The sequence below is a fragment of the Scyliorhinus torazame genome, chromosome 8 (genome assembly GCF_047496885.1).
Source record: "Scyliorhinus torazame isolate Kashiwa2021f chromosome 8, sScyTor2.1, whole genome shotgun sequence".
NCBI classification, from domain to species: Eukaryota; Metazoa; Chordata; class Chondrichthyes; order Carcharhiniformes; family Scyliorhinidae; genus Scyliorhinus; species Scyliorhinus torazame.
Window position 1 is genome coordinate 227,967,481 of NC_092714.1, and position 271,295 is coordinate 228,238,775.

The 271,295-nt window shown below is 48.2% G+C and overlaps 1 protein-coding gene across 1 annotated transcript; it reads left to right on the top strand.

Annotated features, from left to right (window-relative positions):
* The first annotated feature begins 61,357 nt into the window (after positions 1 to 61,357).
* Positions 61,358 to 218,653, top strand: LOC140428430 (sterile alpha motif domain-containing protein 10-like). The gene is made up of 5 exons (XM_072514867.1): positions 61,358 to 61,695; positions 95,754 to 95,932; positions 159,431 to 159,599; positions 189,570 to 189,710; positions 217,873 to 218,653. The coding sequence occupies exons 1-5, from the start codon at positions 61,683 to 61,685 to the stop codon at positions 217,893 to 217,895; spliced, it is 525 nt and encodes a 174-aa protein (XP_072370968.1). The 5' UTR covers positions 61,358 to 61,682; the 3' UTR covers positions 217,896 to 218,653.
* The last annotated feature ends 52,642 nt before the right edge of the window (positions 218,654 to 271,295 follow it).

The following is a 271,295-nucleotide window of genomic DNA, read 5'->3' on the forward strand; positions in this document are numbered from 1 at the left end:
GCTGTACTAATGCTTTGTTTCTTTACTGCAGCAATTACCACTCCCTCTGTTATTTGGGAACTCCCTCCAGGAAACTTCCTGGTTAATCATTTGTTTCAGAACTTGAGCAGCAGCTGGCTTCCCTGTTGTGCATGTGAGTCATAGGGTTTTATAGCTCAGATTGAGGCCCTTTAGCCCATCATGTCTGCACTGGCTGCAGTCCAAGGATTTGTGCACAGCATTTTTATAGATGTTGTCAACCTGCAAAAACTAACTTGACAGGGGTGTGGGAACCAGGAGGAAATATTAAAGTGAAATACAAGGTGCACAGAATAGTGGGAGAAGAGGGAAAGATAGCATTAGAGTAGGGAATAGTAAGCTATTCAGTGCGGTCAAAGTAAGAGAGAAAATAATACATTTTAAATCAGTGTTAATGTATATGTATGGGAATGCATGTATGTGAATGCACAGAGTGTGGTCAGTACGATTGTTGAGTTACAGATGCTGGTAGAAATATGGGATGCAATTTAATTTTAAAAAATCAAGAGTTTGTTCTGGGCGGGATTATCGAGTTCATTAGCAGGAATGATCCCACTATCTGATGGCACTTTGTTGATATTTTGGGCACCCGGTAGGAACGGCCCCCCCCACCCCCGCATCATTTCCTGCATTGAGGAGATTTTAAATTGTGTGCCAATATCTCGACCCCCCTCACCGATACGACCCTCACCGATACGACCCCCCCCCCCCTCCATTCCACGTCCCACCTCATGTGGGCAGGGCAAAATGCCAGCCTGGCACCCTGGCAGTGCCCCTCCCAGCCTGGCATGTCCATCTGGAACCCTGGCAGTGCCAGAGTGGCACCTGGATGGCATGGCCAGGGGTGGCCCAGCCAGGATCCCATGCAGGTGGTGCCAAAGTGCCCAGGTGGCACCAGCAGTGCCAGGGTGCCACCCTGCCCAGAGTCTGACCACACGGGGGCTTCCAATAGCCTGGGAGACCCCCTCAAGTGGCGTTCCGCCTGGCCCTCGTTTGTGGGGATCAGTTCTAAACGGCGCCCAGCTGGGGTCTCTTTGGCGAGGCCAGTAGATGCCGGGTGGCCGTTCGATCCGGTGTAGACATAGTTAAGTGGGCTTTTAAGCTCACTTAACTATGCAAGCCTGGACCCCACCTATTGTAGGCAGGATCCAGATCTCGACGTATTGCGAGATCTAGTTGGATCTCGTGCAGCATAACGACCACGGGAATCTAGGGAGAAGCCTCTCCTGGGATCGACCGGCCACGTCCTGCCCCAATTCCACTGGGATGTGGCCGGTAAATTGCGCCCATGATGTTGTGGCTTTAACAAAGATGTAGCTCAATTAGAGGCATGGATGGACGTTAAAAATTCCTCGATACAAGTCGTTCAGGAATGATAGGAAAAGAGTAAAAGGAGGAGGGGTGGCAGTATTGATTAAGGAGAACAAAGTAGTATTGGGGAAGCAAGATATCCATAGAATCCCAAAGTGGAATCATGGAATCCCTACATTGTGGAACGAGGTCATAAAATGAAATGAAAATCGCTTATTGTTACAAGTAGGCTTCAAATGAAGTTACTGTGAAAAGCCCCTAGTCGCCACATTCCGGCACCTGTTTGGGGAGGCTGGAATGGGAATTGAACCGTGCTGCTGGCCTGCTTTCAAAGCCAGCGATTTAGCCCTGTGCTAAACCAGCTAAACCAGACCCATCAGGTCTGCACCAACCCACCAAAAGAGTGCCCCACCTAGACCCACTCCCCCGCCCCATAACCTTGTAACCCCATTTAACCGTTGGATACTAAGGGGCAACTTTAGCATGGCCTGTGCTGTCCAGAGGTGTCAGAGACAGAATCTATATACCAAGAGCTAAGGAACAAAATCATAGCACCATGGAATCCCTTCAGTGGAGAAGGAGGCAATTTGGCCCTTCCAGTCAACACTGACCTCCGAAAGAACACTCTACCTAGACCCACCCCAACCCCGTAACCCCCACCTAACCTTTTGGACACTTGAGCAATTTTGCATGGCCAATCCACCTAGTCTACACATCTTTGGACTGTGGCAGACACATGAATAATATGCAAACATCACACAGAATGTCACCCGAGGTCGGAATTGAACCTGGATACCTGGTATTGTGAGGCAGCTATGCTAACCACCGTGCCACCCAACAACATACAATTACATAGCTCAGTGTAACCTATAGACCACCAACTAGTGGGATGGATGTAGAGGAACAAATTTGCAAGGAAATTACAAATAGGTGCAATAATTATAGAGTAGTTATCAGGACTTTCATATTCTAAACATAGACTGGAGTGATAGTAGTGTAAAGGTCAGAGAGGGGCAAGAGTTCCTAGAGTGTAAGCAGAAAGGTTTTCTATAGCAACATGTTTCCAGTCCAATGAAAAAGGCATTGCCTTATTGGGAATAAGGTGGACCAATCAAGAAAGTGGATCTAGTGTCAATAGGCGAACATTTAAAGGACATTGATCATTGTATTATATGTTTTAGCTATGGAAAATCACAAAGAACAACCCAGAGTAAGAATAATTAACTGGGGATAAGAATGGACGTGGGCTGAACAAATTGGAATCAAAGGTAGGCAGTAAAAATGGTACCTGAATAATAGGCTATGATCAAAGAAGAAAAAGTACTAATCCTGTGACATGATCACTATGCCACTGTCCCCCCTTTGCATCTGTCTTTACCAAGGAAGAAGATACAACCTAGACCATGGTGAAAGAGGGGTTAATTAATACATCAGAAGGATTTAAAATTGTTAAGGAGAAGGTATTTGATAGGCTGTATATACTTAAAGTTGATAAAGCACCAGGACCGACTGAGATGCACCCAAGGATATCAAGGGAAGTAAGAGTGGAAACTGCAGAAGCACTGGCCATAAATTTCCAGTCGTCTTTCAACACATTAGTGCCAGAGGACAGGCGAATTGCAAACTTTACATGCTTCTTCCAAAAAGATGCAAAGATCAGCTTGGCAACTGCAGACCAGTCAGTTTAACCTTGGTGAGAAAACTTCTAGAAACAATAATTTGGGACAAAATTAATAGTTACATGGTCATACACAACACACTTGTGAGCAAAGTTATAGCTCATGAAATAAAATGGACAGTAGCAACACACATACAAAATTGACAGGAATCAGAGAGTGCCGATTGATAGATGTTTTTTGGGCTTAGGAAGATTTTTAGTGGAATTCCCCAGGGGTCAGTTTTGTGACCCTTACTCTTCCTGACATATTAATGACATTGGCCTTGATGTACAGGTCACAATTTCAAAGTTTGCTGATGAAATTAAACTTGGAAGCATTGTGAACTGTGAGGAGGATAGTGTAGAATTTCAAAAGGTGATAGACATGATGATGGATTGGGCAGACAAATGCTGGGTGAAGTTCAATGTAGAGAAATGTGAAGTGATTCTTTTTGGGAGGACGAATATGGAGAGACAATATAAAATAAAGAGTGCAACTCTAAAGGGGGCACGGAGCAGAGAGACCAGGGTATATAAACACAAGTCATTGAAGGTGGCAGGAGAGGTTGCGAGAGTGGTTAAAAATGAATACAGTATCCTAGGCTTTATTAATAGGAACATTGAGCACAAGAGCAGGGAGGCAATATTGAACTTGTATAAATGCCAGTCCAGCCTCAGCCAGAGCCTTGCATCCAGTTCTGGACGTTGCACTAAAGGAAAGATGTGAAAGCATTGGAGAGAGTGCAAAAAAGCTTCATGAGAATGATTCCAGGGATGAGGAACTTCAGTTACGAATATAGATTGGAGGCAGTTCAATTGAAGCATTCAAAAGTATTCAGATTGTTATCTGAAAAGGATGAATCTATTTTCACTAGCACCAGACTCTGCACCTTTCCCAGTGGTCCTACATTGTCTATTTCCACTTCTTCACTTCAGCTAATTGAGTTGCTAGCAGTCCGATTTTCCTGGGGACAAATTCATTGGTTCTTTGCTCTGTCCAGCTGATTCTAAGGACCTTTTTTACAATCAAATGGAATTAGCTACTGTAAGCAAGCCTGTGGCACTTAATAATTCATGGAACAGAAGTAGTTCTGACAGAAAGCCCTGAGCCAGACTCTCCTCTTTGGAGACTTCCAAATCAGCTCCAATCTCAACCTATTTTCTTGGGTTGGAAGTCATTATTAATGCATGGTGGACTCCCAGTTAGACTCCAATTTGGAACAATAGGAAGCACAAAGAAATGCGTTCAAAAGGATCATCATAGCATTATATTTTAAAAATAAATTTAGAGTACTCAATTCTTCTTTTTTCCAATTAAGGGGCAATTTAGCATGGCCAATTCACCTGCCCTGCACATCTTTTTGGGTTGTGGGGGTGAGACCCACGCAGACACGGGGAGAATGTGAAAACTCCATACAGAAAGTCACCCGGGGCTGGGATTGAACCCCTGAGGCAGCAATGCTAACCACTGCACCCCCTTGCTGCCATTAACCATAGCATTATTAAGCAAAGGGTTGCCCATGGAAAAAATGTGTAGTATTATTGGATTTCACATAAGTAGGGGATAGAAAGGCTACTTTGCAGCTCTGAAAGTGAAAAGACTTGAAGTTGTGATTCATAATAATGTAGACTAAAGGTGCTATTGAGGGGTTTAAGTATTTAGTTCTAGATTGGACTGTTATCTCAAATTACTCTTGCTGGCAGGCCAATGGCGAATAGATATAAATATAAAAAGTATTGTTAGAAGTGATGAAGCAGAGAGCAAGTGCTGGGGGCAGGAAGATAACATCTATTCAGATAAAACAGGGTCCACTTAACCAAACTGGCACCAATATTATTGTAGCGGGGGTAGATAAGTTCTGTTTCAGATGCATTTAGCAGGGTGTTTTCCGGCGCTTGCAGAGCTAAGAACAGCCCTGCTATTAAATGGGTCTCTGTTATTTTTTCAGGCCTTGGCGAGGAAGGGCCCGCTGAGGCCACACTTACCTTCATTTCCTACACTGAGGAACTTCCCACACCAGTGTAGGAAGAGATCAGGAGGCCATTTTTAAATGGCAGCCTGATCTCTCAATTCCACCCCCCTTTCACATGATCCCCAGACCCACCCACCACCAACCCCAATCTACCGATTAGGAAGTCCTCAAGCCCTCCTCACCCCACCTCATAAGAGCAGGGCACCCTCGGGCCCGATCCCTGGCACAGATGTCATGAGCACTGGCACCCTGGCAGTGCCACCTGGGTGTCAGGATGGTAGTGCCAGGCTGGCAGTGCCAAGGTGTCCGGGTGGCATTAGCAGTGCCATGGTACCACCCTGCCCAGAGGCCAACCACCCAGAGGGTTTCCAATCGCCTGGGTGACCCCCCTCCAGGAGACACCCCCAAGTGCCAATCCGCCTGGTCCACATCTGTGGAGATCGGTGCTAAACGGCACCTGGCCGGTGTCTCCGAGGCAAGCGATTTCAATCCCGGACACTGGGTAGATTAGTAGATCCAATGTTGACACATTCAAGTTAAACTAACTGCTCACTTGAATATGCAAATTTAGGCCCCACCCATTGTGGGCAGGATTCAAATCACAATGTCTCACAAGATCTCGTTAGACCTCACGATGCGTGACAAGCCGGGTAAATTTCACGAGAGGCTTCTCGCGAGATTTTCCGGCCGTGCGCGTCCCGAGTCGGGCGTGGCACAGCCATTAGACCGTGTCCAGAATATTGATAATTTTGCCGTTTTAGAAAAATGACTGACATTAGACAGCAAAGCTGAGATCAAGGACAGTGTGGTAAACCACTATGTTGCATTGTGTTGTATTGTACATGCCTGGGCTTGTCCCGGCTGGCTCTGCCTGTGGCTCCTCCCCTCGGGCTCATGTATAAAGGTGGCTAGTCTCCGCCTCCGTCCCAGTTCGGGACCAGAGGCCAGGAGGCTTGCTGTTTAGTGTAATAAAGCCTCAGTTACATTCATCACTCGTCGTGTGCTTATTGATGGCATATCAATTTATTACACTAAACAGCTAGCCTCCTGGCCTTTGGTCCCGAACTGGGGCGGAGGCAGAGACTAGCCACCTTTATACATGAGCATTTCTGCATCAGTGTGCGGAGAATCCAGCCCAAGATCTCCACACGAGGCCAGGTAGGCAGGCAGGAAACAACTCGGTTTATTTACTACTTACAATACAGTAATTACTCTACTCCTCTCCCTGCAGGGTCACCTTTGTCGATCTGCCCCCAGGTCAGGTTTATATCGTGTGTGGTTTCTCCGATCGCCTGGGGAGCTCATACTCCCAGGTGTAGGAGGGGAATCGTATACAATGAAGGGTTTGGCCCCTTAAGGGGTTGTAACACCCACCCAAGTCTGGCGAAATGTCCATGTCTTCCTGAGGGGAACCCCTGAATCTCTCTGGCAACAGGCGGGAGTCCAGAGGCAGTACAGTTAGTCCGGGGAGGCGTGTAGCGCACTGGCGATCGTTGCTTTTCCAGCAGCTCTTGCCCCATATGAAAACATTTGCATTCATGTCGCCATCAAGAAAATACAGTTTGTATTTTGTAATAAAAGCTCAATGCATTGCCTGTGACAAATGAACTGGATTGTTTAACTAGTACAGTAAAGCATACAACTCGTTTATCTAAATTGGTACAGCAATATAACAGAATAATCAGGGTTAAGCATTTACAATATGCTTTATTTTGTATTTACAGCAGTACAGCAGCTAATAAGGGTTGAACTGAAAACAATAGTAAAGTATCGGACACTTGTACGATTTCAATTTTTCTTTGCGCAGTTTGTGTTGAGGGTGAGCTGAGACAAGCTTGCGCCTTAGTATTTTAATTTAATGTTCAAGGAAATTTGGGCAGGTTCTCCCTTCTCTCGGAATTGATATTTAGTTTGTGTAAACTGTCAATTGACGAGTTTGTGTCCACTAGTGAGTTTGAGGCAGGGCAAAAGTCATATCAGGACTCACAGCAAGCACAGTCTATACTACACCAAACAAAGTGCATTTACTCACCAAACAGTCTATTTAAATAGCACATTACAGCAGTCTACGGAATCTATTTAAAATGCCATAGAGTCATTACAACGCGGAAAGAGGCACTTCAGCCTATCGTGTCCTTGCCGGCCATCAAGCACCTATCTATTCTAATCCCATTTTCCAGCACTTGGCCCATAGCATTGTATGCTATAGCATTTCAAGTGCTCATCTAAATACTTCTTAATGTTGTTAGGGTTCCCGCCTCTATCACCCTTTCAGGCAGTGAGTTACAGATTCCAACCACCCTCTGGGTGAAAAGGTTTTCCCTCACACCCCCTCTAAACCTCCTGCTCCTTACCTTAAATCTATGCCTCATGGTTATTGACCCTTCCGCAAAGGGAAACATTCTTTCCTATCCACTCTTTCAATGGCCCCTCATAATTTTATACACTCCAATCAGGTACCCCCTCAGCCTTCGCTTCTCCGTGGAGCCTATCCAGTCTCTCTTGATAGCTGAAACTCTCCAGTCTCGGCGACATCCTGGTGAATCTCCACTGCACCCTCTCGAGTGCATTCACTTCCTTCCTATAGTGTGGCGACCAGAACTGCACGCAGTACTTCAGCTGTGGCCTAACGAGTGTTTTATACAGCTCCATCAAAACCTCCCTGCTCTGATATTCTATGCCTCAGCTAATAAAGGCAAATATCCCATGTGCCTTCCTAGCCACCGTATCTAACTGTCCTGCTGCCTTAAGAGGTCTATAGACTTGCACACCAAGGTTCATCTGATCCTCTGTACTTCCAAGGGCCCTACCATTCATTGTACATTCCCTTGCCTTGTTATTCCTCCTGAAATGTATTACCTCATACTTTTCAGGGTTCAATTCCATTTGCCATGGTTCTGCCCGTTTAACCAGCCCATCTGTATCGTCTTGTAATCTAAGGCTTTTCTCCTCACTATTTACCACACCAATTTGTGTGTCATTTACCGACAAACTACAGCAGACAGAACTCAAGATTGAAACAGGAATATCTGATAAAAGCAGGGTTATTTCTCTGTAAAATACAATGAGTGGAGAACAGCTCGGTACAGATTGGAAAGTATTTATATGACATGAACAGGTCATTCAGCTTAACTGGTCTATGCCAATCTTTATGCTCCACAAGAACCTCCTCTCACCATTCCTCATTTAGCCCCATCTGCATATCATTTGTTCCTTTCTCTCTTCTGTGTTTATCGAGCTTCCCCTCCAATGCACCTATACAAGTCACCTCAACTACTCCTTCTAGTAGCTCATTCTAACATCTCTTTGTCTTTAAGATATAAATTGACAAGAAAGGATGACAAATCAAGGCAACAGAACAGAATATTTTACAGACAGTAATATTTCATAAATGATTGTGGTATAAAGTTAATTCCAGTTACTTACAGCAGTGCAGCCTCCAGGCATGATTAATGGTTGAAATTACCCAGTCATCTCCATCCTGGCCAGAAATAGTGGTGTCATTCTATGCAGCTTCGTTTGTGCACAGTGCCATTGTCATTCTTCTTACATCCAAGTCTTTCAGCAGTGATGGAAAATTATAGAGATATATAGGGGCGAGATTCTCCGACCCCCCGCCAGGTCGGAGAATCGCCGGGGTCTGGCGTGAAACCCGCCCCCGCCGGTTGCCGAATTCTCCGGCACCGGATATTTGGCGGGGGCGGGAATCGCGGCGAGCCGGTTGGCGGGCCCCCCCCCCCCCGGCCATTCTCCGGCCTGGATGGGCCGAAGTCCCGCTGCTAGAATGCCTGTCCCGCCGGCGTGGATTAAACCACCTCTCTTACCGGCGGGACAAGGCGGCGCGGGCGGGGCTCCGGGGTCCTGTGGGGGGGGCGCGGGGCGATCTGGCCCTGGAGGGGGCCCCCACAGTAGCCTGGCCCGCGATCGGAGCCCACCGATCCACGGGTGGGCCTGTGCCGTGGGGGCACTCTTTTCCTTCCGCCTTCGCCACGGTCTCCACCATGGCGGAGGCGGAAGAGACTCCCTCCACTGCGCATGCGCGGGGATGCCGTGAGCGGCTGCTGATGCTCCCGCGCATGCACCGCCCGGCAATGTAATTTCCGTGCCAGCTGGCGGGGCACCAAAGGCCTTTTCCGCCAGCTGGCGGGGCGGAAATCAGTCCGGCGCGGGCCTAGCCCCTCAAGGTTAGGGCTCGGCCGCTCAAGATGCGGAGACTTCCGCAGCTTTGGGGCGGCGCGATGCCGGTCTGATTCACGCCGTTTTTGGCGCCGGTCGGCGGACATCGCGCCGATTGCGGAGAATTCTGCCTATGTTTTCCAGCCTGTGGGGAGCAGCACCTGCTGGCTATTTATATCAGAAAGTTGCAGATGCTCTACAATTACTAGAATTTGGACAGAAATGTAAATCCGCTGGAAAGATTTTTTGATTGTGAATGAAACAAATTGGGGGTCGTGGAGGGAGATTGTGGGGTTGGAGGTGGTGGTGGTGGGCGGGAGGGGAGTGAACCACCACAACATCATTTGAATAAGGTTAGAAGGTTTGGCAGCATCTGCCGAGCGTTAACATTTCTGATCTAAATAACCCTTCTACAGAACTGAAGCAAGGTCGGAATGTACAGAATTATATAGTTGGAAGGGGGACGGAGAAGGTAGGGAGAATCCCTTAGCGGCACCATTTACACTCCCGTTTTTCTTATGTCCATGACAAATTTGTCCATTTCTCCTTTCCCCCGACATATCACTTGTCTTCCAATCTCCCTACCTCCTCCATCCCCCTTCCAACTATATAATTCTGTACATTTCTACCTTGTTTCAGTTCTGTAGAAGGGTCATTTAGATCTGAAATGTTAACTCTGGGCTGGATTCTCCGCCCTGTCGCGCCACATTTCTGTTTCATCCCGCTGGCGGGATGCTCCGTTACACCGGCTGCTCAATGGGTTTCCCATTGTGGGGCAGCCCTACGCCATCGAAAAAACCCCGGGCTGATGGCAAAACAGAGCATCCCGCCGGTGTAGAGTCCAGCCCTCTGTTTCTCGCCACAGATGCTGCCAGACCTGCTGAGTTAAAACAACATTGTGGGTTTTATTTCAGATTTCCAACATCCACAGTATTTTGCTTTTATTTGAATAATGTTGATGGGCTGCTTATCTGAACATGTCAGGAAATGGGTAGCTTTAGCGTAATGAAAAGCCTAACCTACCCCGCAGCTCCTGACTCTTAAGTCATTTGAGGAGCATTGGTGGCAGATCACTCTGACCCCCAAGAGTACAATGATACCATTTGAATACTGCTGAGAGGAAGCCAGGAGAATCTATAATAGAGTTCCTGACATGCTTACAGAAACATGCTGAATTTTGTGATTATGGCCCGTTCTTTCCCAAGATGTTGCAGGACCGCTTGGTTTGTGGGGTGAACAACATGGCAACCCAGAGGAAGTTGCTGGATGAACCATTGCTGGACGTAAAAAAGGCTGTGGAAATCTCACTTTCGAGGGAGTGTGCGGAGAAGGGAGTCTTGGAGCTCCAGGGAGTGATCAGGATGGAAGTGAACAGCGCGGGGCATGCACCACCCTGACATGTGGCACCTCCTAGGGCCGGAACCCCCACTACACTGCCCTGGGCCGAACACCTCTGAAGCCAGGTCCGGTGGTCTTTGACTGCGACGGCCAGGCAAGATACCTCCCCCGAATCAGTAGAGGGTGGCCCCAGTCGATGCAGGCCATGCAGCCGGAGGAACCGCCGGGAGTGAAAACCATAGCCCAGCCAGCAAGCCTGCCCGAGGCAGACACCAACCCGGAGCCCAGACTTTTAATTTGGACCAACCTGACGACAAAGAATTCATGCAACTGAACTGCATTGCGGCACCCAGAGTTGCCCCATTCGGGTCACCGTTCAAGTAAACGGTCATCCCCTGGAGATGGAATTGGACACGGGAGTCGCAGTCTCAATCATCGGGAAGAAAATGCTCAAACAAATTAGATCAGGGTGCAAAGGTTGAGCTTACGGAATACTGAAGCAAGACTGGTGATCTATTCACAGGAGGTGCTCACCATAGCAAGGATGAAAATGACCTCGGTAACCTATGGGCAGCAATCTGTTCGACTGCCATTGATTGTCATAAAGGGTCCCGGATTGAGCTTACTAGGCCGCGACCGACTGCAACGTCTCCGCCTGGATTGGCAACGGATTATTCAGATGGTCTCTGGAGGCCTCTGTGAGGTGTTGGTGAAAACCCCCAAAATCTTTCAAACCTGTGTGCGGGTGATCAAGGATGCCATGACCAAAATTCAAGTGGACTCTGAGGCGCAGCCCCGGTATTTCCGGGCCCGGCCAGACCCCTACGCACTGCTGGCAAAGGTTGATCAGCTGGATGGCCTCAGAATCGTCAGGCTGGTGCGATTCACTGATTGGATGGCACTGGTAGTCCCCGTACTGAAGCTGGACAAAACAGTTTGGCTTTGCGGCAACTATAAGTTAACCGTGAAAGGGAATCCCGATTGGACAGATATCCGATGCTTTGTATCCGATTGAAGACTTGTACTCAATATTTGTTTACAAAACGAGACATGAGGACTTCCGGGTCGCGGCGATGTGGAGCTAAGCCGCGCGAGTCGGCAGCTCCCGCAGAAACGGACTTTTGGGCCCGCTAACGGAGCCCCAACGGACCTTTAAAAAAAAACCAACCCGTGGGGAAGAATGGAGGAAGTCCCCTACAGCCCTGCATGGACCGGACCCGCAGTGAAATGGCAAGGAAAGCGTCCCTGGAGCAGCGGGAGAAGAAAGAAGAAAAAAACAAAATGGCGGCGCCCATGGACAGAGAGGAGATGAAAGAGTTCATCAAGTGCTGCTTCGAGGAGCTGCGTAAGGAGATGGTGGCGCCTATACTGGCAATGGTGGAAAAACTTGGAGCAACCCAGAAAGCCCAAGAGGTGAAGATTCAGGAGATCCAGGAAAAAGTGAGTGAGAACGGCGACGAGCTCGTGGGCCTGGCGGAGAGAGTGGAGCGGCACGAGGCGCTGCACAAGACGTGGGCGGGAAGACTCGAAGACCTGGAGAACAGATCAAGGAGAAACAACTTGAGGATCCTGGGTCTCCCGGAAGGAATGGAGGGGGCCGATGCCGCGGCATATGTGGGCACAATGATCGGGACGCTGATGGGTGTGGAGGCCCCCCCGAGATTGCTGGAGCTGGATGGGGCGCACCGAGTGCTAGCGAGGAAGCCCAATGCAAAAGAGCCGCCAAGGGCGATGGTGGTGAGATTTCACCGGTTTACGGACAGAGAGAGGGTCCTGAAATGGGCCAAGAAGGAACGGAGCAGCAAGTGGGACAATGCGGAGATCAGAATATACCCGGACTGGAGCGCGGAGGTCGCTAAGCGGAGAGCGGGTTTCAACCGGGCCAAAGCGGTGCTGCACCGGAAAGGGGTGAAATTTGGAATGCTGCAGCCAGCGTGACTGTGGGTTACACATAATGGCCAACACCACTACTTCGAAACGCCCGAAGAGGCGTGGACCTTTATATTAGCTGAAAAATTGGACTCGAATTGAGGGTTTGTGTGGGAGGGGGGTGTTTGAGGGGTGAAGTATGATGTTTGTTGTACATAGGGGGTCAACCACGTGCAGGAAAGGATATATGGGCTGGGGGAGAGGGACAAGGCCATGACAGGAGCAGCGCCATGGGGAGCGGGGCAGGCTTTGGGAAGCGCGGGGTTTTTCCCGCGGGCGGCAAAAAAAATAAATAAAAAGGGCGGGAAGGGGACAAAGGAATGTACATTGATTGGGAGAGACCCACACGGGGGGGGGGGGGGTTAAAGGGATGGCGGGGGAAGCCGGGGTCAGCAGGTGTCAGCTGACTTATGGGAGAGATATGGGGGGAGCAAAAAAGCTAGACGGGGATCTAGCGGGAGGGGGGGCGGGGGGAGAGGAGGGAGGTGGGGAAGGGGGGGGGGAAGGATTGCTGCTGCACTGGCCGAAAGAGAACGGGACACAGAAGAGGTGGCTGGGACGCGGGTCCCCCAGCTGGGGGACTGGAGAGTGAGGGAGACGCTGACAAGGGACTGGCCCAGAAAAGGAGATGGATAGTCGGCGGGGGGTGGGGGGTGGGGGGGGGGGTGAGAGTCCCTCCAATCCGGCTGATAACGTGGAACGTGAGGGGCCTGAATGGGCCGGTGAAGCGGGCTCGAGTGTTCGCGCACTTGAAGGGACTGAAGGCAGATGTGGCAATGCTCCAAGAGACACACCTGAAGGTGGCGGACCAGGTCAGGTTAAGAAAGGGATGGGTAGGACAGGTATTTCACTCGGGATTGGACGCAAAAAATAGAGGGGTGGCAATTCTGGTGGGAAAGCATGTGTCATTTGAGGCCAAGACTATCGTAGCGGATAATGGAGGGAGATATGTGATGGTGAGCGGTAGGTTGCAAGGGACGTGGGTGGTGTTGGTAAATGTATACGCCCCAAACTGGGATGATGCTGGATTCATGAAGCGCATGTTGGGGCGCATTCCGGACCTGGAGGTAGGAGGACTAATAATGGGCGGGGATTTCAATACAGTGCTGGACCCAGCACTGGACCGCTCCAGACCAAGGACGGGAAGGAGGCCGGCGGCGGCCAAGGTACTTAGGGGGTTTATGGATCAGATGGGGGGAGTGGACCCATGGAGGTTTGCAAGACCGCAGGCCAGGGAATTTTCTTTTTTCTCCCACGTGCATAAGGCTTACTCCCGGATAGATTTCTTTGTTCTGGGCAGGGCGCTCATCCCGAGAGTGGGGGGGACGGAGTATTCGGCCAAAGCCGTTTCGGACCATGCCCCGCACTGGGTGGAACTGGAGCTGGGAGAGGAGAGGGATCAACGCCCGCTGTGGCGGCTGGATGTGGGACTGCTGGCCGATGAGGTGGTGTGTGGGAAGGTGAGGGGGTGTATTGAAAGGTACTTGGAGGCCAACGACAACGGGGAGGTGCAAGTGGGGGTGGTATGGGAGGCGTTGAAGGCGGTGAACAGGGGAGAGCTGATCTCCATCAGGGCTCATAGGGAGAAGATAGAGGGAATGGAAAGGGAGAGGTTAGTGGGGGAGATCTTGCGGGTGGACAGGAGATACGCAGAGGCCCCGGAGGAAAGATTACTTGGGGAAAGGCGAGGGCTCCAGACGGAGTTTGACCTGCTGACCACGGGCAAGGCGGAGGCACAGTGGAGGAAGGCGCAAGGGGCGACTTACGAGTACAGGGAAAAGGCTAGTCGGATGCTGGTGCACCAGCTCCGTAAGAGGGCGGCAGCGAGGGAAATAGGGGGAATCAAAGATGGAAGGGGAGCCACGGTACGAAGTGCAACGAAAATAAATAAGGTATTTAAGGACTTTTATGAAGAGCTGTACAGGTCCCAGCCCCCAGGGGGGAAGGGGGGATGAGGCGATTCCTGGACCAGCTGGGGTTCCCGAGGGTGGAGGAGCAGGAGGCGGTTGGTTTGGGGGCACCAATTGGGCTGGAGGAGTTGAGTAAGGGCTTGGGGAGCATGCAGGCGGGGAAGGCCCCGGGGCCGGACGGGTTCCCGGTGGAATTCTACAGAAAATATGTGGACCTGCTGGCCTCGCTACTAGTGAGGACCTTCAACGAGGCAAGAGAGGAGGGAACCCTGCCCCAGACAATGTCGGAGGCGACAATCTCCCTGATCCTAAAGCAAGACAAGGATCCACTGCAATGTGGATCGGACAGGCCGATTTCGCTCCTCAATGTGGATGCTAAGCTATTGGCGAAGGTACTGGCCACTAGGATTGAGGACTGTGTCCCGGGGGTGATACACGAGGACCAAACGGGATTTGTAAAGGGCAGGCAGTTAAATACCAATGTGCAGCGGCTCTTAAACGTGATAACGATGACATCGGAGGAGGGAGAGGCGGAGATAGTGGCAGCTATGGACGCGGAAAAAGCCTTTGACCGAGTAGAGTGGGAGTACCTCTGGGAGGTATTGCGCAGGTTTGGGTTCGGGGGAGGGTTTATTAGATGGGTTAAGCTCCTTTACAGCGCCCCGGTGGCGAGCGTAGTGACAAACCGGTGGAGGTCAGAGTACTTTCGGCTGTACCGAGGGACGAGACAGGGGTGCCCCCTGTACCCCCTGTTGTTTGCATTGGCGACCGAACCCTTGGCCATATCACTTAGGGAGTCTCAGAAATGGAGGGGGATAGTCCGCGGGGGAGAGGAGCATCGGGTATCGCTATATGCGGATGACCTGCTGCTATACGTGGCGGACCCAATGGAGGGGATGGTGGAGGTCATGCAGACTCTGAAGGAGTTTGGAGAGTTTTCGGGCTACAAGCTTAATGTAGAGAAGAGTGAGCTTTTTGTACTACAGGCAGGGGACCAAGAAAGAGGGATAGGGGACCTGCCGCTGAGGAGGGCGGAGAGGAGTTTTCGGTATCTGGGGATCCAGATAGCCAGAAGTTGGGGGGCCCTACATAAATTGAATTTGACGAGGGTGGTGGAGCAAATGGAGGAGGATTTTAAAAGATGGGACATGCTCCCGCTCTCGTTGGCGGGTAGGGTGCAGTCGGTCAAAATGGTGGTCCTTCCGAGGTTTTTGTTCGTGTTTCAGTGCCTCCCCATCGTGATCACCAAGGGCTTTTTCAAGAGAGTAGGTAGGAGTATTATGGGGTATGTGTGGGCAAATAAGACCCCGAGGGTTAGGAGAGGGTTCTTGGAACGCAGCAGGGACCGAGGAGGGTTGGCTTTGCCAAACCTAGAGAGTTACTACTGGGCAGCAAATGTGGCGATGATCCGTAAGTGGGTTATGGAGGGAGAGTAGGCGGCATGGAAGAGGGTGGAGATGGCGTCCTGCAAAGGAACGAGCTTGGGGGCGTTGGTAACGGCACCGCTGCCGCTCTCGCCGACAAAATACACCACAAGCCCGGTGGTGGCGGCAACATTAAAGATCTGGGGCCAGTGGAGAAGGCACAGGGGTGCAATGGGGGCATCGGTGTGGTCCCCGATCAGGGGTAACCACCGGTTTGTCCCGGGGAAGATGGACGGGGGGTTCCAAGGCTGGCATCGGGCAGGGATAAGAAGAATGGGGGACCTGTTCATTGACGGGACATTTGCGAGTCTAGGGGCACTGGAGGAGAAATTTGAGTTACCCCCGGGAAATGCATTTAGATATATGCAGGTGAGGGCTTTTGTGAGGCGACAGGTGAGGGAATTTCCGTTGCTCCCGGCACAAGAAGTTCAAGATAGGGTGATCTCGGGGGTATGGGTCGGGGAGGGCAAGGTATCGGAAATATACCAAGAGATGAAAGAAGAGGGGGAAGCGCTAGTAGAAGATCTGAAAGGTAAATGGGAGGAGGAGCTGGGTGAGGAGATTGAGGAAGGGCTATGGGCCGACGCACTGGGTAGGGTTAATACCTCTTCCTCGTGTGCCAGGCTCAGTCTGATACAATTTAAGGTGGTTCACAGAGCGCATTTGACGAGAGCGAGGCTGAGTAGGTTCTTTGGGGTAGAGGATAGATGTGAAAGATGTTCAGGGAGCCCGGCGAACCATGTCCATATGTTTTGGTCATGCCCGGCATTGGAGGGGTTCTGGAGGGGAGTGGCGGGAGTAATATCCCAGGTGGTGAAAGTCCGGGTCAAGCCAAGCTGGGGGCTAGCAATATTTGGAGTAGTGGATGAGCCGGGAGTGCAGGAGGCGAAAGAGGCCGGAACTCTGGCCTTTGCGTCCCTAGTAGCCCGGCGAAGGATCTTGCTATTGTGGAAGGATGCGAAGCCCCCCAGCCTGGAGGCCTGGATAAACGACATGGCGGGGTTCATAAAATTGGAGAGAATTAAGTTTGCTTTGAGAGGGTCTGCACAGGGGTTTTACAGGCGGTGGCAACCGTTCCTAGATTATCTCGCGGAGCGTTAAAAGAAGGTCGATCAGCAGCAGCAGCAACCCTGGGGGGGGGGAGGGGGGAACGAGAGACTGACTGAGGGGATGGACGAGCGGGAGATAGCATGGAGGGTGGGGGGAAACGGTACGCGCGGCCAAGAGCCAGTGTATAAAGCTATGTAAATATACCATCTTGCCTTGTATATATCCTGCTCAGGGAGAATTTGCGTTATTTTGTTATGGGGGGGGGGGGGGGATTATTGTTTGTAAGGGGAAAAAATTGTGTTGTTAAAAAACCTTAATAAAAATATTTTTTAAAAAACGAGACATGAGCCACGCATATCTCCAACTACTATTGGACCACGAGTCCCAACAGTACATGACTATAAATACCCATAGGGCCTTTATGAGTGTACACAATTGACGTTTGGAGTGTCATTGGCTTGCACCATCTTCCAACGCATCATGGAAAACATACTGAGAGGCTGCCACATGTGGCGGTTTACTTGGACGATATCTGGTCATGGGAGCCACGGAGAGTGATCATTTGAGCAACCTAGAGAAGGTCCTCTGCCTGAAAAGGGAAAAATGTGTTATCCATGCCAGAGAAGTCATCTACGTGGGATACCGCATAGACCAGGATAGTCTGCACTAGTGGAAGAGAAGGTGCGAGCGATTCACCAAGTTCCCACTCTGAGGAACACAACAGAACTACGCTCCTTTCTGAGGCTCATGAATTATTATGGGAAGTTCATCCCAAGTCTCGTGACCATGCTCGCTCCCCTACACACCCTGGAAAAAACAGCAGGAGTGGACGTGGAGAACACCTCAGGAAGAAGCTTTAACTTGGGTAAAGAGACAATTAATGTCGTCTGGCATGTTGACGCACTACGATCCCGCTAAACCGCTGATTGTCATGTGTGACACCTCCCCATACAGCATTGGCGGCGTGTTGTCTCACTGCATGGACGACAGGAAGGAATGACTGATCGCATTTGCATCCAGGATGCTGGCTACGGCAGAATCAGCCAGGATCCTGGGGCGAAATTCTCCCCCAACGGCGCGATGTCCGCCGACTGGCGCCAAAAACGGCGCCAATCAGACGGGCATTGCGCCGGCCCAAAGGTGCGGAATGCTCCGCATCTTTGGGGGCCAAGCCCCAACATTGAGGGGCTAGGCCGGCGCCGGAGAGATTTCCGCCCCGCCAGCTGGCGGAAATGGCGTTTGTTGCCCCGCCAGCTGGCGGAAATGGCGTTTGTTGCCCCGCCAGCTGGCGGAAATGGCGTTTGTTGCCCCGCCAGCTGGCGCGGAAATGCGGCGCATGCGCGGGAGCGTCAGCGGCCGCCGACAGTTTCCCGCGCATGCGCAGTGGGGAGAGTCACTTCCTCCTCTGCCATGGTCGAGACCGTGGCAGAGGCGGAAGGGAAAGAGTGCCCCCACGGCACAGGCCCGCCCGCGGATCGGTGGGCCCCGATCGCGGGCCAGGCCACCGTGGGGGCACCCCCCGGGGTCAGATCGCCCCGCGCCCCCCCAGGACCCCGGAGCCCGCCCACGCCGCCTGGTCCCGCCAGTAAATACCAGCTTTGATTTACGCCGGCGGGACAGGCAATTTCTGGGCGGGACTTCGGCCCAAACGGGCCGGAGAATTGAGCGGGGGGTCCCGCCAACCGGCGCGGCCCGATTCCCGCCCCGCCCAATCTCCGGTACCGGAGACTTCGGCGGGGGCGGGAGTCACGGCAGCCAACGGCCATTCTCCGACCCGGCGGGGGGTCGGAGAATGACGCCCCAGAATCCAGAAGTGGGTCCTGTTGCTAGCTGCTTACAAATATACGTTTGAGCATCACCAGGCACGCAGATTGTGAACACCAACACATTGAGTAGACTCCTGCTGCCGACGGGCCCACCATCTCCCCCTAAGACCAACAAAGTTGTCACGCATTGCACTTTATGGATAATTTGCCGGTCACTGTGGCCCAGATCCACGAGTGGATCCTTATCGAATGTCTACCACATTGTGTTACATGGGGTCAGCACCGGAGTTACCCGAAGAATTGAGGGCTTTTTTGGCAAAAATATTGGAATTCAGCATCAAGGATGTATTCTTCCTGTGGGGAACTTATGTTGTGGTCCCTCGCCAGGGTCAGGACCCCAGACTGCGACATCTGTACAATGGGCATCCGGTTGTTTCGAAGGTGAAAAGGGTCCCCCATAGTCATGTCTGGTGGACATGCCTGGATGGGGAAATAGACTGGGCTGGCCTTGGGTGTGGCTACATTCCAACTTTCCGGTCCTTGCCTGGGATCCATGTTTCTGGTCATTGTAGATGCTCATTCAAAGTGGCTTGAGGTCCACAAGATGCGGTTCACTACATCAAGGGCGGCGATCGCGAAGCTTTGGCTGTCATTCAGTACACATGGCATTCCGGAGGTGATGGTCACTGATAATGGCAGGCATACCAGCGAGGAGTCCAGGGGTTTATGAAGGCCAACAGGATGCGACATATCTACACGGCTCCGTACCACCCAACCTGCAATGGAGTGGCTGGAAGGGGGGGCGATGAAGTCTTTTAAAATGGGGCCTAAAAAAGCAGAGCTCTGGGCCCATGGAAACTCAGCTGGCAAGATTTTTGTTTTGCTACCACATCACCCCACAAGCCACAGCTGGCATAGCATCAGCTGAAACTTTGATGGGCAGGTGGTTCCGAACCCGCCCCGCATTCCTAAATATTGGTGGGAAAGTGCGGTGCAGTCAGGATAAACAAGGGTGTAGCCCAGACAGGGGTACACGGGCCCGATGGTTCGGACATAGTGACGCAGTTTATATCGGGAACTTCGGCGATGGTGCCAAGTGGATTCCTGGAACAGTATTACAGCAGAACGGACCTGTCTCATACCAGGTCTGAGCACGTGATCTCCATGGTGGAGGATGGAGAAGTGTGGACCACCTCAGGGGCAGGAGACCGGCATTACTCCAAAATTCTCCGGAGGAGCCAGTTGCAAAACAGATCTCCCCGATACCAGTGGGTTATGGGACATAGCCCCTTGGGGGACTCGATTCAGAGATGCCGGAAGTCATTCACTCTGACTCCGATACGGATACTCAGGAGTCGGAAGTCTTTGATAATAAACAAACCGAATGCCAGTTGCCAGTGGTACCCCCCCAGGCGATCAGCAAGGAAACAGCATACCCCGACATGATACATGCCCTCTGATTCAGCTCCATAAGCACAGGAAATGCAGCCAATGGTGAAGAAGCCATGAGTGCAGACTCGGGGCAGGTGCTAGTTTGACGCCAGGGCACGATGCTCCGCCCCCTCCAAATCGGCGTCATCGGGATGCGGGACGCGCACACAGTCGCAATGCCGTTGGTGCGACATCAGCTGGCCACCCAGCTCTGCCGCCGATGGACCAAGTTCCCGACGGCACGGACCACGTGTGGTCCCAGCAGTCAGAAGCCTGGCGTGCTGGCTGCGGAAGAGAGAGGGAGTGCAGACAGTGTCCAGTGCCGCCACACTCGGTCGAGATCCGTGCCGCTGGCCAGGGGGCTTCTGCCAAGGTTGGGGGGAGTGGTGGGGGATGGCCAGGAGGTGTGCTGTGGGGTCGGGGTGGGCGGGTAGGCAGTCCAGCATGGGCAGTGCCACTTTTTCTGGCATGACCAGTGCGTGTGTGGGGGGTGTAGGCGTGCGCGGCTGCAGCTTGTCAGCCCTACGCATCTGCAGCACGGCCCCGGCGATTCTCCGACCGTTTTACAGTTGTTCCATGGTTGTTTCATGCGGCGCCGGTGCTAGCTCTTCACCGGTAGCAGAATCGATGAGGTTGTCGCTCCAATTTTCCCATCGTGAAACCCCCACGGATCCTCCGTTGGCGTCGGCATTTAGCCTCAGAAACGGAGAATCCAGCCCTTGATTCCTGATTTTTGGACAATTCCTTGCAGAGTGATGTTTAGATTCAGACTGGGAGTACCTATTAATTAGTCCACGTATATTTCTGTGATTCATTTGCTGTTGGCTAGGACTCCAATATTATGCTTTACCTTGATCCAAAGATCTATTAAAAGTACAACCACCTTAGAATGTCTTCCAGCAAATTCCATTTTTGTACAAGTTCCTGTGCCCATCGTCAATTTTGAGTGTCAGTAATCATAGAGTCCCCCATTTTCTGTACCATTGTTCCTGGCAAAGGTAGCTGGAAACAATTGTTTCCCCAAAAGCCATTTTAGAGCAGCAGTCATTTGTTCAAAAGAGACAATTGTCACGGCAAAATTGAACACTTGTCAAAACGAAATGTCTATCCATGGGTGAGATTTGTGAAATCGAATCATTTCTACATAAATACAAACATTTCTGTAGTCTTTTATATAAACTCTCAAAATCCATGATAGATTTCTCTGGATTGATTGTCCATCTTCTTAACTTTATCAAATACTGGCTACACTTTGTAGACTTCCAAACAAGTCATCTTCTAGATAGTTTTGTCCATAAATTGTATTAGAATCGTCAATCTGACTTTGGTGTCTCAGTCAGTTACATTCAGTTCCAAAAATATGTCATTTCTAACCTCACCGTTTCCTGGTAAAGACTGTGCCGAGCCAAAGCCGTACATTGCTTTCTTTTGACCAGAAAAGTGACCCAAGTCCACATCTCTACCTCATTCTTCCATTATTTGTATGGTTCCAATTTGAAAAAGACTGGTGCGTAATCATAGTTTGTGATCCTGCAGCGTGACTCCGTTATTTCACCTCAACACTGCCAGGAGCTTTTGTCAGAAACAGGGATTGCTATCTGTTTATCTCCTCACCTGAAGAAATGAAGGTTAATCCTCTGCTACCATGTTTAATAGATGGATATCCATTTACAAAATCAGGCAGCAGAAGACCTTCTGCAAGAACTGTTTTGTTGTTATACTTATTGTTCAGTACAAATACCAGTTTCCACTCTTCCCTTCTGGATCCTCTCCATGTCCAGAAACCACTTCCCCACCAGGGAAAAACCCAACTCTTAAATACAGGCTTCAATGAACAATGGTTTACTCTTAAAGGGACCTGTATTTCTAACATTGTCAATGTTGACTCCTCCTTGTTGAGCTCCTTGTCAACGCTGATGGTAGGCTGCAAGTGGTGGAACATGTTGCGGGTCTTCTTGTTGTCCCTGGTCACACTGCCTGCAAGCTCCTGGATCTTGGTGATCAAGTACTCAGGAACAGCGGCAATGGAGTTCCAGGATTTTGACCCAGTAACGATCAGGATGATGTGTGACTTGGAGGGGATATTTCAAGTGTTGGTGTTTCCATGCATCTGCTGCCCTTATCCTTTGATAGCCATGATGTGGAGATGCTGGCGTTGGTCTGGGGTGAGCGCAGTACAAAGTCTTACAACACCAGGTTAAAGTCCCAACAGGTTTGTTTCGATGTCACTAGCTTTCGGAGCATCACTCCGAAAGCTAGTGACATCAAAACAAACCTGTTGGACTTTAACCTGGTGTTGTAAGACTTCGTACTGCGCTTATCGTTTGAGATAGTAGAGCTCACGGGTTTGTAAGGTACTGTTGAGTAGCCTTAGTGAGTTGCCAGATTTCTTATTTTGTTATATACTTTAAAATTAAATTTTGCTGCACTGTTACTTCTCAATGGCGCTATATTTACTTTGTACTTAAATTGTTGACTATTTCTTTGCCCCCATTACTACCTCCCCATCAACAAAGCGACACTTGTTTTTCCTCAGTGTTGGTCATCCTGGTGTAATCGGCATGGCAGAGGCACTGGAAAATGATCAGAAAGAAGGGATAACATGCCAGCAGAAGTGGAATAGGTGAGGAAAAATTTTGAAAATAGCGGTAATATTTGTTCATTTTTTCCATCAGAACATATAGGGAGCTGCACTGATATCATCCTGTTCACTTTTAATGTCTATAATGCCTAAAGATTACTCTTGAACATGACTGATCATTTCCACAAATTTAACAAACTGCGATGGCTTTTTTGTTGAGTGCTTCAATGATCTGCGATCAATACTCATTCTGCGTATTTATTCCAAGAGAGCTCCATGTAGCCAGAGCGAAAACAATTAGGGCTGATAACCGCACATGCTTAAAAATAATTCCGAATTACACCATTTGATGTCAGGTCAGTACTGATCACTTTCCGCTTTTATTGAATGCTGAATCAATGTTAGATCTTTCAGGTAGGGTGAGGCCTTTTAAAATCTGGAATGCAACTTTTAAAGCAAAATTGCAATCCCTGTTTTCAGGGATAGCACCTTAGTGCTAGTAGTATAGCACTCATTCATCAGAATGATACTTGAGCTTAAAGAATTAAATTGTGCGTAAATTTAATTTTTATTCCCTTTGAACCTTTTGAAATACCTTTTGGAAGCCCACATAGCCAACATCAATAGACCCTCCATTACCTACCCGCTCAAAAGATTCAAACAGATCAGTCAGTCATGTTTTCCCCTTCACATATCCACTCCAAATCACCCTGATCACCTTCCACCATATGAAGTGGCAGTAACTGGGAAATAAAATAAATAATTCTTGGGGTGGGGGGTGGGGGGGGGGGGGGTCAATTCACCACTCGTCTGCCACGATTTGCTTACGGTGGATGTGGAAGAAATGGCCACCAGCGATTCCAACAGGACAGCGGTGGGAACTTCCAGTTGGGATGGTGCAGTAGTACTAGTATTCCTCAGTTCTCAAATTTTCCAACATCATCTGGCATAATCTCATTCAATTTCAAGTGGGATTGTATAAGACAATTGAACAGTCCCCCTCCCCCTAACTCGATCCATCTGTTATACTTCTTCTGAGCTAACTTTTGCACTAATTAACTAATTAGGGTGCAAAAAATATGTGGCTAGGAATCACTTTTGGCAATATCAGCAGACAGATTTAGATGTATTGGTATGACATTCCTCCATTTGATAATTTAATGCAAGCCTGAACCCATTTTGTACATGCAACAGTTGAAAGAACAGACTGAAGAATGTCCAGTGAATGATTCAATATTTCTTCTGATAATAGTGTATCACAACCTTCCACCTCCTCCTCAACATCAGTCCCTCTCTGACTCTGTCACATGGCTCCTCTTTTCAATCCTCCTTCATTCCCGTTGTCTGCCACCCCCCGCCCCAAAACACCCCCACCTCCCCAGCTGCCTCCATCTCACTTACTGCTTTTGCAGAGGAAGTGGAAATGAGATAAGAATGGGTATGCAGTACCAGGAATGGGTGGTGATATCACCATCTCTGGAGTTCAGTTGCAGCTTGTTTCTTTACAATGATGTAGCACGTGCAGGAGCTTCTTTTCTAACGACCTGATGGATCTTTAGTCTTGAAGTGCACTACAAAACATTGGCCTAAATGTACTGCTGCATGAAATAAAAACCCGAGCAATAACTAGAAAATGTCCGCAATCAAACAGTGGATGGTATACTCAGCAATATTCAGAAAGTCATACGTTGTTGCCCAATTTATAAGGAAATATGTCCCTGTATATTTGAAAGGTTTTTTTTTTGAATGCTTTGCACAACTGGGGAAAACCCAGGTACTGAGGCACATTTAACGGTCCACAGCATTCAAGGAGCAGAAAGTACTGTGCCCAGGACCGGACCTTTATCAGGTCGGAGGTCCAGAGGCTGCTGAGGGAAGGGGTCATCGAAGCGAGCAACAGTCCCTGGAGAGCTCAAGTAGTGGTGGTAAAGACCGGGGAGAAACATAGGTTGGTCACCACCAGCTACCCCTCCGTAATGGTGACCGCTAGTACACTGCCTTCGAAGCAGATGGGCGGCTCTATCACCTTTTAAGGGTCCCCTTCGGTGTCACGAACGGGTTCTCGGTCTTCCAACGAGAGATGGACCGAATGGTTGACCGGTACGGCTTACGTGCAACGTTCCCGTATCAGGATAACGTCACCATCTGCGGCCATGACCAGCAGGACCACGACACCAACCTCCGAAAATTTCTCCAGACCGCGAAAATCCTTAATCTGACTTACAATAAGGATAAATGCGTGTTTAGCACCGACCGTCTAGCCATTCTAGGCTACGTAGTGCGAAGTGGAGTCATAGGCCCCGACCCCGAGCGCATGCGCCCCCTCATGGAGTTTCCCCTCTCTCACTGCCCCAAGGCCCTAAAGCGCTGCCTCGGCTTCTTCAGCTATTATGCACAGTGGGTCCCCAATTACGCAGACAAGGCTCGACCCCTGATCCAGTCCACAACCTTCCCCCTGTCGACGGAGGCCCGCCAGGCCTTCAGCCACATCAGAGCAGACATTGCTAAAGCCACGATGCGCGCCATCAACGAGTCCCTCTCCTTCCAGGTCGAGAGTGATGCGTCCGACGTAGCTCTGGCGGCCACCCTCAACCAAGCGGGCAGGCCTGTGGCTTTCTTCTCCTGTACCCTCCATGCTTCCGAAATTCGCCACTCCTCATTGAAAAGGAGGCCCAGGCCATAGTTGAAGCTGTGCGACACTGGAGGCATTAACTGGCCGGCAGGAGATTCACTCTCCTCACGGACCAACGGTCGGTTGCCTTCATGGTTGATAATGCACAGTGGGGCAAGATTAAGAACGACAAGGTCTTGCAGTGGAGGATCGAACTCTCCACCTACAATTACAAGATCTTGTACTGTCCGGGGAAGCTGAACGAGCCTCCTGATGCCCTATCCCGCGGCACTTGTGCCACCGCACAAGTGAACCGCCTCCGATCCCTCCACGAGGACCTCTGCCACCCGGGGGTCACTCGTTTCTTTCATTTTATCAAGACTCGCAACCTGCCCTACTCCATCGAGGAGGTCAGGACCGTCACCAGGGACAGCCAAATCTGCACGGAGTGCAAACCGCACTTCTACCGGCCAGAGAGGGCGCACCTGATAAAGGCTTCCCGTCCCTTTGAACGCCTCAGCATGGATTTCAAAGGCTCCCTCCCCTCCACCGACCGAAAACGTACTTCCTGAACGTGATTGACGAGTATTCCCGGTTCCCATTCACCATCCCCTGCCCAGACATGACCACAACCACCGTCATCAAGGCCCTCCAGGGTATCTCCGCGTACATTCACAGTGATAGGGGGTCCTCCTTTATGAGTGACGAACTGCGTCAATTCCTGCTCAGCAAAGGCATCGCCTCGAGCAGGACGACCAGTTACAACCCCCGGGGAAACGGGCAGGTAGAGAGGGAGAACGGCACGGTCTGGAAGACCGTCCTGCTGGCCTACGGTCCAAGAATCTCCCAGTCTCCTGCTGGTAGGAAGTCCTCCCGGTGGCCCTTCACTCCATCCTCGTGGAATTCCTGAAATTGGAGAAAATAAAATTCACAATCAGGGGGACGGAGGAAGGCTTCCACTGCACATGGAGACAATTTACCAGCTTCTTTAAGGACCTGCTTGTGACCACCAACTGGAGGGGGGGGGGGGGGGGGGGGGGGAATTGGGAGTGAGGGTGAACGAGAGGTTAGAAAAGGAGGGGGAGGGAGGAAAAGGTAGCATCCAAACACTGGAGAAGCAATAAATATATACTACAACAGAGGTTTGGGGGCCCATGGCCGGCACTACAGAAACATGCCCCAAAGGAAGGGCAAGTTCTCCAGGTGAGGCCTCATCACCCTTGGTGGGCCTCGCACTAGTGTACTGCGCACTGGGACTATCGGTTACCCACAGGTGACACCAGTGATTTTGTTTTGTCTGTTTAAACCATAAAGTTACCATGCCAGGAACGATCCACTAATATAGACCACACCGGCAAAATGTATAGCATAAGTTTATAGTTCAAACACAGAATGTCTAGAACGAGTTAAAAGATGTAGATACTTATTCCTGTTACCGTGGCTATTTTTGTGTTATATTCTTTGCTATTATTATTACTTCTGTGTTGTTTTCTTTTCTCTCTTGACAGATATAGTTGTATGCTCGGAGTATGTGCATGCGATAAGTCTGTCTGTCATAAAATGAAAACCTTTCAAAATGAATATATTTTTAAAAAGTCACTACCTCACTCTTGCCATTGGTTCTGCCTGCCACTCCTCAAATCCCCAAACCTCACACCTCTCCCCCCTAATCTACTGGATGACACATCGCACCCTCCCCACATCCGATCTTCAAATATGTTCCGCAGAACTCCCGACACCCACCAGCATAAAACCTTCATGTCCAGGTGCAGTGCCCACACATGCTACCTGCGATTGACCCCCCCCCCCCCCGCCCCCACACCCATCAAGCACTTGGCTCACAATGCCCTCTCTTCCTCTCTTTGTCCCTGCAGGAGAAGATAGCCCATAATATGTGGGAAAGGGCCAAGACAGGGGGGCGTGGGGGTAGAAATCCCAGAGTTCCGAGTCCTCACCCCTTGTGAGGAACGGACCCTGGACATTGTGGGGTTGCCCAAGGAGAGAGCAGTGACCGACAGCGAGGCTGGCATGCATCAGAGAGATGAGGATCCATTGCCCCTTCATCCAGGTGACCTATCTCAAGTGAGTTGTTCATGTCTGACAAAATGATCCATCCCTCTCACTGACCACTTGACCATTGTCTCGCAGGATCTCCATCTGATGAAGTCAAGCCATCCAGAGTTATACCTCCCCCACCCCCACCACCCAAGAGAACACCTTGGGGGAGAGCTCCAAGGAGAAAACACCGGCAATACGCCAAAGGTATTGGCCGTACCTTCTGGCAGAACAGAGACACACACCTTGGTGGGCGACATTAGTGGACAGGCTTCGGGGGCACAATCTGATGGGTACCAGACTACTGCTGATGAACATCAGGTGGAGGCAGGAACATCCAAGGTAGTCAGTATTCGGAGGTCTGCTGGATCTCAGGACACAGCTGAACAAGGTTCTCCCTCAGATGATGCAAATGATAGGACAGAGCCATGAGATTCAGGAGGGGGTATCAGCAACATTCCAGTGACTGCAACACCAATTGGAGGAGTCCCAAAGGCTTCAGACACAGGAGATGGCACTGCCATTGCGTACTACTGAGACCAACACCGCTAGGGTAGCGATCACTGTGGAATACCTGGATCACAACATCCCGTCTTAAGTGGTGGTGTTCACGGCATGGCTCAGTCTGTGATGAACATGTCCCAATCACTGAGGGACGTGTCCCAGACACAGATGGACATTGCCGACCCACTGCAAAGTCCACAGCGTGGGTGTCGACACCATAGTGCAGACAATGGGGAGCCTCCTGGACTGGCAGTGCCAGATGATGCAGAGGTCTCTTGAGCTCATACCAGCTGCCCCTCTGTCTCATGGAGTTCCCAGGCACTGTCAGGTGGGAGGAACTGCTGGAGGCCAACCCTCCACCAAGGAGACTTGGGCAGTCTCCAGTTCTTCTGCATCCCCCCTTCCTGGCACCAGCGCATCACAAGGGCAGTGGGCAGAACAGTGGCACGGCAATACAAGTGACACCAGTAGGTTGGCCGGGGCCCACTGACTTTAGGCACTCCAGAGTACGTCCACCAAGGGCATCAAAGGCCAGAGGATGCAGAAAGCAGCTGGCTGGTTCCACCTCTGATGAGCATCCGGGCACACACCTAGACGTGGCAGTAGACAATGTAAGACCAAGAAGAGTGAGGAGCACTGAGTGGGCACTGGTGAGGTCACCATCTGTAGCTAGGGGATTGGAAATCTGTCACATTAAAATGTTCATTATTAAAACATGTCACACCTAATACATATGAAGCCGCTGTCACGTTAATCTTCGAAGCGGGCTTGCACGCACTTACACCACCTGTTGCCTCCTGCTCCCCAAACCTGCTGCCCCCCCCTCCCCCCCGCGCCCTCCCCCCCCTCCCCCGACCAGGCATGGTGGTCCAAGATGCAGACCCTGTTCTGAGAATGGATGTGAGGGTGCGGTCAGCAGGAAGACAGGAGTCAGATTTCATCAGACCCTGAGGTGAACCAGAGCTTTCCCCTCAGCAAGTTATCATCACTCTCTTGCCTTGTAGGTGAGCTGTGTGGTGCCAACACAGATCTTTGGAGCAGGGAAAAGGGGTAATTGGGGAGGGAGGTGCGATGGGAGGGAAATGGGTGGGGAGGGGGGGGAATACGGGCGGAGGGGATGGAGGGATGTTGGGTGGAATAGAAATGGAAGGGTGGGAGTTGTTGAGCTGATGGACGCAGCCTCATCCTAGGAGAATCCTTCCTGGTCCTCCTCACATGCCGGACCCTCGCCGCAGCCTGTCCTCCATCTTCCGGCACCTCAGGCTTGTCCTCCAGCACCTCCTGGTCTGCCTCCTCCTCCTTAGGTGAGGCCGCATGTCCCTCTGCCTCCTCCTCCTCCAGCATGTCGCCCCACTGCTGTGCCAGACTGTAGAGGGGTCAGCAGACCACCACAAAGCAGGAGACCCTCTGGGGGGTGTACTGTAGGGCACCGTCAGAGTTGTCAAGACATTTTCAGAAGTCCGATGCACCGCTCAATGACAGTACGGGTGGCAGCTGGGACCTCATTGTATCAGGCCTCCGCACCGGCGTCATCAGCCGTGTCTCAATGGGCATTCCTTGTTTCCCAGGAGCCAAACGTCATCCTGGGGTGGTCCACAAAGACACCGGGGTTCTCCCGAGTGCTCCTGGATTAAGCTGTCATGCACACTCTCAGGGTAGTGGGTACACAAGTGCATGATTCGGAGGCGGTGATCGTGCATGATCTGCATATTCAGGGTGTGGAACCACTTCCTGTTAATGAAGGGCACTCCCTGATGCCTCAGCGCTCGCAGAGTGTCATGTGTGCCATCAATGGCCCCCTGGACCTGGGGCATCCTGGCAAGAGCATCTTGGTGGGCCTGGTCAAGCTCAAAGGCGATATAGTCTGATGCCCAGGCATACAGTGTATCCATCACCGCCTAGATGCCTGAGAGATTCCACACAGGTCCTCGCTTGAGCCCTGGAATGACCCAGCAACATAGAAGTTGAGGGCTGCACTGTCTCTTTGCTGAGACGCAGTCTTCTGTCCACCAGCTCATAGAATGATTAATGTCGCCTGTACACCTTGGGCCGTTACTGGCCTCTCCTTCTGGGTCCCTCCTCAGCCTGATGGACAGCCCAGTCTTCAGGATGTGTGGCGATCTCCTACGCATGGGGTGCTGCCTCCAGCATGTGTTGTATTACTGCTTGCTACACTGTCTGCCTGCCTTGGCTGCCCCAAGCACAGACAGGGCAACCTCCGCAGGTTCATACCAGCAAATATTTTTTTATCTGGAAGGAATTGGAAAAGGGGAGAGACTGACCATCAGTTAGGGCTTCTACCCCGGGACCCTCAAATCCCCCAGCATCCCCCACCCTTACCATGACTGTCCCACCTTCTTTCACAGTATCATTCAGCGAGCCAGTTGTGCTGGCAAACCTTGCTGTGCACATTCATCCCCGGCCACATCAGGAGCCCCTAGACCCCAGACCTCTGTCGGAGGGAGGCCGTGCTCAGCTGCCCACTGCTCATCCATTTACCCTTTGGTCTCAAGAGTATCCTCAGTGCTGAAGCCCCGCTCTTAAGTCTTTAATTTTTGGCAGCTGCCTCTATGGTGCTGACACTCCTAGAGTACAGGCACACTGTTCAGGCATCAAAGGTTGCTGGACTTGCAGTGCACAAATTATCCTCGGAGACATGGCACCTGCACCTTTGAGGAGGCACTTGAGAGTTCAGGGGCGAAATTCTCCGTTATCGGCGGAAAGTCCGCCGATCGGCGCAAAAAACGGCGCAAATCCGACTTGCGTCACGTCGGAAAAATGGGTCAATAGTCTCCGGCCCGAAATGGGCTAGCAGCGACGTAACGGGATCCGCGCTTGCGCAGTGGTTCACGCCGTGCAGCGTCATACGCGCTGCACGGCGTGACGGCTCATAAGGCCGCGCTGCTCCCCCCCACCCGACCGCAACACCCGACCGCAACACCCGACTGGATGGCTGGCCGCCGCTCAGCCCCGAGGTTCGAGTCACGCGATGTGGAGGCGCTCCTGGACGCGGTGGAGCAGAGGAGGGACGCCCTGTATCCCGGGCACGGCCGCAGAGTTGCCCCACGCCACAGCCGGCGTCTGTGGAGGGAAGTGGCAGAGGCTGTCACCGCTGTGGCCCTGACACCACGGACAGGCACCCAGTGCCACAAGAAGGTGAACGACCTCGTCAGAGCAGGCAGGGTGAGCCTCCCCCATATCCCCCCTCCCCCATATCCCCCCCTCCCCCATATCCCCCTCCCCCATATCCCCCCTCCCCATATCCCCCCTCCCCCATATCCCCCCTCCCCCATATCCCCCCTCCCCCATATCCCCCCCTCTCCCATATCCCCCCCTTCCCCATATCCCCCCTCCCCCATATCCCCAAGTGAATCCAGCCCTAACCTTAACCTCTGCAATGCACGCGCAACCGATGGCGTGCATTCATATACCTGCCTAACAGTGTTGCCTTTTACCCCTGCCACCCCCCCCCACAGGAGAAGCGCGCACACAACAATAGGGAGCATGTGAGGACTGGAGGAGGCCCCGCTGATGAGAGGCCACTGACCGAACACCAGGAAAGGGCCCTGGAACTGGCTGGTGGACCTGAGGACCGGGAGGTTGCTGATGCAGAGGTCGGGGGCGTAGTAGCAAGTAAGCCACCGACAGCCCGTCCCCATATCCACCCTCCCCTATATCCCCCTCCCCCGTATCACCTGATCACTGCCTGATGTCTAACCATGCATGCTTCATTGTGTATTGCAGGACCAAACGTCCAGGCACCCATCCCCGCAGATGCAGACCGCCCGCAGGATGCCCCTCGGAGGCCACGGGAGACAGAGAGACCCGGACCCTCCGGCATGCGACGCCCGCAGGATGCCCCTCGGAGGCCATGGGAGACGGAGAGACCCGGACCCTCCGGCATGCGACGCCCGCAGGATGCCCCTCGGAGACCACGGGAGACGGAGAGACCTGCACCCTCCAGCATGCGACGCCCGCAGGATGCCCCTCGCACACCACGGGAGACGGAGAGACCTGGAGCAACAGGGAGCCGACACCCCCGTCACGTGCGGGAGCGACCACCCAGCGATGAGGGGGGCAGCCACAGGCCCCCGTCACATCCGAGCCAGGACACCACTACCCAGGACACCACTACCCAGGACACCCCTACCCGGGACACCACTACCCAGGACACCACTACCCAGGACACCACTACCCGGGACACCACTACCCGGGACAGCAGTACCCGGGACAGCACTACCCAGGAAGACAAAATACCGGACAGTGACTCAGAGTGGATGGGTGGAGACGAACCCCCACCCCAAAGTGCCATGGACTCAGAGTGGGACGAAGAGCACGACACAACGCCACTGCTCCCTCCACCCTCCACCATCGCAGAAACACTCACCTCGGTTGGGCACTTTAGTGATGAGGCGTCTGGTACACTCACTGGTGCGCACAACACAGCCGTCCCGGTACAGCAGGTGGAGGTAGGAGCAGCAGAGGGGCCGGGCGGTCGGAGGGCAGCCCAGCCCAAGCGAACATCTGCCGCCCAGATGGATCCCGGGTTCCTGGAGTTACCACACCCACACATAGATCCGATGCAACCACCGACCCGGAGACAAGCGAAGAGGGTGACGGGCGGCTTGCGGCGGCTGCGGTCGCAGGTGGAGGAGTCCACCCGCGTCCAGGAGCTGGAAGTGGTGCCGGTCATGCGTGCCACCCAGGCCGACACCGCACGGGTGGCGTCCGCGGTGGAGGCAATGGGTGCGACGGTGTCAGACATGGGGAACGGTTTGCGAGGCCTGGGGCTTTCCGTGCAGGCGGCGTCTGTGGCCCAGGAAATGGCTGCCCTCTCACAGGAGGCCATGAGCCAGTGCCAGCGCCAGATGGCAGAGGCGCTCAACGCCATAGCCCAGTCTCAGCAGGCCATGGCCCAGTCTCAGCAGGCCATGGCCCAGTCTCTGCAGGCCATCGCTGAGGGCATCAGCTCCAGTGGCCATGTGCGAGCCGGCGTCGCACTGTCACAGACAGGGTTTGCCAACTCCCTGGGCTCCATGGCTGCAAACCTGCAGACCCCTGTCGATACCAGCACGGGCCTCCAGGACTGGCAGCGCCAGATGTCGGGGGGGCGTCGGATGGCCAGTCCGTTCGCATCCCCCACCCATGTAGAGGCCTGGGGGCCATCGGGCACCCCGAGGGAGGAGGAGGTGGTGTGGTCCGTCCCGGCTCCCTCTGTAGGGGAGGTCCCGGTACACCGCGACACCTCGGACTCCCCCCCTTCCGTCCCAGGTGCATCGGGTGGGCAACGGGCAGGACAGGCTGGCAGCTCGCCATCCCAGTCGCCCGGGCCGCAGCCTGGCCCATCTAGGCCAGGACGCCCCAGGAAACGACCGCCAAAGGGATCCAGTGTCAGAGGGCAGGAATCACAGGAGTCCACCTCCAGTTCTGCTGTACCGTCTGGGGAACCACGTAGACGTAGTCAAAGGGCCCGTAAGGCCAAACAATTAGACACTGAGTAAGTTGGCACGGTTGCAGGGCACAGATGAGTTTTAGGGGCTAGGGCACGTGCATGAACTCCTTTGGTTATTAAAGTCAATGTTACACCTACAGAGGCTGCCTTTGTGCTCTGTCCAAAGTGTGCGGGGGTGTCATGTACGTTGAGCGCAAGTGTGTGTGTGAGGGGTGGTCTTACTTCAGCCCCAGGTGAGTCTGCCCCCTTCCCCCTGGGCCGCCATCAACATCCCCCGGGCAGAGGACGGGACCGTGCGCTGCAGTGTCACAGCCGCATGCAGGGATGGTCCGGGTGGATGGTGGTACTGTGGCCATGGGTCAGACATAGTCCAACGATGTAGAGCCAGGAGATAACCGTAGGGCGGGTTGTCATCATCCTCCATGGCCTGCGATAGACACGCGTCCACCCGCAACTGTGTGAGCCCGGCCCGTTGTGCCGCAGGTGGATCGGCAATGGGGGGGGGTGGTGTGCATGCGGGTGGGGTTGGGGAGGGGGGTGAGGGTGCTGGGTGGGTGGGGGGTGTGGGTGGTCGGCTGTTGCCATGGTGTGCGGTCTGTGGCCATACTACCCGATTCCCACGCCCATCTAGTCAGTGAAGCGGGCGTCTATCAGTCTGTCCCGTGCCCGCTGGGCCAGCCGGTAACGGTGGACAGCCACCCGCCTGTGTCTACCCCGTCTGCCCTGACCATTACCCCCATCCCCCTCATCTGGGGAGAACTGCGCCTCTTCCTGCTGCTCCTCCACTCCGCCCTCCTCTGCCTGCGGCACATCGCCCCTCTGTTGGGCTATGCTGCGATATGCCGGACAGGTCCCCACTCGGTGCCTGGAATGACCCCGTTGCATAAAAGTTCAGGGCCACCGTAACCTTGACGGACACGGGGAGAGGGTGTCCCCCGCCAGTGCCACACGGTGACAGGTGTGCCAGCAGGTGGCAGATGTGTGCCACGGTTTCCCGGCTCATCCGGAGTCTCCTCCTGCATTCCCGGTCCGTGAGGTCCTGGTATGGCTGCCTGGGCCGGTACACACGGGGCGCCCTCGGGTGCCTCCGTTGCCGTGGGGCCGCGACGTCCTCCTCCCCCTCCTCGTCCTGTCGGTCGGGTGTCCCTCCAGCCTGGGCGGCTGCCGCCTGCCCCTCTGCAGCAGCCTGCGCCGCCTCTCTGGCACGCTCCTCCTCCTCCTCCTCCTCCTCATCCAGGGCAACATAGACATGAGCGGCTGCCGCCACGGCGGCCAACATCGCTGGATGATCTGAAAACATGACGGCCTGGTGTGGGGAGGGGAACGACGACATGTCATCATTGCCCATATCCCCTCCTCCCCCCAGCCAGGTGGCATGGACCGCATGGGTCCAACTGTTGGAGGCTGGCACCTGGCCAGGTGGACCAACTCACTTGCCCTCCCATCCCCCTCCCCAGCAGCGACCCCCCCCCCCCCCCGGCATGGACCCCCCCCCCCCCCCAACCTCCACCCCGGCACGGACCCCCATCCCCCTCCCCGGCACGGACCCCCCCCCCAACCTCCACCCCGGCACCGACCCCCCACCAACCTCCACCCCGGCACGGACCCCCCCATCCCCCTCCCCGGCACGGACCCCCCCCCCAACCTCCACCCCGGCACGGACACCCCCATCCCCCTCCCCGGCACGGACCCCCCCCCCCAACCTCCACCCCGGCACGGACACCCCCACCCCCCTCCCCGGCACGGACCCACCCCCCAACCTCCACCCCGGCACGGACACCCCCCCCGAACCTCCACCCTGGCACGGACCCCCCCCCAACCTCCACCCCGGCACGGACCCCCCCCATCCCCCTCCCCGGCACGGACCCCCCCCCCAACCTCCACCCCGGCACGGACCCCCCCATCCCCCTCCCCGGCACGGACCCCCCCTACCTCCACCCCGGCACGGACCCCCCCATCCCCCTCCCCGGCACGGACCCCCCCCATCCCCCTCCCCGGCACGGACCCCCCCCCCCCCCAACCTCCATCCCGGCACGGACCCCCCCCCATCCCCCTCCCCGGCACGGACCCCCTCCCGGCACTCCCCCGGAGCCCAGCCTATTCTAACCACCCCCCCGCCGCACACACACACACACAATCCGAGACACACCTCTCCTCACGCATTCAGACTGCGGCCACGCCATCGCCTGCCCAGAGCCAACCCCCCAGGCCTTCACTCACCTCCACGCTGGTCGGCGTGAACCTGGAGCACTGGGTCACGCCGATGAAAAGGAGGTTTAATTTACGTCGACGTGAATGGTCATCACGTCGACGGGACTTCGGCCCATCCGGAAGGGAGAATATCGGCAGGCCGAAAATCGGCTGCCTTGCGCAGACCCGTGACATTCTCCGCGGCAGCGGCGACATTAACGCCCCGACGACTTTTCTCCCTTCGGAGACTTCGGCAACCGGCGGGGGCGGGATTCACGGTGGCCAACGGCCATTCTCCGACCCTCTGGGGGGTCGGAGAATGATGCCCCAGGAATGTGAAGTGCTCTGTCAACAAACAAGGCTAATTCCTCATTTGAAATGGCCTTCAGCTGTGAAGCTAGAGGCTGCTGACAATCAATGGGGCTGAAATTGATTTTCAAGCGAGAAGCTGCAGTATGGTGCTGTCCTGAGAGCGTTTGGTACGACAAGCTGCAGCTGTGGTTGCCCCTGTTATGGGTCTCCACAATATTTCAAGATGGCTTGAAGATCTCACAGACACAAAGCCCCTCACACCCCTGGCACAGGGGTAACCCCTGACCTGGAAAGCTTGAGCCCCCCGACCAAGCTCAACCCCATCCCCGTGAAGTTCTTACAAATATTGAATTAGTCTGACAATTATTTGTCTGTCATGTATCAATATTTTAGATTTAAAGCAAGTGTTATAACCTGCCTGCTTACCATTGGCTGGGGACTAATGACAATCCCACAATCCTGTGGGAGTATGAGCTTCCCCAATGAGGGGGGTGGAGAAATCATTAGCAGACTCCCTGTATAAATAAAGCTGGCCAGTTTGGAACCAGCCAGGAAGGAGTGAGCAGCAAGCAAAGTTGCTGTTGCTGCTGTTGTGTATATATACAAAGAACAAAGAGAACAAAGAAATGTACAGCACAGGAACAGGCCCTTCGGCCCTCCAAGCCCGTGCCGACCATGCTGTCCGACTAAACTACAATCTTCTACACTTCCTGGGTCCGTATCCCTCTATTCCCATCCTATTCATGTATTTGTCAAGATGCCCCTTAAATGTCACTATCGTCCCTGCTTCCACCACCTCCTCCGGTAGCGAGTTCCAGGCACCCACTACCCTCTGCGTAAAAAACTTGCCTCGTACATCTACTCTAAACCTTGCCCCTCTCACCTTAAACCTATGCCCCCTAGTAATTGACCCCTCTACCCTGGGGAAAAGCCTCTGACTATCCACTCTGTCTATGCCCCTCATAATTTTGTATACCTCTATCAGGTCTCCCCTCAACCTCCTTCGTTCCAGTGAGAACAAACCGAGTTTATTCAACCGCTCCTCATAGCTAATGCCCTCCATACCAGGCAACATTCTGGTAAATCTCTTCTGCACCCTCTCTAAAGCCTCCACATCCTTCTGGTAGTGTGGCGACCAGAGTTGAACACTATACTCCAAGTGTGGCCTTTAACTAAGGTTCAATACAGCTGCAACATGACTTGCCAATTCTTATACTCAATGCCCCGGCCAATGAAGGCAAGCATGCCGTATGCCTTCTTGTCTACCTTCTCCACCTGTGTTGCCCCTTTCAATGACCTGTGGACCTGTACTCCTAGATCTCTTTGACTTTCAATACTCTTGAGGGCTCTACCATTCACTGTATATTCCCTACCTGCATTAGACCTTCCAAAATGCATTACTCACATTTGTCCGGATTAAACTCCATCTGCCATCTCTCCGCCCAAGTCTCCAAACAATCTAAATCCTGCTGTATCCTCCGACAGTCATCGCTATCCGCAATTCCACCAACCTTTGTGTCGTCTGCAAACTTATTAATCAGACCAGTTACATTTTCCTCCAAATCATTTATATATACTACAAAGAGCAAAGGTCCCAGCACTGATCCCTGTGGAACACCACTGGTCACAGCCCTCCAATGAGAAAAGCATCCTTCCATTGCTACTCTCTGCCTTCTATGGCCTAGCCAGTTCTGTATCCACCTTGCCAGCTCACCCCTGATCCCATGTGACTTCACCTTTTGTACTAGTCTACCATGAGGGACCTTGTCAAAGGCCTTACTGAAGTCCATATAGACAACATCCACTGCCCTACCTGCATCAAACATCTTAGTGACCTCCTCGAAAAACTCTATCAAGTTAGTGAGACACGACCTCCCCTTCACAAAACCGTGCTGCCTCTCACTAATACGTCCATTTGCTTCCAAATGGGAGTAGATCCTGTCTCGAAGAATTCTCTCCAGTAATTTCCCTACCACTGAAGTAAGGCTCACCGGCCTGTAGTCCCCGGGATTATCCTTGCTACCCTTCTTAAACAGAGGAACAACATTGGCTATTCTCCAGTCCTCCGGGACATCCCCTGAAGACAGCGAGGATCCAAAGATTTATGTCAAGGCCTCAACAATTTCCTCTCCAGCCTCCTTCAGTATTCTGGGGTAGATCCCATCAGGCCCTGGGGACTTATCTACCTTAATATTTTTTAAGACACCCAACACCTCGTCTTTTTGGATCTCAATGTGACCCAGGCTATCTACACACCCTTCTCCAGACTCAACATCTACCAATTTCTTCTCTTTGGTGAATACTGATGCAAAGTATTCATTTAGTACCTCGCCCATTTCCTCTGGCTCCACACATAGATTCCCTTGCTTATCCTTCAGTGGGCCAACCCTTTCCCTGGCTACCCTCTTGCTTTTTATGTACGTGTAAAAAGCCTTGGGATTTTCCTTAACCCTATTTGCCAATGACTTTTCGTGACCCCTTCTAGCCCTCCTGACTCCTTGCTTAAGTTCCTTCCTACTTTCCTTATATTCCTCGCAGGCTTCGTCTGTTCCCAGCCTTTTAGCCCTGACAAATGCCTCCTTTTTCTTTTTGACGAGGCCTACAATATCTCTCGTCATCCAAGGTTCCCGAAAATTGCCGTATTTATCCTTCTTCCTCACAGGAACATGCCGGTCCTGAATTCCTTTCAAGTGCCACTTGAAAGCCTCCCACATGTCAGATGTTGATTTGCCCTCAAACATCCGCCCCCAATCTATGTTCTTCAGTTCCCGCCTAATATTGTTATAATTAGTCTTCCCCCAATTTAGCACATTCATCCTAGGACCACTCTTATCCTTGTCCACCAGTACTTTAAAACTTACTGAATTGTGGTCACTGTTACCGAATTGCTCCCCTACTGAAACATCTACCACCTGGCCGGGCTCATTCCCCAATACCAGGTCCAGTACCGCCCCTTCCCTAGTTGGACTGTCTACATATTGTTTTAAGAAGCCCTCCTGGATGCTCCTTACAAACTCCGCCCCGTCTAAGCCCCTGGCACTAAGTGAGTCCCAGTCAATATTGGGGAAGTTGAAGTCTCCCATCACCACAACCCTGTTGTTTTTACTCTTTTCCAAAATCTGTCTACCTATCTGCTCCTCTATCTCCCGCTGGCTGTTGGGAGGCCTGTAGTAAACCCCCAACATTGTGACTGCACCCTTCTTATTCCTGATCTCTACCCATATAGCCTCACTGCCCTCTGAGGTGTCCTCTCGCAGTACAGCTGTGATATTCTCCCGAACCAGTAGCGCAACTCCGCTTCCCCTTTTACATCCCCCTCTATCCCACCTGATACATCTAAATCCTGGAACGTTTAGCTGCCAATCCTGCCCTTCCCTCAACCAGGTCTCTGTAATGGCAACAACATCATAGTTCCAAGTACTAATCCAAGCTCTAAGTTCATCTGCCTTACCCGTAATACTTCTTGCATTAAAACATATGCACTTCAGGCCACCAGACCCGCTGTGTTCAGCAACTTCTCCCTGTCTGCTCTGCCTCAGAGCCACACTGTCCCTATTCCCTAGTTCTCCCTCAATGCTCTCACCTTCTGACCTATTGCTCCCGTGCCCACCCCCCTGCCATACTAGTTTAAACCCTCCTGTGTGACACTAGCAAACCTCGCGGCCAGGATATTTATGCCTCTCCGGTTTAGATGCAACCAGTCCTTCTTATACAGGTCACACCTGCCCCGGAAGAGTTCCCAGTGGTCCAGATAATGGAAACCCTCCCTCCTACACCAGCTGTTTAGCCACGTGTTTAGCTGCTCTATCTTCCTATTTCTAGCCTCACTGGCACGTGGCACAGGGAGTAATCCCGAGATTACAACCCTCGAGGTCCTGTCTTTTAACTTTCTGCCTAGCTCCCTGAACTCCTGCTGCAGGACCTCATGCCCCTTCCTGCCTATGTCGTTAGTACCAATATGTACAACGATCTCTGCCTGTTTGCCCTCCCCCTTCAGGATGCCCTCTACCCGTTCGGAGACATCCTGGACCCTGGCACCAGGGAGGCAACATACCATCCTGGAGTCTCTTTCACGTCCACAGAAGCGCCTATCTGTGCCCCTGACTATAGAGTCCCCTATTACTATTACTCTTCTGCGCTTTGACCCTCCCTTCTGAACATCAGAGCCAGCCGTGGTGCCACTGCTCTGGCTACTGCTGTTTTCCCCTGATAGGCTATCCCCCCCGACAGTATCCAAAGGGGTATATCTGTTCGCGAGGGGGACAACCACAGGGGATTCCTGCACTGACTGCCTGCCCTTTCTGGTGGTCACCCATTTCTCTGCCTGCACCTTGGGTGTGACCACATTTACATAACTGCGATCTATGACGCTTTCCGCCACCTGCATGCTCCTAAGTGCATCCAATTGCTGCTCCAACCGAACCATGCGGTCTGTGAGGAGCTCCAGTTGGGTGCACTTTCTGCAGATGAAGCCATCCGGGACGCTGGAAGCCTCCCGGACCTGCCACATCTCACAGTCAGAGCACAGCACCCCTCTAACTGACATTGCATCAATTAATTAAAATTTAAATTTAAATACTTTTTTTTTTTGAATATTTTTTTTTAAAATTTCAAAGTTACTGTTAACTATCTGTTTCCTAGCACTAGATTTCTAATAGAAATGCGAAAGCTAAATATAGTACTCTCCGATCTCTGGCTTAGATATCCCTCTAAATTATAATTAAGTAATTATGTTTAATTAGTTACCAATGCTTAATTTTACACACAATTTGAAAAAGGTACAAAAGTAAAAATGAGTAAAAATCACTTACTTACCTTCTTAGTGTTAATAATAAAATATGGTACTTACCTCACACCAATGGGTTTTATTATTAGGTTAGAGGAGGATGGCGGGTGGGAGACACTACACGTGTAATGTCTCGGGTTTCCTCTCCACCAGAATTTATTGGTGAGGGTCTTCCCAGAAGTCCGCGGGTCGAACTTCCTGTTCCCGCCTTAAATACTAAAATATAAAAAAAAACAGAAAAGAGGGACCGAAAACGGGACCAGGTAAGTGTTTTTAAAGGACAGACTTACCTCCCAGCAATCACTTCCGCACTGCCCCCGCTGAAATTGACTCACCAGCTCTGCTCCCGCCGAAATCGACTGGCCTGCCCCTGCAAAGATAAGTGTTTTTAAAGGACAGACTTACCTCCCAGCAATCACTTCCGCACTTCCTCCGCTGAAATTGACTCACCAGCTCTGCTCCTGCCAAAATCGACTGGCCTGCCCCTGCAAAGACAAGTGTTTTTAAAGGACAGACTTACCTCCCAGCAATCACTTCCGCACTGCCCCCGCTGAAATTGACTCACCAGCTCTGCTCCCGCCGAAATGTTATTGTAAATAAATATTATTTCTTTGTATCCTTAAAACTCGTACTGGATTCTTCATGGCCCTCACAAAACTGGCAACGAGGGTCAAAGTGAATAGCTGTCTACACTGCTGAAGCTACCTCCCTGGATTTTTGTTGGATACAGGTTCGAAGTTGTTTTCTATTACACCATGCCTCTGTACGGACGTTTGGATGTTTTTGATGCTGCGCTGGAAAGCTGGAACCAGTACACACAACGGATGCGTTATTATTTCCGGGCAAACAACATCACCGAAAACGAGCGCTAGGTGGTCATATTGCTCACCGCCTGCGGCCCACATATATTTGGGGTGATTAGGAGCCTTACATACCCAGCTGCGCCGGACATCAAAACGTTTGATGAACTTGTGAACTTAGTGGGGCAACATTTTAACCCAACCCCGTCCACGATAGTCCAACGTTACCGGTTTAATACCGCTGAGAGGACTCCAGCCTTGCCGACTTTCTATCCAGGCTACGCAGGATTGCGGAGTACTGTGACTATGGTGAGACCTTGTCAGAAATGTTACACGACCGTTTGGTTTGCGGTATTAACAATGCGGCCACCCAGAGAAAGTTGTTAGCTGAGCCAACATTGACTTTTCAACAGGCCATTTAAATAGTATTGTCCCGAGAGAGCACAGAATGAGGAGTGCAGGAGCTACATGCCTTGGAGCGCAACCCCTTCCATCCGAAAACGTCCCCCCCCACTCCTGCGGTACCCTGGGCGAGGCGATGTCCGGATTACGCCAGTGGCCGTCGGACATTCCTCCCCGAAGGGAGCCTTCTCCAGAACCAATGGATGAGGAGCCATATCCGTGTCAAACTTGTAGGTGCCTACCCCGTCGTGGACGCCGGTCCTGGGGGCGCCAGAGGCGCCGTTGTTTCGACCAAAACTGGGGCCAGCCCAGGGGCCGTGCCTTCCATGTGGATGAACCTGAGGCGACTACTGCTGAGGATGTGGAGACGGAGGACAACTGCCTGCAGCTGCATTGTGTGGCAGCTCCCTGTGTGGCCCCAATTAAGGTGACAGTACGGGTCAATGGTCACCCGCTTGAGATGGAGTTGGACACTGGCGCAGCGGTCTCCGTGATCGCCCAGAGGACATTCGACCGCATCAAGCAGGGTATACAGACCCTTACATTAACCGACACACAGGGGAACCATTGGACATTGCAGGAACTACGATGACCTCTGTTGTTTATGGACGCTAGGAGGGGCGTTTCCCACTTTTCGTGGTGCGCGGCCATGGGCCCAGCCTGTTGGGTCGGGACTGGTTGCGCCATTTGCGGTTGCAGTGGCAGCACATCCTCCAAACAGTTTCTGGAGGGTTGACTGAGGTGCTAGGACGATACCCTGATGTATTCCAGCCCGGTTTGGGGAAAATAAAAGGGGCCGTAGCCCGTATCCAAGTCGAACCAGGAGCCACGCTGCGCTATTTCCGGGCGCGCCCAGTGCCTTACGCCTTGCTCGAGAAGGTAGCAGGGGAGCTCACTCGTTTGGAGCTTCGTGTGGGCAGGGAAAGTTCCGAGAGTAAGGAGGGGGTTCCTTCAGCGTAGTAGGGACAGAGGAGGATTGGCACTACCGAACTTGGGCGATTACTATTGGGCCGCCAATGTGGCAATGATACGTAAATGGATGATGGAGGGTGAGGGAGCGGCGTGGAAAAGACTGGAGAGAAAGTCCTGTAAAGGGACGAGTTTAGAGGCGCTGGTGACGGCGCTGCTACCGATCTCACCTAAAAAGTTTACCACGAACCCGAATATCTGGGGACAGTGGAGGCGACAGAGAGGGGTGCGGGGAGCCCTGGTGGGGTCCCCAATCAGGAACAACCATAGGTTCGCCCCAGGAAGAATGGATGGAGGATTTCAGAGCTGGTACCAGTTGGGAATTAGGAGGGTGGGAGATTTATTTATAGATGGGACTTTTGTGAGCTTGGGAGCATTGGAGGAAAAGTATAAGTTGCCCCGGGGAAAAGGTTTTGGTGATTAGTATAGGGAGACATTGAAATACAAATAAGAACCTCGGGAGGACCATCATCTTAATTGCTTGCACCCTGCCCGCCAGCGATAGAGGCTGCATGTCCCACCTCTTGAAGTCCTCCTCCATTTGTTCTACCAACCGTGTCAGATTAAGTCTGTGCAAGGTTCCCCAGCTCCTAGCGATCTGAATCCCCAGGTATCGGAAGTTTCTTTCCACTTTCCTTAGAGGCAAGCCTTCCATCTCTACTCTGGTCCCCTGGATGTATCACAAATAATTCACTCTTCCCCATGTTTAGCCTATACCCCGAGAAATCCCCGAACCCCCTCAAAATTTGCATAACCTCTATCATCCCCCCCGCTGGGTCCGACACGTATAACAATAGGTCATCCGCGTATAACGAGACTCGGTGTTCTTCTCCCCCTCTAATCACCCCTCTCCATTTCCTAGAGTCTCTCAACGCCATGGCCGGAGGTTCAATTGCCAACGCGAACAACAATGGAGACAGCGGGCATCCCTGTCTTGTTCCCCTATATAGTCGGAAATACTCCGATCTATGTCGACCTGTAACTACGCTTGCCATTGGAGCCCCATAAAGAAGTCTAACCCAGCTAATAAACCCGTTCCCAAACCCAACCTCCTTAACACTTCCCATAAATACTCCCACTCCACCCTATCAAATGCCTTCTCTGCGTCCATTGCCGCCACTATCTCTGCCTCCCCCTCCACTGGGGGCATCATTATCACCCCTAATAGTCGTCGCACGTTAACATTCAGTTGTCTCCCTTTTACGAACCCTGTCTGGTCTTCGTGCACCACCCCCAGGACACAGTCCTCTATCCTCGATGCCAGTACCTTTGCCAACAATTTGGCGTCCACGTTCAATAATGAAATGGGTCTATAGGACCCGCACGGCAACGGATCTTTATCCCTCTTCAAAATTAACGATATCGTCGCCTCCGACATCGTCGGGGGTAGAGTCCCCCCTTTCCTGGCCTCATTGAACGTCCTCACCATCAACGGGGCCAACAAGTCCACATATTTTCTGTAATACTCCACCGGGAACCCGTCTGGTCCTGGGGCCTTCCCTGCTTGCATGCTTCCCAGTCCCTTAATAACCTCGTCCACCCCAATCGGTGCCCCCAGGCCTACCACCCCCCGCTCCTCCACTTTCGGGAACCTCAATTGGTCCAGGAACTGCCGCATCCCCTCCTCTCCCTCTGGGGGTTGAGACCTATACAGTTCCTCATAGAAGGTCTTGAACACCTCATTTATCTTTTCTGCCCTTCGCACCGTGTCTCCCCTTTCGTCTCTAATTCCTCCTATCTCCCTCGCTGCTGCCCTCTTTCGCTATTGATGAGCCAACAGGCGACTAGCCTTTTCCCCATATTCATACCTCCTCCCCTGTGCCTTCCTCCACAGTACCTCCGCCTTTCTGGTGGTCAGAAGGTCAAATTCCGTCTGGAGTCGTCTCCTCTCCGTGTATAATTCCTCCTCCGGGGTCTCTGCAAATTCCCTACCCACCCTTAAAATCTCCCCCAGTAATCTTTCCCTTTCCTTGGCCTCTGTTTTCCTTTTGTGGGCCCCAATGGAGATCAGCTCTCCTCTGACCACCGCTTTTAGTGCTTCCCATACCACTCCCACAGGGACCTCGCCGTCGTCATTGACCTCCAGGTATCTCTCAATACACCCCCGCACTCTTGCACACACTCCCTCATCCGCCATCAGTCCCACATCTAATCGCCAGAGTGTTCTCTGCTCCCTTTCCTCTCCTAATTCCAGGTCCACCCAATGTGGGGCATGATCCGAAACCGCTATGGCTGAGTACTCAGCTTCTTCCACCCTAGAGATCAACGACCTTCCCAAAACAAAAAAATCTATCCGGGAGTACACTTTATGGACATGGGAGAAGAAGGAAAACTCCCTTGCCCTAGGTCTAAGAAATCGCCATGGATCCACTCCCCCCATTTGGTCCATAAACCCCTTAAGTACCTTGGCCGCTGCCGGTCGTCTTCCGGTCCTTGAGCTGGATCTATCTAGCCCCGGGTCCAGCACCGTATTAAAGTTCCCTCCTAAAATCAAGTTTCCTACCTCCAGGTCCGGTATATGCCCCAGCATCCGTCTCATAAATCCCGCATCGTCCCAGTTTGGGGCATACACATTAACCAACACGACCTCCATTCCCTCCAGCCTGCCACTCACCATTACATATCTACCTCCGCTATCTGCTACGATGTTCTTTGCTTCAAATGCTACCCGTTTCCCCACCAAAATGGCCACCCCTCTATTCTTTGCGTCCAGTCCTGAGTGGAACACCTGTCCCACCCATCCTTTCCTTAGCCTAACTTGGTCCGCCACCTTTAGGTGCGTCTCTTGGAGCATAACCACGTCTGCCCTTAGTCCTTTCAAATGCGCGAGCACTCGGGCCCTTTTTATCGGTCCGTTCAGGCCTCTCACGTTCCACGTGATCAGCCTCACTAGGGGGCTACCTGCCCCCCTCCCGTGTCGACTAGCCATTACCTTCTCTAGGCCAGTCCCATATCCCGCCTCCGCGCTCCAGCTCGCTCCCCCAGTGTCGCACACCATCCCCGCCCACCCACTCTTTAGCCATTTCCTTTTGGATTTCCGCAGCAGCAACCCAGTTGTCTCCCCCTCCCTCCCCCCTCCCCGCTAGATCTCTTTCTAGCATGATTGCTCCCCCCATATTACTTCCGTAAGTCAGCTGACTTCAACTGACCCCGGCTACTCCTGCTCACTCCTCGACCCCCCCGTGTGGGGAACTCCCATCCACCTTGCGCCTGTCTTCCCGCCTTATTCTTTCTGGCGCGGGAACATCCCTTTACCTGACCCGCCTCTTATGGCGCAGCTCCCTTTCCCCTCCCACTCCCCTTCCCCATTCTCCAACTATGTCCCGTCTTTCCCCCCTCACCGGCGCCCACATTGCCCCAATGTCTCCCCCCTTCCCAATTTACTTCTCAATTAACTTCAACCATAACATTAACAATAACATTTCCTGCAGCATCAGTCCCTCAGTTCCGATCCAATTTCTCTTCTTTGATGAAGGTCCATGCTTCCTCCGCCGTCTCGAAATAATGGTGTCTCTCCTGATACGTGACCCATAGTCTTGCCGGCTGCAGCATCCCGAACTTCACCTTCCTTTTATGCAACACCTCTTTGGCTCGGTTGAAGCTCGCCCTCCTTCTTGCCACCTCCGCACTCCAATCCTGGTATACCCGTACCACTGCATTCTCCCATCTGCTACTCCGCACCTTTTTAGCCCATCTCAGGACCTCTTCTCTATCCTTAAGGCGGTAAAATCGCACGATTATCGCCCTGGGTGGTTCTCCCGCTTTTGGTCTTCTCGCCGGAATCCGCTTTGCCCACTCCACCTCCAAGGGGCCCGTAGGGGCCTCAGCACCCATCAGTGAGCTCAGCATCGTACTTGCGTACGCTCCACAGTCCACTCCTTCCACACCCTCAGGGAGACCCAGTATCCGAAGGTTCTTCCTTCGCGCTCCATTTTCTAGGGCTTCGATCCTTTCAGTACACTTTTTATGAAGTGCCTCGTGCGTCTGTGTCTTAACCGCCAGGCCCAGGATCTCGTCCTCAATATCTGTCACCTTCTGCTCCACCACGCGGAGCTCTGTATCCTGGGTCTTTAATGTCTCCTTGAGCCCCTCAATTGCCTGTAGCAACGGGGTCAGCACCTCCCTCTTCAGCAGCTCCACGCACCGTCTCACAATTTCATCCTGCTCAGGCCCCCATGTCGCCTGCGCTTTCTCCGCCGCCATCTTGTACTTCTCTCTTTCTGACCCTTTGGTCGACGATTCCTCGCGCTGCAGCCGCCGCCGTCGTTTTTTTCCTCCTTCGTTTGGGGGGGACTCCCTTCTTACACACCCCACACCGGGTTGCGTCGTCGAAAAATTCCCCGTTGGGGCTCTTAAAAGAGCCCGAAGGTCCGACGGAGCTGGAGCCGCCGAAGCGTGCGGCTAGCTAGGCATCACCGCAACCGGAAGTCCCTTCAGTGGCCTTGATGAGGTCTTTTCACAGTTGTTCCCTCTGCTGCTAGAATTCACCTTTGATACAGGCCCTCAGGTCAGCTTGCAGCTCTAAGCTTGCCCTTCCCCCGCCTGCATGCTGGAAGAGGCCCTGTTTATCCTGCAGTTGCAGCCAAATCTTTTCCTGTTTCTGCCGTGTCTGGCAACCCAGAGACATACCCTTCCTGGGGGACACTGTCGGGGGAATATTGCAGCCTTCTTCCCACACCGGGAAATGTCAAACAAATGCCGTGGGGGCCCTGTAAAAGAGCCCAAAAGTCCGTTCCAAGCAGGAGCTGCCGAATATGCGACCTAGCTCTGCATAGCCGCACCCGGAAGTCTCCGCCTCCCACACATTGACTGCAGCGGAAAAAAAGTACGCGCAGATCGAGAAGGAGGACCAGGCAGTGGTCTTTGTGGTGAAACGTTTCCACCCGTACGTGTATGGCTGCCACTTCACTATCGTGACTAATCATAAGCCTCTGCTGGGACTTTTCAGAGAGGATAAGCCAAAACCGCCCATTGCTTCCGCACGGATCCAGCGCTGGGCTTTGTTGCTCACTGCATATGAGTATTCTCTGGAGCACAAACCAGGAACGCAGATAGCGAATGCCGACGTACTGAGCCAATTGCCTTTATCTACCGGCCCCATGTCGACCCCCACGACCGGTGAGGTGGTTGCAACCCTAAATTATATAGACACCTTGCCTGTCACAGCATCACAGATCCGTGAGTGGACCCAGACGGAGCCAGTCCTGTCAAAGGTTCGGAACATAGCCCTGTATGGTGGGCAGCATAGACAGCTCCCAGGCGAGTTGCGGGCATTTTCCTCCAAGCTGTCAGAATTCAGCGTGGAAGACGGCATCCTCTTGTGGGGGGCGCGTGTGATTGTACCGCAAAAAGGACAGGAGCTGATACTAAGAGACTTGCACAATGAGCATCCAGGTGTGACCAAAATAAAAATGTTGGCTCGGAGTTATGTCTGGTGGCCAGGCCTCGACACCGACATTGAGAAGGTGGCCCAAAACTGCCCCATTTGCCAGGAGCATCAGAGGCTTCCGCCGGCGGCGCCCCTACATCACTGGGAATGGCCAGGGCGGCCTTGGGCGCGCTTGCATGCGGATTTCGCCGGCCCTTTTCAAGGATCCATGTTCCTTCCATTAATCGCTGCCCAGTCTAAATGGCTAGAGGTGCATAAGATGCTAGGCACAACGTCCGGCGCAACAATTGAGAAGATGCGTTTGTCTTTCAGTACGCATGGCCTCCCCGAGGTGCTGGTCACGGATAACGGCACTCCATTCACAAGTGAGGAGTTTGCAAGGTTCATGAAGATGAACGGCATACGCCATATCCGCACTGCCCCTTACTACCCGGCTTCAAATGGGTTGGCGGAGTGCGCAGTGCAGACATTCAAACGAGGCCTAAAGAAGCAGTCTTCCGGGTCAATGGACACGAGACTGGCTCGCTTTTTGTTTTCGTGTAGGACAACCCCCCATGCGGTGACTGGAGTAGCTCCTGCAGAACTCCTAATGGGCCGGAGACTTCGCACCTGCCTTAGCATGGTTTTCCTGGACATTGGCGCAAAAGTAGGCCGCACACAAGAACGGCAGGGACATGGTTATTCTCGGCATCGGCCGATTCGGCAGTTTGCGCCCGGTGACCCAGTGTTCGTTCGGAATTTTGCTGGTGGTGCCCAGTGGGTCCCTGGCGTAATCTTTCACCAAACGGGCCCTATATCTTACCAGGTGCAATCCCAGGGTCGTCTCCAGCGCAAACATGTAGACCACGTTTGGTCCAGAAGACTATCCCTTCCAAAGATTCCCCGTCCCCGGAGCTCATTTCTACAGCCGCAGAGACCAGACACAATGGAAAGTAGTCCTCACAATCTTCCTCTGGTGCCTCACTCAAAGCCTGTGCAGTGTTGCTCTTATTAGCCTTAGTTTTATTACCTCTAATTCTGTCACCTTTGCTCACGAGTCGCCAGGTATCTTTCTGATACCGCCACGTGGTTCAAGCTCTAGTTATGATTAATAAGACAGCACACCGCTTAGTAAGAGTAAAATCAACGGTCATTTATTATATACAGCAATAAATTCTTCTACAATAATCCTACTTTCTAGACTACTACCTACCACTACTGGCCAATACTTAACTTTTGGGAATGGCCCACCAGGTCAGAGAAACAAATGGCTTATCGAATTGGGTCTGGCCTGCGGGATTCAAAGGCTGATTCAGGTCGATGGCTAGGAGTCTCTATCGGGTAGCGATCGCTGGAGTCAAACTTACGGTTTCTGGTCGATGGTTCTTGCGAAGGTTGCGAGCAGGAGAAGAAGGGAGAGAAGGGTCGATCTGAACTTGGCCCCTATCTTTATAGTCCCCAGGGGCTTCCCGCCTCTCAGGGCGGACCTTGACCCTGGTCCCAAGTGATTGGACTTGGACCCAATCACTGGGTTCGATATGCTCCAATAATGGGGCGATTCCTTGATCGGGGGGTGGTCGTTCACCTTTCTTTGTCTCGGCCACTGCTGGCGCCGAGAGGTCTGGATCGGCTTTCAATTGCTAATTTGTTGCAATTGTTCCCGGGGATCGCCGATTAAACTGCAGATGTCTGGGTTGATGTGCTGCTAGCTAATGGTTGCAGGTATCGATCTGGGCCGACTTTTCCAGAGCCGAATACACTGTTCTGTCTGCAGCTGTCCGTTTGTGCCCTGTTGGCTGATTTTCCCATCAGCCTTTTCAGTTAGCCATTTTACATCGGGTTTTGGCCAAATTAATCGGGAATCAGCCATTTTAGGTGGCTACAGCAGGTCGTTGCAGAACCGCGTGGAGACAGGGACGCCAAGGTGACGGAGGCAGCAGACTCTGACTCTGAGATGGAGACACAGGACGCATCAGAGTGGGAATCCTCGGGCCCACGGGCCGTGGATGTACAACCGTTACGCCGTTCATCACGGAAGCGCCGGTCTCCGTCTCGTTACACGCCGCCCGATCCAGCGCCTCGTGCAAATGGTGTCCGGCCTGCGGCAAAACGTGTCCGATGCCCTCCTTCGCCAGGGTCTTCGGTGGATTCCTTGGACTTTGGGGGCGAGGGATTTTATATCCTGCCTGCTTACCATTGGCTGGGGACTAATGACAATCCCACAATCCTGTGGGAGTATCAGCTTCCCCAATGAGGGGGGCAGAGAATTCATTAGCAGACTCTCTGTATAAATAAAGCTGGCCAGTTTGGAACCAGCCAGGAAGGAGTGAGCAGCAAGCGAAGTTGCTGCTGCTGTTGTATATATATGGTATTGTAAATAAATGTTATTTCCTTGTATCCTTAAAACTGGTGCTGGATTCTTCGTGGCCCTCACAAAAGCAAGTATTGTAACAAATGTATGATTTGAAGGGGACAGTTTTGATCACGTGTGTCCTGTTGCTGAAAGTAAACATGACAACAGTGTTTATATTGCATGTGATTGATACCTTTCAAACGTCCAAACCAGAGCAATAGTCAGCAGTGAGTCAGCAAAGTAGTTTTCAAATCACTGCTGTTTGTCTTCAGACAACATGCTGCTATAATAGCTCCAAATAGAGAACCAAGAAGCTGCTACCTTTTGATTCTACTGACCATCATTCGATCCACAATCCAGTTTGCATGTGTACCAATTATCCTAGCAACAGCGATGTGTCTTTTATCCAGACATGTATTCGGAAAGATTAGGGAAGAAGAAATAAGCTGTGGTTGGCCGCTCTTAAGATATTAACTTACATATATCAATGTGTGTGCCTTTCTAACCAGCAGCACATTTTCTTCAATGGTCGACAGGTGCTGTGATCCGGTGGTATCTGCCTGCAGGATGAACAATGACAAACTGTAGTGGGAACCCAAATATATAAGGATGGTCACCGAGTACATGTTTGTAATTTTTTGATAGTTATGTTTCAGAAGATGCAAATCGCAATCCAACTCCAGCAAGGACCGTGAATATTTTATTTCCCTTTGCATCCCTGCACAGCATGGGAAAAGAATGGGTTTACAAAATACAATACCATGACACAGTGCTGATGGAAAATGCCTAGATGTCTGCATTAGAGCAATGCCACACAGTTGAAAATATATACGAGATAAAAATGTACTGATTATTGCTATTAATTACATAATGTAACCAATGTTTTATAATACAAGTCGAGAACTACTAGAGAAATTATTAAATCAATCATATGACATTCTTTTGATGGTATTTTAATAGAATCAGAGAATTCACAGTGCAGAAGGAGGCCATTCGGCTCATCGAGTCTGCACCAGCCCTTGGAAGGAGCACCCCACCCAAGCCCACACCACCCTATCCCCGTAACCCAGTAACACCACCTAACCTTTTGGGACACTTAGGGCAATTTAGTATGGCCAATCCACCTAACCTACACATCTTTGGACTGTGGTAGGAAACCAGAGCACCCTGAGGAAACCCACGTAGACATGGGGAGAACGTGCAGACTCCACACAGTGACCCAAGCCGGGAATCGAACCTGGGACCCTGCAGCTGTGAAGCAACCGTGCTAACCACTATGCTACAGTGCTGCCCAATAGAAATGTTAACCCATTTAAAATAAACTAATACAATAACAGACAAAGGAATCATATGCCAATGTGTTCTGGTGGTTTACTATTATTGGCAACAATAATTTCAAAACTGATTTATTAATATACTGTTAAAAAATTCATGTCTGTCATAATAACTCCTTGGGTTCAGTGATATCAGTTGTACCCATATGTGGTCTGAATGCATTACATACTGCCTTGTTTCGCAAGGTAAGCTGTTTGATTGCAAAGTAAGTCGAGCAATAGTTATGACCAGAATCATGACATTGAACTTCAGTAAAAAAGCTTCTCCCTGTCCCTGCGTCCTCTTTTAAAAGCTGGGCAGAACCTCTCTCCCGACTGTCTCTTGTCTTTTCAACCTTCAACACAGCACTGCTTGACTGACTTTTTTTGTCTGTGATTCTTTTCCAAAAAGCCTGTCTCCAGTAATTATCTTTCCTGCCTCCCTCACTGTGACCTCACCTCACCACTCACTTACTCCAAGCGCACTGTTGGAATCCAGCAGCCTGATGTGACCATGACTCCTCCAAAATTCAAGTGACCAGGGCTGTTGCAACGCCAACAAGCATAGGAACAATTGCTTCAATGTCAATTTATCTTTCATCGTCTTCAGATTCTGAGGTTTAGATGCCCCACCCAAAATCTCACATGCACCTGGCCACAGCCGCTGTCCTGTGAATTTAACCCCTTTGAAACAAATTTTTACTTAAAAGCATATTTTAAAACAAAGTTCTCTGGAAAAATAAATCCAGAGATATACAGAAATCACAAGTTCCTGGTGTTTAATTTTTACATATATAGGTAAATGTTAAGTGGTTGTATTTTATCACTGTATTGCAATGATTTTGCCTCATCTCACAGATGTCACTCCACAAGAGGATTTTCCATATACAGTATGGAATTGGTACTGATGTTTTATTATAAAGAATAGCACGATAGTAATGAACCATGAAGATATACGACCTAACGTGTTCAAACAGGCTGTTGGTATTTCGATCTGACATTCACGCATGGACATTTTCAGCATTAGTCACTGGGTAATGATCAGGAACAGGATATCTGCCTTATTTCCTTTCGTCCCTAAATTAGAGGTGATGAGATCAGGTTTAGGACTGTTATTACCACCCTAGTTAAAGGTCCAGCTCACTCAGCAGAAACTGGGTCAAAACTTGTCCTTCTTAAAACCTACCTCTTTCACCAGGTTTTTGGTCTCCTTTTAGATTTTCAGTATATTTATAGTGTTTACGAAGACTGTTGAAGGCATGTAAAATGAAAATATTTATCTTTGTTCACATGAAAGATTTTTTAAAATGCCTTTATGGAACCACAAATCTACATTCCAAATATTACTGATTTAACATATCCATTTTAAAAATAATTTTCTGTCACAGCTACCGATGAACTCTAATGTTTGCATTTACTACTGTGTTTATTTACACGTTTTTAATTATCATGTGTTGGCATTTTAAGTCCATGGCATAAAACACAGCCTCAGTTTCTGAAAATAATTTCCAATGTGACCACTTGTCTTCAAAATGAAACCGATGTGCATTTTGGGAAATTTCTGAACTGTTGACCAAGGGTGTGAGGATAAATGTATTATCACAGCTCGACAGTATTCCATGAACAAGGTATGTGTATGTCATAGCACATGATCCAATATGTAATGAATATTATTGCTTACTTTGGGTATAATTTTTATATTGTCTACATAAAAGCAATTTTAAGCTCTGAATTTTTAAGCACAATGATTGGTGTATGAAGATAGGGAGTGTGTATATGTGAATACCGTTAAAGGCCATATTATTAAAATACCTCATTGCAGCTAAATAAAGGTAAGAACCAACAAACAAAATTTACTGGAATACTATTTCATGAAAATGACCCTGACTGCTAACTGTGGTGTAATTGGGAAGACCCAGTATATTATGGCACACTAGAGGACCAGATGCTTTTTATTTATAATGCTTCTGTTCATCCGGACAGTTGTTTTAACCCCCACATTTGAGTGGTAATTAACTTCCCAGCAAGCTGCTTTGATCAGTCGGAGCGCCATTCTTCTCTGCTATTACCCTTACTCTTTTGGAATTCGCCAAAGGGATACACACCTGCCACAACTGGTTGTTTAATTCAAACTAACCTTTGTGCGCTTAATACATGCTGAATAGGGGTGGAATTAAACTTCACAGAGGAAAATATAATTAATTGTGTAGTCTATACCAATTTAAAAATACCGACAGTGGTTTACCATGCCAGTATTCTTATAAAAGACTATCATACCGTAAAGGAATGTTTTGAGTGGAAAGGACCAGACACACAGGAATAGGCAGTAGTAATTAACTTCCCAGCAAGCTTCTTTGATCAATCGGAGCTCCGTTCTTCCCTGCTTCTACTCACATTCTTTTTGGAATTCATAAAAGGGTTGCACCTGCCAAAACTGGTTGTTTTATTTAAAATGATCATTCTGTTCTCTGTAATTTAAAAAATGCTTAGTGCAAAGAAGCTGGCAGTGGATTTATATTATGCAAATTTGAAAATAATAGTGCATTTGTACATAATTAAATAATTTAGCTCCTACGGTTGAATTAATAATGTCAAAATTAATCATGATTCATGTAATATTGTATACCTGTAGTATCCACTTAATGGTCATTAATAACGTTAAAGAACAAGAATTCTGTATGGGCAGTTCAATGGAATTCACGACGATTGTCATGGAGTTTTGGAAATTTGATAACATTTTAACTGAACTGCAAACCGTTTTTGAACTATTGGACTACCTGTGCCTTTCCCCTCAAATGTTACACCTCATTGCCTTTTTAAAGCCTACACAAGCACAGTTACTTCACTTAATTCTTGGTTGTAAAGCTCTTTTAGGATATCTCAAGGATGTGGTAAGATGCTCCATTAATGCATTTCTGTTCTTTAGGAGATGAATGTTCTTTAATCAACCTAGCACTGTCTACAGCTGAATAACAAAAACAACTTGCATTTACGTAGCGTCTTTAATATCCCAAGACACCTCACTAATTGAGGAAAAACAGACAAATAACTACAACAGCTTATATGTTTAACATTGTCATGCCCAATAAAGGCATGTCCTATTCATAATTTTTTACATGGACTGGGTTCAGTATATACTCTTCTGGAACTGTCTTTTATTTAGAAATGGGCACTAACAAGACTATTAAGACGGTTGCTGAGGGGCAGGTGATTTCTACAATGTCTACACCGACTACCTCATGTTTCCTGAAAGTTCCCACTTGAATGCCTCTGGGTGGAATGCTCCCCCCTGAATATGACAAGAACTTTCTGTGGAATTTACACTTGCTATTATTTATGGATTTACCAGAAATACAAGCCCAGACTCTGTGTCTCAGAATTTGAACCTTAGAAGGAAAGCAAGGTAAGTGTGAAGAACTCACCCATTACTCAGTTGTGTAGCCATTGTTTTGGACTTCCAAGATCATTCTGAGCTGGTACTAGAAGTTGGTCGTATGACAAAAACTATCTTCAGATATTGAATTGTACTTATCTCATCAATCAGAGAGAAATAAAGGCAGTGTATGAAATGTCAGCTGCAGGACATCAGCAGTGGGAGAGGCAGTAGTCTTATGCCTTTTTAAACCTGGAGACTGTTAAATCTCTCAGCATGATTACTATTACAAGCCTACCTGTAAATAAACTTGATCTGCTGGTAAGAAGAAACGACAAGTGACTAACTTTGTGACCCACTGAACACTCCATATCTTTGAGGGAATCCTACAATAATCCTCACACATGACTGGAGATATCGAAACCACCTAAACTACCCTTTTGTAATGGAAACGCAGCGTTCACCGGTCCTGGAACAACTATTTTCTCTATGATGAGCCAAGCACATGAACTATTATTTTGGTTGCAACTCATAAAAGTGCACTATTCCCTCGAACTATATCTTTCTTGTGTATGCATGTGTAAATGATGTAGCATTTAGACCTTCAGGCCGGATGCATGAGTAAATGTGGAAGGGAAATTAATGAGTTGCCAACTTGGAGGCATGCTGGGAAATGCTTGACTATAGTTCAACACTGCTTTTGGACTAAAATAAGTAGGTCAGGTAACATAAACAAAATACTGCTTAATATTCTGATCTCGGCCTTATTATGAAAACACATTGTCCTCCAAAAGACAACAAAATGTATACTCGAGTTGTTTTTAGCCAAGGGCAAGAATATACATACTACATATTTCATCGTACGTATTTTCCAAGGTCTATTTAATATAAACATGCCTGTTTACTTCAAATTATAAAAACATGCTATCTTCAATCGAATCTCAGAGTGCAGTGCACTGGCTTTTGCAGCTGGAACACTCTCTCTCCACAAATATATTTGTGTAAATAAATTTCCTTAAATCGAACCTCGAGGAATTTGTCTTTATTATGATTTCCATGACAAATTGGCATAGTCGTTGCAGTTTCCCTAATTTAATGGGAAGTGAACCCCGAAACGAATGTCTAAACAGGACGCTCTCAGCTGAAAGGGAGCGAGCCATAGCGCGTCCCCAGCTGAAAGGGGGGTCTGCTGCTCGGCAGCCTTAATTACTGGCCAGTGACTCATGCTCGGAGAGTTATCTTAATTAATAAGTTAATGATATCTGCATGGGAAGAAAAAAGGTGCCTTAGAGACTAAAATTAAAAAAAAAGACTTTGAGGTTCGTGAAAGGATAAACACCGGTGTGCGCTCCCTGTAGTATTTGTAAATGATTTCCACGGTCGTTGTTATTGTTATATATATGTTCTAAAGTATTTTGCAGAAGGAACGATGAGCAATAAATGCGACGCCCCCTCACAGGTCGTCCCGAAGCCTCGGTAAAGATATCCGGAGCGAGAAAGAAGGTGAACTCCTTAAAGACGACAGATAAGGGAGTCAAAAGGAGCAAGAAAATGAAAAGAAACAACCGTAAAGCAACGGAATGAGGTAGGAAAACCTATATGTCCCGCATAGGAATCTAATGAAGCTGACCCCCTCTCAGAAAAAAAACAGGGGAGTAAAAGTAAATAGAAGATTAAGGTAAATGCGTAACAGATGGGTTCCTGTAGAAAAAGGGAATTCAGATTTGTGTGTGAGATAAGGCTAACGGTTAACTGATATTTGTGAGCTGTGAGAATCTGTGTGTTTTGTTTAACCAATTAATTTTAGTCAAAGCATGAAGTGCTAAGTGGGTTGTATTTTTTATCATCTGTAATTGTGAGTCAGAGATTATAACTTAAGTGATTTTTGTTGAGATTTCTCCAATGAACTGAAACATTGGAAATTACGATCAGTTTAAAAGAAAGAAAGTGCCTTTACGAAAATAAGTAATTGAATATGAATAAGTTTTTAGATTACGTGAAAAGACGTAAATGGCATCATTCCAAGTTCTCCACCCCTTAGTTTCTGCAGGAAACTTTAACCATTTCAGCAGACAGTTGACCTTTTCTGAATTGACAAAGAAAAATATACGTCTCTAAGAATAGCTAATGCCTATAAAATCAATAATTGGAAATTGATTTAAATGTGTGCTATTTGTAGCCCCCTCCCAGGGGATGTTTTGCTGCTTCTAAAATACTCTTATGGTGCATCTTGGCCAGCTTTGAAGGATGGGATTGCAGTCCCACCTGGCATAAATGAGGGCTGGGTTCCCAATAATGATAATCATTTGAATGAAGGAAATGAGTCCCTCGAACAGTGGTTAGCAAATAGAGGGAAAGAGGCTATCATGCAAGGGGTCAAGGAGCATTTAACCCCCAGAAAGGATGTACAGCAACTAGCGACACCTGACCCTATTAGGCAGACAGACATTCTGCAAATTAGGAGCGGTAATATATTGCATTGATAATGGAATGTTTATAGAACTGTCTCAAATACGAGCTCACCAGCTGCAAAATTTAATAACTTCTGAGCCTGCGTTGTATGCTGGCAGCTGAACGTTAACCCTTACAGTACCACTGTAAAAAAAAAATGTTTTTTAAACTGCAGGAAGTCTTACAAAAGATTGATGAACCTTGGGCACAGCTATTAAAACATCTGATAGAGTCCAGATGAGAGAATATACTGATCCATTGCACGGCTTGATATGCTTGTGAGGATGAGCACGCATACAATTTACAAATGCAAAATCACATAGGTCTGCAGATATCATTGCATGTCACTCCTTTTTATTTTTCGGTGGTGTGGGATTAGGAATGTTAGTACAGTTGACCCAGAGTCAGAGTTCAAAGCTGGCCAAGATGCACCATAAGAGTATTTTAGAAGCAGCAAAACATCCCCTGGGAGGGGGCTACAAATAGCACACATTTAAATCAATTTCCAATTATTGATTTTATAGGCATTAGCTATTCTTAGAGACGTATATTTTTCTTTGTCAATTCAGAAAAGGTCAACTGTCTGCTGAAATGGTTAAAGTTTCCTGCAGAAACTAAGGGGTGGAGAACTTGGAATGATGCCATTTACGTCTTTTCACGTAATCTAAAAACTTATTCATATTCAATTACTTATTTTTAGGATGGGTTTAACTTCAGAACCCCATTCAGAACCCCAGGGGCTGTTTAGCACAGGGCTAAATCGCTGGTTTTGAAAGCAGACCAAGGCAGGCCAGCAGCACGGTTTAATTCCCGTACCAGTCTCCCCGAACAGGCGCCGGAATGTGGCGACTAGGGGCTTTTCACAGCAACTTCATTTGAAGCCTACTTGTGACAATAAGCGATTTTCATTTTTCATTTCATTAACATTGGCTGTAAGACATCCCGCTAAGGCAAAGCAAATAGGAGAAGTGATCAAAGAGGCCAAAGGAAAAAAGTAATACATGGGATTTATATTGAAATGGACGGACGAAATTGCCTGATAGAATTTTATGGCAAACAGGAGGGCAAAGTGACCTGGAAAGAGGAGCAATGGCCCGCTACATTTGAAAGACAACAACCTTCCCGAGAGAGCCATAATTTACTCCCTTCAATCCTGGCCCAGGTACTGGCACATCTATGGGCCCAACATAAAAATCATGTTGGAAAAGTACATTCTGCCCCAGCACATAGGGTGCAGTTACAGAAGAAAGTTGCCCTGCCCTGCTTAAAACTGTAAGAAGTCTTACAACACCAGGTTAAAGTCCAACAGGTTTGTTTCGATGTCAGTAGCTTTTGGAGCGCTGCTCCTTCCTCAGGTGAAGAACAGAGCTTCACCTGAGGAAGGAGCAGCGCTCCAAAAGCTACTGACATCGAAACAAACCTGTTGGACTTTGACCTGGTGTTGTAAGACTTCTTACTGTGCTCACCCCAGTCCAACGCCGGCATCTCCACATCACTGCTTAAAACTATACAGGTTGGTACCGGAAGCAGAAAAAGGGATAGAGGGAGTGATCAATGCACTATTACAGCAAGGGGTGCTGAAGAGAACACAAAGCCCCTGGAGCACCCTCCCCATTCCAAAAATAGGAAGACCCAATGAGTGGTGGTTTGTGCAAGATCTTAGAGCCATCAATAAAATTGTTATCACTATTGCTCTATTGGTGCCGGACACAAATGTCATTTTGTCTTCTATACCACCAACAATGGATACTTTCTCAGCCTTTTTCTCCATACCCTTGTGCCCAGAAAGTCAATATCTATTTGCCTTTACATATCAGAATCAACAGTATTAAAAAAAGACTTGGACGAGTGCCAGGTGTCTGCAGGCTCAACATTCCCTCAATATGATGACAATTTATTGATAGCCTCAGAGCGAGGGCTAATTTGTCAACAGAATACCCTTTTGTTATTATCACATCTGGCAGAAATAGGGCATAGGGTCTCAATGGACAAACTCAAATTCTGTCTGAGACAGTTCAGTATTTGGGATTTCAGCTGCAGCAAGGACAGCGGAGTCTTGGGTCTGAAAGAATACAGGCTGTAGCAAGGGTTCCAACTCCGCGCATGGAAAAGGAGACCCTTACCTTCCTCGGCATGGTGGGCTATTGCAGGCAGTGTATACCGGACTATAGCGAGATGGATGCAGTACTGCGCAAGGCTACCCTATAGGGGGGTTGGCGTTGCCAAACCTGCTTCATTATTACTGGGTGGCGAATGTGGATAAGGTGCGGCGGTGGTGGGCAGGAGAAGGGGTAGGGTGGGTTGGATGAAGAATCTTATAAGGGGTCTAGTTTGAGGGCAATGGTGACGCCAGTGTTGCCAATGGCTCCAAGTAGGTATTCAGGGAGCCCAGTGGTGCATTCCACGGTGAAGATATAGAATCAGTTGTGGAGGTATTTTAGGATGGAAAGGATGCCGGGGCTAAGTGCGAGAATCATGGGTTTGAGCCGGGGTGGGGGGGGGGGGGGGGGTGGATAGTGTATACAGGAGCTGGAGGGAAGTGAGGCTGGTCAAGGTGAGGGATCTGTATTTGGAGGAAGGGTTCACCAGCCTGGAGGAGCTTAGGGATAGGGTAGAGCTGCCAAGGGGGAGTGAGTTCAGTTATCTACAGGTTAGGGACTTTGCGTGAAAGGTCTGGAGGGCGTTCCCTAGGTTGTCAGGATACACCCTGCTGGAGAGACTGCTGCTTCCGGATGTGGAGGGGGAGGGAAGGATTGAGGATATATGCAAGTGGCTGGGGGAACAGGGAGGCGAGCGGGTGGTGAAGATCAAGAAAAAATGGGAGGAGAAGTTGGGAGGGGAGATCAATTGGGGAGTATGGAGTGAGGCACTGCGAAGGGTAAACGGGACCTCCTCTTGTGCAAGGATGAGCCTGATACAGTTTAAGGTGGTGCACAGCATGCATATGACTCAGGTGAGAATGAGTGGGTTCTTTCAGGGGATAGCAGATGAGTGTGAGGTGTGGGTGGGGGCCAGTGAATCATGTGCACACGTTTTGGGGTTGTGAAAAATTGGGAAGATTCTGGACGGGAGTGTTCGCGGTTTTAGCCAGGATAGTGGAGGAGGAGATGGACTCGCACCCTTTGGTGGTGATATTTGGGGTTTCAGAGGAGCTAGAGCTCATGGAGAGGATGAAGGCTGATGTTGTGGCCTTTGCCTCTCTGATTGCACGGCGGCAAATTTTACTGGAGTGACGGTTGGCATCGCCACCGGGGGTAGCGACTTGGTTAGGTGACCTGTACGACTTCTTGCGGTTGGAGAAGATAAAGTATGAGTTAAGGGGCTCTGCAGGGAGGTTTGAGAAAAGGTGGGGGACGTTTGTGACCGTGTTTGAGGAGCGGGGGACGGCGGGTGAAAAAGGGAGAACATTTGTACAGACTGCATAGTTGATTGCTGGGAGGTATGTTTCCCGGGTGTTTATTTGCTGTAATCTGTTTTGAAACATTTTTGTAATAAAATATATTTAAAAAAAACAAGTAATGCTGCAGAAGCAGGAAAAGAAGCCATTATAAGTAACACTCTAGCCAAGAGTAAATGTAAAAAATGGAACCAGCTGTGAACAGGCCAACTGGCCAACAATGGAGAGGAATTGAACTGCTTTTGGAGTTGTCCACTATTTTTTAGATGATTATGAGAAATTTAAAAATAAAACTTTCCGTGTTTCGGTTGGTGCTTTGAAAGTTCCTACACGCAATCCCTCGCCCGTAATGAATAGATTTGCCGACGAGACCGTCCCTTTGTTCTGAAGGGGCAGGGCAAAATACCGCAACCCATTCTTCCACGGATACAGGTTTTTGTGACCTGCCCTTTTCAGGACAGTCATCTCCTTACTGCACGTTGCTAATTTACCGCCTTCTGAGGAGATTCTGGTCTCTCTCTCTCACACACACAAATAAAGTCATTTTTCCTCACATAACCCCACCCACCCCACGGTGGCGTTGAGAATCGTGCGATTTGTGTGGATCGCCCCAAATTTCGGTCTTTCGAGAAGAGGCTCCGAGTGTATTTCCGGTGGCCTGGAAGCGATGTGAGAGAGTAGCTGAGCTGAAAACATCCTGTTACTGTCCAGCAGCATCCAGTGATCCTGCAGCCCGCCCGACGGGATGGTCGCGTTTTAGACGGCCAGCAGCAGTCAACGCCATGGCCGTGGACGGTAAGTCAGCCGCAAGAGGATGCGGAGACCTTCCAAGGGATAACAACCCCTTTGCGGTTTGCTCGCCAAAGGAAATGTAACACCAGGACGTGAAGATGAGACTGTGGCAGTGGCAGATGCAACGCATCCCAACCTTCACCGTCTCACCACTGTGCCGTACGGATACAGTATCGATTTTATTTTATTATTTCTTTTGCTGCACAGATCGTGGACTGGCAATATTTGAAGACTGAGATGCACAGCTGTTTCCAGCTGTTCCCTGGCCTTGATTCATCAGGTCCCCTAACATAGTTTCAGTTTTAACATCAGCAAATGACATTAATAAATCCTGTCGCTAAGTGGTTATCGGGACAGGGTGACATCAATATCTCCACACTCTTATCATCATCTCTTTTGTTGTTTTCCGTAGCTGGAAAGCTTTTTATCTTTCGGCTTGTCGCGTTTATGTGCGGACTGTTGAATGTGCTGTGATTTATTTGGAACAACCGTACATTAATACGGTAGTTTAATATCAAGAGGTGGTTAATTGTAACCTCGTCTACCTCTGTTTGAGGGCGGCCGCCGCCTTGTTCAGTCAATGGAATGAATATTGAAAGCGGTCCTATGTCTTGTTAAAATTCACACAGTTCAATTTACTGATGTACGTGCGACTTGCGATGCTTAATTTAAAATGAGCCGCAGTTATGTACTGGCAATGCCTAACCAGATTTGAATAAACTCAAAATAACTATTATTGCGACCATGAATTCCGAGGAGAAAATTAAACACCCCCTCCCCCCCCCCCCAAAAAAAAGAGGTAAATCGAAGGATTTTGAAAATTATCAGGCTATCAAACTGGTAGTGAGCCTAAGGAAATGTACTTATTCACTCTGTTCATTGTTGGAAGGGAATTAATGTGAGACCTGGCCTATTCTATCAAACTATTTCAGTGAGCTGAATTGTAAAACTGAAAGGGCACACAGTCCGAGCTGAACTTGCTGGTTCTCGGCTCCGTGGAAGTATGCAAGTCTCAACATTGTTATTTAAAGCGATCGTTAATGTTAAAAACAAAATCCTGTTTCGACATTTCTGTACATTACCCTTCGCTTTTCAGTATGAAGCATTTATAAATCTATTACTTTAGCGGCGATGTTTTAGAACTTTGAATATATTGAAAACCTCAAAGGATGGTTAGTTAATGGAAATGAACTTTCATTATTCAGCACACCAGGTCATCTAAAATTTATACATATGAACTTAAATTACTTTTTCCTTCTTATTTATAATACTTGATTTAAGGTCAGCATATCTCGTATATCTCACCTTATATCTATCTCAGCGTTTTCTTCAGATTATGCTTCTTTTATGACTTTTATACATAACTTTTATGAAAAGCTTGCACTCCCAGGTCTTATGTATTCTAATACTATGGTCAAACTAAAATAGTATATTTTTGCCCCTTCATTATTTTTTTTAATGCTTGAAGGTTGCTTTAGAATAATGGAGAGACATTCTAGTTCACTGTTATGTTCCTCATAACATCTCTAGGCAAATAAACTGATTAATCCAAAGGGAAAAATTAGTCTACAAAGTATCAGCTCTTTTATCCTTTCAATCTATCCCAAGACAGCAATACTGGCTTAGTGGGATTTGGATGAAAGGATCGATCAATAATGAATTCCGTGTGAAGTACTGAAAACTGTTAACAAGGTAGCTTGGCTCTGTTATTAATCAGAATATTCAGATACTATTTCAAAAATAATTTAATTTTTAAAGCAATTATATATTTTAAAGAAAATGAATGGAGTAAAGCAAAATTGAAATTAATATAATTTCTATAATCTGTTAGTGTTGATGACAAATGGATTGGTGAATATTGTCTGTATCAGTTAAAAAGGTTGAGTTGTTATTCATGCTACCTTTCTACATTGAAATTTTTGAAAATGTTTGCACTTCTGGGGCGTCATTCTCCGACCCCCCGCCGGGTCGGAGAATGGCCGTTGGCCGCCGTGAATCCCGCCCCCGCCCCCGCCGAAGTCTCCGAAGGGAGAAAAGTCGGCGGGGCGTTAATGGCGCCGCTGCCGCGGAGAATGTCACGGGCCTGCGCAAGGCAGCCGATTTTCGGCCTGCCGATATTCTCCCTTCCGGATGGGCCGAAGTCCCGTCGACGTGATGACCGTTCACGTCGACGTCAATCAAACCTCCTTTTCATCGGCGTGACCCGGTGCTCCAGGCTCACGCCGACCAGCGAGGAGGTGAGTGACGGCCTGGGGGGTTGGCTCTGGGCAGGAAATGGCGTGGCCGCAGACTGATTGCCTGAGAAGAGGTGTGTCTCGGCTTGTGTGTGTGTGCGGCGGGGGGGGGGGGGGGGTGGTTAGAGTAGGCTGGGCTCCGGGGGAGTGCCGGGAGGGGGTCCGTGCCGGGGTGGAGGTTGTGGAGGGGGTCCGTGCCGGGGTGGAGGTTGGGGGTTGTGGAGGGGGTCCGTGCCGGGGTGGAGGTTGGGGGGGGGGGGTCCGTGCTGGGGTGGAGGTTGGGGGTTGGGGAGGGGGTCCGTGCCGGGGTGGAGGTTGGGGGTTGTGGAGGGGGTCCGTGCCGGGGTGGAGGTTGGGGGTTGTGGAGGGGGTCCGTGCCGGGGTGGAGGTTGGGGGTTGTGGAGGGGGTCCGTGCCGGGGTGGAGGTTGGGGGTTGTGGAGGGGGTCCGTGCCGGGGTGGAGGTTGGGGGTTGTGGAGGGGGTCCGTGCCGGGGTGGAGGTTGGGGGTTGTGGAGGGGGTCCGTGCCGGGGTGGAGGTTGGGGGGGGGGGGGTCCGTGCTGGGGTGGAGGTTGGGGGTTGGGGAGGGGGTCCGTGCCGGGGTGGAGGTTGGGGGTTGTGGAGGGGGTCCGTGCCGGGGTGGAGGTTGGGGGTTGTGGAGGGGGTCCGTGCCGGGGTGGAGGTTGGGGGTTGTGGAGGGGGTCCGTGCCGGGGTGGAGGTTGGGGGTTGTGGAGGGGGTCCGTGCCGGGGTGGAGGTTGGGGGTTGTGGAGGGGGTCCGTGCCGGGGTGGAGGTTGGGGGTTGTGGAGGGGGTCCGTGCCGGGGTGGAGGTTGGGGGGGGGGGGTCCGTGCTGGGGTGGAGGTTGGGGGTTGTGGAGGGGGTCCGTGCCGGGGTGGAGGTTGTGGAGGGGGTCCGTGCCGGGGTGGAGGTTGGGGGTTGTGGAGGGGGTCCGTGCCGGGGTGGAGGTTGGGGGGGGGGGTCCGTGCCGGGGTGGAGGTTGGGGGTTGTGGAGGGGGTCCGTGCCGGGGTGGAGGTTGTGGAGGGGGTCCGTGCCGGGGTGGAGGTTGGGGGTTGTGGAGGGGGTCCGTGCCGGGGTGGAGGTTGGGGGGGGGGGTCCGTGCCGGGGTGGAGGTTGGGGGTTGTGGAGGGGGTCCGTGCCGGGGTGGAGGTTGGGGGGGGGGGGGTCCGTGCTGGGGTGGAGGTTGGGGCGGGGGGGGGTCCGTGCCGGGGTGGGTGATGGGAGGGCAAATGAGTTGGTCCACCTGGCCAGGTGCCAGCCTCCAACAGTTGGACCCATGCGGTCCATGCCACCTGGCTGGGGGGAGGAGGGGATATGGGCAATGATGACATGTCGTCGTTCCCCTCCCCCCCACCAGGTCGTCATGTTTTCAGATCATCCAGCGATGTTGGCCGCCGTGGTGGCAGCCGCTCATGTCTATGTTGCCCTGGATGAGGAGGAGGAGGAGGAGGAGGAGGAGGAGGAGCGTGCCAGAGAGGCGGCGCAGGCTGCCGCAGAGGGGCAGGCGGCAGCCGCCCAGGCTGGAGGGACACCTGACCGACAGGACGAGGAGGGGGAGGAGGACGTCGCGGCCCCACGGCAACGGAGGCACCCGAGGGCGCCCCGTGTGTACCGGCCCCGGCAGTCATACCAGGACCTCACGGACCGGGAATGCAGGAGGAGACTCCGGATGAGCCGGGAAACCGTGGCACACATCTGCCACCTGCTGGCACACCTGTCACCGCGTGGCACTGGCGGGGGACACCCTCTCCCCGTGTCCGTCAAGGTTACGGTGGCCCTGAACTTTTATGCAACGGGGTCATTCCAGGCACCGAGTGGGGACCTGTCCGGCATATCGCAGACATCGGTGCATCGGTGCATCCGGGCAGTGACAGATGCCCTTTATGCCATGGCGCACCGCTACATCCGCTTCCCCGTGGACCGGGCCAGCCAAGATGCCCGGGCCGTGGGCTTCTCTGCCATTGCCGGGTTCCCCATGGTCCAGGGCGCGATCGATGGGATGCACGTCGCCGTGCGGCCACCTGCAGATAACAGGGCCGTGTTCACTAATAGGAAGGGGACCTATTCGATGAACGTACAGGTGGTCTGCGACCACCGCATGATGATCCTGCACGTCTGCGCCCGTTACCCAGGCAGTGTACACGACTCATTCGTGTTGTCGCGGTCATCCATCCCCGGCATGTACGAGGGACGCCATCCCCGGCTGAGGGGCTGGTTGCTGGGCGACAGGGGCTACCCATTGCGATCGTGGCTGATGACGCCTATACGGAGGCCACGCAATGAGGCGGAGAACCGCTACAATGATGCCCATGTAGCGACAAGGGGAGTGATCGAGAGGTGCTTTGGCGTGCTGAAGATGCGTTTCAGGTGCCTGGACCTCTCTGGGGGCGCCCTCCAGTATCGGTCAGATAGGGTCGGCCGCATCATTGTGGTGTGCTGCGTCCTGCACAACATAGCCCAGCAGAGGGGCGATGTGCCGCAGGCAGAGGAGGGCGGAGTGGAGGAGCAGCAGGAAGAGGCCCAGTCCTCCCCAGATGAGGGGGATGGGGGCAATGGTCAGGGCAGACGGGGTAGACACAGACGGGTGGCTGTCCACCGTTACCGGCTGGCCCAGCGGGCACGGGACAGACTGATAGACGCCCGCTTCACTGACTAGATGGGCGTGGGAATCGGGTAGTATGGCCACAGACCGCACACCATGACAACAGCCGACCACCCACACCCCCCACCCATCCATCCACCCAGCACCATCACCCCCCTCCCCAACCCCACACACCCCACCCGCATGCACACCACCCCCCCACTCCCAATTGCCGATCCACCGGCGGCACAACGGGCCGGGCTCACCCAGTTGCGGGTGGACGCGTGTCTATCGCAGGCCATGGAGAATGATGACAGCCCGCCTCCGATGAGCTCCTGGCTCTACATCGTTGGACTATGTCTGACCCATGGCCACAGTACCACCATCCACCCGGACCATCCCTGCATGCGGCTGTGATACTGCAGCGCACGGTCCCGTCCTCTGCCCGGGGGATGTTGATGGCGGCCCAGGGGGAAGGGGGCAGACTCACCTGGGGCTGAGGTAAGACCACCCCTCACACACACACTTGCGCTCAACGTACATGACACCCCCGCACACTTTGGACAGAGCATAAAGGCAGCTTCGGTAGGTGTAACATTGACTTTAATAACCAAAGGAGTTCATGCACGTGCCCTAGCGCCTAAAACTCATCTGTGCCCTGCACCCGTGCCAACTTACTCAGTGTCTAATTGTTTGGCCTTACGGGCCCTTTGACTACGTCTACGTGGTTCCCCAGACGGTACAGCAGAACTGGAGGTGGACTCCTGTGATTCCTGCCCTCTGACACTGGATCCCTTTGGCGGCCGTTTCCTGGGGCGTCCTGGCCTAGATGGGCCAGGCTGCGGCCCGGGCGACTGGGATGGCGAGCTGCCAGCCTGTCCTGCCCGTTGCCCACCCGATGCACCTGGGACGGAAGGGGGGGAGTCCGAGGTGTCGCGGTGTACCGGGACCTCCCCTACAGAGGGAGCCGGGATGGACCACACCACCTCCTCCTCCCTCGGGGTGCCCGATGGCCCCCAGGCCTCTACATGGGTGGGGGATGCGAACGGACTGGCCATCCGACGCGCCCCCGACATCTGGCGCTGCCAGTCCTGGAGGCCCGTGCTGGTATCGACAGGGGTCTGCAGGTTTGCAGCCATGGAGCCCAGGGGGTTGTCGAACCCTGTCTGCGACAGTGCGACGCCAGCTCGCACATGGCCACTGGCGCCGATGCCCTCAGCGATGGCCTGCTGAGACTGGGCCATGGCCTGCTGAGACTGGGCCATGGCCTGCAGAGACTGGGCCATGGCCTGCAGAGACTGGGCTATGGCCTGCTGAGACTGGGCCATGGCCTGCTGAGACTGGGCTATGGCGTTGAGCGCCTCTGCCATCTGGCGCTGGCACTGGCTCATGGCCTCCTGTGAGAGGGCAGCCATTTCCTGGGCCACAGACGCCGCCTGCACGGAAGGCCCCAGGCCTCGCAAACCGTTCCCCATGTCTGACACCGTCGCACCCATTGCCTCCACCGCGGACGCCACCCGTGCGGTGTCAGCCTGGGTGGCACGCATGACCGGGACCACTCCCAGCTCCTGGACGCGGGTGGACTCCTCCACCTGCGACCGCAGCCGCCGCAAGCCACCCGTCACCCTATTCGCTCGTCTCCGTGTCGGTGGTTGCATCGGATCTATGTGTGGGTGTGGTAACTGCAGGAACCCGGGATCCATCTGGGCGGCAGATGTTCGCTTGGCCTGGGCTGCCCTCCGACCGCCCGGTCCCTCTGCTGCTCCTACCTCCACCTGCTGTACCGGGACGGCTGTGTTGTGCGCACCAGTGAGTGTACCAGACGCCTCATCACTAAAGTGCCCAACCGTGGTGAGTGTTTCTGCGATGGTGGAGGGTGTTGGTGACAGCAGTGGCGTTGTGTCGTGCTCTTCGTCCCACTCTGAGTCCATGGCACTTTGGGGTGGGGGTTCGTCTCCACCCATCCACTCTGAGTCACTGTCCGGTATTTCGTCTTCCCGGGTAGGGGTGTCCTGGGTAGTGCTGTCCCGGGTAGTGCTGTCCCGGGTAGGGGTGTCCTGGGTAGTGGTGTCCCGGGTAGGGGTGTCCTGGATAGTGGTGTCCTGGGTAGTGGTGTCCTGGCTCGGATGTGACGGGGGCCTGTGGCTGCCCCCCTCATCGCTGGGTGGTCGCTCCCGCACGTGACGGGGGTGTCGTCTCCCTGTTGCTCCAGGTCTCTCCGTCTCCCGTGGTCTCCGAGGGGCATCCTGCGGGCGTCGCATGCTGGAGGGTTCGGGTCTCTCCGTCTCCCGTGGTCTCCGAGGGGCATCCTGCGGGCGTCGCATGCTGGAGGGTTCGGGTCTCTCCGTCTCCCGTGGTCTCCGAGGGGCATCCTGCGGGCGTCGCATGCTGGAGGGTTCGGGTCTCTCCGTCTCCCGTGGTCTCCGAGGGGCATCCTGCGGGCGTCGCATGCTGGAGGGTTCGGGTCTCTCCGTCTCCCGTGGTCTCCGAGGGGCATCCTGCGGGCGGTCTGCATCTGCGGGGATGGGTGCCTGGACGTTTGGTCCTGCGATACACAATGAAGCATGCATGGTTAGACATCAGGCAGTGATCAGGTGATACGGGAGAGGGGGATATAGGGGAGGGGGGATATGGGGACGGGCTGTTGGTGGCTCACTTGCTCGTGGGGCCCCGACCTCTGCATCAGCAACCTCCCGGTCGTCAGGTCCGCCAGCCAGTTCCAGGGCCCTTTCCTCGTGTACGGTCAGTGGCCTCTCATCAGCGGGCCCTCCTCCAGTCCTCACATGCTCCCTATTGTTGTGTGCGCGCTTCTCCTGGGGGGGGGGGGGGGGGGGGTGGTGGCAGGGGTAAAAGGCAACAGTGTTAGGCAGGTATATGAATGCACGCCATCGGTTGCGCGTGCATTGCAGAGGTTAAGGTTAGGGCTGGATTCACTTGGGGATATGGGGGATATGGGGGAGGGGGGATATGGGGGAGGGGGGATATGGGGGATATGGGGGAGGGGGGATATGGGGGATATGGGGGAGGGGGGATATGGGGGATATGGGGGAGGGGGGATATGGGGGAGGGGGGAATATGGGGGATATGTGGGAGGGGGGATATGGGGGAGGGGGGATATGGGGGAGGGGGGATATGGGGGATATGGGGGAGGGGGGATATGGGGGATATGTGGGAGGGGGGATATGGGGGAGGGGGGATATGGGGGATATGGGGGAGGGGGGATATGGGGGAGGGGGGATATGGGGGAGGGGGGAATATGGGGGATATGGGGGAGGGGGGATATGGGGGAGGGGGGGATATGGGGGAGGGGGGATATGGGGGATATGGGGGAGGGGGGATATGGGGGAGGGTGGATATGTGGGAGGGGGGGATATGGGGGAGGGGGGATATGGGGGAGGGGGGATATGGGGATATGGGGGAGGGGGGAATATGGGGGATATGGGGGAGGGGGGGATATGGGGGAGGGGGGAATATGGGGGATATGGGGGAGGGGGGATATGGGGGATATGGGGGAGGGGGGGATTTGGGGGAGAGGGGATATGGGGGATATGGGGGACGCTCACCCTGCCTGCTCTGACGAGGTCGTTCACCTTCTTGTGGCACTGGGTGCCTGTCCGTGGTGTCAGGGCCACAGCGGTGACGGCCTCTGCCACCTCCCTCCACAGACGCCGGCTGTGGCGTGGGGCAACTCTGCGGCCGTGCCCGGGATACAGGGCGTCCCTCCTCTGCTCCACCGCATCCAGGAGCGCCTCCACATCGCGTGACTCGAACCTCGGGGCTGAGCGACGGCCAGCCATCAAGTCGGGTGTTGCGGTCGGCTGTTCCGGTCGGGTGGGGGGGGAGCTGCGCGGCCTTATGAGCCGTCACGCCGTGCAGCGCGTATGACGCTGCACGGCGTGAACCACTGCGCAAGCGCGGATCCCGTTACGTCGCTGCTAGCCCATTTCGGGCCGCAGACTATCGGCCCATTTTTATGACGTGACGCAAGTGGGATTTGCGCCGTTTTTTGCGCCGATCGGCGGAGTTTCCGCCGATAACGGAGAATTTCGCCCCTGATCTCTGAACAAAATGGTTGCGTATAAAGTTTATGTCGGATAAAATGACTTAATAATCTGAGTCTGTTGCCATATTGAAAGATCTAATAAAGTCATTTGTCTTCTCAGTATTCATGATTTAAGGCAGTAAATGAGTCTAATGTAATAGATGGAATTGCCAACGAAACATAATTGAACTTGCTGCATGGATGTCCTGAAGTAGGAGCTGTGATTTGGTTGTAAAGTTGTAGGTTCGATTCCCTTTGTTAACTGCTGAGTATGACTGATGCCAGGAGCCAAATCTGGAACAAACGTCTGTGAAATGAATTTTATTCAAAGGGGTATGTGCTGCCTGCAGACACTGATACACAGCTGGAATATAAATGTAATCAGATCAAGACTAAAAGATGGGGCACTTGGTGAACCAACCCATCTGCATTTCCCTAAATTGTGCCGTTGGTTGGGTGTGGGGTGGGTGGGTGGTAGTATGGCAAATGGGAAGGAGAGATGTATATGAATTAAAGCATTTTGAAAGTCAAACAACAATTTTGGTTTAACATATTAACCAGTTATGCTTTTGTAAGATCTATGTTTTGCTTGCATTGTGTTATAACAAAAGTAATGAAAACAAAAGAAACAATGATGGTGAATTTACCAGCATTTGTCTGTAAATATAAAAGCTGAACGGATGCTTAACACATATTCTTACAGAAGTGAATGTCCATAACACTCTCAAAGCTCTGATTTCTGTAACAATTTCAGAAAGTCGAAAGATTGACAAAAGAGAATGCTTTGCTTGGTATTCCTTCATAGCAAGCCCTACTAAAATAGCTAAAATTAATAAAGTTACTATCATGTCAAATTCTCAACCAAGATAAAATGCCTGTTGGGTTCATTTTGTGCACACTTGCCGACCAGTTATCACAGTTTTCTTGTAGACTTCCAAATACTTTACTCAGTTATGTATGTATAAAGCTACTCTGAAAGTGAGAACATAAAGTGGGTGATTTGTGTGAGCTATTCAATCATTTGTGTTATTGTGCTAAGAGCACTGAACGTACCAATAATAATCCTACATCTTAAAATTATCCTCAATCTGCACCTATCCAAAGTTAAATGTTCACAATAAGTGCATATGCAATTTGATCCACATGTACTATTAGTTTGCTGACCTATATCCTAAAAACTATTAAACAGCAGTGCAGAAAATGACTTCCAGTGACGGCGGGCGGGAGGTGCCGCACATTGGAGGGCTCCTGTTCGGGAACTGCATTTTCGGGGTTTAACGGCCGGTCCCAGGGGCAATGGAGGTGGCAAAAGCAGGGAGAAGGCACCTCAAAAATAAGTTAAAAAACGTCCATGAAAAAAGCGGCTGAAAGTCCGTCAGGGAGTGGAAAGGTCACAGCGGGGGCGGCAAGAAAAGTGGAGGCTTGGGCACCAGGGGAAGCCGCATTGCCCACGGCTGAAGAAATGACTACGGTGATGGTTGTGGAACTCGGAAGGCAGTTCACAAAACACATGGAGGCGAAGAGCAAGGAGATGGGGGCGGTATTGAAAATGCTGGTGGAGGAGGCGATTGCCCCGGTGAGGGCGGTGGTATTGAGCACAGTGGCGGAGGTGCGGGAGCAAGGTGAGGCACTGAAGGAAGTGGAAGAGACATTATTGCAGCACAGTGATCAACTTACCTTGATGGGGAACGAGATGCGGAAGGTGATAGAGATCAACAAGGGTCTGCGAGCCAAAATGGACGACTTGGAAAACAGATCCAGGCGACAGAATCTGAGGATTGTGGATCTGCCCGAAGGAGTGGAAGGCCCGAGGCTGACTGAGGATTTTGCCACGATGTTGGCGAAGCTATTGGGGGAGGGGTATGATCCCTCCCGTTATGAACTGGATCGGGCTCATCGGTCGTGGAGGCGTGGACCAAAGGAGAGTGAGCCGCCAAGAGTAGCGACTCTGTGTTTTCGTAGGTACAGTGTCAAGGAGAAGGTCCTGTGCTGGGCAAAGCAGAGGCGGGTGGTGCAGTGGGCTGGAACTGGTATATGCATATATCAGGACTTTACGGTGGAACTAGCGAGGAGGTGGACTGCCTTCAGCCGGGTGAAGAAGGCACTGTACATCAGTACGGTGCAGAGTGGCATAGTATACCCAGCTAAATTGAGGGTGACCTACAAATCCAAGGACTTTTATTTTGGGACGGCGGAAGCAGTGGAGGTGTTTGCGAAGGCAGAAGGACTGTGGCTGAATTGAGAAATGGTCATGTACCGATGTAGCCTCATGTAACTGTATTTTTTCACTGTGTGCTGGTGTATGTGCTAAATGAGCCAACGTTGTATATATTTGGACAAGAGGAGAGATGGGACTTTCACTTGTAATGATGGTTCTTTGGGGCTTGGGTGTGTATGCGGGGTTTGTGTGCTAAAGGGGATTTCTTGGTTTTCCTTGGACCGGGCAAGGGGGAAAGAGACCGGGCGGGGGCCTCCACGCTGGCCGGTTTAAGCCGACCAGTGAACTGGAGTGAGGTGGGGGGAGGGGCAGCGGCCATCGGAGCCTGGCAGAACAGGTTCCAATGAGTCTAGCCGTGGTGAAAAGTTGGGGGAAAGGAACAGAGGTTGGGGGGAGGAGTTTTATAAGAGGAAGTGGAGGGGAGGAGTCGGGAGGGGGGGGGTTTACAATTCATGGGTGTCATTTACGGTACTCTTTCGGGGATTGGATGGCATTGAATGTTAGGGGGAGGGGGTGGACTCTATAAGTCAATGGTGACCATAGGCCATTCCTGATTCCTTTTTCTTTTTTTCTCCTTTGTTTTTCCCATCGTGGGTGGGTTTGTTTTATTTGATGCTTATATTGTCAGGTGGGGCATTGTTTGGGGTGGTGGGAGGATGGGATCGTTGTTGTTGATAAGGGGATTGACTTTGTATTTGTTACCGTTTACTGCTTGTTGGTGGGGTGTAAATTCTGAAGAAAATGTGAAAATGGAGAATAAAAATATTTTACAAAAAAAACCAGCAGTGCAGAAAATTAGTATAAATCGCCCTACCGTTTCCTTTTGAAATGTGATTTCTGCATCAAAGTTAGAATCGAGACAGTAGTTATAACATTTGAATTATAGAATTCAGACTCATATTTGTAACTCAGAAATGTATATTTCTTCACAAACTAGACTGCACATTTTCCTGGGGAGAAGGGATGCAATTCACTGACCGGCAAAAGTGCACCGAAATAAGAAAAAGAATAAAAAACGTATGAATGCTAAAGAAAAACGATTATGTAAATTGACCAGAAGTAATGGAACTGCAGAAGAGAGTAGAATTTGCTCAGCTTGATTGAACATAACCACTGGAAAATGAAAAAGCATTTGAAATCAGATCTCCACTTTGTTTGAGAATTTTAACTGGCTAGTCTTTTAAATTTGCTTCCTAAAAGCCTTCCCATGCACATGTACGGGAAGTTGTTTCAAAAGATGTAGTCAGACATGGTAAATTCCTGGGATAGTATGATCTGAGCATTCCCTCCCAGCTTCATTTATACTGCAGCCACTGATCTCAGACTGTGGAAGCAGTTCCCCTATTTAAACTGCCTGGTTGTACGACCAATTGTCCTGTTCAGCAGTGTACTAGATGTTGAGTATAAGTAGTTGGAGAACTCCTCTTCTAGCAACCAAATTTTAATGTTTAAATCATACAAATGGGCAAAACACTCTTTCTACCATCAGCTAGCTGTCCAATAGTTGTTCCAAGCCTATTATAAATCAAATCGAGTTACTCTCTATGATGTGTCCCGTTCAAGTACTCTGAATGTTCCTCTCTATTTCCCACTCTCCCAGTGATTCTCACACTGTTTCTCGTTGTAATCAGGACAGACTCTGACTTTGGATTAATGTTGCAAATTCATTATTTGTTCAGAGAAACACTGAGCGGGATTCTCCGTTTCAGAGACTAAGTGCTGATGCCAGAACTGAATCGGTGGTGTTCTATGACGCAGGCAATTCAGGATCAGTTAATGGGCTAGCACCGGCGCCACATGCAAATAGTGCATTTCTGTTGAAAAACAGTGTCCAATTCGCCGGGGTCGGGATTGGCACTCGAGAGACTGACAAGCTGCAGCCACATATCAGCATACACTTCCAACATGCACTTATTCCAGCCAACAAGATGGCAACCCAAAGAGCGGCACCCCATTTTGCACATGTGGAACTCAAGACCCTGCTGGGCGCCATGGAGGAGAATGGGGCACCCTGTTTCCTGGGGTGGGAAGGATGTTGGCACCCACCTGGCTGCAGGTTGCAGAGGCTGTGAATGCCATGGGTCCCAATGGGAGGACTGGCCACTAGTGCCGGAAAAATCTGCACAACCTCCTCAGGGCGGCCAGGGTGAGTAGCCGACACCATGCCCCTGGCACTAACTCCATCCAACACATCAGTAACCCACTCTCCACCCCCTCCCACCGCCCGGAGGTGACCGAACACCACACGCCGGCAGTCTGCTCACACATTACCCTGCACCACATGCCTGCACCAATACTGCCCGCCATGGCCGGGTGCCCTGGTCACAAAGGCCATCAGCTGCCCACCCCTGTGCTGCCCGCGTCAGACTGCCTAACACTGTGCATTTTCTGTCTCTCCCCCTGCCCCCAGGAGCAGATGGTGCACAACAGCAGGGAGAGAGAGATGACTGGAGGGGGCCCACCGGAGCTGCGCCCCTCACCGTCGCAGAGCGGCGGGCACTGGAATTGGTCATTTGTTCTGGAGAGAGGGCAGTTGCTGAGGTGGAGGTTGGCATTGGGGAACCAAGTGAACCCCTGCTGAGTTGTGTTATCCCTATGGAACACGTGGCACAACCCCCAGACATTGCCACCCATACCATCCCACCACCCCTGAACCGCATCTTCAGGATGCCGATACTAAGCTCGATCACGCCCCTGTTTGCTGTGTGGGCGTTGTTGTAATGGGATTCAGCGTTGGTCTGTGGCCTCCGAATAGACGTCATCAGCCACGATGTAGCGGATAACCCTTGTCGCCCAGGAGCCAACCCCTCACAGGGGAGTGCACCTCAAAGGTGTCAGGAACTCTCAAGTGTGCCAGGATGAAGCTGTCGTGCACACTACCCGTTTATCGGGCACTGTTGTGCATGACGTGCATCTCTTGGTCAGACACCAGCTGCATGTTCATCGAGTGGAACCCCTTTCGGTTTGTTAAGATCAGCCCATCATGCAGTGGTGCTCGTAGGGGTCAGGTGACCCGGCAATCACTCCCTGAACCTGGTGATGACAGCAAACATCGCTCCCCAGGCATCTTGATGGGCTTGGTCTGCAGAGAAGCTGATATATGTGCCAACCGGGCATAAAAGGCCTCCATTACGACGCAAATGCACCTGTGCACTGATATTTGCGAGATCCCAGACGGGTTTCCACTCGGTGCCTGGAAGGAACCCATGGCAAAAAAGTTCAGGGCGACTGTCACTTTGTCGGCCACCCGGAGTGGGTGTCCTCCCCCATACTCCCACGGTTCCAGGTGCGCCATGTTCCTGCAGATGTGCCGTACAGTCCCCCTGCTCAGCCGGAATCTTCAACTGCATTCTCGGTCCGGCAGGCCCTCGAATGATAGGCGCTGCTGGTGTACCCATATGGCCAGTGTCTTTCTAGGAAACAATGGGCCACGATAGACAGTCAGTGGGGTGAGCAGCAGGATGGCTGCCTTGCAGGATGCGGCAATGGCGGTCCATTCCTGGTCAGCCCGGTCCCGGGAGATACCCCAACCCCACAGTCCATCCCCTGGTCACCCCCTGTTACCACCCCCACCCCCCAGCCCCTGGCAGACCCACATCCCATCCAGTCATGCCAGCGGCAGGACCGGCAGCCCATGGTCGTGCCTCTGTGAACATAAACCTACCCCCTCTCTCTTCCTCAGCAACCACCGCAACTGTTTCCCGATTTTTAAAACCACAGTGAACCTCACCATCGGTAATACCTCCTGGTGGAGCATCACGGGTGCCCCGGAGGATTCGGGACTGGCCCGTTAATGATATGCCAAAGGCGATTACTGTGCATGCAGTGTAGAATGTATTCACCCCACTGTTGAGGCACAGGTCTCGAATTTTGGCTGACTCGTGTTTCTCCGCCCGATCGTGCCTTGCGATTCTGCCCATCATTTTCTATTATTTTAAACTTGCCAGTATAAACAGTACCTTAAATACAGATATTGGTTGATTGATTGATTGATTTACTGTCACATGTACTGAAGTACAGTGAAAAGCATTTTTCTGCAGCGAAGGGAACGTACACAGTAACATAGAACATAGAACATACAGTGCAGATGGAGGCCATTCGTCCCATCGAGTCTGCACCGACCCACCTAAGCCCTCACTTCCACCCTATCCCCGTAACCCAATACTAAGGGCAATTTTGGTCACTAAGGGCAATTTATCATGGCCAATCCACCTAACCTGCACGTCTTTGGACTGTGGGAGGAAACCGTAGCACCTGAAGGAAACCCACGCATACATGGGTTCCCCGGGGAGAACGTGCAGACTCCGCACAGACAGTGACCCAGCGGGGAATCGAACCTGGAACTCTGAACTCTGGCGCTGTGAAGCCACAGTGCTATCCACTTGTGCTACCATGCTGCCCATTATGTATGTACGTAGATAATCGACAAAGTACATCGACAAATAGTGATTGGGTATTGCGGAACATGGGGCTAAACAAAGCAAATACATGAGAAAGAGCAGCATAGGGCGTCGTGAATAGTGTTCTTACAGGGAACAGATCAGTCTGAGGGAGGGCCATTGAGGACTCTAGTAGCTGTGGGAAGAAGCTGTTTCGTATGGCTGGATGTGCGGGTCTTCAGACTTCTGTATCTTCTGCCTGATGGAAGGGTCTGGAAGAGGGAAAAGCCTGGGTGGGGGGTCACGGCCAATTCTGTCTGCCTTCCTGAGGCAGCGGGAGGTGTAGAGAGAATCAATGGGAGGGCAAGCTTGTGTGATGCTTTGGGCTAAGTTCACCACACTCTGCAGTTTCTTTCTATGCAAAGCTGCTCCTCAGTAAATACTAAAGCCTTGCCTGTTGGAAGCTATCTTAATTCCAGATTTTGAATTGCTTGTTTAGCTGCCAGTTAGTAGTATGCTGTACATTTAAAAAAACAAATACCTTTCAAAAAATGTTGGTGTGATGATGGGGTTGCATCGTTGCATGTCTGTATACACACAGGGATATAGTTTCCAGAGTGACAATATCCTTTGAGGGTCCTTACAAAATAATAATAATGATGAAGAAAACATTCATAATAATGAAGCAAAAAACGCTTATAGGTAATTGCCCCAAATGTAAAAAATATGCTAATTGCAAGTTTTAACAATTAAAATTTTTACTCAGAGGCACGGGGTGCTGTTGCCTTCCCAACTTTCCCCATTAAGGGACAGGAAGGGTTGAGAGTGGCCTTCCCACCTGAAGGTCAATTGAGACCCGTAAGGGGACACTTCTGGACCTCATCCCACAATTACCTCTATTCAACCAGTGACTAGAGGGTAGGGGGTGAGGGTGGTGGGGGGAGGGGGGCGCAGTGAGGCCAGGGAGATTTTTGCCATGTGGATAAGTGTTCAACCCGCGATAAGCAGAACCCATAGATGATGGTAGAAATTAAAAAACAAGGGGCTGGATTCTCCGCTGTCTTGATTCTCTGTTGCGTCGGCAACCTGGGCATTTCCCGACGGCGTGGGGCTGCTCACAATGGGAAGCCCCATTGGCCGGCTGGCGAGATGGAGAATCCCAGGGGCGCACTGGTGCGGTGAAGGTTTCCGTCAGTATCCGGGAGGAGGATGAGACTCAAACTGGTGCAGAAGTGGCGACCCATCAACATCTCGGCCAGCCGGCATGGCATGCGGGGTTGTCCATTTGCAGAATAAGAATTTTGCTAAGCGGGTCTCCCAGGATTCTGATGTTTGTTTTATCATGCCAAGCTTAAAGGTTTGCACTGCCCGCTTGGCCAACCCATTCAAAGCTGGGTGGTATGGAACGGTCCTCACGTGATGGATCCTGTTGGCGGACATGAATGCTGCAAATTCTGCACTCTTAACACTGTACCATTGTCTGATACCAGCACCTTGGGTATGCCGTGCATGCTGAAAATGTGCTAGATTTCTCTATGGTGGTCAGTGCCATCGTCGCCTGTATCTTGAGGACCACCATCCACCTGGAATGGGAATTTGCGAGGAACATCGCGCCTTGAAAGGGGCCCACAAAGTCTGTATGGAGGCGAGACCACGGACGACCAGGCTGTCCCACAGGTGGCGTGGGGTTGCAGGAGGCAACTTCTGGTGTGCCTGACACTGGACACAGCGCTGGGCACCTGCTTGATCTCTGCATCGATGCCAGGCCACCAAACGTAGGTTCAAGCTAACATTTACATCTTGGACACGCCAGGGTGTCCATTGTGGAGGTCCATCAGGAGCGGACTGCGTCCACATTCGGGGACCACCAGAGGGCCCCCAAGGGAGCATGTCACCCACTATGCGAAGCTCCTGCACCCTGTGGTACAGTCCTGTGCTGAGCCTCATACTGGAATATGTGACAGACACGGGATAGCTGAGGGTCAGTCTGGGTCCACCCGCGAATGCTGGATGCTGTGACTGGTAGCGAGTCTATAAAACTGAGGGCAGCAGTGACCTCACCAGCTGCCGCCAGTGTAGATGGCCTGGTCGGCAGGGACAGATGGCTTAATGGATTGGCATTGGGAATCTTGGTCCTAGAGCGGTGCTCCAACACATAGTCATACCCTGCGAGCAGCAATGCCCATTGGTGGATGTGGGCAGAAGCAAAGGGGGGAAAATTGCTTGATCTTATTTGAAGAGCCCTAGGAGGGGCTTGTGGTCCGTGAGAACGATGAAGTGATGCCCGTAGACATATTGATGGAATTTCTTGACCCTGAACACAACAGCCAAACCCGCTTCTCGATCTGGACATACTGCTTCTCTGCGTCGGCCAACTTTCTTGAAGCGAATGCGATGGGATATTCAGATCCGTCGTCCATTTTATGGGCCAGCATGGTGCTGACGATGTACAGAGAAGCATCGCAGGTCAACAGGATTGGCTGGGATGGTTCAAAGTGTTTTAGCAGTCATGATGAGGACAGTTGTTGCTCCATCTCGACAAAATCCATTTGCTTTTCAAGGCCCCACTCCCAGTGTTGCCCCTTCTTCAACAGATGGTTGGGGGGGGTGGGGGGGGTGGGGGGAGCCTAAAGTGATGGCCAGGTTTGGGAGGAACTTGCCATAGTACTTTACCATGCCCAGGAACGAATGGAGTTCCATACAGGAGCCTGCCCAATTGCTTGTACCTTCTCTTCCACCGGGTGCAAGCCATGGCGGTCCACACGGTAGCCGAGGTACGTTACATAGAACATAGAGCATTACAGCGCAGTACAGGCCCTTCGGCCCTCGATGTTGCGCCGACCTGTGAAACCACTCTAAAGCCCATCTACACTATTCCCTTATCGTCCATATGTCTATCCAATCACCATTTGAGTGCCTTTAGTGTTGGCGAGTCCACTACTGTTGCAGGCAGGGCATTCCACGCCCTCACTACTCTCTGAGTAAAGAACCTACCTCTGACCTCTGACATCTGTCTTATATCTGTCTCCACTCAATTTAAAGGTATGTCCCCTCGTGCTAGACATCACCATCCGAGGAAAAGGCTCTCACTGTCCACCCTATCCAATCCTCTGATCATCTTGTGTGCCTCAATTAAGTCACCTCTTAACCTTCTTCTCGCTAACGAAAACAGCCTCAAGTCCCTCAGCCTTTCCTCATAAGATCGTCCGTCCATACCAGGCAACATTCTGGTAAATCTCCTCTGCACCCTTTCCAATGCTTCCACATCCTTCCTATAATGCGGCGACCAGAATTGCACGCAATACTCCAAATGCGGCCGCACCAGAGTTTTGTACAGCTGCAACATGACCTCATGGCTCCGAAACTCAATCCCTCTACCAATAAAAGCTAACACACCGTATGCCTTCTTAACAACCCTCTCAACCTGAGTGGCAACTTTCAGGGATCTATGTACATGGACACCGAGATCTCTCTGCTCATCCACACTGCCAAGAATCTTACCATTAGCCCAGTACTCTGTTTCTTGTTATTCCTTCCAAAATGAATCACCTCACACTTTTCTGCATTAAACTCCATTTGCCACCTCTCAGCCCAGCGCTGCAGCTTATCTATGTCCCTCTGTAACTCGTACCATCCTTCCGCACTGTCCACAACTCCACCGACTTTAGTGTCATCTGCAAATTTACTCACCCATCCTTCTACGCCCTCCTCCAGGTCATTTATAAAAATGACAAACAGCAGTGGCCCCAAAACAGATCCTTGTCTGAACACTTCCCATCAACCACCACCCTTTGTCTTCTTCCAGCTAGCCAATTTCTGATCCAAACTGCTAAATCTCCCTGAATCCCATGCTTCCGTATTTTCTGCAGTAACCTACCGTGGGGAACCTTATCAAATGCTTTACTGAAATCCATATACACCACATCAACTGCTTTACCCTCATCCACCTGTTTGGTCACCTTCTCAAAGAACTCAATATGGTTTGTGAGGCACGACCTACCCTTCACAAAACCGTGTACTTTGGCGGCATTGAATACACATGTCTACTGCCGGAGGCAGACACCAGCCTCAACATGCCCCAGCACCTTTTTAGGCCAGGTTTTATAGATGCTCCTGGTCGGATGAGCCCATGATCAGAACGTCATTGAGATAGATTGCCACATGGGGCAGGCCTTGCAGGATGTTCTCCATTTCTCGCCGGAATATTGCCCACGCAGACGAAACCCCGAACAGCAGGTGGGTATATTCATGTAGCCCCGTTTTGTTCACGGTTATAAAGCGTCAGGACTTGGGGGTCAGGACTAACTGGAGGTGAGCATGACTCATGTTGAGTTTCGGAAACGTGCGCCCTGCACTGAGCTTCGCATAAAGATCATCCAAATGAGGAACTGGATAACGGCCCAGTCAAGACACACGGGCGATCGTCATTTTATAATAGCTACACAAGCGTACTGTTCTATCTGGTTTCATGAGCGGGACGACTGATGCCGCCCAGCCAGAGAACTGCACCGAGTGAATGATTCTCCATCTGGTCCAACTCAGCATCCATTTTGAGTCGTACGGTGTACAGGACAGGTCGGGTGCCGAAGTAACACGGTTAGCCATTGGGTCCACACTTATTCAGGCCACATCTGCTTTTATGGTGCCCAAGCCATCCTGGAATACTGATGGAAATCTGGACAGAACCCCTTCAGGAAACCTGGACATAACCCCTTCAGAAAACCTGAACAGAACACCTTCAGGGCCATGTTGGTGCATGCAGCCTACCCGCTGACAATCTAACCGCAAGTGGCATAACCAGTCATGCTCCAACAAGCTTGGACCGCTCCCTTGTTCTACCACCAGAGGAAGATTTGCAAACTGTTGACCATACTCGACCGGAACCATGGAAGTGCTATTGTCAGTGGTTCCCCCATATAAGTAGCCAGCATCGCGGTGGTGTCCAACATGGTCAGCGATAGAAGGCCAAACTGGATGTGATCGAACGTGCAGCGACTGACTACCGACCCAGCTGCACCAGTGTCGAGCTCCAAGCAGATTGGGTGTCCATTAATTTGTGGGGAGATCAGGATTGGTGCTACTCTTGGCGCAGCCACACAGTGTAACTGCTGGTAGGAGTTGCCACCATCATCCACGTAGTAAGTCCTGTCACATGGGGGGTGGTCGTGCTTAGCGGATTGGCGGGTGGGTAATTTCTCACGGCCTGTTGCAGCCACGCCGGCTGGGGGTCATATTCCTGTTCCTCCTGGAAGCCTAGATGAAGCAGGCCAGGTGTGTAGCAATCGGTGTCAATGGCAGCTCCACTGAATCCTTGTTGCCAGTGTCGAATCCGCGATACGCATAACACATAGACGATGGTAGAAATTATTATAATAATCTAATAAATTAAAGAACAAGATTCATTCCAATAGTTACAAGACTCCTCCAAGCCCCAAAGGGTCTCCTCCCCTGACCTGCAGCTAGGCCAGAGTTTTTATACAGCTGAGGCTCTCCTTGTAAAGGGGGAACCCCGCCCCCTTACAGGGGAAGTCCTGCCTGCCTTAAAGGGGAAGTATTCTGGGGAGGTCATGGGAAATCGTATGGTCCTGATGCCAGGGCCTCCATTGGGGTTATAACAGTAAGCTGCTGGATATACTCTGACAGGGATGCCTGAAGTCTGGTGACGAGGTCTCTCCTGTCCATGCACAATTGGTGTGATCTGCTTGTGGCAAGGGTTGGGCCCCAGGAAGACCCCCTTTATCTTTACACTGATACCCCAACCCCTGCCTCACCAGGGTCTGCCTAACTGGCCTGATGTGCCCACCACACTTAACTCGGTTACAGGGCTCGAGCAATGGTCCTCCCCTGGGTTCTACAGCAGTACCAGCAATAGCCACCACTCTCAATGGAGTTGGTGGTACTGAAGATCTGCCAACCTCTGATTTGCTGGCAGTTCTCAGAGGCAGGATCTTGGATCTCCAAGCGCAGGCAGCAGACTGCCTGATTGGGTTTTAATCCCACTGGGGCTCCCGGAAATGCCTGTGGCAGGGTTGCATCCAGCTCTCCAGCCATTGCTGGGCCCACCGATGCAATCATCACATACTCCCCATTACATTTTTACCCAGTCACTGACATTTCTATGTTCAACTCAATGTTATCCGTTGTAATCCTTCGCACTAAAACAAGCCCAGCATTTTAGTTGATAAAATGGAAGTATAAATTATATATTTCGCCATGGTGTTTTGGAGATCAATGAATGGAGTTCTATGCTCAACGGATATAATTAGGCAGCCAATATAGTTTAGGATTAGGATATTCACAATGAATCGAAGAATCGGTAGCATAGTGATTAGCACAATTGCTTCACAGCTCCAGGGTCCCAGGTTCGATTCCCGGCTTGGGTCACTGTCTGTGCGGAGTCTGCACATCCTCCCCGTGTGTGCGTGGGTTTCCTCCGGGTGCTCCGGTTTCCTCCCACAGTCCAAAGATGTGCAGGTTAGGTGGATTGACCATTCGAAATTGCCCTTAGTTTCCAAAATTGCCCTTAGTGTTGGGTGGGGTAACTGGGTTATGGGGATAGGGTGGAGGTGTGTGGTTGGGAAGGGTGCTCTTTCCAAGAGCTGGTGCAGACTCAATGGGCCGAACGGCCTCCTTCTGCACTGCAAATTCTATATCAAAAAAAAGTAATCGGACAAATCACAAAACCGGCGTCCAATCAATTACATAGAAAAAATATATATTTCGGGGGATTTAAAGCAGCTTTATACTTGTAGAATGATGAATAATTTCCTCATGAAAGAGTAGACCCAAATTCTGTGCTGCAAAAATTCAATAATTTCATTAAAAGGCAAAATGCCATATTGGTATCAAATTTAATAATTTGGCGTTGAGCTGTCAAAATTTTGGAAAGGTCCGAATATGAAGGTGAATCTTTATTGTTCAACAAATTTTTGAAGCTTTCCTGTTAATAATTGGTTACATTGAATTTATAATTGTTTTCAGAGCACACAAAGCAAAGTTGCTACTGCCTGTTGAACAAGACCATATCGCAAACCACTCAATCATTTTGGAAATCTCAGAATATCACCGATAGGATGTCCGATATTTGCTTGGTTACATTTTATTGTGCCAAATGTATGTACATTTTCTAAATGCATTCCCAATTCTACTTGTCAAATAGGCTTTTAAGAAATGGACTGTTAGAAAACTCAGTTACACCTAACGTATGAAATTATTGAATTTTTGCTGCACAGAATTTGGGTCTACTCTTCCTTGAGGAAATTATTTATCATTATACAAAATATAAAGCTGCTTTAAATTCCCCAAAATATTGTTTTTTTTCCTATGTAATTGATTGGACACACGTTTTGTGATTTTTTTCGATTAGTTAACTTCGATTCATTATGAATATCCTAATCCTAAACTATATTGACGGCACAATTGTACCCATTGAGCATAGAACTCCATTCATTGATCTCCAAAACACCATGGCAAAATCTAAAAACCTGCAGATTAAGGTTTAAAGGAACTCTTCTGTTTTGTTTTCGTGGCATGTTTTCCAATAGCTCAGGGTATGTGGGCCTCAAAATGTGATACCATTGTACCCACACAGCACGGTAGCACAAGTGGGTAGCACTGTGGCTTCACAACGCCAGGTTCGATTCCCCGCACTGTCTGTGCGGAGTCTGCACGTTCTCCCCGTGTCTGCGTGGGTTCCCTCCGGGTGCTCCGGTTTCCTCCCACAATCCAAAGACGTGCAGGTTAGGTGGATTGGCCATGATAAATTGCCCTTATTGACCAAAAAGGTTGGGAGGGGTTATTGGGTTATGGGGATAGGGTGGAAGTGAGGGCTTAAGTGGGTCGGTGTGGACTCGATGGGCCGAATGGCCTCCTTCTGCACCGTATGTTCTATGTACCCGTTTTTCATGGTGGATAGGAAGTGTATGCTCATTAAAAGGCAAAATGCCATATTGGTATCAGCACAAAATTTGAGTCCGGGGTCTGAATTTGAAAACGTCCTTTTACATCTTCAACAAAGGGGTCCAATACCTGTTTGAAACTGTCTCTGTAACATTTAGGGCGGCCTAACATTTAGGTACTCCTGCCTCAGCTCCAGGATCCCAGGCTCAATTCTGGCCTCGGGTGTCTGTGTGGAGTTTGCACTTTCTCCCCGTGTCTGGGTTTTCTCTGGGTGCTCCGGTGTCCTCCCACAGTCTAAAGATGTGCAGGTTAGGTGAATTGGCCATGATAAATTGCCCCTTAGTGTCTAAAAGATTAGGTGGGGTTTGTGGGTTACGGGGATTGGTTGGAGGTGTGGGCTTAATTAGAGTGTTCTTTCCAATGGTCAATGCAGACTCTGTGGGCCGAAAGACCTCCTTTTGCACTGTAAATTCTATGATTCTATAAATGGTCCAGCCCAGTTGTAGCCACCTGAGTTGGCCACTTCCCGACTTAAAATGGAGAACCGCAAAGGCTGAAGGGAAATTCAGCCAACACAGGCAAAGACTAGCAAATACAGAAATCATGTGTATTGAGACCTGTAAGGAACCAGACAGCACTGAAACCAGCAGCCATCTGCATAGTAATGTAGCAGCCATCTACATAGTAATGTGCGATTCCCAGGCACAATGGCAACAGTTAAGGTAAACAAAGCCAAGCCAGACTCCTCGGCGCCAGCAGGAGCCAAGACAAAGGAAGGCCAACGAACATTTAGGGACCGCCTAGCGATCAGGGAACCGCTCCAGCATTGGAGAAATCGATCCAAGTGATCGGAAAATAGTCCAATCACTTGGAACCAGGTACGGGGTCCACCCCGAAGGGCGGGAAGCCCCTGGGGACTATAAAGTAAAGCCCCCAAGTTCAAATTGTCCTTCTTTGGCAGGGTCACTCAGCAACTTGAACCAACCCTTGACAGTGACCTGTCTTGTTGCCTCCAAGCAAGTAAGTCGCTACGAGATAGGCGCTCCTAGCTACCAGTCCATACCAGCTTTTGAATCCCACAGACTCAGGACCTGAACGAAAGGCCATTTGTTCCCCTTATCTGGTGGGCCAGTCCGAAGCTAAGTATAGGTCTGTTAGTTATAGAAATAGCCTAGAAAGTAGAGCTTATGCATGAGTAGCGATTTACTGTGTATAATAAATGTGTTTTGATTTGAATCTTACTAATTGGTGTGTTGAGTTATTGATCATTACTTGAACTTGAACCTCGTGGCGGTATCATAAAGATACCTGGCGACTCCAGAGCAAAGGTTATAAAACAGAGCCAACTGAACCAACCAAAAGTTAGCAACACAGTCAACGCTGGGACTGGCTGCCTAATAGCCGATTCTTAAATGGACCACTGCAGGCCGCCAAGAAAAAGATAATTTTGTTCAAAACCCTTTGCTGATTGGGGAGCCGCCGTCCGCCCCCCCCCCCCCCCCCCCCCCCAACCACGTAGACTAGCCATAGCTTCATTCCCGAACTCCATTCCCCTGATTGCAGCCATTGCTCCCTTTCTCTCTTGGTTAATTCCCACCCCACCCCTTCACCTTTCCCAGTTGCCCCACTCTCAGTTGCCCCTCTCGCAGTTGCCCCTCTGCCAAGGTCTCCTTTAAGGATTTATCTGAGGGCAACTGTGAGCAACACAGCAGCCCAACCTCTGAGGCCTCGTGGCTAACTGCAGTAGATGCCGTTTAGATGCCTGCTCCTTATAATTGATGAAAATAAGACATAAGGCTCACTATTAGGGTGCACCTTGGGTCCACTCATTCAGGTGCAAGGATCGTTCCCTACGTCCCTAGCGTTGCGTGAATATTTTTGAGTGCAAATGTATATTTCTTGCCCCTGAATGCTTGACAGCTCCACTTGAATGATGTTTGTCAACTGTTACATAAATGCCAAAGTGAATTGCTGCCATTTTACACAACCGTTACAGTACTACAAAGTTTGATTGTGGGTATTGGGTTCTGTAGAACCCAATGATAAAGTAGAATGTACACACTTCATCAACGTGCCATTAATTTTATTGAAGATTAACTTTGCTGTTATATTAATGTCTCCAATTGATGATCTGTGGGTAAATGCTTGAGGGTAAGAGTATCAAGAGGATAGAATACCATGAAGTTGGCTGAGAATTAGTGGAATGATTGAAAAAAATTGTTTCTAAATACCGAGCAGTTATTATCTGGAAAATTATACAAAGTGCCGATGTGTCCAGATCACAATAGCTAACTGCATTAAATATGAATCGAATTCTACTTGAATCAGATAATTGGTTTAATTTTTGTCAGTAAAATTTATAATAGTCAATACAAAAATATCAGTTGAATATAGGACAATTCAATGATACGTTTGGTTACTGATCACTCCATTGATGTAATTTTCTCTCCTACTTCTGTGGTATAGTTCAGGCAATTGAATATACTGCTATAATTCAGAAGTTTTTAGTTTGATTATTAACCAGGGCAGAATCTTCTGCTCTGTCCATTGGCGAGCTTGGAGGCAGGAAAGGCATTTAATTAGGTGCAGGTACAGCAGGTAATAAGGAAGGCAAATGGAAATTTGGCCTTTATAGCTAAAGGAATAGAGAATAAAAGTAGGGAAATGTTGCTGCAACTGTACAAGGCATTAATGAGACCGCATCTGGGGTACGGTGTACAGTTTTGGTCCCCTTATTTGAGGAGGGATGTAATTGCATCAGAGGCAGTTCAGAGGAGGTTCACTAGATTGATTCCAGAGATGAGGGATTTGTCTTATAAAGACAGATTGAGCAGTTTAGGTCTAAACTCACTGGAGTTTAGAAGAATGAGGGGAGTTAAAATTGAGGTATGTAAGGTGATAAAAGATATTGACAAAGTAGACATGGAGCAGATACTTCCTCTTGTGCGGCAATCTAGAATGAGAGGTCATAGTCTCAGGATAAGGGTAGCGGATTCACAACAGTGATGAGGATCAAATTTCTTCTCTCAAAGGGTCGTGAATCTATGGAATTCACTACTCTAGAGTGCGGTGGATGCTTGGACATTGAATACATTTGAGAATATAGACAGATTTTTAATTAGCAATGGGTCGAAGGGTTATGGAGAATGGGCAGGATAGTATTGAGGTGAAGATGAGATCAACCATGATAGTATTGCATGGCAGAGCAGGCTCGAGAGGCTGAATTGCCTATTCCTGCTCCTGGTTCATGTGTTCTTAGAAGCAAATTACTATGGATCATAAATTACCTGGAACCTGAAACACAAACAGAAAACACTGAACAATCTCAGCAGGTCTGACAGCATCTGTGGAGAGAGAAAAGAGCTAATCTTTCGAGTCTGGATGACTCTTTGCCAAAGCTGGAGAGAATTGGAAATAGAGTCAGATTTTTACTGTTGTGGGGGGCGGTGGAGGAAAGGGGGGTGCGTGGAGCAGTGGGGCTGGATAGAGGGCCAGCAATTAGATGGACAAAGATGTTTTTGTTTTATTTGTTCTTGGATGTGGGTGTCACTGGCTAGGCCATCCCTAATTGCCCTTGAACTGAGTGGCTTGCTAGCCCATTTCATGGGGGGCAGTTAAGAGCCAACCGCATCTCTGTGTGGGGTCTGGAGTCACATGTAGGCCAGACCGGGTAAGGGCGGCAGATTTCCTTCCCTGAAGGACATAGGTGAACCAGATGGGTTTTTACGACAATCGGCAATGGTTGCATGGCCATCATTAGACTTTTAATTCCGTGTTTTCATTAAATTCAAATTTCATTATCTGCCAGGTGGGAATCGAACCTGGGACCCCAGGGCATTACCCTGGGTCTCTGGATTACTCGTCCAGTGACAATACCACTATGCCACCATCTCCCCTCCTGGACCAAAAGACAAACGGACTGTAAATGGGGGTGATCAAGGTTAAGACTGTTCCTGATAGTATCCTTACATTCTAAGGTGGGATGGTGACATACCAGAATTAAGTTATGGGTCAGAAGGCCGATGGTTGACCTTCCCACCGTGTAGCCAATTGAGGAGTTTAAATGGCCAATTAATGACCACTTAAGGACCTCAATCCACTGCCTTTGCTGTTGATCCAGCTGCAGGTGGGCCTATCACCACGCAGCATGCATGGCAGCAAAACTGTGCCGCCATCTTGTTACCTCCTGTGTGAGGGGGAATCCCTCGATCAGTGCCTGATTGAGGGACTTCCACTGGAAAGTGGGACCCGCTGAGAGCCATCCTCCTGCCCTTAATCATAGAATTTACAGTGGAGAAGAAGGCCATTCGGCCCATCGAGTCTGTACCAGCTCTTGGAAAGAGCACCCCACTTAAGCACATGCCTCCACCCCATCCCTGCAACCAGGCAACCCCACCAACCTCTATGGACACTAAGGGCAATTTATTATGACCTGCACATCTTTGGACTGTGGGAGGAAACCGGAGCACCCGGAGGAAACCCACGCAGACACGGGGTGAACGTGCAGACTTCGCACAGACATTGACCCAAGCCGGGAATCAAACCTGGGACCCTGGAGCTGTGAAGCAACTATGCTAACCACTGTGACACCGTGCTACCGTGCTTAATACCGACACCGCTGCACCCCTCTCCCGTGACCACCCGCCCCCCACTCCACGAACGTCCCCTCCCTCGCTTTACTCAACTGCGGTCTGGGTCACTCCCCAATCCTGGGACTCCAGTGCCTGTCCTTCCGGCAGCAGCGGCAGCCTCCCCCTAGCGCTGCTGAGCATAAGAGCTGTTGCTGTTTGATTGGCCAGCCCCTCTTGGTACGTGTGGCTTTTGCCCCTGGGATCTTGATTCCAGGGTAAGGCCTGCCACTGGCCTGACCATTGCCTAATTGTCACAGGGTTTGATGGGCCTTCCTAAAAAGAGGTGGGTCTCTTGCTGCCTCCAGAGTCAGCAGGCGAGTTCCCTGATGCTGCAACAAGATTCTGCCCTCAGACTCAACCATCCTCTATGAATTAATTTATTGGATTGAGTATCCCATGATGAAGGAGTGATACTTATGGACATGTAGGGAAAAATCAGCTCGGCGGGTGCGGTTGGAGTTGGTATCCAGCTAAAGTGTCAAAAATAAAAAGGAATAGCCACAATATAACATTTTGTTTGGTTTGACTTCTATCTGTTTAATCCTACAAAAGGTGTAATTAGTAATAATAGAAGCATTTACTGTATGTGAAACAAATCTACATTTCGTATGATCCTAGTGACAATGTTAACATTGCTTTGTACGTGAAAATGATTATGGATTCCCTTCCTAATGTGGGTGTATTGGTGCTTTGCATCATTTTCTACATGTTATTTTCTGCTGGGAATTCAGAAAGTATTAAAAAAAATTATTCCACCCTTTCTCAGTCAACCTCTAGGTATTTTATCCTTTTTATACTCTCTCACTTACGCATTATGGCAGTGTAGGAGAGACGTATTGATTTGATAATTCTCTACAGATCTCCTGTCATCTAACAATGAGTGTACTGCATCTAATTGATTGGGAGTAGAATTAGCACAGCCTAAAACCTTAGCCAGCCTTCACAAGGTTAATATTTTTCTCTGGCTCATTTTAACATTGATAATGGGTTGGATTCTTCAGTCCCACAGCCGTCTGTTTCTCGGTGGTGCGCCGTTTCCTGGTGGCGGGATTCTATACTTCCCCCCGCTTGTCAAGGAGATTCCCCATTGAAGTCATCCCACATAGCCGTGACCGCACGGGTGCACTGCCGGTTGGAAAAGCGAATCGCAATGACCGGAGAGTTCTGGCCTATATGTATTTGGGAGCATAACCTTTTTGGATTGGATTTGTTTATTGTCACGTAAAAAAGTATTTTTCTGCTTTCAGCTCAACAGATCATTGAGTACATGAAAAGAAAAGGAAATAAAAGAAAATACATAACAGGGCAACACAAGGTACACAATGTAACTAGATAACACCGGCATCGTGTGAAGCATACAGGGGTGTAATTTTAATGAGGTCAGTCCATAAGAAGGTCGTTTAGGAGTCTGGTAACAGTAGGGAATAAGCTGTTTTTGAGTCTGTTTGTGCGTTTTCTCAGACTTTTGTATCTCCTACCCGATGGAAGAATTTGGAAGAGTGAGTAAGCCGGGTGGGAGGGGTCTTTGATTATGCTGCCGATTTCCCCAGGCAGCGGAAGGTGTAGATGGAGTCAATGGATGGGAGGCAGGTTCGTGTGATGGACAGGGCTATGTTCACGACTCTCTGAAGTTTCTTGCGGTCTTGGACCGAGCAGTTGCCATACCAGGCTGTGATGCAGCCAGATAGGATGCTTTCTATAGTGCATCTGTAAAAGTTGGTAAGAGTTAATGTGGACTTTTAGCTATGTAATGATAATTATTTTCTAACATTACAAAATTATACATATTTCACCCATATTAATTATGTAAGTTTAACTATCTTAAGCATTTATTTACCGTTGCTCATTTTCATTTGCATTTATGCATTTACGATGAAATCGAATCATTAATATCTCTGGGATTATGTTTGGGACAGAAATTTTTGGGTTGGGATCCCTGGAAAACCAGGTTCGAGCTCTTACATGAAGTGCATGAAAAAATTGAGGGGGGATTTTTAGGCCATAGGTCATGAGATTGACTTTTACATGAGTATCAACTGGTAGCACGGTAGCACAGTGGTTAGCACTGTTGCTTCACAGTGTCAGGTACCCGGGTTCGATTCCTGGCTTGGGTCACTGTCTGCGCGGAGTCTACACCTTCTCCCTGTGTCTGCGTGGGTTTCCTCCGGGGTATCCAGGTTTCCTCCCACGTCCTGAAAGATGTGCTTGTTAGATGAATTGGACATTCTGAATTCTCCTTCAGTGTACCCGAAAAGACGCCGAAGTGTGGCGACTAGGCGATTTTCACAGTAACTTCATTGCAATGTTAATGTAAACCCACTTGTGACACTAATAAAAATATTATTATTATTATAAAGCTAATGGAAAACAAAGGGTGCAATTTAATGGGAAAAGTTCCAGGTGTCATATTGGGCGCGACTTCCGGGGTCTTCCACGGCCCGTATTTAATGGCACTTAATGTTGGAAATGATCCTCCACGGGCTTCACACTAGAACTGGCTGTCCTGTAGCTGATTCACCAGACTCGCCCCCAGCAGCTCCATGCTAACAAAGGGGAGCACCTCATAAGCCTCCCTCTGAACTCACACCCAGGCAGAACATGAGCATAGCACCATGCAGACCTGGTCCACCCTTTGGGGATGCTCACCTGGCGAGACTGCTGGACGCCATGGAGAGCGGTCGAGGCATTGGAACCGCATTTTTGTGTAGTCTGATGCACCGCTCAAGGACAGCATGGGTGCAACATGGGCCTCATAACATTGGGTCTCTGCCTCGGTCTCCGGCCTCAGCACTGGCATCATCAGCCAGAAACTCAGCCGGTACCCCTTATCCCCCGTGAGCGAACCCGTCATCCTGGGGTGGTCCTCAAAGACGCTGGGGAATTCCGAGTTTCCCAAGGTGTAGCTGTCATGCACGCTCCCTGGGAAGCATGAAAACGTATGCATGATCTGGAGGAAGTGGTTGCACGCAAGTTTAACATTCAGGGACGGAACCCTGTCCTGTAAACAAAGGGCACTCCCTGATGCCCCGGTGCCTATGGTGACATGCGTGCCATCTATTACCCCCTGGACCTGGGGCATTCCTGTGATGCCGGAGAAACATGTGCCCTAGCATAGTGTTGGGCTTGGTGCAGCTCAAAGTTTATGCCGTCAGCTGCCCTTGAGCGGTGCATCGGACTGCTCAAAAATGCAGTTCCGATGCCTCGACCGCTCTCCACGGCGTCCAGCAGTCTCGCCAGGTCGGGGATACAGTGCATCCGTGACCTCATTGATGCACTTGTGGGCTGTAGCTTGGGAAATGCCGCACAGGTCCCCACTTGAGCTCTAGAATGAACCCGTTGCATAAACGTGCAGGGCTGCGGTGATCTTCAAGGCTACCAGGAGCGGCCACCCTCCTCCTCCACAAGGTGCCAGTTCCACAAAGACATGGCATGGGTGCCGGACCGTCTCCTTGTTGAGATGGAGCCTTGTGCGGCAATTGCTGTTTGGTATCTCCTTGCACGACCAACATTGCCAGCATTTCCCTCTGGGTCCCTCCCCAGCCTGATGGATGGCCAGGCCTTCTGGGTGTGACAGCCCGCTGCACATGGGGTGCCGCCTCCAGCCCGCGTCAACGCTGCTGCCTTCTCTGGCATCTGGTCACCTGGCCTGCCGCCAGCACTGCGAGGCTTGCCACTGTGGGGTCAACAACATCATCCATGTTTGTACCTATAAGGAATTGGAGAAGAAGAGAGACTGACAATCAGTTAGGGCTTCCACACTAGGACACTAATAGACCCTGAACCTCCCCCACCCTTACGTGCCCTGCCTTCTCTAAGCCAGTTGTACTGGAGAATCCCACTCTGCACACCCATCCCTGGCCACTGCAGGGGCCCCTAGACCCCAAACCTTGACCCCTGCCAGAACCACCCAGGAGACCATGCTCCTGTGCCCTCCACTGATCCATACACACCCTCTGATCGCGGGGATATACCCAGTGCTGCAGCCCAACTCTTGGGTGTTTGATTGTTGGCTGCAGGCTCTGTGGTGCTGATGCCTCCAGGGTTTAGGCAGAGTGTCCAGGCCTCACAGTTTGATTGAATGCTGTGCAATAACACTCGTCTGAGACATTGGAACAACGGAATTAGGAGCAGAAGTAGGCAATTCAGCCCTTCGAGCCTGCTCTGCCATTCATGGCTGATCTCTTCCTGGTCTCAAATCCACCTCCCTACCAGTTCTCCATATCCCTTTAGCCAATTTTTAAAATTATAAATGTATCTATTTCCTTCTTGAAACCATGGACGATTCCGCATATTTGGGGCGGCCCGACGCCGGAGTGGTTCACGCCACTCCTTCCCTCCGGAGTTGCCCACCACGCCGATTATGGCAGAATCCCGCCCCACATCTCCTCTTTACTGCCTGCTTTCCCACATATTTGAATATCAACCACAAATCTTGCTGTGTTACACTCTGTCCCTGCTTGCAGATCATTTATATAGATTGTAAACAAAAAAAAACAAATACACAGTATCACCCCTCACAGGTTCCTCAACAGAAACGATGGATAAACCTGAGAATGTGTTATCATGTCCAGTGCCGTTGGGCTGCATGCCGGGAGTGAAAATGGTTCCTCCCCCCCTCAGCCCATCTCAGCAGCCATTGAGCCACTTCCACATTATTTAAAGGAGTGGTAAACGGCGCCCATGTAACCTCTCGCTGGGGAGCAGGTGAGTTCCCAGGAGGCCATTAGATTGGAATTCCGTCTTGCTAACGAGATTGAGGTTGGCCTTAATTGGTGCCTCGCTATGTCTGGGTGAGATCTGGAACTCACCAATGGGAGTGGGCCGGTTAGATTGCGAACTGATTCGTGCCCAGCAGGGATCTCGATTTCAGCCTCTCCCACTATTTAACTGGTGCGTAGATCCGCGCGGGTAGGGCAGCACGGTGGCTCAGTGGGTTAGTCCGGCAGTCTCACGGCGCCGAGGTCCCTGGTTCGATCCCGGCTCTGGGTCACTGTGTGGAATTTGCACATTCTCCCCATGTTTGCGTGGGTTTCGCCCCCACAACCCAAAGATGTGCAGGTTAGGTGGATTGGCGACACTAAATTGTCCCTTAATTGGAAAAAAATAATTGGGTACACTACATTTTTTAAAAAAAAGATCCGCGTGGGAGCAACGCGGCCGTTAAATCGCACCCAAAGTTGGATGACAGGGCATATGGGACATTATACTCTAATATGATGCTAAATTGCATGTAATTAAAAATGAATTAAACTCATGACTCAGTCGAGTCAGGACCACACTTTTACTTGGCTTTTTCTTAATAAATATGCAATTTTCTTTCTTTCTAAGCCCCAAACCTTTGTCACTCGTAGCTTCATAAATCATACACTGTATATATGCAATGTAACTTGCTTTTAAATCCTTAAGGATTGTAATCAATGTAATCAAAACTCTCAGCATTGTTTCTTCTGGAAGTATTTGAAAATAAAATCATACCAATTTAGAAATTCCATTTATGATTTCAACAACCAGAATAGATATTCTCGACGTCACCCATAATTTTGCCAGATAAATGACCTGCTTGAATTTTCAGAAAATATTTCACTAGTTTAATATTATAACATATATATATATTTTGATCCTTCTACAAATTACTTTTTTCCTCCCTGAAGGCTACAATTGTATGAGATTCTGGATTCTGCCAGTCCTCTGGTACTTCACCATAGTCACCATTTTTCAAGTGTGAATGTAGATGATGAGCGTGGGTAGGCTATTTGAAAATTAAGCACATCAGAGCTGAACCTAATCTTGTCCTCACTTTATGTTGATACATGTTCAGTTTAGGAACCAGTGGACACTATTTTTCAATCTCTAGCCCAGAGCGCTGAGGCCCGATCACAGTACATAAATGGCTGGATGCTACATTTGGTAGTGATGCAGTTTCCAGTGCTTTTGAAATGTTCTATTATTTAGTTGTTAGTCACAATACAGTTATTCTTTCTGTGTAAATGAATGCAAAAGAAAAATGCTTAACACGTCTCCTCATTGTTTCATCCATTCCCCTTTTCCCTCAATTTCAGCGGCTTCCCATTTCAGCTTTTGTCGAAATGCCCTGGATCAAAGTGTGTCAGCAGATGATTTAAACTGCAGGTTGCAAGATGATGCCGTGAACCTTGCCTGGAACGATGGGAGAAGTCAACGGACAGCTGGGGGCAGAAATATAAAGCTGCTACAACAGCCAGGAACAGAGCATTTTCAGGTAGTTGGAAGGATTTGCATGTTCATATTATTTCTTGTTTAACATATAAGATTGCCTGATCCATACTTTGCAGACAGATCCTAACTGTCTACTGGGATGCATATTTGATTTCTAACTTTGTTTTAATACACAAGAAAATACATAGGTTTAACAAAGTACCTGAGAAATTAACCCTATAAACTGTAGGACTTTTCATTTGATAATACTGGCAGGTTCGGTATGATCTGTAAGTGTTACTCCTAACTAGGATTTAAAGATAGATAAGGGCCAATGTTAACTCCTTCCATCTGTTATAAACAGGGCAGTGGGATCACAGAAATATGTCCGGTCACTTTGTTCATTTACAGTGATGCTCCAGCCAGTATAGTTTTGGATAGGGTTGCATGGTGATTGGCCAGAGTGGCAGGCTGTTTTAGCCAGATCCCACCATTAATGTACAAATAGGGGTCCTATGACACACATTGAACTTCAATTCCAATTTCACAGTAGAATTAGGTGCCGTGTATGCTTGCTTCAGCCATTCATACTAGGCAGTGATGGTCTAACTAGTGAGGACCACTGGAGGTTGTTAAAAAGTAGTACTGTCTTTTTCCTCATTCCCTGATAAGCTGTTTTAAAAATTCAGCCTTAGAATGTCAGCATTGTCAGCAAGGCCATCATTTACTACCCATCACTACATGATCTTGAGAAGGTGCCAGTGATCCACCTTTCAGAACCCCTGTATATATATACACAGTGATGTTAGGAACGAAGTTCCAGGATTTTGACCTGGAGGCAGTGAAGGAACATTTATATAATTCTAAATAAGATGGTGTGTGATTTGGAGGGGAACTTGCAAATGGTGGTGTTTCCACACATCCGAGGAATTGAGAATAGTGCTCAACTCTGTGAAATTATAGGGCAGCACGGTGGAGCAGTGGTTAGTATTGCTGCCTCACCGCGCCGAGGTCCCAGGTTCGATCCTGGCTCTGGGTCACTGTCCGTGTGGAGTTTGCACATTCTTCCTGTGTCTGCGTGGGTTTCGCTCCCACAACCCAAAAATGTGCAAGGTAGGTGGATTGGTCACGCTAAATTGCCCCTTAATTGGAAAAAATGAATTGGGTACTCTAAATTTATTTTAAATTTTTTTAAAAAAACTCTGTGAAATTATCAGCAAATACCACCACTTCTGACCTTGTGTTGGAGGGAAGGTCATTGATGAAACAGCTGAAGATGTTTGGACCTAGGATGCAATCCTGAGGAACACTCACCACTGGAGTTTGGCTCTTTTGTCCATGTTTGAGACACGGCTCTAATGAGATCAGTATTGGAGTGGCTCTGGCAGAAACCAAAGTAAGTACCATAGAGCAGGTTGTTGTAGAGTAAGTGCTTTGCTAGCACCTTCCATTATTTTGCTAATGATTGAGAATAGACTGATAAAGTATCAGGATTGGATTTGTCCTGCTTTTTTGTGGACTTGTGCAATTTTTCACATTTTTGGTCAGATGCTTGTATTGTAACTGCCTTGGATCAGCTTGGCTAAGTCGTGGTTAGTTCTGGAGCACAAGTCTTGAATACTATAGTTGGGATGTTGTCAGTATCCATAGCCTTTGTTGCATCCAGTGGCAACAGATGCATTAAAAAAAATCATCATTTTAAAGAACCGAATTGTTTGAGGACTGGCTTCTATTATGTTCAGGGCTCTTAGGATGAGACCTAGGAGACCTTGTGGTGCAGAGTGGTAGTGTCCCAGCTGCTAAGGCCAGGACTTGTTGATCACGGAAGGAGCATTCAATGCAGTTTGGGAACCCTTCCACCACTTCCCTTGCTATACACCAAAGGGAAAAAACAGTGTGGGTGTGAAGTTATGCTTTAAAGAAAGGAGACTGAGATGGATCATCCACTCAGCACTTCTAGTTGAAGTAATTGTAAAATCATTTTATCCTTTCTTTTATTCTCTTCATTTCTTCCAATTTAGCTCTCTCACTTTGTAGTTCTTTTCTCAATCTCGTTCCTCACTATCTCGATCTGTGTTGTTTTTGTCCTTACCTTTTCACTTGTAACCTTTTTGCTCCACATCTGCCATTTACTGTCTCACTCTTTAATCCTACAGGTTTTTCTTTATACAAATCTTAGCCTAATATTGCAAATTACCAACCACCCTCTTTCTTTGACCCTATAATCCTACTTTTGATTGAATCCCATGTTGATTAGATCCCAGCACACTGTTGGCATGGGCAGTTACCGACTCTATTCCTATGTTAGTTACTGAATGAATATTAATTGTGCAGTACCTCCAAGCCTTTTGTACCATTGAGCAACATGAGGATGTTTTAATTGGACTCAAGAAGGCAATCTATTGCCTAGATTGGCTATATTGCACACAGGCAGGAAGATATTCCTGAACTTAGAATACCTCTACATTCCTCTTGGCTGAACAGCTGAGTATAGAAGCAAAGTTAAACTTGGAGTTGGACTACCATAAGCAAGTCATTGAAGGTTCACTTTAAACACTGGTGCAACCACTTGGAAATATAGCACATATTTCCTCCACTATCCTTGCATACTAAGGTCTGCTATCATGATCATAATCAGCTAATTTAGAATTGATTGCAGATTGAATCTAGCATCCTCCTAATTTATAATAGTCAACTAGTCACTGAATGTTGACATTCCACTTTTCAATCTCTTAAAGGCAATTGAAGATGAGCTATTTTCTCCAGATTTCTTAAATGCTTCACCAATAAGTCATTCACTTTTGCAGAACTTGTTTTTCTCAAATGAAGACAATTGGGCTTTTGAGTTACACAAATTAGTCTACTAAATTGTGTTTATGTATTTTACTGTCTCTTTACTGCGTGCCAGATGTCTCAAATTATAGTATAATGAATTTGCATAATTGCAGGATTCCTTTGAGAGCACTGAACTTCTTAAACTTTATGTCAAAAGACTGTATTCATCCATTTTTCTTAAAGCACAATATTCATGTTGTTACCATGGTGCAAAGGCCATTTCCTTATGCTCTGTGAAAAATACAATCAGTTTTTGTTCTCATCACTAACTTGGAAGAAGTAGTTGTAGATATGAACATGCAATGTGATTCATGCCAACTGGTGATTTCGGCAAATATCTGAGTGTAGAATTAAACTGTTACATTTTGAGCCTATTTACATCGTCCTCAAAGTATGAATAAAGGCAAACTAACATTTAAAAAAATCTTGCTTTCATAAAGTGTCTTATTATTCGTGTGATAACCCTCATGATCCTCGTGAGGGTTTTCACATCACTCATTGATTTCCCTCTGGGGCTCGTGAAGTATGAGTTCCCATGGGGAGATCAATGAGTGATCTTTCATGATCCTCATGAGGGTTATCACAATTCTGCCTTCCCGATATCCCACCCTCCTAAGGCTGACCTGTGCATAAAGTCACATTAACAGTTGGTCAGGATACCAGAAGAACAATTCTCTACATAATGTAAACTGCTCAGCAATATCCAACTTCCAAAGACTGCACCAGCTCAAGGAGAAAGCATGTTCTTATTTTCTCAGGAAATTACAAGCTTATGACTTTGTCAGCATTGCCCACCTCCTGAGAATAGATAAAATAAAAATTAAGAGTTATCATTTGGCATGATGTCACCACAATTATGTTTACTCAAGGAATCACAGTGTCCTTGAGTCAAGCTTTGTCATGCAAAAACATCGCAAAATGCATACAGGTCATATAAAAGCTTCACATTGCAATCCTGAAACCAATTTCAGTGGAAATAAATCATTTGTTAAGTATATAGTTAAGTGTATACCTATATGTACACTGTATAAACATGTACAAAACGTAAGTATTACTACAATAGAAATGACAAAATCTACCATCTTTCTGTAGTTTCCCTAATCCCAGGCTGTTGTCACAATCCTCAATCATCTGTAGCTAGTGATTGGCGAAGCCACAAAATGAATCCAGGCAAGTTAAATTAATTTTTTAACTGTGACACAGAAATCCCACGCAGAGCTAATAATTGAAGCAATGAAGCATATAATGCTCATGGCGAGGGATTATTATCTTCTTTGCTAAACTTTTATAACTTTCAAAATAATGTGATAAAATGCATACAAGATTGGGAGCGTAGAGTTCAATAATGTGTAATTATGCCCTTAATCTTGTAAGTAAAATGATCAAATCCTTCTGTGAATAACTGATTTTATGCAATTTGATTCTAAATTCCAGTTTATTCTTGAACAATTCACCTTAGTGGCAATTTTAACCTTATCTTCCTGCCAAGATGCTGATGAGTCATAAAGTCATAGGGTTTCTGCAGCACGGAAAGAGGCCCTTCAGCCCATCGTGTCCACGCTGGCCATGAAGCACCTATCTCGTCTCATCCCATTTTACAGAACTTGACCCATGTCCTTGTATGCTGTGGCATTTCAAGTGCTCATCTAAATATTTCTTAAATGTTGTGAGGGTTCCCTCTCCTCCCACCCTTTCAGGCAATGCGTTCCAGATTTCAATCACCCTGTGGGTGAAAAGGTGTTTCCTCACATCTCCTCTAAACCACCTGCCTTTATCTTAAATCCATGTTTTATGCCTTGCCCAATTTTACTTGTCACTGATGTCTGTTTACTTATGGTGTTTTGTCTGTTTCTAACACCAATTTCTAAACTAGCAGGTGGTCAATCCCCCTCCGATTAGAAACATTCAGCTCTTGTACTTAGTAATAACACAAAAACTCCACTGGGAAAACAAGTGGGTGAGATGAGAAAATGCTAAATCCTGGTTGCTACATTGTGAAATCCACTGTTCTACAAAGCCCAGTGATGGAACAATGCAGCTGGTTAGCAGACTGGGAGGCAGAGCTTGCTAAATTGAGCCAAATTATTTAAACATAATGGAATCTTAAAATATTATAATTGGCAGTAGAGGAGACTATCATATTACAGTACATTAGAAATAGATTACTATAAAACATGATTTTGACAAGTACAGAACTAATAAGTTAGAGATTTATTGAGTCTTTAGTTGCGATGTTGCAAAGCAATTAAAACAAATTACAGATCAATCACTGACAATTTAAGGATACATATTTAATTAATTCACGTGGTCATTTTAAGGAACTTCTTTTTCAAACCTCAGAATCTCAGTTACAATCAGTTTTTGGGGTGTACTCACTTGTGATATAGGAAACACAGTAGTCAATTTGTACACAGCAAGGTTTCACAAACAGCAATTAAATAAAGGCCAGATTAAATGTTTTAGATGTTGGTTGAGGGATAAATATTTACCAGGACACCGGGAGAACTCCCCTGCTCATCTTCCAATAGTACTGGGAGATCTTTTACACCCATCTGAGAAGGCAGATGGTACCTTGGTTTTACAGTCTCATCCAAAACACAACATTTTTGATAGTACAGTACAGTACTCTCTATTTACTGCACCAAAGACTAACCTAGATTGTATGCTCAAATATGTAGAGCAAGGCTTGAACCCACAACCATCTGAATCAAAGGCAAGAGTATTACCACTGAGCTAAGGCAAACATATCTATTTGTTAATTTAGAAAGAGATGTCATGTACTAATTTGATTCTTAGCACATTTTCAGTGATAAATAAGCATTTATTTGAGAGCTGGAAACAATATCTCCTAAGGTTAAACTAACCTGTCACTGTAGCTAGGAGTCTATTCAACTAATTGTTTTAAGTACCTGTATTGAATTTAAAAGTGAACATTTAATCTATTTGAAGCTACATAATGCCAGTTACATAGTCGATGTCCAATTCAGACCCAATTTGTGAAAAGAGTTAATCCATTTAGAAACAATCTAAAATTAATCTGGTTTTATCTTTGGCTTTACCTGTGTAAAATACTTGTTTTACTTGTTTGGGCTCCCAAAGCAAGTGCTCAGCTTGGAACTCATCCACAGCAAGAGACTCCCAGGTGGATAGCGGAATTCTTTAGGGATGTCCTCAAAGCATCCTTGAAGAGGTCAATTATTCCTGCCGACTCATTGGAGTTCCTGCCTTGTGACCAACCAAAATGGAGAAGTTTCATTTGGGAAGGCATCAAACACAGAGAGTTCTTCAGGAACACACAGAGGCAAAGTTGAGGCATTGGAGAGAGCGCACAAACCTGCAAACAACTGACCTACCTGGCCCTCCAAGCAGCACCTCCCCAATGCAGCAGAGTCTGCAGATCGCACATTAGAGTGGAAACAAATCATCCTCGATCCTGAGGAACACCTAAGGAGACTTGTTTGGTCACATAAATGAGATTCAGTAAATAACATTTGAGCCATCCCAAATTACGTGGATCACATATAATAGGGTATTCCAGCATTCTCTATATTTCAGACAGGGGCTGTTTAGCACAGGGCTAAATTGCTGGCTTTCAAGGCAGGCCAGCAGCACGGTTCAATTCCTGTAACAGCCTCCCCAAACAGGCGCCGGAATGTGGCGACTAGGAGCTTTTCACAGTAACTTCATTTGAAGCCTACTTGTGACAATAAGCGATTTTCATTTCAGGTAAATGACAACACGCATGGCATTGAGACAATAACACCTGCAAATTCATGTATCCTGGACATAGTGCAATGGTTTTTATGGAAGACAAGTAATTAGTTAAGTTCAGCTCAAATTAACTGATCATAAACACACTAAAAAATTCTCATGGTGCTGCAGTGCACTTCAGGATGCTGTGATGTTTTGAAATGCATTGGATTCCTGGATATTGTCACCTTCAGCTGTTTGACCAAATCCTACTAAGTGTGGATGAGACTTTGTGCAGACCGAACAGCTGAAGTGTTTTGGGATTCATATGATGAACTTTGATTTTACATTATGATCCTCATGCCAGATCTATACTCTATGGATCCAGGTTCAACATAAAAATTGGCATATAAGTAGAACATAAATCAGCAAGTTCATCTATACCAGTAATTGGATCTTCATTACATTGCCTGTGAATACTACATTGTGATACTCCAAACATAATGACCCATATTTTACTGAAACAATAGTGACATCAGAGGAATGAACACTTACTAAGGTGCAAATTGGCCAGGAAATAATGGCAAGGAAGAGATAGCCAGTGAATCACAAGTGGCTGACAGATTTATACCGCCCTCGTTAGTTTCACAAAAGTGGCACGTTTGCATGATTTTCATGAAGTTTCCTGAAAGTGCTTCAGTTAATCTTTTCATATCTACACTGCAGCACCAATAGTCTAGTTTACATTGACAAAAGTAGGAGAATCCTTAATGCATACTGCTGTTGGACTGCAACAATGCCATGTGGCCAGGGGTCCTGCCTCTTCCTGAGGGCACTGGGAGTTGGGGGTGGGGGTTGGGGGTGGGAGGGGATTTGGGACCGGCGGGGTGGAGGAAAGTGGGGAGCATGGGGCTCTGAACTTGCTTGTGCTCTTCATCAGGCTCATTTAAATATTGAACAGCCTATTAAACCTGACTCGACATCGTTTCCGTATTTCCAAGGAGGTGGCCAGTTCCCAGCAGCTGTCTAAATTAGACCAGCGGCAGACTGGCAAGAACTATGTCAAATGTGCGTCATGGAGGCCAGGAAAATTTAAAAGGGTAAGTATTCATGATTTTCGTAAATCAGAGGGCTCATTCTTTTGAAGTTAATGTTGCAGCAGCTCAAAGGCCAGGGGAGGTGCCAGGATCAAGAACTTGGCCAGTTCAGGGAGTTGTCACCCTTGTAGAATCATCCAATCCCTACAATGCAGAAGGATACCATTTAGCCCATCGAGTCTGCACCGACCAGGCCCTTGTCCTATCCCTGCAGCCCCGTAACCCACACATCCCTGGACGCTAAGGGGCAATTTATCATGGCCAATCCACCAAACCTGCATATCTTTGGACTGTGGGAGGAAACTGGAGCTCCCGGAGGAAACCCACACAGACACAGGGACAAAGTGAAAATTCCTAGCATTGTGTGGGCATTGTAGTAGTGGGCATAGCTGTTTGGACTCCACATGACCACCAGAAAAGCTGCCGGTGGAAATAGGTGCTGGACCCTCAGTAATATAGACGATTGGAGATGAGGAGCTTGCATAAAATGGGTAGAGTACGGGCATCAGGAGGCCAGAGGAGAGGGACAAGGGGCATAAAGGAGAAGGAGACACTACTGTGAGCAGAGGATCTATAGCCAGAGCTGAAGAGACCCAGAGATGACTGAGAACCTGTGCCGCTGGAGACTGTTGTAGTCTAGGCAGAGCGTCACAGACTCCTGTGGCTTTGTCAGTCCAGACATCTCTGGCATCTCTGGTTGTACTCTAGTGCACCATCTGGGTGGCAGATACTCATCACCAAGACTAGAAACACATCAGGATCACAAATAGCGGGGCATTGCAGGCATGCTACCATGGAAAATTGTGAAATTTGAATTCAATAAAATCTGGAATTGAAAGGTCTCATGGTGACGGTGAAATCCACCATTGTTGTATAAACTCATCTGGGAGATTGGAGGCGCAAGCCTCCCGTAAGGTTGGTAACGTGGAACGTCCAGAGACTGAATGGGCCGGTTAAAAGGTCGCGGGTGTTCGCGCACCTCAGGAGCTTGAAAGCGGGGGTTGTCTTTTTGCAGGAGACACACCTCCGTGTGAAGGACCAGGTTAGGTTAAGGCAGGGGTGGGTCGGGCAGGTTTTTCACTTGGAGTTTGATTTGAAATTGAGGGGTGTGGCGATTTTAATGAGCAAAAAAATGGGATTTGTGAGTGCGAAGGAGGTGAGGGATCCAGGTGGGAAATATGTGATTGTGAGTGGGGTATTGGAAGGGGCACCGGTAGTGTTGGTAAATGTGTATGCCCCAAATTGGGATGATGTGTGTTTTGCTGGGGGTTGCTGGCAGCAATCCTGGATTTGGCCACGTACCCAGTTGATCATGGGAGGAGATTTTAACTGTGTCCTGGAGCTGAGGGTGAATAGATCGTGCCCCAGGTCGATGGGTAGGGTATGAATGGCAAGGGAGCTGGGGGGGTTTATGGACAGAATGGGTATGGTGGATCCAGGGTGCTTTCAGAACCCAGGGGGAAGGGAGTATTCCTTCTTTTCACACGTCTATAAGGTGTATTGGAGGATTGATTACTTTGTAGTGAGTAGGCAGATTTTGGTTGGGGTGGAGGGGCAGAGTATGCGGGACTAGTTATGTTGCACCATGCACCCCACTGGTTGGATATTCGGTTCAGTACGGGACGAGAGCAGAGGCCGTGGTGGAGGTTTGACTCGGGGTTGTTGGCGGATGGAGGTTTTTGTGATCAGGTGCGTTTGGCGCTTAGGGATTATGTGGAGTTCAATCAGAATGGGGAGGTGTCGGTGGGCATTTTTTGGGAAGCACCGAAGGCAGTGGTCCGGGGAGAAATTATCTCATTTACGGTTCGTGCGAATAAGGAAAGTAGGGCGGAACATGACCGTCTAGTGAGCGTGATAGTGGAGGTGGACAGGGAATATTCGAGGATGCCCACCGTGGAGGGATTGGCGAGGAGGAAAAAGGTGCAGGCGCAATATGACAGGCTGACAACGGGGAGGGCGGTAGGGCAACTGCGTAGGGCAAGAGGGATGCAATACGAGTATGGGGAGAAGGCGAGCCGCATGCTGGCGCACCAGCTGCGGAGGCAGGCTGCGTCCAGGGTAATATTGAAGATCCGTTCTGGGGCTGGAGATGTGGTGTCAGAGCCAGGGAAGATAAATGAGACATTTAGAGAGTATTACCACGGACTTTACGAGGCAGACCCAGGAGGAGAGGAAGGGGACATGGAGTGGTATCTGGACGAGCTGGAATTTCCCCAGGTGGAGGAAACAAAGAGGCAGGCGTTGGAGGAGCCCCTGGGGCTGAGGGAAGTGCTGCGTAGTATCAGGGGTATGAAGTCGGGGAAGGCCCCTGGGCTGGATGGGTACCAGGCAGAATTTTATAAGGAATTTGCGGCGGACTTGGCACCGCATCTGTTGGGGCGTTTAATGAAGCACTGGAGAAGGGGGAGTTGCCGGAGACGATGAAGCAGGCAGTAATTACACTAATCCCCAAAAAAGGGAATGATCCGGTGGAATGTGAGTCGTATGGACCCTTATCACTATTGAACATGAATGTGAAAGTATTGGCTAAGTTGTTGGCTGGAAGGATGGGGGATTGTGTCCCGGGGGTGGTTGCAGAAGATCAAACAGGCTTCGTGAAGGGCAGGCAGCTGGCGAGTAGTATAAGACGGCTGTTGAATGTGGTGATGAATCCGTCGAGAGCTTTGGTACCGTAGTTGGTGGTGTCCGTGGACACGGAGAAAGCATTTGATCGGGTGGAGTGGCGGTACTTGTTCGAAGTTTTGGGAAGGTTTGGGTTTGGGCCGAAATTTATGGCATGGGTGCGGTTGCTGTATGTGGCGCCAAGAGCGAGGGTGAGGACGAATGATATGAGCTCACAAAGCTTTGAAGTACACAGGGGTACGAGGCAGGGGTGCCCGCTGTTGCCGCTGCTGTTTGCGCTGGCCATAGAGCCATTGGCGATGCCTCTCAGGGGGTCGGCAGAGTGGCAGGGGATACTGAGGGGACAGAGGGAGCATCGGGTGTCGCTCTATGCCGATGACCTCTTGCTGTATGTTTCGGATCCGTTGGAGAGTATGGGAAGGATTATGGGACTGTTGGGGAGGTTTGGAGGGTTCTCGGGATACAAGCTGAATGAAGGGAAAAGCAAGGTATTCCCAGTGAATGAGCTGCCACAACGGGCTAATTTAGGGGGGGATGCCATTTACGGTAGCGACGGATAGGTTTAGGTACTTGGGGATTCAGGTAGCGAGGGAATGGACGTGGCTCCATAAGTGGAACTTAACGAAGCTGGTGGAGGAGGCCAGGGAGGATATTAAGAGGTGGGATACACTGCACTTAACGTTGGCGGGGAGGGTCCAAGTGGTGAAAATGAATATTCTGCCGAGGTTCTTGTTTATCTTTCAGGCTCTCCCGATCTTTATACCAAAGGCCTTTTTTCGGAAAGTGGATACAATCATCTCTGACTTTGTGTGGGCGGGTAAGGTACTGAGGGTGGGGAGGACCCTGCTACAGAGGCAGCAGGGGGGGTTGGCCTTGCCAAACCTGCTTCATTATTATCGGGCGGCGAATGTGGACAAGGTGCGACGGTGGTGGGAAGGAGAAGGGGTAGAGTGGGTTAGGATGGAGGAGAAATCTTGTAAGGGGTCTAGTTTGAGGGCTATGGTGACGGCAGCATTGCCAATGGCTCCGTGTAGGTATTCAGGGAGCCCAGTGGTGCAGTCCATGGTGAAGATATGGAATAAGCTGAGGAGGCATTTTAGGGTGGAAGGGATGTCAGTGCTAACGCAGCTGTGCGAGAATCATGGGTTTGAGCCAGTGGGTGGGGGGGGGGGGGGGGGGGGGGGGGGGGGGGAATGGATAGTGTATACAGGAGGTGGAGGGAAGTGGGGCTGGTCAAGGTGCAGGATTTGTATTTGGAGGAAGGGTTCACCAGTCTGGAGGAGCTAAGGGAGAGCTTCACATTTATCCACATTATACTGCATCTGCCCTGTATTTACCCACTCGCTCAACTTGTCTAAATCAGCTTGAAGCATTTTAGCATCCAAGTTTCACACCAAGTTTTGTGTCATCAACAAACTTGGAAATAGCTACGGGAGAGGGGAGAGCTGCCAAGGGGTAGTGAGTTCAGGTATCTACAGGTTAGGGACTTTGCACGAAAGGTCTGGAAGGGGTTCCCTAGATTGCCCGGATACACCCTGCTGGAGCGACTGCTGCTTCCGGATGTGGAAGGGGAGGGAAGAATTGGGGATATGTATAAGTGGCTAGGAAAGCAGGGAAGCGAGTGGGTGGTGAAGATCAAGGAGAAATGGGAAGCGGAGTTGGGAATGGAGATCAATTGAGGAGTATGGAGTGAGGCACTGCGAAGGGTAAACGGGACCTCCTCTTGTACAAGGATGAGCCTGATACAGTTTAAGGTGGTGCACAGGGTGCATATGACTCGGGCAAGAATGAATGGATTCTTTGAGGGGGTAGCAGATGAGTGTGAGAGATGTGAGCGTGGACCAGTGAATCATGCGCACTTGTTTTGGGGTTGTGAACAATTGGGAAGATTCTGGGCGGGAGTGTTCACGGTCTTAGCCAGGATAGTGGAGGAGGAAGTGGACCCGGACCCTTTGGTGGCAATATTTGGGGTTTCAGAGAAGCTGGTGCTCATGGGGAGGAGGAAGGCCAATGTCATAGCCTTCGCCTCTCTGATTGCACCGCGACGGATTTTGCTGGAGTGGCGGTCGGCATCGCCACCGGAGGTAGCAGCATGGTTGGGTGACCTGTATGACTTTCTGCGGTTAGAAAAGATAAAGTATGAGTTAAGGGGCTCAGCAGGGGAGTTGAGAAAAGGTGGAGGATGTTTGTGACCGTGTTTGTGGAGCTGTTTGTCGCAGGGTGTGGGGGGAGGGTGTGGGGGGGGGGGGGGGGGGGGGGGGTGAAAAAGGAGAAAAATCTGTACAAACTGCATCGCTGATTGTTGGGAAGAATGTTTCCCGGGGTGTTTATTTGCTGCAACCTACTTTGATGCATGTTTGAATAAATTGCGTTTAAAAAATAACTAAATAAATAAACTCATCTGGTTCACTAATGTCCTTTAGGAAGTAAATCTTCCTGCATTACCTGGTCTGACCTACATGTGACTCCAGTTCACTGGAGCACTGTGGTTGACTCTCCAACTTCCCTCTGACTCTTAACTAACCTAGCAAGCTAGGGCAATTAGGGATAGGTAACAAATGCTGGCCCTGCCAGCAACATCCATGTCCTGCGAATGAATAAAACATGTCTCAGTCATTGCGGTGCTTTTCTGCACTCTCCATAACAATGGCCCACCAAAGAGGTGTGGCCCTGCTAGAGGACAGCTCCCCCCGATGTAAGAGAGGTGCCGCTGCTGCGTGAGAAGGTGGCCTCCTTCTGCCACTCCGTGGGATGAGGACCTCCCTCTTTTCCTTCCTTCGGCTTTTCTGTGACATTTGTCTTGCCTCCTTTAGAATAAGCAGCTGCCTTGTGTCTAAAATTCACCTCCATTTCCTCATTTTCATTGGACAGAAAACCTGTGTCCATGTGAAAGTAGGGCTTGCTCCCACGTAAGTCCAAAACTCAGTCAGTTTCCACTGGAGGCAGGTTTCTGACAAAAAACAGACCCAGCTCCTGTTTCACACCTCTGTGGCATATATCCCAACTTCAACTTTTTAAATATTTCTGTTTTGATTCATCAGGAACAGTTGTAAAAATGAATGTTTTTTTCCCCCTGAATTTCAGAATCTGCACTTAATACTTGCATTCAATTTATTTTGTCTCTAATTCAAAATCTAAATTTCCAAAATCTAAACTTACAAATCCTGCTACAAATGATCTGTGGTCACTTCCTTGGTGAAATGCAATATTTTACACAAATATCGTTTTGCCACCTTACATTGAATCCTTTCTTCTTTCCATTGTAATTAGCAGCATATTCATGGAATCATGCAATGCACAGCCCTGGAGCTTGGCCCATTAAGTCTGTTCCAAAGTTTTTTTTCTCTGCATGAGCCATTTAGTCTGAACCCAAGCTCCTGATTGCTCCTCATTCACTTTCACATTTCTGTTCTTTTCAAGCAGCTATTAAATTCTCCTTTCAAAGAATTTATGGACCCTGCTTCAATATTTTTTTGTGGCAGAGAATTCAGCATCCTAACCACCCTCTTCATAAATACATTTTCTAACCTCCCCCATTAGCTCTTTATAATTATATTATATTTTCACCCGCTCATTGTCCTCTTGTCAATCAATGCAAACAGTTTATCAGAATTTATGTCATTATAATTCTTGATAATCATGAAGACCTCATTTACAAATCAAAGATTTCAGCGATAGTAAAAATACCCTTACATTGCCAGTCTCTTTTCATAAATATAACCTCTCATTTCTGGATCTTAATGAATCAAACTTTCATCCTTTCCATTGTTTTGATATCCTTCCATCATGGAGTGCTCAAAAAATGAATAATAGTCTTGTACAAGTTCATTATTAACTCTTGCTTGTGTATTCTGTCTTTAAATTCAAAACCAAAAATTTGGTTTGCCTTTTTATATTATTATCTATTTACCTAGTAGCTAAAAGCTAATCAGTTTTACGCTGAAACGGAATGCTTTTAGAAACAATAATTTGGATCAAAAGTAACCGGCGCTGGGACAAGTTCATAAAATCCCTGCAGTGCAGAGGGAAGCCATTTGGCCCATCGAGCCTGCACTGACCCTCCCAAAGAGCACCCGACCTCAGCCCATTCCCCTGCCCTATCCCTGTAAGCCCACTTAACCTGCACATCTTTGGATTGTGAGCAGAAACTGGAGAACCCAGAGGAAATCCACACATCCACAAGGAGAACGTGCAAATTCCATACAGACAGCCATCCAAGTCCAGAATTGGACCCAGATCCCTCGCATTGTGAGGCAGCAGTGGTAACCACTGTGCCGTCTGCATTAATCAGGGAAAACAGGTACAGATTAGTTAAAGGCAAATCGAGTACAACAAACCTGATTCCGTTTTTTGATGAGGTCACAGAGATGGATGATTAGGATAATACGGCTGATGTGGCACATGTGTACATCCAAAAGACATTTGATTAAGTGCCACATAGTAGACTTTCCAGCAAAGCTGAAGCCCATTGAATAGAAATGAAAATGGCAGCATGGATACAAAGTTGGCTGAGTGACAGGAGAATAGTAATGGACAGTTTTGGATTGGTGGAAGGTATACAGTGAGGTTCCCAATGGTCGGTACTGGGACCACTGCTTTCCTTGATAATAATAATCTTTATTATTGTCACAAGTAGGCTTACATTAACACTGCAATGAAATTACTGACATAATTTCAAATTTTGCAGATGGGTATAGAGGGATACGGCACAAGGAAGTGCTGAGAGTTTTGGCAAAGGTTGGCATCTTGACCGGTACAGGCCTGGAGAGCTGAAGGGCCTGTTCCTGTGCTGTATTGCTCTTTGTTCTTGGAAATTCTTGGAAACGTCCTTTTGACGCTAACTTTCAACTATTTTTTTCGTCATGTAGCCACATTTTCCTTAATTTCACATGTCATTTTGTTCATTATGAGTAGCTTGACTTCTAACTTACTAAAATACATCTTGAAATTCAACAAAACCCACATCCACAACGATGAAGGTTGAAGTGTTTCCCCATAAATAACAGTAGGAAGAATCAGTCAATCAGTCACTCTAGTCACTGCTACTCACTGCCTTAACAGTTGGCCCAAGGGCAGCAGTAGAACAGGTATCGGAGATCATTTGACTCTATGTCAAAGACAATAAAAAACAAAAAGAGACATCTATTTGTGTAGAAACAACATTGTTTTATTCATCGTCATCTGTCACCTAGAAAATCAAGTAGTAGTACGAAAATTTAAGCTAAAAATGTAACTGCAAACCCAATTGCTTATGAATACCTTTGCTACAGTGCTGAAACATTTGGATCGACACACAACAGATTCACATCCAGGGGGAATTTCTTAGGATTTGCTATAATGAATTGTTCAAAGCCATTTCATTTGAGTAATTTTCCTTTGAGATGAAAACACAGTGACAACTAACCAGAGAGAATAACTGTGTTTTACCACCAGTGTTGTGGTAGATCAGTAACCTTTTCTTTATTATTGTTAATTGATTATTGTTTATTGATTATTGTTGTGAATGAGTTATTTGTTACTTGGATGTCCATTGATTTCAAAAGCTGTTTTTGTTTGATGTATAATACTCACCTTCTGGAGCGGAAACAGCTGGACCTGTGAGAGACACCTCTACTGGGGAGGGGGCTGAGTTTGAAAAACAATCCAGGAGTGACATCACAGGAAAACAGTAAATTCATTATTTGGTGAGAAGCTGCTATTAAGAATTGTGTTTAAGTAGCTTAAACTAGAAAAACGTATCATTTATAAAGAAGTAGCTCCTTGAATTTCAGTAAGCAACACCACCCGAACAGGTGCCAGAATGTGGCGACTAGAGGCTTTTCACAGTAACCTCATTGGTGTTAACGTAAGCCTACTTGTGACAATAAAGATTATTATTATAGCATTAGGGATTGTGGTAGTATGTATTAGGGGTCATGTGGGACTGGAAGCCCTAATGTCATTGGCTGACAGATCCCGGGTCCTGGTTGGCCGTTGACCTCTAGCTCCGCCCTGAAGGCAGAGTATAAGAAGCCGGAGTCCTCCCCCGCAGGCCATTCTACTATCGAGCTGCGGGGGAACAGACACGCTTAATAAAGCCTCATCGACTTCACTCTATTCGTCTCACGGAGTCTTTGTGCGCTATAGGGATGTAAAGTTACGTCAAGTCAAAGTGAAATGAGGTAATTTAGTAAACAAAGTAAGATAAGGTTAGCACACAGCTGGGGTGAAAAAAGAGCATGAGAAAGAGCAAGAATGAGAGCAGAGGTGGGAGGATAAAGGAATCTGAGAAAGAATCAGACTGAGAGTGGAGTGCTAGTTTGGAGTTTGAAGCTCTTGAGGTTAAGTTCAGATTCAGAAGTGACGTTGGGCAACTGCAAGCAGGTAATTGGGTGAGTACAGTTGGGTAAGTATTTATCGCTTATAATGTTTAAGGTATTTTTTTTGTGTCTATAGTTTGTAAGTGCCATATTCTGTAGTAAAGAGAACCAGGGAAGAAGGACCCTAGAGTAATTGATATTATTTGATTTTAGGTATCTTCTAAAACGTTTAATTTAAAGGGGTAAATCATGGCAGGAGAGCTTATAGCTGCAGTGTGCTCCTCCTTCTCTATGTGGGAAGCCGAGAACATTTCCAGTGCCCAGAGCCAGCATGTGTGCAGGAAGTGTCGCCAGCTGAAGCTCCTGGAAGCCCAGGTTTCGGAGTTAAAGAAGCGCCCAAGGACACTTTGGAGCATCGCGAGGTGGAGAGTATGGTGGATAGCACATATAGACAGGTGGTCACACCGGTGGCTAAGACTGACCACACAGGAAGGGAATAGGTGACCATCAGGCAAAGAAAGAAGGCTAGGCAATGCAGGAATCTCCTGTGGCAATTCCTCTGCAAAACAGATATACCGCTTTGGATACTTTTGGGGGTATGGCCTCTCAGGGGAAAGCACCAAATTCATTGCACCACGGTTGGCTCTGCTGTAGGAGTAAAAAGTGTTGAAATGCAATAGTTATTGGGGATTCAACTGTAAGGGGAATAAATAGGCGTTTCTGTGGCTACAGACAAGACTCTAGGATGGTATGTTGCCTTCCTGGTGCTAAGGTCAAGGATGTCTCGGAGCGGCTACAGAAGATTCTGGAGGTGAAGGTTGAACAGCCAATGGTCGTGGTACACATTGGTACAAACGACATGGGTGAAAAATGGTAGAGGTCCTAAAAGCAGGAAATAGGGAGTTAGGAAGTAATTTGAAAAGTCAGACCTCAAAGGTAGTGGTCTCAGGGATATTCATAGTGCAATGTGCTAGTCAGAGGAGAAACAGCAGGATATATCAGATGAATATGTGGCTGAAGAGATGGTGCGGGTGAGAGGGTTTCAGATTCCTGGGACCAGTTCTGGGGGAGGAGGACTAGTACAAACTGGACGGGTTACATCTGGGCAGTGCCGGGACTGATGTCTTAGGGTGAGTATTTGTTAGAGTTATTGGGGAGTGTTTAATTAAAACAGCAGGGAGTTGCGAAACTATGCAAGGAGGCAGAGGAGAGGAAAACACGGATAAGAAAAAAAGACAGAAAGGGGAATTAGAACAGTGATATGCAGAGAAATCAAGGGCCAGAATGAAACAGAGCCACAGTGCAAAATAATGGGAACAGGGCAAGGAAATTAAAAAGACAAACCTTAAGGTTTTGTGCCTTCTCGATAAAGTGGATGAATTAATTGTGCAGTAAGATGCAAATGGGTATGATATAGTCAGGATTACAGAGATATGACTGTAAGGTGACCGAGGATGGGGATTGAATCCAATGGTATTCAGTATTTAGGAAGGACACATAAAAAGGAAAAGGTGGTAGGGTTGCATTGCTGGTTCAAGAGGAAATTAAGGACTTCCGGTGGCGGCAATGAGTGAGTGAGCCACACATTCGGGGGCTCTCACTCCGGCGGGATTTGAGGACCTGGTTCCCCGGTTTTGCGGGACTGTGGAGCGCTGAAAGGATGGCCACGGGGGGGCTAAGGAGCGAGCAGAGCTGAATGGAACTGCAGGAGAGCAGAAAGCAGCGCAAACGGGAGAGGAAGGGACAAAGGCAAGGTGCAGGGGAAGCTGACCCGGGAGCAAAGATGGCGGACCTGCGGACCTCGGACCCGGAGATCCAGCAGGCGCTGGAAAACATGCTGCAAGTGATAAAGGCACCTATACTTCCTCAGGAAACAAAGGAAATTCGGCATGTCCACATTAACCCTGAACAACTTTTACAGATGCACCATAGAAAGCATCCTATCTGGCTGCATCACAGCCTGGTATGGCAACTGCTCGGCTCAGGACCGCAAGAAACTTCAGAGAGTCGTGAACACCGCCCAGTCCATCACACAAAGCTGCCTCCCATCCATTGACTCCATCTACACCTACTGCTGCCTGGGGAAAGCAGGCAGCATAATCAAAGATCCCTCCCAGCCGGCTTACTCACTCTTCCAACTTCTTCCATCGGGCAGGAGGTACCGAAGTCTGAGAACACGCACGAACAGACTCAAAAACAGCTTGAAATGAAATGAAATGAAAATCACTTATTGTCACAAGTAGGCTTCAAATGAAGTTACTGTGAAAAGCCCCTAGTCGCCACATTTCCAGCGCCTGTTCGGGGAGGCTGTTACAGGAATTGAACCATGCTGCTGGCCTGCCTTGGTCTGCTTTCAAAGCCAGCAATTTAGCCCTGTGCTAAACAGCCCCTTCTTCCCCACTGTCACCAGACTTCTAAATGACCCTCTTATGGACTGACCTCATTAACACTACACCCTGTATGCTTCATCCGATGCTAGTGCTTATGTAGTTACATTGTACATGTTGTGTTGCCCTATTATGTATTTTCTTTTATTCCCTTTTCTGCCCATGTATTTAATGATCTGTTGAGCTGCTCGCAGAAAAATACTTTTCACTGTACCTCGGTACACGTGACAATAAACAAATCCAATCCAATCCAATCCAAAGAGCAGTTTTGAGTCGTTGAAGCGGGATAACTTGGACCCACTTCAGAAGGCAGTGGATCAGCTGAACCAGAGACTGGATGCCCAGGACGAAAAAGTTAAGGAGCTGGGGGAGGCGGCGGAGGAGCAGGCGGACGCGCAGACGATTGCTGTGCTAGAAGTCTACGGGTTGAAGGAGAGACAGAGAAGACTGCTGGACAGAGTAGAGGAGCTGGAAAATAGAGCCCGTAGACAAAATCTGAAGATCATCAGCCTCCCGGAGGGGGCGGAGGGAGCTGATGCCACAGCGTTCATGGTAGACCTGTTGATGCAGCTGATGGGGGCTGAAGCCTGTCCGCGACCGCCGGAGCTGGAGGGGGCACACAGAGTACAGACAAGACAGGTGCATCCGGGTGGCCCCCCCCCCCCCCCCCCCCCCCTGTCCGATGGTGATTAGGTTCCACAGGTTTGTGGAGAAGGAGCGGGTGCTGCAGTGGGCAAAGAGCACTAAGAGCAGCACGTGGAATAACAGTATCCTTCGCATTTACCAGGACCTAAGCCAGGAGGTGGTCAGGCAGCGAGCAGCCTTTAAACAAGTTAAGGAGGTGTTGTTCAAAAAGCACGTGAAGTTTGGTCTGCTCTTCCCGGCCCGTCTTTGGGTTACGCATCAGGGCCAACACCACTACTTCTTCGAGCCCGAAGAAGCGATGGACTTTGTGAGGGATCAGGGGCTGGTCTCAAAAAAAGGACCCACATATTGTTAATGTGGAAGGAAGCCAAACCCCCAGGTGTGGAGACCTGGATAAACGACATGGCAGGGTTTATAAAGTTAGGACGGATTAAGTTCGTACTAAGGGGTTCGGCTCAAGGGTTCACCAGGCGGTGGCAACCGTTCGTCGACTACCTCACAGAAAGATAGAGGGAATGGAAAAGAAGAAGACAACAGCAGCAACCCAGGGCGGAGGGGGGGGGGGGGGGGGGGGAGGAATCGGACGGACTCTCAGGGATGTTATTGTATGTATAGGCATTTGTTTTAGGTAATGTATATTGGACTGTTGGATTGTATCTTTGGAGAGTGTTTATTTTTGACAAGGCAGTTGCCATTTAGTTTTGTTTTTGTTTCTGTTCATATATTATTTATTTATTTGTTTAAAACTGGCCACTGTTATTTATATTGCTTTATTGTTGTTTAAAAGAAACACTACGTACTGTTATGTTTGGCCAAAAAATCTTGAATAAAATATATTTTTTTTTAAAAAGGACCCACGGACGCAAGTTAGGGTCCGAGAATTATTGGTTGAAGGGACGCCTACTGTGCCTGGAGTGCAGGTCGACTGTTTACTGCTTTAAAGGTGCCTTGTGGTGTATTTTTTTTTGTGGGCAGTTTTTGCCTGTGGGGGATGTGGGGGAGGGTGCCCCCCCCCCCCCCTGCCTTTCGAATGGTCTTTTTCCTTTTTTCTGTTGTTTTTTTTTCACTCCTTTTTTCTTTTTTTTCTCTCTTCTGTTGTGGTGAATACCTTTTGTTGGGCTCTCTGAGTGCGCTGGAGCCTGTATTGTAACAAAAGGGTGGCTGGTCAGCAATGGGGATTAAAGATGTTGGTTGGGGGCTTTTATTTCATTTATGTCTATGGTTTTTATGTTTGTTTCGGATGGAGGATGTACGGGTACTGGGTTATTGCGGTGTTATATATTTGGGGTTTTTTTGGTGCTCAGAAAGGGACGTGGGTTAACACTTTTCTGTGTACACAGCTGGAACTGTATTGTACCTGGAGCAGCCTCGCGTTGCTGTTTGATGTTTACATCTTGTTTGATCTTTCCCATCTTAGTGAGACTGCTCCAGTAGATCGGAGTGGGGGATGGTGTCCTGGGGAGTGGGGAGATGAGGTCGGGGAAACAATGGAAGTGAGACAAGGGGGCGCCGGAGCAATGAGTCACCGGGCTAGCAGATTGGCTAGTCAAGGGAGTCAGGTGGGGTGGGGGGGGTGTGGGGGGGGGGGGGGGGGTGGGGGGCGGGGAAATGCAGCCAGTGAATGGCAGGGGTGGGATTATCGGGGGATGTTGCTAGGGCGGGGGAGTTATTTTTCTGACGTGGGGGGGGGGATCTGAAGTAGGTAATGGAAAGGAGGTCGAGGGTGGAGGCAGCCAAGAGGCGAGCCAGGAATGGCACGGCGCATGGGCCGGGGGCAGGCCCAAGAAAGGTTATGGCTGACCGACTGGGGGGTGTTGTGCCCCCCCAACCAGGCTGATCACCTGGAATGTCAGGGGACTAAATGGGCCAGTTAAAAGGGCACGTGTGTTCGCACATTTTCTGGCTCTAAAGGCGGACGTAATTATGTTGCAGGAGACACATCTGAAAGTGTCTGACCAGACTAGGCTAAGGAAGGGCTGGATCAGCCAGGTCTTCCACTCGGACTTGGATTCTAAGTCCAGGGGGGTAGCAATTATGATCAATAAGCGGGTTCAATGGAACTGGGATAATGGCTGCAACAGGAGCTGCGCCACATGGGGCGGGACTGGTTCAGAAAAGCGCGGGCTTTTTCCCGCGCAGAAAAGGGGGGGGGGATGGAGGAATGTAAGGAGGAGGCGAGACTCCCACACGGGGGATATCAACGGGAAGGCGGGGGAAGCCGGGTCAGCAGAAGTCAGCTGACTCACGGAAGCAATATGGGGGGAGCAAAGAGCAAGATGTGGATCTAGCGGGGGGAGGGGGGGATTTTAGGGTTGCTGCTGCACTGTCCGAGGAGGAACTGAAAATGGAAGAGGTGGTCGGGACAGGGGTCCCCCGCCTGGGGGACTGGAGGGTGCGGGAGGCGCGGGCACGGGACTGTCCTAAGATAGGAGATGGCTAGTCGGCGGGGGGGGGGGGGGGGGGGTAACCCCCCAATCCGGCTGATCACGTGGAATGTGAGAGGCCTAAATGGGCCGGTTAAGAGGGCCTGAATGTTTGCGCACCTAAAGGGACTGAAGGCAGACGTGGTCATGCTTCAGGAGACACATCTGAATGTGGCAGATCAGGTCAGGTTAAGGAAGGGATGGGTAGGACAGGTGCTCCATTCGGGGCTAGATGCGAAGAATAGAGGGGTGGCAATACTGGTGGGGAAGCGGGTGTTGTTTGAGGCCAAGAACATAGTAGCGGACAAGGGAGGCCGATACGTGATGGTGAGTGGTAGGTTGCAGGGAACGGAGGTGGTACTGGTGAATGTATATGCCCCAAACTGGGACGATGCTGGATTCATGAAACGGATGTTGGGGCGTATTCCAGACCTGGAGGTAGGGACCTTGATAATGGGTGGGGATTTTAACACGGTGCTGGACCCAGCATTAGATCGCTCCAGATCTAGGACGGGGAAGAGGCCGGCTGCAGCCAAGGTGCTTAGGGGGTTTATGGACCAGATGGGGGGGGGGGGGGGGTAGATCCGTGGAGATTTGCCAGGCCTTTGGCCAGAGAATTTTCTTTTTTCTCCCACGTACATAAGGCCTACTCCCGGATAGATTTTTTTGTTCTGGGCAGGGCACTGATCCCGAAAGTGGAGGGAACGGAGTATTCGGCCATAGCCATTTCAGACCATGCCCCGCATTGGGTGGAGCTAGAGCTGGAGGAGGAGAGGGACCAACGCCCGCTGTGGAGGTTGGATGTGGGACTGCTGGCAGACAAGGAAGTGTGCGGGAGGTTGCGGGGGTGTATCGAAAGGTATCTGGAGGCCACCGACAACGGGGAGGTGCAGGTGGGAGTAGTATGGGAGGCGCTGAAGGCGGTGGTCAGGGGAGAGTTAATCTCCATTGTCATGATATTCAAACACACACATCATGATGGACACACTAACAGGCAAATCAGAGTACACAACACCACAACCAATCACAGACAAGAACACCAACCATATAAAAAGCACGAGCACGACACCTGGTGTTCAGTAGGTCTGGGGAGAAGGGAACAAGAAAGAGCTGTTAAAACACCACAAGCAGGGAACCCCCCACGTGCAGAGTGCAAAGACCAAACTGTAAATAGTAAGTTTAAATAAAGAAGCGTTGTACCATATGCAACTGTGTTGGCTCATCTGTGTGTCAGAACACCCAACACCACATGGTACAGGAGTGGATCGATACCTGCCTACTAACCTGCCATTCTGGACATGGACCACACCGGCAAACCGCAGCCGATGCAAGTCATGGGGAACCTAGGTACCAACTGGAAGCTCTACAGGCAGCGATTTGACCTGTACATCCGTGCCACCGAAAAACAGAATGTCTCGGATGACTCGAAGATTGCAATGCTCCTCTTCTACGCAGGTCCGCACGCAACCGACGTTTTCAACTCACTGGTGTTCGAAGAAGGCGAAAGCCAAGCCAAATATGACACGGTCATCCTCAAACTGGACCAGCACTTTCAAGTTGAAGTAAATGAAAGTTTTGAAAGATACCTCTTTCAGCAACGCCTGCAAGGTAAGGAGGAGCTTTTTCAACCCTTTTTGACGCACCTCCGGATTCTAGCGCAGTCCTGCGGTTACGGCACCACCACAGAGCCCATGATCAGGGACCAGATTGTTTTTGGCGTTGCCTCTAGTGGCCTACGCCAGCAGCTTCTTAAAATGAAAAGCCTCACCTTAGCGTCTGCTGTGGAAGCCTGTGTCCTCCACGAAAATGCTACCTGCCGTTTTGCCCGATTTCAGGCGTCCGAGTTGGCACGGAGGGGGTCCCCAGCCGTCGAATCGGCAAGCCAGGCCGCCCACGACGTCGAACGCATCCAGGCCGTCGATTACTTCCCGACCCACGGCCCGGACGACAGCGGCCGCTTCCCGCGCTTTTCGCGGTCTCCCGCGCAGGTGCGCGCCAAAAATAACGGCCACAACGAGGGACGCACTGCGCAGGCGCGCCCACCGCAAGATCGCACTGCGCATGCGCAGTGGCGCAACGAACGCCGTGACGTCATGACGTGCGGCAATTGTGGAGCTCTACATTTAAAAGGGCAATGTCCTGCAAAAAACCGACAGTGCCACAGATGTGCCACGATGGGCCACTACGCAGCCCACTGTCGTTCGGCTCAACCCATGGATCCCGCGCATCCTCGACAACCTCGCAGACGAGTCAGGACCGTCCAGCCCACGCATCAAGACTTCCAGTTAAGTGATGCAGATGACCAGGATGCCTTCCGAGTTTCCGTCATTGATGTCAACAAGGTCAATGCCATCAATCCAGCCGATGAGTGGTGTGCCACCCTGACGGTCAACCCGAACTCGTCGCAAGCCCATTAGACTGGACTTATAATACCGTTCATATGTTTAACAAGTTGCACAATTTTACATGATAAACTGTTGTTGTTTATCGTTCCAGAGGTCGTCTGACTGGACAAGTGTTCAAGTTTTTTTTTTTCTTCTTCTCTCGTTCGCATTTATGTTATGTTATGGTACAACTTGGCTCATGTGACGCACCCGACATCGCCCCATGTACATAGTTCCGTCATATGCACATGCTGCACACGACACACACACACTCCTAGATGCACTCACGACACGATCATATTTATCACCACGTAGGCACATATCTTTGTAAAAAGGGGGGATGTCATGATATTCAAACACACACATCATGATGGACACACTAACAGGCAAATCAGAGTACACAACACCACAACCAATCACAGACAAGAACACCAACCATATAAAAAGCACGAGCACGACACCTGGTGTTCAGTAGGTCTGGGGAGAAGGGAACAAGAAAGAGCTGTTAAAACACCACAAGCAGGGAACCCCCCACGTGCAGAGTGCAAAGACCAAACTGTAAATAGTAAGTTTAAATAAAGAAGCGTTGTACCATATGCAACTGTGTTGGCTCATCTGTGTGTCAGAACACCCAACACCACATCCATCAGGGCTCATAGGGCGAAGAGAGAGGGCAGGGAAAGGGAGAGGTTAGTGGGGGAGATTTTAAGGGTGGACAGGAGCTATGCAGAGGCTCCTGATGAGGGACTACTCAGGGAGAGACGAAGTCTCCAGACGGAGTTCGACCTGTTGACCACAGGGAAGGCAGAGGCACAGTGGAGGAAGGCACAGGGGGCGATATATGAATATGGGGAGAAGGCGAGTCGGATGCTGGCACATCAGCTCCGTAAGAGGACGGCAGCGAGGGAAGTAGGTGGAGTCAAAGATGGCAGGGGAACTACGGTGCAGAATGCGGGGAAAGTGAATGAGGCTTTTAAGGCCTTTTACGAGGAGCTGTATAGGTCCCAGCCCCCAGGGGGGAAAGAGGGAATGCGGCGATTCTTGGACCAATTGAGGTTCCCAAGGGTGGAGGAGCAGGAGGTGGCTGGTTTGGGGGTGCCAATTGGGGTGGAGGAGCTGGTTAAAGGACTGGGGAGCATGCAGGCAGGGAAGGCCCCGGGGCCGGATGGGTTCCCGGTGGAGTTTTATAGGAAGTATGTAGACCTGTTAGCCCTGTTGCTGGTAAGGACCTTCAATGAAGCAAGGGAGGGGGGGACCCTGCCCCCGACAATGTCGGAGGCGACGATCTCTTTGATCTTGAAGAGGGATAAGGACCCACTGCAATGTGGGTCGTATAGACCGATCTCGCTCCTTAACGTAGATGCTAAGTTGCTGGCAAAAATGTTGGCCACGAGGATTGAGGACTGTGTCCCGGGGGTGATTCACGAGGACCAGACGGGATTCGTAAAGGGTAGGCAGTTAAATACTAATGTGCGAAGGCTCCTAAATGTGATAATGATGCCATCAGTGGAGGGAGAAGCGGAGATAGTGACAGCCATGAACGCGGAGAAGGCCTTTGATCGGGTAGAGTGGGAGTATCTCTGGGAAGTGTTGAGGAGATTTGGGTTCGGGGGAGGGTTTATTAGTTGGGTTAAGTTCCTGTATAAAGCCCCGGTGGCGAGTGTGGTCACGAACCGGCGGAGGTCGGAGTATTTCCGGCTGTATCGAGGGATGAGGCAGGGGTGCCCCCTGTCCCCTCTGCTGTTTGCATTAGCAATTGAACCTTTGGCCATGGCGTTAAGGGAGTCGGGGAAATGGAAGGGGGTGGTTCGAGGGGGAGAGGAACATCTAGTGTCGCTGTACGCAGACGACCTGTTGCTGTACGTGGCGGATCCAGTGGAGGGGATGGTTGAGGTAATGCAGATCCTACGGGAGTTTGGAGACTTTTCGGGTTATAAGCTCAATGTGGGAAAGAGCGAGCTCTTTGTGATCCATCCGGGGGACTAGGGAAGAGGGATAGACGACTTACCGTTGAGGAGGGCGGAAAGGAGCTTTCGATACTTGGGGATTCAGGTAGCTAGGAGCTGGGAGGCACTGCACAAACTTAATTTGACGCGGCTGGTGGAACAGATGGAGGAGGATTTTAAAAGGTGGGACATGCTGCCACTTTCGCTGGCGGGTAGGGTACAGTCGGTTAAAATGGTGGTCCTCCCGAGGTTTCTTTTTGTATTCCAATGCCTCCCAATTGTGATTACTAAGGCCTTCTTTAAGAGGGTAAGCAGGAGCATTATGGGATTTGTGTGGGCGAGCAAGACCCTGAGGGTATGGAGGGGGTTCCTGGAGCGTAGCAGAGATAGAGGAGGGTTGGCGTTGCCGAATTTGGATGGTTACTATTGGGCAGCCAACGTGGCAATGATCCGTAAGTGGGTGATGGAGGGAGAGGGGGCGGCGTGGAAGAGGTTGGAGATGGCGTCCTGCAAGGGAACGAGCCTGGGGGTGCTGGTGACGGCACCGCTGCCGCTCTCGCCGACAAGGTACACCACGAGCCCGGTGGTGGCGGCAATGCTAAAGATCTGGGGGCAGTGGAGACGGCACAGGGATGCAACGGGAGCCTCGGTGTGGTCCCCGATCAGAGACAACCATCGGTTTGTCCCAGGAAGGATGGACGGGGGGTTTCAGAGCTGGGATCGGGCAGGGATTAGAAGAATGGGGGACCTGTTCATTGATGGGACGTTTGCGAGCTTAGGGGCGCTGGAGGAGATGTTTGGGCTACCCCCGGGAAACGCTTTCAGGTACATGCAAGTGAGGGCGTTTGTGAGGCGGCAGGTGAGGGAATTTCCGCTACTCCCGGCACAGGGGATTCAAGATAGGGTAATTTCGGGCGTATGGGTCGGAGAGGGCAAGGTGTCGGCGATATACCAGGAGATGAAAGACGAGGGGGAGGCTTTGGTAGAGGAGCTGAAGGGTAAATGGGAAGAGGAGTTGGGGGAGGAGATTGAGGAGGGGCTATGGGCTGAGGCCCTAAGTAGGGTTAATTCCTCTTCCTCGTGTGCCAGGCTTAGCCTGATACAATTTAAGGTGGTTCATAGAGCGCATATGACGGGGGCGAGGCTGAGTAGGTTCTTTGGGGTGGAGGACAGATGTGGGAGGTGCTCAGGAAGTCTGGCGAACCATGTCCATATGTTTTGGTCATGCCCGGCACTGGAGGGGTTCTGGAGGGGAGTTGCGGGAACAGTATCTAAGGTGGTGAAAGTCCGGGTCAAGCCAAGCTGGGGGCTAGCACTATTTGAAGTAGTGGACGAGCCGGGAGTGCAGGAGGCGAAAGAAGCCGGCATACTGGCCTTTGCGTCCCTAGTAGCCCGGCGCAGGATCTTGCTAATGTGGAAGGAGGCAAAGCCCCCCAGCGTGGAGGCCTGGATAAATGATATGGCAGGGTTTATCAAGTTGAATAGGATAAAGTATGCCTTGAGAGGGTCTGCGCAGGGGTTCTACAGGCGGTTCCTAGACCATCTCGCGGAGCGTTAGACGATGGTCGGACAGCAGCAGCAGCAACCCAGGGGAGGAGGGGGGGGAGGGGGGGGACATCGTTCGTTGTGGGGGGGGGGGGGGGCGGGGGGGGGGAGGAGGAGGAGGGAGGGAGGGGGAAGGGGGGTTTCTCTGGGGGGCATTTGAGCAAGAAAACACATGAATGATCCGGAAACTGACATGTACGGGAAGAATCCAATGTACAAAGTTCTGTATCTTATTGACTTGCCATGTTCATGTCTTGCCACGCGAGCTTTCTTTTCTTTGTTACGGGGGGGGGGGGGGGGGGGCGTTGTTTGTATGGTGGAAAATATTGTTGAAAAATTCTTAATAAAAACATATTAAAAAAAATAAAAATAAGCGGGTTCAATTTGAGGCAGAGGGCGTAGTCGCAGACGGCGGGGGCAGATTCCTTATGGTAAGGGGCAAGCTGGAGGGGAGAAGAGTGCTGCTGGTGAACATATATGCACCGAACTGGGACGACGTTGACTTTATCAAAAGAGTGCTGGGGAAGATCCCGGACCTAGACTCACGTAAGTTGATAATGGGGGGAGACTTTCATACGGTCCTTGACCCGGGGCTGGACCGGTCATGTCCCAGAACGGGCAGACTCCCAGCAATGGCAAGAGAGCTGAAAGGATTCATGAAGCAAATGGGGGCTGTGGACCCATGGAGAGCCAGACAGCCGACGGGAAGGGGCTACTCGTTTTATTCGCATGTTCATAAAGTATATTCGAGGATAGATTTTTTAATTGTGAGCAGGGACTGTGTAGGGGAGGTAAAGAATACTCGGCAATCACTATCTCGGACCATGCCCCGCACTGGGTGGACCTGCAGGTCGGGGGGGGCGAATTACCAACGGCTGCAATGGAGGTTAGACATAGGACTGTTGTCGGAGGAGGGGATATGTGAGAGACTTCAGGGGCGTCATTCTCCGACCCCCCGCCGGGTCGGAGAATCGCTGGGGGCTGGCGTGAATCCCGCCCCCGCTGGTTGCCAAAGTCTCCGGCACCGGAGATTCGGCGGGGGCGGGAATCGCGGTGCGCCGGTTGGCGCCCCCCCCGCTCGATTCTCCGGCCCGAATGGGCCGAAGTCCCGTCGATAAATTGCCTGTCCCGCCGGCGTGGATGAAACCACCTTTTGAATGGCGGGACAAGGCGGCGTGGGCGGGCTCCGGGGTCCTGGGGCGATCTGGCCCCGGGGGGTGCCCCCACGGTGGCCTGGCCCGCGATCGGGGCCTACCGATCCGCGGGCGGGCCTGTGCCGTGGGGGCACTCTTTCCCTTCCGCCTCCGCCACGGTCTCCACCATGGCGGAGGTGGAAGAGACTCCCTCCACTGCGCATGCGTGGGAAACTGTCAGTGGCCGCTGACGCTCCCGCGCATGCGCCGCCCCGAGATATCATTTCCGCGCCAGCTGGCGGGGCAACAAAGGCCGTTTCCGCCAGCTGGCAGGGCGGAAATTCCTCCGGCACCGGCCTAGCCCCTCAATGTTGGGGCTCGGCCCCCAAAGATGCGGAGCATTCCGCACCTTTGGGGCGGCGCAATGCCCGTCTGATTGGCGCCGTTTTGGCCGCCAGTCGGCGTACATCGCGCCGTTTCGGGAGAATTTCGCCTCAGAAGTGTATGCAAAATTACTTGCAGGTGAACGATACGGGGGAGGTTTCAGCAGCGACCCTGTGGGAGGCGCTGAAGGCAGTAGTGAGGGGGGAGCTGATCTCAATTCGGGCTCACGGGGTCAGGGCGGACAGAGCAGAAACGGACAGATTGGTTAGGGAAATTCACCGGATAGACAAGGAGGGCCCCCAGGGGAGGACCTACTCAGGAAGAGACGAAGATTGCAGGCGGAACTGGGGGTGCTATCCATGAGTAGGGCCGTGGAACAACATAGGAAGGCGAGGGGAGTGGTGTATGAGCATGGGGAGAAAGCCAGTAGATTTCTAGCGCAGCAACTCCGGAAGAGGGAGGCGGCCAGGGAACTAAGTAGAGTGGTTAATGGGGAGGGGAGCAGAGTGGAGGACCCGGCAGGACTGAATAAGGTATTTCGGGACTTCTATAGTAAGCTGTACACTTCAGAACCTCCGGAAGAGCCGGAGGAGATGAAAAGGTTCCTGGATGGACTAACCTTCCCAAAAGTAGGCAGGAGACTAGTGGACGGGCTGGGGGCCCCGATTAGAGCGGAGGAGGTATTGGGGGGCCTAAAGGCCATGCAGTCGGGGAAAGCCCCAGGACCGGATGGATACCCAATAGAGTTTTACAAGAAGTTCTCGGAGATAGTGGGACCGGTCCTGACAAGGGTTTTTAATGAGGCAAGGGACAGAGGGACCCTGCCACTGACGATGTCGCAAGCCACCATCTCGCTGATACTGAAGCGGGACAAGGACCCGGAATCCTGCGGGGCATACAGGCCAATCTCCCTGATCAATGTGGATGCCAAGCTCCTGGCCAAGGTCCTGGTGATTAGAATTGAAGACTGCGTACCGGAGGTGATTGGGGATGATAGACAGGGTTTGTGAAAGGCAGGCAGCTGACAGCTAACTTGAGAAGATTGCTTAATGTGATCATGATGCCCCCGATGGGCAAGGAGGTGGAGGTAGTGGTGGCAATGGACGCTGAGAAGGCCTTGACCGGGTGGAGTGGGGCTATTTGTGGGAGGTGCTTGGACGGTTTGGGTTCGGGGAGGGACTGGTTAATTGGGTCAGACTATTGTACCAGACCCCAAAAGCTAGCGTTCGGACAAACAGGATAATGTCAGATTATTTCAGACTACACCGCGGGACCAGACAGGGGTGCCCACTCTCCCCGTTGCTGTTCGCGCTGGCCATAGAGCCGTTGGCGATGGCGTTGAGAGCTGCGAAGGGGTGGAAGGGAATGACTAGGGGGGGGGGGGGGGGGGTGGCACATAGGATCTCTCTCTATGCTCCTGTACGTTGCGGACCCACTGGCCGGGATGGAAAATATACTGGAAACATTGAGGAAGTTCGGCCGGTTTTCAGGGTACAAATTAAATATGGCCAAGAGTGAGATGTTTGAAATGCAGGCAACGGGCCAGGAGAATAGACTGAAGGAGCTGCCATTTAGGCTGGTGGAGGAAGGTTTCCGGTACTTGGGGATACAGGTGGCATGAGACTGGGGCAGGTTGCATAAGTTAAATTTGACTAGGGTGGTGGAACAAATGAAGAGGGAGTTTCGGAGATGGGATGCACTCCCGCTGTCACTGGCGGGGAGAGTGCAGACTGTAAAGATGACAATCCTCCCTCAATTTCTGTTCATCTTCCAGTGCCTCCCAATCTTTATCCCACGGTCCTTCTTCAAAAGGACTGGCAAAATCATCATGAGCTTTGTCTGGGCGGTAAAATCCCCGCGGGTGAAGAAGGCAATGCTTGAAAGGAGCCGCAGCGAGGGGGGACTGGCATTGCCGAGTCTGATCAACTACTACTGGGCGGCTAACATAGCCACGATAAGGAAGTGGATCGTGGGTATGGGGTCTATCTGGGAGCGAGTGGAGGCGGCTTCATGCAGGGGCGCCAGTTTGGCAGCCCTGGTCACGGCTCCCCTACCGCTGTCGCCGGCCAGGTACTCCACCAGCCCGGTAGTGGGGGCGGCCCTGCGGATATGGGGCCAGTGGAGCAGGCATGTGGTGGGCGTGGGTGCGTCTGTCTGGGCTCCAATATGTGATAACCATCGATTCGCCCCCCGGGAACATGGATGGAGGGTTTCGAACATGGCGGCGGGCGGGGGTGGGGAGGGTGGGCGATATGTTCCTGGAGGGGAGCTTTGCGAGTTTGAGGGGCTTGGAGGAGAAATTTGGGCTGGTAAAGGGAAATGACTTTAGGTACTTACAGGTGCGGGACTTTGTACGCAGACAGGTCCCCTCCTTCCCACGCCTCCCGCCAATAGGGATCCAGGACAGAATAGTCTCTAGAGGAGAAGGAGGAGAGGGTAGAGTCTCGGATATCTACAAGGTGCTCATGAAGGGGGAAGAGTCCCAGACGGAGGAACTGAAACTCAAATGGGAGGAGGAGTTTGGCGGTGAGATGGAGGACGGGCTGTGGGCGGTTGCTCTGAGTAGGGTAAACCCAACCACAACATGTGCCAGGCTCGGCCTGGTTCAATTTAAGGTCATTCACCGAGCCCACATGACGGTAGCTCGGATGAGCAAATTCTTTGGGGTAGAGGACAAGTGCGCTAGATGCGCGGGAGGACCAGCGAACCATGTTCACATGTTTGGGCATGTCCTAAGCTTAGGGAGTACTGGGAGGGATTTGCGGGGGTCATGTCCCGGGTGCTGAAAACAAGGGTGGTGATGAGGCCAGGGGTGGCAATTTTCGGGGTTTCGGAAGACCCGGGAGTCCAGGGGGAGAAAGTGGCAGATGTTCTGACCTTTGATTCCCTAATAGCGAATACTGCTGGCATGGAGGGACTCAAAACCCCCGAAGACTGAACTATGGCTTTCGGGCATGTCAAGTTTTCTGGGTATGGAAAAAATTAAGTTCGCCTTGAGGGGATCTGTACTGGGGTTCGCCCGAAGGTGGCAACTATTCATCGACTTCTTCGCAGGAGAATGAACGTCAGCGGGGGGGGGGGGTGGGGGGGGGGAGGAAGGGGGGGGAGGAAGGGGGGGAGGGGGAGATTAGAGTAGAGTAGGAGGGATAAATAGGCGGGTAGTGTCTAGGGGAGAGAAGCGGGCATGTGCAGTATGGTTTGATTGAAGTATTGGTTTTATAATGATGTTTGTACATTTCTGTTATCTGTAACTGTTTACAATGCCAAAAAATACCTCAATAAAATTGTTTGTTAAAAAAAAAAGAGGAAATTAGCACAATAGTGGAAGGATATTAGCTCTGATGATATGGAATCTGTATGGGTAGAGCTGAGAAACACCAAGGGGCAAAAAACATTAATGAGAGTTGTATATAGACCCCCAAGCAGCAGTGGCGATGCTGGGGATGGCATTTAACAGGAAATTAGAGGTGCATGCAATAAAAGGAACATATGTAATTATGGGTGAATTTAACCTGCATACAGATTGGGCAAATCAAATTAGTAACAATACTGTAGAGGAAGAATTCCGGAGGTTTGGACGGGATGGTTTTCTTGACAAATATGTTGAGGACCCAACTAGAGAACACGCCATCCTCAATTGGGTGTTGAGTAATGAGAAAGGAATAATTGGCAATCTAGTTGCTCGAGTCCCCTTGGGGATGAGTGACCATAATATGCTAGAATTTATCATCAAGATGGTGAGTGACGTTCTTGTTTCTGAGAGTAGCGTCCTGAATTTAAATAAAGGAAACTATGATGGTATGAGGCACGAGTAGGCTTTGATGGATTGCTGAATGTTACTTAAAGGGATAGACTATGATAGGCAATGGCAAACATTCAAGGAGCGCATGGGGGAACTGCAACAATTGTTGATTCCTATCTGGAGAAAAAGTAAAAAGGGAAAGATGACAAAACCATGGCTTACAAGGGAAATTAGAGATAGTATTAGATCCAAGGAAGAGGCATACAAATTGGCCATAAAAAATGCAGACTTGAGTATTGGGATAAGTTTAGATTTCAGCAAAGGAGGACAAAAGGATTGATTAAGAAGGGAAAATGGAGTACGATAATAAGCTTGCAGGGAACATAAAAACTGACTAAAAATTTCTATCGCTATGTGAAGAAAAAAAGATTGGGGAACACAAATGTAGGTCCCTTACAGTCAGAAATTAATGAATTTATAATCGGGAACAAATAAATGGCTGATCAATTAAATACCTACTTTGGTTCTTTCTTGACAAATGAGGACCCAAATAAGATATCAGAAATGTTGCTGAATACAGGTTTAATGGGACGGAGGAACTGAAGGAAATCAGTATTAGTAGGGAAATGTGTTGGGGATATTATTGGAACTGAAGGCTGTTAAATCTTCAGGGCCTGATCATCTACATCCCATAGTACTTAAGCAAATGGCCTGAGAAGTAATGGATGCATTGGTGGTCATCTTTAAGATTCTGTACCCTCAGGAACAGTTCCTTTAAATTGGCAGGTATCTAATGTAACTCCACCATTTAAAAAGGGAGATAGAGAGAAAACAGGGAATTAGAGTCCAGTCAGCCTGGTGTCGTTCATTCGAAAAGATTTAATAGCAGATCACTTGGAAAACAGTGGCAGGATTGGACAGATTCAGCATGGATTTATGAAAGAGAAATCATGCTTGACAAGCCTACTGGAATTTTTCAAGGATGTAACTAGTAGAGTTGATGAGGGGGAGCCAGTGTATCTGGTTTACTTTCTGAAGGCTCCTTGGGGGAGTTACCCCCTTGGCCCACCACGAGACACACCACGCCAGGGTCACGCTGGCAGAGACCACAAGTGTTCCGCGTCCACGTGATTCCCAGCCAGCGGGACCAGAGAATGGCGGAGGGCCGGAGCATAGGGTGCCGGGCCCACAAATTGGGTGTATATGGGCCATTAAGACCCAATTGCATTCACTTACGTACCCCTGCTGGCGCGCGGTTTAGGATCTTGATCCTGCCATCTGCAGGGGTTCGGAGCATCACAATCATATCAGCATCCGGCATTAATCCTGATTTTGCCCAGATGCCTGATTCTCGGTCCGATCGGGGAACACGATCCAGGCATCCCGGGACAGAGGGCCCTGCCCTGTATGTTTTCAAGAAAGGACTAGAACTAGCTCTTGGGTGAAATGGATCAAAGGATATGGGGGTGAAGCAAGAACAGTTTACTGAGTTGAATGACCAGCTGTGATCACAAAGAATGGTGGAACAGGCTTGATGGGCCGAATGGCCTACTCCTGCTCCTATTTTCTATGTTTCTATTTGTTGTAGACTCCTGCTATTGTTTGGAAATGAAAAGTATTCAGCATTGTTAGAGGATGAGATAATAACCTCTGATCTCCAGGCTTGATGGAAAGAATGTAAGATTATTGATGTGTTGGGACAGGATATATCTTGCTGAAAGGTTTTATTGTTTTAATTGTTATCTGAATACCAAATTTAAATATGAGCAGCAATGACGACATTTCGTTAATAGGAACAAAGCTATGAGAAAGTAATTTAGATGTAGTCATTACAGTTTTCTGTGGCTTCTTTGAGATAATTGTCATTAGATTTTGACATTTCTTGCTTATTTTCATAATAACTGAAAATGAACTGCTGACTTTCTTCTGCACCTTCCTTTCAGTTACTGATCACTCTCACAGATTGAGACGTTTACTGCATGAATACAGACATCAATTCTTTGTTATTCCCTATTGCACTCCCTGGAGTAAGGGTTTATTTTGTAGGGGCTGATTATTTCAACAATTTCACCAGCAAATCGTGTGGACATATTTAATTCTCTGTTCTCATCCTTTCTATTTTTCCAATTTTTGTTATTTTCACTTGTTTCCCAATTATTGAATTTCTTTTCTCGTAAATCCTTTTTCTCCTTATCCTAACTCCCTTCTATCTGTCCTCTGTCCAGAAGTCACAATAGTTGTCACGTTCCCTATCATTCCTACCTCCCTCAATTCCTGTTTAAAAGATCTTCCTCCAATTAATGTTGTTATGATCCTTGGCCAGAACCCGGTCATGGTGCGAAATCTGGTTAGGAACCTGTGACAATATGCATAAACAATCATGTAAATAGTGATGTAAACGACCTCCAACCATCAGGTGGCAGTGTAAATCTACCATGTGACTCTGTACCTCGAGAAGTCTGGAGATAGTCGTGTTAGTGGATAGTAATACTAGCAGTAGCTCTAGGATAATTGATCATAATTAATATTTTGTAATATATTTCTCATAGTTATCTGAACCACGCATTTATTTTATAATAAAACATTTTAAATAGTGAAAAACTAGACGTTTTATTGTGCATTATTCCCTCCGGCCAAGCACCAGAACGTAACAGAACCAATAATGTTTCTCCTAAAATAAATAAAGTTCAAGAGTCAAGAAGCTTACTAAGTGAATAAATCCACAAGATTCCACAGGTTTTGAACTAACAAAAATAAACTTTATTGTACAAGTAAAGAAGGTTAAAAAAACCAATCTTACACTCTTAACATTTAGGGAAAGTATGAGGTTCATGTGAAGCACAGGGCTAAATAGCTGCCTTTTAAAGCAGACCAAGGCAGTCCAGCAGCGCCAGTCCAATTCCCGTACCAGCCTCTCCGAACAGGCGCCGGAATGTGGTGACTAGGGGCTTTTCACAGTAACTTCATTTGAAGCCTACTTGTGACAATCAGCGATTTTCATTTCATTTCATTTTTTCATTAACAGGCAAACTGTGGTCACGCTCACAACATTGCACAATAGATGACAGATGTGACCAAAACAGATTCCATGGATTTCTCAACAACCCACCCAGATATGTGTCACATTGTGAGCCAACTAACCTTACTGAAACTTTGTATTTCTCACGAGGGTTTCTGAAGACACACGTGAAGATCTCACCTTGGAATTCTCTTCATAGGTTGCTCCCACTCGGATGGCTTCAACAAGAAACCACTTCACAGGGTTTCAATCTTGCTTTCCGAAATTCTTTTCCACTTGATTTCCAAGTCCACTCAAACTTCACCTTCCAAGCACAATTTCAGATCTTTGGCCATGCCAAGCAGAACACCACTGCTCCAAAGGGGTACCCTTGCCTCAACTGCCTGCAGCACAGAGTTACCAATCATCAGCTGCCTTCTCAGATCTTCAGGGATTCTCTCATGACCACGTCACTTAAAATCTGCTCCCTCCAGCTCTTCCTTTAATTTGGATCCTATTTCTATGCTCCTTTCTTTTAACTTACTTAACAGGAGTTATATCTGCCTTTAAGCTCTTGCCTGGGACTTTCTTTTGGGACTTCTCCCTGTCTCCCTCCCTGGTTTATGAGTTCTCATGTGTCCCCCTCCCTGGGACACTAACTCCATAGTGGTGCTCTGCACCAGGTCATCTGGTCTGGATTTATGCGCCATTCTTCTTTCTCTCTTCTGTACAGTTGCGCAGGGCCGGTCGTCGCCCTGAAGTATGTGAAATAATCAAACTGCACACGTGCAGCCACTCCCCGCTGGTGCAAGAAAAAAAGGTCTGAGGATCTTCAGGAATCGGAGTTCCGGACCTCCGAACTCCAAACTAAGACACGTATAAATGTCTAAACTTATTTTACACAAGTCCTCAAATATGCCATCAGTCAACTTCATGACCATCTCTTCCACTGTATTTTCCTTAAATCCTTTCACACTGATTTCAAGCCTGTTCAAAGTCTTTAATGATATCTGCGATGCTGGAACAGTAGTGTGTTCATATTCCTGTCCTTTGACTTCTTTTTCGATGTAACCTTGAGTATGATTGGTTTCTCTATCTCCTCCTTTGTGATGCTGCCAAATAATGGTTTTCTTCCAATCTGTTGCCACTTGCTATGTGACTAACATAATTCTTACAATGGTTTCTTCTCCCATGCACTCAGTCTATGCTGATAACGATGCACAATGTTGGTTCAGGAGATATTTATATAGGAACTTGCCAGGCCAAACAAACCTACTTCTGGATTTGTGGGAGGGAGAGTTAAACAGGCAAAAATTCTGAATGATTGGAATGCCTGTTCCAACCAGACGTGTGCTTTACTGAGGTAAAATGTGGACTAGGCAGTCAACACACGCCTAGGAGATTGGTTTGCATTTTTATCATAATAATGAGGCTGGAGGATTTGGATTTAAACAGCTTTAAAGGCTTAACTTTGGCCAGCCATGTTTTCTCGGCCTTAAGAATCCTGGCAGCTGCAGCATGGTGAGGACAGTCTAGGGGAGAAGGCAAATTTGTTCACAGTGCACCTTGTGAACCAAGAGAAGCAGGAATGCTTCCACCAACCGCCAGGTTCCACTACCAGCAGAGCCCTCCTGACACACAAACTACCCCTGGTCACATAGGATCCCTCTGCCAGTTGGGGATTGGATCTACCTGGTCTTGAGGCCTCCTTGCATTCCCTGCCAAATGGAAGCCACACTTACCAGTCAGGATCCTGTCAGACCCAGATGTCACATGCAATGAAGTTAAAGCTCTACAGCATGAGGGGAAACCCAGACTTCTGGGTTTCTCATGTGCTACCAAACCACAACACCCAGCCCCACCTACCACCACTACTAGTCAATCAGCAAGTAAACGTTGACCTTCATTATCATTCCTATGAACCGAACAATTCAAAGAACGCAAACAATCCACTACTTCAGTCATCTTTCAAAAAGTTTAGTCAGCTTCATCAGGCATGAATTGTCCTTTACTCACTCTCTCTGATCAGCTGAAGATTTACAAGTTGTTCAATCACCATATCCTAATTATAAGCTGGAGTGCATGTTAGAGTAACTGATCTATAATTACCAAGTCTTCCTCTCTCGACTTTGCAAATAGCGAAGTGATATGCACAGTTTTCCCAATCTAAATGAATGGTCCCAGAATCAAGAAGACTTTGGAAGATTATAGTTATGGCATCTTCAATGTTATCACCTATTTTCTTTACGACCTTGGAATGGAAACCATCTGGAACTGAGGATGAGTCATTCTTTAGTGCTATTATTTTCTTCATCACTAGTCCACTGTTAGTTTATTTGAGGTGTCCAGCATCCCATGGGGTTGCAATGATTGTCCTCCAACAACCACAACCTGTTAAATATGACTCCAATTTTCTCCCGATTCCCATTGTCTTCAAGTTTGTGAGTGCTCATTGATGTTTGACCCTGACAAATGCTGCCCTGACATCAAGGATAGTCATTCTCACCTAATTTCATGAACTCAGCTCTTGTGTCTACATTTGAACCAAGGCTGCAATGAGGTATAGAGCTGAGTGTCATTGGCAGAACCCAAACTGAACATTGGGGAGCAGGTTATTGTTGTGTAAGTGCTGCCTGATAGCACTGTTGATGACATCTTCCATCACTTTGCTGATGATTGAGAATAGACTGATGGGGTGGCAATTGGATTTGTGCTGCTTTTTTATGAATACTTAGAAACAAAACCCCAATCAGTTTGTTTTCACTGTTCAAACTGAGGAACGTACTAACTCTGGAAGATCATCAGTTGCTTCTATCTTCAATTCTGAATCTTGCCCATTTATCTTGTTGATTTTATCACCATTTATATTGGGATGGAATTTACCCCTCCCTTCCTAAGGTCAGGGAGGAGCTCACCCAGCATTTAACAGCTGATTGAAAATCCCACCTTAGAGAGATATTCAGAGACTGGCAGTTAGTTCTCCAGTGCCTCAAGGACCTTAAGAGTTGAGCTGTGCTGGATCAGGATTCCAGGTGATTTTGGTGTCTCGCTGGGATCATGGAAGCAGACCCCTGCAAAGTGGGTGGGGGAGAGGGGGGGGGGGGGGGACAATGATAAAAATGCCAGGGAAGAGGATCTGGAACCTGGGTGGGGAGGAGGGTGAACGGGTAACACCTTGATGAGGGGGGAGGGATCGAGGGATCCTCCAATGAGCCTGGGAGACAGTTAAGGAGGGACCCACCTTGCCCGTCACCAGCATGTGCAGGAAAACCTGCCAGACTAGCCCCTTGGTGTGGGGCTCTTCCATTGTAGTATAAACCTTAGCAGTGGCTGGGTGAGGCACTTAATTGGGCATCAATTGCCCACCTAAGGATCTCAAATTGACCACTAGTGGCTGGCATCTGACATCACTCACCAATCAAACTTGTGGTGGGGCATGAGCAGGCGGATATGCCACACACTGGATATATGCTCCCACCCTTAATCCCACTGGATATGTGCCCCCGCCCTTAATCCCACTGGCCCATTGCCTTTAGGATCATAATCTTGTGGATTCAGGTCATTCTCCATGACTGGAGCATCCGATCTAAACTGACATTACACTACAGTATTGAAGGAGTTTTGCATGTCAGATATGTCAACTCTTGTGTGAATCATTACCCAAGTTCCACCCTGTGTTCGCCTCATTTGCCATTGCAGGACTATCTGTGCAGGTTGGTACCATGTATCACTGACTGCACTTTAAAAAGTAATTCATGGGATACCAGATGTCCTGAGGATAAAGGGACTATTTAAAGACAGCTTGACCAATTGTCCCATCATATGTCGATGTTCAAATGATGATGCTTTTTAATAACAGCATCTGATGACCTTACGGTGTCCCAGCAGAAAGAAAAAATAATTATTAAGAGTCCGAAGTGAAAAGGGAATATTGGAAGCTAATGTAAAAATCCTACTTAGTGAAATTTTGTCAAAGGCAGTTTCATCAAATATTGGAGATAAGTTAAGAGCACTTATTTTAAAATAACGTGGGAGGTGAGACTCCTTATTTTTTTCCTTTTTCCATTCAAATCCAATTTAGATGAGCTGTAAATAAATAAAGCCAAAAATAAATAGTGTAAATAACTGGGTCAGTGCAGGGTAACAACGCAAGTTGATACACTGACAGATCTCACAGCTTGGGTTTCCATGGGGCCATTTTGAAAAAGCTTCAAATGCTGGGTTCTAATGTCAGCTCCCATGGAAATCTGGTGTCGCTGTGGCCCGCATTAGTGGCAAACATAGAAACTTGGAGCATGAGTAGGCCATTCAGCCCTTTGAGCCTGCATTGACATTCATTATGATCATAGCTGATCTTTTATCTCAATGCCATATTCCCACTTTCTCCCCATATCATCTTGATGTTTGCCATCATTGCAACTGGACGATTTGGACCAATGTGTTTATGGAGACTACGCTTTTACAGTAAAGTCTTGAAATACTTGCTGTACCTCTGTAAGATCACCTTATTTTTCTCCTCCGAAAATAAGGAACTCGGTCCGGTTGAAGAGGTGTCCAAAACACTCTTTATTTTTTTAAGAGTTTACTTAATACATTTGCACAAAATTAAATCAAAACTGAGATCAAAATAATACACAGTCTTGTCAGAACACAGCGGCAAATCTTCTAAGTTTCAGAAGAAGTAAAAGAAAAGACTTCAAGAAATAATTTCTATGGATGCTTCAAGAATTTCAGAATGTTAAAATTCTTCTAATAATCAATCATGCAGATTAGATTCTTAAGGAAATCCTGATCTATGCTTTCTCCCCTTATTTACTTTCATTGGTTCTAATTCTCAGCTGAGTCCCCCCCGATTCATTCAGAAAAGTGTCAATCGTTAAGTGATTGGTTAATTAGACATTAATCACTAACTCCAAATTAATTATTATTTCCCTGACACAGCACCATTCCCATGTATTCTATCCCACAGTCAACCACTTTGGGTCATGTCTAGCCTGCTATACTATTGTTACTAAATTGTTGCAAATTTGTTGAATGTACCTTTGTATTGCTCCTTTAGGCATATTTATACAGTACATCTTTAGAAACATTTGTCAGTATCTATAGACAGTCATGGTCAGGGTTCAATAGTTCAGTCATTTTTTATAATTTGATCATGTTCCTGCAGGCTCAGAAATTTTTAAAGAATCACTTTATTCTCCAATACTGATTTGGTTGATTTTCTTAAAGGACCCCCTAAATAATTGTTAAATCCAATAACCTCCCTGACATAAAACTATAAGAATCACAGAATCCGTACAGTGCAGAAGGAGGCCATTCAGCCCAATGAGTCTGCACCGACTCTTTGAAAGAGAACTCCACCAAGCTTCGTCCCCCACCCTGTCCCAGCAACCTCTTGACCTAACCTACACATCGTTTTTTGGACACTAAGGGACAATTTAGAATGGCCAATCCACCTAATCTGCACATCTTTGGATTGTGGGAGGAAACCAGAGCACCCGGAGGAAACCCACGCAGACATGGGGAGAAAGTGCAAACTGCACACAAATAGTTACCCAGGACCGGAATTGAACCTGGGTTCCTGGCACTGTGAGACAGCACTGCTAACAGCTGTGCCACCGTGCCACCCTAGTTGCATGTGAAAAGAACCTCTAAAAGCAAGAGTTACGTTTGGCTGGATTAATTCTGCTGTACACAAACATGTGGTATAATTTAATAAATACATTGATGTGCTGACATTGATAAAATTCAAAACTTAATTATTCATCAATGCATACTGTTAATACAGGCCCACAAAAGGTGATCATCAATATTTCATATGGTTAGAAATTTCTTCATGTGGCACATTTATCCCACGGTATAACTTTCCTCATAGGAAACATATAATGCCCAAAGGAATTTCTAGTCACTAAATGATCACTGATGTATTTAAGCAATAGGGAGAGATCAGAAGCAGCAGGTAGGGATAAAATGGCTGATTCTCCTATTGATGTCGCTCATCAAGCTGTTTGCCCAATCAGCTGTTGTTTTGTGGCTGCTTCATGGATGTCAACCAAAACAATCACATACATGTAGAATGGCACCAGTAACTGGTTTGTATCTTTTTACTTGACCTGTAGAATTTTGGAGGTGCTATATTGCTTTCAGTATCTGGGTAAATCGGCATATTCCTCAGGTCAAGGTCTGAAGTAGAATTCAATCAACCTGGAGTGCAGGCAGAGTTGCCAAATTCAGAACAGTTAAGTGCTTGAAGCTGATGTTGGATTTGGCAAAATAAATATGCTGTCTCCTTGTTATGCTGTAAAAGTCAAAGCCCCAATAGTTGCCCTTCTCACCAAGACCTTAGATCAGAGATTTCAGAGCAAAGCAAGTAAAAATGATACCACTTTCAGTAACCTTAAGGATCACCAATAATTTGAATTTGAATTCAAATTAACTAAACGTTGCTGAATAAAATCACTTTGACTGTAGCCTCTAATTGGTAATCTTGCTGCTGCATGCTCTGAGTTTGAACTACATGGGCATGGAAACGAATGGAAAGCCCAGCATGGTTTCAGACTAATCTAATACCTCATTTCAGCTCATTCACATCCAGTTAGTGGAGAACATTGGGCTCTGTTATCACTTGCAGGAAACATGTGCTATGGCTACTGAGTGCGAGATTGTGTGATCTGCTAAGGACTCAGCTTTAATATACAAACAGAAAAGCCATATAAAGCATCTATCCTGTGTACCCTGCACTGTAGCCTGCTTGTCAAGTGGCTATCAGAGACCGCGTAATGGAAATAGTTGACTATTGAAGGCTTTGATGGTAGCATTTGTTTTTGATTTTCTATTTGCTCCTAACCACATAGTTGTCTTATTTGATGTAAATTGACTGTAGGTTTGAATTGGAAAGTCATATTAAACTATTGGCAGGAAGTGATGTATCTATGTTCTCGTTCATTGCAGAAGAAAACAAATTAATTCACACTTCAGAAAATGAGTGTAGGGCATAAAACTGCTTCCTGAAACTTTCTGCGGGTTCCTTTATTAATAAATGAGCATACCCTGAAATAGATTTTTTAATTGTTTATCACTATTACCAGTGCATTGGGCAATGATAATAGAATGAAATGAAATATTCTTAACCTCTGCCTTTAATATAGCACAACAATGTGCAGTGAATATTTGAGTCTCATTTCTGTTATTTACTATTTTACCACTTTGTCTGTATTTGATCCTTTTAGTTTTAAATTTTACCAAAGGTCATATTACATTTAAACCAGTAAAATATGGCTCAGAAAATGGGAACCAAATGTCATCAGATCGTCTTTGGCACGGCCAGCAGGGCACGCCATGTTTGGAACATACTAGAGTGAGCGTGTATTGTGTACTAGGCAAGTTAGATGTGATGCTAGACACTGATTTGGCTGCAATTTTGGACCTCACATGTCCTGTTAATACCCTCTCTAAAACACTTGATGTTGAACATGTGTTCAACTGCACAAGGACCCCACTCTGTCAGTAGCCCTGTTAAAAACGATCATCATGGGACTTCCGATGGAGTGCTTTTGACTTTCTTTTGCTGCTGGTAAGTGAGTAACTGTCTACTGCATTTACAATAAAGTGGATGAACTAATTGTGCAAATAGATGTGAACGGGTATGATATAGTCGGGATTACGAAGACATGGCTGCAGGGTGACCAGGGATGTGAACTGAATGTCCAGGGATATTCAGTACTTAGGAAAGACAGACAAAAAGGAAAAGGCGGCGGGGCTGCATTGCTGGTCAAGGAGAAAATTAACACAACAGTGAGGAAAGATATTAGCTCCAACAATGTGGAATCTGTATGTTGGAGCTGAGAAACAGGAAGGGGCAAACAACGTTAGCGGGCGTCATATATAGACCCCCAAACTGTAGTGATATTGTTGGGAATGGCATTAAACAGGAAATTAGAGATGCATGCGATAAAGGAACAACTGTAATTATGGGTGATTTTAATCTGCATTCAGATTTGGAAAACAGGCCATCTTAGACTGTGTACTGTGTAATGAGAACGGAATCATCAGCAATCTAGTTGTGCTAGACCCCTTGGGGATGAGCAACCATAATATGATCAAATTTTTCATCAAGGTGGAGAGTGATGTAGTTGATTCTGAGACTAGGGTCCTGGATCTTAACAAAAGAGACTACGATGAAATGAGGTGTGAGTTGGCTATGATTGACTGGGGAATGTTACTTAAATGGATGACAGTGGATAGGCAATAGCAAACATTCAAAGAGTGCATGGAGGAACTGCAACAATTGTTTATTCCTGTCTGGCACCAAAGTAAAATGGGCAATGTGGCCAATCCATGGCTTACAAGGGAAATTAGGGATAGTATTCGATGCAGTCAGAAACAGGGAAATGTATAATAGTGGACAAAGAAATGGCTGAGCAACTAAATACATACTTTGGTTCTGTCTTCACAAATAAGATACCCGAAATGTTGGGGAATGCAAGGTTAGTGACAGGGAGGAACTAAAGGTGATCAGTATCAGGGGCGTCATTCTCCGACCCCCCAGCGGGTCGGAGAATGGCCGTTGGCCGCCGTGAATCCCGCCCCCGCCGGTTGCCGAAGTCTCCGAAGGGAGAAAAGTCGGCGGGGCGTTAATGGCGCCGCAGACGTCGGAGAATGGCACGGGTGTGCGCAAGGCAGCCGATTTTGGGCCTGCCGATATTCTCCCTTCCGGATGGGCCGAAGTCCCGTCGACGTGATGACCGGTCAGGTCGACGTAAATCAAACCTCCTTTTCATCGGCGTGAAGCTGTGGTCCAGGTTCACGCCGACGAGCGAGGAGGTGAGTGACAGCCTGGGGGGTTGGCCGCTGGGCAGGCGATGGCATGGCAGCAGTCTGAATGTGTGGGGGAGAGGTGTGTGTAGGGTTTTGTGTGTGTGTGTGCGGCGGGGTGGTTAGAGTGAGCTGGGCTCCGGGGGAGTGCCGGGAGGGGGGTCCGTGCCAGGGAGGAGGATGGGGAGGGGGGTCCGTGCCGGGGAGGAGGATGGGGAGTCCGTGCCGTGGAGGAGGATGGGAGGTCCGTGCCGGGGAGGAGGATGGGGAGGAGGGTCCGTGCCGGGGAGGAGGATGGGAGGTCCGTGCCGGGGAGGAGGATGGGAGGTCTGTGCCGGGGAGGGGGATGGGGGGTCCGTGCCGGGGAGGGGGATGGGGGGGTCCGTGCCGGGGAGGAGGATGGGGGGTCCGTGCCGGGGAGGAGGATGGGGAGGGGGATCCGTCCTGGGGAGGAGGATGGGAGGTACGTGCCGGGGAGGAGGATGGGAGGTCCGTGCCGGGGAGGGGGGTGGGGGGGGTTCCGTGCCAGGGAGGGGGATGGGGGGGTCCGTGCCGGGGAGGAGGATGGGGGGGTCCGTGCCGGGGAGGGGGATGGGGGGGTCCGTGCCGGGGAGGGGGATGCGAGGGCAAGTGAGTTGGTCCACCTGGCCAGGTGCCAGCCTCCAACAGTTGGACCCATGCGCGGTCCATGCCACCTGGCTGGGGGGAAGGAGGGGATATGGGCAATGATGACATGTCGTCGTCCCCCCCAACCAGGCCGTCATGTTTTCCGATCATCCAGCGATGTTGGCCGCGTGGTGGCAGCCGCTAATGTCTATGTTGCCCTGGATGAGGAGGAGGAGGAGGAGCGTGCCAGAGAGGCGGCGCAGACTGCCGCAGAGGGACAGGCGGCAGCCGCCCAGGCTGGAGGGACACCTGACCGACAGGACGAGGAGGGGGAGGAGGACGTCGCGGCCCCACGGCAACGGAGGCACCCGAGGGCGCCCCGTGTGTACCGGCCCCGGCAGTCATACCAGGACCTCACGGACCGGGAATGCAGGAGGAGACTCCGGATGAGGCGGGAAACCGTGGCACACATCTGCCACCTGCTGGCACACCTGTCACCGCGTGGCACTGGCGGGGGACACCCTCTCCCCGTGTCCATGAAGGTTACGGTGGCCCTGAACTTTTATGCAACGGGGTCATTCCAGGCACCGAGTGGGGACCTGTCCGGCATATCGCAGACATCGGTGCATCCGGGCAGTGACAGATGCCCTTTATGCCATGGCGCACCGCTACATCCGCTTCCCCGTGGACCGGGCCAGCCAAGATGCCCGGGCCGTGGGCTTCTCTGCCGTGGCCGGGTTCCCCATGGTCCAGGGCGCGATTGATGGGATGCACGTCGCCGTTCGGCCACCTGCAGATAACAGGGCCGTGTTCACCAATTGGAAGGGGACCTATTCGATGAACATACAGGTGGTCTGCGACCACCGCATGATGATCCTGCACGTCTGCGCCCGTTACCCAGGCAGTGTACACAACTCATACGTGTTGTCGCGGTCATCCATCCCCGGCATGTACGAGGGACGCCATCCCCGGCTGAGGGGCTGGTTGCTGGGCGACAGGGGCTACCCATTGCGATCGTGGCTGATGACGCCTATACGGAGGCCACACAATGAGGCGGAGAACCGCTACAATGATGCCCATGTAGCGACAAGGGGAGTGATAGAGAGGTGCTTTGGCGTGCTGAAGATGCGTTTCAGGTGCCTGGACCTCTCTGGGGGCGCCCTCCAGTATCGGTCAGATAGAGTCGGCCGCATCATTGTGGTGTGCTGCGTCCTGCACAACATAGCCCAACAGAGGGGCGATGTGCCGCAGGCAGAGGAGGACGGAGTGGAGGAGCAGCAGGAAGAGGCGCAGTCCTCCACAGATGAGGGGGATGGGGGCAATGGTCAGGGCAGACGGGCTAGGCACAGGCGGGTGGCTGTCCACCGTTACCGGCTGGCCCAGCGGGCACGGGACAGACTGATAGCCGCCCGCTTCACTGACTAGATGGCCGTGGGAATCGGGTAGTGTGGCCACAGACCGCACACCATGGCAACAGCCGACCACCCACACCCCCCACCCATCCACCCACCCAGCACCCTCACCCCCCTCCCCAACCCCACCCACCCCACCCGCATGCACACCACCCCCCCCATTGCCGATCCACCTGCGGCACAATGGCCGGGCTCACATAGTTGCGGGTGGACGCGTGTCTATTGCAGGCCATGGAGGATGATGACAACCCGCTCTGCGATGAGCTCCTGGCTCCACATCGTTGGTCTATGTCTGACCCATGGCCACAGTACCACCATCCACCCGGACCATCCCTGCATGCGGCTGTGACACTGCAGCGCACGGTCCCATCCTCTGCCCGGGGGGATGTTGATGGCGGCCCAGGGGGAAGGGGGCAGACTCACCTGGGGCTGAGGTAAGACCACCCCTCACACAAACACTTGCGCTCAACGTACATGACACCCCCGCACGCTTTGGACAGAGCACAAAGGCAGCTTCTGTAGGTGTAACATTGACTTTAATAACCAAAGGAGTTCATGCACGTGTCCTAGCCCCTAAAACTCATCTGTGCCCTGCACCCGTGCCAACTTACTCAGTGTCTAATTGTTTGGCCTTACGGGCCCTTTGACTACGTCTACGTGGTTCCCCAGACGGTACAGCAGAACTGGAGGTGGACTCCTGCGATTCCTGCCCTCTGACACAGGATCCCTTTGGCGGCCGTTTCCTGGGGCGTTCTGGCCTAGATGGGCCAGGCTGCGGCCCGGGCGACTGGGATGGCGAGCTGCCAGCCTGTCCTGCCCGTTGCCCACCCGATGCACCTGGGACGGAAGGGGGGGAGTCCGAGGTGTCGCGGTGTTCCGGGACCTCCCCTACAGGGGGAGCCGGGACGGACCACACCACCTCCTCCTCCCTCGGGGTGCCCGATGGCCCCCAGGCCTCTACATGGGTGGGGGATGCAAACGGACTGGCCATCCGACGCCCTCCCGACATCTGGCGCTGCCAGTCCTGGAGGCCCGTGCTGGTATCGACAGGGGTCTGCAGGTTTGCAGCCATGGAGCGCAGGGGGTTGGCAAACCCTGTCTGTGACTGTGCGACGCCGGCTCGCACATGGCCACTGGCGCCGATGCCCTCAGCAATGGCCTGCTGAGACTGGGCCATGGCCTGCAGAGACTGGGCTATGGCCTGCTGAGACTGGGCTATGGCCTGCTGAGACTGGGCTATGGCCTGCTGAGACTGGGCCATGGCGTTGAGCACCTCTGCCATCTGGCGCTGGCACTGGCTCATGGCCTCCTGTGAGAGGGCAGCCATGTCCTGGGCCACAGACGCCGCCTGCACGGAAAGCCCCAGGCCTCGCAAACCGTTCCCCATGTCTGACACCGTCGCACCCATTGCCTCCACCGCGGACGCCACCCGTGCGGTGTCGGCCTGGGTCCCAGCTCCTGGACGCGGGTGGACTCCTCCACCTGCGACTGCAGCCGCCACAAGCCGGCCGTCACCCTCTTCGCTCGTCTCCGGGTCGGTGGTTGCATCGGATCTATGTGTGGGTGTGCTAACTCCAGGAACCCAGGATCCATCTGGGCGGCAGATGTTCGCTTGGGCTGGGCTGCCCTCCGACCGCCCGTCCCCTCTGCTGCTCCTACCTCCACCTGCTGTACCGGGACGGCTGTGTTGTGCGCACCAGTGAGTGTACCAGATGCCTCATCACTAAAGTGCCCAACCGAGGTGAGTGTTTCTGCGATGGTGGAGGGTGTTGGTGACAGCAGTGGCGTTGTGTCGTGCTCTTCGTCCCACTCTGAGTCTATGGCACTTTGGGGTGGGGGTTCGTCTCCACCCATCCACTCTGAGTCACTGTCCGGTATTTCGTCTTCCTGGGTAGTGCTGTCCCGGGTAGTGCTGTCCCGGGTAGGGGTGTCCCGGGTAGGGGTGTCCTGGGTAGTGGTGTCCTGGGTAGTGGTGTCCTGGGCAATGGTGACCTGGGTAGTGGTGTCCTGGGTAGTGGTGTCCTGGCCCGGCTGTGACGGGGGCCTGTGGCTGCCCCTCTCGTCGCTGGGTGGCACACGCCTGCGTCGTCGCACCCGCACGTGACGGGGGCGTCATCTCCCTGTTGCTCCAGGTCTCTCCGTCTCCCGTGGTCTCCAAGGGGCATCCTGCGGGCGTCGCATGCCGGAGGGTCCGGGTCTCTCCGTCCCCCGTGGTGTGCGAGGGGCATCCTGTGGGCGTCACATGCCGGAGGGTCCGGGTCTCTCCGTCTCCCATGGTGTGCGAGGGGCATCCTGCGGGCGTCGCATGCCGGAGGGTGTGGGTCTCTCCGTCTCCCGTGGTGTGCGAGGGGCATCCTGCGGGCGTCGCATGCCGGAGGGTCCGGGCCTCTCCGTCTCCCGTGGCCTCCGAGGGGCATCCTGCGGGCGGTCTGCATCTGCGGGGATGGGTGCCTCGACGTTTGCTCCTGCGATACACAATGAAGCATGCATGGTTAGACACGCAGGCAGTGATCAGGTGATATGGGGGAGGGGGATATAGGGGAGGGGGGATATGGGGACGGGCTGTCGGTGGCTCACTTGCTAGTACGCCCCCGACCTCTGCATCAGCAACCTCCCGGTCCTCAGGTCCGCCAGCCAGTTCCAGGGCCCTTTCCTCGTGTTCGGTCAGTGGCCTCTCATCAGCGGGTCCTCCTCCAGTCCTCACATGCTCCCTGGTGTTGTGTGCGCGTTTCTCCTGTGGCGGGGGTGGGGGTGGTGGCAGGGGTAAAAGGCAACAGTGTTAGGCAGGTATATGAATGCACGCCATCGGTTGCGCGTGTGTTGCAGAGGTTAAGGTTAGGGCTGGATTCACTTGGGGATATGGGGGATATGGGGGAGGGGAGATATGGGGGAGGGGGGGATATGGGGGAGGGGGGATATGGGGGAGGGGGGAATATGGGGGAGGGGGGAATATGGGGGAGGGGGGATATGGGGAGGGGGGATATGGGGAGGGGGGATATGGGGGAGGTGGGGATATGGGGAGGGGGGATATGGATATCGGGCGGGGGGGGGAGGCTCACCCTGCCTGCTCTGACGAGGTCGTTCACCTTCTTGTGGCACTGGGTGCGTGTCCGTGGTGTCAGGGCCGCAGCGGTGACGGCTTCTGCCACCTCCCTCCACAGATGCCGGCTGTGGCATGGGGCAACTCTGCGGCCGTGCCCGGGATACAGGGCCTCCCTCCTCTGCTCCACTCCGTCCAGGAGCGCCTCCACATCCCGTGACTGGAACCTCGGGGCTGAGCGGCGGCCAGCCATCCAGTCGTGTGTTGCGGTCGGGTGTTCCGGTCGGGTGGGGGGGAGCAGCGCGTCCTTATGAGCCGTCACGCCGTGCGGCGTGAATGACGCTGCATGGCGTGAACCACGTGCGCAAGCGCGGATCCCATCACTTCGCTGCTAGCCCATTTCGGGCCGGAGACTTTGCAACGATTTTTCCGGCGTGACGCAAGTCAGATTTGCGCCGTTTTTTGCGCCGATCGGCGGACTTTGCGCCGATAACGGAGAATTTTGCCCCAGTAGTGAAATGGTGTTGGGGAAATTGAGAGGATTGAAGACTGATAAATCCTCAAGGCCTGATAATCTACACCCCAGGGTACTGAAGGACGTGGCTCTAGAAATAGTGGACGCATTGGTGGTCATCTTCCATGATTCTATAGACTGTGGTACAGTTCCTGCAGATTGGAGGATGGCTAATGTAACTCCACTATTTAAAAAGTGAGATAGAGAAATTATAGACCAGGAAGACTGATGTCAGTAGTGGGGAAAATTTTAGAATCCATTATCAAAGATGCGGGGGGGGGGGGGGGGGGGGGGTGTAGGGGAGGGAGTGGGGTTAAGGCTGTGGGCATGTAAGAAGGACAGGGGGCATTCACTCTGAGGGAAACTGTCCCACACTTGGCAAAGGGCATCTCCAGTATTGCAAAACCCCCTTCCTTGCCACCCTTTAAAGAACTAATTAAAGAATCAGGCTGTCCACTCCTGACCATGTGAAATGTTTTATATCACGGGCAACGTATTATCAACATAAATTGGCTTAATAACAAGCCCGACTAAGCCTTGATTACTTATTTGAATATGGTTAGTGGGCTGCTGATTTTGGCACCCCTCACCCCCATATTATGGGGCTGAGCTCAGAGGTGGGCTGGAAGGTAGTGGGCTGGGCACCACCCTAATTTACCTGCCCCCCCCCCCCCCCCCGCGCCCAAAACACACCCAGCAATGGCAGGTAAAATACAACCCCCTAAGTGGGTCACTGCCCTTACTCTGTATCCAATTTGCAAGTAAAACCCTGCCTGCTGATTATAACTATATAGGCGACGATCAAGGCAAGACAGATATTTTATAAAGAACCTAATCCGGCTCTGTTATTTCCAGAAGAACAGACAAATTGTTTATCCACAGCTTTAAACCACATTGACGCCGAAAACAGCAGGACCACTAAGTGAAAGCAGCAGGAGAAACATATTCAGTTGAACACAGCAAAACCATCCACCTTCAAGAGCTATGAACTCATTTGATTTAACTGGACTCTAAATTACCTTCTGTACCCACCGCACTCTGTAAGTGTGTGTGTGTGTATGTGTATATATTGTGTGTGTAAGTCGGAGCTCATTTTTATTGTCTTACATAGACCGTGTTAAGTACAGCAAAACCATCCTCTTTTCTTTTAAAAAAAGCTCAAGAAAATATGTCTGATCATGGGCGAGATTCTCCGACCCCCCGCCGGGTCAGAGAATCGTCGGGGGCTGGCGTGAATCCCGCCCCCGCCGGTTGCCGAATTCTCCGGCACCGGATATTCGGCGGGGGCGGGAATCGCGCCGCGCCGGTTGGCGGGCCCCCCCCCGCGATTCTCCGGCCCGGATGGGCCGAAGTCCCGCCGCTAAAATACCTGTCCCGCCGGCGTAGATTAAACCACCTACCTTACCGGCGGGACAAGGCGGCGTGGGCGGGCTCCGGGGTCCTGGGGGGGCGCGGGGCGATCTGGCCCCGGGGGGTGCCCCCACGGTAGCCTGGCCCGCAATCGGGGCTCACCGATCCACGGGCGGGCCTGTGCCGTGGGGGCACTCTTTCCCTTCCGCCTTCGCCACAGTCTCCACCATGGCGGAGGCGGAAGAGACTCCCTCCACTGCGCATGCGCGGGAATGCCATCACCGGCCGCTAACGCTCCCGCGCATGCGCCGCCCGGAGATGTCATTTCCGCGCCAGCTGGCGGGGCACCAAAGGCCTTTTCCGCCAGCTGGCGGGGCGGAAATTCGTCCGGCGCCGGCCTAGCCCCTTAAGGTTGGGGCTCGGCCCCCAAAGATGCGGAGCATTCCGCACCTTTGGGGCAGCGCGATGCCCGACAGATTTGCGCCGTTTTGGGTGCCAGTTGGCAGACATCGCGCCAATACCGGAGAATTTCGCCCCATGTCTTTGATAGCCACAGCGCATAAATACTTAAACACTCTTGGAATTGGCAAGTGTATTTATTCTTTAAAAAAAAACCATTGCGGTCAAATGAGGAGAGGGAAAAGAAGGGAGCCATTTGATCCCTCCTGACCCGATTGTAACATAGGGTTGAGGCTGGCAACTTTGGGATGTTGTGAAGATGAGGCATGGTTGAGAGGGTTGTTAAGAAGGCATACGGTGTGTTAGCTTTTATTGGTAGAGGGATTGAGTTTCGGAGCCATGAGGTCATGTTGCAGCTGTACAAAACTCTGGTGCGGCTGCATTTGGAGAATTGCATGCAATTCTGGTCGCCGCATTATAGGAAGGATGTGGAAGCATTGGAAAGGGTGCAGAGGAGATTTACCAGAATGTCGCCTGGCATGGAGGGACGATCTTATGAGGAAAGGCTAAGGGACTTGAGGCTGTTTTCGCTAGAGAGAAGAAGGTTAAGAGGTGATTTAATTTAGGCATACAAGATGATCAGAGGATTGGATAGGGTGGACAGGGAGAGCCTTTTTCCTCGGATGGTGATGTCTAGCACGAGGGGACATAGCTTTAAATTGAGGGGAGATAGGTATAAGACAGATGTCAGAGGTAGGTTCTTTGCTCAGAGAGTAGTAAGGGCGTGGAATGCCCTGCCTGCAACAGTCGTGGACTCGCCAACACTAAGGGCTTTCAAATGGTCATTGGATAGACATATGGACGCTAAGGGAATAGTTTAGATGGGCTTTAGAGCGGTTTCACAGGTCGGCACAACATCGAGGGCCGAAGGGCCTGTCCTGCGCTGTAATATTCTATGTTCTATGTTCTATGGAGTGTCTGAATGTTAGGCATGAGTACAGATTGCTGATGGCTTTGTGTTGTGGCTGTATTGAGTAATGTGAGAGGTTGCTGGTGTGTTCGGTAGAAGGTGTCACGCCTAGCTGATGTTATAACTGGACAGGAAGACCCCAGAATGGAACCTTGGCTCAAAAAACCTTGAGTGAGATTCTCCGTTTCCCAACACCGATTTCGTAATTGCCGATCGGGCAGAGAATCCCTTTTTAATGACAGAATTGGGGGCGGTGCCTGTTTTACGCAGGCTTTGCATACACCGCCCCCTCCGAAACAGGCTCATCGCGTGTCGCACGCCGTTGGGACGGCTTCAGGACGTCACCTGTAGGCCCTCCCCTGATGCTCCGCCCCAGATGGGCCGAGTTCACGATGGCGCGGGAAACCTGCTGTCCCAGCCGTGTGGGAACCCTGCCCGACTGCGGCTGTGGACTGTGTCCAGCGCCACCACAGTCGGGCGGGAGTCGTGCTGCTGGCCGGTGGGCTTCGGCGAGGGCTGGGGGGACTGGCGGGGGGTGGCCAGGGGGTGGCGAGGGGGTATCATGGGGGGCACTATTTGGCAGGTCGGGTCCGCACACAGCCAGCACCATGTTTTATGGCGCGACCGCTGCAGGCCGTCGCCGTGCGCATGTGCGGCTGCAGACTCGGTCATTCTCCAGCCGTTTATTTCGTGAAGGCCGGGTGTTTTCATGGTGCGCTGTTAGCCCCTCACCGGTCGCAGCATCGGTGAGGGGGCGGCACCTATTTTTTCCACATAAAATGTCACGGATCCTCTGCGCGTAGCCTTCGAATTGGAGAATCTGGCACCATAACTTTTACTTGTAAAATATGGAGGAACAGAGCCACAGGGCTGCAAATTAGTTTTAACAAGAAAACAAAAATTATTAAACATCAAAAATTGGATTATGATACAATACACCTTTACTCCCCTTTATCTTAACAATTAAACACAGATTTTAAGATTAGCACACATTAAAAGGGCTTTTTAAGCTACAATGTCTCGGTAACACACAAAGCACACAAGATGACTGTGGAAAGACACACTCCTCTCTGGACCCAAATGAATGTCTGTTGATTTCTCCTCAAATCCTCCCAGAATATTCCTATACCGTGAGCCATCTTGTCTCACTGAAGCTTCCACATGAGTGATTTAAAATTCTGCTTTTAAAAGTCACACTTTCAAATCTTCTTTTAAATTATGTTTTCCTTCCATTGCTTCCATCAAGGTTTTGTTTTCAGGTTTTACACCTCACCCTTCAGGTTTCCTTTGTCTTAAAGGCTTTTATACAAACTCCAAAGTCCAGCCACCGATTTCCAAAATTGTTTCAAATAATGTCCGGGATTCTCCCTTCTGGGGACTAAGTCCTCACGCCGGCGGGAAAACCGGCGCCAACCCCTCCGGCATCAACAGCCCCGAAAGTAAGGAATTCTCTGAACTTTTGGGGGCTAGGTGGACACCAGAGGGGTTGGCGCCGCTCCAGCTGGCGCCGAAGGGGCAGCGCGAGTTCGCACAAGCTCGGAACGGGCGGCATGATCTCACGCATGCGCAGACTGGCCAGTATATTTCCGCGCATGCACGGGGGTTCTCTTCTCCGCGCCGGCCCCTGGGCAATATGGCAGAGCCCTACAGGGGCCCGGCGCGAAGGAACGAAGTCCCCCCACGGAACAAGCCCGCTCACAGATCGGTGGGCCCCAACCGCGGGCCAGGCCACCGTGGGGGCCCCCCTGGGGTCGGATACCCCCCGAGGACCGCCCCCGCATACTCACCTGCCAGGTCCCGCCGTGCGTGAGGTGAGTAATTCATGCCGGCGCGACTGGCCAAAACTGGACTGTCACTCGGCCCATCGGGGCCCGGAGAATCGCCAGGGGGGCCGCTGTCAACGTCCCCCAACCGATGTGGCGGGAATCCCGCCACCGCCACCCGAAAAATGGCGGCGGAGAATAGGGCAGCCGTCGTCGGGGCGGGATTTGCGTCTTCCCCCGGGGATTCTCCGACCTGGCGGGGGTCGAAGAATCCCGGCCCATGTCTCCCAAACGTTAGCAATTTCTCACAACTCTTAGCACTACTGCACACCTGTATCCGGCCTCTCACAATTCAATGCCTTTTCAAGTCTCTGTGGCTTTACTGAACAGTCATCTGTTCTGGTTCCCAGTTTTCTCTGTTCCTTCTTGGAAACGTCTCTTACGTTTCCTTAAGTAGCTGGACTTAGATTTCCGGCACCTGTGTCAACCATTACTCCATATTATGGGTTTTCTTCTCACAAAGCTGAGGGAGATGGTCCCTTTTTGGTCTTCTCAAACCAACTGCTTCTCGCAGAGCTGTGAGAGCTGCCTTCTCTCTCACTACCTATCTGCAACTGCAATCAAATTAGCTAAACTAAAACTTAAAAGCTTCCCTACCTTACAAGGCTGCAGCCACTAACCAACCACTGCTTGTTTATTTCTTCTTCACGCCATAGTCCTCTCTCAGCACAATAGAATCACAGTTGAAATTGAAATCAATTCCCACACATACCAACACCTTGTTCAGCATGAATCTAATTATAGGTTTTTACCCTTCCAGGCACAGAAACATCAAATTAAACCCACTTAAAACTATGCTTGGGCGTCATTCTCCGCCGGCGGGAGTCTCCGTTTTGCCGGCGCCCGGGGGTTTCCCGATGGCGTGGGGCTGCCCCACAATGGGAAACTCCATTGATCGGCCGGTGTTACGGAGACTCCCTCCGGCCGGTCGGGGCAGAAATGTGGCGGGGCGGGTAGGAGAATTTCGCCCCAGATTTCTAATGTTTACCAATCCAAATATAAATCCCCTAAAACTGCCTTTATTTTCCTAATATTATACTTGGGGCTGGGGGAGGGAGGGTATATATAAATAGTTATGCTAATGAGTAGGTGATGTACACCATGATGTAAGAATGACATCAACAGTCATGTGCAGAGATTCTATGGAGCAGATAGAATAGTCTGTACTCAAGAGAGGTGTGCCTACCTCATAGTTCATCATGTATAGTGTAAATCCATAGAATCCTGACAATCCAGAAGGAAACCATTCAGCCCATCTCAATGCGTCTGCACCGACCCTCTGAAAGAGCACCCTACCTCGGCCCATTCCCTACCCTATCCCCGGAACCCCACATAACCTGCTCATCTTTGGACACTAAAGGGGCAATTTCTAGCAAGGCTAATCCACCTAACCTGCACATCTTTGGACTGTGGGAGAAAACTAGGAGCAGCCAGAGGAAACCGGCGCAGACATGGGGAGAACATGCAAACTCCACACAGGCAGCACCCAAGGCCAGAATCTAACCTGATTCCCTGGCGCTGTGAGGCAGCCGTGTTACCCACTGTGCCACCGTTTTAATAGCTATGCGAGACAATATGGACCAAGCCACCAGCATATGAAACAGAGACAATATCAACCAGCTTCACTTACAACTTCGGCCAATTATCAGAGAGTGACATTGATCCGATTTGTCTGACTTCTATTTCAATGTCAGTCCCCAAAGTGAAATGATCATATTCAACAATGAATAATGTGTGACCCAACCTCTGTAATGTAATATTAATCCATTGTGAGCACGTACTTCCAGCACTTTCTGTGGATAGTAAATCCTCCTGTAAAAGAAGGGATGGTATAAAAGAATTGATATGAATATTTTAACTCTTCACTGGCTGCTTTTGGTCAGCTTCAATATTTTTCAGCATGTATCCTTAATGAATTCAGAGCGATCAGCAAATCAATGAAATGAAAAAAAGATTTAAAAATATCAGAATATTTCTGCCTACCACCACAGAGGACACCAGCAATGCACAGACTGGTTTTGCCATGCATATTATTACATTATATTTCTCAATAGATATCCAGTAACTGAATTTGAGGGTTGTGCATTTTTTGTGGCATAGCTGGAATTGTCAAAGCTCATTTTCAAAGAGCTTTATTGGTGATGGTGAGGCTGGTGTTTGGTAAGGGGCAAGGATCGATGGTGTGTAGAGTTGTTCCATCACAGATTAGGGCAGGATTAATGCACCAACTGTTTTTCTTTGTATTCACATGTTCATATGCATATGCATCCACAAAACCTTTAGTCTTCCTGAACTGCAGAGCTTCCAGTGCATCAACATTTATGTTATCTGTCAGCAGCAAAACAGTGTCATGACATGAGTCCCTTTTTGGAAGCAGCAGCTACGCTACCTTCAATTTAAGCCAACTCACCATTTTAGGATTATTAAAGATAGTAATTGACAAGGTTGGAGATGAAGGGTGGAATTTTCTGCTTCCCTGAGAGGGAGGCTGGGGGCGGGGGGTGGGGGGGGGGGTTATAATGTGGTGGGAATGTACAAGTTAGAGAACCTATCACCTTCCCAACCCTCCCCAGTTAAGTCTAATTTGATGGAAGGGACAGGAATGGCCTGACCCATTTGAGGGCCTCATCCCAACTTTACTGGTAGTCAAACAGCATAGGGCGAGGGTCACATACAGTGGGCAACCTATTAGATAGACCCTAGTGGGTATTCATGTGGCTTGGTGACTGAGTTCTCTCCTTCTCCGACATCCTGAGTTCAACGGAGGGACTACAAGTGGGAACTGAAGGACCTTCAGGAAGCCAATTCCCCTTCCTTTGTCTGATAGCTGATATCAGGATTAGTAAAGCCCGAATTAAGCTGGCAGTGGGGTGGAAGTGGGAGAAAGCGATGTGCATGAAGATGGCGGGCAGTGACGTAATCTAACTCCATTAGCATATCATTTCCACTCATTTACAGATAGGTTTTTGCAATCAAATGGTACTTTTCAAATTCAGTGCGAGGTACAAGGGAAATTTGGCCTTCAGATGCCCAGTCATTTAAAGCTCACAGTGAGCAGGCGAGTCAGTCTATGAGGAAGAAGGGCAATATTTGGGTCTGCCTTCAATAACTTGGTGAATTTCTTCAGAGACAGAAAGGAGGGGCGGGATTCTCCGCAATCGGTGCGAGGTCCGCCGACCGGCGCCAAAAACGGCGCGAATCAGTCCGGCATAGCGCCGCCCCAAAGGTGCGCAATCCTCTGCATCTTGAGGGGCCGAGCCCTAACCTTGAGGGGCTAGGTCCGCGCCGAACTGATTTCTGCCCTGCCAGCTGGCGGGAAAGGCCTTTGGTGCCCCGCCAGCTGGCGTGAAACTGACTTTGCTGTGCGGCGCATGCGCGGGAGCGTCAGCGGTCGCTCATGGCATCCCTGCGCATGTGCAGTGGAGGGGGTCTCTTCCGTCTCCGCCATGGTGGAGACCATGGCGAAGGCAGAAGGAAAAGTGTGCCCCCACGGCACAGGCCCGCCCCCGGATCGGTGGGCCCCGATCGCGGGCCAGGCCACCGTGGGGGCACCCCTCGGTGCCAGATCGCCCCGCGCCGCCCCCCAGGACCCCGGAGCCCGCCCGCGCCGCCTTGTCCCGCCGGTAAGAGAGGTGGTTTGATTCTCGCCGGCGGGACAGGCATTCCAGCAGCGGGACTTCATCCCTTCGCGGGCCGGAGAATTGCCGGGGGGGGCCCGCCAACCGGCGCGGCGCGATTCCCACCCCCGCCGAATATCCGGTGCCGGAGAATTCGGCAACCGGCGGGGGCGGGATTCACGCCAGCCCCCGGCGATTCTCCGACCCGGCAGGGGGTCGGAGAATCCCGCCCAAGTTGAGGGCTACTGTTGGATGGTGTTGGGCATTGTGGGGAAAGTGAGGGTTATTGTGGGGAAGGTAAGGGTTATTGTGGGGAGGATGAGGGTTATTGAGGAATTGAACCCGGGTACCTGGTGCTGTGATGCAACAATGCTAACCACTGTGCTACCATGCTGCCCATCATGCTGTGATTCAGAGAGATACTCACCTATTTATAATTAATTAGCACCTGAGTACGAAATTGGGCCCAATTTCCCACCACTCTAACGAACGGGAAACACACCGCAAAATAAACCCACCACGGCATTTAGTTTCAAAAATGGAAAATGCCTCTCTATGTGTTTTGCTACAATGGCATAAACCCAAACAACATAATGGAGAAAACATTAGAAACCTGTGAAGTGAACTGCATTACTAATATTGGGCTGGATTCTCTGCCGGTGGGATGCTCCATTTTGCCAGCTGCCCGGGGGTTTTTCGATGGCGTAGGGCTGCCCCACAAAGTGAAACTCCATTGACCAGCCGGCGTAACGGAGCATCCCGCCGGCGGGGTGAAACAGAAATGTGGTGTGGCGGGGGGGAGAATCCAGCCCATTGTTCCCGTTTGTCTCCCTTTTTACCTATATTGCATCTAGGAGTCAAATACAATACATGCATTGATTCTGTCAGGTACCTTGGCATGCAAAGTGTTGTAGGCAAATCAGTCAAATTGAAGAACAAGTGAATGATACTGCTTGATTCAAATATCACAATCAGAGTTGGGAAAAGTTTTACTAAATCAACCAAATTGCCCAACTTCTTTGAAGCTGCTTTGGTGGCCATATTGTTTTCCAGCCCACTGCATTGCGTACGCTCTACCTCTAACAGTTAAATTTATTGCATATAACAATGCACATTATTCATACGTGATTCAAAAGGCTACTTAGATTAGCCGAATTTATACTATGATTTCCTATATTAATTGCCCTGTGAATAGACCATCCATCCTTTCTTTCTGGGTCTGTGTTCTTCTCAGAGCTTCACTGTCATCTTCTTGCATTATATTAAGAGGGGAAAGAACATTTGTCAATAGGACTCTAATGAAGAAAGCATTTTTACACACAATTCCTAGTGTCCATTGTCCCTGAAGATCGAAACACATAAACCTCATTCAGGGAAGGTATTGAAATACAAAAGGCACATTATCCTTTGGCAATTGGTTAATGAAATGCATTCAAAGTTGCAGGACATGAAACAAACTATCAGGCTGTTAATCCTGTGAAAGCTGACGTAAATCCTAACCCAGAATAAAGGGAATTCAGGAGAAGATGTTTATCCTGCAGGCAGTTTGACAAACAATGATCACCTGTATCTACAGAGTAGAGCAAATGTTATTATTACAGTCCACTGCCCTGTTTATATTGCCTTATAAAGATAAAGGAAATGTAACTGTTTCTGTTGGATGGGAACAGAATGAATGAGCAGTTCAAATTGAACTGTTTAATTTCCTGCTCAGTTTCTGTCAATGTTTGATTTTAGTCTCGCCGGTTTTGGTGGCAGATGATGTATTCACCTGACCAAAGCAAATGCCTCATACTAATTGCAGTTCTGTGAGATCAACATATCCTTAATTATATATTAACTGGATTGTGAGTGGGCCAGTCATTTGATAGTTGGTGGTAGGAAGGAAGGTAAAAACAGTCTTCCCTGCCAAAGACTTTCCCTTGTTCCCACAAATCCCCCCATCCCCACACCCATGCCCTGTCACTGAGCTGTAATCCAGCAGGAGCCCTTGGCTACCCAATCATCATTTGTTGACAGCCTGTCTGCACCCTCTGCAGTCTACATCCATCCTTTCTTCTGCTCCAGTTTGGAATCAACCTCAATATAATCTGCCTAGAAGTTCTTGTGCCTCTGAACCAAATGCTCTGAGTTCATGTGGCACTCCAGAATTCGATGACCAAGGATAGTGTGTTAATACCAGTCAACCAGGTTGGGTATCAACCTGCAAATCCTTCCAATACACCAATGGCAGGTGGTAATAGTGGGAGAAATCCCTGATCAGCCATGTGATGGAAAGAAATTGGAACCTCTACCATCGCTATTCATGGCTCCAAACTATATGCATGTAAAAGTGTATGTTGCCGCAGCAACTCAGACTCCTTGGAGGGAATGTTGGCTCAGTTGGCAGAATAGCCAGTGTAGATCAGATTGATGTCAACAGCACTGGGTTTGTTCCTTCTTCTAGTTTTGGGATGATTCGGGACCTGCCTCTTTGCTCTAACTATGGTGGAGGTCATGGTACGGTTGGGTTGGACCTGCCTTTGGGCAGGGAACTCAAGAAGAAAAAGAATAATCTTCCTATTAAATATGTATTGCAGCTTTTGCAGCTGTTGACTCTCAGCTTTCCCCTGTCCAAGTGTTGGGAACATCATCGAAGTGAATAATACCCCATTGCAGTATTGAGGTCGAGCTGCACTGCTGGAGATACCATCTTTTAGATCAGATGTTAAGTCGTTGCACTGTTTGCATGTTTAGATCGATGTTAAACATTGACATTCTTAAAGGTGGCTCTCCAAATCCTGGACAATGATTCTCTGTTAACCTCACAGTCTCAGAATTTAGCAACACATTCATCTTGTTGTTTTTGGATCTAGCCAAATCCAAAATACCTACTGAGTTTACTGATGTAACAGTACTACGTGTGTACTGTAATGATTTCATATGTTGATGGGAGGCACAAGGCACTATGTGAATGCTGCTTTTGCTCTTTCTATAAATACTGCAGCTTTTATAGAACATAGAACAATACAGCACAGTACAGGCCCTTCAGCCCGCGATGTTGTGCCGACCATTTATCCTAATCTAAGATCACCCAAACCTACACCCCTTCAATTTACTGCTGTCCATGTGCCTGTCTAAGAGTTGCTTAAATGTCCCTAATGACTCTGACTCTGCTGGCAGTGCATTCCACACACCCACCACTCTCTGTGTAAAGAACCTACCTCTGACATCTCCTCTATACCTTCCTCCAATCACCTTAAAATTATATCCCCTCGTGACAGCCACTTCCACCCTGGGGAAAAGTCTCAGGCTATCACTCTATCCATGCCTCTCATCACCTTGTACACCTCTATCAAGTTACCACTCTGCCTTCTTTGCTCCAGTGAGGAAAGCCCTAGCTCCCTCAAACTCTCTTCATAAGACATGCCGTCCATTCCAGGCAACATCCTGGTAAATCTCCTCTGTACCCTCTCCAAAGCATCCTCTGATTTTAGATTGGTATGTGATTTCTGGGAATAAACCAGTTTTCCGACCAGTATCTCATATGATGTCCTTCAATCATAGTGGTGGGAGTGGCCATTACATCGAACTAAATCAGCCAAGGCAAGACCAGAAGGAAATCAAGTGAGAGAATAAAGGAGAGAGTAAAATAAAACTGACAGGAAAATTAATGCACATTTGTTGCTGTAGTAAAACATGCACCCTAAGGAGCAAATTGACAAAAAAGATCACAAGCTGTTACCGCTGGGGGATTTTGTTATAAACCAGTGACAACTCTCAACAGCTGAGGCAAATGAAGCACTGCCTCATCAGATTGTCAAAGGATTCCATAAGCTGAACACTTTAACCAACTTTTTTTGACAATAAAGTTTTATTAATAATAAACTATAAGTGTAGCAGAAAATTATTTCATTGCTTTCAAACACTTAAATCTCAAGTTAATATTATATCCTCAGTAAGAAATTTACTTGCTGTTGTGACTCATAGATTGCCGAGGAAGTGTGCAATGATCTTTATACGGAGAATAATTTGTGGGATTTCCATTTGTGTTAAAATATTAAACTTGATATAAGTTAGCACGTTTTATTTTTAAAACTGAAGGTGGAACAGTGGAGGTTTTGTGATTGAATTTTGTCAAATCAGTTTATAGGGCCAGGTATGTGGGGCTTTTCAACTGTCATAAAGGTTATGGTTAGCGTTGCTTCATAGAATAACTAATGCACACAGTACAGAAATATGATAGAACTGGGGATTTAATTTACTGCCCTAAGAAAAGGTGGAGATTATTGAGTGAATCTCTGAAGCGGTTTGGAGCAGCAAATTAAATTATTGGTAAGTAAAAAGCCTTTAATGTGCAGTGGATTGATATGTCAAAAAAGGCTGCTCATTGCCATATATTATGAATATCGTAGTCCAAAGATGTGAAGTTTGATTTAGTTTCCAAATTTTCATTATCAGTGCAAAACATATATTAAAAGGAAAAATATTAATCGAAGCGTGTATTTTAAGATCAAAAATTCCTCATATAAACATAAGTCTAATCAAAATGCAATCTAACTCCATCGCTCCGTGCAGTATTTTAATATTAGATATGATTTTCCAATTTGCCTGCTTGCCATATAACTAAAAGGGCAGGTATCGACTCAGCATTACCTACGGCAAGTAGGTTGTGGGGAGCCTGTCTGTCTGATTTATGGTTTTCTTGATTTTTAATCACTGTAAAATTAGGAATGCTGAAATCAGGCGTGCCGACCTCCAAACCCAGTACTCTGACCTGCATAACTGTTTAAGCAAGACTCTGTGCCTGGAGTGGGTCATGCGAGGTTTACCCCATTTCTGTAGAATAATTTAAACCCAAAGGTGATTTATGTAGAATCGTTTAATGTATTTCATTTTATTTTGCAGATCGGATCCAATGATGGATACTATAGTTTTCATACAAGTCCAACGTTCGCAAGGCACACTAAGCCTGTAGTGCTGTGGAGTCAGCAAGATGTTTGCAAATGGCTAAAGAAACACTGCCCACATAATTACCTCACCTACGTCGAGGCTTTCTCGCATCATGCTATAACAGGTACCACACAGGAACTGTTCATAACAGGAGATTTATATCGCAGGTTCCTTATTAACAGATTTTCAGAAATGGGGGAGGGGGTGGGGGTTTTACGTAAAACAGTGGATTTGAGTCGAGTGAATATGTGTAACATCTTAAAAATTAGAATATAGTCTGAAACCCAACTCATTTCCACTTTAACTGGAGAAGCGGAGAAGGCGAGTGGGTGATCAGCTGATCCAAGGAGGTGGGTTGACACTTTAAATACTCTGATGAGGCTGCGAACCTCGCTACTGTTCAACTTTTCAACTTTGACGGTGGGTAACCAGGTTTCATCCAGGTCTCTATCAGGATGAAGGCTTGCCAGAGCCAAGAATCTTTACACCCATCTCCTGGATCTATTGTACCTGCCTGAGCAAGCTCCATGATTGGAGACAACAGCGCCCCAGCTCAATCTTCCCCATGAGACTTCCAACCCGAACTCCTACCCCCAGCAAGGCCTCCAGCCTTTGCCCAAGGCAGCCAACATCATAGCATCCACATGCCTGGCCTGTGTCTTCTGATCAATCCCCAGGCCTCCAAGAGCCCTTACACCCTCCAATCCAGCCATCTCCAGCTTCCCATTCTCCGCCCATGTAGCCAATCACTACAACCAAGGCCTTCAAACACTCTCAAGGCCGCCAATCCTGTACTAACCTGGCACCTTGGCAGTGCCCATGCCAGCTGGTGATGTCACCATGGCAGTGTCAGGCTGGTACCAAGCTGGCTCTGCCAGTGTGCCCAGGGTGGCCCCAGCAGTGCCAGGCACCACCCTGCCCAAGGTCATGCAGCTGGGGGCCTCCGATCCCCTGGGGAACCCCCACAAGTGCTATTCCATCTGATCCCTGTTTGTGGGGGCCAATGCTGAACGGCGCTTGCCCGAGGTCTCTGAGGCAAAGGGGATGAATCCCAAAGCCTCAGGTACCTTTGGAATCTGCACATTAGAGTGAGATTAACTGTCCCGGTGTAATATGAAGATTTGGGCGGGATTTACATCGCAACGTCTCGCAAGATCGCGTTGGACCTCACGAGGCGTGGCGAGCCGGGTAGATCCCGGGAGCGGGGTCTCCCGGCATTCATCAGCGCGGCAAGCTGCTTTCCTGGCACAGCGTGCCCGTTGGATCATGCCCATGTGTGTGCTGTTGAGTTAAAACACAGTGTGTAGGGGAAATTCAACTTCCATGTTCCCCACAACTTTTCAACCCCACCCAGCTCCTGGTAAGTTAGATACAAATTCAGGCCAAGTCTTCTAGTTTGCACAGCTAGTTGCTAGGGTGACCATATTTTCAAAGATATATGACATGGTGTACTCATAGTCTACCAAGCTATGCTTCTGGAAGGAACCAAATCAGCAACAGGGCACAGCTATTTGTAACTGTCAGTGTTGTATAACCTACCTGTGCAATGCAGCACAGCTTGAAGGCAGAAATTAGCTGTGGTAATTGTCCTTCCTTCACGGGGAAGCAATTCAATAATCTCTGATAAAATTACAGAACTCTCCAAATATTTCCTCCGACATTAGAGTTCAGAAAAATAGCTGTGTATAGATATTACTTAAGTGGAAAGGAAAAGGTAGATATGACTCAAGTGAATACAGCATATTCATTCACATAATAAGCAGAAAGATTACTTCCAGGCTGCATTGCTGATGTAGCAAAAATTCTATGGATTCAGTTGCTGGTCAGACATAATGCAGAAATTATTTCCTTTATCGTGAGCACAATTTAGTTAAATCTGCTTTTCTCAATCCAGAGAACTTATTTTTTCTCATTTGCTACTATGATCTATATGTGTAGAAGCTTAATTTACTCCAGTAGTCATCTCCTGCACAGTTTTCTGTAGAGACGTGGGCACCCACCTCAGCTTAACCTTTTTATGAGCACATTCATAGGAATATCTGAATACGAATTAGGATTCAGTGGCCCCTCGAGCCAGCTCTGCCATTGAATATGATCATGTTTGATTTAATTGTAACCTCAACTCCACAATCCCACCTATCCCCGGTGACCTTTCATCCCCTTGGTAATCAACAAGCTATCTACCTCTGCCTTAAAAATATTCACATACACTGCTTCCATCGCCTTTTGAGGAAAAGAGTTCCAAAGGCTCACGACCCACTGAGAGAAACAATTTCTCCTCATCTCTGTCTTAAATGGGTGGCCTCTTGTTTTTAAACAGTGACCTCCCAGTTCTAGATTCTCCCACAAAAGGAACCATCCCCTCCACATCCACCCTGTCAAGACCCTTCAGGAGCCTCCGGGCAAGATCCTCCGCTGTTCATGCTGGCGGAATCTTTTGGTCCTTCCAGCAGCACACCCCTGAAGTGGGTTTCCTGGCGGTGTGGGATGGATTCAGTGGGGAATCCCAGTTACAGCAGCAGGACTAGAAGATCCCACTGCTGACCAACGGTGGGCTGCCTCCCGCAGCTGAGAAACACACCGCGGGGAGGCTAGAGAATCTCACCCTATATGTTTCAATCAAGTCACCTCTTACTCTTCTAAACTCCAGTGCGTACAAGCCTAGCATGTTCAATGTTACCTCATTTCAGGTATTAGTCCAGTAAACCTTCTCTGAACTGCTTCCTAAACATTTACATCTCAATACACCAGATGTTGTCTCACCAATGCACTTCATAACTGAAGTATAACGTCCCTACCTTTGTATTCAATTTTTCTTTGCAATAAATTATAACATTCTCTTAGCTTTCTTAATTACTTGCTGTGCCTGCATGCTAGCCTTTTGAAATTCATGGGTTTGGACAGCCAGATTCCTCCGCATCTCAGAGCTCTGCAATCTCATGCCATTTAGATAATTTGCTGTAGCGTAGTGGTATTGTCGCTGGCCTAGTAATCCAGAGACCCAGGGTAATGCTCTGGGGTATCGTGTCCAAATCCCACCATGGTAGATGGTAAAATTTGAATTCAATAAAAATCTGGAATTAAATGTCTAATGGTGACCATGACACCATTGCCGATTGTTGTAAAAACCCATCTGATTCACTAATGTCCTTCAGAAAGGAAATCTGCCATCCTTACCCGGTCTGGCCTCCATGTGACTCCAGACCCACACAGAGATGAGGTTGACTCTTAACTGCCCCCCACTGAAATGGCCGAGCAAGCCACTCAGTTCAAGGGCAATTAGGGATCGGCAACAAATCCTGGCCCAGCCAGTGACACCCACATCGCAAGAACGAATAAAAGAAAATAAATGGACAATTTCACATATTTACCAGATCTTTTCACTTCAAAAGGAAAAAATTCACAAAAATCCCAGCACTGAGGGGGAATTACATTTGTACCCCACAATGCAATCCAACCCCCATCCAGGCCCAGGGCAGAACAGATAGGCATCATATGACTACAAAATTATGAAGAGAGGACCGGCCTGAGGAAAGTGCTGTGCGTCTCCCTAACCACGGCCCCCGTCCTTGCATTCTTTGACCGACTAAGAAAACCAAAATCTCCACCGATGCATCTCAGGATGGTATTGGTGCCGAGATTCTGCACAGGGTGCTGATGGCGATTGGCTGCCGATGGCATACGCGCTATGACTTGTACAGAGCGCAGGTATGCGCAGATCTAAAAGGAATGCCTGGAGCTAATCAAGGGCCTGGAGAAATTTCATGACTACGTGTGTGGGCTGCCCACGTCTGTGGTTGAGATGGACCACAGGCCTCTGGTAGCAATAGTACAAAAGAACTTATGTCAGATGTTCCCTAGAATACAACGACTAATGATGAAGCTCCAGCATTACGACTTTGACCTTGTCTATATGCCAGGCAAGTTCCTGGCAGTCACTGACATGCTCTCGAGAGCTACAGCCATCGAGCAAATTTGTCTGGGGGACGACGAAGTCCGGCGAATGATAATCTAGTTGCTGCCTCGGTCCCGGTCACTGAAGAAAAGTCAGATCTGATCAGGGCAGAAATGGCCAAGGATCCGAACTTGCAAAAGATCATTAAATGCCTTAAGGAAGGTTGGCCAAAAGGCTCCTGCTCAGCATACTATAATGTCCGTTCTGAACTTAGTGAGGTGAATGGTCTTCTGCGGCAGCACAAGATTGCCATGCCACAGTCTCTGAGGTCGCCCACACTCAGGAAACTTCTCGAAGGGCACCTGGGCATTGAGAAATGCAAGCGCAAGGCCTGGGAGATGATCTACTGGCCAGGCATCACCCACTGGAATCGGAATGGGACATAGCTGGTAGATCCCGGGATCCCCGATGGTCGTTTTGCCCCCGCAAGATCTAACGAGCTTTCGTGAGATGTCGCGATTTCAGAGTTCAGTAAGTTTAAAAGCTCACTAACCCTGCCGATGCCAGATGGAATCGGCATCCAGCATCTACCAGCCTCACCGAGGAGACCACAGCCGGGCACCATTTAACACTTGTCCACACAATGGGGGGGGCCAGGTGGAATGGCGCTTGGGGGGGGTCTCCCAGGCAATCGGCGCCCCGGGTGGTTATCTGTGCCACCTGGGTGCCAGGCTACTACTGCCAGGCCTGAAGGGGCACTGCCATGGTGCCAGGCTGGCAGTGCCTAGGTACCCAGATGGCATTTTGCCTATGCTGGGGTGCCTTGCCCATATGAGGTGATATGAAGAGCCCATATGAAGAGATACCTCTTCATTCACCTGAGGAAGGAGCAGCGCTCCGAAAGCTAGTGACATCGAAACAAACCTGTTGGACTTTAACCTTGTGTTGTAAGACTTCGTACTGTAAGCCATTGTTAAACGCATAAAAATGTAATTTTCCACGCTTTTATTTAAAGCCGTTCTAATCGCATTCATCTTTCCAAATCCACACAGCTAAGTATTTTTTTTGCATTATCCAAAAGAATGATTGGGTGAGGCTTTAAATGTCAAGTTTTCTATTTAAACACTTAAGCGATTCGCGTGATATACACGGCTGGAGTGTGAAACCTTCTTCATTCTTGTGCCTAGAGACCCATTCATTCAGTTGCAATAAATATGACTGATCTTTCCCTTCCAGTCGCAAGACTTAGATTCACAGCCAGGCAGCAAAAAGCTGCTCGTGCAATCACTTGTAGCTACTGACCTCAGACTGACAATTATACCATAATTGTTGCATAACGAGTGTAGCATGATGTTGAACAGCAAAGAGGAAAAAAATTCTGTCTGAAATTGACATTGACATTTTAAAATAAAAACAGAAAATGCTGGAAATACTAAGCACATCGGGTAGCATCTGTGGTGAGAGGAATAAAGTTAACATTTAAGGCTGATGATCTTTCATCAGAAATTTTTCTTTGTTTAATCTCTTTGTGCACTTTAGTCAGCATCTCTACTCGTTCTGAGTCCATTGCAGCATGAACACATCTACCTCTAAGCTTCAGCTTGTCCTCCTGCCTCTGCTCTGTCTCCAAGTTCTATTCTTCCTTTCCATATTCTATTTTTGCCTCTGTCAACTATATTTGTTAAGGGGCTGCAGCTACTGCTGCTAACATTTTGTGGAAGGATATGTGGCAGTAGCTTGCTGGTATTGTTAAGTAAATCATTTTATTTTTGATGATGCTTATATGGTTGAAGAGAGGGTTGAGGCTTTCTGCATACTTGTCAAATTCACCGGTTTCAGACCTTGAGACCGGATGTCAACATGGCACTAACGACATAGGTAGGAAAGGGGACAAGGATGTCAGGCAGGCTTTCAGGGAGCTAGGATGGAAGCTCAGAACTAGAACAAACAGAGTTGTTATCTCTGGGTTGTTGCCCGTGCCACGTGATAGTGAGATGAGGAATAGGGAGAGAGAGCAATTAAACACGTGGCTACAGGGATGGTGCAGGCGGGAGGGATTCAGATTTCTGGATAACTGGGGCTCTTTCTGGGGAAGGTGGGACCTCTACAGACAGGATGGTCTACATCTGAACCTGAGGGGCACAAATATCCTGGGGGGGAGATTTGTTAGTGCTCTTTGGGGGGGGGGGGTTTAAACTAATGCAGCAGGGGCATGGGAACCTGGATTGTAGTTTTAGGGTACGGGAGAATGAGAGTACAGAGGTCAGGAGCACAGATTTGACGTCGCAGGAGGGGGCCAGTGTTCAGGTAGGTGGTTTGAAGTGTGTCTACTTCAATGCCAGGAGTATACGAAATAAGGTAGGGGAACTGGCAGCATGGGTTGGTACCTGGGACTTCGATGTTGTGGCCATTTCGGAGACATGGATAGAGCAGGGACAGGAATGGATGTTGCAGGTTCCGGGGTTTAGGTGTTTTACTAAGCTCAGAGAAGGAGGCAAAAGAGGGGGAGGTGTGGCGCTGCTAGTCAAGAGCAGTATTACGGTGGCGGAGAGGATGCTAGATGGGGATTCATCTTCCGAGGTAGTATGGGCTGAGGTTAGAAACAGGAAAGGAGAGGTCACCCTGTTGGGAGTTTTCTATCGGTCTCCAAATAGTTCTAGGGATGTAGAGGAAAGGATGGCGAGGATGATCCTGGAGAAGAGCGAAAGTAACAGGGTAGTTATTATGGGAGACTTTAACTTTCCAAATATTGACTGGAAAAGATATAGTTTGAGTACATTAGATGGGTCGTTTTTTGTACAGTGTGTGCAGGAGGGTTTCCTGACACAATGGGCGTCATTCTCCGACCCCCCGCCGGGTCGGAGAATGGCCGCAGTCCGCCGTGAATCCCGCCCCCGCCCCCGCCGAAGTCTCCGGTACCGGAGATTGGGCGGGGGCGGGAATCGGGCCGCGCCGGTTGGCGGGACCCCCCGCTGGATTCTCCGGCCCGAATGGGCCGAAGTCCCGCCCAGAAATTGCCTGTCCCGCCGGCGTAAATCAAACCTGGTATTTACCGGCGGGACCAGGCGGCGTGGGCGGGCTCCGGGGTCCTGGGGGGGGGCACGGGGCGATCTGACCCCGGGTGGTGCCCCCACGGTGGCCTGGCCCGCGATCGGGGCCCACCGATCCGCGGGCGGGCCTGTGCCGTGGGGGCACTCTTTCCCATCCGCCTCCGCTACGGCCTCCACCATGGCGGAGGCGGAAGAGACTCTCCTCCCTGCGCATGCGCGGGAAACTGCCAGCGGCCGCTGACGCTCCCGCGCATGCGCCGGGAAACTGTCAGCGGCCACTGACGCTCCCGCGCATGCGCCGCATTTCCGCGCCAGCTGGCGGGGCAACAAACGCCATTTCCGCCAGCTGGCGGGGCGGAAATCCCTCCGGCGTCGGCCTAGCCCCTCAATGTTGGGGCTAGGCCGCCAAAGATGCGGAGCATTCCGCACCTTTGGGCCGGCGCGATGCCCGTCTGATTGGCGCCGTCTTTGGCGCCAGTCGGCGGACATCCCGCCGTTGGGGGAGAATTTCGCCCAAAATGTTGACAGGCCAACAAGAGGCGAGGTCACGTTGGATTTGGTTTTGGGTAATGAACCTGGCCAGGTGTTGGATTTGGAGGTAGGAGAGCACTTTGGGGACAGTGACCACAATTCGGTGACGTTTACGTTAGTGATGGAAAGGGATAAGTATACACCGCAGGGCAAGAGTTATAGCTGGGGGAAGGGCAATTATGATGCCATTAGACGTGACTTGGGGGGGATAGGTTGGAGAAGTAGGCTGCAAGTGTTGGGCACACTGGATAAGTGGAGCTTGTTCAAGGATCAGCTACTGCATGTTCTTGATAAGTACGTACCGGTCAGGCAGGGAGGAAGGTGTAGAGCGAGGGAACCGTGGTTTACCAAAGAAGTGGAATCTCTTGTTAAGAGGAAGAAGGAGGCCTATGTGAAGATGAGGTGTGACGTTTCAGTTGGGGCGATGGATAGTTACAAGGTAGCGAGGAAGGATCTAAAGAGAGAGCTAAGACGAGCAAGGAGGGGACATGAGAAGTATTTGGCAGGTAGGATCAAGGAAAACCCAAAAGCTTTCTATAGGTATGTCAGGAATAAGCGAATGACTAGGGTAAGTGTAGGCCCAGTCAAGGACAGGGTTGGGAAGTTGTGTGTGGAGTCTGAAGAGATAGGCGAGATACTAAATGAATATTTTTCATCAGTATTCACTCAGGAAAAAGATAATGTTGTGGAGGAGAATGCTGAGACTCAGGCTATTAGAATAGATGGCATTGAGGTATGTAGGGAAGAGGTGTTGGCAATTCTGGACAGGCTGAAAATAGATAAGTCCCCGGGGCCTGATGGGATTTATCCTAGGATTCTCTGGGAGGCCAGGGAAGAGATTGCTGGACCTTTGGCTTTGATTTTTATGTCATCATTGGCTACAGGAATAGTGCCAGAGGACTGGAGGATAGCAAATGTGGTCCCTTTGTTCAAAAAGGGGAGCAGAGACAACCCCGGCAACTATAGACCGGTGAGCCTCACATCTGTAGTGGGTAAAGTCTTGGAGGGGATTATAAGAGACAAGATTTATAATCATCTAGATAGGAATAATATGATCAGGGATAGTCACCATGGCTTTGTAAAGGGTAGGTCATGCCTCACTAACCTTATCGAGTTCTTTGAGAAGGTGACTGAACAGGTAGACGAGGGTAGAGCAGTTGATGTGGTGTATATGGATTTCAGTAAAGCGTTTGATAAGGTTCCCCACGGTAGGCTATTGCAGAAAATACAGAGGCTGGGGATTGAGGGTGATTTAGAGATGTAGATCAGAAATTGGCTAGCTGAAAGAAGACAGAGCGTGGTGGTTGATGGGAAATGTTCAGAATGGAGTTCAGTTACAAGTGGCGTACCACAAGGATCTGTTCTGGGGCCGTTGCTGTTTGTCATTTTTATCAGTGACCTAGAGGAAGGCGCAGAAGGGTGGGTGAGTAAATTTGTAGACGACACTAAAGTCGGTTGTGTTGTCGACAGTGTGGAAGGATGTAGCAGGTTACAGAGGGACATCGATAAGCTGCAGAGCTGGGCTGAGAGGTGGCAAATGGAGTTTAATGTAGAGAAGTGTGAGGTGATTCACTTTGGAAGGAATAACAGGAATGCGGAATATTTGGCTAATGGTAAAGTTCTTGGAAGTGTGGATGAGCAGAGGGATCTAGGTGTCCATGTACATAGATCCCTGAAAGTTGCCACCCAGGTTGATAGGGTTGTGAAGAAGGCCTATGGAGTGTTGGCCTTTATTGGTAGAGGGATTGAGTTCTGGAGTCAGGAGGTCATGTTGCAGCTGTACAAAACTCTGGTACGGCCGCATTTGGAGTATTGCGTACAGTTCTGGTCACCGCATTATAGGAAGGACGTGGAGGCTTTGGAGCGGGTGCAGAGGAGATTTACCAGGATGTTGCCTGGTATGGAGGGAAAATCTTATGAGGAAAGGCTGATGGACTTGAGGTTGTTTTCGTTGGAGAGAAGAAGGTTAAGAGGAGACTTAATAGAGGCATACAAAATGATCAGGGGGTTAGATAGGGTGGACAGTGAGAGCCTTCTCCCGCGGATGGAAATGGCTGGCACGAGGGGACATAGCTTTAAACTGAGGGGTAATAGATATAGGACAGAGGTCAGAGGTAGGTTCTTTACGCAAAGAGTGGTGAGGCCGTGGAATGCCCAACCTGCAACAGTAGTGAACTCGCCAACATTGAGGGCATTTAAAAGTTTATTGGAGAAGCATATGGATGATAATGGCATAGTGTAGGTTAGATGGCTTTTGTTTCAGTGCAACATCGTGGGCCGAAGGGCCTGTACTGCGCTGTATCGTTCTATGTTCTATGTTCTATGATTAAGGAACAACAAAAGGCACATTCTGAAAGTATGTCAGGAGGACTATCTTCACACTCGTTTGAAACTGGAAGGCGAGCTGCTACAGATCAGCTCTGCCTGGACCTTTAGTTTGGCTGTGTTGGCCACTCCAATAAATGGTCTAAGTATCTGGTACTGGATTCTCCGCCCCACCGCGTTACATTTCTGCCTCGACCCGCTAGCGGGATTCTCCGTTACGCCGGCTGGTCAATGGGGTTTCCCATTGTGGGGCAGTCCCACGCCGTCAGAAAACCCCCGAGCGCCGGAAAAACAGAGAATCCTGCCAGCGGAGAATACCGCCCCTGGTGTTCAGGAATGTTTTCCAACACCCGGGGCGGGATTCTCCGACCCCCCGCCGGGTCGGAGAATCGCCGGGGGCTGGCGTGAATCCCGCCCCCGCCGGTTGCCGAATTCTCCGGCACCGGATATTCGGCGGGGGTGGGAATCGCGCCGCGCCGGTTGGCGGGCCCCCCCCCGGCGATTCTCCGGCCCGCAATGGGCCGAAGTCCCGCTGCTGGAATGCCTGTCCTGCCGGCGAGAATCAAACCACCTCTCTTACCGGCGGGACAATGCTCACGAGTGAGATGGCACACCACGTTTTTTCACCAAGTTAGATGCGTCACATGGATTTTGGCAAATCCAGCTGGATGAGTCCAGGAGAAGGCTCTGCACCTTCACACACCGTTTGGCAGAGACTGCTATAATCGCATGCCATTTGGCATTGTCTCGGCATCGGAAATCTTCCATCGCGTCATGGAGCAGATGATGGAGGGCATTGAAGGGGTTCATGTGTAGAGGGGACGACATCATCATATGGTCCACGACCCCTGAAGAGCATGTTTTCCATCTCCAGCAGGTATTCCGCCGTGCCCATGCCAATGGCCTGAAGCTGAACAGGTCCAAATGTTGCTTTGGCATGTCGACACTCAAGTTCCTAGGTGACCAGATCTCTCAGCAGGGCGTGCGCCTGGACACAGACAAGGTCAAGGCCATCAAAGCCATGTAGGTCCTTGAAGACAAGAAGTCAGTGTTGCGCTTCCTGGGCATGGTCAATTTTCTGGGCAAGTTCATCTCAAACCTGGCCTCACACACCATGGCCCTACGAAACCTGGTGAAAAAGTCCACGGCCTTTGAGTGGAAGGCAGCACATCAGGCAGTGTGGTTGGAGCTGAAAGCCAAGCTCACCACTGCACCCGTCTTGGCATTTTTCGACCCCGACAGGGAGACGAAGATCTCGACAGATGTGAGCTAGGATGGCATTGGTGCGGTGCTGCTTCAACGCGATGACACTTTATCCTGGGCACCGATAGCCTACGCATCGAGGACCATGCAAAACAAGGTATGTGCTAATAGAGAAGGAATGCCTGGGTCTTCTTACTGGCATTCTCAAGTTTCACGACTATGTCTACGCCCTGCCGACATTCACTGTCGAGACGGATCATAGGCCTCTGGTCCACATTATCCACAAGGACCTGAACGACATGACATCTTGGTTGCAGCGCATCCTCCTCAAACTCAGAAGGTACGAATTTGACATAGTGTACATGCCTGGCAAGGAGCTCATCATCGCTGATGCATTGTCCCGCTTCATCACATTGCTTGGTGAACCGCTGGAAATCATCCGGCAGATTGAATCACAGGTGCAGCTGTGTGCTAGCACCCTCCTGGCATCTGATGAGAAGGTGATGCGTATCCGTGAGGGGACAGCCAAAGACCCCCTCTTGCAGCGTGTCATGCACCACCTCGCCAATGGCTGGCAGAAAGGGCAGTGCCCTCAATTTTACAATGTAAAGGACGACCTGACGGTGATTGATGGTATCCTCCTCAAGCTGGACCGGATTGTCATTCCACTCAATCTCCAGAGCTTGGTGCTCCGCCAAATCCATGAGGGACACCTGGGCATCGGGAAGTGCAGACGCAGAGCCAGGCAGGCTGTCTACTGGCCCGGTATTAGCCAGGACATCTAGAACATGGTCCTCAACTGTGCGACCTGTCAACGCTTCCAGCCAGCGCAGAGCAAGGAGACGCTCCAGCAGCATGAAATCGAGACCTCCCCGTGGTCCAAGGTTGGCATCGACCTCTTTCGTGCGAATGGTTGTGACTACGTGTTGATTAGTGACTATTTCTCCAATTACCCTGAAGTCGTGAAGCTCTCAGACCTCACATCTCGGACCGTCATCAAGGCCTGTAAGGAGACGTTTTCCAGGCATGGTATCCCACTCACTGTTATGAGTGACAATGGCCCGTGCTTCAACAGCCACGAGTGGTCTGTGTTTGCCAAGTCATACCATTTCAAACATGTCACTTCCAGCCCACACAATCCACAGTCCAATGGGAAGGTTGAAAAAGGGGTGCACATTGTGAAACAGCTCAATTGAAGTCAACTTTCCACTCTTTTAACAGGTAGACTGAAAGCACTCCAGTGAAATGAGGCCAGATGCAAATTACTAAGCTGCTTAATTTTATAGAAATAAAATTAATGTACAAATTAACAGCTGTAATTAAATTTTGCTTCCTTCATTAACTTCATTTTCCCTGGAATACCTGAGAAATATAACAAATCGCACCACACTGCTCCATGAGAGCGACCAAACTTGTTTTTTTTTTCTTTCCTTTAGGTTCTGACTGAAGAGCTTTACAATAAGTGAGTTTGCACTTGCTAGGCTAGTCCCCATTCCGACACATAACTCACCTCTCCCCCTTTTATTTTGTTATTTCTCTCACCGTGCTCATAGGAAGTGGAAGAACTGTTCGCCAACCCTTACGACTTCTCCTTCAGGACCAACATGTCAATAGGACTGACTATCTCTCATTTCTCTCTCCCTCTTTGAGGCGGCAAGGAACATCTTCTATTATTCTCAAAATGAACAGAGCCATCCTGAGGAGAGATCTGGAGTGACTCAGTTGACTCTTAATGTCTCCGGTAGAAATGGGCCACGGGCATTAACACTTCTGACAAAGCAGTTCACTTAGTTCTACCACACATCTCCAGTCTCTGGCTCATGAACAGTTGAATTTCACTTTGGGTCAGCAGTGGCAGCCTGGAACTCTGAAGAGAATTTTTTTCTGCATGAGCCCATTTTGTTTCAAAACACATCATCATCTCCAATGGTTTCAGTGCAGAATTGGTCAAAATTCCTAAATCTCTCTGGCAGTCAGCAAACGTTCTCCCATCATCCAAGAGGCAGTTAGATTTGGATGTAGTAAATGGGCAGAGCAGTCATCCATATCGCCTCATTTATGTTTGTGATCTTTTTAATCTTTTACCCTCACCTTTATAATAAACATTCCACAATGACTATCCTTTTTTTTAAAAACAGTTTTTTGGTAGCAGTCAGAGAAGGTGATGGGAATGTGTCAGTGTTTTCAGGCTACCCTAAGAGTGTGCTAATATTTTCAGGTGATCATGTAACGTAGAAACTGGGGAACGGCCGTTGTAAATGCAATTTGCATCAAATATTTTTGAGACAGGTAGGTTATTTAGCATGGAGAGGGTTTAATTCCTGTCGGTTTATCAGTGGCCCAGCATGGATCTGAGAATTGTAATTTATTCAAAACATAAATTTATAAACCAATGCGTTAGTGATCATTCTATATCTAAACCTCTCCTCAGCAAAGCCAGTCAAATTTTTCCCACCAACTTCGCTAATCAGTGACCTCTAATCTGATCATGGAAACTCACTAAACCTGGTACTTCTATAAGTGGAACCCAAGTGTATAAAGAATTAATTTAAAGCATCTTATTCTACCCTGTATTCCTCTGAGGTACTCAGACAATTCTGTTTTTTTGTTCACTTTTTGACAAGCTTGACATTCCAACCTTAATAGGCCAGCGTTAGATAATCCCTTCTCAACTCTAGAAATTGATTGAGCCGTCAAGGCTTAAGGTTCCAGGACTGATGGTTTTTCTGTTGATCTTTATTAAAAAATTCTCCTCCGGTTTACCTCCCCTGCTCCCCAGTTATCTTCCTTTTACTTTAAACCGGGGAAACGTCTCACCATTGCTGACAAAGAGTAAGGACCCCCTTGATTGCAGCTCCTATCCCCCTATTTCTCTGATAGACACGGATTACAAGATATTCGGCAAAGCTCTTGCCCTCTGCTTGCAGCTCATTTTGCCAACTATTGGCCGGGATTCTCCAATCCCGCGGCCAAGTTCTGACACCGGCGTGAAAAGTGGCGCCAACCACTCCAGTGTAAACGGTCCCCGATAATGAGGAATGCTCCCCTTCCTAGGGGGCTAGGTCGGCGCCGAAGTGGTCCCCGCAGCTCCAGCCGGCGCAGAGCGGCCGACGCGAGTTCGCGCATGCGCGGAACGGCCGGCATGGGTGGACCAGGCCAGATTTTTGGTGATAAGCATCCCGAGGAATTTGAAGCTGTCAACCATCTCCACCTAGGCCCCATTGATGCAGACAGGGGTGTGTACAGTACTTTGCTTCCTGAAGTCAATGACCAGCTCTGTAGTTTTGCTGGCATTGTGGGTTAGATTGTTGTCATTGCACCACTCCACTAGGTTCTCTATCTCCTTCCTGTATTCTGACTCGCCGTTGTTCGAGATCCAACCCACTATGGTCGTGTCGTCAACAGACTTGTACATGGAGTTGGAACCAAATGTTGCCACAATGTCGTGTGTGTGTATAGAGAGTATAGGAGGGCGCTAAGTACGCAGCCTTGTGGGGCCCCGGTATTGAGGACTATCATGGAGGAAGTGTTGTTATTTATCCTTACTGATTGTGGTTTGTGGGTCAGAAAGTCGAGGATCCAGTTGCAGAGTGAGGAGCCAAGTCCTAAGTTTTGGAGCTTTGATATGAGCTTGGCTGGGATTATGGTGTTGAAGGCGGAGCTGTAGTCAATAAATAGGAGTCTGATGTAATTTTTATTCCAAATAAAAGAGGAAATCAATTAGTCAAGAGAGTTTTAAAAAAGTTTTAAAAATAAAAATAGGAATAGCCTGAAATAGATATTAACGCTGATCAACAGGCAAAGTCTTGCTTTGTGCATTCTATTTGGTGTCAAGATACTCTAGGGATGAGTGTAAGGCCAGGGAGATGGCGTCTGCTGTGGACCGGTTGCTGTGGTATGCGAATTGCAGTGGATCTAGGCATTCTGGGATTATGGAGTTGTTGCGCTTCATGACCAACCTCTCGAAGCACTTCATTACGACTGATGTCATGGCCACCGGACGGTAGTCATTGAGGCACGTTGCCTGATTTTTCTTTGGCACCAGTATGATGGTGGTTTTCATGAAGCAGGTGCGGACCTCAGAGCGGAGTAGGGACAGGTTGAATATGTCCGTGAACACATCTGCCAGTTAGTCCGTCCAGGCTCTGAGTGCACGACCAGGGATCCAGTCCGGACCCGTCGCCTTCCGAGTCAGACTTTTTATTAAAAGTTTTTAAAAGATTTGGTTTTGGTCCAGTTTTATCTTATGGATTAAAATGTTAAATTTATCACCTGTAGCTTTAATCCATACTAAACTTTCAGACTCTGCTCATTTTGCTTTCCGCAAAGGCACCATTTGGGCTATCCTTTACCCCCATTTCCTTTTGATATTGTGATTGAACCACTTGCTGTGCCCCTTCGATCTAATAAGGATGTGACTGGAATTAACAGGTTTATGTCATAGATCTTTTGTTGTACACATCTGACCCATTGTGTCAATACCCGATGTACTTGACAGTTTGTTAAGTTTTCTGACTACAAACCAAATCTTGAAAAAGTTTGTCTTTTCCGATTAATTCTTCTAAATGAGGCCTATCTTTTGACTTATTCCCCTTTAATTAGGCTTTTGATCATTTTATTTACTTGGAAATATCTGTGACACGTGACTTTGACAATCTATTTAAGTATAACTTCAAAGCTTCACGAGAACGCACATAGCAAGACTTTGCCTGTTGATCAGCGTTAATATCTGTTTCAGGCTATTCCTATTTTAAAATTTTTTTTTAAATACATTTAGAGTACCCAATTCATTTTTCCAATTAAGGAGCAATTTAACGTGGCCAATCCACCTAGCCTGCACATCTTTGAGTTGTGGGGGTGAAACCCATGTAATCACGGGGAGAATGTGCAAACTCCACACGGACAGTGACCCAGAGCCGGGATCGAACATGGGACCTCAGCGCCGTGAGGCAGCAGGGCTAACCCACTGCGCCACCGTGCTGCCCCCTATTTTTATTTTAAAAACTTTTTTAAAAATCTCTTCACCAATTGATTTCCTCTTTTATTTGGAATAAAAATTATACTCAAATTCGTAAAATCTTTTCAGAAAGACCAAAACGTCAAGGAGGTCTTGCTCGGCTAAATTCTTTGCATTATTATTGACCTGCCAATATTCATAAGCTTATCTATCAGGCGCACTTATTTTTAGGCAATGATAACCCTGTTTGGACATCTGTGGACCATTACTCTTGCCTCCCCATCTCTTCTGTTTTCTCATTGTGTGAATCACGATACACAAAATAGCATTGTGCGAAGTTCCCTTAAAATATGGTCCTAATTCAGAAACTACTTTGGATTTAAGTCTGGCCTTCCCTCTGTTCCTATCCATTCTAATCCATTTTTTCCAAATCTCTTGGCTTGAAATCTTTTCAAGACCGTACTCTGAGGCTACGTTTACTTCCTTTGATTTCCTAGCAAGGGAGCATGGTGTTCCCAAATCCCATTTTTTAGGTACCGACAGGTTCATAGTTTTGCCAGTAACCATTTTGCTTCCTTTCCTTCGCCACCCCCTGACATCCCATTGATCTTTGTTTAATTGTTAATCCAATTTTAAAGGCCTTTATTTTATGCATTTATATTATCCAAAAAGTCTTTGATCTGTCTTTAGCTAACATTAAGGCATCTTGGGAACAGGGTTTGAATACTGAACTCTCTGGCAGTCTATGGCAGTCGATTCTTTTCAGAGTGCATTCTTCATCTCTGTGTATTAGACATGGTCTGCTTCAGTTTAATGTTCTTCAGCGACTGTGTCTCTAGAGCTGGACTTGCTGGGATGTACTCTGGACTGGATTCTGCCCATGTGAGATGTCATTTAGCTCCTGCAACACAGTTTCATGTGTTTTGGGCATCTCCGAGGCTGGCTACTTTCTGGTCCTCTGTGTTCTCAACCTTTTCATACATGTGTGGAAAATCTGTTGGTATTATTGGTATTTTTCAGGTACTCACTGACAAGATATCTGTGGATCACCACCAACCTTTGCCTCATTGCTTGCACATCAATTTATCTTATTCAATTCGAAGTCTGTGGCTCTACCCTCCCACTTGCAATGGGTCAAGGAGAGGGTGTTATTACTTAAACTTGAAAAGATTAATACCTTACATGGTTCAATTAAAATATTTGAGTTAATGGAGTGTATTCCTATGGAATCCCTGGCTTCTGTGATCCTTATGCAGTCTGAGGCATTCTTTGATGTGTGGGACCCCTATCTCTTTTTTAATTTTTCCAATTAAGGGGCAATTTAGAGTGGCCAATTCACCTACCGTGCACATCTTTGGGTTGTGGAGGTGAGACCCTGGCAGACATGGGAAGGATGTACAAACTTCACACGAACAGTAACCCGGGGCCAGGATCGAACGCAGATCCTCGGCGCCGTGAGGCAGCGGTGCTAACCACTGTGCCACCGTGCTGCCCCATGGGACTCCTCTCAAATTTTTTTAAAAATATGTTTATTAACCTTTTTTCATAATAATCAACACGAACCAGAGCAAAATAGTGCAAAAGATCACAAGCAAATATAAAAGTTAAACAAAAAACAAAACATAATTAGCTTAAATACTAAAACTAACTAAAACCTCCTAATAGCTGACAGTGACTAGATCCTTAAAAAAAAAAAAATTGTTGCCATCTTAGGTAGAACCTCTCCACCAACACCCCCACCCCTCCTCCCACCCACCCTTCAGTGAATTTGGCTTTCTCCAAGTGTAGGCATGACATAAGTCACCCAACGAAGCAAAGGCACCGGTAGGAGTAAAAGACCTCCAACTAAGCAATATGTGCCTCCAGGCTATCAGTGAGGCAAAGGCAACAACATTCGCTTCCACCCCCAGACTGAATCACTGGCGAATCTGACACCCCAAATAGAGCCAACAGTGGACATGGGTCTACATCCACATGGAGTATTTGCGACAGAGTATTAAAGAAGGAAGCCCAGGAGCCTACAAGTTTGGGACAGGACCAGAACATATTTGTGTGGCTAGCCGGGCCAAGAGAATAGCGATCCCATCTATCCTCAACATTCGGGAAAACCCACTCATCCTTGCCTTAATCAAGTTCTTTCTGTGTAGCACCTTATTATGAATTAGGCTCAACCGAGCAGGAGTTGACCCTGTGAAGGGCCTCACTCCAAACCTCACCAGTAATAATAGGGCCCACTTCACTTACCCATTTCACCCTCACACTGCTTAGTGGAGTGTATTCCAATGAGTGAATATGACTATATAAGTCTGAAACATCCCCTCACCAGACCGAGCCAGGGACAGTATCCGCTTCATCAAGGTAGAAGGTGGCGCCAAAGGAAAGGAAGGAAAAGCCATTCGCGAGAACTTGAAAACACCAAAAAGGGCTGGGGTTGGGTAGCCGGAATTTATCAGCTAACTCCCTAAACCTCTCCTTCATGAACAGGTTCCCAAAAAGCTCCAGACTCTTCACTTCCCAAGATTTAAATGCTGGGTCCAAACCGGAAGGTAGGAAAAGGAAATTGTTGCAAATAGGGGCTAGTGAAGACAGGGAAAGGGAGATTAAAATACTGTCTAAACTTCTAAGAGAGAAGACCACCACTGGGTTTGAGGAAAATATAACACGAGAAAAGGGCAATGATGCAGTGACTAGGGCAAGAAGAGTACAAGTAGTACAGGAGCGAGCCTCAATTTGTCCCCAAATAGAATCGGGTCACTGATCCACAACAACATTTTTTGAATGTTAGCGGTCCATTAATTAAACAATAAATTGGGGAGGGCCAAGCTGTCCGACTGTCTATAACTTTGGAGCAGAACGCTATGGATTCTGGGATTCTTACCCGCCCAAATAAAATAAAATAACGATTTGTTAACCTTGATAAAAAAGGAATGGGAGAGAAAAAAGGGAAGACATTGAAAGAGAAATAAAACAGGAGCATGTTTATTTTAATAGTTTGAATCCTACTCGCCAAAGATAGAAGAAGGTCGTTCCACCTCTGCCAATCCATTTTGATACTATTAATCAGGCTTGTGTAATTCAAATTATGAAGTGAGGCCGAGTTGTGGACCACCCAGACCCCTGGATAGCAAAAGGTGTATTAGAGAGGCGAAAAGGTAACGTCCCCAATTGTGCATGCCTCCTGGAGGTTGGGGGGGGGGGGGGGGGTGGTGAACTGGGAAACATTCACTCTTGCCAAATTCAATTTATACCACAGAAGGAGACAAAGGGATTAAGCAACTTCATTATGCCATAGATGGAGGGGGCTGGTTTTGTAATATAAAGAAGTAGATAATCCATATGGAGACACCCGATGCTCCACTCCATCCCGGCTAATACTCCTCCATTGACTTGAAGACCTTAACGCTATAGAGAACAGCTCTATTGTCCCGGTGAACAAAAGTGGAAAAGTGGGCAGCTCTGCCTAGTGCCCCTATTCAAGGAAAAATAATCAGAGTTCAAAGAATTTGTATGAACACTGGCAGTAGGGACATTAAAGTAGGCAAATCCAGGAAGCAAATTTATGACCAAATCCAAATATCCCGAGAATCTCAAATAAATACTCCCATTCCATTCTGTCAAATGCCTTTGCAGTATCAAGCGATACTATTACCTCAGGTTCAGGTACTGGGGAGCAGGAAAGGATGACATTTAACAGGCGATATACATATTGGCCGACAATTTCCGGCCCTTCACGAAGTCTGTTTGATCCTTCAAAATTATATTTGGGAGACAAGGGTCCAACCAGAATGCCAACACCTTAAAAAGCAGATTGACGTCCACATTCAAAAGCGAGATAGGACGATATGAACCACACTCTGTTGGGTCCTTGTCCCTCTTAAGAAACAAGAAAATAGGTGCTTGAGTGTGGGTCAGAAGCAACGATCTCCAGGAGAGGGAATCTTTGAACATGTTCAATAATAAAGGTACAAGCTGCTCCAAGAACTTCTTGTAAAATTCAATCAGAAAACCATCTGGACCACGGGTCTTGCCAGAGTACATACACCCAATACATTTTAAATCCCATCATGGTGTAACGGGGAATGCAGCTCACTGCTCTTATCCACCGTAACTGTTAGGGTGGGCAGACTGTCCAGAAAGCCAGACATGATCGATTTATCTGCAAGGGTTCCGATCTATAAAGATCACGGCAAAAGTATTTACAAGCCGCATTAACCTGGGGAGCGGCGGAAACGAGGTTGCCACCTGAATTGAATATTTGAGTCATCTCACGGGAGGCTGCTTCATGATTGAGTTGGTGAGCCAGAAAACGACAAGCCTTCTCCCTGTACTCATAATAAGTGTCCCTGGAGTGTTGTAACTAGCCTTGCTAGTAGACAGTAGCTCGAATTTGGTCTGTAATTTTTTCCGACTTGCCAATAGCTCTGGAGTAGGATCAAGCAAGTACTGGTGATCCACCTCTAGAATGGGATCCACCAGGCTCTGCTGCTCTAACTTCATTGTCTTCAACATATATGCGCAGTAAGAGATAACTTCCCCAGAGGACTGCCTTAAAAGCCTCCCACAGTGGGGAAGGTGAGATTGAATCAGACTTGTTAGATTTTATATCATCAACTATGGGCTTGGACACACGCTCACAATTTTTTTTATCAGCTAACTATTGTTGCTAACTTTTGGTTGGCTCTTAATTCGTAATTTGCTCTGTTTGTTTAACCTTTGCTCTAGAGTCGCCAGGTATCTTTATGATACCGCCACGAGGTTCAAGTTCAAGTAATGATCAATAATTCAACACACCAATTAGTAAGATTCAAATCAAAACACATTTATTATACACAGTAAATCACTACTCATGCATAAACTCTACTTTCTAGACTATTCCTATCACTAAAAGGCCTATACTTAGCTTCAGACTGGCCTACCAGGTCAGGGGAACAAATGGCCTTTCGTTCAGGTCCTGAGTCTGCAGGATTCAAAAGCTGGTATGGACTGGTAGCTAGGAGCGCCTATCTCGTAGCGAGTGTTGACTTGAGACTTACTTGGTTGGCGTGACCGCTGGACAGTTCACTCTCACGGGTTGATTCAAGTTGCTGAGCGACCCTGCCAAAGAAGGACGATTTGAACTTGGGGGCTTTACTTTATAGCTCCCAGGGGCTTCCCGCCCTTCGGGGCAGACCCCGTACCTGGTTCCAAGTGATTGGACTGCGTTCCGATCACTTGGATCGATTTCTCCAATACTGGAGTTGTTCCCTGATCACTGGGCGGTCCCTAAATGTCCGTTGGCCTTCCTTTGTCTTGGCTCCTGCTGGCGCCGAGGAGTCTGGCTTGGCTTTATTCACCTTAAGTGTTGCAATTCTGCCTTAGAATTGCTCATTACTATGCAGATGGCTGCTGGTTTCAGTGCTATCTGGTTTTCGCAAGTTTCAATACACGTGGGGCGAAATTCTCCGGTATCGGAGTGATGTCCGCCGACTGGCGCCCAAAACGGCGCAAATCAGTCGGGCATCGCGCCGCCCCAAAGGCGCGGAATGCTCCGCATCTTGGGGGGCCGAGCCCCAACCTTGAGGGGCTAGGCCCGCGCCGGGCTAATTTCCGCCCCGCCAGCTGGCGGAAAAGGCCTTTGGTGCCGCACCAGCTGGCGCGGAATGACATCTCAGGGCGGCGCATGCGCGGGGATGCCATCAGCGGCTGCTAACGCTCCCGCGCATGCGCAGTGGAGGGAGTCTCTTCCGCCTCCGCCATGGTGGAGACCGTGGCGAAGGCGGAAGGAAAAGAGTGCCCCCACGGCACAGGCCCGCCCACGGATAGATGGGCCCCGATCGCGGGCCAGGCCACCGTGGGGGCACAGCCCGGGGCCAGATCGCCCCGCGCCCCCCCCCAGGACTCCGGAGCCCGCCCGCGCCGCCTTGTCCCGCTGGTAAGGTCGGTGGTTTAATCTACGCCGGCGGGACAGGCATTTTAGCAGCGGGACTTCGGCCCATCCGGGCCGGAGAATCGCGGGGGGGGGGGGGCCGCCAACCGGCGCGGCGCGATTCCCGCCCCCGCCGAATATCCGGTGCCGGAAAATTCGGCAACCGGCGGGGGCGGGATTCACGCCAGCCCCCGCCGATTCTCCGACCCGGCGGGGGGTCGGAGAATCTCGCCCCTGATTTCTGCACTTGCTCAATTTTGCCTGTGTTGGCTGAATTTCCCTTCAGTCTTTGCGGTTCTCCATTTTAAGTCGGGAAGTGGCCAACCCAGGTAGCTACACTATGTAGCATCTAATCTCCAGAGTTGACATTGGGCCGGGCCAGGCTCTAGCAACAAATCTACAAAGTGCGGGGCATGGTCCGAAAAAAAAATTGCTGAGTACTCAGCCGCCACCACCGAAGGGAGGAGAACCCTATCCAAAACAAAAACATCAATGCGGGAATATGCATGGTGGACATGTGAAAACAAAGAGAAGTCTCTATCGCTCAGACGCAAAATGTGCCAAGGACCCCCCCCCCCGAGTCATAAAAGAAGACAAAGCACGGCCCATCCCTGATGGAACAAGAGATTTAGATTTGAAACGGTCCAAACTAGGGCCCAAAACATGGTTCAGGTCTCCACCTAAAATAAACTGATGTGAGTCAAGGTTGGAGGAGAGGGAGGTCAGCAGGGAGTTAATAAAATTTGTATCATCCCAGTTGGGAGCATAGACGTTGACCATGAATACCGGGTGTTCAACAGGGAGCCACAAACAATAACATTTGATCATTCCCTGTGCAGTTTGGTCTCTGAGCATTGAATGTCTTAAAGCAGCATTGTTACTGGTGTTACAGTGATCTTAAAATTTTTTGACTATTATTTTGAATTTGGTGTTGTCTTCACCTTCTAAGTAATTAAAACAATTATAGATTTCTCTAGCTTCATGCCCTCCTGTTGTGAGTAGCAGCGCTATTTTCGTTGCATCAGAGGCCGTGCTCAAATCATTAGCTGAGATAAATATTTGGAACATCTGTTCAAACATTTTCCAGTTATAACTTAAATTACCAGTTGTTTCCAGCTGCCATGGAGCTCCAATGAGTTCCATTGAATCAGATGGTCATCGAGAATCCATATGCTGCGAAGTCTTCCACAGTCGAATTTCCGGTCTGAATTTTCTTCTCTTTTTGTCTAACCAAATCAAACTAGTTCTTTAAAAGCTACCAGTCCCAGTGCCATCTTTTATTATGCTCCAGTATTATCTTTTATTACATTCTCTGTATGTTTTGATATACTACGGAGTGTAATATGTGTTACTCAAACCTTGGTTACTGATGAGGTCTTCTGAATCTCGATGAAGAAGACTCAAACTCGTCCAGCAGTAACAAAAGGTTTATTGAGTAACTATAACAATAATTGCGTGAGTTCTTCACTTTAACATTGATATTAGTGATAAGGTTAACACGATCTAACTACAGTAACTATGTGTAACTACACTAATCATCTGAACTAATCTGATACTCTTGTTCTGGTCACAGTCCATCTAAAAGAGAGAGAGAGGGACCCAATGTGGTTTCTTTTATACCCCTGTTGGTCCGGCCCTTTAATCATCATCTGGTGCTACTGATTACACATTAACCCCTTATGTACATGCACATACAGAGATCGCTACAGACCTTTTTATTCAGCCATTCAAACCTCTAACCCCCCAGAGACTCCCTAAATAAAGAGACCCCCAAAATATGGAGACCTTCTAAATAAAGATACCCCCCGAGACCCCCTAAATAAGGAGACCCCCACAGACTCCCCCAGTAAAGTGCCCTGTCAGGAAGTCCCCCAGAAGAGAGACCCCTGACTGGAAACCTGAGAGCAGTCCAGAGACAGACAGTGAAAAAATTACGGCCTTAACACTCACCTGGGCAATACACCAGCTAGCTCAGATACAGCTAACAGCACATGTCAATTCCTGGAAAGAGAAAAACAGTCAGGTGAGTTTTAACCCTGTCAGGTGGTCAGCATGCCTTTCATTCATTTCACTTTGATATTGATTTTGCTAGGCTGTATTTGACAGCTTCCACACAACCCAGTTGTCAGCATTGTTCCATTCATCTTCTTCATGGTTGGGTAACTCGTAAGTGCTCTAACTGCAGTGATTATACACATCAAGCTTTGATTGCTCCTGGACCACTTCAAACTGAGTTAAGTGCTGTCAATTTCCAGCTGACCACTTCAAAATCACTCCAACATGAAGGGAGGTGACTGGAAAGCACTTAACTTTTTGCAAAAAACAATAATTAAAGTTTTTAAAAAAAATCTCAATGTGCCCTCTGTGGGAACAAGGGGCGAAATTCTCCCGAAACGGCGCGATGTCCACCGACTGGCGCCCAAAATGGCACCAATCAGACGGGCATCGCGCCGCCCCAAAGGTGCGGAATGCTCCGCATCTTTGGGGGCCGAGCCCCAACATTGAGGGGCTAGGCCGACGCCGGAGGAATTTCCGCCCTGCCAGCTGGCGGAAACGGCCTTTGGTGCCCCGCCAGCTGGCGCGGAAATGACATCTCCGGGCGGCGCATGCGCGGGAGCGTCAGCGGCCGCTGACAGTTTCCCACGCATGCGCAGTGGAGGGAGTCTCTTCCGCCTCCGCCATGGTGGAGACCGTGGCGGAGGCGGAAGGGAAAGAGTGCCCCCACAGCACAGGCTCGCCCGCGGATCGGTGGGCCCCGATCGCGGGCCAGGCCACCGTGGGGACACCCCCCGGGGCCAGATCGCCCCGCGCCCCCCCCAGGACCCTGGAGCCCGCCCACGCTGCCTTGTCCCGCCGTTCAAAAGGTGGTTTAATCCACGCCGGCGGGACAGGCAATTTATCGGCGGGACTTCGGCGGCGGCCATCCGGGCCAGAGAATCCAGCGGGGGGGCCCGCCAACCGGCGTGGCCCGATTCCCGCCCCCGCTGAATATCCGGTACCGGAGACTTTGGCAACCGGCGGGGGCAGGATTCACGGCGGCCTCCTGCGATTCTCCAACCCGGCGGGGGGGTCGGAGAATGACGCCCCAGTATTCTGGATAGATAGTCAGTGCTCACCAGTTTTGAATTTAAGGAGTGGATGTTAAGAATTCAAGTTGAAATCAGGACATGTTTATCTGCAAATTTGAACTTTCAACATGCCCTCTTGTCACATGTGTCAAAAACATTGATCAGCAGATTCCACATCCACTTAAATTGATTTGACCTATCAATATAGATGAGCTGGATGGCCGTCTACCTTTCCTCACCTGTATTGTTGAGTATTTATTCTTATTATCTGCTGAATGGTAATGTTAACTATAGTATCCTACCAGCAGTGCAGCTATTTCAGCACAGACTGCATATATAATCTGGAACTTTCCCCACCAATTAGGCTCAGTACCACTACATAAGATACATAAACTGAAGTTTGAGGGATTTCCCTTCAGTGTGCATATCCTGAATCTCCCGCCATTCTACATGTAAATTTAAATTACCTTTTGTGCTCGTGTACGTTCAAAATTTTACAGGACTATATTTATTAGCTACTGATTTCAAATGCTTCATTACATTCACATGTTCCAGTGTTCACTGAACATCAGTCAGAAAATAAAATATATTTAACAGAAATTATTTTCTATTCGTATTGCAGATAAAAAAACACATTGTGAAGGCTTTTTCAAATTACTAAATGTTATCCATGAATTATAAAACACTCGTTCGTATTAGTTTTTCCATGTTTTTTTGTTAAGATGCTGTAGGTCGTTGAGGTCAATATATATAGAATGTATCATTTGTTTCTCTCCCAAGAGATGAAATCCTATTCAGGAAATCCTTCATTGTCACCTGAGAGGTGATTATTATCCTTTTGAATATAACTAGTCCTTTATTTGTGAATTCAGTGGCACAGCAGTCAAACTCCAGTCCAAGCCAGTCTACATAGCTCTCCAAGGATGTATTTATGCTGCAGGTGGGTTCTTGACTGGTTTCAACTACAGTTCTCCACTCAGGAGAGTGTTTCGTGGATGAGTGATTGATGGGCATTTGCAGAATTCTCCTCGATTAAAATTGAAAGTATGTTGACAGTCTAGATTTCCAGACTTTATAAATATTTTTGGGTGTTTACATAACACTTCTGAGGGGTTCCAAGAGACTCCTTTGGCACATTTTACACCAGATCTGCCACCACATTAGAGTTATATATACTACATGTTACCTCACACAGCTCAGCCCCAAAGTTGTGCAGGGCCAGATTCCGGGCTACACTTTAACTGCGAAGGGAAAACATAGAGTGCAGAAGGAGGCCATTCAGCCCATCGAGTCTGCACCGACCTACTTAAGCCCTCATTTCCACCCTATCCCCGTAACCCAATAACCCCCCCTAACCATTTTGGCCACTAAAGGCAATTTATCATGGCCAATCCATCTAACCTGCACGTCTTTGGACTGTGGGAGGAAACCGGAGGGAACCCACGCAGGCATGGGGAGAACGTTCAGACTCCGCACAGACAGTGACCCAGCGGGGGATTGAATCTGGGACTCTGGCGCTGGGGAGCCACAGTGCTATCCACTTGTGCTACCGTGCTGCCCTCCAAACCTCCAAACTCACAACAACTCTAAAGTTTCAGTCTAAATACAACTGCTGTGCACCTCTTTCTAGTAAGTTCATGTGCTCACCCTTATATTTAGTTTTACTTCAGTGAGTAGTACTTATTATAAGAACAGACAATGCAACATTGCAAGCTTTGGCCAATTTTTACCTTTCGACTGGTTATATCTTAAAATTGCGATAGAAATTATTTGGATTTAAGTTTGCATTTAGATGGTGTCTTACTTGGATGGAGGCTAGGGTCAGATATTCTCTCTAAACTAATTGTTCTATCATGACCTTGGTTTAACATTTAATCCAAATAGACAGCAACTTCAACAGTGCATCTGTCTCTCAGTACCATCCTGGAGTGTCTGCCTTGATTTTTGTGCTCAAAATTCCAGAATAGAACATGAATCCACAACCTTATGATTCAGAGGCTAGAGTGTTGAAGCTGAACCAGTGCACACCAAACATTGTCAAGACAAGATGCACAAATACAGAGGAGCACCTATTTAGGACACTTAGCCACAGGACACCCATTTTCTGGTTTTGATTAGATTGGCATGGAACAAATGCCAATTCATGGTGTCCTGGCCCGTGTTTATCCCTCAAACAAGATCACCACAAACAGATCATCTGTTCATTATCATGTTGCTGTTCATTGGAGCGTTATAGCCCTGCATGGGACTCATCCAGCTGGAAATGGTCACTACAGTGATCATGGGCGGGATTCTCTGACCCCCCACCGGGTCGAAGAATCGCCGTGGGGCAGCGTGAATCCCGCCCCTGCCGGCCGCTGAATTCTCCGGCACCAAAAATTCGGCGGGGGCAGGAATCGCGCCGGTCGGCGGGCCCACCCCTGGCGATTCTCCGGCCCGCTGCAGTCTTGCCAGTCCTGCCGGCGTAAATCAAATCACCTACCTTCCCGGCGGGACTGGCGGCGCGGGCGGGCTCCGGGGTCCTGGGGGGGATGCGGGGCGATCTGGCCCTGGGGGGATGCCCCCACGGTGGGCTGGACCACGATCGGTGCCCACCGATCCGCAGGCGGGCCTGTGCCGTCGGGGCACTCTTTTCCTTCCGCCTCGGTCACAGCCTCCGCGATGGCCGATGCGGAAGTGACAACCCCCCTGCCCATGCGCGGGGATGACGTCAGCGCTGGCGCTCCCGCGCATGTGTGGACTTCTGCCGCCTGGCGCAGTCCCTTCGGCCCCGGCTGGCATGGTGCCAAAGGCCTTTCCCGCCAGTCGGTGGAGCGCCATCCACTCCGGCGCGGACCTAGCCTGAGGGCTTGGCCCCTAAAGGTGCGGAGAAATCCGCACCTTTGGGGCGGCCCGACGCCGAAGTGGTTCACGCCACTCCATCCCGCCGGGACCCCCCGCCCCGCCGGGTAGGGGAGAATCCCGGCCCATATCACTACAATGACTATGCTGCAAACCTACTTCACTGGCAGTAAAGTGCTTTGAGACGATCTGAGGTTGTGAAAGGTGCCATCCAAATGCAAGTTCTTTGTGTGTTCCTCCCTTAATATACAACTGCCTCACCACAGCAAGAAACTGGGAATGAGGAATTTAGTGGGTGGATGACTGAGAAGTTAGAAATGCTGGAAGACAGAGGTTTAGGTTAGCAAGAATTGATGCAAGGAAGCATATTATGTTTATTGTTCGGAAAATAAATTGTATTGATTGAATGAAGAAAACATCATCATGACTGTTATTTTGCATGCTCACCTTACTGCGAAATAAAGCAGCTTTTCATCTCATGTCTAACACTATCTCACCAAATGGTTGCTCATCGGCCTTCAGAAAGACTGAAGAAACTTGCAAGCAAGAAACATGAATATCCTATTCAGGTCATACCAGGCAGGTATTATTGTTACAATTCCTGCTTAAACTGTCACACAAGTGGCTGAATTTCCATAAAAGTATAGCACTCAGAACACTTACAAGAGTGACTGATGTTGCTGAAGCTGGCAGACCCAAATTTGTAATACAAAGCTCCTTATGGTAATATGCATCTAACTTTTTACACTTTCTCCATTATAGGACAGGCTTTGTGCAACTGAACATTTTCTTGCCTTTGTGTAAAATGTGCTTTGAAAATCTTTGCTTTGCTGAATCTGATAAATGGTTCCAGATAATAGGATACTTTCCCACTTTCGAACACTGCTGGAACACAATCCTACACAAAGCATTGCTAGGACAGCTAAAAAGTAACTTAACGGAAATATTAGGCAACCATCATACCAACCCAACATTTCCTCTGATATTGATCTTTCTGCTACTTCACATAAGTCACTGAAATTTCTTGAAAAACTCGGCGAAGAGCGTTGACTTTTGGCCACCCTATACCCAGATTATTTTTAACCACCACTAGCCAGAGGTGTCTTGGGATTACTCTTTCACTTTGCTTTAACTGCCTTATAAATATGTCTCTAAATAATTGTTGCAAAATATTGGGAATAATGCCTCTGGAGTTCAGGCAGATATGAAATAAGGTGGAAGCAGAAAAGGCTGATGAAAGGTCATTGACTCAATATTGACTCTGTTTCCCTCTTACAGAGAATCGCAAGCCTGCTGAGTACATCCAGCGTTTTCACCAGACACTAATACTTTATTTGATTTCATGCGTAGTTTAGGCTATTTGAAGAGAAATTGAAATGTTATTTGAGATATACTCCTCTTGCGACATGGAGTAATGAGATGTTGAACAAAAACCAAATATGTGAACAGCTTTGTATCCTAGAACGGTTTCATTTTTATTCTGGTGCTCATTAATGGCAAGTTTGTATTGACAGGGGCGTATAGATGACGGTATAAGTCACTGCAAGGACATGTTCTGTCATTCTGAAGGAAATTAAATTGAATTGATTCCTGTCTTCTTTACTAGATTAAAATGCTGCAAGGCAAGGACAGCATGTCTGAGTGAATAAGTAGCTAATGAAACGCAGCAGAACACTGGCTTATGTCAGAGCTATTATTCATGATGTCTTGATGGTTTTATGCACTTATTGAATAATTACTCCATTTATATTTACAAATATAGTATTTTCTTGTTATGCACAATTGTATTGGTGAGTTTTTCCTGATCTCCCATGGTTCCTGCTGGACTCAATATTAAGCAGATAAAACTTAATTCAGTAAAAACATAATGTTTTCCAACTTATATGGGCAGCACGGTAGCACAGTGATTAGCACTATTGCTTCACAGCGCCAGGGTCCCAGATTCGATTCCCGGCTCGCGTCACTGTCTGTGCAGAGTCTGCACGTTCTCCCCGTGTCTGTGTGGGTTTCCGCCGGGTGCTCCGGTTTCCTCCCACAAATTCCAAAAGATGTGCTGTTAGGTAATTTGGACATTCTGAATTCTCCCTGTGTACCCAAACGGGCGCCGGAGTGTAGTGACTAGGGGCTTTTCACAGTAACTTCATTGCAGTGTTAATGTAAGCTGACGTGTGACAATAAAGATTATTATTATTATTACAATTGTTGTATTTTCCTGCAGAGAGTAAAACATTGGATGGAACAATGAAGGGAAATACTTTCTTATGAGTGTTCTGTAAAAGGTACAAATTCCAGATTTTTAAAAATGGATCTTTTCCTCAGGTCGGGCACTGCTTAGGCTAAATGGTGAAAAGCTGGAACGCATGGGAATATTGCAAGAAGGTCAGAGGCAAGAGGTACTCCAGCAGGTTCTTCAGCTGCAGGTACGGGAGGAAGTGAGAAACCTACAACTACTTAGACAAGGTAAAACTGGGTCCACAGTGCAAACATGATCATCTTTATATTTGTGCATTCCGTTTCTGTGAACTTAATGAGATCGCCAGCAGGTTTTGAGAGCCAATAATTCTGCTATGTAAAATCACCATTGGTTGCCTGGGCACGAGATTCAAATAATGTAATATTTTCAACTTAAAGTCGTTAGGTCGCGCGGAACGTGAGTGTTATTGAAAAAAGAGAAATATTTTGTCAAAGCTTTTAATCTTGCACTCATAAAATAATTTACAAGAATGCCAATGTAAGGGAAATCAACAAATTTATACTCTGAAAAGAGAGTGCTGATTGGTTGGCAAGTGGATCCTGATTGGCAGGGGTGTTGCCATGGAAAATGCATCAGTAGATGGTGACTAACAGTTAACTGTCAAGCACTGTTTGGAATTCAAGCCAGGCAGCTGATTGATCAAGGCACTGTTTGGAATTCAAGCCAGGCAGCTGATTGGTCAAGGCATTGCCCTGAGGAATCAAGCAGTATAAATTTGATGTTTTCCATTACATTGGTATTCTTGAAAGTGGTCATGATGAGTGCAGGATGAAAAACTTTGACAAAAGGGACTGGATTCTCCGTTATTGGAACATTGGCATGAAAGGGCCACTAGCGGCCGCACCGTGCCCCATGGCAGACTCAGATCGCGGAGCTGGACATTAAAACTAGACCTCCCAATCAGCCGCATGGCCGACCCTGACCGCCCGCACAAACATTACCCGGCAACGTTTAAGCCTCCCCTGCCTTCCGATCAGCCCGCCCCCGACCAGGGTGGCCGCAGACCGAGTCCACAGTCGCCACTAAGTTTCCCGACTGGCAGGACCACATTAGATCCACGCTGTCGGCCTTCGGCCGGTAAGGGGCGGAGAATGGCGGAGCGGGCCTCCAGCAATGGCCCCAGGTAGGTGCTATGCGGCGCAGCATACTCTCTGAGTACTTCATTTTTCGGGGCGCGCAGAATCGGGGAACCGGCACCGGTCCCGATTCCGTGCAGGGAAATGCATTCTCCGCCCCGGCATCGGCCGCGATTTCGGAGAATCCAGCCCAATATACCTCACTTCTCAGCATTACATAGAAGCTCAAAATTGCTGTTTTCAATGTTAGCTGATAAATACTTATTAGCTTGTAAAACATTTCGCGCATTATTTTAACTAGAGTGTTAACTCATTTAACTTATTAGGTTAGCCCTCTGTTAAAATAGCACAGAAAGGAAGATGTGCAAATAGGTTAAATGTTTGTCAAGTAATATCCTCAATCATCATTTTAATCCTTAAATCATAATAATCTATATTAAATTTACCTGAGAGGTATAATAATGATGAATGAGTTTTATTCAGATTATGGGCTGGATTCTTTGCCACCGGTAGCCGATGATGGAGGATGCAAAAGGGTCAGTTAGATCCTATTAACGGACTGGGCACCAGATTCACAAACCTGCACGAACCCTGTGGACCAGGATTCACGTGAGCGTGAATTAGTGCAGGTATTTCCCAGCGTGGCCCTGGTGCATAGACCTTGTGGTGGGCCAAGGGTGTAACCATTTTAGAGAGCTGCCCCCAAAATCCATCGGAAGGTCACCCTCCCCCAGATGGCACAGCCAGTGGCACTGCCAGGGTGCCATGTTAGCATTGCCAAGGTGTCCAGGTGTAAAGTTGGCACTGCCAGGGATTGGGCCCGGGGGGGGGGGGGGGGGCTTGCCACTTGGAAGGAGGGTGAGGGGGTTCCATGGAGCCTGGAGAAGGTAGTTGATGCAGTGGGGGTGAACCTTAAAGGAGGAGGGGGGAAGATCGTGGCAGCTGATCAAAATGGTGCCCCGATCCGCAGACAGCCATTCCTGCTAACAAGACCAGCGCGTCAGCAGGAAATCACTCAAGTGAGGCCATAATGGAGAGAGATTCCCGAGGCCAAAAGAACCTCGGCAAAGTGCCGCTGAATAACAGGGTTTTCTCAACGCTGCAGCTGGCAGGGAATGCCCCGTTCAACGAGACTTAGTTTGAAGTCTACTGTGTCATGTCCACAGTCTCCCAAAAGTAGAATTCTGGCCTATATCAAAAATTACACGAGGCTGATTCACAAGTATACAGTGAATCTGCATATTGTAAAACTTAAAAAAAATAATTAAGAGAAAAGTAGATCTTTGAAGGTTTTTGTGGGATGCATTGGTGCATTTGTTTATGAGACACTTTTATGAAAAGTGTGAAACATGTCAGGTAATTGATCAAATTTCATTTAAATTAAAATTTCCAGTTTTTAAAGTAAACATTGAAAATAATGCAAATTTTTGCAGGATAAAATTGTCCATAGGTCATTGATTATGATACAATACTCTTTTACTCCCCGCTTGGCTTCATAAATATACACCGATTTTAAGATTAACACAAGTTGCAAAGTATATCTTACACTATAATGGTGTCAGTAGCACAGTCCGTTTAAACACACACGCTGGCTGTGAACAGACACACTCTGAACCCGAGTGTATTGCTGTGTATTTCTCCTCAAAATCCCCTCAAGAGATTCTTATGCTGTCATCCAACTTGTCTCACTGAACTCCAGCTTCCACACGAGTAATTTCAAATTCCGCTTTCAAATCAACACACTTTCATATCTTCTTTGTGATAATGCCTACTCTGAGCTACTTCCATAAAGGTGTTGCTTCTAGGTTTCACACCAACCCTTCAGGATTCCTTTGCCTTGATTGTTACACAAACTCTTCATAGTTGCTTTAATTATCGATTCCCAGACTATATTAAGATGGCACAAAATATTTGATTTACCGCTGAAGCCTGCTTTCTCTTCTCAAATCCGTTTACCGCAGCTGTCTCTTCAATTCAGATCACTTTATCTGCTTTTCCCTTGAATTCTTCTGAACAGTTTTTCAGCTTCTTGGTCTCTTTTCCCTTAACTTCAATCTTCCGAAGACATTCTTCCTGTCCCAATTCCCTGGTTGTCTGGACTTTATCTGGTTCTTTGGGAAGTCTGCCTTTTGCAGCCCCTTGTCTTGTCCAGCTTTTCTTCTGGCAGAGCTGAGAGATGTTCACTTCCCAGCTTCCTACCTTCAGCTGCAATATATCCAGTTAAAGCCTGAACTCAAAAAGCCTTCCTACCTTAAAGGCGCACTGGGTTACTGGGCAACAACTTTATGCTTCTGCAAGATTGTTTACCTTTCACACCATAACCCCCTCTAAGCACAATGGAAGCACAGTTTGAACTAAGCAAACACCCACACATACAGTGATATTTGTCTAGCATGACTCTAACTATAGGTTTACCCTTCCATCCACAGAAACACTAAGGGCAGGATTCTCCATTCAGGAGATGTTCTCCTGCTGGTGCTGAATCGCTTCTGTTTTGCGCTGGCAAGTGGGAGCGGCATCCAGAAGCCATTCAGTGTCCTTTGTCTTGCAAATCTATGCATGGCGGAGATTGCAAAGGAATCTGTCACGAATCCCACTATCGGGCTGCTATTTTGAGTGGGTGGCTGGATAGTGAGGTTCGGTAGCTGGTCCCCCTCCACAACACAAATCCTGAACCCCCCTCCTAACAATAGGGGCATCCTCCCGCCCCCTTGGTAATTTCTGGTCACCCCCTCCCCCCACCACCAAAACACACATAAGAGGGTGACCCGATCCCCCTGCCGACCACTGAACCCTCAACCAGAGACCACCTTCAAGCCCCCCTCACCAGAGACCCCCCATAACAGGGAACCCAAATATCAGAGAATTCTCCATAACAGGGAATCCACTCCCCCCATCAGTCACCCCTGTAAGGAAGCTAAAGAGAAATCCAGGCAGAAAGAGTCAAAACATTACTGCTTTTTGTCACTCACCTGTGCCTTACATATAGTGCCTCAGACAGATGTCTCAAAAGCAACAGCAGTATCATAATAGAAAGCCACAACCACATCACAAGGCTTTAAACCCCCTCAAATCCTTTGAGCTGTGAGACTTCCTCAAAGAGGAATTGCTTTCAGAACCATAGAAAAGTTACAGCACAGAAGAAGGCCATTCAGTCCACCTTGTCAATGCCAGCATGAGGACACCCAGGTGCACTTTCTAATCTTACCTTCCTGCACCCGATCCATAGCCCTGTAGCTTACAGTACTTAAGGTGCAGATCCAGCTAAAAGTTTAGGGTCTCTGCCTCCACCACCAACTCAGGCAGAGAATTCCAGACTCCCACTACCCTCTGCATAAAAAAGTTCATCTTCATGTCCCCTCTATATGTTCTGCTACTAGAATCTACACCGCCTTGTTCTAGAATTCTCCACCAAAGGAAACAATTTTACCTTGTCCACTCTACATTTCCCCTCATAATTTTGTGCACCTCAATTAAGTCACCCCTCAGCCTTCTTTGTTCCAAGGAAAATAAACTCAACCTATCCAATCTCTCCTTGTAGCTACATTTTTCTAGCTGTGGAAACATTCTTGTAAATGTCTTCTGCATTCTCTCCAGCAATTACGTCCTTCCTGTATGTGGTGATCAGAACAGCACTCAATACTCCAGTTGTGGCCTCACCAGTGTTTTATACCATTCCAACATTATACCCTTACTTTTATATTTTATACCTGTACCAATGAAGGAAGGCATTGCATATACTTTCTTAACAGCATTGTCTACTTTAACTGCTGCATTTAGGGACCTGTGACCGCTGTTGGTTGCCTGCAATTGACAGCTTCCAGGCAGGCAGATGTCAGGATTGTTTAATTTCATTTCCCTTCACGCTTGAATGGATTTCAAGTATAGTGCTGTGAAATTAACAGCAATGTTTATAAACATCTAGTTATGATTGAGAGCTCATGACCACATTAAAAGCAGTTAATTGCTTTCTGATATGAAAAAGAGGAAGTGAACGCACTTAACACCTAGATATTTGGGTTGTACCGGGATCACTAGGTCGGATACTGCCTAGGCATGACCCTCTCCTCCTGTACTGGGATGCAGAAAATTTACTTTACCTCCATCTCTAAGTGTTCTCCTCTCTCGGACAAATATCTCCCACTGAAAGTGCAAAACAATGAATATAGTCAGTTGCAACACCAGAAAATTCAAACGCCTTCTGTGGCAAACCTTTCTGCTAAAGTCAACCATAGTCCCGCATGCAGCCTTTTCATCCACCTTTGCAATACCTCCTCATAGCTGGAATAACCCCCTCTGAACATTTTTTCCAGGCACCCATTCATAAATGGCATGGGAAACATCGGCAGCAGGATTCTCTGTCGGCGGGATCCTCCACCCCGCTGGCAGCGCACTCATGCCCACACACTTCCCGAAGGTGTGGGGTGGTCCACAATGGGAAACCCCATTGGCCAGCTGCGGGAACAGAGAATCTCACTGGCGGCGGGGGTGTGCGCGCCAGAAAATGGGGCTGGCGGGATAAAGAATCCCGCCCAAGGTATATTGGTTTGTTATCAAACTGAATTGACCTTTAAATTCATTTTTTTAAATGGCAGACTGGGTGCCGATTTTGACATCTGCCCAACTTCTGTATTAAAGGAGACTGACATGCTGATCTTGCATTAGCAACCAGCCATCATCACTCCAGATTTTACATAAGTATGGTGGGGCAGTGGTCCTGACCGTAAAATTCATCCCCTTGATTCTATAAGCAAAATACATATGAACAATTTAACCTCTATTGGCAGGAATAATAGAAAAGTGAGATATTATAAATATGGAAAAAGATTGCAGAACCCAGTGGTACGGAGGGATCTGGGTATATGAATCACATAAAGTTAGTAGGCAAAGTACAGCAAATGATTAGCAAGGCAAATGGAATGTCGATGTTTATTGCAAGGGGAATGGAATATAAAAGTAGAGAGGTTTTACTGTAGCTGAACAGGGCCTTGATGAGACCAGATCTGAAGTGCTGTGTGCAGTTTTGGTTCCCAATTCTGGACAAATGGAGGCGCAGTGGCACAGTGGTTAGCACTGCTGCATTACAGCACCTGAACTGGATTCAATTCCAGACTTGGGTCACTGTGTCTGCCTGGGTTTCCTCTGGGTGCTCTGGTTTCCTCCCACAGTACAAAGATGTGCAGGTTAGGTGGATTGGATATGCTAAAATGCCCCTTAGTGTCCAAATAAGATGGGTAAGTTAGATTAAGGGGTTATTGGGCTAGGGCAGGGGAGTGAGCTTGGGTGGAGTATTCTTTCAGAGGTTTGGTGCAGACTTGATGGCCGAATGGCTTTCTTCCGCACTGTGAGGATTCTATGATTCTATGAATTCCATTAGAAACAGTTCAGAGAAGGTTCACCTGACTCATTCCTGGGATGAAGTGTTTATCTTATGAAGAAAGCTTAAACAGGTTGAATCTACAGCTGACTTTGTAAGTAAATATCAATGATAACTCATTACCATCGGAGCCCCACTGGAGTTGAGAAGAATGAAGGTGACCTTCTTGAAATATGTAAGATCCTATCAGAATTTTCTTGGGTGGATGGCGGCAGATGTTTCCTCTTGTGGAAGAGACTAGAACTAGACAACATGACTTAAAGTTAAGACATGCCCTTTTGAAGTAGGAGATGAGGGGGGAACACAATTCCCTCAAAGGGTCACTGGAAATTTGCCTCCATGGAGGGCTGTTTTAGCACAGGAAAGATGTCTATGCTATGTAAGGGATAACATTTGGGCCACTGATTTAAAGTGACCAACTCAGGTTCTACTTTTTCAAATGTATTCTGAAATGTTATGCTGGTGCTAAGTGTTCGCATTATTTGGTGTATTTTGGTGCTTGGATAAGGTTGGGAAATAGAATTGGATGGTAAACATGTTACACAGCAGTTATTAAAATGCATGCCAGCAATTACCAAGATGTGATCAATTATCTGCATTGATAGTTTAGTTGTGTCAAAGTCAATTACCAGTTTTTGAAGCTCGCCTTCAGTCTTTGTTTACACAGGGAATGGGATACCACTTGAGAAGGAGTCATGGGTTAAATAATTCTGTTGCACTGAAGGGCTCTTCAGGTTGTCCTCCTCTGACTCATCCATAAATTTGGTACATTTTAATTCCAAGGTTCAATCATACATCTTCAGCGTACCATTCACTGCAAATATTTTCAGTTTTGATTCATTCAGTTGAGACAAATTGGTGGCTTTCTGCATATGCATGTTTCTGACTCTGCACCATTGGGAGATTGGTCCACTACTGCAGTCCAGTTATTATTTATCTGTTAATGTACCATTGGGTAAGCTTAGTGACCCCACACCCACAGCATGGAGCAACGCTCAAATAGCACATTGGCCAGAGAATTGACAGTGATATGGGGCGCAATCCAATGGCCACGCTGCTCCCGAAATGCAGCCCGCCACGGCGCCAATAAAAGCCGAGAGACCATGTTTCCAGGTTCTACCCGGATAGCAACGCCTCACGAGATCCAACGTGGTCACGTGAAACATGGTCATTGTGGGTGGGGTCACTTTGTGCCAAATCTGCATATTAAAGCGAGACAGCTAATCTCACTCTAATGTGCAGATTCCCAAGGTACCCGAGGGATCCATCCCTTTTGCCTTGGAGACCTCCGGCAAGTGTTTTTTTTAGAACAAGCAGGGACCAGATGGAATGGCACTTGTAGGGGTCTCCTGGAGGATCGGGGCACCCTAGCTGTATGCCGTTTGGGCAGGGTGGTGCCCTGGCACTGCTGCTGCCACCTGGGCACCATGGCAGTGCCATGTGGGTGCCAGCTTGGCACTACCAAGGTTCCCAGGCTGCATTGCCAGCTGGCATGGGCACTCTCACGGTGTCAGGTTGGCCCTGCTAAGATGCAAGCTGGCAATCCCTTTGTGCGCATGTGTGATTGGGCCGGGGAGCCCGGTGTGGGTGTTGGGGGGTGGAGCTGGGACCCTTACAAAGTATGTTCGGGCTGCGTGGGGTTGGGGAGCAGTTTAGGTATCTCGATGATCGGGGCGCCATTTAAAAATCACGTCCTGATTTCTTGCTACACTGGGGAGTTCTGGTGGGCAGAGCTCCCCAGTGTACAAAACGGTGCTGTATGTGCCCTCTGCAGCTCTTACCTCACTGAGGCCCCTTATACAATGTGAGTCGCGTTGTATAACTGTGTGTTTCTTGGCACTGTGAACGCCGGGAAGCGGCTAAATACACTCGTTATGGGTTTGTTCCCATTTAGTTGAATCAAGCCCTTTGTATTCCTGTCTTACATATGGTTATCATGAGGGAAGCAGGATCGCTGAACCTAACCTCCTTGTTCAGTGCTTTAGTATATATTTTCTAAAGTGCTCACTTAAATAATGGGAACATTAATTGTGCTGGATATTTAATTCCACATACAAAAAGTAAATGCTTCCGGCAGAAAGGCCTGAATCTTTGGGGTGGTGTTGGGGTTGGGATGGTGAGTTACCTGCGTCACTTCCCAATCTGCCATACCAGGGCATTTGTAAAAGTATAGGGAGCAATTTTCAGCCCGTGTTCGCCGTCAGATAGAAAGGTGACGCGGGAGGAAAATCCGGAGAGAACAGGATCTGGAGATATCGCGTTTCCCGATTTTCTCTGCCCTTCGCCAGTGATGTCACAAGGTTCACGCCTACAAAGGGTGGCAACCTCATTTTAATGGATTTTAATAAATCTGAATATGATTAGCCAGCCCCCTTGCCACATGATCCCTCCTCACTGATTATTCATACCTTGAGGGGAGGCAGTGGTGTAGTGGTATTGTCACTGGACTAATAAATCAGAGACCCAGAGTAACATTCTGGGGACCGAGGTTCAAATCCCACCACTGCAGATGGTGAAATTGGAATTCAATAAAAATCTGGAATTCAAAGTCCAGTAATGACCATGAAACCATTGTCGATTGTCATAAAACCCCATTTGGTTCACTAATGTCCTTTAGGGAAGGAAATCTGCTGTTCTTACCTGGTCTGGCCTACATGTCACACCAGACCCACAGCACTGTGGTTGACTCTTAACTGCCCCTTCAAGGGCAATTGGGGATGGGCAATAAATGCTGGCACAGCCTGCGATGCCCACGTCCCATGAATGAATAAAAAACGATGTGACGCCACATCGGCAAGGTTTGCAACAGCGCTATAAAAATGGGTTTCAGGATCCCTTCAGGGGCGCAAAGATAATATCGCCCCCAACGGGATAGGAACATGCCTCAGAGGAGCCCTGGCACTGTCCCCTGGCCCAGTTTGGTACTGCCAGGTTGGTACAGGGAACCATTAACTGGGTGCATGTACCAGGCTCCCTATGTCAATGGGAAGAGATACACAAACTGAAAGGGCAACCATTCCATTAATGTGCGGTTGGTATGCCCAGAGCATCATATTGGGGAATGCCCACTATCCTGGCAGCAGCCAGAGATCTGCATTCAAAGACAGTCTGCTGTTCCCATCATCTTCAGGCCGCCAAGAGGACCCAGAGGATGGCTGCTCGGAGACAAGTGTTACTCCCTCTACACCTGATTGATGACCCCCTCCACCATCCAACGATGTGAGGACAATGGGTGAATAATGAAAGCCGTGTACCAAAAGCAGTGCTGAGCAGACCATTGAGGTGCTAAAACAATGGTTCCACTGCCTCCCCTACAATACTCGCTGTGGAAAGTGGATGTCTTCTCGAACCTTGTCATCATGAGGTTGCAGCCATTGCCACTAGGTCTTTAGGTGCTACCTCAGGAGGAGAAGCTGGAGAGGCAGGGAGTATTGCAAGCCACAACCTAAATCACGTGCAGATGAATTTTTAGCCCATAAATATTGTTGGTGCTGTTTAGGTGACGTCCTGAGGCTGTCCCAAAGGCGTGAGCTGTATTCACCGTTGACACTGATTTGGAGGGAGCGGAGCATCCGAAAACATGCGCCGTCCCCGATTTCGGCATCAAAAGGGACTCTTCGCTCAATCGCCAAATGCGATTTCGGCGTTAGCAACCGAGAATCCCATCCCTTATCTTTAGCTTATAACACCAGTGATAATTGCTTCATTTATACCTTTTTTACACTTCGTTTTTCATCATCAGTACTTTCTGCATTTATTTGCCCGAGATGAGAACTAGCTAAATTAAAAACAGATAACATGTATATTTTCAGTATATTAAACAGGCAGGGTGTGAGTAATGGACGAGAACTCCACAAAATGATATGGTGTAACGAACTGCACGGCACACATCAAAGGTCAACCATTGCACCTTCTAAGGTGACTTTACACTGATTTATTCTATAAATCATGAGGAAGACTGAAAGCTCTCTGAAGGCTACTGTTACATGCTTTGCTTTTACATAATATCCCTGGGATTTGAAATAGTGCCATGTGATGAGTTAGACAGTTTGAAATAAGTACAGTCTTCTTTAATTTTTTTTTATTTGGAGTTATCAATGACACTGTTGCAGAATTTTTAACCTAGTAAAGAATCCTCCAAGGTAATCTTCAGGGTATGTTTGAAGATCCACTGTTTTATAATGAGTGTAGTATGCAGCATGTAATGCACATTGAACTTTATGCTGTGCTTAATATGGCCGTTTATTTAAGGTAATAAAATCTAATTGTTGCAAATAAACACATCCTGGGGTCAAATGGAGACTAATTACTGACGCTAAAGAAAGTTTGTAGGTGGCAGCTGCTTGTAAATCTTCGGCTCCAGGTCAAAAGAAAACGGCAAGAAATTACTACATCAGAATTGGAGCAGAAAGAAGCCTCTAGCTTGCTCAGTCATTCATGACTGTTCTGCAATCAATTCCATTTATGTGCCGTTGCTCCATATCCCTTGATATCCTTTGATAAAAAATTAATCTACCAATCTGAGCCTTGAAAATTTATATTGACCCAGCATCCGCAGTCTTTTGGAGGAGAGGTTTTCTCCATCATTTGTGTGGAACGAGAATGTTTCTTGATTTCCCTGCAAACATTTGGAGGCATTTTATTTTATATGACAAAAATGAAAGTTACATCAACACTTGAGCCCGATCCTAATCTTCACCAATAAATGGCGATCGGGACAATTTTCCCAAACCTAACTAAAGGACATTGAAACCCATTTTCGTTCCTCCTGCCCTGAGTTCAGCTAACTCAATACATGAGGGACCGGACCTGAAAACGTCCTAAGATCTCATCAGGGGCGTGGCTTTATACCCCATCACTGCCACCATGTTTTAGAAAGGTTTTACATAGGTCTGGATTCTCCGTTCTGGAGGCTAAAGTGTTCCCGCCGGCGGAGAATCGGGAATGGTCTCTGCTGGTGCTGGGAGCTGCACCCAGGTGTGACCCTCTCCCCTGAACAATGCAAAAATATGCATGCAGAAGAACTCGCTGGATTCCATCGGAATCTCGGTGTCTGGTGGCCATTTTGCGCGGATGACCTAATCCTGAGGTCCCCTATAATGCTAATCTTGCCCTGCCCGCGCTGACAAGGAGGGGCATCCTCACCAACCCCCCTCCCCCCCCCCCCCCCACCAAGGGAGTAACAGGTCACCTCCCACAACATGCACCATGAGGGTGACCCAACCGCCCCCCATCAGAGACCACCCTCAGAAATTGCCATCAGACCCCTCCCTTCAGAGACCCCTGGCTGAAAACTGGAGAGCAGTCCAGGCAGTACAATGAAACAGCACTACATTTTCAATTACCCTTCCCTAACATCTGCTGCCTCAGATGTTTCAAATGTCAGAGCCTTCCTCCAAAGCCAAGACTCTTGAATGGGCTTCAAATCCCCTGACAGCCTTGGAAATGCAAAACTCCCATTCAATTTCACGCAGCAATAAATTGCACCAACCAGTGAGTGACAGTTTCATTACTCCAGAGACAGGTGCTTGGTGGATTGTTTATTGATTTTTCTCTTCACACTTGAATTAATCTCGATTACCCAGCTTTGCTGCTAACCACAATATTTATAAACAATCTTACTATGATTGACAGTTCTTCATCAAATCAAAAGCAGCTAAGTGGTTTCCACTGATGGGGTGCGGGGGTCTGGTGAGGGGTAACTGATGGTTTGATCTGAAGGGGGTCTCTGATGGATGGGCCTGATGGGGATGACTAATGGGGGATCTGATGGGGTGTCGGGGGAAATCATTGGGGGGGTTGGAGGGGATGGTTTCAGTTCACCTTTATACTTGCACTGTAGGGCAGCACGGTGGTGCAGTGGTTAGCACTGCTGCCTCACGGCACCGAGGTCCCTGGTTCGATCCCGACTCTGGGTCACTGTCCGTGTAGAGTTTGCACATTCTCCCCGTGTTTGCGTGGGTTTTGCCCCCACAGTCTGACTGGTGGCCTCGTGGTGTGAGGTATCAGGAGGTGGCAATTCAACATATGGAAATGGAGGAGAAAGTGGTTGCGGGCAGGCAACTTTGCGCAGTGCCTGTCGATTCCTTCGCATGATGGAGCCATCAGCCATATGTACAACATAAGAGCGGGGCGCGGCCTGTCGAACAACGACAGCCTGGGCAGACCACCCACCATCCGGTATCTACATCCTGACAGTGTCTGCCGGGGATAGCACGGCCATATCAGTGGCATGGGCATCATAGCCCTGCTTTTGACGGTCTCTGAGCTGCTGCATCTTCTGCAGCCCCGGGAGGTGTTCCAGGTTGGGCAGGTGTATGGCTGGAATCATCGTCCGCAGGTCCCTGTTCATCAGGAGTTGAACTGGCGACATGCCAGTGGACAATGGAGTCACCCTGTACGCGAGCAGTGCAAGGTGTATGTCGGATGCAGAGTCCGCGGCCTTGTAGATGAGCTGTTTCACAATGTGTACCCCTTTCTCGACTTTTCCATTGGACTGCGGATAGTGCGGACTGGAGGTGACATGCTGGAAATTCTATGACCTGGCAAATGTGGACCATTCTCGACTGTTAAAGCACGGGACATTGTCGCTTTGAGAACGTCTCCTTACAGGCTTTGATGACGGTCTGAGAGGTGAGGTCGGGGAGCTTCAGCATCTCAAGAGTAATTTGAGAAATAGCCGATGATCAATACATAGTCGCGACCATTCGCATGAAAGAGGTCGATGCCAACCTTGGACCACGGAGAGGTCACTATGTCATGCTGTTGGAGCATCTCCTTGCTCTGCGCTGGCTGGAACCGCTGACAGGTAGCACAGTTCAGGACCATGTTTGTGATGTCCTGGCTGATGCGGGCCAGTAGACAGCTTACCGGGCTCTCCGTCTGCATCGACGCCCAGGTATCCCTCATGAATCTGGCGCAGCACCAAGCTCTGGAGACTGAGCGGAATGACAATCCTGTCCAGCTTGAGCAGGATACCATCAATCACCGTCAGGTCATCCTTCACATTGTAAAATTGTGGGCACTGCCCTTTCTGCCAGCCATTGGTAGGTTTTGGATGATGCGCTGCAAGAGGGGGTGTTTGGCTGTCTCATCACAGATGGGAACTACCTTCTCATCTGTCGCCGGGAGAGTGCTAGCACACATCTGCACCTGCGATATGATGTGCCGGATGATCACCAGCGGCTCACTGGGCGAGGTGACGGAGCGGGACAATGTATCAGCGATGATGAGCTCCTTGCCAGGTATGTACACCAAGTTGAAGTCATACCTCCTAAGTTTAAGCAGGATTCTCTGCAACCGAGACGTCATGTTGTTCAGGTCCTTGTGGTTGCTGTGGGCCAGAGGCCTATGATCCATCTCGACAGTGAATGTCGGCAGGCCGTAGGCATAATCATGAAATTTGAGGATGCTGGTGAGAAGGCCCAAGCACTCCTTCTCAATCTGTGTATATCTGGTTTCAGTGGGCGTCATCACCCTTGATGCGTAGGCTACTGGTGCCCAGGATGATGTGTCGCCTCATTGAAGCAACACACCACCGATGCCATCCTGACTCGCATCTTTGGATATCTTTGTCTCCCGGTCCAGCTCGAAGAATGCCAGGACTCGTGCAGTAGTGAGCTTGGCTTTCAGCTTCAGCCTCTCTGTCTGGTGTGCCGTCTTCCACTCAAAGGCAGTTGACTTTTTCACCAGGTTGCGTAGGGTCGTGGTGTGTGTGGCCATGTTTGGAATGAACTTGCCCAGAAAATTGACCATACCCACGAAGCGCAGCACCACCTTTTTGTCCTTAGGGACCTTCATCGCCTCGATGGCCTTGATTTTGTCTGTGTCCGGGCGCACACCATGCTGTGAGACCTGGCCGCCTAGGAACTTGAGCGTCGATGTGCCAAAACAACATTTGGACCTGTTTAACTTTAGGACATTGGCATGTACACAGCGGAATACCTTCTGGAGACGAGACACATGTTCTTCAGGGGTCGTGGACCATATGATTATGTCGTCCACGTACACACAAACTCCTTCAGTGCCTTCCATCATCTGCTCCATGATGCGATGGAATATCTCCGATGCCGAGATGATGCCAAATGGCATGCGATTGCAGCAGTATCTGCAAAAGGTGTGTTGAAGGTGCAGAGCCTTCTGCTGGACTCTTCCAGCTGGATTTGCCAAAATCCCTGTGATGCATCCAATTTGGCGAAGAAGCGCGCGTGTGCCATCTCACTCGTGAGTTCCTCCCGCTTCGGGATGGGGTAGTGTTCCCGCATGATTTTCTTATTGAGATCCTTGGGATCAATGCAGATGCGCAGGTCCCCCAAAGGCTTCTTTACGCACACCATCGAGCTGACCCAGTCAGTCGGTTCGGTGACCTTGGATATGATCCTTCAGGCGCTCTCTCAGTGGAGCAGGGACTCGTCGTGGTGCGTGGACCAATGGCTTGGCATCAGGTTATAGCAGAATCTTGTATCGATACGGCAGCGTGCCCAACCCGTTGAACACATCTGGATACTGGGTGAGGGTGTCATTGATGCCGGCCTGAAGATCCACATGGGAGGATGTTGTGGTGTAAACTCTTTGAATGAGGTTCAGCTGCTTGCAGGCGTGCGTACCTAGTAGGAATGCCCTGTCCAACTTAACAATTTCAAAGTGTAACTGTGCTTGTGTGTGTCGGTTCGATACGTGCAGATGGCAGGATCCCAGTGCGTGATGGCATTCCCGTTGTAATCCAGGAGCTTGCAGGCAGCTGGAAGAACCGTGGGGGGCTCCTTAATGCACCTGAAGTCTGCCTGTGAGATGAGGTTGGCAGAGGCACCTGTGTCCAGCTTGAACTGGATGGGGCAGTGGTTGACCTTCATCACTGCTCGCCATTCGTCCTCGGAATATACAGCTAGGATCGATTGGACTTGCGATGTGTCTGGTGTGGCATATTCACATGTTGTAATAGTGCCCACACAGTAGGCGTTGTCCAGCCATTCATCACCTGAATCCGCTGCACTGCCGGGATCAGAATCCTGTCGGCGTTGTTGCACACTCCAGATGCGCCGTCGTCAGAATTGGAAGCGCTGGCTCTTGACTGGTGGTGCAGATCTGCACAGGGCTGCATAGTGGCCTGGCTTCCTGCAGTTTAAACAGCGTCTGCCTCTTGCATGGCAGTGTTTCTTTAAATGGGCGGTGCCACAGTTCAAACACGTCATGACGTCAGCGTCCTGACGCTCAGTGCATCGTTGCACATGCGCAGTGTAGTTCGCAGACGTCTGCACCTGCGCAGTGCGGGTTTCGGCCGCTTCGTTATCCTGTTCGCATCGCACATGCGCGGGCCCCGGCAAGAGCGCGCAAAATGGCCGCTTTCGTCAATATTGAGGCGCTGCATCCGGGAGATGGCCTGCACACGCTCCGCCTCGTAGGAGGCTAGTCTATCATTTTCTGCCGTTTTGTACTGGGAATAGCGATTTTTAGCGTGCTCATGCACTGTGCATGTTTCAATCGCGACTGGCAGGGTCATATGCTTGATCTTCAGTAACTGCTCTCTCAGAGGATCAGAGTGAACTCCAAAAACGATTTGGTCTCTGATCATGGAGTCAGTGATATCACCGAAGTTGCAGGATTGCACTAGCAGTCTAAGGTCAGATAAATATGAGGTGAAGGATTCGTCTTTACCTTGCAATCGCTGCTTGAATATGTAGCGCTCGAAGATTTCGTTGGTGTCCACCTCACAGTGGCTGTCAAACTTGTCCAGGATGGTCTGAAACTGTGTCTTGTCCTGGTCTTCGGCGAAGTGAAAGGAGTTGAATATTTCCAAGGCGTGATCACCTGCTGTGGTGAGGAAAAGAGCTATCTTCCGTGCATCAGGCGCACCATTGAGGTCTGATGCTTCGACGTAAAGCTGAAATTTCTGCTTGAATGTCCGCCAGTTGGCACTGAGATTGCCAGAGGTCCTGAGCTGGTGAGGAGCCTGAATCTCTTCCATTGTGCCGGTATACATTCGCTGGTCGTCACGGATCTTGCTGAGTTGAACTAACTAGATTGAACAGACCCCTGGTATCATGTTGTGTTATGTAATTTGGAATAACACAAGCTGCCACTTAATGCAGTTTAGAGTAAAAGATACTCCAGACTTTGAAGTGAGTTCAATGTGTTTTATTGAACTATTAGCACAGTTCTCAATGAATTCGACTCTCTGCTAATCTAAATGTAGTAACTCAGTCTAACTGAACCAGCCTTGCTCTAAGCCACGTGCTGGGGTGTGATGCTGAGGATATACTCTGTCTCACTCTGTAGATGTTGGTCTGTGGAAAGAGGCAGGGGGTGAGTGCCTCATCCCTTTTATAGTGCGATACCACCCCTGAGCGTCCTGACTTCTCATTGGTCGTGTCCTATTCTATGTGTTATAGAACATAGAACAATACAGCGCAGTACAGGCCCTTCGGCCCACGATGTTGCACCGAAACAAAAGCCATCTAACTTACACTATGCCATTATCATCCATATGTTTATCCAATAAACTTTTGAATTTATTGTTCATTAGCTGCATGATGTGGAGATGCCGGCGTTGGACTGGGGTGAGCACAGTAAGAATTCTTACAACACCAGGTTAAAGTCCAACTGGTTTGTTTCGATGTCACTAGCTTTCGGAGCGTTGCTCCTTCCTCAGGTGAATGAAGAGGTATGTTCCAGAAACATATGTATCGACAGATTCAAAGATGGCAGACAATGCTTGGAATACGAGCATTAGCAGGTGATTAAATCTTTACAGATCCAGAGATGGGGTATCCCCAGGTTAAAGAGGTGTGAATTGTGTCAAGCCAGGGCAGTTGGTAGGATTTTGCAGGCCAGATGGTGGGGGATGAATGTAATGTGACATGAATCCCAGGTCCCGGTTGAGGCCAAACTCATGTGTGCGGAATTAGCTCCATGTTTGCTTATCATGACAACTTGTAGACAAAGTAAAGCATCTCAGAGACAGCACTGATACTGCACTGCCATGAAAACAAATCTGGCAGAGGCACAGGGGAATCTTTGAGTTGGCAGAGCGGGTCCTGTGCCCACTGCCTACTGGGCTGTAATTCTGTGACTTTTGCATGAGTAACATCACATGGCACATTATGTTCAAGAGGTTTTGTGTCCATTTTGTCCTTTAAATTCACTTAAAGCAGAGTTTTAATGAAAACTTTGGCATCCTCTCCATATTTTGGAAATATTTAATATTTCGCTGGTAATTTTGGAAACCCAAGTTTATTTTAGATGCTCCTGAAAATATTTAATTTCTGAAGCTAATGATCAAGCACCAGAACATATCATCCAATCTTGGCAGGCCTGGCTACCAGCGATCAAAGACAATTGCCTTGGCTGACTCAAAGTTGGCACGCAGCCCATTGTGGAGCTTTTCCATCTGTAGCACAGACACCCGCAGCTAAGTTGGAACATAAATTGCAATGGCCATTAGTTAGTAAGGTCATCCACTGCCTTCAACTGTTAGGCCTGTGACTGGTTATGCAGGAAATGCTGTGACAGAACTATTTGAGTGCGGGAGTTAGGTGAGAGTCAGTAAAATATAACAGGTTGATGGACACCAGTTTGCTGCATGAAATCTTGATTCCTCTACCTGATACTTGGTACCATTGGTTAGTTGCATCTCGACAGGTTTTATAAAGCACGCCTTCCTACATTCCTATATAGTTGCTACATTCTGCAGATAATGCACACCAACTAGTTGCTACCTGCTGCCAGGCAAGGCACATTAGGGCAGCACAGTAGCACCGTGGGTAGCACAGTTGCTTCACAGCTCCAGGTTCCCAGGTTCAATTCCCGGCTTGGGTCACTGTCTGCGCGGAGACTGCACGTTCTCCCTGTGTCTGCGTGGGTTTCCTCCCACAGTCCAAATATGTGCAGGTTAAGTGGGTTGGCCATGATAAATTGCCCTTAGTGTCCAAAAAGGTTCGGTGGGGTTACTGGATTAGGGGGATAGGGTGGAAGCGTGGGTTTAAGGAGGGTGCTCTTTTCCAGAGCCAGTGCAGACTTGATGGGTCTAATGGCCTCCTTCTGCACTGTAAATTCTATGATTAGCATCTTGAAAGGAGGATAGGCTCAGTGACAAACAGGTCAAATCCTCCTTACATTGGCCTCATCCAACTTGCTGTAAAAACCCTTGCATCACAGAATCATTGAACTGCTGTGGCGCTGCAGGAGACTATTTAGGCCATTGTGTCTGTACCACCTCTCCAAATAAGCATTATGACCTAGTGCCATTCTCCTGCCTTTTCCACATACCCCTGCACATTGTTTCTATTCAAGGAATCATCTAATGCTTTCTTGAATACCTTGATTGAACCTGCCTCCACCACACTTCCAGGAAGTGCATTCTGGACCTGAACTACTTGTCTAAATTTTTTGTTCTCGTATCACATTTGTTTCTTTTGCAAATCACCTTAAGTACGTGTCCCCTCATTCTTGATCCTTTTACAAGTGAGAACAGTTTCTCCCTATCTACTTTGTCCAGCCCCCTCATGATTTTGAACATCTCAATCAAATTTCCACTTTGCTGTCTTCTCTCCAAGGAGAGCAGGTCCAACCTCATCAATTTATCCTCATAACTCATGTTTCTCATCCCAAGAACCATTCTTGTAAACCTCTTCTGCACTCTCTCCAATGCGTTCACATCTTTCATATAGTGTGGTCTTAGAACTGTACACAATATTCCTGCTGAGATCTAACCAGTGTCTTGTATACGTTCAGCATAACCTCCTTGCTCTTGTACTCTATTCCCCTACTAATAAAGCCCAGAATACTATATGCTATATGCTTTATTAACTGCTCTCTTCACCTGTCCTGCCACCTTCAATGACGTGTGCACATGCACAACCAGGTCCCTCAGTTCCTCCATCATTGTAAAATGAAGTTTAACTGAATTGTTAACCGTCTGCTAAGTTCCTAATTGTTGATGGTTTGTCTCACTGTCCCTGAAAAAAATAATTAAATTTTTTGGGAATGCCAAGTTTCTCCATTATGCTAAAAACAATACCTTAAAAGTTAGTCTAGTTTTACTCAATATCTTGATCCCATGTGCATGTTCTAAACATTTATTTTGCTATTAATAAGTAGTGCAAAATTCAGTGTATCTTACCTCCTGCTTTGCTGTCAGTGAGAATACTTCCATCTGACTGCCTGCGAACCCTGCATGATGTCATCACTGTTGCTGGATGCCTGAACATCCCTCATCTTGAAAACAGTTTCAAAATGATTTTGGGTGAGGGGAAATCCAGGCATAGAGATTGTTAGATCTTTACACATAGCTTTCTTGGAGGTCTGTGGCTAGCGCCATTGTTTCATTGTTGGTTGCAAAATTTGGGCCACAGACACCTGAAGTGTACTTTGAAATGATGGAGAAATCATACTGGGTTCAGTATCAAACTGATGGCTTTGCAGGTGGTCATGTTCCATTTGATTATTCTGCTGCAGGGTTTACATGCCTGTATTGTCAGCATGCATGGCATTTTGAGCTTTTACAACCAATCACTTCCAATTATTTAGGTATAAAAAATCTACAGATTTTCTAAGACGCCGTGGAATTAATAAATGAAAAGTTGGAAGCAGCACTAATAATGCATCCTGACTTGACCACTTCCTCTAATCTTGACGTGCTTCAAATGGAGTCTTGTTAATTCAGTTCACATCCAATCCTTCATCTCACTTACAGGTCCTGTCTTCTGTTTTGGTGTGTCAGAATCTCTGAGCTAAATTTTACAGAGGGTGGGAGGGGAGGGGTGCTGTGGTGGGACTGCTCGATCCCTAGAAGGAACGTCGCACGGAATCTGACACACCCGCAAGAAACATAACACACATTTTGGGGTGGGGTGGTGGGGCGGGGTGGGGAGGGAGGAGGGTGGCAGGTAAAGGGATTGAGAGTGAGACTTGCCCCTATCAGTGAAAGGAAGCCCTGCCCTCAGGAGCTGCCGACCAATCAGCTCCAGCAGTCATGAAAGATCATGAAGAAAGTGGATGACTGCTCCTGAAATATAGGTCCTGGAGTCCTCGGGTGGGAGGTATCCTAGAATCCTCAGAGGCTGGGGGGGGGGGGGCGGGGGGGGGGGGATGACATTTGGAATGCAGATGGCACCGAAAGAATGGGAGGGGGGGTCAATGACATCTTTGGGGGGTGGGGAATGCCCCCAATGCACTGAGGCAATGAGGTGACCCACCCCTTCCTTCCTACCTTTTTTATACAGGCCACATAAATATAGCCGACTGTTTACCAGCCACCTGCCAAATAAGCTGTATTTTGGCATGGGGAGTCTGTTATCCAGGTCATTACGCTTGCCAACAAGCTTAATAGATGTTTAATTACTTATTTACATTTGGCGGGCAGGCTGCTGACTTCGGCACCCACCCCCTTGCGTATTATGGGGATTAGCTCAGGGTGGGCGAGAAGGTGGTGAGCTCGTCACTGATCTATTTTATGTGCCTTCTGCCCTCCAACAGAAAAAACACCCATGGGAGCACGTAAAATCCAACCCTCTGTCTTTCTGTTTTTCTTCTTCCATCTCTCTACCACTATCTCTTGTTATTGTACCAGGACTCCCTCTTTCAGTTTTATCTCTATGTGTTTGTCTTTGTCCATCTCAATGTAGCTGCCTTTCATCTTCTCACTCCCACTTTCTTTCTCTTTCTCGGGGCAGAATTTTATGGCCCCCATCGTGAGAATGTTGGGACTGGAAAATGCGGTAGACCATTCAAAGGTCCAATGACTTCGATGGTGCTGGAAAATCTCACTGGCATAAAATTCCAACCTCTGTCTCTTTTTCACTCACACATTCTTTGGACTCCCTCTCTCTTGTCTTATTTTAACCCCTCCTTAATACAAAACTGACCCTAGTACAGAATGCTGCAAGCATTGCAATTGATTGCTAGAAATCGCACAAGCGACGATTTATTAGCAATTATACAGCTAGCATAAATTAGTCACTGCAATTTTATGGGCATGTTCGCCGCGGTCGCAAACCCCATAATGGTTGCTAACTCTCACGAGAGGCCAAAAACGGGATTTATGCTTCCGAGAACTCTGAACGCAATGTTCAAGGGCCTTCTCTACTGATGTAATCAGGTTCATGCACAGAAAAGGCAAGAACCTGAATTGAATGCATTTGAATCCATTATAATTTCATGAGCAAGGTTAAAGTCAGATGTTCAGGTCTTGCAGAATCATCCCGCCCACCAGCATGGTGTCACGTAAGCACAAATTACAACTCCTTTTTAAAAATGGGAATCAGGCGCCATGGACTCCAAGAGGGAGGAAGGAGGTGAGTGTGCCTCTCCATCTAGAATCACGGTGCATGAAGGATTTTTGTCATTCGGCTACCAGCAGCACTTTGCGATTACTGGAACTCAGTAGAAATTTAAGTTAAAACTTCTCAGGGGCCAATAAGAATTGTTTTATTTGTCTTCTATTGATTACAATTTGAAAGTCACTTAAAAGGCAATTCATAGACAATTTGAAGCTTTCAAAAGAATCACAGACATTATCTTCTTGCTTAGGCAAACAGCTCAACAATAACCTTTAAAAGTCAAAGTCTGAAAATGAAATATGAAAAAGAGAGAGAGAGAGCTAATCTTCAACTTCAAACCAACAAAACAAAAACTAACATTCTACCACTAAATCTACCTAAAAAACGAATCTACAACTAAGCCCATCCCCAAACTAAAACCCAAACTAAAACTCAAAATGGCGGGCCGAAACTTCTTCAGTAATACCCTTTCATATCTGCCTTAAATCATCTAATCACACCCAATATAATCCGAATTGGTTTGGGTTAGATTCAAACACATTTGATTTGACGGCAAGCCGTCCATCTTCAATATGTCAATATGGTGCTTTATCAAAGCCAAAATATGCTGGCTTGGCTATTGCAAATGACTTGCAAAATATCCATTTTAAAACTACAGCAATAATCTAAAATGTTTCAGCCTTATAAGTTATAGAATGTGGTTCACACTGTAATCACTAATGGCCAGAAAAGAGAACAATAGAGCCTTTAAGTTACTGGACTCTTGTCACCTAGTTGCCATGGAATTCAGCCCTTGTCCTTGAAGAAATGTAGTTAAAAGTGTTTGTTTTATCAGACTTCGGTGTTACTTTGAAACTATATAAAATTAATTTGCAGAATATGTGCCTCTTCAATCCTTAATTTAAAACTGGTGCTTAATATTTACGCTTAAACAGCTATCTTTTACCTATATTAGTTGTATTAGAAATACCTGGCTTCTACAGTCGGCCCTTTGATAAATCGAACGATTAAGTGAGATATATCAGAATAAGATAAAAGACATCATAGGATAGGTAAAAGCGTAAAGAATAACTCATTCATATTGTCATTGCAGTTTAAACAATAGAATAGACACTTAGCATTGCAACAAGCATTTCAAAATAATTATTATAATTCTTAAAGAATAACAATTAATAAATTAATCAAATTTGATTCTACTGATTCAGTATTAATAAATTATACAATATGTTAATAATACAGTCAAATAACGGAAAATGAGTATTACGCTTAACATTTGACAGATCTTAACATTGATATACTGATTAAAAATTGATATCATGATTACATAATTCAGCAATAAACAATTAATAATAATAATTTCATGTGTACAAATTGAATGATTATACAATAAAAAGTTGAGCATATGATCTAGTAATAAATGGTAAAATGATTATCTAAATTTATTATGTTATTTATTAATAAATTATTAATAATAATTCACTAATAAATGAATAATAATGAAACTTTGTATTGGATGTGAATTGTCAAGTCTTTGACATCTTCTGGATTATACACTTAAGGGTTGAAAGGGTTAATTTTCTTGCAGAGACAAAAAAGGGCGTATAGTGGGTGGATAAATTGGAATGATGCCATTCGCATCTCTAAACGTTTTTTTATATTTGTCACTCAAATGGACTGGGAGTAAAAGTTGGATTGCTGCCAAATTCTCGTTATCAAATGTCTTTGAACGATCTGTTCTTTTGGAATATAGATTTGCTTTTGATCAGAGTTGTTTTGGCTACCACATTGTTTGAAGTTTTAATTTCCAGGCTAATTCTAAACATTTATTTTAAAATATCAAACACAATAACTTATTGAATATATAACAACCAATTTTGTGCTGTACCTTGGTTTCCTGTAGATGAATTCGTCGATTCTGTTAAAGGAAGCACAACTAACAAGATATGTTAATTTCTTAAAATTAATAAAGCAACATTCAAAATAATGACAGTTTTATCAAGTTGACAGTTTTTGGCAACTTTTTAGCGATACGTGACTTGTCCCGTATCCCTGTAGCCAGGAGGCTGGCCTTCATCGTAGACCAGTCTGCGACCATGAAATCTGAAACTCGCAAAATGGCCGTCTTCAACACAAGAAAGGAATCTTCTGGAATTCTTTTTTGAAGCAAATGCAAGGGTTGGATTTGTTGTTAACGGAGGAGAAGAGGCAATGATTGACGTGTCTTTGTTAGCAATTGAGGTTTCGGACTGAGGTCTGGGTAGGATCATGTTTAAAGCTGCAAACAGTTCTGGTGGCTGTTTGGTGCTTAATTGGATCATGGCCAGCAGCATTTCGTGGTCGGTCTCAGAGTAAGATAACGGTTTGTTCTGGGGTAAAAGTGTCCTTGACAGATAGTTCATTTGGCCAGACCCCCCTTGTGGAACCTCGATCAATGTATTCATTGTTTTCATGTCAGTAGCAGCTTGCAATAATGTAAAATTTGATTTAGTTATCACTGGTACACCTTGGGTCTTAGTTAACATCATTTCGAATTGTCCGGTTGGTGGCGCTGTTTGCTTTGGAGAGTTCAGCTGATTTTTTAAAAACAGATTTGAAGTCTCTTGTGTAATTAATTTGTCTGTCAGTAATTTGTTATGACATTTCTTGGTGTCCATATCACTTTCCAAAATACATTTTCCCTCAAGTAACTGGCTATTTTGACTTTCGATTTGCTCAATTTGATGTTGCAATTCTGCTATTTGAAAAGATAGCTGTTGAATCTTAAAGGTCTAATTTTCCAACAATGTTTTAATTTCATCATAATGCTCAAGTTTGGATTTTGCATCTCGTAATTCCTCAACAACTGCTGCTAGTTGGTCTTTAGTGGACTGAAGCTCATGATCGAATTTAGTTTCTGCAATTGTCTCTTGATGTTTTTGGAGCTGTACCATTACTGCAAAAGACCATTTCATATGCCTTCCACCATTTAACCGTGTGGTCTTACCCCATGCCTTCTTGATATTATCAAGGGACCACTGTCCTTTGGGGATATCATATTTTGATTCAATTTTTGTGGCAACTTCAGACAGTCCAAATTGTCTACAAATAAAAGATCCAAGATCATCCAATATATCGTCAATAGAGACATCCGGTACAGCACGACCTCCCTTGCACGTTGTGGGAAGTAGTTCTCTACCATTTGAAGGTTCTGAATCTATTTTAGGAGTCATGTCCGCCATAAACTCAGCCTTACACCAATTTTTTGGTCGTCAACTCCTTTTGTGTATCTGTGAACACTACCGTGACTATTTTTTCAGTCCCGTTTTATTTTATTTTCAACGACCGGCACCTGATTGATTTAACACAGTCCATAAAAATGTCCTTTTCAGGGGTCGAAGCACTGATTGATGCGGCTTTAAGACTTTTAATGGGTGAAAAAAATATTTCTTACCCTAGTCTAGTCGTGGGTTCCGACTGCCTTCTGAGCCTCCTCCGATTATTCCCGAAGCTTTCATCGTCGCCTGGGCCTCCTCCGAAGGTCGTATCAGTACGCCTCCCCTCCTGCCCGACTACGCCAAGTTGAAGGATTTTTGTCATTCGGTTACCAGCAGCACTTTGCGATTACTAGAACTCAGTAGAAATTTAAGTAGAAACTTCTCAGTTGAAGGATTTCTACCATTCGGTTACCAGCAGCACTTTGCGATTACTGGAACTCAGTAGAAATTTAAGTTAAAACTTCTCAGGTGCCAATAAGAATTGTTTTATTTGTCTTCTATTGATTACAATTTGAAAGTCATTTAAAACGTAATTCGTAGACAATTTGAAGCTTTCAAAAGAATCACAGACATTATCTTCTTGCTTAGGCAAACAGCTCAACAATAACTTTTAAAAGTCAAAATCTGAAAATGAAATATGAAAAAGAGAGAGAGAGAGAGAAAGAGAGCGAATCTTCAACTTCAAACCAACAAAACAAAAACTGACATTCTACCACTAAATCTACAACTAAACCCATCCCCAAACTAAAACCCAAACTAAAACTCAGAATGGCGGGCCAAAACTTCTTCAGTTATACCCTTTCATATCCGTCTTAAATCACCCAATCACAACCCAATATAATCCTAATTGGTTTGGGTTAGACTCAGACACATTTGATTTGACGGCAAGCCATCCATCTTCAATATGTCAATATGGTGCTTTATCAAAGACAAAATATGCTGGCTTGGCTATTGCAAATGACATGCAAAATGTCCATTTTAAAACTACAGTAATAATCTAAAATGTTTCAGCCTTATAAGTTATGGAATGTGGTTCACGCTGTAATCACTAATGGCCCGAAAAGAGAACAATAGAGCCTTTAAATTACTGGACTCTTGTCACCTCGTTGCCACGGAATTCAGCCCTTGTCCTTGAAGAAATGTAGTAAAAAGTATTTGTTTTATTAGACTTCGGTGTTACTTTAAAACTATGTAAAATAGATTTGCAGAATATGTGTCTCTTCAATCCTTAGTTTAAAACTGGGGCTTAATATTTACGCTTAAACAGCTATCTTTTACCTATATTAGTTGTATTAGAAATACCTGGCTTCTACAATGCACTAGGGAAAAGTATCCACTGGCCAGCAGCAGTGTGGGGCATGTTTAAAGTGTGCTGGGGGTTGTGGGGGATGCGGGTTGAGGTTGAGGGGACTGGTTCGGGGATCCCCCCTGGCATGGAGGCCACGGTTGGTATGTGTTATCCTGAAGTGTGCCGTGTGTCTGCCTTAAAAACCTTTCACTGCCCAGAGGTTTTCTTAAAAATCCTTCACAGCCCAGAATGAATGAAATTCCCATACCAGCCTTCCCAAACAGGCTCCGGAATGTGGCGACTAGGGGCTTTTCACACTAATTTCATTTGAAGCCTACTTGTGACAATAAGTGATTTTCATTTCAAAAGGCTTTCTGTTTTCCCAGCTACCCAGTGTGATTCCAGAGGAAGGCTTTCTGCTTTAAAACCGTTTCACTGCCACGAATGAATCTTCAGTCTGTGTAACAAAGAAATGAGAATGAGTGCACATAAGTGGCACGGTAGCACAGTGATTAGCTCTGTTGCTTCACAGCGCCAGGGTCCCAGGTTCGACTCCCAGCTTGGGTCACTGTCTGTGTGGAGTCTGCACGTTCTTCCCGTGTCTGCGTGGGTTCCTCTGGGTGCTCCGGTTTCCTCCCACAAGTTCCAAAAGACGTGCTGTTAGGTGAATTGGACATTCTGAATTCTCCCTCTGTGTACCCGAACAGGCGCCGGAATGTGGTGACTAGGGGCTTTTTACAGTAACTTCATTGCAGTGTTAATGTAAGCCTGCATGTGACAATAAAGATTATTAATAATAATATAATAATCGTTTATTGTCACAAGTAGGCTTCAATGAAGTTACTGTGAAAAGCCCCTAGTCACCACATTCAGGCACCTGTTCGGGGAGGCCAGTACGGGAATTGAACCCGTGCTGCTGACATTATTCTGCATTTCAAGCCAGCTGTTTAGCCCACTGTGCTAAACCAGCTCCTGGTTTATTATGTATAATTTGCCAATGGCCTGGAGGTATGGCCCGGCTGGGTGAGCAGGGCTCATTCAGGGGGAAGGAGGCTAACCTAAGGGGCTGGCTGGATGAGACTCCGAGAGGGAAGGCAGAACTATGCTGATCAGTGTGGGGAGTGGGGGTTGTTGGGGTTGGGGGACATCGTTCCACACTCAATCAGAGAGAATGCAGTTACTGCCAAGTTGCCTTACGTGTAAAGATATGATAGCAATTAACTCACAGGATGACAAAGCCTGATTATGAACACTGCCTATTAGTGGTGTCTTTCTCTGCGTCAGAGAATAGTTGTGCCCTTGAACATTCCTGAGAATCATGCTCATCTAACTAATAGGCCATCATCATTTAAGCCTCATCAATGTTAGCTGCCCACTGTCTCAAAGTCAAGGGTTGGAAACCTTATGTGTCAAGTAATAAAGGTTGGGTGGAGGGTATTGGGAGGGAATGTATTAAGCCTCACAGCAGATACCACCTGACTGCCCTGGAGGATTCAATAGCCCTCAAATTTCAAATAGGCAAAATAGCTCAGTATCAAAGTAAGGATTTAAATGGGAGTGCCTAGAAGTTGTTCTTATAATGTTTAAACTTTCTACCATGGAAAAACTTGACTGGTTTAAATATTGCAATGAAATGTGAGATGTCTGCTGAGTTAGGTGATTTAACCTGTGGTGCTACAAATAATCCCAAACTAGGGTGTGCTAGGTTTCACCTCTTGATTGCTATCCAGTGACCATTCTTAGAAACTGCATCTGTATTGATGTTGGGTGAGAACAGGACTCCCATTCGTCAGATGGCTTGCAAATACTCTATCCGGGTTGACACCTAAACGAAACCGTTGGGAAAATTCCAAATTCTGTTGAAACCATAGTCCAGCAGGAATCATTCAGGTGAGAAAGAAACTGGAGATGAATGGAAGCAAAATGAGAGATAGGTGTTCAGAATGCAGCCAATTGTGTGCCTCAGTAGACATATCACAATGTGCAACTGATATTCTAATCAGCGAACCTACACTAACTGAACAAATACAAGAATTAAATGTAAATATACACTTTATTGTTGTCAGGTTCATTCATTCTCTTGTTTCTTTCTTTTCAGCTTCATTTGATAATGGTTCCTAGCTGACACCTCCTTTGGCAGCTTGGTGTGACAGAGAGGACCTTCAGTACCACTGGGATGAATCTGTCGGATGTAGATATGAAACTGTGGAGAATCAAGCAATGAATTAATGTAGTCGCTCTGCAGCAGAGGAACTCCAGTTTAAGCTGAATTGCTAAACCTTGTGATAATTTACTTAATCAGCTTTCAGGCTAAAGAGGAAACACTGAAAATTTTATTTCGTAGTTTTGTAAATTAAGTATGAAAGTTAAGTCAAGTATTAATTGTGATTGGATAGTGCTACAATTTTCCAAATTGTTCGCTTTCAATCTACACCTACTCGAAACTAATAGTTGTAACACTAGAAATTAGCAGGGAATTCATTATTAATATTGCAACACCAGGCTATGTAAATACTCCTGACATGTATGGTCAGCTTTAGGGTCCCTATTAACCTACAACGTGCGAGTTCAGTGTTACCTCCACATCTTTAACTATTATATAAAATGCTGACCAATGAAAATAATTCCTGAAATTAAAAAAACTCGCACACTAATATAATCTAAAATAAAAACTTACTTACAACTGCATTTCATTCTGCCACTAATTGGTTCCTAAGAAGAAACCAAATAAAAATGATGTGGAGATGCCAGCGTTGGACTGGGGTGAGCACAGTAAGAAGTCTTACAACACCAGGTTAAAGTCCAACAGGTTTGTTTCGAATCACTAGCTTTCGGAGCACAGCTCCTTCCTCAGGTGAATGAAGAGGTGGGTTCCAGAAACATATATAAAGACAAAGTCAATGATGCAAGGTGATACTTTGAATGCGAGTCTTTGCAGGTAAGTAAGCCTTTAGAGGTCCAGACGGAGCAACTGGAGAAAGGGATAATCACAGGTTAAAGAGGTGTGAATTGTCTCAAGCCAGGACAGTTGGTAGGATTTCTCAAGCCCAGGCCAAATGGTGGGGGGTGAATGTAATGCAACATGAATCCAAGGTCCGGTCGATGAATGGACATCGCGCAACAATCGCCAGGCAGGAATTCTCCATTCCAGTCGGGGAACACTTCAGGTGTCAAGGGCATTCAGCCTCTGATCTTCGGGTAAGCGTTCTCCAAGGCGGCCTTCAGGAAGCATGATAATGCAGAAACGCCGAGCAGAAACTTATAGCCAAGTTTCGCACACAAGAGTACGGCCTCAACCGGGCCTGGGCTTGCAAAATCCTACCAACTGTCCTGGCTTTAGACAATTCACACTTCTTTAACCTGTGATTATCCCTCTCTCCAATTGCTCCGTCTGGACCTGTAAAGACTTAATTACCTGCAAAGGCTCTCAATCAAAGTATCGTCTTGCATCATTGACTTTGTCTATATTTTTGTTTCTGGATCCCACATCTTCATTCACATGTGGAAGGAGCGAAAGCTAGTGATTCGAAACAAACCTGTTGGACTTTAACCTGGTGTTGTAAGGCTTCTTACTAAAATAAAAATGAGTTAAAGGTCAACTGCAACAATTATTCTTGAAGTGGATGTAAAAGGTGAAGTTCCAGTCCTGAGGTAAAGTGACCATGAGGCACAACAGGGAATGAAGATTTTCATTCAGCGCCATTAAAAAAATCATGGAAAATCAAGCATTTTCTGACTGAACAAAGTGGTTTCTGTTGTTTCGTTAATGAGCTAAATAATGGAGACCTGGGACTCAGATTCTCTCCAAAATCAAATAGTAATTTATTTGCAATAGCTGTGCTTTCTACACATTAACATGACATGTAAGTACGGAGGAAGAATGGAAATTTTTATACAAATCACCGGTTTTAGCATTCAGATATTTATGAAAGAGATTGTGTATTGGGAAATTTTAACAAAAAAGGAAAATTTCAATTTCAGTGTAAGACCCAACTTTAGCACAGCTTTTTAAAAAAATAAATCCCATTGAGAATCATTTTGTGAATCATCTGATATTTTTACAGTAGTCTCTGGTTGTACATTGGGCTTATGTTACTCATTACTTCAAAGACAAACTCCCAACAGTGGCCCTGAACAGTGGTGCTTTAGGCATGCAGTTGTGACGGAGATACTGCCAGTACAGACTTGAAAGTCTGTAATTTTTGCTCATTGCTGCAAGTAATTTGTAATAGTAGCTAAACCTGTAATTTAGCTTGTATTAAAAGCAAATTACTGTGGATGCTGGAATCTGAAACGAAAGAGAAAATGCTGGAAAATCTCAGCAATTCTGGCAGCATCTGTAGGGAGAGAAAAGTTTAGAGTCCGATGTCTCTTTGTCAAAGCATTCATTCCCTCTTTGATTTAACTTGTATTGCTCAAGTAAAGTAACTATTGGAAATGACCCTACCAACATCATGTTAATCAATGAAGACTGTTAAAACAAATACCAATCACTGTGTAATTGCTTGAAGAGGGCAAAGTCTATTAAAATCAACTCCTTCTAAATGTATTCAGAGGTTAATTCGCTGATCCTGCAAACCCAGAGCACTTTCATAGGCAGTGCTGGTTGGAGATGGGGCTCCGACATCCCTCCCTGAAACTGTGACTTCCAGTTGAGATCACGGAATCAACCTTCATGTGAATACATTGCATAGCTGTGGTCTGAAGGATCACTACTTTCATGACTTGCATACAATTTGTCTGATTTTCTTCTGTCTTGTTTTATATAAAGCAATTTTCTGTTGCTTCTTGTACAGAGTTCAAGTGGCATGCGTCTGTTGGCAATAGCATCCTTGTTACTTTCTCGTCTGAGTTGTTACAATGATCGTAATTATGCATCTTTATGGTAAACATTTCATGCAAAATTCCGTGATCTGAAATACAATAGCTGCGATCAGTCACTTCCTGGTGACCCAGGCATGCATCTAGAAATGAAACCAGTGTGAAGGAGAACACATTTTTTGCACACTTGTGAAACTACTAACAGATGGAATAATATTGTTAGGGTTGACTGTTGCCTCTGTCCAGATGCAGATTTTTAAAAATTGAAGATTACAATTACACAAGTTTAAGATTAATAAAGAAAACCCAGAGGATAGGATCCTTATCTTAAAATAAATCTGCAAGAGACCTATGCCTTGATGCACTCTTACCTCTAGGGCCAGTCTCGAGTCCCACCTATAGTGATGAGACAAAAGCCATCTCTCTGTGAATGAGATTAATTTGACAATTCCAACCCAATTTTATAACTCCTCTGAGTACTCAGCACAATATTACTCATCATTTAGCTCCCGAGGGAGTGAAGCTGAGCTTTCAGGATGAAATCTTGCTAGATTGGAGTTCAAGTGGAGGTATGGCAAGAACATCATAGCCCTACTTTCTCTGACCTGTGCTCTCTACTTTGAGGACAACTTCATTAAATTTGCATTTAGATTGGAAATTTTATGTAGAGGTGCAATACAAATAACCTCCTTGTCTTCAAGAGGCAAAAAGATTTGGCTGTTGAAATTTGTCCAGTGTAGTGGTGTAGAACAGCCATACTGGATTGTCTGCCTGTTGTACACCAGCATCAGTTATCCGTTCCATTGACGGGAATGGAATTAAACATCAGGCATTCCTTATAAAAGGCGATGGATCCAATATCACCCACTTTGCATCACCACCCAAGACAAATTTCGACCCTATAAGTATATCAGACTGCAGCTCAGGCTATAAACCACAGGATGAATTTGCTGAATGTAAATAAACAGTACACAGTGAAAACAATGTGTTCATAATAATTGCAAGCTTTGCTGATCTTGAAATGTCATTAACCAGAAAGATACTCCACCTGTGCTAAGTCTCAACTTGAAACTGATCCTTGAAATGCAGTTGCTTATTTCATATGTCTTCCCCTATTAACTTTGAGGCCAACTTTGATGGCTCCAGAGATTGATTGCTGCTTTCATGCACTACCACCAAAGAAAAAGGTCCAAAATACAGAACAAGGTATTATGTATCTCTTATAACAGGCAGTACGGTGGCGCAGTGGTAGCACTGCAGTCTCACGGCACCGAAGTCCCTGGTTCGATCACGGCTCTGGGTCACTGTCCGTGTGGAGTTTGCACATTCTCCCCGTGTTTGCGTGGGTTTTGCCCCCATAACCCATGGATTTAACAGGCTAAATTGCCCCTTAATTGGAAAAAATGAATTGGGTACTCTAAATTTATTTTTTTAAATGTATCTCTTATAACTAAAGTTGCTGGTTACAAAATTCAGAACAATGTTTACTCAATCAAATGGAACTGCCAAAAAACATGGTATAAGCATTCCCACAAAATGATTGTATTTGAATTGAATGGCTTGATCTATTTTTTCTGTTTGAAACACTTTAAGCAATGTTTTAGCTAGGTCTCAGTTCAAACATGATGGCAGCAATCAATCTATGCATTTGAAGGCCTTCCTGAACTATACTATGTCCCTGCCTTATTCTGAGGTGTGTATAACAGCCAAATTAGGATATGTATTCTCTTTTTCCTGCAGAAACAACTAGCATAGTTGGCAGCATGGTAGCATAGTGGTTAGCACAATTGCTTCACAGCTCCAGGGTCCCAGGTTCGATTCCTCGCTTGGGTCACTGTCTGTGCAGAGTCTGCACGTTCTCCCCGTATTTGCGTGGGTTTCCTCTGGGTCCTCTGGTTTCCTTCCACAGTCCAAAGATGTGCAGGTTAAGTGGATTGGCCATGCTAAATTCCCCTTAGTGTCCATAAAAGATTAGGTGGGGTTATGGGGTTATGGGGATAGGGTGAAGGTATGGGCTTAGGAAGTGAAAAAATATTTCACTTTTGTCACACCAAGGCCCACAAAATGCTACCCGTCCTCGCCTTCTCTCGTCTGATACTCCATTTGAATGATGCCCTTGTTCCTGATGGAATTTTCATCCTCTGAGACAAAATTACATGGCATGTGGCACACTAATACAACCCTAGAGTCCTCACTAGAGTTCGCTGCAAGGACCCGATGACTATCTTCCAGTTGGCCCCAAGGTTACCGGTGATGCGGCGGCGGCGGGCGGACGCTGTCCATTTTGCAGGATGGCTGTATGCTGGTGGAAGGCAGATCACTTGCAGGTAGGTCTAAGAAGTTCTAACATCCCTCAACTACTGGTACCATGATGTGTTGGGTGCTCTGGATCCGTGGAACACATACAGGCCACCAACACTTAAAAAGTACAACACTAATTTATTAAGTTAGAAACTGTTGAACATACTTTCACTGTGGGTTAACACGAAGTTAGATTAAACTAAATACCTATGCCTGTCCTAACCAGTCTATGCACTCAGCACATGGTGAAGATCTGTGCTGTAAGCTGTAAGCTCTGTCCTTCTGAGAGGCTGCATCCTGAATGAGCTGGAACTCTGATGCCCTCTGTCTATATAGTGAGTGTGCTCTAACTGGTGATTGGCTGCGGTGTGTGTTGATTGGTCTTGCTGTGTGTCCATCAGTGTGTGTGTCTGCACCATGATATATTGGTGTATATTATGACACCTGTAGCCATTGATGAAAGGAATAATACAGATGGCTGCATTGGTCCTATCCCATCTGACTTTAAATTTTAGAAAATCTTGCTGCATGATAAAATTTCAGTGCTCTTATAATGTTAGCAGTGGTTGTAAATTATTTAGCCATTGTCCACAAGGCACCATATGTATCTCTGTGTTATAGCAATTCAAGGCCTGAGGCAAAGCAAGGAGACAGCCCTTCATAAGCTACCTCAGCTGGTGCAGGGATTGAACCTGTCTACTAGTGCCATTCTGCACCATATTCTAGCCATCTAAACTAACCAAACCCCAGTGCAATTGCTACCTCTGGACAGGATTCTTTCCATCCATCTCTATCCTCTGCCCCTCTCATGCACTCTAACCTGTCTCACTCTGAACTTTCTGCACTCCATTCTCTTCAGTCCAATCTTGATCTTGTCATCAGAATTGCTGGTAAGGATGGTGCCATTGTTATCTGACATACTGACCTCTACCTCGCAGAGGTTAAGCCCCAACACTTCCTCCTACCTCCTCCTGGACCATGACCCCACCACTGAACATCAAGCTATTATTTCCAGACGATCACTGACCTCATCGCCTCTGGTGATCTTTCCTCCAGCCTGCTTCTACCCCTTTCCTAAAATCCACAAACAGGGTTTCCCTGGTAGTCACAGTGTATCAGCTTGTTCCTGCCTCACTGAACTCATCGCTTTCTATGTTGACTCTATCCTCTCTTCCCTTGACCAGTCTCTTCCCACGTACATTCCTGATTTCTCCAATGTCCTACGTCACATCGACAATTTCCAGTTTCCAAGTCCTAATGGGCCTCTCTTCACTATGGACATCCAATCCCTCTACACCTCCATCCCCCACCAGGACAGTCTGAGGGCTCCGTTTCTTCCTTGAGCAAATACCCAAACAATCCTTGTCCACCACCACTCTCCTCTGCCTCGTTGAACTTGTTCTGTCACTAAATAATTTCTCCTTGAACTTGTTTCTTTTCCTGCAAATAAAAGGTGTGGCTATGGGTATCCGAATGAGCCCCAGTTATGCCTGTCTTTTTTGTGGGGTATGTTGAACATTCCTTGTCCCAGTCATAGTCAGGCCCGCTCTCACACCTCTTTCGCCATTACATCAATGACTGTATCGGTGCTGCTTCATGCTCTCATCTGGACCCGGAAAAATGTATCAGTTCTGCTTCCAATTCACACCCCGCTCACACCTTCACATGGTCCATCTCCAATACTTCCCTTCCTTAACCTCTCCATCTCCATTTCTGGTAGTAGACTGATCACTAATACTTATTATAAACCCACCAACCTCCACAGCTACCTCAACTACAGCTCCTCACACCCCATTCTTAAAGTTTCTACCTTTGTTGCAGTCTCTCACAACTACAATACATTCTCCCTCCCTTCAGTTCTGACAAAGAGCCAAAAGAACTCAAATCTTGGGCACGATTTAACAGGAAAAGTTCTAAGTGTCATATCAAGCGTGACTTCCCAGCTGCTTCCCGAGGGCTGAGCCGGCGAGTCCATGGCCCGTATTTAACGGCACTTAGTGCCGAGAATGATTGCCCATGAGCTTCACGGTGGAACTGGTTGTCTCACCAGCTGATTTGTCGGAACTGCACTTGACAGCTCCCCACTAACAAGGGGGAACTGCTCATAAACACTCGCTACGAACTCACTCCCAGGCAGCACCCAACTATGGCACCACATAGACCTGCTCCATGCTTCGGGGAAGGTGACCTGGTTAGGCTGATGGATGCCCTAGATACAAGATGGAACACTCTGTTCCCCCAAGGGAGTCAAAGGAACAGCAACAGGGCTGCCAATGCCATCTGGGAGACAGTGGCAGCGGCCGTCAGTTCGATCACTGTGACCAGGAGGACTGCTGTCCAACGTCGGAAGAAGACCAACGACCTCCATCGGGCCACAAGGGTAGGTTAGCACCAGCCCCCTGGCATCAGTCATGCCTGCCACCCCTTGACTTCCGGCACCCCCACAACAAGTCAACAGCTGGCACCTCACACTCTCTCCCCCCCCCCCCCCCCCCCCCCCCGCCGCCCCCACAGCACATCACTGTGCTTGTGGCCCAGCAAACCCTGGCACAACCCTTCTATGCCCAGGAGCGCTGCCTACACATGCAACCTATCATAGACCGCCCCCCCCCCCCCCCCCAGAGCATCAAGTGTGCGACTCAAAGTACCTCCTTTCTGTCCTCGCAGGAGAAGTTGACCTATAACCGGTGGGAAAGGATCCAGACAGGGTGGGGTTCTAGACATCAGAGTTCGCACCCCCTATGAGGAATGGGCCCTAGAGATTGCGAGGTTGGCCAAGTAGAAAGCATTCACCGCCAGCAAGGTTGGCCTGTGCCGCAGAAGTGAGGTTGTGGTGACCTTCATGGCCACCAGGAGTGGGTATCCTCCTCCATAGGGTGCCAAGTGCGCAGTGGCATGGCACGGGTGCCGCACCATCTCCTTGTTGAAGTGGAGCCTCCTGCAGCACATTCTGTCCATCAGCTCCTCGAATGACCAACGACGCCAATACATGCTGGCGTCCCCCTCTGGGTTCCTTCTCGGGCTGATGGGCAGTCAGGTCTTCAGGGTGTGCAGTGGCCTCCTGTACAAGGGGTGCTGCCTCCAACCTGCATCATCGCTGCTGCCTTCTCTGGCATCTGGCCGCCAGGGATGCCACCAGCACCGCGAGGGCTGCTGCTGCGGGGTCAACAACACCATCCATCTTGGTTGCTGTAAGGAATTGGAGAAGGAGAGAGACTGACAATCAACTCCGCCCTGGGACCCTCGTATCCCTCGGGCATCCCCCAAACCTATGTGTCCCACCCACCATCTCTCAGAGTGCCATCCACCAAGCCAGTTGTACTGGAGAACCCCACTCTGCACATTCACCCCCAGCCACAGCAAGAGCTTCTAGACCCCAGTCCCCTGCTGGGAACATTAGGGTGATCATGCTCAGGAGCCCTCCCCTGATCCACACACTTACCCTCTGATTGTGGGGGTATCCCCAGTGCTGAAGCCCAGCTCTAGAGTGTTTCATTGTTGGCTGCTGCCTATGCAATGCTGACACCACCAGTGTTCAGGAAAAGTTCCCATATCTCACAGTTTGATAGGAATGCTAAGCAATAACACTCATCTGAGACATGGCTTGTGTACTCACGAGAATGCACTTGAGATATTTTGTTTATAAAATGGTCAACAATACCTTTATACACAAAGATGAAAACAAACTACTTAACAGTCCGTATATCACACTAACCAAAGAAAAGGCACCATGCCATACACACACAAGTAGTTTTTCACGACAGGATATCAGTACAAACACAAAACTACAACAGTTCATTTATACAAAGAAAAACAATTAAACAGTACAATAAAGTCACCAGCAATCTACAAAAGCATTTCTTCAACACCTTTGTCAAGCTGCTCATTCGGATCAATCCATCTCTCTCTCTCCCTCCGGCAGCTTCCAGCAGTAGATTCCCCAGCAACTGAAAAATCACACCTTCACAGAGCACACCAGAAGAGAGAAAGAGCTCCCCTTTCCCTTCTCCAATGATGGAAGCAGGTCTTCTTACATCCTCCATTTCCTCGGTAGTAGGGAAGATGCTGGAATCTATCATCAAGGAAGAAATAGTGAGGCATCTGGATGGAAATTGTCCCATTGGGCAGACGCAGCATGGGTTCATAAAGGGCAGGTCGTGCCTAACTAATTTAGTGGAATTTTTTGAGGACATTAACAGTGCGGTAGATAATGGGGAGCCAATGGATGTGGTATATCTGGATTTCCAGAAAGCCTTTGACAAGGTGCCACACAAAAGGTTGCTGCATAAGATAAAGATGCATGGCATTAAGGGGAAAGTAGTAGCATGGATAGAGGATTGGTTAATTAATAGAAAACAAAGAGTGGGGATTAATGGGTGTTTCTCTGGTTGGCAATCAGTAGCTAGTGGTGTCCCTCAGGGATCAGTGTTGGGCCCACAACTGTTCACAATTTACATAGATGATTTGGAGTTGGGGACCAAGGGCAATGTGTCCAAGTTTGCAGATGACACTAAGATAAGTGGTAAAGCAAAAAGTGCAGAAGATACTGGAAGTCTGCAGAGGGATTTGGATAGGCTAAGTGAATGGGCTAGGGTCTGGCAGATGGAATACAAGGTTGACAAATGTGAGGTTATCCATTTTGGTAGGAATAACAGTAAAAGGGATTATTATTTAAATGATAAAATATTAAAACATGCTGCTGTGCAGAGAGACCTGGGTGTGTTAGTGCATGAGTCGCAAAAAGTTAGTTTACAGGTGCAACGGATGATTAAGAAGGCAAATGGAATTTTGTCCTTCATTGCTAGAGGGATGGAGTTTAAGACTAGGGCGGTTCTGCTGCAATTGTATAAGGTGTTAGTGAGGCCACACCTGGAGTATTGTGTTCAGTTTTGGTCTCCTTACTTGAGAAAGGACGTACTGGCACTGGAGGGTGTGCAGAGGAGATTCACTAGGTTAATCCCAGAGCTGAAGGGGTTGGATTACGAGGAGAGGTTGAGCAGACTTGGGACTGTACTCGTTAGAATTTAGAAGGATGAGGGGGGATCGTATAGAAACATATAAGATTATGAAGGGAATAGATAGGATAGATGCGGGCAGGTTGTTTCCACTGGTGGGTGAAAGCAGAACTAGGGGGCATAGCCTCAAAATAAGGGGAAGTAGATTTAGGACTGAGTTTAGGAGGAACTTCTTCACCCAAAGGGTTGTGAATCTATGGAATTCCTTGCCCAGTGAAGCAGTAGAGGCTCCTTCATTAAATGTTTTTAAGATAAAGATAGACAGTTTTTTGAAGAATAAAGGGATTAAGGGTTATGGTGTTCGGGCCGGAAAGTGGAGCTGAGTCCACAAAAGATCAGCCATGATCTCATTGAATGGTGGAGCAGGCTCGAGGGGCCAGATGGCCTACTCCTGCTCCTAGTTCTTATGTTCTTATGTTCTTATGTTCTTACTTCAGTCCACAAAACCAAAAGGGTGTGAGCAAACAGGCACACAGACTCCAGGCAGCTCCAACTGCATGCGGATCAATCCGCCTCTCTCTCCCCCTTCCCTAGCTCCCAGCAGTAGACTCTCAACAGTAGAAAGTCACACCAGAAAGTCACATCGAAGCAGGGCACGCCAGAATGGATAAAAAGCACCCCTTCTCCAGTGCTGGCAGCAGGTCATCTTATACCCCAGGCCACAGAAGCATAAGAGGTGGCAGCAAGCAAACACGCAGCCTTCAGGCATTTGCAGCTACCAACGTAAACTACCAAACACAACCTGCACTTGAGAATATTTTGTTTATTAAATGGCCAACAATGCCTTCATACAAAAAGATTAAAAGAAACCACTGAACAGTCCATATAATCACATTAATGATTAACCGATAAGGAAAAGACACTGTGCCATACACACACAAGCATCTTTTTGCGACAGAATATCGGTACAAATACAAAACTACAGCAGTGCATTTGGATAAAGAAAACCCAATACACGTTAAACATTAAACAGTCAACACCGACAGTTAGATATAGCACTTAGGGCGAATGGGATCAAAGGATATGGGGGGAAAGCGGGATTAGGCTGTTGAGTTGGATGATCAGCCAAATCATAATGAATGACGGAGCAGGCTTGAAGGGCCAAAAGGCCTCCTCCTCCTCCTATTTTCTATGTTTCTAACTGTACAATAAAATCATCAGCAGTCTCCAAAAGCATTTCCTCAACAACTCCATCAGGTTGCTCAGCCAAATCGGTCTGCCACCCGTTCCCCTTCTCCAGCACTGGCAGTCAGTCATCTTACTTCACTCCCTTTCCTTGCTCCAGCAAAAGAGCAACAGCAAACAAACATACGGCTTCCAGACAGTAAACATTGAACATTCAACAGTACAATAAAGTCACCAGCAATCTGCAAAAGCATTTCTTCAAAATCTTTAAAAGTTGCTCAGTCGAATTGGGCCGCTACCTTCCCCGCTTCCGCTCCCCTTCCCTTCAGCACTGGCAATAGGTCACCTAACTCCCTCCCTTTCCTTGCTTCAAGCCACAGAATTAAAAGAGGTGGGAGCAAGCAAACACACATCTTTCAGACATTAGACATTGAACAGTCAGCACTACAATAAACTCAACAGCAATCTGCAAAAGCAACTCTTCAATTCCTGCAGCAAGTTGCTCAGTTTAATCAGGCCACCATCCTTCCCCTCCTTCAGCATCGGCAGCAGGTCACCTGACTTCCTCTCTTTCCTTGCTCGAGGCTACAGGAGTAAAAGAGGCGGGAACAAACACATCTTCCAGACATTAAACATTTAACATCCAGGGCGGCATGGTGGCGCAGTGGTTAGCACTGCTGCCTCGTGGCGCCAATCGATCCTGACGCCGGGTCACTGTCAGTGTGGAGTTTGCACATTCTCCTTGTGTTTGCTTGGGTCTCACCTCCACAACCCAAAGATGTGCAGGGTAGGTGGATTGGCCACGCTAAATTGCCCCTTAAAAATCAATTGAACTGTCAACCGTACTAGAAAAGGACCAACAAGCTGCAAAAGCAGTTCTTTGCACCATCAGCAAACTATTCAGTTGAACTGGGCTGTCACCCTTCTCCTTCATCAGTGCTTTCATGTCCCTCCCTCCCTTTCCTTACTCCAGGCCTCAGAAGCAAAAGAGATGGCAGCAAACAGACACACAGTTTCCAGGTATCTACAACAGCATTCGGGTCACTCTGCCTCTCTCTCTCCTCCTCTGGCAGCTCCCAGCAGCAGACTCTCATAGGCAGCAATAATCAGACCAGAAAATCACACTAACACAGAGCACAGCAGAAGAGTGAAAGAGCATGCATTCGCCTTCTTCAAACTAGTAGTAGGCCGGCTTTGCCTTATTCCAGGCAACAGAAGCCGAAGAGGCAACAGCAACAAACGCTAGGCCTTCAGGCATTTTGCAGCCAAAAGCAGGAGCAAACGCAAACACAACCTGCAGCCACTTGAGAATATTTTGTTTATTAGGCCATCAACAGTAACAAAGAATTGAAAATCAATTATGCAACATCCCACCTATCACACTAATCATTCAACAACACGGAAATATCACAGTTCCATATTGGTACCAATACAAAGCTACATCAGCTCATTTTTCACACAAAAAAACAAACACATGGTATCACGCCTCACAGAGTCCTCAACAGAAACAGAGGATAAGCCAAAGAATGTGTTATTGTTATGGGTCAGGGTTGAGAGAATCCCAAAGTGTATCATGGAGTTCACCTGACCCACAACTTTTAATAGATTGTGGCATGGGGAGCACACGGCTCACTCTACAGGTGTGGTACAGCAGAAAACGGACCAGTGGTTTTTAAAACAAAACAATGTTTATTCTATGAACTCAAGTTAACCTTTTTAAAACAAACAGTGAATATCTTAGCAACCAATAAATCAAATATACCCCCCCCCAAAGAATACAACACTAAGTAATCTGTATGACGTCCTTTTAGCATCCAAAAGGCTTAACAACCCTTCAAACAGGAGCACATGAGGATTTACATTCAAGACTGAAAACATTTATAATTCTTCTGAATTCACCAAATGACCCATAGATTGTTTTTGGATGGCAGAGATCAACAACAGTGCAGCTCACAGACACATCCAAGCTTTCTCAAACTGAAACTAAAAAAGCAGAAGTAGAGCTCAGCTCCACCCACACTCTGACGTCACTCCAGTAACATGAGCAGCTCCATTTCTTAAAGGTACATTTAAAAAATATATATTTATTGAAGTTTTTTAACACAATTTTTCTCCCTTACAAACAATAACCCCCCCCACCGTAACAACAACAAAAAAACGAGAAATCGCGCAGAGCAAGATATATACATGGTAAAATGATATATTTACACAGCTTTGTACACTGGCCCTCACCCGTACGTGCCAGTTTCCCCAACCCTTCATGTTATCTCTTGCTCATCCGCCCTCCCAGGCAGTCCGTTCCCCCCCCCCCCCCCCCGCCCCCAAGGTTGCTGCTGCTGCTGACCGACCTTCCTCTAATGCTCCGCGAGATAGTCTAGGAACGGTTGCCACCGCCTGTAAAACCCCTGCGCAGACCCTCTCAAGGCGAACTTAATCCTCTCCAACTTTATAAACCCAGCCATATCATTTACCCAGGCCTCCAGGCTGGGGGGCTTCGCCTCCTTCCACATTAGCAAGATCCTTCGCCGGGCTACTAGGGACGCAAAGGCCAGAATGCCGGCCTCTTTCGCCTCCTGCACTCCCGGTTCGTCCACTACTCCAAATATTGCTAGCCCCCAGCGTGGCTTGACCCGAACTTTCACCACCTGAGATATTGCTCCCGCCACTCCTCTCCAGAACCCCTCCAGTGCCGGGCATGACCAAAACATATGGACATGGTTCGCCGGGCTCCCTGAGCACCTTCCACATCTGTCCTCTACCCCAAAGAACCCACTCAACCTCGCCCTGTGTACCACCTTAAATTGTATCAGGCTGAGCCTGGCACACGAGGGGGAGGAATTAACCCTACCTAGGGCATCAGCCCACAGACCTTCCTCGATCTCCTCCCCCAGCTCCTCCTCCCATTTACCCTTCAACTCTTCTACCAGCGCTTCCCCCTCTTCTTTCAACTCCTGGTGTATTTCCGACACCTTGCCCTCCCCGACCCATACACCCGAGATCACCCTATCTTGAACTTCTTGTGCCGGGAGCAACGGGAATTCCCTCACCTGTCGCCTCACAAAAGCCCTCACCTGCATATATCTAAAGGCATTTCCCGGGGGTAACTCGAACTTCTCCTCCAGTGCCCCTAGGCTCGCAAACGTCCCGTCGATGAACAGGTCCCCCATTCTTCCAATCCCCGCCCGATGCCAGCTCTGGAACCCCCCGTCCATCTTCCCCGGGACAAACCGGTGATTACCCCTGATCGGGGACCACACCGATGCTCCCATTGCACCCCGGTGCCGTCACCAACTGGCCCCAGATCCTTAGCGTTGCGGCCACCACTCGTGGTATACTTTGTCGGCGAGAGCGGCAGCGGTGCCGTCACCAACGCCCCCAGGCTCGTTCCTTTACAGGACGCCATCTCCATCTTCCATGCCGCCCCCTCTTCCTCCATAACCCACTTGCGGATCATCGCCACATTTGCTGCCCAGCAGTAGCTCCCCAGGTTTGGCAGCGCCAACCCTCCTTGGTCCTTACTGCATTCCAGGAACCCTCTCCTTACTCTCGAGGTCTTATTCGCCCACACAAACCCCATAATACTCCTGCCTGCTCTCTTAAAAAAGGCCTTAGTGATCAGGATGGGAAGGCACTGAAACACAAACAGAAACCTCGGAAGGACCACCATTTTGACCGACTGCACTCTACCCACCAGCGAGAGCGGTAACATGTCCCATCTTTTGAAATCCTCCTCCATTTGCTCCACCAACCTCGTCAGATTCAGTTTATGTAGGGTCCCCCAACTCCTGGCTATCTGGATCCCCAGATACCGAAAGCCCCCCTCCGCCCTCCTCAGCGGTAGGTCCCCTATCCCTCTTTCTTTGTCCCCCGCCTGTAATACAAAGAGCTCACTCTTCCCTACATTGAGCTTATAGCCCGAAAACTCCCCAAACCCCCTTAGAGTCTGCATGACCTCCACCATCCCCTCCATTGGACTTACCCATTTCTTAAAGGGTACTCTCATGTGACATCATGTCCAGAACTTTTTCATGGGAATGAGCTGTCCACAAGACCATAAGTTCATAAGACATTGGAGCAGAATTAGGCCACTCGTCCCATCGAGTCTGCTCCTCCATTCAATCATGGCAGATATTTTTCTCATCCCCATTCTCCTGCCTTCTTCCCATAACCCCTGATCCCCTTATTGATCAAAAACCTATCTATCTCTGTCTTAAAGACACTCAGTGATTTGACCTCCACAGTCTTCTGTGGCAAAGAGTTCCACAGATTCACCACCCTCTGGCTGAAGAAATTCCTCCTCATCTCTGTTCAAAGGATCATCCGTTTAGTCTGAGATTGTGTCCTCTGCTTCAAGTTTTTCCTACAAGTGGAAACATCCTCTCCACGTCCACTCTATCCAGGCCTGGTATCCTGTAAGTTTCAATAAGATCACCCCTCATCCTTCTAAACTCCAACGAGTACAGACCCAGAGTCCTCAACCGTTCCTCATACGACAAGCTCTTCATTCCAGGGATCATTCTTGTGAACCTCCTCTGGACCCATTCCAAGGCCAGCACATCCTTCCTTAGATACGGGGCCCAAAACTGCTCACAATACTCAAATGGGGTCTGACTAGAGCCCTAAATAGCCTCAGAAGTACATCCCTGGTCTTGTATTCTCACCCTCTCGACATGAATGCTAACATTGCATTTGCCTTCCTAACTGCTGACTGAACCTGCACGTTAACCTTAAGATAATCGTGAACAAGGACTCCCAAGTCCCTTTGTGCTTCTGATTTCCTATGCATCTTCCCATTTAGAAAATAGTCTAAGCCTCCATTGTGCATAACCTCACACTTTTCCACATTGTATTCATCAATGTGTGACTTGTTCCATGTATCAGTGCCATTCTCTGTCCAGGAGCCACAGCTTTGCAGATTCTCCCACACGGCCCAATCTCATCGGAACCAAATCCTGGCATCCACATATCCCACTGGCACTCAAGGTGCAGTTGAACATCCTTGACTTCCAGCGTGTTCAACGTGGTGACGTGCCAGTTCCATGCAGCACTTACGGGTGATTCAGGATTTCCCTGACTCGAAGGGCTAACCTTACAAGTCTATTTGTGACTAAGCCAGCGAAGGAGGGAAAGCTATTTCCCTGTAAAGAACTGAACTGCTCTCACTAGAGGGAGATTGCTCTTCTAGGTCTTAAACAGTTAATACAGTTACCCCCCCCCCCCCCCCCCCAATGGAAGATTTTTCAGGTTGGTCGTTCAAAATGAAGTCATCTACTGTTTCAGCGTGGATCCTTGACTTTTAAGACATTCTAAAAGAGCGTCTAGGATTGTAAACTTACTAAAAGTGAAAATGCACAGTTTTTGTTTTTAGCGGGGTTTGTTATAAACATTTCAAAGTATAAAACAGAGTTACAGAATCTTTAGATTGTACATCTGCAAACAGATTATCTTCATTAAGAGAAAGATATATTTAAAAATGGAAATCCGAAAGTATCATTACCTAATACATTTCTAAGAGTAATAGATACATACCCACAAAAAGTCCCCAGGGACTTTGTTCGACGAACCAGGCGGGAAAGAGAACATCTTGATTGCAGGAGGGAGTGAGTGATAGCTCTGTTGAATCTGTCTCTTTTTATACATCTTTCTTCCTATTTCTGTTAATAGCCCGATTGTCCCTTATCTCTATAATGAGTGCTTACCTGAAAGCATTGCTCTTTCATTTAATTCTATTGACAGACTGTCTGCAAATTTTGATTAATGTTTCTTTTAATATTGGTTTTAGTGTCAAACGTTTTTAACGTATGTTCGATCAGCAGGTCATTCTAAGAGTGAATTCAGGCAAGATTCTCAGGAAAGATTTCTAAGTGTGGTGGCGAGTGGGAGCGGCCACGAGCTTCCCGACGCTCAGCCCAGTGAGGCCGGCAACACTATTCACTGTTAATTCGTTCACTTAACAAGGCCACTTCATGAGGACAACACAAGGTACACAAGCTACACAATGTAACTACATAACACCGGCATCGGGTGAAGCATACTGGGGTGTAGTATTAATCAGGTCAGTCCATAAGAGGGTCGTTTAGGAGTCTGGTAACAGCGGTGAAGAAGCTGTTTTTGAGTCTGTTCCAGCATGTTCTCAGACTTTTGTATCTCCTGCCCGATGGAAGAAGTTGGAAGAGTGAGTAAGCCGGCTGGGAGGCGTCTTTGATTATGCTGCCCGCTTTCCCCAGGCAGCAGGAGGTGTAGATGGAGTCAGTGGATGGGAGGCAGGTTTGTGTGATGGACTGGGCTGTGTTCACGACTCTCTGACGTTTCTTGCGGTCTTGGGCCGAGCAGTTGCCATACCAGGCTGTGATGCAGCCAGATAAGATGCTTTCTATGGTACATCTGTAAAAGTTGGCAAGAGTTAATGTGGACATGCCGAATTTCCTTAGTTTCCTGAGGAAGTATAGGCGCTGTTGAGCTTTCTTGGTGGTAGCGTCGACATGGGTGGCCCAGGACAGATTTTTGGAGATGTGCACCCCTAGGAATTTGAAACTGCTAACCAACTCCACCTCGGCCCATTGATGCTGACAGGGGTGTGTACAGTACTTTGCTTCCTGAAATCAATGACCAGCTCTTTAGTTTTGCTGGCAGTGAGGGACAGATTGTTGTCGCTGCACCGCTCCACTAGGTTCCCCATCTCCCTCCTGTATTCTGACTTGTTGTTATTCGAGATCCGGCCCACTATGGTCGTATCGTCAGCAAACGTGTAGATGGAGTTGGAACCAAATTTTGCCATGCAGTTGTGTGTGTACAGGGAGTACAGTAGGGGGCTAAGTACGCAACCTTGCGGGGCCCCAGTATTGAGGACTATTGTGGAGGAGGTGTTGTTGTTTATTCTTACTGTTTGTGGGTCAGAAAGCCGAGGATCCAGATTGGAGGAGTTCCAGAGGCTCCAGTTGCTGGAGATGTCACCGGCAATGTGTGGCATTGAGGCCAACATGCTAGGGTGGTGACCGCAGTGGAGAGCCTGGTGCATGTCGCCGGCACCATTAGTGAAGGCATCCAAGGCGTCACGCAGTTAATGACGGCTGAGGGCCTCGGCAGAATGTCCCCCTGACTCTGGGATGTGACCCAGTACCAGACTGACCTTGATGAGGTTCTGTGGGACATGTCCCGCTCTCAGGTGAACATGGCTGAGGCCCTGCGGAGCTTGTCCCAGTCGCAGGTGGGCATTGCTCAGGCACTGCAGAGCATGTCCCAATTACTGAGGAGCATTGCTGAGGGCATCGCCACGATGATGCGGACCATGGGGAACCACCAGGGCTGGCAGAGCCAGATGATGCAAGAGCAGCCGGGGCTCGAACCTGCTGCCTCGCTGTCCCAAGGTGAATCCCAAGCCCCATAGGCACCAAGTGGGAGGAGGGACCACTGGGTGCCAAGCTGGACCCGTCCCATGGAGTGGGGATGGTGGCCACCAGCTCCCCCGGGTTGCACCCCTCTGATGTCATCACACGGGACAGGGCGGCACGGCTGTGCCTGTGCCAACGACAAGTGCGCTGGAACCTTTCAGCCCCAGAGGACACCCGCCAGGGGCATCGAAGACCACGGGATGAGGTAAGCAGCTGGCTGACTCCACCTCAGATGTGCATCCTGAGTACACACCTAGATGTGGCGGTAGAGTTAGGAAGGCAAAGCACATAGAATTTACAGTGCAGAAGGAGCCTATTTGGCCCTTCTCCTGAAAGAGCACCCTACCTAAGCCTACACCTCCACACTATCCCTGTAACCCAGCCACCCCACCTAACTTTTGGATACGACAGGGCAATTTAGCGTGACCAATGCACCTAACCTACACATCTTTGGACTGTGGGAGGAAACCGGTGCACCCGGAGGAAACGCACGCAGACACTGGGAGATTGTGCAGGCTCCGCACAGACAGTGACCCAAGCTGGGAATCGAACCCGGGTCACGAGTACTGTGAAGCAGCAGTGCTAACCACTGCACTAATGTGCCACCTCATCGAGGATCACTGCCGAAACCGCGGGAGGGTGTAGGTAGGGGGTGAGGGGGGCGGGGGGAGGGGGCGGCACCATCAGGTGAGTGGGGAATTGTAAAACACAATAAACACCCTTGACCACAAGCAGTATGATGCCTCTGTCGCTTTCTTCCGCAATGCGAGCTGACCTCCGAACCCTTGGCCCATCTCTCCAGGCAGCTCCCCTTTGCCGCAGCACTCACCCAACCTCCGGCTGTGAACATGTCCCCAGAGCTGTGTCCCATTCCCTGGATGTTCGGATGTCGGCTGCTGCATGTGTGGTATTGCCCCCCGCAGTGTTCAAGCACAGTGTCCATGCATCAAAGTGTGATTGTGCTGCTAGGCAATGACTCCCACATGCTACGTGGCCCGCCCACCCACGGGAATCCACTTGGGATGTGTGAAGTGCTTACTTTTGACAATTCCTTTTTAGTGATAACCTTCAGCCGCATGGCCAGAGGCCCCGGCAGTCGGTGGGGGTTATGGATGGTTGGTGGGGCAGATGGGAAGGACAAGGGTTGCCCCCAGAATGTATACACACGATCCAGGGGTTGACATGCTGGTGCCATGAGCAGTTGCCCGCTAATGCCTCCCCTCCTCCCTCTTACCTCCTTCCCATGGCGGCTCACTCCTCTGCACAGCGCCCCACCCCCCCAGCCGAGGGTCCCAACACCCCACTGAGCACACACCACCCTCCCCGGGGCTTTTTGCCTGTGAGCAAAGATGGCTATTCAACTCCTCAGCTCCCCACAGAAGTCATTCTACCAGGTTCACATTTTTCAAAAGGAGTACTAATCGGCGCCAGTGTGAGCACTTGCTGGGGAGGACGATGATTGACGGGAGGCTGTTGGATATAGGGTGGCTCCCGTTAATTGTACGGAAATGGGGCTTATTGGTTTCTCACTGCGCTACGGCTAGATCCCGATTTCGCCGATAGGAGCGGGCCGATTGCTTCGCAAATGTTTTGGTGCCTACCGCAGTTCTTGTTTTCGGCCTCTCCCACTATTCACTGGCCTTGTTTCGCTCGAGCGAGAATGCATCGAGGTTGGAGAATCGCGCCTTTCATTTTGTTATCTCTTGTTGTGTCAAGAGATATATATAATTGGACAGAAAGTTACTGTTAAAAAGTGGCTCTATCTTATGTGTCTAGAAGTTATATGGCTGGACAGAGGGGGCCAGTTTAGCTCAGTGGGCTGGACAGCTAGTTTGTTATGTAGAACAAGGTCAGCAGCACGAGTTCAATTCCCGTACCGGCTGAGGTTATTCATGAAGGCCTTGCCTTTTCACCCTTGACCTGATGTGTGGTGATCCTCAGGTTAAACCACCATGAGTCAGGTCTCCCCCTCAAAGAGAAGAGCAGCCTATGGTCATCGGGGACTATGGTGACTTTACCTTACCTGGTTGGATAGAAGGTCACTTAATTGATTCTATTCCATTATCCCTTATATAGTCCCATTCTTCAACAGTGCTAGCAGGTGGCTCATTGGAACAAGGATGCACATGGGGCCTTATATCCTCGCTGGCTACAGGTGAGGTCCCAGAGGATTGGAGAATAGCTAATGTTGTTCCTTTGTTTAAGAAGGGTAGCAAGGATAATCCAGGAAATTACAAGCCGGTGAGCCTTACATCAGTGGTTGGGAAATTACTGGAAAGGATTCTTTGTGACAGCATTTACTCCCATTTGGAAGCAAGTGGATGTATTAGCGAGCGGCAGCATGGTTTTGTGAAGGGGATGTCGTGCCTCACTAACTTGATCGAGTTTTTTGAGGAAGTGACGAAGATGATTGATGAAGATAGGGCAGTGGATGTTTTCTACATGGGCTTCAGTAAGGCCTTTAACAAAGTCCCTCATGGCAGACTAGTATAGAATGTGAAGTCACGCAGGATCAGAGGTGAGCTGGCTAGAGGGCTACAGAACTGGCTTGGTCATAGAAGATAGAGGTAGTAGTGGAAGGGTGTGTTTCTGAATGGAGGGTTGTGACTAGTGGTGTTCCATAAGGATCAGTGCTGGGACCTTTGCTGACGGTACAAAGGTTGGTGGAATTGCAGAGAGCAATGAGGACTGTCAGAGGATACAGCAGGATATAGATCGGTTAGAGACTTGGACGGAGAGATGAAGTTTAATCTGGGCAAATATGAAGTAATGCATTTTGGAAGGTCGAATACAGGTGGGAAGTATATGTTAAATGGCAGAACCCTTTAGAGTATTGACAGGCCGAAGGATCTGGGTGTACAGGTCCACAGGACACTGATAGTGGCAACGCAGGTGGAGAAGGTAGTCAAGCAGTTAAACAGCATGCTTGCCTTCATCGGACGTGGCATTGAATATAATAATTGGCAAGTCATGCTGCAGCTGTACAGAACCATAGTTAGGCAACACTTGGAATAAAGCGCTCAATTCTGGTCACCACACTACCTGAAGGACGTGGAGGCTTTGAAGCGGGTACAGGATGTTGCCTGGTATGAAGGACATTAGCTATGAGGAGAGATTGGATAAACCCGGTTTGTTCTCACTGGCACAACGGAGGTTGAGGGACGACCTGATAGAAGTCTACAAGATTATGAGTGGCATGGACAGTTCGAGAGTCAGAAGCTTTTTCTCAAGGTGGAAGAGTCAATTACTAGGATTTGGATTTGGATTTGGATTTTGTTTATTGTCACGTGTACCGAGGTACAGTGAAAAGTATTTTTCTGTGAGCAGCTCAACAGATCATTAAGTACATGAGAAGAAAAGGAAATAAAAGAAAATACATAATAGGGCAACATAAGGTACACAATGGGAACATAGGTTAAGGTGTGAGGGGCAAAGTTTAGAGGAGATGTGTGAGGGAAGTTTTTATACAGAGGTTAGTGGGTGCCTGGAACTCGCTGCCGGAGGAGGTGGTGTAAGCAGGTACGATAGTGACTTTTAAGGGGCTTCTTGACAAGTACATGAATAGCATGAAAATAGAGGAATATGGGCCCCAGAAGTGTAAAATGTTTTAGGTTAAACAGGCAGCATGGCGGCGCAGGTTTGGAGGGCCAAAGGGTCTGTTCCTGTGCTGTGCTTTGTTCTTTATCAAGTCCCACTGTGTCTTCTTGTTTCAAACCGGGTAGCCTTCCGGACTCATACATCTCCCTGAACCCGTTGTTCCAGGACCCAGGTGTCCTCCTTTCCAGCTACAGAAAGGAAAGGAAACAGCAACAGCAGCCTCCAGGCATCTGTAGGCCCCAGCAGGAGCAGGCAACAAACACAACCTGCCGCTGTGAAGTGCTCTCACACCTAACAATGCCAATTCCTTATCAGCAATAGCCTAAAGCACCTATGCACAATATTGGAGGATGGCCTGTAGGCCCTGCAGATGCCGAGCCCTTCAATCCCCCAGCCCAGGGGCGACCCCTAACCTATGGTGTCCATGTTTGTACCCCCCTGAGAGGTGTTCCCCCTCACCCCACCACCCAAGCACTGGGGCAGCAGCTCCAGTGCCCCTGTGCTGCATGCCGGGGATTGGAAATAGCTACTCACCTCCTCAGCACCCATTGCGCTAGCTTCCTGTTCTCAAATAGGTATGCCAATCAGCACCTGCACATCCTCTCGCTGGGGAACCAGCTGGTTAGTTCCCAGGAGGTTGTTAGATTGGCTCCCATCTTGTTAATGCGATGGAGATTGCGCTTAATTGGTCTCAACTAGTGTCTCTCCACTTCTGGGTGGGATCCGGAACCCAGCAACAGGAGCAGGCCGGTTAGATCGCGAACCGATTCGTGCCCTGCACAAATCCTTATTTTCGCTTCCCTCGCGACTTAACTAGCACGATTGGATCTGCACCAGGTGCAATGCGGCCATTAAGTCGCGCCTGTTAACTCTGCTTTCTCTCCTTACAGATGCTGCCAGACCTGCTGAATTTTTCCAGCATTCCCTGTTCTTATTTCAGATTCTAGCATGTGCAATATTTTACATGTTTTAGATGTTTTGTTATTCAGTTATGGGATGTGGACATTGCTGGCCAGATCAGCATTTATTGCCCATCCCTAAATGCACTTGCAACAGTGGTGGTGAGCTTGAACCACTGCAATTTCTATAGTGTAGGCACAGCACAGTGCTGTTAGGGAGGGAGTTGCAGGATTTCGACCCAGCAACAGTAAAGGAACGGTGATATATTTGCAAGGCAGGATGAGAAGTGACTTGGAGGAGAACTTTCAGGAGGTGGTGTTTCCATGTGTCTACTTGTCCTTGTCCTTCTAGATGGTAGTGGTTGTGGATATGGGAGGTACTACCAAAGGAATTTTGGTGAGTTCCTACAGTGCATCTTGTATATGGTACACATGCTGTGACTGCGTCAGATGTGGAGGGAACTAATGTATTTTGTGGAAGGGGTGCCAATCAAGCGGGCTGATTTGTCCTGAGCTTTTTGAGTATTGTTGGAGCTTCACTCATCAGATAAGTGGAGAATATTCCATTACACTCCTGACTTATGCCTTGTACATAGTGGACAGGCTTTGAGGAGTCAGGGGGTGAGTTACTTGCCGTGGGATTCCTAGCCTCTCACTTGCTCTGGTCGCAACAGTATTTATATGGCTAATCAAGTTCAGTTTCTCGTCTATAGTAAGCTCTAGGATGTTGATAATGGGGGATTTAGCGATGGTAATGCCATTGAATGTCACAAGGCAATGGCTGGATTCTCTCTTGTTGGAGATGGTCATTGCCTGGCACTTGTGTGGTGCAAATGTTGCTTGCCACTTGTCAGCCTAGATATTGTCCAGATCTTGTTGCAATTGCACATGGATGGCTTCAGTGTCTGAGGAGTTGCAAATGGTGCTAAACATTGCGCAATCATCGGCGGACATCCCCACTTCTGACCTTATGATGGAACGAAGCTTATCTCTAAAACAATCGAAGTATTTCTGATACTGTCCTGAGAAATTCCTGCAGTCATGTCCAGGATCTGAGATCATTGACCTCCAACCCCTACAACTATCTTCCTTTATTCTAGATATCACTCCAATCAGTGGAGAATGTTCCCCCTGATTCCTATTAATTCCAATTTTGCTAGGGTTCCTTGATGCCACATTCGGTCAAATGCTACATTGATGTCAAAGGCAGTTGCTGTCACCTCATTTCTGGAATTCAGTTCTTTAGTCCATGTCGGAACTAAGATTGCACTGATGGCAGGAGCTATGGGAACTTGGCAAAAACACAAACTGAGCATCAGTGAGCAAGTTATTGCTAAGCAAATGCGACTTGAAAGCACAATTAATGGCCTCTTCTATTACTTTACTGGTGATTGATAGACTGATGGAGTTGTAATTGACTAGGTTGGATTTGTCCTGTTTTTTGTGTATTTGACATACTTGGGCAATATCCCACATTGCCGGGTAGATGTCAGTGTTGTAGTTGTACTGGAACAGCTTGGCTAGGGGTGCGGCAAGTTCTGGAGCACAAGTTTTCAATACTATTGCTGGAATATTGTCAGGGCCCACAGCCTTTGCAGTATCCATTGCCTTTAGCTGTTTCTTGACATCATCTGGGATGAATCAAGTTGGTTAAAGACTGACATCTGTGATGCTGGGGACCTCTGGAGGAGGCTTAGATGGATCATCCACTGGGCACTTCTGGCTGAAGATTGCACTATGCGCTGAGCTGATCCATCATTGAGGACGTGAATATTTGTGGAACCTTCTCCTCCAGTGAGTTGTTCAATTGCAGAGCAACTATTGCCATCATCAAAACTCATGTCCTGAATTTTTAGGATGATGGGGGCTCAGCCATCCTCATTGACTCCGAGAGCCCCACTGCCATTTTATTCGCAAACAAGTGTTGCTTGGCATACGTCGGGCGGACATTCTGCCTTGGAGAGATTGGCCAGCAGCTGCCTCGTCCCTCCAGCAATAGCACTGCAGTGGCCGGATGGGTGCACTGCCACTGTTGGGACTCCAGGAAGTATTACACCAGAGAGCCCAGGTAGGTCTGGTGTCAACGGTGCCAAGTAAGAGGTCAACCCTGTTCCTCAACAGGAGTCTGAGCTTCCTGCATGGCCTGGGCCTCCACCCACCCCAATCCCTCCCACTACAGTTATAACAGAGATGGTAGCAGAATGAGGCCCTTACCTGGATGTTAATTGGTCAGTTAAGGACCTCGATGGGTCTAAGGGCGGGCAGGTTGAAATCGACGTCCCCATTCTCCTTATAAAAATTCAGAGAGGCTGGGGAAGGGCAGCTAGGTGGCCGTCAGACTACCTGCTGGATTTCACAAGCCCTCTCACCCCCAAACCAAACAGCGGGGCAGCATAAAATCCAGCCTCTTCTGTGCTGTGCCATTTTCATCCAGTGCTGGCTTTGGATGTTTCCTCATGCACTTAAAATATGCAATGTTTCCAACCAGTATTACCAGCAGCCAATTTTATTTTTAGATTCCAGATCATTCCCATTGTGGCCACTGAACAGAGGACAGACAATTGGCACAATATATTGTTGCACATATCTGGCTCACTGATCACAAAAATAAAAATTACAATTCCAGGATTTAACAACGTGGACAGGTATTTAGGACAAAATTTTGCATGGTTTGTGAGGGATTAGCAAAAAGAGATCTGTACAAGGAAGGTAATAAAACAGCGTGGGATTCAGTTAATAAAAACAGTGGAAGTCCAAGACCAGCAGCGTTTAAAGAACAGGGAGATAAATATATTTATCAAGGTAAAATTAGGTAATGGTGGCTGGGTGCTACACTTGGGGGTATCTGTTTTAAGGAAACACATTCTCTTGGTATTTAGTGTGATAAAGTCAGGTGTACAATGAAAGTTCAGGAGTCAAATTGCAAACTACATTTTCCCAATAAAAAGGAAATTAAAAGGCAGAAGGCGAGTTTCAAGGAAATTTAAGATGGACACACGAAATAGAAACGATCCTGGATGAGAACATTTTTAAAAGGTAAAGAAAGAAAATGTCTGAGTTTAGATTCTCCTCCAGCTCGAAACAATAACTGGCATATTATTTAAAACTTTGGGTGGAATCTTATGGCGTTTACAGATTTTGGGAGGTCAGGAACAAAAGTGGGTCCTGACACCATTGGTGATGTCGAGCTGATTAAATGGCCAACTGCAGGAGAGCCATCAATTAAGTACGGTGGGTGGGGCATGCACCCTGCTGGGTCAGTTGGAGGACCCATAGAGCTGCTTGCCAGCAGAGAGGTGGGCACTGCTGCTCTAGGTGGGAGAATGCAATGGTGCCTCAAGGTGAAGGGGGTTCCCATCCACAGGACAGTTTGCAGTCACAGCTGATTTGGTTGGGAGAAATGGGTTTCAATTCATGGGACACTGGCACCAGTACTGGGGAAAGTGGGAGTTTTTCCATTGGGACAAGCTTCACTTGAACTCCGCTGAGAACAGTGTTATGGCGAATCAAATAACTAAGGCTGTAGAGAGTGTAATGATCCTCCTGTTAATCCCTGTTTGTCCCTTGTTCATTCCCTCTATTTTCTATTGTTTTGGCTTGTATAATATTTGTACCTGGACAATTAGGATTAGGATTTGTTTTATTGTCACGTGTACCAAGGTACAGTGAAAAGTATTATTCTACAGTCCAGACAGATCATTGCATACATGAAAAATACATGAAAAATACATGAAAAATACATAGGGCACCAAACACACAGTGTAAGTACATAGACATAGGCATTGGGTGAAGCATACAAGAGTGCAGTACTACTCAGTAGAGAAGATTTGTGAAGAGATCAGATCAGTCCATATGAGAGTCATTCAGGAGCCTGGTAATAGCATGTAAGAAGCTGTTTATGAGTCTGTTGGTGCGTGTTCTCAGACTTTTGTATTTCCTGCCCGATGGAAGAAGTTGGAAGAGTGAATACCCTGGGTGGGAGGGGTCTTTGATTATGCTGCCCACTTTCCCAACATGCTGAATATCTTTAATTTCCTGAGGAAGTATAGGCGCTGTTGTGCTTTTTTGGTCATAGCGTCAACGTGGGTGGACCAGGACAGATTGTTGGTGATGTGCACACTTAAGAATTTGAAGCTGTCAACCATCTCCACCTTGGCACCATTGATGCAGACAGGGGTGTATACAATACTTCGCCTCCTGAAGTCAATGACCAGCTCTTTAGTTTTGTTAACATTGAGAGGGAGATTGTTGTCGTTACACCACTCCACTTGGTTCTTTATCTCCCTCCTATACTCTGACTCATCGTTGTTCGAGATCTGACCCACTAGCAAACCTGTAGATGGAGTTGGAGCCAAATTTTGCCACACAGTCATGTGCGTGTAGGGAGTATCGTAGGGGCTAGGTATGCAGCCGTGTTGAAGACCCAGTATTGAGGACTATCATGGAGGAGGTTGTTTATCCTTACTGATTGTGGTCTGTGGGTCAGGAAGTCAAGGATCCAGTTTCAGAGGGAGGAGCCAAGTCCTATGCTTCGGAGCTTTGAACTGGGTCCAACACCATTAAGATGGACTTCACCTTTATTTTTTTTCAAAAAGTAATCCAGCAGGATGTGCTGGCATCAATGATGGCTCATCTTGATGGACCTGGCTGTTTACTTTGCCGGGCTCTTAGCTGATAGTCTATGCTGATTGGTATTGACCATTCTGGAATGTTCTGCCAGGGCAAGGAAGGCTTAATTTGATCTTTAGTTTTGGTTTGATCAAAAAGCTGCAGTGCCGCAGCCCTGATTTCTCTCTCTTACCTGATGAACTCTGTCTAAATGTTCAAAGTAAAGACCTTTCTCTCCCTACAATCATACTGAACTGCAAGGAAGTTCAGTCCAGCCACAGCTACAAGCAGGGCCAGTTGCTTAAAGAACCCTCTTTAAAATCTCGTGAGGAGAACTCTGTTTTTCCTCAGTAAGGCTAGGGGATGTTCTGTCGGAGTTGGAAGCAAATCAGAATTAAACAGACCTGTAGGGAATCCTTTGAGGGAAGGCCTAAGTTAATAAGAGTTAAAATGACTCCCCAGAAAGAATCCTGCAGTCTGGGGATTCAGACTGAATGTTCCAGCCAGAAGGTCCTTGTCTTGGAAGAACAGTCAGCTGTAAAAATAACTTCAACATCTGATGCAAGGGCACTCATCTTCCATCTCACATTGATCCTCTTTTATGTTTTTCCCTCCCCCCTCCCGCTGCGTATGTATGTCTTATGTGTGTGTTTGGGTGGGATGGTAAAAGGGGGGAGCAGTAGATTAGCTGGCCGTTATTCTAATATAATTAATGCATGTCTTATCTGTATTGTTGTTATAAATAAACAGTTGTTGTGTTTCATCTACAAATTTGGTGTCAATAAATCTTTGGAGCAGTGAAGGGCCAAAGATCTCAGAAATGTTATCCAAACTATTGGTTAATTCACTTATGTTGGGACTCTGGGTCCTCTGGAGCGAGAATTGACCATGCACTACCCAAGGGTGTTGTGACAACAGGGCTTTAAAATGTGGGGAGGAGGGTTCAGGTGAGGGAAGATTTAAAAACTGAAAGAGAAAAGATGAAGCAATGGTGCAGGGTAATGATATGCCCCAGCAAATAGAGACAGAGTTGGAAAAAATGGTTGGAAGACTGAGTTCAAGGCTCATAAACCCTAACCCTAATGGGTGGCACGGTGGCACAGTGGTTAGCATTGCTGCCTCACAGCTCCCGGGATGCGGGTTCAATTCTGGCCTCGGGTGACTGTCTGTGTGTGACGAATGTGACATAAAATAGTTACTTTAGAGATATTAGTTACTGTAATGTAGAGATAGGCCAGTCTCATTCTGGTGTGTTCACAGACAAAGGATTTCAGACCGCATGGCAAAGCAAGGAGGAGGTGTGTCCACCAAAGGAGGAGAAAAGGATGCTGGGTAATAAGGGGGCCAGAGGAAGGGATGAGAAGTGAGCCAATCAGAATGTATGACCAGGTCAGGAGGGGTATAGGATGACCTATGGGAATCGTGTATGTGAAACTTGATACCATTTGAATTGATTTGCAGAGATCCCTTTGTCTCTTTGTTCATTCGCTTTCTGGGGTGTAGGAGACTAGATGTGTCTTATGCCTTTGTGAAATGAATCAGGCTTGCAAGCCAAATAAAATAACTAATGCTGTACCTGCAAATCCATCTCGACTTTTATTGAGGCCAGACTGACGGGTAAAGAAATTTGGGATTTGTCATTTGGTGCCGAAAACCCGGGATTTCTCAAGACGGTTCTGACCAACTGCGAAATCAGAATTAGACTGATTATGAACAGGAGGATGGGAAAAAGGGGCCCACAATGTACAGCTGGAAAATGACCGCGCATTGATTTTTCCCCTCTTCTTATCATCTGATTAGTCTGGTCACTCGCGGTTGGTACGGAAAGATCGTCTCGACGAAATCAAAGGTCAGTCTGAGGATTAGAAATTTAATTGATGGGATTTCATATTGTTGATTCGGCTTGGGTTAGGTTTTGGGTTGATGGGACATCTAAAACGATGATTCAATTCCAAGTATAAGTGTTTTTAAGGCTGATGTGACTTCAGTAGATGGAGGTTCAGTTAAGTAAGTGTTTTTAAGGCTGATGTGACTTCAGTAGATGGAGGTTCAGTTAAGTAAGTGTTTTTAAGGCTGATGTGACTTCAGTAGATGGACGTTCAGTTAAATAAGTGTTTTTAGGGCTGATGGGACTTCAGTAGATGAAGGTTCAGTTCAATAAGTGTTTTTAAATCTGAAGATGATTCAATTCCATGTGTGAGTGTTTTAAATCTATAGTTGATTAAGCTAAAATTGTACCCTTGGACTGTAGTGGCGAAAAACACAGTTCTGAGGACTAGTTGAGATTGTGGGGAATTGCTTGGATAAATTTCAAGACAAACAACATCCATAGAGCTGGATGCTGCATGTTGGTTGAAGCAGAAGTCTCTCAAAGGGTTAATAGCAGCAGCCAAAGTTAAAGACGACAGACAGTGCTTCTCATTCAGGCCTTGTGATAACAGCAGCAGCCTGTAGTGTAATCGGATACCTTTCCTTTGAGTCAGTGAACTCCAGCAAAGTTACGTTTTGAATTAATTAAAGGAAACCAGTGGGTTTCTCCACCTCTTTGATAAAAGTTATTATTTTCGAAAGCAATTGATTGAAATTGCTAGAATCTTAAGTTTTACTTACTTGAAATAATGTTTATCTCATTTTATTTGTGAATTAATAGAAACTTAAAGAAACTCACTGATACCATTTTAAAAAGTGTAAATCTGGAGATGACAGTTGACTTTGCTCCGGTATACATCACCTCAGCTAACTGCTCCCTCATTGATAGCAGCCAACATTTTTGAGAATGTAAGAAAAACTTGTTAAAAGAAAAATTGTTAAGATAAAGAATTAATTAAGTTGTAAATGTTATACAAATTTGTGTTAAGCAAATCGTAAATTTAGTTCTGAGTTGAGATCAGAGCTAAGCTTGCAAGTTGCAGTAGTTCAATTTGAATTTTCAAACATTTTAAGTTTTAAAAGAACACTGTTAGAACCTTTTCAATCATTTTGCCAAGGAGCAAAAATTGCCATTGGTTATAAATAAGCAAATAAAAAAAATATATATATAATTAAAAAAAAGAAAGAGCCAAAGTATGAAAGCTAAAGAGTTAATTAGATTATGGAGACAATATTGTCAAGAGGAAAGAAATAGGATCATGTTATCAAGTTGGCAGGACAATGCCCTTAAAATGGGAATTCCAATTAATGAACAGGGTAACAAAAAAAAAATTACAGGTCTTGAAAAAGGAATGTGCATTCAAAAAAAACAAAAAAACGCGCAAGTAAAGACAGGAAAGGCTCGGGTCAAACAAAAGATGGGCTACGTAGTTCAATGGCTGGCCTTGAATTGACAGAAAATGACCAATTCGATAAATTGAAAATGTCAGCAAAGGATTTTGACTGCACCTGTAGCATTGTCTGCACTAATTCCAGAACCACCAGAGTATAATAATTTATATCCAGTCACTGCTCCCTAGATCCTAATCATGCCAGTCACTCCAGCCCTTTTGGTTGATAGCATGGGTCCCGATTTACCATCTTCACGATCAGTAGGGGAAGAGGAGCTCTGTTCCACAAACCCAGTTAGCTCTAGGACCCGATCTCGGACAGCGAGAGAAGGGCTTGATCCTAACCAGAAACAATTAAGCATACCACCTAAATCCCTTCAGACCAAGGGGAAACCGCAAATTTCGAGAACAAAGGGAGATGCCAGGATTGAAAGAGAAAGAACTCCCTCTAGTGACAGGGAGGGACGTCGAAGTCTTGGAAGAACCAGAGGAAATAGCTAGAGTGCCCCCTGGTGAGACTCGGAGACAGTTGCCGATTAGGAAGATACCAAACCTTGACGCCGGGGCCCAGCCCACGATAGACGTTTATTTCCCATGGACACCCAGTGAGATGATGGCTATTATGGCTACAATCCCAGATAGAAAAGAATCTCCTGCTGCTTTCGTGGATTCCCTGAGAACTACCATCTCAATTTATCAAGCTGATTCTAGGGACCTCTGGGCCCTAGTCCAGCAGGTTTTAACCCCAACAGAGTACCGCAATCATCTTAATCACTTGAATTATGCTAGCCACGCCGCACTTCAGCCAGTTACAAAGATTAAGACTGAGTATGTAATGAAAAAGGATGATCTGCGACCCCAACAAGCGGCAGAAATGGTAGCTTACGAGCTGGAGCCCCAATATTGTGACTTTGGGTGGGTGGATCAGCGAGGGGGAGGATATCAAACCCACCCAAAGGGACCCTCAACTCCTTTTTATGGCCCACCGTATGCACCAACAGCTTTACAACCGCCGCCCCCTCTGAGGGGCCATTGGTCTACTGGGAGAAGAGGACGGGGCAGATATAGAGGGAGCAATGCATGTTTTAATTGCGGCCGTGCAGATCACTGGCAACAGGAATGCCCCTTTAAAAGACAGGCAGCAGAAGGAGGGGGTACCCACCAAGGGGCGGACAGATGAGATACACTGACTTCTCCTAGGCAAACCCTTTCCCAACACAGGATTGACTAGCTAATTTAGTCATAAGGACTCTCCAATCGGACAGGGAACCTATTATCTCTCTGCAGATAGGAGATGAACATCACCCATTTGTAATCGACACTTGAGCAGCCATGTCTTCTGTGCAATCAGAACTTCAACTACCATTATCCGACTACACGCAGCATTTGTCGGGGTTCCAAGGACAGGTGTGTGAGTATCCTATTTCTGAACCTGTGACAGTCACTTACGAGAATAATTCTGCAGATCATCAGTTTGTAGTGACTACTGGATTGGACTGTAACTTGTTGGCCCGAGATTTACTGTGTATCTTCCAGCTACAGCTAGAGTACGGAGACGAAGGGGTAACGGTCCAATCATGGAGGATGAGACAACAGTGCTATATTTCTATCATCCCCAGTGGTGGACGTTAGACATTGAACATTCACTGCATCACGTTACCCTGGCCTATGACAGAACCGGACAAAACAGGGAGTTGGAGGACAAATACCGGCCATTAATTTGGACCAAATGGCCAGTCAAAGTTACAGCCACAGTCACGGGAAAAGAAGGTACAGCCGATTTTGTTACAATACCACCACATTTATGGCCACAGTCCGCTTCGGTAAGCCCTCATATTACACGTCAGGTCCACGACCAGTACCATGCCAGGGATCTGGGACCTATGGTAAGGAGGGCAGTGGATCATTCAGATCCAACAGAGTACGCACTTCAAATCACGCCAGACGGCACTGCCATAAAATATTTTGAGGTCCCTGAAACGATTCACACTCGACTGCAGCCCCGTTTATGGACAAATTAATCCGAGAGCTATTGCAACAGGGTATTTTGGTCCCTTGCCAATCAGAATGTAACACCCCCATACTTGCTGTGCCTAAACCAGCCAAGCCAGACCAGTACTGATTAGTACAGGATTTACGTTCAATCAATGCCATCGCACAGCCGTTACATGCTCTCACTCTCCAACAGGATATTACGGTGTATAGCTCCCACTCGGTCATCGCACTACTGAGGCAACTGCAGACTCAGCATCTTACCGCAGCTCGTCAGAATAGGTATGAGATATACCTTTTGAACAATCCACGTCTGACATTTAAACACTGTACCACTATCAATCCAGCCTGTTTTCTTAGTGGTCCCCCTGTCCATGAAGACGCACCTGGCCACGACTGTTTAGCCTTGATTCAGGAAACTACCACAATAAGGGACGATTTGAGTGATATTTCGTCAGAACAACCTGACATGATTATGTGTGGTCAAATATCCCACCGGGGTTTAGTTAATGACTTACTGCAGGCCCTCCTTATGCCCGCGCAGATTTTCATCATTAAATGCGCTGCCCACACAAATGGTAAGACCCCAGTTGACGTTGGTAATGAACAAGCAGATTGTGCAGCGCGGACAACCGCGCAAATTCAGCAAGAGATGGTGCCTAAAATGTTAAGTCAGACTAAACGATCTACTATAAATATGTCTGCTTCTGACAAGTCAATGCCAACCATCCAAGACGTCATAAGGTTACAGGAGGACGCTCCTGAGAGTGATAAACAAATGTGGAAACGGTTAGGTTGTACATATGATTCTGTTTCCTCTTTATGGACCACGCCAGCACATCAGACTTGTATGTCTGATGTACTGGCTTTATGGGTCACTGAATGTGTACACTTTGCAACTCAGTGTGGGGCTCGAGGGACTAGTGATTTGTTGCTGGACACTTGGTGGCACCCTGAAATGCAGGGGTTGGCCCAGAGTATCAGTAATCGGTGTTTGATTTGTCAGCAATATAACACCGGCAAAGGTATCCCTTGTGGGATGGGGCAAACCCCGTTGCCCAGTGGTCCCTTTGAGACGCTACAGATGGATTACATTGAGTTGGAAAGGTGTCAATGTTATAAATATGTTTTGGTCATTGTGGATGGGTTCAGCAGATGGGTTGAGGCGTATCCGACTACCGATAATAAAGCTGCTACTGTGGTTAAAGTTCTGATGCGGGAAATCATTCCCCGGTACAGTATACCAGCTCAGTTGAGTTCTGATAACGGGCCTCATTTTCTTGGACAGATTAACCTGCCTCCTTTCCCCAGTGCTATTTTACAGGTGTGGAGCATGATGGGGTGGCTACGCACCGTCTGTGTGATATTCGGCCTCACCTCGCTTGGAGTGTTATTGGCGACGGACATGGAAAAGGGAAATATTATCTACATTGTAACCCCAACCAAACTACAAGGACATTTTGTTTATGCAGAGGTGATGTTCTTCGCTGCCCCCATATACGAGGACATGGTATCGACTCATGGAAGGTCATCAGGATAACGGAAAATGCAGGAGTCATGAAGCAATTGCACCGGTCCCGGCGATGGGAAGGGAACATTATATGGACATTGCCTTGTTTTTGGAGTACATGTAAATTTGATTTTGGATGTGTTAAGATTGGTGCGATAAAGGTAACATCAGACCATCAGGAGAGTGTAGGAAGAGGCTGTGAGAGAGAGAGATGGACTAGAGAGAGGACGGGGCGTGCGAGAAGGGAAGTACAGCTAGAACGTAGGTTATCGGGAGATACACTTAATTTAGTTAAAGGCCAAACTGAGGAAAACCTGGGTAGTATGAATCACTTCTACCAGATTTACTACCGCTTGTATGGCCACGGATGGGTTGTCTGCTACCCTAACCCCGCAGCGGTGTCTAGGTTATTTTCTGTTTCACCGCTTTGGGGCACTCCCCAAACGGTGGTTCATTGTCAGCGTTCCGAGTCACCGCCCGAGCAAGTCACTCTTCCTTACAATCCGGGTTCAGCACCACCGGCTATTTGCCTTCCCCTTCCTCGGGATAATTCCCACTCACAGTATGATAGGCTGCAACGGTGGAGGGCGTATATACCTAGCCACTTCACTCCCAATAGGGATTCCCGGTCGTACGAGAATTGTTTCAGCAGTGAAGGATACGGCTGTTTACTGGTAGAGGTGGAAACGAATATAACATGTCTGTTCACCACCTGTACGGACAGGAGGTGTCATATCACCCAGGCGTCTGGCCAATGCGTTTGTTACAACACCACTGGCGTTCTATTGAACGCTGGCATCCAGCTCCTTTGTGGCTGGGTGAATGTCTCTCATATCACTGTTGGGACTAGGGCTTTCCGCATTGCTAGGTGGCCCGAATGGGCATTCCAAAGCTGGATAAACTGGGCTACTGGGGGATCCCTACGCAACCGATATACTGATTGTGATGCTCACCTGTACACGGAACAAGGATACTTCTTTTTTTTTTTAAATGGTACAGCAACTAATGTTTTGTCACCCCCATTTCCCCGCCAAATTGCTATTGGGACTCTAGTCCCTACCACAGTCCCCTGCCACTCGGCGTGGATGCTGCATAATCAGTTAGCACGCCGGGCAGTCTCAGCTGAATTCTGCGAGAACTGGAAAAAACCTCAGGTTCTCGCACCCAACCGGGGCCTCTCAGCCCGGTGGGGAATTCGGAGCGTCTTGACACTGGGAGGTGTGGGGGATTCCTTGGCTGTCAGCAATAGGAATTATTTTATTTGTGGCCTTACCATCTTGGGAAATGAAACCCTGGGAGCCCTCGGGGCAATAACCAAGGAATTGTCTCAGCTGCGGTTGTTGCAATGCAGAACCGGTATGCTCTTGACTATCTTCTGGCCCGTGAGGGTGGGGTATGCGCCATAGTACAGGGCAAGTGTATCATGGGAGTTCAAGACTTAACCGCTAACATCACTAAATTTATGGATCACATACGGGATCACCTGGACGGAATGCAGGATCCTGGCTCTTGGGGTAACTGGGGATTTGGAGGTTGGAAGGACTGGTTGATAAATATGGCCATGTATTTAGCAGTGGCTATTGGCTGCATCTTTGTGGGCCCAGCCATCCTTAAATGTGTGATGGGTAGAATGCGGGGTGCACTGGAACAGATCAACGCCCCTAAAATCTTAGCTGTCAAAATCCATGAGGGTGCAGCAGATGAAGGGGGGCTACGCCAGGAATTGGAAATGCAGCGACGGATCTTTTTAGATGAGGGACCATAGCTATGGATTGGATAGTTCAGTTATCATGGAATGATAAAAGGAGGGAATGACGAATGTGATATAAAATAGTTACTTTAGAGATATTAGTTACTGTAATGTAGAGATAGGCCAGTCTCATTCTGGTGAGTTCACAGACAAAGGATTTCAGACCGCATGGCAAAGCAAGGAGGAGGTGTGTCCACCAAAGGAGGAGAAAAGGATGCTGGGTAATAAGGGGGGCAGAGGAAGGGATGAGAAGTGAGCCAATCAGAATGTATGACCAGGTCAGGAGGGGTATAGGATGACCTATGGGAATCGTGTATGTGAAACTTGATACCATTTGAATTGATTTGCAGAGATCCCTTTGTCTCTTTGTTCATTCGCTTTCCGGGGTGTAGGAGACTAGATGTGTCTTATGCCTTTGTGAAATGAATCAGGCTTGCAAGCCAAATAAAATAACTAATGCTGTACCTGCAAATCCATCTCGACTTTTATTGAGGCCAGACTGACGGGCAAAGAAATTTGGGATTTGTCATGTGGAGTTTGCATTTCTCCCCGTGTCTGCGTGGGGTTTCCTCTGGGTGCTCCACTTTCCACCCACAGTCCAAAGATGTACAGGTTAGCTGGATTGGCCATGATAAATTGCCCCTTGGTGTCCAAAGATTAGATGGGGTTATTGGGTTGCGGGGATAGTGTGGAGGTGTAGGCATAAGTAGGTTGCTCTTTCAAGGACTGGCATAGACCTGATGGGCTGAATGGCCTCTTTCTACACTATAAATGCTATGATTCTATGAATCTTTACCTGTATGCAGGGTATATTTAAAACTAGATGAATTAATGGCATGAATATAAATAAATGGGTAGGATATGATCGGCATTACAGAGACGTGGATGCAAGGTGGTCAAGCAGGGGAACTGACAATTCAAGGGTATTTTAAAAGATAGGAAGAAAGGAAATGAAAGTGGAATATCTCTGGGGGGTTTTATTTTATAACTTTAGAGTGTCCAATTCTTTTTTTTCCAATTTTGGGGCAATTTAGTGTGGCCAATTCACCGAACCTACACATCTTTGAGTTGTGGGTGTGAGACCCACGCGGACACGGGGAGAATGTGCATACTCCAAACAGACAGTGACTTGGGGACGGGATCGAACCCGGGTCCTCGGCGCCGTGAGGCAGCAGTGCTAACCACTGCGCCTCCATGCTGCCCTGTGGAATATCTCTGTTAACAAAGAACAAGATCAATGGAGGGACATGATTGTGGCTTGGAGAATCAAGATGTAGAATCAGTTTAGGTGGAGATAAGCAAAAGCAGTTACCAATGGAAGTAGTTTCAGCCCCCTAAGAGTAGCTGCACTGTAGGATAGAGTATAAATCAAGAAATCGTGGGAGCTAGTAAGAGAGGTGCTGCATCAATTGTGGACAATTGCAATCTTCATATAGATTGGACAAATCAAATTGGCAAAAGTAACCTTGAGGGTGAGCTCATAGAGTGCATTCAGAACAGTTCGGAACAGAAAAATATGCTGTGGAACTGACATTGGAGCAGGTTATATTAGACCTGTTAATGTGATGAGACAAGATTACTTAATGATTTCATAGTTCATGAGTCACAAGGAAAAGTTGATCACAAAATAATTGTTTTTTCACTTGAAAACTGAATGTGAAATTCTGGGTCTGAAGTGAATGTCTTAAACTTAAATAAAGGCAATGTGAAGACAGAATTGACTAAAGGAGACTGGTGAAGTAGGTAAAAAAAAGGTGAAAGCAATGACAGATATGTCAGGAGATAGTTCATTTTATTCAACAGAGATATGGAGTGCAATCTACTGGGAAAATGTTCAAGTGTTGTAGCGAGCGGGAATTGCCGTGAATTTCCCGGTGCTCGGCCCAGCGAAACCCGCAACTCAACTCAACGTTAATTGGTCCACTTAAGGAGGCCGCACAGGATCCTCACTGCAAATAACGCTTTACCAGCTGATTCCCCCCCCCCCCTAACAAGGTCGAGCAGCACGTAAACTGCTTGCTCAGTCAACCCCAGCCAGCTCGCAATAATGGTGCAGAGGGGACCAGCCCTCTGAACCGGACCGGCTGAACTGGGGAGGCTCCTGGACGCAGTGGAGATGGGAGGGATGTCCTGTGTTGCATGGGAGGAGGTGGAAGCAGCCATTAGTTCCAACAGTATGATCAAGAGAACTGGCCAACAGTGCAGGAAGAAGGTTAACGATCTACACCGGGCAGCACGAGTGAGTAGACACCAACGCCCCCCCCCCCCAACCTCTCCCCCCCATGCCCCCCAAGGGAGCATTCAACCCCCAGCTCTCCAAGTGACCCAGCCCTCCCTCCTCCTCCCCCACCAAACCCGCCTTCACACCCCTTCTCCCACCACTGAACCACGCGTGTGACTAACAATGCTATCTTTGCGCCTCCTCAGGAAAAGCTTTCCCACAATTGGCAGGAGAGGGCCCACACTGGTAGAGGGGTCCCGGACCTGAGAATCCTTACCTCCTTCAAGAAGTGGTCCCTGGAGGTGACCGGTGTGGCCGAGGACCTGGCAGTCACCAATGCGGAGGCTGGCAGGCGCCGCAGTGGTGAGGAACCACCGGGATCCACCCAGAGGACCTGTCAAACGTGAGTAGTGATTGCCTTACTGACTGACCCATCCCTCCCACTGACCACATATCCATTCTTTCCCAGGTCCTCCAGCCGGCGGGCGCCGGCCCATCCCGGAAGGCACCCTCTCCTGTCTCCGAAGAGAACACTTCGGAGGTGAGCTCCAAGGATGCCACCGTAATAGTCGCAGCACAGCTGTCATTCCCACCCTCCACCGGTGCAGATACACACATTTTGGTGGGACATGTTAGTGGACAGGCTTTTGGGGCACAATCTGTGAGCACCACACTGCTACTGATGTACATCAGGTGAAGGCAAGAACCCCCAGGTGAGATGGAAGTGGGAGGGCTGCTGGATCCCAGGACTCAGCTGTATCCCAGCCTGATGCTGATCATCTGGAAGTGGATTACGCAGAGCTGATGGAGACAATAGAGAGCAGCCGGAACATTCAGAGAAAGATGTCAGCTTCACTCCAGCGGATCCATAGCCGCTTGGAGGAGTCCCAGAGGCTACGGGTGCAGGAAATGGGCTATGGGTGCAGGAAATGGCCCGGCAATGAGTGGCACCGAAGCCAACACTACTAGGGTGGCGACCCCAGTGGAGAGCCTGGTGCACGATGGCAGCACCGTGATAAAGGTGTCCAAGGCATCGCGCAGTCGGTGATGGCCATGGCTGAGGGTCTCGGCAGTGTGTCTGCCTCACTGGGGATGTCATCCAGCACCAGGCTAATCTTGATGAGGTTCTGCGGGACATGTCCCGCTCTCAGGTGGTCATGGCTGAGGCACTGCAGAGCATGTCCCAGTCACTGAGGAGCATCGCTGAGGGCGTCGACACCATGGTGCAGACCATGAGGAACCATCAGGGCTGATAGAGCCAGATGATGCAGTGACAGCCGGGGTTTGAACCAGCTGACTCTCCATCCCAAGGTGAACCCCAGAGCCCTAAGGGCACCAATCGGGGGGGTGTCGCTGGATGCCAGGCTGAACCCGTCCCATGGAGCGGCGACAGTGGCCACCAGCTCCCCCGAGTTCCACCCCTCTGATGAGGCCGCATCTCGCAGGCAGCACACGGGACAATGGAGAGACATGATTGTGGCTTGGAAAATTGTGCGCCGGGGCCCTCCAGCCCCAGAGCTCCCAGAGGACGCCCGCCAGGGGCATCGAGGGCAGCTGGCTGCCTCTACTTCAGATGTGCATCCTGGGGAAACACCAAGATGTAGTGGTAGAGCTAGGAGGGCCAGGCACGTTGAGGATCACTGAGGGCACCGGGGTAGGGGAGAGGGGGTGGGGGGATAGGTAGGGAGTGGGGAGGGCGGGGTTGGGGGCTGGGAGGGAATGGGGTATTGGACAGCAACTTTTTGCACAACCATTATGATGCCTCTGTCACTTTCTTCCGCAATGCGGGCTGACCCCCAGAGCCTTTGCCCATCTCTCCAGGCACCCCCCCCCCCCCCCATGGCACTCACCCAGCCTCCGGTTTTGGACATGGCCCAGAGCTGTGTCCCATCCCCTGGGTGTTCGGATGTTGGCTGCTGCGTGTGTGATGCTGCCTCCCGCAGCGTTCAGGCTCAATGTCAGGCTTCAAGGTGAGATTGGAATGCCAGGCAATGACTCCCACATGCTACATGGCCCGTCTACATGTGTCAAGTGCTCACTTAACCATGATTTCCCATTCCCTATTAGCGATAGCCTTCAGCCGCGCAGTCAAGTCCTCAGTGGTCGGTAGGGGTTATGGGTGATCGGTGGGGCAGAAGGGCAAGGACAAGGGTTGCCCCCGGAATGTGGTTTGGACCCAGGGGTTGACATGGCGGTGCCGCAAGCGATTGCCCACCACAGTTTCCCCCCCAGAGCCTCCCTCCCCCCACCCTCCCATGGCTTGATTGTATGGAAATGGGGCTTAAATGGTGATAATTGATTTCTCGCCACGTTATGGCGAGATACCGATTTCTCCTACGGGAGCGATCCAGTTGCATCGCAAACTGTTTGCTGCTCGGCGCAGATCTCATTTTTGGCCTCTCCCGCTATTCACCAGCCTTGTTATGCTTGAGCGTTCACAGTGACTTCATTGCAGTGAAACTGTAAGCCTACTTGTCACAATAATAAAGATTATTATTGTTAACGAAGCCGGACGATCGCGCCCACGTTCTGTTGAAAATTAATAATTCTCCGAGAAGGCTGAACCACACATGGCTATCTAAGAATATTAAGGCTGGTATCAAATTGAATTAAAAGGTGTTCAACGTTGCGAAGGTTCATGATAAACCAAAAGATTGGGAAACATTTAGAAAGTGGCAAAGAATGACTGAAAAAATAAAGAAGGGAAATTAGAATATAATGGTAAGCTACCAGGAAATATAAAAAACAGACAGTAAGAGCTACAAGTTTACATAAAGGAAGAGAGTAGCTAAAGTAAATATTGGTCCCTTGGTGGATGAGACAATGAATCAATAATGGGAAACAAAGAAATGGCAGAAACTTTGGACAATTATTTTATATCTGTCTTCATGGCAGAAGTCACTAATAGCACCCCAAGAATAGTAGAACAGCAAGGGTCAAAAGGAAAGGAGGAACTTAAAATAATTACTATTGCTAGAGAAAATGGAACTAAAGGCTGCCAAGTCCTTAGAACTAGAATCCTAGTTTTAGATTCCCTCATAAGGGGAAACATCTTTTCAGCATCTGAACAGTCAAGCCTCCTCAGATCTTATATGTTTCAGTAAGGTGACATCTCATTCTTCTGAGCTCCAAGAGTATTGTGAGATTGATCGAATTTTATTAAGCAAGATGGTAAGGGATGTGGACAAAGTCAGGTGTGAGATAATTGATCAGCCACGATCTCATTGAACGTTGAAAGTAGCTCGAGGAGGTAAATAACTTATTCCTGTTCCAATGTTCCTATCAATTGTGATATCAAAGTGTGAAATTCCACTTGGTGCTAATTTAGCGGAGACACTAATCTATTTAAAATAACATCTGTCCGAAAATAGCAGACAGAATAATTTCAAATGAATTTATTAAGTATTCGTATGTGATTATTCCATGGCATGATTTCTTGGCTTGTGTCATTAAAAATAATGACTTCACCACGACTAGCTGTCCAAATTCATAAAAGAATATGTAAATATGTATATACAATGTAAATGTAGTCAATGACACCAATCCTATTTCATCCGCTCAGTTGGAATCAAACAAAGCCCTGAGGTAAGATGCAATGTTGCTACATGATGTTCAGTTTCCACAACCTGGTAAAACGGCAAAGTCAATTATTGATGAGACTGGTGCATTTCATTGTCCAGCGGGCAGCGCCAGATCTCAAATCATTGATTACTGACCTCTGAAGCAAGTAATTTGTCTGTCACATTATTGGTTCTTATGTATGTGAATAATATTTGTAGCAATTCTAATAACGCATCATAATAGACACAACAACGTTTGTTGGTCATGATTGATGTTCTTTCAGACAAGGAATAAAGGGAAAATAAATTTAGAAAACTGTTTGCTCCAGTTACAAATGATTGAAATGTTTTGGGGCAGGAGGAGGGCATATCCAATGGAGAAATGTGTCATCTACAAGTCAACAGTGAAATAATATGTCATTAAAATTTTATAAAATTAAATTCAGCTTAAATGTATTAATAATAGTAATGAAAATGGAGGGGTATTTACAGGAAGCAGGAAAGATTGAGCAAACGATAGTGCAGAAGTGCTGCATAATAAATGGGAAACAGGTGAAGATTATATGAAGCAGCGTTAGTCAGGAGATGTGAATATCACTCAATGATGTAAATGAGGGAACGGTTTAGCAAATCAAGCCACACAATTTGCACCTAGATTAGGGAAGAAAATTATTTAGATTTAAAATCATTTTTGCTAAGATAGTGGGTGATACGCGACAATTTTGGCAATGTAGGATGGGAAATGAAAACAGAAAATGCTGAAATTCCTCAGCAGGTCGGGTACATCTGTGGAGAGAAAAGCAAAGCTGAGGTACTGGATTGTTGGTTACTGGAGGAGGAGAGACTGGTGGCAGGCAAGACCACAATTTCAGATCCCTGAGCGGTGCGACAGTTTCCTGTCACAGTCCAGTCACCCAGTGATTTTGGAAGAGGTGTCGGGCCCTGTATAACGGCAAACTACGCAGTGTGCTGGTTCATCAATTAATTATACAAATGAGACATTTTAGAACTTATTAAAGGCCAGAAATCAATTTCATTTTGGAGGCATGGGAACCACAAAGGGTCGCATCCAGCAACTTGATGGCATAGATATGCTAGGTGAAAACCTGCTTAACTAGCAATGGATAGTTCTATAGAAGCATCCCGGTTACAGTGTATAATAGTTTCCATGGCACTGCATGAAAGAAAATATGCTGTTGAAGGTTAGGCAGCATTGACTGATGGGCTGTACCCACTAAGCGATCATCAAACCTTATCACATCTACATAGCAATGAATGTGGGCAACAGGTTCCAAGTCAGCAGAAGAAGATGGAAAGCTGTTCAATCTGCTGTACAATCTGCTGCAAGCATATCTGCAGCTAAAGCTATACAGGACTGGCACAGCTAGTGACAATCAGACATCGCAATTTCACCTCCACCTTCCTTCAGGTGCAGGCTTGGAGGGCCGAAGGGCCTATTCCTGTGCTGTACTTTTCTTTGTTCTTTGTTCAGGTGGTCAATAATTCTAACCTATGGAGATAGTAGCAAATAATTTTATTCCCTAATCTGTGGAGTGGAAAACAGTTTCATGCTACTTTCTGTAACGTTACCCTCTCCAATTCAGCAATAATCAAACAAAGATAAGGCTCCATTATTTGCCCGCAGAACCATTTTTGAATAAATCCCTTCATTCTCCTAGTCTTCCTCAATTTCAGCGTTATTTGAGGCTGCAACATGTTTACATTTCTTTTGGTGTATTTTCAAAATAAGTCCAATAAAATTTTTGTTGCCAACTGAACCCCTTCTTTATCTGTATGCGTCCCTTTAAATGGTCCAGCACTTGTCTTAATTTGCATCGAAGTTAAATGATTCTGCAAATTAAATGCTCCTGCCATGTTTTAACTTATAATGGACGCACCAATGTGTGAAAATCAGCCCCATCATGTCTTGAATTACCCTCAATTGGGCTGAATTCCAATATTCCACAATCATTTTGTTTAGTTTTGAACCCAGATGGAGAGGGAGCTCACTGCCTTTTCTTTGGGAAGATAAATGTAATTAATTATACACACATTTAAGTAAACATTCATACATATTAGGGCATATTTTCAATTTATCTCCCAAGTTTAAAATTAGTGTTGGCCGCTTGTTATGGAAGCAACACAATTCTTATAATGGCGGATTGAAAGTCCAATGTTAGTGATGTCAATTGTACATCATCATCTATGTCATACCATCCCACCCCTTATACTACAGCCCTGCAGCAATTTAACGCTGAGAGCAGTGTGAAATGTTTAAGGTGAACGCTGGGAGCCTGGAGCTGTGAAGCAATTGTGCTATCCATAATGCTACCGTGCTGCCCCGAAATAATAATCGCTTATTGTCACAAGTAGGCTTCAATTAAGTTACTGTGAAAAGCCCCTAGTCGCCACATTCCGGCACCTGTTCGGGGAGGCTGGTACGGGAATTGAACCTGCGCTGCTGTCCTTGTTCTGCATTACAAGCCAGCTATTTAGCCCACTGTGCTAAACCAGCCCCTCAAATGTTTTAAGGTGAATGCTGGGAGCAGTGTGAAATGTTTTAAGGTGGATGCTGGGAGCAGTGTGAAATGTTTTAAGGTGGATGCTGGGAGCAGTGTGAAATGTTTAAGGTGGATGCTGGGAGCAGTGTGAAATGTTTTAAGGTGAATGCTGGGAGCAGTGTGAAGTGTATTAAGGTGGATGCTGGGAGCAGTGTGAAGTGTTTTAAGGTGAATGCTGGGAGCAGTGTGAAATGTATTAAGGTGAATGCTGGGAGCAGTGTGAAATGTTTTAAGGTGAATGCTGGGAGCAGTGTGAAGTGTATTAAGGTGGATGCTGGGAGCAGTGTGAAGTGTTTTAAGGTGAATGCTGGGAGCAGTGTGAAATGTTTTAAGGTGAATGCTGGGAGCAGTGTGAAATGTTTAAGGTGGATGCTGGGAGCAGTGTGAAATGTTTTAAGGTGGATGCTGGGAGCAGTGTGAAGTGTTTTAAGGTGGATGCTGGGAGCAGTGTGAAGTGTTTTAAGGTGGATGCTGGGAGCAGTGTGAAATGTTTTAAGGTGAATGCTGGGAGCAGTGTGAAGTGTTTTAAGGTGGATGCTGGGAGCAGTGTGAAATGTTTTAAGCTGGATGCTGGGAGCAGTGTGAAGTGTTTTAAGGTGGATGCTGGGAGCAGTGTGAAATGTTTTAAGGTGGATGCTGGGAGCAGTGTGAAATGTATTAAGGTGAATGCTGGGAGCAGTGTGAAGTGTTTTAAGGTGGATGCTGGGAGCAGTGTGAAATGTTTTAAGGTGGATGCTGGGAGCAGTGTGAAGTGTTTTAAGGTGAACGCTGGGAGCAGTGTGAAATGTATTAAGGTGAACGCTGGGAGCAGTGTGAAGTGTTTTAAGGTGGATGCTGGGAGCAGTGTGAAGTGTTTTAAGGTGGATGCTGGGAGCAGTGTGAAATGTTTTAAGGTGAATGCTGGGAGCAGTGTGAAATGTTATAAGGTGGATGCTGGGAGCAGTGTGAAGTGTATTAAGGTGGACGCTGGGAGCAGTGTGAAATGTTATAAGGTGCATGCTGGGAGCAGTGTGAAATGTTTTAAGGTGGATGCTGGGAGCAGTGTGAAATGTATTAAGGTGAATGCTGGGAGCAGTGTGAAATGTATTAAGGTGCATGCTGGGAGCAGTGTGAAATGTATTAAGGTGAATGCTGGGAGCAGTGAGAAATGTTTTAAGGTGAATGCTGGGAGCAGTGTGAAATGTATTAAGGTGGATGCTGGGAGCAGTGTGAAATGTATTAAGGTGAATGATGGGAGCAGTGTGAAATGTTTTAAGGTGAATGCTGGGAGCAGTGTGAAATGTATTAAGGTGCAAGCTGGGAGCAGTGTGAAATGTATTAAGGTGAATGCTGGGAGCAGTGTGAAATGTTTTAAGGTGGATGCTGGGAGCAGTGTGAAATGTTTTAAAGTGAATGCTGGGAGCAGTGTGAAATGTATTAAGGTGCATGCTGGGAGCAGTGTGAAATGTATTAAGGTGAATGCTGGGAGCAGTGTGAAATGTTTTAAGGTGGATGCTGGGAGCAGTGTGAAATGTTTTAAGGTGAATGCTGGGAGCAGTGTGAAATGTTTAAGGTGAATGCTGGGAGCAGTGTGAAATGTTTTAAGGTGAATGCTGGGAGCAGTGTGAAATGTTTTAAGGTGAATGCTGGGAGCAGTGTGAAATGTTTTAAGGTGAACGCTGGGAGCAGTGTGAAGTGTTTTAAGGTGAACGCTGGGAGCAGTGTGAAGTGTTTTAAGGTGGATGCTGGGAGCAGTGTGAAATGTTTTAAGGTGAATGCTGGGAGCAGTGTGAAATGTTTTAAGGTGAATGCTGGGAGCAGTGTGAAATGTTTTAAGGTGGATGCTGGGAGCAGTGTGAAATGTATTAAGGTGGATGCTGGGAGCAGTGTGAAATGTTTTAAGGTGAATGCTGGGAGCAGTGTGAAATGTTTTAAGGTGGATGCTGGGAGCAGTGTGAAATGTATTAAGGTGGATGCTAGGAGCAGTGTGAAGTGTATTAAGGTGAATGCTGGGAGCAGTGTGAAATGTTTTAAGGTGGATGCTGGGAGCAGTGTGAAATTTATTAAGGTGGATGCTGGGAGCAGTGTGAAGTGTATTAAGGTGAATGCTGGGAGCAGTGTGAAATGTTTAAGGTGGATGCTGGGAGCAGTGTGAAATGTATTAAGGTGGATGCTGGGAGCAGTGTGAAATGTTTTAAGGTGGATGCTGGGAGCAGTGTGAAATGTATTAAGGTGGATGCTGGGAGCAGTGTGAAATGTTTTAAGGTGGATGCTGGGAGCAGTGTGAAATGTTTTAAGGTGGATGCTGGGAGCAGTGTGAATTGTATTAAGGTGGATGCTGGGAGCAGTGTGAAATGTTTTAAGGTGGATGCAGGGAGCAGTGTGAAATGTATTAAGGTGGATGCTGGGAGCAGTGTGAAATGTTTTAAGGTGGATGCTGGGAGCAGTGTGAAATGTTTTAAGGTGGATGCTGGGAGCAGTGTGAAATGTTTTAAGGTGGATGGTGGGAGCAGTGTGAAATGTTTTAAGGTGGATGCTGGGAGCAGTGTGAAATGTATTAAGGTGGATGCTGGGAGCAGTGTGAAATGTTTTAAGGTGGATGCTGGGAGCAGTGTGAAATGTTTTAAGGTGGATGCTGGGAGCAGTGTGAAATGTATTAAGGTGGATGCTGGGAGCAGTGTGAAATGTTTTAAGGTGAATGCTGGGAGCAGTGTGAAATGTTTTACGGTGGATGCTGGGAGCAGTGTGAAGTGTTTTAAGGTGGATGCTGGGAGCAGTGTGAAATGTTTTAAGGTGAATGCTGGGAGCAGTGTGAAGTGTTTTAAGGTGGATGCTGGGAGCAGTGTGAAATGTTTTAAGGTGGATGCTGGGAGCAGTGTGAAATGTTTTAAGGTGGATGCTGGGAGCAGTGTGAAATGTATTAAGGTGGATGCTGGGAGCAGTGTGAAGTGTTTTAAGGTGGATGCTGGGAGCAGTGTGAAATGTTTTAAGGTGGATGCTGGGAGCAGTGTGAAATGTTTTAAGGTGGATGCTGGGAGCAGTGTGAAATGTTTTAAGGTGGATGCTGGGAGCAGTGTGAAATGTATTAAGGTGGATGCTGGGAGCAGTGTCAAGTGTTTTAAGGTGAATGCTGGGAGCAGTGAGAAGTGTTTTAAGGTGGATGCTGGGAGCAGTGTGAAATGTTTTAAGGTGGATGCTGGGAGCAGTGAGAAGTGTTTTAAGGTGAATGCTGGGAGCAGTGTGAAGTGTTTTAAGGTGGATGCTGGGAGCAGTGTGAAGTGTTTAAGGTGGATGCTGGGAGCAGTGTGAAATGTATTAAGGTGAATGCTGGGAGCAGTGTGAAGTGTTTTAAGGTGGATGCTGGGAGCAGTGTGAAGTGTTTTAAGGTGGATGCTGGGAGCAGTGTGAAATGTTTAAGGTGGATGCTGGGAGCAGTGTGAAATGTTTTAAGGTGGATGCAGGGAGCAGTGTGAAGTGTATTAAGGTGGATGCTGGGAGCAGTGTGAAATGTTTAAGGTGGATGCTGGGAGCAGTGTGAAATGTTTTAAGGTGGATGCAGGGAGCAGTGTGAAGTGTTTTAAGGTGGATGCTGGGAGCAGTGTGAAATGTTTTAAGGTGGATGCTGGGAGCAGTGTGAAGTGTATTAAGGTGGATGCAGGGAGCAGTGTGAAGTGTTTTAAGGTGAATGCTGGGAGCAGTGTGAAATGTTTTAAGGTGGATGCTGGGAGCAATGTGAAATGTTTTAAGGAGGATGCTGGGAGCAGTGTGAAATGTATTAAGGTGAATGCTGGGAGCAGTGTGAAATGTATTAAGGTGAATGCTGGGAGCAGTGTGAAATGTTTTAAGGTGGATGCTGGGAGCAGTGTGAAGTGTATTAAGGTGGATGCAGGGAGCAGTGTGAAGTGTTTTAAGGTGAATGCTGGGAGCAGTGTGAAGTGTTTGAAGGTGGATGCTGGGAGCAGTGTGAAATGTTTTAAGGTGGATGCTGGGAGCAGTGTGAAATGTATTAAGGTGGATGCTGGGAGCAGTGTGAAGTGTTTTAAGGTGGATGCTGGGAGCAGTGTGAAGTGTTGAAGGTGAATGCTGGGAGCAGTGCGAAATGTATTAAGGTGAATGCTGGGAGCAGTGTGAAATGTTTTAAGGTGGATGCTGGGAGCACTGTGAAGTGTTTTAAGGTGGATGCTGGGAGCAGTGTGAAATGTTTTAAGGTGAATGCTGGGAGCAGTGTGAAATGTTTTAAGGTGGATGCTGGGAGCAGTGTGAAATGTATTAAGGTGGATGCTGGGAGCAGTGTGAAATGTATTAAGGTGAACACTGGGAGCAGTGGGAAGTGTTTTAAGGTGAATGCTGGGAGCAGTGTGAAGTGTTTTAAGGTGGATGCTGGGAGCAGTGTGAAATGTTTTAAGGTGAACACTGGGAGCAGTGTGAAGTGTTTTAAGGTGAATGCTGGGAGCAGTGTGAAGTGTTTTAAGGTGGATGCTGGGAGCAGTGTGAAATGTATTAAGGTGAACACTGGGAGCAGTGTGAAATGTATTAAGGTGAACGCTGGGAGCAGTGTGAAATGTTTTAAGGTGGATGCTGGGAGCAGTGTGAAATGTATTAAGGTGGATGCTGGGAGCAGTGTGAAATGTATTAAGGTGGATGCTGGGAGCAGTGTGAAATGTATTAAGGTGAATGCTGGGAGCAGTGTGAAATGTGTTAAGGTGAATGCTGGGAGCAGTGTGAAATGTATTAAGGTGAATGCTGGGAGCAGTGTGAAGTGTTTTAAGGTGAATGCTGGGAGCAGTGTGAAATGTTTTAAGGTGGATGCTGGGAGCAGTGTGAAATGTTTTAAGGTGGATGCTGGGAGCAGTGTGAAATGTATTAAGGTGAATGCTGGGAGCAGTGTGAAATGTTTTAAGGTGAATGCTGGGAGCAGTGTGAAGTGTTTTAAGGTGAATGCTGGGAGCAGTGTGAAGTGTTTAAGGTGAATGCTGGGAGCAGTGTGAAATGTTTAAGGTGGATGCTGGGAGCAGTGTGAAATGTATTAAGGTGAATGCTGGGAGCAGTGTGAAGTGTTTTAAGGTGAATGCTGGGAGCAGTGTGAAATGTTTTAAGGTGGATGCTGGGAGCAGTGTGAAATGTATTAAGGTGAATGCTGGGAGCAGTGTGAAATGTTTTAAGGTGAATTCTGGGAGCAGTGTGAAGTGTTTTAAGGTGAATGCTGGGAGCAGTGTGAAGTGTATTTAGGTGGATGCTGGGAGCAGTGTGAAATGTTTAAGGTGGATGCTGGGAGCAGTGTGAAATGTTTAAGGTGGATGCTGGGAGCTGTGTGAAATGTATTAAGGTGAATGCTGGGAGCAGTGTGAAATGTTTTAAGGTGGATGCTGGGAGCAGTGTGAAATGTTTAAGGTGGATGCTGGGAGCAGTGTGAAATGTTTAAGGTGGATGCTGGGAGCAGTGTGAAATGTATTAAGGTGAATGCTGGGAGCAGTGTGAAGTGTTTTAAGGTGAATGCTGGGAGCAGTGTGAAGTGTTTTAAGGTGGATGCTGGGAACAGTGTGAAATGTTTTAAGGTGGATGCTGGGAGCAGTGTGAAATGTATTAAGGTGAATGCTGGGAGCAGTGTGAAATGTTTTAAGGTGAATGCTGGGAGCAGTGTGAAATGTTTTAAGGTGGATGCTGGGAGCAGTGTGAAATGTTTTAAGGTGAATGCTGGGAGCAGTGTGAAATGTTTTAAGGTGAATGCTGGGAGCAGTGTGAAATGTTTAAGGTGAATGCTGGGAGCAGTGTGAAGTGTTTTAAGGTGGATGCTGGGAGCAGTGTGAAGTGTTTTAAGGTGAATGCTGGGAGCAGTGTGAAATGTTTTAAGGTGGATGCTGGGAGCAGTGTGAAATGTTTTAAGGTGGATGCTGGGAGGAGTGTGAAGTGTATTAAGGTGAATGCTGGGAGCAGTGTGAAATGTTTTAAGGTGGATGCTGGGAGCAGTGTGAAGTGTTTTAAGGTGAATGCTGGGAGCAGTGTGAAATGTTTTAAGGTGGATGCTGTTAGCAGTGTGAAATGTTTAAGGTGGATGCTAGGAGCAGTGTGAAGTGTTTTAAGGTGGATGCTGGGAGCAGTGTGAAATGTATTAAGGTGAATGCTGGGAGCAGTGTGAAATGTTTTAAGGTGAATGCTGGGAGCAGTGTGAAGTGTTTTAAGGTGAATGCTGGGAGCAGTGTGAAATGTTTTAAGGTGAATGCTGGGAGCAGTGTGAAGTGTTTTAAGGTGGACGCTGGGAGCAGTGTGAAATGTTTAAGGTGAATGCTGGGAGCAGTGTGAAATGTTTAAGGTGAATGCTGGGAGCAGTGTGAAGTGTTTTAAGGTGGATGCTGGGAGCAGTGTGAAGTGTTTTAAGGTGAATGCTGGGAGCAGTGTGAAGTGTTTTAAGGTGGATACTGGGAGCAGTGTGAAATGTATTAAGGTGAATGCTGGGAGCAGTGTGAAATGTTTTAAGGTGAATGCTGGGAGCAGTGTGAAGTGTTTTAAGGTGGATGCTGGGAGCAGTGTGAAATGTTTAAGGTGAATGCTGGGAGCAGTGTGAAATGTTTAAGGTGAATGCTGGGAGCAGTGTGAAGTGTTTTAAGGTGGATGCTGGGAGCAGTGTGAAGTGTTTTAAGGTGAATGCTGGGAGCAGTGTGAAGTGTTTTAAGGTGGACACTGGGAGCAGTGTGAAATGTATTAAGGTGAATGCTGGGAGCAGTGTGAAATGTTTTAAGGTGGATGCTGGGAGCAGTGTGAAATGTTTTAAGGTGGATGCTGGGAGCAGTGTGAAGTGTTTTAAGGTGGATGCTGGGAGCAGTGTGAAATGTTTAAGGTGGATGCTGGGAGCAGTGTGAAATGTTTTAAGGTGGATGCTGGGAGCAGTGTGAAATGTATTAAGGTGAATGCTGGGAGCAGTGTGAAATGTTTTAAGGTGGATGCTGGGAGCAGTGTGAAATGTTTTAAGGTGGATGCTGGGAGCAGTGTGAAATGTTTTAAGGTGGATGCTGGGAGCAGTGTGAAATGTATTAAGGTGAATGCTGGGAGCAGTGTGAAATGTTTTAAGGTGGATGCTGGGAACAGTGTGAAATGTATTAAGGTGGATGCTGGGAGCAGTGTGAAATGTTTTAAGGTGAATGCTGGGAGCAGTGTGAAATGTATTAAGGTGAATGCTGGGAGCAGTGTGAAATGTTTTAAGGTGAACGCTGGGAGCAGTGTGAAATGTTTTAAGGTGGATGCTGGGAGCAGTGTGAAATGTTTTAAGGTGGATGCTGGGAGCAGTGTGAAATGTTTTAAGGTGAATGCTGGGAGCAGTGTGAAATGTATTAAGGTGAATGCTGGGAGCAGTGTGAAATGTATTAAGGTGGATGCTGGGAGCAGTGTGAAATGTTTTAAGGTGGATGCTGGGAGCAGTGTGAAATGTATTAAGGTGGATGCTGGGAGCAGTGTGAAATGTATTAAGGTGGATGCTGGGAGCAGTGTGAAATGTATTAAGGTGAATGCTGGGAGCAGTGTGAAATGTGTTAAGGTGAATGCTGGGAGCAGTGTGAAATGTATTAAGGTGAATGCTGGGAGCAGTGTGAAGTGTTTTAAGGTGAATGCTGGGAGCAGTGTGAAATGTTTTAAGGTGGATGCTGGGAGCAGTGTGAAATGTATTAAGGTGAATGCTGGGAGCAGTGTGAAATGTTTGAAGGTGAATGCTGGGAGCAGTGTGAAGTGTTTTAAGGTGAATGCTGGGAGCAGTGTGAAGTGTTTAAGGTGAATGCTGGGAGCAGTGTGAAATGTTTAAGGTGAATGCTGGGAGCAGTGTGAAATGTATTAAGGTGAATGCTGGGAGCAGTGTGAAGTGTATTTAGGTGGATGCTGGGAGCAGTGTGAAGTGTTTTAAGGTGGATGCTGGGAACAGTGTGAAATGTTTTAAGGTGGATGCTGGGAGCAGTGTGAAATGTATTAAGGTGAATGCTGGGAGCAGTGTGAAGTGTTTTAAGGTGGATGCTGGGAGCAGTGTGAAGTGTTTTAAGGTGGATGCTGGGAGCAGTGTGAAATGTTTTAAGGTGGATGCTGGGAGCAGTGTGAAATGTATTAAGGTGAATGCTGGGAGCAGTGTGAAATGTTTTAAGGTGAATGCTGGGAGCAGTGTGAAGTGTTTTAAGGTGAATGCTGGGAGCAGTGTGAAGTGTATTTAGGTGGATGCTGGGAGCAGTGTGAAATGTTTAAGGTGGATGCTGGGAGCAGTGTGAAATGTTTTAAGGTGGATGCTGGGAGCAGTGTGAAATGTTTAAGGTGGATGCTGGGAGCAGTGTGAAATGTTTAAGGTGGATGCTGGGAGCAGTGTGAAATGTATTAAGGTGAATGCTGGGAGCAGTGTGAAGTGTTTTAAGGTGAATGCTGGGAGCAGTGTGAAATGTTTTAAGGTGGATGCTGGGAGCAGTGTGAAATGTATTAAGGTGAATGCTGGGAGCAGTGTGAAATGTTTTAAGGTGAATGCTGGGAGCAGTGTGAAGTGTTTTAAGGTGAATGCTGGGAGCAGTGTGAAATGTTTTAAGGTGGATGCTGGGAGCAGTGTGAAATGTATTAAGGTGAATGCTGGGAGCAGTGTGAAATGTTTTAAGGTGGATGCTGGGAGCAGTGTGAAATGTTTTAAGGTGGATGCTGGGAGCAGTGTGAAATGTTTAAGGTGGATGCTGGGAGCAGTGTGAAATGTATTAAGGTGAATGCTGGGAGCAGTGTGAAATGTTTTAAGGTGAATGCTGGGAGCAGTGTGAAGTGTTTTAAGGTGGATGCTGGGAACAGTGTGAAATGTTTTAAGGTGGATGCTGGGAGCAGTGTGAAATGTATTAAGGTGAATGCTGGGAGCAGTGTGAAATGTTTTAAGGTGAATGCTGGGAGCAGTGTGAAATGTTTTAAGGTGGATGCTGGGAGCAGTGTGAA

What these genes read in the sequence shown, in the direction of transcription:
- LOC140428430 (XM_072514867.1), top strand. An exon ending in CTCGCATCATGCTATAACAG is followed by an intron (nt 159,600 to 189,569) that starts GTACCACACAGG and finishes TCTTTTCCTCAG; the next exon opens with GTCGGGCACTGCTTAGGCTA. An exon ending in CCTACAACTACTTAGACAAG is followed by an intron (nt 189,711 to 217,872) that starts GTAAAACTGGGT and finishes CTTTCTTTTCAG; the next exon opens with CTTCATTTGATAATGGTTCC.